This window comes from Ochlerotatus camptorhynchus, unplaced genomic scaffold (assembly GCF_037179485.1).
Source record: "Ochlerotatus camptorhynchus isolate MF236.1 unplaced genomic scaffold, CSIRO-AGI_Acam_v1.1 ptg000091l, whole genome shotgun sequence".
In the NCBI taxonomy this organism is placed as follows: domain Eukaryota; kingdom Metazoa; phylum Arthropoda; class Insecta; order Diptera; family Culicidae; genus Ochlerotatus; species Ochlerotatus camptorhynchus.
In genome coordinates, this window is record NW_027040581.1 from 2085740 (window position 1) to 2368570 (window position 282831).

Genomic DNA, 282831 nt, shown 5'->3' on the forward strand with positions numbered 1-282831 from the left:
AATGTTCTTCCTTGAAGTTCCCCGGAATATAATGTTCATGAAACTTTCCTGAAGTTTGTGGAGTTTCCCTGAAGTTCTGGCTTCTTTCCTAAAGTTTTGTGGACCAATATAAAGTTCCCGTAATTTTCCTGAAGTTTTGAAAACTTTTTCGAAGTTCGCGGAACTTCCCCTAAATTATCATATTTTACCTGGTCTCCCCTGGACTTTCTTGAAGCTTTTGGTGCTAACCCGAAGTTGCCTTTATTGTCTTATGCTGCAGCAATTTTCTTGAAATTCATAAAACTTCCCCGTAGTTCCCTGAAGTTTCGGACCATTCCTGAAATTCTCAGAATATCTCATACACTTTGAAGGTTCCTGCAATTTACCCAAAGTTCATGGGACTGTTCTGAAGTTTTTTGTCCATTTTTGAAGTACTTGAAACTTCCCTAAATATAATGAAACTACCCTAAAATCTTTTATCTTTTTTGAAGTTCTTTCTTGAAGAATTTGGACTTTCTTAAATTTTCAATTCTTGCAATTTTATTGATATTAATAGAAGGCCCTGAAATTGTTAGATCTTCGCCAAAGTTCCCACAATTTTCCGAACTTCTCATGTTCTCAAAACTGCCATGACAATCATATTCTCCCATTTTCCTAGTGTTCACGTACACGGCCAATCAGAACGACTCAGCGACCATATTCAATTGACTAAGAGCATTTTTTACTCATATTTGGAAAACCTCATTAGCTATGAGTTCCTGCAGGTTTTCCCAAATATGAGTAAATTTCGTATGGAAAGAAAATGCTGTGAGTAAATTGAATTCAGTCGCTGAGTCGTTCTGATTGGCCGTGTACCTTCCATAATGTTTCCGAAATTTTCCTCGAGCTCTCGGAACTTTGATAAATTTTTCGTAAATTCCCTGAGTTTCTTGGAAGTCCTTCAAAGCTCCAGCAATTTCCTGGACATTAATTGAACTGCCCTTAGCTACTCTGATATGTCCTAATGCTCTCGGAGCTTGCCAGAAGTTCTCTGAAGTCTCCTGTCGTTCTTGGGACGGTTTTCAAATAAATTGAACTGTCCTGAAAACCTTTTAACATCGCTGAAGTGCTCTGGACTTCTGTGAAGTTTCTGAAATGTTTCTGATGTTTTATTAAGCTCTCTGGAGTTCTCTGGACATTACTTAAATCCCGAAACGGGAAAGGGAACGTCACTTTGGGAAATTCAAAGGCAGTTTTTTCGTTTAAAACCGAAATTCTGCCAGAGAAAATGTGTTCACTGTAGGCAAGTAGAATGCAATGAACACATTGTTTTTGGTTTTGAACGAAAAACTGCTGTTGAATTTTGAAAATTAATGACGTCCCCTTTCACTTTAAGGGTTCGCGAACTTTTCCAGAAGTTAATGGGTCTGTTTTGGACTAATCGGAAGTTAGCTTTACAGATCTGGACTTTCCAGAAATTTTCGGAACTTCCCTGAAATCATTGGATCTTCCCTTAAGCTTAAAAAAAAACCTAAAGATCTTTGAACCTAGCTTCCCTGAAGTACATGGAACTTCTTTAAAGTTTCCACAATTTTCCTCACGTTTCCTCTACGACTTCCATAAACATATATCCCTAAAGTTCTTTACTTATTTTCTGAAAAAGTTTTGTTTTTTGAAGCTAATGGAACCACATTGAAGGTTTTGAAGTTTCCAAAATGTTCCGATCTTGTTTACCGTACTGCGTACCAATGCTACCGACGCCAGGGAAGCACCTCCCACACACCTGGACCCTACCTATTGACACATCAACTCATGAACCGGGGACCAACGGCTTTACCTCATTCCGAAGGAAGGCATGATCAGAGATTTTATGAAGCAGAAAATCACGGTGGCGCCGACTGGGATTGAACCCAGGCCTTTTGGGTTGGAAGGCAATCACGTTTACCACTACACCACTGGCGATGCTTTTAGAGAAGTTAATTCTCTCTATAGTTCCTGAAACGGTCCTAAAATTAATGGCATTGCCCTGAAGATCTGTAAACTTCCCTGAAGCTCTGTGGTCATCCGTGAGGTTTTGGGATCTTCTATGAAGTTTCCGAAATTTTTCTGAAGTCCTTTGGACTACCCCGAAGTTTTTGGAACCTTTTGAAGGTTCCCGCTGCTTTCTTGTGATCAATGGAACTGAAGTGCTAGGAACTTCCCTGGAATTGAATATCAGGAAAGTGAAGTGAAGTTCTCAGAACTGCCCCAATGTATTTGTAATGTCCAGGGTGCAGCGCTACGTTGTGTTCTGTGGAGATCAGCAGATTTAGATATTGGATGTCTCAAGGCACCAGAATAAACACATTTTACGCAGGGCAAATAATTCAAAATGAATGTCACACTAGCGCCGCCTGGTGAGTGAATTATGAACTGAACTATTTACCATTAAAAAGGACTTGTCCATCTGAACTTTACCCAGGACGGGAACCTTCACTACATATGCTAAGTTAGAGCAATCAATTCAAAATGAATGTCGTGCTAGCGCTGCCTGGTGAGTGATTTCTGAACTAAACTCTTTACCCTAGGATAGGTCTTGTCCAGCTGAAAAACTTTATCGAAGACGGGAACCTTCTATCTAGTCCATATGTTAAGTTAGGGCAAACAATTCAACATAAATGTCACACTAGCGTCGCCTGGTGAGTGAATTCTCAACTGAACTTTTTACCGTTAAAAGGTCTGAACAATTTTTCCTAGGACAGGAAGCTTCTACCTAGTCCATATGTTAATTTAAGGCTAATAATTCGAAACGAATGTCATACTAGCGCCGTCTGGTGAGTTAATTCTGAGCTGAACTCTTTACCATAAAAAAGGTTTTGTCCACCTCAATAACTTTGCCCAAGACCGGAAACTTCTTTCTACTTAAGATGTTAAGTTAGGGCACATAATTCAAAAGGAATGTTGCACTAGCGCCGCCTGGTGAGTGACTCAAAAATAAACTCTTAACCTTAGGATAGGTCTTGTTCATCTGAACAACTTTACCGAAGATGGAAACCTTCTATCTAGTCCATATGCTAGGTTAGGGCAATCAATTCAAAATGAATGTCACACTAGCGCCGCCTGGTGAGGGAATTCTGAAATGAACCCTTTACCATAAAAAAGGTCTTGTCCATCTGAACAACTTTTCCCAGGACGGGAACCATCCATATGAGCGGGATCTGTAGATAGTGTTATTTAATGTGTATTTATGGCAACTTGATCATTTTCGTTTTAGCGCCATCTAGTGAGTCAATGTATACACTATCCATAGCTTTGAAGACCTCGTATTCTTAAACATCTTTGCAAAAGTAAGCAACATCCTATAAACGATTGGGATCTCGTGATATGAACATCTCTAACATCAAAATTTGACCCCTCCCTATGAGAGATGCGCCCCCTAAAATAAGCTTTGATAATTTTGACGTAAAGTACACAACATTACACAACATCTGAAATTTAAAAAAATCCGTTGAACCTTCGCTGAATACGACGTTAACACCCTAAACGCATTCTGATCCCGTTATTGTAATTATCTACACCTACGGGACATTCCACTGCACTATGCTAGAATGGTTAGAAGTGGTTCTGAACTCGTTAAGGGTACCATTTTGATGCTACAAAAATCGCCAAAAATTCATTTCTTGCACTTCGGTTATACCACAAAAAACACCCTAAACGCATTCTGATCCCGTTATTGTCATTATCTACACCTACGCGACATTCCACAGCACCATGCTCGAATGGTTAGAAGTGGTTCTGAGCTCGTTAAGGGTGTCATTTTGATGCTACAAAAATCGCCAAAAATGCATTTCTTGCACTTCGGTTGTACCACAAAAAAACATTCTAAACGCATTCTGATCCCGTTATTGTCATTATCTACACCTACGGGACATTCCACTGCACCATGCTAGAATGGTTAGAAGTGGTTCTGAAAGGTCGAAGGGTGCCATTTTGATGCAACAAAAATCGCCAAAAATGCATTTCTTGCACTTCGGTTGTACCACAAAAAACACCCTAAACGCATTCTGATCCCGTTATTGTCATTATCTACACCTTCGGGACATTCCACTGCACCATGCTAGAATGGTTAGAAGTGGTTCTGAACGGTCAAAGGGTGTCATTTTGATGCTACAAAAATCGCCAAATATGCATTTCTTGCACTTCGGTTGAACCACAAAAAAAAAACATTCTAAACGCATTCCGTTCCCGTTATTTTTATTATCTACATCCAGGGGACATTCCACTGCAGCATGCTTAGAATGGTTAGAAGTGGTTCTGAACTCGTTAAGGGTGCCATTTTGATGCTACAAAAATCGCCGAAAATGCATTTCTTATTAAGATTTGTTGAAAAATTTCGAAAACGCCTTTTTGAAGTTTTTTTTCTTTTCGAGATTCAAATTGTTCAAATGTGAATGACTGACCATAACTAACAATTATGCAAAGTTACATTCAAATCGAAGAAGGCCGCATCAGATCGATTCGTCATTTGACGTGCAACTGTTTTCTATAGTTCTGTGATTGAATAAATTTGATAAATTTGGATAGTTGTAGCACAGTATCCCCTCGCTAATCCAGCTCTCGTTAATCCGACGGATCGATAATCCGGCATTACGGTCTATTATGGAGCTTTTGACGTAGTGCTACGTCTGTGATTTCTATATGGGGGTACGCTTTGTGAAAAACGAAAATGGAACATGTAACAAAATTATGAAAGATTTTGAACGTTAATAACTCAGCTGCCCCTGGATCAATTTCAATAATGTTATCACCAATCGATCAGAAATATTTCTACGCATTAAATTCAATACTTATTAAATTTAAATTAAATTTCATATCATTTTTATATTTAAATATCATTAAATTTAAGACTTTATCGTTTTTCAAAATGTCACTATTGAAAATTGCTGCTCACATGAGCATCCATATTGTAGAAGGAGGAAGAAGCCGCACCGCTATTGATCGGAATCAGTAGCTCTTCGTGAGTCGCTGTGGGCCATCTTTGTCAAGCGCGCCATACTAAAGATTTTAAACAGAAGCCCGCTCAAATTCCTTTTCCTACACAAAACACAAGCTCCTGATGCAGTTAACAAATAAGATTTATTATATAAGACCACGTAGTCCTACGTCACCATTCCGTCGCATTGATTTGTATGGACTTTTGACAGTCGGTTGATTGGATTTACCCCACTTATCCGGCCATAAATTTGTCGGATCAGTGGGAGGATACTGTATTTTAAAATATTTCCAAATACATACCTTCAGTCAACTCTGCTTAACTCGTTATTGAAGACATCATTGAGGTAGTTATGTAAGTTGACGAAATTTGTACGTGAAAAGTGACCAAATTGACAGTTGTTTTACGAACTACAAGTGCACCTCCCTCCCATATAAACTTATCACTTTGAATACAATCGAAAGCATTATTGTGTTTACAATTTATCCACTTAATCATCGAGGCCTACAATTAACAGCGATCATCGATTACAATTACATCCCACATTATAGGGATCATTGTTGTGGCCAAGCTGCAAATAGGTTAACTGCCTGTGCCGTTTCTCACATCCACCTCAGCACCCTATTAATGACATTCCACGCACGGAACCTATAACACAATTAGCGAGATGATCGCAATGTTTACCCCACGAAATTTGCATCACAATGTGTTGAAAGAACAGATGAATTACGCTGCGCAAAATTTGCCTAGATTTTTCCAAGACATTGACATTAGCGTGCATCAGGACACGTTCCAGCTTTCCACCGGTTCTGATATTTAAACGACTTAAAAAACTAGAGTCGGTGTATAAGAGTCACGCCAAAAATGTAGCCAAGTCTGTCAAACCATCTATACCTATCGTGCAAAGTAAACAAACATTACGATGCCATAAAAGCTCCACGAATCGGAGAAATCATCATAAACACGCAGTGAGCTTTAAATTGTCATAGGATACGTTTGGTTTGTCATGAGAAAATGGTATATATATTGTTTGTTAAGGTAATTCAACAAAATCACTGATATAATGATTTACTACAGCTGCTAATTTGCTTTCTCGCTTAAAGTTATTTATTGAAGCTGATGCAGAATTCCTCTGTTGCCAAGTGAAAGAGAAGGGAATCTTTCGAAAACCGTGATGCGAGTTCCACTGGTTTCCTCTTTGCGTGACGCTTATACACCGACTCTACCCATAAACTAATGCAAATCATTCGTGCAAATTTGACACGAACCGGTTCTGTCAAAACAAAAAACCGGAAAACCGCACACTAGCGGGTGGATCGCTGTGTAAAGTTGTTTATTATTTTCCTCTGGCTAACCTAAAAAATGTATGAAATTAGATCTGTCAAAATGAGTTTGACAGCGATTTGTTATGTATTTTCCTCGGATATTCACTAACACGCTCTCATATATCGTACCAATGCAACTGGACGTGAAAATCTCTATTGACCACTTTGTAAAGCAGTTTTGGTGTGACTTTCTACCAGCGATTCCACAAAACTGGACCAACTAATTTCAATTTTTTTATGAAACGCACAAATAAGGGCTACTTTTCTCGTGGTTCTAGAAGAAAAAATCTCAAAATTATGTTTTATTTCAAAGTTCGAGTGGTAGTAAACGTCATTTTAGCTGCTCGAATGAAGTGGTTAGTTGGGTTTTCGCTTTTGACCAATCGATTGCAATCGATCCACACGAATCCCGCTAAACTGTAGAATAGGGTGCTTCATTCTGAAAAAAGTGATGAATTTCTGATGGGCCACCCTCCAGTTCGATTCATAGCCCCAAAATATGAACCTGTGCAAAAATTGGTAAAGATTGATGAAGGTTTAGAGGTCGCGCCAATGATTTGAAATTTGTATGGGAATTACTATGGAAGAATTTAAAAAATCGCTTATATCGCTATAACTTTGCTTCTACTTGTCCAAATGTCGAAAAAATTTAGTATGTTATTGCTATGGCAATAAACAAAAAGCCTACAGTTGCTACGCTCAGTTTTGCAGCGTATCAAGAATTATAAAAATGTGAAAAAATGGCAAAATAGGGTAAATTGACAGATGAATATGTACAAGGCAACAACGCCAATTTCATCGCAACAACAACAGGCTTGTTGATCATTGTCATGACAACCACATATTTTTTTTTTCAACGTTTGGACAACTACAACCAAAGTTAGAGCAATGTAAACGAAAATCAATAATTTCCCATACTAATTCACCAAAATCTCCATACAAAATCCAAATCATTGGCGCGACCTCTAAACCTTCATCAATCTTTACCATTTTTTGCACAGGTTCATATTTTGGGGCTATGAATCGAACTGGAGGGTGGCCTATCAAAAATTCATCACTTTTTTCAAAATGAAACACCCTACTGTAGAAACACGTGATCGACAATGTGCCATTTGCTTGCCATCGTCACACGGAGAGTTGTTGAGCAAAATTGGCAATGATTGCCTGCCTCCAGCAAGATCAACATGTCGGCAGCGGCGAGATAATCTCAAGTGAGTGACTGTGTGAGCCGTAATGAACTTGATAGGCATTTTCTCATCTCATAATCGCGCGGCCCGGCCCGGCCCGCTACCGGCAAAGTGCACATCGTAGCCAGCAGGCCTTTGAAGAGCCTCTTGGCGACGAAAGGGTTTCTCACGAGGTTGACTGAGGATCGAGAGGAGCCTTTCAAGCAGCTGCAGCTCAGTCGTGGAATGCCGTTTCACAGGGTACTAGATTGGAGCGTCGCGTTCAATCGAATGTTGACGTTTCGAGCGTCTCTTGGGGTTTGTTTGTTTTGTTTTGAACTTATTGCGGAGTCCGTTTGTCTGTGAACCTGTATGAACTTGCCGTCATTGAGGAGGGGAAAAATGGCGAACCCATAGTTGTACAATAGAAGTCGCTGCCAGTAAAAAGCAGCGATTTATCTCTAATGGAAGGGTGATTTACAGCAATTTTTGCTACCGACCGGCAAGCGCGCGTCATCGCGCCAGCCAAAGTTTTCCAAGAGGGCGCGAGATTGACATATCGGGGTCTACCGTAGAACCCCGTTAGTTTGAATAGCTAAAGTTGAAATTAATCGGTGCTCGTTAAGAATTCGTTTAACTTGTGCTCAACACACTCTATTTCAATTCTAGTCAGTGACTGTGTTCCGTTTGGGGATTTTTTTTCTTAAATTTGACACTTTGAAAATAAATTAAAATGTTCGAAAATCCCTCTGTTATTGATCGGCCAATTTTCGATTTCAATCCTTGTCTGTCAGAAATAAGTTTGATATTCTAGCACACGGCTAATGAGATCAGCCCGAATTTGAGGTAAGTTTACTCATAAATCGCAAAAAGTGCAGGAACTCAGCGATGAGTAAATATGCCTCATGTTTTTCCAGGAAAAAATTCCGATTATGAGAAAAGTAAAGATTGGATGCTCTCAGTATATTGGTACTACTCCTAGATTCAGTAAAACTTTCGGCAGATTTCAGTCACTGAGTAGAATTAAAATAGAGTGTAACGCAATTGGGGCACACATTCTAAATGAGCACCGCCTAATTGCAATTTTAGCTTTATACAAACTAAAGGGATTCTACGGTATTACTCACTTGAAACCACCCGCCATGACTTTGAACAACGATGACATTGGCATTGGGGGGCGCTAGTGAAAGCGATTTTTCCTATAAATTGACACGGTCCGATGGGTTAATGCAAGCGCTGCTGTTGTTGTTGTTATTGTTGTCGATATCCGGTGACTGCCATCTTTAGTTTTATATAAAAATGCAATCCTATTCTGTTTTCGAACCGGCTCTGATTCAGCAGGTTTTGTTAATTAATCTAAGGTGGAAGTGGTGATGAACATGATTTTGTGCAAGTAAGGCAGCAAGGTTATGTTGCTATTAAAAAAGAGAAATCTCCTCGCGATGGACTTGACCGTCTCACACAATATCAAAGATATTTAATTAACAAGATATCCCACTAATCAAGTCCTCGTACAAACTGTGGGGAGTTCCCCGCCAACTTCACCACCAGGGCTCAAAAAATGACAGCTGTCAGTATGACAAGACAGCCGAGGGAAGAAGATGATCGATGTCATCATCATTATATTTCAATTATAAAATTCTCACTTTGTTGCGATTGTATCGATTTTCAATCATTACCACCTTATACGCCACAGAAACGCTTGAGAATACAAGGACACATACAAGCTGGGCTTGTAATATATTTTGCTTTCGAGTGAACGAGTTTCCAATATCACCATCGGTATCAGTAAGATGCATTGTTTACAATAGCTGATACGGCCCTTCGGAAAAGTAATCGAAAATTGATGATTTGTGAATAAGTTGCTCAACATAATCTTTGTAAGCATAGAAGAATCTTTGTAATAAAATATGCCGTCTTCCTTGGCCAACGCTGCACGCATTATATTCAAAAATTACGTTGGAATAATGATTACTTTCCTATTTTATAAAGAAGGCCAGAGCTGAGTGATGACGATAAGTGATGATACCGCTTCGTGTTTTGATTTGCACTGTACCCTCCGCTCAGTGGTGTGGGTTCGTACATGCATAGATGTTGGTGTGCGTGTTTTCTTTCAACGCTGCAGTTCAACGTTGTCTCGTCACAAACCTATTGGCGCTGTTATCTGTTTCTATAAATTCCAAAGAGTGAAGGGGGTCTGACAATATCCATCCGAAAGTGATGCTGGAAGTTTTGATCATGGATTGTGACTAATTAAAATATATTTTCTCTTTTGACAGGTCTCCAAAAGCCAAAACCGGCAGATTATAGTTTTCTTACTTTAAGGTATGTGTCCTTCATTTAGCATTGGCTTGCGTGTGTTTGGCTGATTGCGGCCAACCATCGCATCGCAAACTTATTGAAAATCGACAGCCTAATCAAAACCGGGCTCGGCGCGGGCCGTGGGTAATTTTCAACACACAAATAAACCATTCTGATTGACGGCTATTATTTCCCGCGACGTCAGAAATGGCCGGCTCATGTCGGTGTTATGTTGGGAATTTCGATCCCGGTGCGGAAACAACTTAATGGCTCAATCGCATGATCGCGCAAATTGCATTTCCCAAAAAGTCATTCTCAATTTATTGTTTGCTTTGATTTGACAGATATTCATTAGCAATTCTGACGAAAGCAGTTCGATGTCGTGAGATGATGTTCTTGCTACCTTTTGTTTGGTGCGGTTTGGCACCTGAGGCATGCGAAATTTACCGAAATAGGTGCGACTATAAGCTTGGCTGCCATGCAGTCGTGAGAATCGCAATTTCGTAATGTACGAACCTTTACTTTGGAGGTAATTTATCAAGCAAACGGCCAAAATTGTCTGAATTTGTGAAAGACTAAAGTTGGGTGAATTTAATGTATATTTAGAAATCCGTTGGGGGAAAAAAGCAGCTTGCCCCTCAATGCGTCCGGAACTTACGACTAGGATTAAACGTCATTCGAACTAGATCAAACATTCGATCACAGCAAATACAATCAATACAATTAGCTGTGGTAAATTGTAATAACTAACTAGTTTGATACATCCGGCATAAATATAAAGTAAGGCCTAGACAGTGTGTTTTTTTTTCTAGATGCAAAACAGCAAATTAAACTAGGGTAAATGACGGCTTCGGCAGTACCTTATTCTATTATCGTCAGAGGGTAAACAAAGTCCTTGAGAGCTCAATTTTGGCATGTGGATACATTTCCCCTGATCCTTTAACAACACATCGTTGTATCGTTGTGCGCACGACAGAATTCACTGAGTTTCTGCAGAAAATCCAGCAAAATTTTCGTCAATTTTCCTCATTTCCGGCATGAGGATATCCACAGGAAAACATGAAGCAAATTTACTCATCGCTGAGATTGTGCACGTTTTGCGATTATGAGTAAACTGAACTTCAATTTGGGTTGATCTCCTTGGCCGTGTACAACATTGTTTCAAACGTCATTTTGGATTGGAAGTGAAGTTTTCGAGTTCTGATTTGCTGAAAAATATCGAATATGCCATTTTGAAGTTTTTTGCGAGATTCAAAATGACCGAATTTTAGCTCAAAAATGAGGGATTCCCAATAACAAAAGGGCGTTGCAAATCATCAAGCATCAGATCGATTCGTCATTTGGCGTGGATCTGCTCTATTTGTCTTTAACTAAGACCTGTACTCGAAAAAAAAAATGCACCAGACAAAAGTGTTCGCCAAAAATTTATTTTAAGTCGGATTTTCTTGAAACTTTCAGGGAATGAACTAATACATATGGATTATGTTTCGGCATAATTACTTTATTCAATTTCCTTTCCATCGCTGAAAGCCCGCACCTTTCCCTTAAGACCCCTCATTACATTTTGTACAATGGTGGAGCCGACCTTTTTGGTCACTTTCATCCATTCTTTCTTCAACTCCAGCTCGTTCTTAAACACCTTGGACGATTTTCGAACTTTGGCCTTCATTATGGCCCAAAATCTTTCCAGTGGACGAATCTCTGGTGAATTTGGGGGGTTGGCGGTTTTTGGTACAAAAACAACGTTATTTTCTCTGTACCAATCCGACGTCGATCGCGCGTAATGGCATGATGCCAGGTCCGGCCAAAATAATGTCTCGCCTCCGTGGGACAGCAGGAAGGGCAACAGACGCTTCTGGAGGCACTCGGTGCGGTAAATTTCGCTGTTGATGGTACCCATTGTGATGTACGGTTTACTCAGTTTATCGCATTGGCATATGGCCTGCCAGAGCAAGTATTTTTTGGCGAATTTGTCCACTTTCTTCTTCCCTATGTCTGCCGGAACATCAAACCGTGATTTGGCAACGTAGAACTCCAGCCCCGGTATCTGCTTTGCGTCTGCCTTGATGTAGGTTTCGTCATCCATAACCACACACATCGGTTTCGTTAACCACTCTCGATACAGCTTCCGCGGGATTTGGCCGCCGTGTTTTGTTGATCACGTCGGTTCGGTGCCTTCCGGACCTTGAATACACGAAGCCCAGCTCGTTTCATGGTTTGCTGAACGAACCAGGCGGAACACTTTGCCTTCAGAGCCGCGTCGCGAATCGAAAGGTTCGGATTACGCTTGAAATAATCCAACACCTTCCGGGCCTTCACAGGGTCAGCTGTCTTTGATTTTCTTGCACTTCCAGCCCGCCGCTCGGTCGTCTGGGACTCCTTAAACGATTTTACCACCCGAGGCACAGTTGTCTTCCGATCCATCTCATGGTTGCAGTCGGATTTTCCATGACGGCGCGCAAAATTCTCCGGCGATTTTCTTCTTGTTTCGATGACATCTCAATAACGACTGAACCGATTGTTATGAAATTTTGCACATGTAAACAATTCACTCCAAATTAGTTATACCTAGATTTTCATCAATTTTTACCCACGGATAAAAAAGTTGCATACGGATAAAAATGGTGCATTTTTTTTTTTCGAGTACAAGCCTTATACAGGATGGAGAAAGCCCAAATGAACTTCTGAGCGAAGTCCATATGGCTTTTGGAAAAAAAGTAAGAAAACTTCCGAGTTAGTCCATGGAGCTCCTGGGGGTGGGTTCAGAGGCTTTCGGAAATTTAAAGAAGAATTTAATCGGGGCTAATCTCGTTCGTGCAATTTTTTGGATATCTGGTAAGCTATTTTGGCATCATCTAAGAGCGATATATGCATACTTTCTAGGAGAAACGCAATGAATATACAAAAAATATATTTATCTGAGTTCCTGACTTTCAAATCCACCAGAACGTCCCCTGAAAATGATCTAAAGGCGTTCCCTGGAATATTCAAATAAGAAGATCAATTCCGTCATTCTTTTCCCAAATCAGAAATCCTCCCAAATTAATTTAAATCAAATATCAATATTCGTTGTTTCAAATTAATTGAAATTCCTTTTCAATTTTTCTCTGACAAGTTCTAGTACTATCCCTAAAAAATATTTGTATTTTTAGGAAGATGCTCGCTAAAAACTAAACTAGAGCCTTGCCTGTAACTCCCCTGAGGTAAATTTTTTTAGAACTTCGCGAAGGAAGCTTTCAGAAGTTACTTTAAAGTGCAGGCTTAACTTCTTCAAAAAATTTCTCATAAATTTAGGTAGATGCTTGAACTCCTCCTAAAAAGCTCTCGGATCTTCACCTTTAATGTCACAAAACCTTCACTAGAACTGTCCCTGAAATACACTTAATAACATGTCTTGTTTTCCTCTTAGAAGTTCCCAGAACCCACCCTACCAAAACTTACCCTAAGGAGTTCCCAGAACTTGCCCGAGGTAGATCCCTAAACTTTCCCTGATGAGTTCATTTGGGTAGCTATTCCATCTTTCTCTTACAAGTTCCCTGACCTTTCCCCAGAAGGATTATGGAACAACAGATGGAGAGAAGGAGTTCCTAGAACTTTCCCTAGGAAGATGTCCAAACATCCACTAATGACAGCGCTGCCGGTAGTTTTGTGATAAGCGTGATTGCCTCTCACCTCAAAGTCAATCTCAGTCAATCCCAGTCGACGCCACCGGGATTTTCTGATTATTTTTTTGTGCCTGTATTAATCGAATTCCGTTAATAAATATTACAAGTCAAATGTTTCGAATATTTCTCTTAGTATCATCTTGGATATTTCTTAAAGAGCCGGTTTTTTTTTACTTTTCAATAGTACAGAATATGAAATCTCTCATATCTCATATCTCAGCATAGATCAGCAGCTGAGGATTTCAGATGCGCTTCGATGTTGACTTTGCTAAGCAGCAGTCGATTAAAATCGATCACCTTCTCGATGGGATCCTCCTGGCGAGCCAGTCCAATATCAGCTTGTCCAGCTGGGGTGCCTCTGGATCGTCACCTTGGTTCGGATTCCACTGCTTGTTTTACTTTTCCTTCCAAACACAGCATGTAAACTGTCAAATTAACCGAGTTGCCAAACATGCCATTATTCACTAGTAAACAAAGTTAGTCCAGTGACAGCGCTGTTGGCACTGCCGACACACGCAAGGCACACTGAGAAAATAATCGGCGTGCCTTGTATCAACCAAAAGAAATCTTTAAAGATTAATAGATTTTTAGCATTTTGAGGCTCAAGAAATTTAAAATATTCAATAAGATAGCAAAAGAAAGTCCCTCGCAATAAAGACTGGACTCGGAAAAAATGAGACACACAAAAATGATCACCAAAAATTCATTTTAAATCGGATGCTTTTCGAATTTTCAGGGATTAAATAACTATATATTAGCTATGTTTTGGCATAATTTATTTATTGATTTCCTCCCCCAAGCTGAATGCGCGTACATTTCTCTTAACACTGCTCATGAGATCTTGGGCGAGGCTTTGCCCATCTTGCTTACACAATTTCTCCCAGGTTTTCTTGAAAGCTTCATCGATTTGGAATGTTTTTCCGCTTTTCTTCAACTTCTTCTTCATTATCGCCCAAAACTTTTCGATCGGACGAAGTTCTGGTGTTTTTGGCGGGTTCGCCTCCTTCGGGACCACATTAACGCCCTTCACTTCGTACCAATCCATTACAGGCTTGGCGTAATGGCACGAAGCGAGATCCGGCCAGAACAGCGTGAGACCACGGTGAGAGCGGAGGAAGGGCAGCAAGCGCTTCTGCAAGCATTCCTCTCGATAAATCTGCCCGTTTATGGTGCCGGTTGTAACGAAAGGCTTGCTGTACCGTCCGCACTCGCAGATCGCCTGCCACAACAGGTAATTCTTCGCGAATTTGTCCATCTTTCTCTTCCGGAACTTTTCCGGAACCTCCATGCGGGACGTACTGACAAAAAATTCGAGGCCGGGGATTTGTTTGGTGTCCGCCTTGATGTATGTCTCGTCGTCCATGACGAGACAGCCTGGCTTGACCAGCCACTCACGGTACAGCTTCCGCGCACGCAATTTGGCCACCGTGTTTTGCTTGTCAGTCCGGTTTGGCGCTTCATGGTCTGCTGGACGAACCACTTCGATGAATTGACCTTTTTGGCCACGTCTCGGATGGAAAGGTTCGGGTTATTCTTTAGAGTACTGCCTTATCTTCCGCGCCTTCTCTGGGTATTCCGTTTTCGGTTTTCGGCCGCTTCCAGCGCGCCGCTCGATGGTCTTTGTCTCCTGGAACATCTTAACAACGCGGGACACGGTGGAATGGTGGATTCCAAGCCTTTTGCCGATCCATCTGTGCGACTGACCAGGATTATCGATCACCGCGCCCAAGATTTGCTGGCGTAGCTCTTCTTGTTTCGAATGCATCTTGAAAACTACTTGACAGATCTGCCCTAGGCTGAGTAATGGCAGTTTTTAGAAATTTCTCATGCAACAGAGTAGAAGGGACTCTCTGTCTGAGTTATTCTCAGTGGCCGTGTACACATATTTGAGTTCATCTTATCAGAACGTTCTCGAGCAACATATGAAAAAGGCGTACAAGCCAAACGTAAACAATACATTTAAACGTCGATTGTTCACGAATTACATCACACCCACACAAACTAACTAAAGTTAACTACCCCATTTCAGGCATATTAAGCACAACCCGCACTTAGTCTTACTTAATCTAGCGTAGCTTGAGCTTGAGCTTGAGCTTGAGCTTGAGCTTGATTGACCGCCCACGGTTGCTACTCTGTTACTGCCAGATCAGCTGTAATTACACAGAGAACCAATAGACGATGCTTGGGACTAGCAATCATCCTCAATGTGTAAAAACTGGTGATCTTAAATTAGGCAATACCAGCGCCGGCCGCGCCCAAACACAGGTCAAGAAAGGAATGGGAAGGATTGTGTTGACATGACACTCGCTTTGATGGAAGCCGAAAACACCTCTGCACTTCCACGAGGAATCACTGGGATGTTGGTTAAGAGGGTTGGGTTTGCAGCAGGATTCGTTTTGGTAAACGATAAGCTGAATTGATGTTCTAACGATCATATAACGCGAAGGAGCTTGGGACTAAACCCACGGTCTTCTGCTCAGTAAGCAAAAACGTTTGCCACTAGACAGACGAGCACCTTTTTAATCACCGAGTTGCTGTTATTACCATGTAGTCATATTAACAAATAAAACGATTGACGAATCTTGAATGTGGATGGGCCTGAGATTAGACTCATGATGTTCTGCTCAGTAAGCAAAAACGGTTGCTTTAAGGCCACCGAGCCCCTCATATCACATAATACCGTTGCTCAAATTTGTGTATCCATTAAAACCCGGAACCAACGACAACAACGAGTTTCGCAAAATACACGATACACAAGCGATTTTACCATAAATCTCTTTGATATGTAAGGACCTAGGACAGCGTTTTTTTGCTCAGTAAGCAGGCCACTGTAACCGACGATCTTTCAAATCCGAAAACTAAAGACTACGAAAAAGTACTTAGGCCTTCATTAAGTTCCACTTTCACGCGACGTTCAATGACAGGGTCCTATCCAGGATTACATCTGAAAAATCCAAATCTGGCCAACGCCCACCTAAACCTGTTCTAATCCACCTGAAATGACTAACGAATGGAAGACTTTGACTACCCAGCCATGTAATAGTCTCATTCCGTGCCTTATGGCAACTTGATGATTCTATTGCGCTCATCTTTTGGCACCACCCAGGGGAGACTTGGTCCTGTACCCAATGCTTAACTTATCTCCATTCCACTCAGCTACTCGCAATTTCTTGTGATATAGTGGGCGGAATATTATTATATGAGACAATTCAATGCAGACGTCTTTCCAAATTTGGCAGATCGACAGGTAATCGGTGAGTTACCGTGATAGTTGCTATTCAACAACTCGACAACGTCCCATCGTCAACGCCTGCTATGAGAATTACCCATTGCAGACGTCAACGAAATGACGTCATCGAGCTATCGATCAACTACCCTGGTTATCGCCTGGTACCTTATAGCACGATGCTAGGAGGCGAACCGGAAGAATCGATGAGCTACTCCTAGTCTTACTTAATCTAGCGTAGTTGCCAAACTCGGCCTAACGCATTGAAATGAATTCACTTCGGCCTACCTGATGAAGATAAAGATTGATTCGGTCGGAGCGCTTCATTCATTTTTTGAGAATATTGGGTGCATTCATATCCCGCGTTTTTATTGATTTCGTTCGGTTGTATTTGAACTAAAGTATCGTACCAAACGGATAATTCTAGATAGAGCTGGAATTAGGACGAAACAGCATTTGTAAACAATGACATCTTTCGATGATTTCTAGAAAGTTAAGGCTCGCCAACGCAAATCAACATCGCCATCAGGTAGGGCAAGCCTTCGCCTACCTGTTGATTATGTTGGTTTGCCTGGGCGTGCCTTGAGTTCCTAGAAATTATCGAGAGAAGTCATTGTTTACAAAGGCTGTTACTCCCAAATTCCAGCTCTATCTAGAATTTTCCTGTTAACGCCGGAATCATGGATTTATTTGATGTTTTCTGCTTGATAGGCTCAAAATGGGCGTTTAGGCCGAAGTATTTTTCTACCCCATACCATCTGATAGAGCAAACTTTTTCTCAAATGCTGGTGTCGGTTTGCCACAATGAGTCTGTATTTACGAGAAATCGACGCTTAAAGTGATTGTTTAGATTTGACACATAGGCCCTTTTCACATGTTGCTCTAGTTACTAGCGCCCTCCATCATACGTCAAAATTTGACTATGGAGTTAACATTTCAAGCTGAACATTGCATTGCAGGTTGATCGATTCTCTTTGTCGACTTTCTCTTTCGTTAATATCTTGAGTACATAACCGTTTTTTGTTGTGTTTGTCGTATTAGATGCTAGATAAAAGCTTCTTTTATCAATTTATGTGTTGAAAATACCTGGAAATGTCTTTGCAGGGCCGTGTGGATACAAAGAGAAAGTCGACGAAGAGAATCTGTCAATGTTACTTAGGACCTAATGCATTGTTCAGCTTGAACTGAGTAAAATTTCACTCAATTCTGGCGTACCTTTCAAACCGACAATGAGCATGCATAAGGGCAGGGATGCCATTCTCCCCAGTGTAAGCAGGGTGATCAGTTGAAAAGACACCTCGCACTATTGACGAGTGCACGGATGGATTTGAGTTCACTCACTCGACAAAAAGTGACACAACAGCGGGGCCCTGTTTACTAAAAATGAACACATGAATAATACTCACGTAACATTTGAAACGGGTCTATCAACTTATGTACACAAAACTTGTTGAGCCTGTTTCGCGCGAACCGAATACGCTCACGCAAACTAACAACACCATAGGGCAGAGGAAATTCTCCCCTTCCCGATAGTGCTCTTGGTTTGCGTGGGCATACTTCGGTTCTCGTGAAAAAGAACTAGCAAATTATTTACAAAAGCTGATAGGCCCTTTTCAAATATTACGCGAGCATTATTCATGTGTTCATTTTTAGTAAACAGGGCCCCGCTGTTGTGTCAACTTTTTTTCAGTAGATGAACAAAAGTTCACCTGTGCACTCGTCTATGGCAAAAGCAAACTCACTCGAGAGATTTTTATTTTGTTTTCACTTTCTACCGCTTCTCCCACTTCGCAAACAAACACAGTTTCTGAAGTTTGCACCTCCACCAGTCTAACACACCGGAGCGTATGAGTGATGACTAGGGAGCACCGTAGAGAGTTCGTTTGCTTCACCGGGGAGAATCACCCCGGTGCGCGGTGAAGACTTTGGTTGTTAGTTTGTTGCATACAACGATTTTTTAAAGGTTATTTTTTCTATTAACATACAGTATGCAGTCAATTATTTTAAAATTTGGTAAAATAATAATGTACACATTTTGGAAATGCGAATACGGGAAGTGCATCAGCGCATCATTATTGAAATTTGCTTCAGTTTAGTCGACAGACAGTCATGGGACAGATATTGATTAGGATCACAGCAAGAGTTCCACAAAGCTCCATCCTTGGTCCAACGCTCTGGAACGGGATGTACAACGGCGTGCTAACGCTGAAACCGCCCAAAGGAGTTGAGATCGTTGGATTTGCGGACGACGTCGTCTTGACGGTAACAGGCGAAACACTGGAAGAGGTGGAAGTGTTGGCGACCGAGGCGATCGACATGATTGGAACTGGATGCAAGAAGCGAAGCTGCAGATAGCCCACCACAAAACGGAAGTGCTATTGGCCAGTAACTGTAAAGCGGTACAGCGGGCAGATATCACCGTCAGGGGCACGCCATAACCTCAAAGCGTGTTGAAATACCTGGGAGTAATGATCGATGATCGGCTAAACTTCAACAACCACGTCGAATATGCCTGTGAGAAGGCATATTGATGTTTTCACTCACTCACGTAAAGCTCTCCCGGAATCTTTGGAGAAACAATAACACCTTTGTGCTGCCACCTTTCTCACGGAAGTGAGTGTATAAACAGACAAACAGTGAACAGTCAACTCTCTCACTCTCTTGAGCTGTGTCTAACAATCTCTCCAGTGGTGCCACGATAAATCTCCTAGGAGACAAGCAGAGATTCACCCCAGAGAATGATATCTCTCGCACCCGGGTGATTATTCCCAGAGAATTTTCAACCCTGCAAGAGCGAATACGCAAAGATCGATTCTCTTCATCGATTTTCTCTTTGCATTGCTACAACTAAGCTAAACAATTTTCTAGAATTTGTTCAATGCAGAGTAGTAACAGGTTGTACTGGCTATCAAAAGCAAAAGCAAACGCACCGAGAAACGTTAAATCTAGCGAGTTATTAACAAAAAAGAAAATCGACGAAGAGAATCGATCATCGCGTATAGGCCCTTATGCATGCTCACTGTCGAAATAGACCAATCTACATTGATCGATTCTCTTAATCGACTCTCTCTTTGGTAAATAACTCGGTCTGTCATCTTTGTCGTACTAAGGCTGTGTTCCATTGGGTGAATGTTCACTTAAATTTGACTGATGGACAATTTTTATATAATCCTGCTATAGGACCAGACTTATATCTGACAGACCAGGAATCATTTTTTACAAATACCTTCTCGAAAATCGGAAGATCAGTAACAGAGCGATTTTCGAACATTATAATTTATTTTCGAAGTGTCAAATTTAAGTGAAAACTCAGCAACCCGGAACACAGCCCAAATGCAAGAGTGTGCTTCTTCCATCGATTTGTGAGTCAAACATAACTGAAAATATCTTAAGACGGCCGAGGCGATCCAGAAAGAGAATCGATCAATGTAGAAAGGACCTATTGAAGAGCAAATTTTCATTACGTCGAAAGTAACAAAGGTAAACAAAGCCGAGCTATCAGTGTCGATCGATGCTCCTGCTATTACACTATATACTGTCCGAATATAGGATCACATCCCATTTTAAAATATATTTACCAGTCAAATCGGTTTTTGACCTAATCACCTTCCGATCAACATATTTTTCGATGTTACTAAAGTCACCCGATTCCTATGGAGATGCCGTTTGTCTTAAGTAACAGCGTAGAGAAACCTGTGAAAAGTGTACGTTCGTCGTTTCGCTTTCTCCGCTTGCTCATTAAAGGGCGAACACGAAATTATTGCGACACATTCAACAGGGCATAACTTTTTTACCATTGGGTAAAAGTCAACCAAATTTTGCACACTTTCTCATTGATGTGTATTGTGTACATGCTGTCAAACTCGAAGTCGTGTTTTTCGATTCAACGAAAATGGAGGTGAACCAACGCGAGTTGAGAGAACAAATTCTTTCCAAACACCTGGAATTTCCTGACCTGTCGCACCGGTAGTTGGGAAAAATGTTGAACATTCACCATTCAACCGTCTCCAGAGTGTTGAAGCGGTTCCAGGAGCGGTTGACGTTGGACCACGGCAAAGGAGCTGGAAGAAAACCGGGACCGGAGAACAAAAAGACGGAGGGAAAGGTGAAACGGATGATTAAAGCAAATCCCAACGTCTCAAGCCGTGATTTGGCTAAAAAGATCGGCATGTCGCAGAGCTACGTCCAGAATGCAAAGAAGAGAGCTGGACTACATACATACAAGGTACAGAACTTCCCAAACCACGATGAGCGGCAACAATCGACGGCTAAAACTCGGGCACGGAAGCTCTACGAGAAGATGCTGACAAAATATGGCTGCTGTGTGATGGACGACGAAACGTATATAAAAGCCGATTTTAAGCAAATTCCGGGGTTGGAGTTTTTCACCGGCAAGAGCAAGTTCGATGTGGACGACAAATTTAAGAAGAAGAAAATGTCGAAGTTCGCCTCCAAATATCTCATTTGGCAGGCCATCTGCTCTTGCGGACTGAGGAGTGAGCCTTTCGTGACAAAGGGCACAGTAAATGGCGAGATCTACAAATCTGAGTGCCTCGAGAAGCGCCTTTTGCCGTTCTTGCAGCAGCACGACGAAGCTCCGCTATTTTGGCCAGATTTGGCATCATGCCACTATTCTAAAAGTGTCCTGGAGTGGTATGAGGCCAATTCTGTCCATTTTGTTCCAAAGGACATGAATCCGCCAAACTGTCCGGAGCTGCGCCCGGTGGAGCAGTACTGGGCAATAATGAAGCGGGAACTTCGAAAGAGCAAGAAGACAGTCAAAGACGAGATGGACATGTTAAGAAAATGGAAAAAAAAAACTGAGAAACTGGTACCGGATGACACTGTAAAGACTTTGATGGAGGGCATCAAGCGAAAATGCGTTCAATTTTACACTCAAGGCTCCATCAATGAACTTTTCTTTTGATTTTTGAAGTAAATATATGTATAAAACTACCCTAAAATTTTGGTTTGATTTTAAACATTATAAGAAAATTGGCATGACATTTTCGGTGTCGCAATAATTTCGTGTTCGCCCTTTATTAAAGTGAATAAATCGAACTGTTTGTTGCTCAAATGATTTCGGTGGTCCAAAAATGATGAATGGGCTACACGGAGACGTGATTGATAATTCTCTCGAATATCTTGGTAAATACACTTTGATTTAAGTAACATTATGGGGCCACCAAACGACGTATAATAACTTTTGACTCTGTCGGCGCCGCCGGGATGTTCTGAGGTATAACATCTCTGATCACGCCTTCCTTCGGATGGGAAGTAAAGCCGTTGGTCCCCGGTTCATGAGTTGATGGGTCGATAGGTAGGGTCCAGGTGTGGGAGCTGCCTTCCTGGCACGTCGGTAGCATTGGTGCTCAGCACGGAAAACAAGATCGACGGAAAAAATAAACCAAAGGAAAAAAAAAAACTTTTGACTCAAAAACCTGTATTTTTTAGCATGAAAGCTAGCGATCTGCTTTGTAGTATTAAAACCCTGCTTAATATGTTAAACATTGCTATCGCTATGAGATTATATGTGTTTAATTGGAAATAGGAATAACTTTTCGGTCATCTAAACAAAACTTTATTTTTCTCGGATCGGTGCGAATGTTACTTTCGACACATTGAAAATTTGCTCTTGTATTGCTAAAGTGACACGAGAATTATCGCGTCACTTTTCAAATAGACCAATCTACATTGATCTTTATCGGCTCCCTCTTTCGTTAATAACTCGGCTCCAAAAACATGCTCAGCTGTTCTTATCGTCCAATATTCTTAATAATCCTCAGGTTATGTAGAAAAAATAGCCCGAAATATCAATGCAACCAAGCTACTAACGAAAGGGAGAATCAATGGTCTATTTGAAAAGTGACACGAGAATTCTCGCGTAACATTTAAAAAAGGCCTATCCTCGGTAATCGATTATCTTCATCGACTTTCTCTTTGGTTTACCACGACAACATAAACTAATTCCTCGCTATGCTCGCAGCACAGTTCGACAGAAAATTGTATTAATTTGTGCCTGAAACAACACACTCGTTGGAAAATGCATTTCGACAGTGAGCATGCATAAGTACGCAAACGAGATGATCGATTCTCTTCGTCGATTTTCTCTTTAAATTGCAACACCTAAGGGAAGCAATCTTCTTAAATTTGTTCAATACAGTGCTGTAACAGGTTGTATTGGCCATCAAAAACAACAACATTGACCAAAGAGAAAATCGACGAAGAGAATCGATCAACCATGATAGGCCCTTTTCTCATGTGACGCGAGAATTTTAAGTTATTTACGATAGCCTTTTTGATATTGAGCTGTCAACTGCTAAGCGCTCAATTAACAGTGGACTAGTCACCTTTCGTGACCCGTGATGCCACATATACAGATTTATCTGTAACCAAACAGATTTTTTTTTTTCAATATTTTGATACAGATATCTGTATGTACAGATTACAGATTTTTGATAAATATACAGATTTTTTTAAATAAGGAGTATATTTTTTATATTATTGTTTATATTTATTAATTCTGATAAATAATCGTTTCATACTTTTGAGCAGCTTGAATTCAATCTGTGAGCATCAAACCCAAAACGTATTTTTCACTAAATATAATATGATTGTATTATCTTCGAATGGGCTTGGTATCTTTTGAATGGACTGTTGATATTCAGATGTTCTGATTTCTCGTTGGAAAGGATATTAGTTTCCATATCACATGGTGACAGATACAATTTTTTTTTTGTGTGTCAAATCGGTACACAAGTCATTTCAGTAAACCCAGGAAATATTCCGTTGGGAGCAGATTTGTCTCTCGTTACTACTGGAACTTAATGTTTTGTATTTTCTGTATTGTAGGAAAGATACAAATCACTTAAAAAATCAAGGTTTTAGTATTTCGTGATTTAAAAAAAAGGCAAATTCTTTAGAGCGCAAACTTTATTCATTTTTCAAGATTATAAACATTGAACAAACTCCTTCTGAACTATGAATGAACTCAATGAAGATTTAGGTAAATACACACTGAGACCATAATAAATAAATTACAGTACCCGTTCGATTTTGGAACGGATCGATTTGGGCAACAAAACCACAAAACCGCTCGTTGTGCCAAAAACACCAATGCACCAATCGAACGAATTTTGAAAAAAATGTTCCATGTGATTACAATTTTTAATAAAAGAATAATTATTAATAACGTCTATGTAATATAATATAAAGATTACTCACGGTGGTTCAAAATCATCGAATTCATAAATTAAATTTAAAAATAAAACCGTTCGATTTTGGCAAAACTAAATTTTTGGACTTGTTGTTAAAATACAGATTTTTTAACAGGTTTTTGTCAGCCAGATACAGATTAAAAATATTTTTTTGCGATGAAAATACAGATTGAAAATCAATAAAATGTGGCATCACTCGTGACACTAGTAGCGATATTGTCGTCGGTGAAAATCGTGTCTTGGGGACAGAGTTGGTAACGGTCAGTTTGGTCAGTGACGTTTGACGAAAACCAAAAATAAATTGTCGCGGCATAAAAACCATCATTTCCATACATTCTTCGTCATTGACGAAGAGAAGCCGACAGTAATCCCTTTGAACAAATCCTATCGCATCTTTTACCTTCACTTCTCTTTTCTGTATCATGCATGGACAAAAAAAAGCAAATACCGTCGAACGTGCATGTGAGCAGATTAGTAACCACACAATGAGCGCTTTTTGTTTTCCTTTAGCCTCTCCATTCTCCTAAGCGTTGATAGACCAGTGGTGTAGACACAAGCCTGTTAATCTCAACGTTGGTGGTTTGAATCCGTTTTGCACCCATTGTAAGTTTTTTGTGTTGCTTCCAACGATCATCATTTTTTGTCAAACAATACGGAACGGCTGACTAAAACGTGCAGTTTTTAATCCTCTCCGAGTAACTGACCGATCTATGAGAGAGAGAGAACGTACTGAGCTAGTTTTTTCACGACGTAAATGAAAGAGGACTGTCTTCATACGGAATTTGTCATGCGCTGCTTGGAGTGCGACGAAGATAGTAATACAATATTTTTCATCACTGACTTTGCTCTCTCTCTACGTTGATGCAAGACAGCCCTTATCCCCAAGTAATAGATCTTTTTGACGTTTAATAGTCTTTCTCTATCTGACACACTGTATCCAATTTAAAGGGTGCATTAGTCAGGGGCCTCAGATAGCCTAGTCGGTAAAGGCACGGTATTACCAAGCCGGAGGCGGCGGGTTCGATTCCCGGTCCGGTCGAGGGAATCTTTCGGGTTGGAAATTTTCTCGACTTCCCTGGGCATAGTGTATCATTGTACTTGTCACACAATATACAAATTCATGCATTGGTACTGACATCGGAAGCTCTCAATTAATAACTGTGGAAGTGCATCTAGAACACTAAGTTGAGAGCACGCAATAAGCTAATATGCGAAAAGCAATAAGCTTGAAATGCGAAGAAGAAGAAGAAGGATTAGTCAGGGTGGCCAGCGAACCGGGAAATATCCGGGAATTTGAAAAATAACCAGGGAAACAGGGAAAATCCCGGGAATTTGACGTGAAAACCGGGAAAAAAATTTCAGAATTCTATCACTCAGCAATATTCTAAATTGATTTAGATAGATACTGGACTATACAAACAAATATTTGCTAAAACCGAAAGTGTACTATTGTTTTCCGGGGTTTTAATTTTTCAGTATTTAAAATTCTCATGATATGAATTCCACAATTAACTTGGTATTCTGCTCTGTATTATCATGGAATTCTTCTGAAATCAACCAGAAATCGCTCCGCGTAATAATCACCTTTGATTGTTTTTTGAATTTCCTAGAAACCCCTTCTAAGAATTTGTTTGGAATCTTTCTTAGAATTCCCGTGAACCTATTCGGATACTTAGATATTCTTTTCAAAATTTTCTTTTAACTCTTTTCAAAACATCAGAAACTTTTTGAAATTTTAGTTAGAAACCCCTTGGAGTATTTTTCCATCAGCATTTTTTTTGCAATCAATTTTGTAGGAGCTCTGTGATGAATCTTTATTTTTTTTTTAAATGCATTTATTTTTCCAGGCTCATTTGCTGAAGCTTTGCGGAGCCGATATTCATTGTTCAGATAACAAAATTACTTAAAACTAACGTTAGTAAAGCGGGGGCCGATTACTCGCGGCTTTCTCGAGGTTAGGGATAACAAATTGTAACAAATGGATGGCAGGGATTAAGAACACAAGTGATGAATCTTTCGCACTAGCTTAAAATTATAACCAGAACACTCCTAGAACTCTGTTTCTTGTTGAATCTTCATCATAATTCTCTTGAAATTCTTCATAAAATTCATTTGTCATTTTCCTCGCGATTCCCACACAAATCTTCTCAGAATCATGTAGGAATTTTCCTTAAAGTTTTTTTTTTCACAACTCGTTTTGAAATCTACTAAAATTACATAAGAATTTTTTTTTTCCTTTGGTTTGTTTTTTTCCGTCGATCTTGTTTTCCGTGCTGAGCACCAATGCTACCGACGTGCCAGGAAGGCAGCTCCCACGCCTGGACCCTACCTATCGACCCATCAACTCATGAACCGGGGACCAACGGCTTTACTTCCCAACCGAAGGAAGGTGTGATCAGAGATGTTATGCATCAGAACATCCCGGCGGCGCCGACTGGGATTGAACCCAGGCCTGCTGGGGTGAGGGAATTTAATTTAGAACTTGCATTCTTCTCCACTGAATTCCCTCCAAATTCATCTAGCAATTTCTAAGGACTGCTTGTCAAAATAATTCTGGAAGTCTGCTCAGAACTTCGCCTTCGAAAATTATGTGGGAATCCTCCTCAATATGCGTTTGATATCAACACTATGAAATACTTTTAAATTTTACTAAAAAATCCAGGGTTTGTCCGCAAGATTCTATATGTTGTTCTGTAATGTGTTATAAGTTATGATTCAACAACTCATAAGTATAATTTTTTTTCTTCAAATCTGTGCTCTTGAATTTTTTGAAAATCTCACATTAAAATTATTTTTCTACAAATCCATCACGAAGATTGTTATTTTGATGAAAAGTTCTAGTTTCAGATTCTACACAAATTTCAAAGCCCCGGAGTCTTGGGAATCTTTTTAAATCAATTTTTTTTATCCTTCAAGTAGATTCCTTTCAGTAAATAACCTTCCAGTAATTATTGTTCTATTGGACGTAGGTATTAAATTTATTGAACCATTTTTAGTTTCACGTTGAGCGAGCTACAATGTCAGTAGTTTTACATATTTTTTTCATGTTTAACTTTGTACATCAGCGCGAGTACTGAAAGATTAATATTTGAGTTAGTATAGACAACGGAGTGAAGACACATGTTTTTTATCCGATATCCCTAACAATTTCCTCTAATTCTCATTTGTATCCGAAACATTTTTTTTTTTAAATTAGATCTCTTGCAATAAACAGTTTCGGCTTGGCAGTCTGGCAATCACTCAATCAGAACAAATTAATTTTGTAATTTGTCCCTACGTTTCGGCTCTGATTAGGGCCTTCTTCAGGGGAAAAATTGTTGGATTTGTTCTTTGTCTAAATTCTGTTTGAAGTCTAACGTCTGTTTTTCTGGTGGTAAGTTTTTATACATAGCGGTCAAAATGAAAATTCACTGGCCACCCTGATTAGTGTGCGCCAATTAAATGTTAAAAAGCTCTAGGAAGAGTGGACCATATTGTTTATTTATAATATTTTTGATTAAATGGTAGATTGACAAACGTGAGACGGCCCGAAAAGTTGTGGATCACACCTGGTGAAGGATGGTGTTCGAAAACAACCGGATATCGGGTGACGACGAATGTCTGCAGCTACCTGTATTGAAGATTCCAGTATCTCCATCCGCCATCACATTAAAGCTTTCGACGGACGAACTCGGCACAAGTTTTGGAATTCATTCGAAATGAAACCGACACGCGCCGTTTCGACATAGGATTTCCAATGGCCCCCAAACCCAAATTCAAAACGCGCCACAATGTCTTTCGAATTCGATTGACAAAACCCCATTTGGCAAGGCACCACACTACTGGTTGGCGATCAATCACTTCTACCAGCGGGCCCGACCAGCCAGCGACAAACCAATCAAAGTCTCAGTCAGGTCTTGAGCAACGGTAGGCCTCAAAAATTGATCGACGTTCGGTCAGTCGGTCTGTCCGTGGGTTCATCCCCGGGAGGGATGGAATCTCACCCAGCAGGTCCAGCCGAACAAAGCGTGCATCGCGTGCTCGTCCGTCTCCTCTATTAAGCAGCAGAGCAGACAGCTAGGTCTTTCACGCACATCATGTAAGGTTACTATGCTGCCACTGCTCACTGCTCCACTATGTGCTGAGCTTGCGACGACTACGACTTTGAAAACATTTATATACACACTGACAACAAAAAATGAGAAACGGTTGCATAATAACTTACAACCGCCAAGGTCACCCACGACGACGACGACGACGACGACCGCTACTGCTATTGGTGCTGCGATGTTGTTTAGGTCGTTGGGTTTCAGGTTTTCCAAAAAAGTAATAACTACAACTAAAAATATTGCACGCACACACATACAGAGACGTTGAGCCATTCACAAAAAAAAAAAACAGTGGGAGAAACAAACAATCATCACCTGCAGCAGCAGCAGCAGCAGCAGCAGGTCATGATTCCAAACTCTGACATGCAGCTTCGGCAGCTCTAATGAGTTGCAGTCGCAGCAGCAGCAGCAGCAGCAGTCGCAGCAATGGCAGTTTAGAAGTGGAACTCAATGCTTCCCACTGCTTCCAGCCCCTATAATGTCAATTTGCCAAACTTCGCCGCGGTTGCGCAGGTCCAAGATCGGCAAGAATGCCGTTCCGCTGCTGCCTCTCGGCTTGTTCGCCTTTTGTGGTGGTTGGGAGCAAACGGTGCAAAAAAAAATGAAAGGTGAATTCGAAGTTGGACGCTACAATGGGACCGGAATGACCGGGAGAGAAAAATCACTTTTACTTTCATCGTTGCAAAAAAAAAAAAATGTTGAAAATAAGCGTTTAGTAGGTCTTGGTGTTATTCGCAGAGGGATGCCGGTGGTTAGGTTTAAGACAAACGCTTTAATAAGATTTGAAAAAGAAAATGTATTCACCGTCACTTTTTAACAGGTGGGGAGAGTGAGGAGGGCGGGGTTGCATTATTCGCAAATAACACTCTTTGATTCCTTCTTAAAACAATTTTCAGGATTTAAGTTATGCAAATCCTAGATTTTAATTTTTGTGTGTGCCCTAGATCTCGAAAGCTTTTCAAAGTCTCTGAAATTTTAAGTCAGCAACTTACAAAATCCTATGAATGATATTAGCTTCGGGTTTCAGGGTGGCCACTAAATTTTCAGGTTGGAAATCCAGCTCTTTTCCCGGTTTTCCCATTTCAAAACTACCTAGAAATTTCCCGGTTATTAATACAGTAATGACCCAATTTTGCCGGAAGGCTTGCGCCAGACTTGGTCCAACCGGTGAACACTCGTGTTTATTTCAGTTACCGTGTGGACGTTATTTGTGATGAATCCCGGTCCCTTTCAAATTGTATCATTATTTATGTACGGTCCATATATTTGAAATGACGTTTCACATTCATCTAGTGATAGCCGATTTTCATTCGAGTTATCGATTAATCGATTAACGAACCGAAAAGTAAAATATTTGCAATCGGTTATATCATGCCGATATAAGCATTAACTTCTCCAGAGGATCATCACCGACCGTTTCAAACATGTGCTGCACTCTCATTGGTGGAAAAATGGCAGCACAACGAACAAAAAAAAAATCGATTAGTTGTTAATCGAGTAATTAAAAAATGGGACATCTCTGATTTTGGTGTGTTTGTTTTGATAAAAATGAGCACAAAATTTCATCTCTACCGAGGGGGCAGCAAAACCACAAAATTACCTTGAATACGAGGGGTATTCAATGGATGAAAGGGACCGTGAAAAAGGACACTAAAATATAAAGTTTTTCTTCCGACAGTTTCATCTTAGTATTCATCTTTGCTTGGTCTCTCAATAATTTTACATAACCGTGATTCAGAATACAGTGAACTCCCTGCAACTCGATATTGAAGGGACCATCGAGTTATAGAATAACAATCCCATACAAAATTACTATCATAGTAGCCATGAAATTAATTTTTACTATGGTTCTATATTAGTCGATATCGAGTTAGTGGACATCGAGTTGTGGAGAATTGACTGTATGTTTCATTCATCTTCAAAAGGGATGTAGGGGAAATGGCTCTAATGTTGGCCTATGGATCTAAGATTGGGCCCATCGCTAAAAATCTGCTATTTATCAATTTTATCCAGATGAACGCGTCATTGGGACGGTACTGATAGATATTTTTGGTGGCTATTGAAAATTTAGTCGATTGCTGAATTTATGTTTGGGCCCAAATTAGGGCCAACATTACATCCAAATCTTATTTGTTAACTGCAGCAGGAGCTTGTGTTTAGTGTAGGAATGGGAATTAGAGCGGGGTTCTCTCTGTTTATACTCTTTAGTATGACGAGCTTGACATAGATGGCCCACAGCGACTCACGAAGAGCTACTGATTCCGATCAATAGCGGTGCGGCTTCTTCCTCCTTCTATGGATGTTCATGTGGGCTGCAGCTCGCTGCTTGCAGGCAGCCTTTCGTTGTGTACTGAAGAACACAACCACTCACCGCGCGGTGAATTCAACTCTGAAATCTGTGTTAGGGAAATCGCTTTTCGTAGGCAATCGATATAATATAACTTGTTTTCTTGATAACTTGATATGAAGGTAAAATAACTTCATTTCATACTATAAGGGCACTGAAAACCTTTTATTGCGGCAATTCCTTTGAGATGGTGTCTGAAAATTGCATGCATGAAGGGACAAACTTCAATGAAATTTTTTGGTCAAAAATTGCACCACAGTGGTGCACACAAAAAAAATCTGGTGTTATTTTTTTTTTTTTCAAGGTGGTTCATGGAGGGATAAAAGAAGAGGGTAAATTTAAGGTTGAAAAAACTCACCTTCGTGGTGGTAAATCGAAGAGAAAGCTTTTTATTGAATATCTGGTGTAAAAATATCATCAATCATGGAGGGACTAATCAAAATGAAAAACCCTGGTGGAAAAATTGAATCACGCTAAAAATTTGGAGGTGCACATTTAACTGAATATTTCTGGTGGAACGTTCGCAATACTGTGGTGAATGTAGAAGCAAGGTTTAATCATTTTTCTGGTGCATAATTTGCATCGTTCAGATGAATGCAAGCTTCATTGAAAATTTATGGTGGAAAGAATTGCACCACAAAGGTGCATGGTAAAGCAAACGTCACTGACAATTGTTGGTGCACCATTCTGGTTAATGGAGGAGAATGCTTTATTGAAAATTCCTGGTGGAAAACTTGCACTGGTCTGGTAAATGAAGGCACAAGCTTTATTTAAATTAAGCTAGGGGAAATGACGGCTTCGGCATGCCAGACTATTTTCGGCAACCCAAATTGAAACACTATTTTCACTGGATTTTCTTACGAAAACACTTCGCTGAATGCATGCAAACGATTCTTTATGCTTTCAGCTTCAATTTGACTATATTTTTACCACTGAGAAAAAGCAATCTAGCAAGGTTTTCTTGAAATGAAACACACGCACTACAAATTGTAGCTGATTTCGAGTTGCCGATAATAGAACAGCAGATTTACATGCAGTTCAAATGGAACGGTTGCCGAAGAAAAACTGGTTGCCGACAATACTCGCTCTCACTAGAGAAGATTGGAGCTTTGTAAAAGCGTTCCAAACAGTTTTTGACAATTCTTTCGACTGAAATTGTTAGAGCAGCTGGCAGCAAAAGATTGTAAACAAACCAATACTGCATATGTGTGCGTTCCATAGAGAAAAAGGCTATAGAAAGAAGGTCGCTGCTTAGGTTGCCGAGAATACGTAAATTCCCCTATATAAACTTCTGGAGGAAAATCTGCACCGTGTTCTGGTGAACGGATGGGCAAGCTTTTCGGAAAATGTTTGGTCTCAAATTTGCATCCTTTTGCTCAATAGAGGAACAAACTTTAATTGTAATTTTTGGTGTAAAATTTGCTCCATTCTTATGATTGGAGGGAAGCTGCTTTACTGAAAATTTATGCTGAAAAATCTGAAAATAGGGGCAAGTTTTATTTGGTGGAAAACCTGCAACATTCTTATGATAGGAGAAGCAAGCTATATTGAAAATGTCTGGTGGAAAATGGTAAAAGGAAATATGCACCAATCAGAAGATTGGGGAACAATTTTTATTGAACATTAACGGTGAAACATTTGCATCGTTCTGGTCAATTGAAATTTCCTGGTGTACAATTTTCTGGTGTTAAATTTTCTGGGGGCATGTTTGTATTGAAAATTTTTAGTGTAAGATTCAATCTGCTGCACGAAGAGGTTAGCTGAATTGAAAATTCCTTATGTAAAAATTGAGCAGTTCTGGTGAATGGAGGGGCAAGCTTTATTGAACATTTCTGGTAGAAAAACTACAATGTTTTGGTGAATGCACGGACAACTTAAACTTGACTTCCGAGAAGAACCTCAAGGGCATTGAATTCTGAGAGAAGTTCCAAAAGAAAAGATTTCTGGGGATGATTCCATGAAAATTCAGCGAATAATTTCTAGCCAATCCTGCAGATAGTTGCAAGATAATTTCGAAAATAATATCAAAAGAATCAAATTTTGAATCAAATTCCAAAGGGATGTTGGGGAAAATTTCAAGGAAATTCCGAGGTTAATTTCAAGTTCATTTTGGGAAGAATTTCGGGAGAATACAAAGGAAATTCTTCTGAAACATTAGGGGAATTTCAGTTCCAAGGTGTTCTGAGAAAAAAAAAAGTTTTAAAATATTTCGAGAAGAACCTCAAGGATATTGAATTCTTAGGACTGTTCCAAAATATTTCTGGAAAGAATTCAAAGAAAATTCTGCGGATAATTTCTAGTGCATCCTGCAGATAGTTCCAAGATTAAATACCGAGAAAATCAAATCTTGTTTGAACTTCCAAAGGGATTTTAAGCAAAATTTCAAGCGAATTCCGAGCGGGAGAAGGACAGCACCATCTACCACGTACTTTGGAGTACTCCCCATCCCCAGATTAAATGCACCATAGGAAAAAACAACAAGATTCCTGTGCACGCTAGTGATGGTATGTTACATTTAACCATATCTAGTTAGAGCTGGAATTAGGCGTAACAGCTTTTGTAAACAATGATTTCTCTCGATGATTTTTAGGAATTCAAGGCACGCCCGCGCAAACCAACATTACCGTCGGTTATCGGGAAGTATTATCCAGCCTGATTTTGATGTTGATTTGCGTGGGCGAGTCTTAACTTTCAAGACATCATCGAAAGAAGTCATTGTTTGCAAAAGCTGTTACGCTCTAATTTTAGCTCTATCTTGATATGGGAACTGACATCTGATTGATGAACTTGACAAAAAATACTCTTCTACAAATTTATGGTGGTCCTGAAAAGGACCGTTTTGTCGTGATGGTTGAGTAATGCTGAGTTATTAGGGTGTTAAACACAGATGAGGCTGGTGAGCTATATTTTGTTTGGAATGAGGGTGATGCGCTTGGCATAGATGGCCCACAGCGTCTCACGAAGAGCTACTGATTCCGATCAATAGCGGTGCGGCTTCTTCCTTCTTCTATGGATGCCCATGTGAGCTGCAGCTCGCTGCTTGCAGGCTGCCTTTCGTTGTGTACTGGAGAACAATGTTCAACGCCACGCGCCGAAAACGCTGCTGCTGATGCAGACGACTGGGCACCACCACACACGGTGATTGGAACTGAATCCGATCAGCGGTTGAGGCCAGCCTTGATAGCTAGCTGCTTGCGGGCAGCCTTTCGTTATGTACTGGAGAACATCACCACTCACCACGTGGTGATTGAATAAGCAGCGTTTGGTGAGACCGGATGGAATTCAACTATGAAATCTGTGTTAGGGAAATCGCTTTGCGCAGGCAATCGGTGATAATTTTAATTATCATAGCAACAGTTGCACATTCGTGCAATTTTCAATAGTGACATTTTGAAAAATGATAAAGTCTCGAATTTAACAGATGCGTACAAATATTTCTGATCGATTGGTGATAAAATTATTGAAATTGGTCCAGGAGCAGCTGAGTTGTTAACGTTCAAAATATTTCATCATTTTGTTACATGTTTCATTTTTGGTTTTCACAAACTGTACCCCCATATAACAGACGTAGTCCTACGTCAAAAATTAAAAGGTTGTATCCAAGACCCGACCGTAGATTTGACGTAGGATTACGAAAGGTAGTTTTGATGTCACAGCAAAAGTATAGTATATATTAAATTGGTTTATTAGCTCGTTATCAGTGAAAAAGTTCGATAGGTTGAAATTCGGAAGCAATTTGAGAATTCTGTTTGTAAGGTGCTCTGTCGATGTCCATGTAGTACAAACCAATCCTGGACGATATGTCTTGGATATAAGCTCTTACTCTTTAGTTAACTCTTTTATCAGTCATTTGTGGTCCTGAAAAGGACCGATGGGTTGGAAGCTTGGAAGCCAGTTTAGAACAATTCTGTGGGAATTTGTCCGGGATGTTCTTGGAGATGATAGCGGTGTGGAAATGAAATATATATAAGGGAAAACACATCAATCACAGAACCTGAGCCTACCGGACGGTAAAGGGTGTCCCACATCAAATTCCATCACGGAAAATAACGCTGTAGAAAATCACCTAGTTGATCGATGCTTTTCAAACTTTCAGAACATAAAATATAACCCATTAGTAAGCTTTTGGCATATTTATTTCATTCAACTTCAGTACCATAACCGTAGGCTCGCACCTTACGCTTAACTCCACTCATTAGATTCTGTACAACATCTGGCTGCAGCTTCTTCTGTACGGAAACCCACTTTTTCTTCATGTCTTCCTCAGATTTGGCCTCCTTGGGATGCTTCCGTAGTGCCTGCTTCCTAATAGCCCAGTATTTTTCGATGGGCCTTAGTTCCTTGGGTACGAAAGTGGCCCTGTTGACTTCGTACCACTCCAGGACAACATTTGAATAGTGGCACGAAGCTAGATTCGGCCAGAAGTTCGTAGGGCCCTCGTGTTGCTTCAACAGAGAAAGCAGACACTTCTGTAGACACTCATTGAGGTATTTCTCCCCGTTTACAGTCCCGGTAGTCACGAAGCGTGCACTCCGTTTGTTAAATGAGCAGATCGCTTCCCAAATCATGTATTTCTTGGCAAACTTTGAAAGTTTCTGCTTCCTTACTTCCTCCGGAACTTGGTGTTTGACGCATAGAGCCTGTCAATTTCGCTTTCAGAGTGTCGCAGTCGGCGGTTCTATCATAGAGGTAACTCTAAGACTAGTAGTTCCCGAAGAAACGTGCTCAACTTTTTGGCTCAGCTCTGGTACTATCTTCGGTCCCAAGCTAATCGATTCACCCCTCGAAACATAGGAAATTCCACTAACCCCTCATTTTATCTGTCAAACTTTCATAGCGAGTCAAAACAAACATTGTGTAGTACTAGAATTTTGACTAGAATGGGGTACGTTAATCGATTTGCTTGGGACCAATAGGCTAGTCAAGTAGTGAGCCAATTAAAATCGTTAGTTTCGTATTGATTGGTGGTTCTATGATTTGTGAGCGCTCGCGATTCGTAGAATCGCTGATTGTGACTGCAAGTGGATCTGGCGGGTTTTGTGTGTCGGAAGCTTGCTTTTTGGCCTCTTCTTGTGTCTGACATGTGCAGAGTATCATTATAGCGTCTAATTGTTTTGAGATTCCTGGTTGCGTGAAATATATTTGTGAGAATATCTTTTTGAGATTTTAGTTGTCACGTTTTGTTTGTAGTTTATATTTTATTTCTTTCATGTAATCATCGTAAATAATAGTTATTCAATAATAGATAGTTCATCCATATATTCGCACTTTGACGCGAAGCTCTCTGAACGAAAGACTTGGACAGATTCAACTTTTTGGCCACATCCCTGACCGAAGCATTGGGATTCCGCTTAAACGCTTTCGCGACACGCCTTTGATCCTGATCACTAATAGAACATCCATTCTGACCGCATTTCTCCTTCCGTTCGATGCTCAGAGTTTCGTAGTAACTTTTAATCACACGACTCACCGTTGACTGCAGGATTTCGAGTTGTTTTCCGATGTCCCAATGAGGATTTTCCAAAATCAATTGACGTTGCTTTTCGGGTGTCGCAATTTTTTCCAACTTTCGATTAACTGACAGCGATAAAAAATACAGTGTAAACAATACACTCTAAGCTACTTCTACTCAAATTTTCAAGAGAAAATACCCAATAGGTAATTTTCTACAGCGTTTTTTTTTCGTGGTGCATATTTATGTGGGACACCCTTTACCTACGTTTATGCTTTTTGATGCAAATTTTAAGCCCCTTTTATTAAGAGAATTCGGCAAGATTTGTTTGACATAAACCTCTTAATTGAAGGGGCTTAACATTTGCATCAAAAGGCATAAAAATAGGTGCGGTCTTGCATGATTATTGCTTGGTATCAATATTCGGCGACTGTGTTAGGGAAACCACTTTTCCCATCACGGAAACGCCTCGTTTTCTGATGTCAAAATTACGCATTTTCGTGCACAAAACGCACTGAATTTTTGGTTTTTTGAATAGATATTAAAAAAGTGAAAATTGATTGGAAGAATTTCTTGCTAAAAATTTTCCAATCGTGAGATATCCACAATCAATCATATAAATTCGAGATTTTTTTGCTTTCTCTAACGTCCAGGAGAAAACCTTACGAAGTGTTTCTGGTTATTTGACATGGTCATGTGGTATTCGGTCAATGCGAGAGTTTTTACACTTACTAGTGGAAATTCCGGGTACTCGGAATGTCCGGATGTGGCCGACGTGATCTTGGGCAATTCAGATGACTAATTAAACTGATTTTTGAATTCTCATGCGAGACATTTTGATGCACATTCTGAAAAGTAAAAAGCAATCACAATGTTACATACTTTTGTCCGGTACTGTATACCCTTCTTTGTAAGAAGAGTAAAAAGGGTTCATCGGCAGTCGAGTCGGCAGTCTCTTCGCTTTCCTGAGCAACTCGATAGCACGGTATCCTTTTAAAATTGATTGCCGTCACGATTCGAGCGGTGAACGTTTTGACGCAATCCAATAGCGCTGAATTGAAGCCCACTTTTAGTTTGAGTAATCTCCATCCTAAATGACAACTTTCATGACTTCCAGACTTTCATATCTAACCCACCGAATCGCTGACAATAGTCTTAAATTGGTGATATGTCGAGGCACCATAAAATTCGTAGAAATATTACGTAACTTATAGGACAACCTAACGAGCTTACGTTATAAGCATCTGTTTCGACCGACCCGATTTTCATTCACTAATGCAACGATCAATGCCTAGCTCATTTGCGGGAGAGAAAAAAAAAACAAAGTCAGCATCATCATCATCGATTTGTCTCAGATCGGTTTTTGGTCTGCTGATGCGTTAGATAACCACAAAGAGACGCAAGATGTCCCAAGGCCGAGAAACCAAGCCCCTCTGAATTTCGATTTCCCAGCCGCTCATACTTATTGGTTAATAGCAGCAGTGGTAAAATCTCAGTTTATGTTTAATCAAGTTTCGTAAATCATCAAGCGACGAACCCGAAGTTTTTTTTTTGTTTTCAAATGCAAACGCTTTGTTAAGAAAAAATAATTTTGCGTTCGCATGTTTAATGTTTAATTTCGATGTTTCTTAAAAACTTTCCGAGCAAAAAAGTCTTTTCTTTTTCTCGGTTGGCAACAAAATTTAAAAAAAATCGCAAAACGCCGTCGAATTTATTATGGCTTCACACAGTGGCCTACTAAGCAGCGTCATGCCCACCACTACTACAACCTAACCTAAAAATCCACCAAGTTCTGTCAAAACCTCTCGGGTGCAACTTTCACTTTTCCGATTACGGTGGTTTCAATTTCCCACCTCAGGTTCGGGTCCATTGAAGAGCCGAGAAAAGATCGCCGGTCCGCTCGGATCAACAGCTAGTTAGTCGGCAGAGGTAATTTCACATAATACCCCCCCGAAATCAGCCCATATTGGCAAACCAGCGTGCGAGAGAAGACGCAGAATGCGATGAAAAAAGTAATCGCAGCGTCAATTGATCGATCGTGAACCAACCTGCGCAGTGTGTTTTGTACCTGCTGTTCGGTGGCTGCTACTATTTATATTTATGTACACCACCGACCGCACCGAACTAACCTTGGTCCAATTTCGTCCGCATGTCTGCATGCAACGGAGACGACCTTGACTTGATTCACCGCTTGCATTTTTCTCTTGCTTCTGTGTTTTGCTTTCTTGGCGTGTTTTCCCTTTCGCCTGGGCCATCCGCGATCCGATCCGATCCGGTCGCTCGAACTCGAACCGCCCTAGTCCACATTGTTCTGCTTCATTTCACAGCGGGCGGGCAGTAATCAGTCAGGGGACGTTCCGCTACCTAGATTGGGTGAAACGCCCCGCTCCGCCCATAGCGATCACGCGATCGCGGTCGGTCGGTGTCAAGTTCTGGGTCGCTTCGCTTCGCTGGGCTCGCTGTCTCATTAGAGAGCGATGTGAAGGTGTGAACGGGTTTCACAATGATCTACCGGGATTACCCAGGCGAAAATATTGACCATATGATCTCATTCGTGTTCTTGTTCTGAACTGGGTGATTGACCAAACATCCGGATTCTGCCGGAGTCGCAAACAGCATGTTGCCGTCGTCGTCGTCGTCGATGCCTGACAAGTTCTGTACATAAATAACAATGTTTATTAATTGCCCGCTTGTATTTACACGTGAAACGGTTCGTTGCTTTCGTTGTTGACGTCGTTCGATCATTGAGCTACCGGCGATCGTGGTGATTCGGTTGTCGGTCAACCGCGACACCGGTGCATTTTCCGGTGGAGGTTTCCTTCTGCTATTAACGGTGGCCGTCTCCAAGGTCGTGATCGCGATCATCGCTACCACAGGTTACGTAATCGATGTTCATCTGACGTTGACTGGGTCGTTGCGAGCTGTTTACGGTCGGTTTCATGGGCATACTTTTTGTCCTTATAACGGTAATCGATTATCTTCGGGATTTTCTAATTGAGCACAGCTCCAAGCTAAATGACGAATCGGAATTTTTTTTCGATTTGCATGAAATTTTGCATAATTGATTGTTTGGGCAATGATAAACAGTTTTGCTACAATTCGGCCATTTTAGATCTTGTAAAATTTGCAAAATGGCGCCTTTAAAAAATTTCAAACAATTATAGCACGCCAATGGCACTTTTGATTGAAATGACGTCTGGGACAACGTTGTAGAGAAAAACTATGTTTTTCTGGAAACAATATTCAAAAAATGTTTTTAGATATTTGAAATAAAAATTCTAAAAATTGTAAAGAATTTAAATATTTCAAAAAAAAATTAGTTTTTAAGTGTCTATGGTTTTGAACATTCCAAAAGTTTGCTTTTACATGAGCTTTTTTTTAATCAAAAATCGGACAAGGAAAGTTTGAGATATTTATGTTTTTGACCATGCCTGGGATTTTTTTTTCTTGAGCAGAGTAGGCTGTGCGTGTGATCGAACGTGACGTTTGGTTTTTTTTTCCCCTATAATCAGTTGCTGATATGTTCAAAGCCATGCCAGGATACGATTTATAGTTCCTCCGCGAGTTCACTAAGACAGAAGAAGTCATACTAGAGCTGTATTTCATTCTATCTAGTTCTACATCGCTGTTAAAGGGTGTCCACGATGAAATTGCCACACTATGAAATTGCTCTAACTTTTTAACCGTTGGGTAGAATTTAATGAAAATTTGGGTGGATTTAGTTCATAGTGTATTATTTACATCCTGCAAGTTTTAAAGTCCTGTGATCAACACTCGCGGAAATGGAGTCGAAAGAACAGCTCGTGCGTGATAAAATCTTGCGCATTCATCACGAGAACAAGGATCTCTCGCATCGTTCCATCGCTAAAACGTTGGGAATCGCGAATTCCACGGTGTCGCGAGTGATTAAGCGGTTCGAGGAACGGTTGACCACCGATCGGAAGCCCAGAAGTGAAGGAAAAAGTATTCCGTACAACACCAAAAATGACAACCGCGTAGTTGGGGCCTTCAACCGAAATCCGAACGCCTCCGTTAGGGATGTGGCTAAGAAGCTGCACCTAAGCCGAAGTTTTGTCCAGAAGGCCAAAACTAAGGCTGGGCTTCGAACGTTCAAGGTACAAAAGGCCCCTAATCGCGACGAGAAGCAGAACAAGTCCGCCAAAACCCGTGCCAGGAAGTTGTACCTCAACATGCTGACGAAAGTTGAATGCTGCATCATGGACGACGAAACATATGTGAAGGCCGACTTCAAACAGATCCCCGGCAACCTGTTTTTCACGGCCAAGGATAAGTTCAGCGTTCCGGAGCATGTCCGCACTCAGAAGATGTCCAAATTTGCGAAGAAATTCCTGGTTTGGCAAGCCATCTGCACGTGCGGGAAGCGGAGTGCACCTTTCGTGACCCAGGACACGATGAACGGACAGGTGTACATAAAAGAGTGCCTCCAGAAGCGGCTGCTTCCTCTCCTGAAGGCCCACCATGTCCCAACAATCTTCTTGCCGGATTTGGTCTCATGCCACTACTCCAAGGACGTGCTGAAGTGGTATGCGGACAATAAGGTCAATTTCGTGCCGAAAATGTTCAACCCTCCCAACACTCCGGAGCTCCGCCCCATCGAGAAGTACTGGGCGATTATGAAGCAGCACCTTCTTAAACAACCTAAGGTAGTGACGACTGTCTAGGAACTGAAGAAAGTATGGGTTTACATGCAACAAACGGTTGATTCACAGGTTGTGCAGAATCTTATGGCCGGGGTTAAGGCCAAGGTGCGGGCATTTGCGTATGGACTGTAAATAAAATACGAGTAAAATGGTAAAATGAAGTTTAATAGTTATTTCTCAATCCCTGAAAATTTGATGGCAATCGGATGAAAACTCGAATTTTGCGAATCAATTTTGTGTGTGGCAATTTCATCGTGGACACCCTTTATTTGCCGCTGACAAGCTGTTCGAATGCCAAGTGGAACCAACATACGGCCCTCGACGTCCCATCATTAGTTTCATCTAATGGCCACGAAAAGACTTGGCAATGCACATCAAAAATCGACTGCATTACAACATCTTTTATCTCAAATCGAGGGAAGACATTCCGTGCAAGCTCTACCAGAAACGGGACTAGTTAATGTCGGTCTTCATCAAGCAGACCGTCTACAATTTGGACTTTTAAAGGTAAATTAAGACGCCCCTCGCGCGGCGCTAGCACGCATCTAGTGTTGGGAATCGAACATATTTGACAGTGGTTTGTTTACACTGCTATAGAGAACAACTGGTGCAAGTTTGATCAAAGTAGTCGATCGCGTTCAGAAATAACGTCAAATGGAATTCGATAGAAGAAAAAATATTGTGTACATATGGAAAAACCGGAGTGGTCCGGTTCCAAGCTGGCTAAAGTGCTGAAGATGCCAAAAACAACAGTTTGTCGAGTGCTCAAAACCTACAAGGAAACCCTGAGTGTAGGAAGAAACCAGCGGACCTACGAAAAAACTGAAACCAGGGATCGTCAGCTGCGCAGCAAGGTGTTGAGTCGCGTTAAAGCCAACCCCGGTCTTTCGATCCGATATGTAGTCAGAAGGTACCAACGCCAACTTTCAAGAAGGAACGCCAACTTTCAAGAAGGAACGCCAACTTTCAAACGGTGTGGAACATCCTTGCCAGGGAAGGAAACAAGCCGTACAAAGCCAGTAAACGACCGTGTTTTGACGAAACACAAGGGCTGCACTTTGATCGATGACGAAACATACGTCAAACTCGATTTTAAGCAGCTTCCCGGTCAAAAATTTTACATCGCGACTGGACGTGAGGATATGCCGGGAAGATTCAAGTTCGTGTTTACCGACAAGTTCGCGAAGAAGGCCATGATTTGGCAAGCGATTTTCAGTTGTGGCTTGAAAACTGAACCATCCTCGACGATGACATCCCAAGTTCACATCGAAGAATGCCTGAAAAAGCGTGTATTGCCGTTCATCCGCGAGCATAAGGGAAAAGTCATCTTTTGGCCCGATTTGGCCAGCTGCCACTACTCCAAGGTGGTTCTGATGATCAAGATCGAAATTGTCCCCAAGCTAATGAATCCTCCGAATTACCCGAAATTTCAACCAATCGAAAAATATTGGGCAATTTCAAAGCAGCGACTTTGATGAAGCGGCGGGACAGTAAGGACAGCCAGCAAATGCGGGCAAAATGGAAAAAATGCTCTGATTCCGTGTCCGTTTGCACTGTGCGGGCGCTGATGGGCTCCATCAAGAGGAAGGTTCGAGATTTCGTTCGAACTGGAGAAATGTAACCATCTAATGCTGTAAGTTTGAAGGTTCAATAAAAGTACTGTAAAGCATCCATTAATGGACTTTTTAAACTTATTGAATCACGAATTACATGTATTTTTAGTCAGCCTTTACATCAACACATCTCAAGCTTCCTTCAAGCCTTGATGAGTTCGTTCCTTTTTTGTCCATTTTTAAAGGGCGAACACGAAATTATTGCGACACCGAAAATGTCATGCCAATTTTCTTATAATGTTTAGAATCAAATCAAAATTTTAGGGTAGTTTTATACATATATTTACTTCAAAAATCAAAAGAAAAGTTAATCGATGGAGCCTTGAGTGTAAAATTGAACGCATTTTCGCTTGATGCCCTCCATCAAAGTCTTTACAGTGTCATCCGGTACCAGTTTCTCAGTTTTTTTTTTTCATTTTCTTAACATGTCCTTCTCGTCTTTGACTGTCTTCTTGCTCTTCCGAAGTTCCCGCGTCATTATTGCCCAGTACTGCTCCACCGGGCGCAGCTCCGGACAGTTTGGCGGATTCATGTCCTTTGGAACAAAATGGACAGAATTGGCCTCATACCACTCCAGGACACTTTTAGAATAGTGGCATGATGCCAAATCTGGCCAAAATAGCGGAGCTTCGTCGTGCTGCTACAAGAACGGCAAAAGGCGCTTCTCGAGGCACTCAGATTTGTAGATCTCGCCATTTATTGTGCCCTTTGTCACGAAAGGCTCACTCCTCAGTCCGCAAGAGCAGATGGCCTGCCAAATGAGATATTTGGAGGCAAACTTCGACATTTTCTTCTTCTTAAATTTGTCGTCCACATCGAACTTGCTCTTGCCCGTGAAAAACTCCAACCCCGGAATTTGCATAAAATCGGCTTTTATATACGTTTCGTCGTCCATCACACAGCAGCCATATTTTGTCAGCATCTTCTCGTAGAGCTTCCGTGCCCGAGTTTTAGCCGTCGATTGTTGCCGCTCATCGCGGTTTGGGAAGTTCTGTACCTTGTATGTATGTAGTCCAGCTCTCTTCTTTGCATTCTAGACGTAGCTCTGCGACATGCCGATCTTTTTAGCCAAATCACGGCTTGAGACGTTGGGATTTGCTTTAATCATCCGCTTCACCTTTCCTTCCGTCTTTTTGTTCTCCGGTCCCGGTTTTCTTCCAGCTCCTTTGCCGTGGTCCAACGTCAACCGCTCCTGGAACCGCTTCAACACTCTGGAGACGGTTGAATGGTGAATGTTCAACATTTTTCCCAACTGCCGGTGCGACAGGTCAGGAAATTCCAGGTGTTTGGAAAGAATTTGTTCTCTCAACTCGCGTTGGTTCACCTCCATTTTCGTTGAATCGAAAAACACGACTTCGAGTTTGACAGCATGTACACAATACACATTAATGAGAAAGTGTGCAAAATTTGGTTGATTTTTACCAGAATGGTAAAAAAGGTAAGGCCTGTTGAATGTGTCGCAATAATTTCGTGTTCGCCCTTTATATGTTCAATCTAGAGATGGGCGATCCGCTCCCGAGCTGTTCTATAGACCCGAATCTCTAAAGTGAGCTGATGACCCGCGGTTCAGTTTTTAGAAACCGCAGCTCATCAGCGGAACCATCACTCATAGCGGAACTTTTCAAAAAAGGACTCATTACTCCACTTACGCATTGAACAGTCACCGCGTAAACCAAGACGCGCGCGTAATACAACATGTGCCCACTGATCGACAGCACCAACAGTACAAGCAAACTTCCAAGCGGCTGTTTGGGAGAGAGAGAAATATGTAAATGTGCTACACGATCTTAATTTTCTACTGGTTATCCAATTTATGTATGTACCCGGCTCTTATTGCTGAAGTTATTCCTCCAGCATATGGGCTCTCACCTCTGCTCCCATTATTTTCTGCTGGAGTGGAAGATCCGCACAAAAACAAATAACCGAAAAGCAAAATGCAGCTCTCCAGCTTATCAGCTCAGCTCCGGATCCGACTCGAATGATTCACTGGGAGCTGTTTAGGATGACAACTCTCGGACCCGTCCAGCTCTTCGGATATTTTTTTTTCTCTCTCGATTCTTCACGATTCAGCTCCGGATCCGGATCTGGAGCTGATGCCGAGAATAGTGAGAGAAATTCTACTGGAGAATTAACATCAGAAATAAAATTTGAATGTAGACTGGATTGCATCCCTAATAAAATTGTTATGGTTATTTTGCTTAACGACGTGTTCCGGGTATCATCCAAACCATATGTAGAATAGTTCAATCATTTGGGTTATCATTCGGTTATGGTAATTTTTTATTAGAGTAGCTTGAGAAAAGGCGTAGCATCGTGTGCTACGATGTCAATCATATCATTGCGTGTGACATAGATGTAGCTCTCTCACATACATTTTTGTTTTACTGCTATGTTGGCACATTTTGCGCGCATTTTGGTTTACGCGATGGTTGATCAGTCGTTGCATTAGTAGCGTTTTCCATTGAAAAGTAAAGCCATGTTGTAAGGTACGGTTTTATTGGTTTGTACTACTTTTACGATTTTATGCGGTTTTAAGCACTAAACCACGAATTTTACGATTTTGAATTTGTGTCACAATTTCTATAATTTTAATGTGAGCTGAAGAGCTGTTCAAAAGAATCGACTCTCTTTAGTGAGCTGGATGGGTTTTATCCACTCAGCCAGATGAGCTGTTATGCCAACCTCTAGTTCAATCCAGTAACGCTGGTAGGTCAAGATCTTTCATCGAACCCTAGCCCTGAAAACTTCAAACTAGGGGTACAGGATTTTTCAGTAATCAAGAGAACACATTTTAGTCCTACGTAGTTTATGAACAGCTCCTAAGTTGATCTAGATTCTCCAAATTGCCCGAGTGTTCAGATAAAACGATCTACTAGATCAATCACGACTGGTACAATGTCTTTAGCTACGAAACATGTCCAAACAGGTTCATAGTGTTTGGGCACATCATTTAAAATCCGTTTTTATGTATATTAGATGTCCTGGATTTTCCTACAGGGGTTGAGATAAAATGACCACGATTGGTGCAATACTCTCGTAAAATATCTGGAGTGCTTGTTTTTCGAGATATCGACTTTTTGTCGTGAAAGTTTGCGGTTTCGACCTTGTTGGATTGCCCATAACACACAATTATGCAAAGTTTTATGCAAATCGGAAAGGTCAAGTTTTTCCGATTCGTCATTGGGCGTGGAACCGACAATCAATATAAAAAATAACGATTTTAAATTGGCTCACTACTTGACTAGCCTATTAGTCCCAAGCAAACGATTAACGTACCCCATTCTAGTCAAAATTCTAGTACTACACAATTTTTGTTTTGATTCGCTATGAAAGTTTTGACAGATAAAATGAGGGGTTAGTGGTTTTTCCTATGTTTCGAGGGGTGAATCGATTAGCTTGGGACCGAAGATAGTACCAGAGCTGAGCCAAAAAGTTGAGCACGTTTCTTCGGGACCTACTAGTCATGGAGTTACCTCTATGGTGGAACTGCTCTCATGAGAATTCAAAAACCAGTTCAATGGTAGTCATTTGAAGTGCCCTGACTACGGTCAAAATCCCTCCTGCGATACCTTAAATCTCGTGTAACATTTGAAAAGAGCCTATCTTCGACTTTCTCTTTGGTTTACCACGGCAACATAAACGAATTTCTCGCTAAGCTCGCAGCACAGTTCGACAGAAGATGATGTTAGCTTGCGCCTGAATCGACAAACTGAATGGGAAATTCATTTGCAGTAGGGTTATTCGCGAAAGTGAAAATCGATTAAGAGAATCGATCAACAATGATAGGTCCTTTTCTCGTGTTGCGCGAGAAATCACTTGAGAATGCATCTGTCATATCGCATCATATTAGTAAGGAAGGATCAGATCTCACCATAGGTTATTAGGTTATTACTCCATCTCCTACCTTAACACATTTTATTCATCAATACTTTTCTTTTCTTTATATTTTCAGGTAAACATTAATACCCAAGTTTGAAGTATCGTAAGTACTATTAGCATACCGATACCTAAGAAATTTGGATATTTGTAAATAGTTTCATGATATTGAGCGAAGTTCCGAGCATTTCAAGGATGATCAAATAACTTCAGAACAATCCCATTAACTTAAGGGATTTTGCAGTGACTGACAGTTCCGTGGAATTGTGGGATATGTCGAGAATTCTATGATGATTGATCCGAAAATTTCAAAAGCGTCAGAGAATTATAAATATGTATACACTCCCGATCTTTTTTTTTAAAGCTTTATTATAGAGATTTTTAGCCGTTGGCTAGTTCATCTCTTATCATCCCTCAAAAAAGCATGCAAATGTGTCATTTTACGTCCAATTTTCGTTCTCTTTAGGTCATTTGAAAGGTATTGAATGGAACTTTCTTGGTAGGTAAATAGCTAACTATATTTTTCTAATTTTGTATACTAAAATTCACCAAACAATCGGTGAATCACTCAAACAGTTTTCAGCTTGACAACTCAGCCCAACTAACGAAAGCCTTTCACTTAGTAGGTTACGAGTTTAGCCCAACGAGCGAAAGTTCACTAGTTTGCCATAAACAGTGCCAAAACAAACAAAATTACGGTCAGATTTGGACATACGACCGGAAGGTCTCAAATGCCTTGCCAAATTGATTTCCTTTGCTCAATCTTTGCTGTCAATTTCGCGAATAAACACGAGGAGGATTGATAATAGATCGCCACTGTTCATTTTATCTAATCTAATCTAATCTAATACAATCGCAGCCAGTACAAGAAAGCATCCTGGAAAATCATTAGGTTAGATAAGACCTAATAATTTTCCTTGTCAACATTGATGTTTGCAGCATATCTGAGATATGACACAAACATCAAAATCGCCAGGCCTACTGCGTTGCATTTGCCGCAAAGATGATTCTGTGAAAGGATTCGCCCTCCCCTTGGCTAGTTTTTAACCTGGACGTTGGTGGGCGGGCCAAATCTTAAGGCCGGCGCACAATAGATACGTTTCGGGTTTTTTGACAGTTAGCCCATGCATTATCTGTCAAAAAACCCGAAAACGTATCTATTGTGCGCCGGCCTTTATGCTTCATAGTGGAGCGTTGGAGACGGTTGGTTTAGGTGCGGCATCGTTGGCTCATGCCGTGACAGAATAGTGTCATGAGCATTCGATGAGGATTACTGAGCTTCCCCTCTCTGATGAACCATTGCATGAGAGAACCAAAGTTCTAGCCTGAAATGATAGTATCACACTTGTTACTCCTTTGTTTGAAAGCCGCGTTGTAGTACGCTTACGTATAGGCACTGACGTTGGGTGCGATACTGGCGGGTTTTTCCGCAAATCACTCTGATTTTATTTATTTTTACGCAGGTAGATTTATTTGGGCTTGCAAGGGAATTATACTATTGAAATATTTCAGAAAGTGCCCAACCACGCTCCTTCTATTTGCTTTCATTATTGTTTTCATTGAGGTATTACTCAGGAAACAATGTTGAACATCATTTTTGTACATGGTATTGTAACTAATCTTATATGTGCTTCATTTTGATTTGGGATAAGTGTTTGAACTATGGCTCGGGATTTCCACTGTGGTGTGCTTCTATTGTGACATATCCATACGTAATTTTGTGGGACGACATAGTGGAAACGTGTGAGTGTAGTTGGAGCATATACCGTATATAATTTAAAAATCAGCTAGGAAACTAATTTCAAAGTGAAGCATTTTAGTCACTTGAAGGTGTCACCTGGGTCGATCTAAGATATAATAAATATAGATCAAAGTCAAAATTACTTGAAACACGTTAAATTTTAGATAACATAGCAGTTAAGTACCTAAATAAAGCATGAGTTATGATTGATTAGGTAAATTAGAGATTTCAATTATTTATTAAATTAGACTAATGAGATATCATAATCATCGAACGAACTTAAATAAGAAAATTTAGACAGCCTAATAACATTAAGTAGATTAACAAAAGAGTTAGGATGCGGGAGGTCCACTTAGGGAGGCAACTAGCCTTTAAACGAAGACATCATAGCAAGAAGACTGGCAACTTTGCCAGAATCCAAACAACAGATACAATAGCGCCCCGCTTGAGTGAAGGTGGAAGCAACGCATAGAAAAATAAGCAAATACACAAACCTTTCATCTGAAGATGTAATCTTTGCTATCAAATTAGTTCGAAGCATTTACTTTTGAGCCGTAGATGACGCGATTGTACCTGTCTCATAGCGTTCGTAAGAGAAAATTGAAGAGTTGCTAGTCTTCTTGATTTTTTGTCTTCACTTTAAAGCAACTGGCAACTAGCCTTTTCATATATTGTCTGTTTATTTTGATGGTTGCTTTAAAATATCAATTTGGTATATATGTGAAAGGATGAATCAGTGGAAGATGGATTTCCGGTTTCTTTACATTTTGCATCACAAATCTAGTACTATGTGTCATTTCCTCAAAACCCCCCTATAACCGACCTCTTCAAATATGGTGCCGGCATGGTATATCTAAACAGCGGTGCATTTCCTGAATCTTTAGGGGTGGAAGGATGCATGGACATCCCGTACACGCTATTTCAAAACTACCCAAATTTGGGTAGAACCCCCCCAGATTTGTCAAAACTGAACCTACCCAAAAATGAGTAAACTATGTTGGGAGTGACAAGTTGACAAATTAACAACGTCGAGTGGATTCATGACGATTTGGGTAGTTTTGAAATAGCGTGTACCAAACGCTCCGAGCTAGGTTATGAGTGAATGTAACAGTAATATGCAATGTGATGAATGGTATATAAAATACAGTGTAATGTAAGGATCTCACCAAATGCCTCCAATGTTAACCAAATTCGCGATTTCCATTTGACGTTTGTCAGCTGTAAGCTTCTCTCTGGCACTTGAAAGTCCTACCTCGGCAACATGATCGCACTGAACGATGGAACGTTGGAGGTTTACTGGCTTAACAGCGGCCCCAGGAACACGCTGGGGGATATTGTAGGTCCTGCAGACCGTCGATGTACTTGCACTCGCGGTGTTCCGAATGGAAGATCATCCGTTGCTGATGATTGGACATTTGCGCCAGGAATTGAGCTGCTCGTGAAAATAACTTCTTGAATCTCGGCTTTGATGGCGACTCAGAACAGAACCGGGCAATCGAATCCAGGTCCATCTATGGTAGTTGTTGATCGGATCAGCACCCAAGTATAAATATAACACAGGTCATCACTGGAATATCGAATCGCGGAAAATGTACGAGATAAACTATTTCACATAAATTATTAATTTCAAATTTTTCCAAATTTTCAAACGCGACAAAGAAAACAAACGTCACGGCCGTACGGACGCACAGCCTACTCCTCTCGGTGTTAAATGGAAACTCATAGATCGCCACAGTTCATTTTAGTAAACAAACTAACACTTCTTCCAACAATCAATACGAAACTAACGATTTTAAATTGGCTCACTACTTGGCTAGCCTATTGGTCCCAAGCAAACGATTAACGTACCCCATTCTAGTCGAAATTCTAGTACTACGCAATGTTTGTTTTGATTGGTTTTTTCTCTATGTTTCGAGGGGTGAATCGATTAACTTGGGACCGAAGATAGTACTAGAGCTGAGCCAAAAAATTGAGCACGTTATTTCGGGACCTTCTAGTCTTATAGAGTTACCTCTATGTTCTTCCTTGTGTGGCACCTTTCATTAGGCGCCTAGCAGCAGAGTGGCGGTGATTAGGGTTGTGTACTAAAACAGTGTCCAGAAGAGGAACACAAATTTCGGTACAAAAAAGTTCCAGAACAGTCCAATCCGTAGCAAGTAGGTTCATTTCTTGCACCAAATAGGCGAATCCAATAGAAACTAAGCGATCGTTTCAGCCTCTGGTGGTGAATAAGAGAACCATCAAAAGAGTGAAATTTTCGAACTTTTTGTCAGTGCGAACCTCAACCTGAGCTAGGTTTTAAAAACAAACGAGCAAACTGACGTTTGTCAGAAAACAAGCAGATCCAATCTTGATACCCGATCCAGGTTGGAACTGAATAATAAACGAATCCGCTATTAGTTTGATAAAGGAGGTTCTTATCTAGCGACAAAAACGTCAAATACAAGAGAACCGATCAATGCAGATAGGATCTATTGAAATGTTTATCTAGATTTAGCATGAAATCACGAAACTCAGTAGGAGTTACTTTATTTTGTTTTTTTTTTCTTTGGTTTGTTTTTTCCGTCGATCTTGTTTGCCGTGCTGAGCACCAATGCTACCGACGTGCCAGGAAGGCAGCTCCCACACCTGGACCCTACCTATCGACCCATCAACTCATGAACCGGGGACCAACGGCTTTACTTCCCATCCGAAGGAAGGCGTGATCAGAGATGTTGTGCCTTAGAACATCCCGGCGGCGCCGACTGGGATTGAACCCAGGCCTGCTGGGGTGAGAGGTAATCACACTTACCACTACACCACCGGCGCCGTTTACTTTATTTTGTGTAAAATAAAACAAGCGTGTAGGACCAATTTAACTACAGAATGCCAGATTGTGACAGATTGTCAAGAATGCCACGATGCACATCGCTTTCGATAACACTGCAGATTCATCGCTTCGGCAAAATGAGCCACAAACCGGAATCGCTATATTCTCAGAACCTACCCAGAACGATCCCCCCCTGGAGGTAAAACCTTGCCCTCGGTCTCCCACAGCTGATCGATCTACCCACTTACTGCATTTTCTCGAATCTTCCAACCTGTTCCACACCATTAACAGCAATAGCAGCAGCAATTTATCGCCGCGAAAGTAAACAGTTATTAAACCACCTCCACTCCCGAGCCCGCTGGCCTCCCGGCACAGATTAGTCATTGGATGTTCGCGAAAACGACACCATTACCGATCCGGTTCCTAACCCGGTCCCTGATGGTGCTCGGTGCATCAGCTCCAAGCGACGACGGTGTAAACAACATTAGTCCGTTTCCGTCCCGTACGTAGAAAGACCGGCCGGTTGGTTAGCCAGCTCGGTGTACAAATGCAAGAACAGTTGCCCTACTTGGTGATTAGGTGGTGGCGTGGAACAGTCAAGATCAAGTAATTATACCCACACGAAAGGACGTTTGACCACTTTGGAGGCACGCACATTCAAGGTTCGCCTATTGCAAAGACCGCATTTTCCGTTGATCTAGAACGATCTGCAAAGCACCCTATCTACGTCAGGTGATCGAACGTATTAACAGCATTCCAGTGATGGAGAGAGAAATGTAATCGAATTTACTTTCGAAAATGCTAATCACAGTCTCGGCTCGTGGCTGGGGTTGATATGTCATCCGTCGTCTGATGGGGAATGCAAATTGCCTTACTCTATAATTCGCAGTCCACCACCGAAGTCTGCGGACTTTTCAAGGGTGGAAAAATGCTTTCGTTCCATGGCAAATGACTGCAAGCTCGTCTACCCCACACTGTATTCGAGCAAAGTGCTGTTTACACAACAAGCACCGTGCCCCGCGCCGTCAGAATCAGGGTCACGACAGACGGTCGTCGGGCAAAAAAGTGCATCATCATTGCTTTTCCACAACGGCCATTAGTTCAATTTTTCATTTTTTTTTTGTTTTGCGGTAGGTAGGTAGTTATTTGTATTCTGTTGCGTTCGATGGGTGGAAAAAGCCCAAAGTCGATGGGTAGCGAATTTGAATCCAATTGGTCAATTAGCAATCCATCGATCGGGTTTGACGTCGACGGGGCACAAAGGTGTCAGTCCATAATTAAGTGACTTAATTTTTTGTTTGTTGTGAACTCAAACGCATTCGTCACTCCGGGGCGTGCGGTGAACGTGAGCTTGATTGGAAAACATGGTAAAGGGGCTTTGTCTTCGGGTAATTGCGATTCTGTTGCTCGGTCACTGTTTTTTTAGAGCTGCGGAAGAGAAGATCTTCCATTAGCTGGGAACCGCTTGGTAAGTGATCGATTTGGAATAATAATTAATTCCTTCAGGTGTGATATGCAAAAGTGTGTTGACGTTAGCAGGTTGATAATCAACCTTGAAGGTCCTTGAAAGACATATAACTTTGACGCAGGTTGCATGATTCGACGTTCGATTCGACTTGACTATTTGGTCACGGACCTGAGTTAGCACTAGAATAACGTTCATTGCACTTAGTTTGCCAGCTTGTGAGTCAATTTAGAACTTAACTGCTGACTGCCAGGTTAGTGGTGTACAGCTGAACAACTTTATGCAAGACAAGAACCTTCTATCGGGTCACGGTTCTGAGATATCACTAGAAAGACAATATTTGCACACTGTTGCCATCTTGAGAGACAACTCCTAACCAAACTTTGGAATACGAGACTTGAGTTTTGTCATTTTTAACGACTTTGTAGAGCAAAGTAACCATTAAAGTAACGAGTCTCAGATATTACTAATTGCATCCTGGAGTCACGTATTAAGTTAATTCCTAACTAAACTGTTTACTACCAGGATCTGATCGTGGTTAACAAATCTGGTCACAATTCTGACCCTGACGCCATCTAGTGAGTAAATTCTATACTAATCTGTTTACTGTACGATTGGTCTTGTTCAGTTTAACCAACCGGTGGAAACAAACGATTTTAAATTGGCTCACTACTTGACTAGCCTATTGGTCCCAAGCAAATCGATTAACGTAACCCAATATTGAGCTTTTTGACGTTTAACCGGCGCACACTAATGCACTATTTAAATTGAAGCAGTGCGAGCAAGAAGGAAACAGATTAGTGGGAAAACAATTCATCCATTCATCCCTGTGTGCTAGATAGAGAAAGATGATTAAACGTCAAAAAGGTCTATAGTCAAAATTCTAGTACTACACTATGTTTGTTTTGATTCGCTATGAAAGATTGACAGATAAAATGAGGGGTTCGTAGATTTTCCTATGTTTCGAGGGGTGAATCGATTAGCTTGGGACCGAAGAGAGTACCAGAGCTGAGCCAAAAAGTTGAGCACGTTTCTTCGGGACCTACTAGTCTTAGAGCTACCTCTATGGTTTAACAGCTTTACCGAAGATAGAAATTTTCTATCTCGACACGGACCTATCATTAGAAGGATAATATTTGCTCTCTGGTCAGCCGCTTAAATTCAAGGAAGCGAAGAGTTACTTGAGTTCCTGAAACTCTCAGAATTTCGACAGATCAGCAGAAAAGTTTACTGAGTTTCAGAATTCCCCAGATCAGGGTTTCAGATGCCCCTGCAGTTCCAGAAATTATAGAAGTTCCGGAAGCCATCCTGGATGCAGTTCCGTATTTTCTGGAGTTTCAAAACTTTCGATAATTCTTGAATCTTCCAGAGATCACTTGGACTTCAGATTATTTCTGTCGTGAGGATTGACTTTTCTAAGATTCAAATTTTCAGAAACTTCACAGAAGTTCCCGAGGACTCGACAGTTGTTTGATTACTGAGATTTTATATTTTAAGATCGTTCTTTCGAATTTTCCAAAATTAAGAAAATTCTCGGAGCTCCGCAAGTTTAAGAACATCCGAAAGTTTGAGCCGTTTCTGGAGAGAGAGTTCTAGAGTTCTAGAAATTAGTGGAATCACAAGGTTCTCGCAATACTTAAAGCTCAAAATGTTTTGAAAATCCACAGCGAACTTGAAGATTCTAAATTTCGTGATAGTAATAAATTATAATTCCAGAACTCCAGCAACTCTCAGAATACATCAAGAATTTTTGCAACGACCGCGATTTTAGGAACCCTAACGTACAGGAGCCTCCGGTCGTTCAGTGCAAGTTCTAGCAACTATTGATGGTAAGATTTTTTTCAAAAGATTCAATAGATCCGAAAGTTTCTGAAACTCCTGGAACTTCCCGGAGGTTCAGCAGATCTTTGGTTTCCAGGAATTACATCAGTGCCTGCAAGAATTCATAATGCTCCCGAAGCTCCGAGAATTTGTGGAGATCTAAAAGTTTAAGCAGTTCGTAGGACCTAGTGATGCAAAGTTGTGGAAATTCCTGGGCCTCCAGGACCAAAAGTTTGCGTTTTTCGAAAGTTTATTTTTTTTTAAATAGGGCTGGGATGTTTTTGAGATATTTGTGTTTCGAACACTTATTTATATTTTTACTTTAAAATTTAAAAAAAAAAATAGTTTTTGTTTATTTTTCCCAGAAAGACATTATTTTTCTTAACAACTTTGTCTCAGACGTCATTTCGATCAGAAATGCCGTTTCCGTGCTACAATTTTGAGAAAAATTTCAAAGACGCTGATCCAAAATGGCCGAATTTTAGCAAAAGTGCCCATAACCATCATCAATGCAAAGTCGAAGTCGGAGAAGGTCGATTCAAAAGTTCAAATTATTTTAATTCTATTAGAGAGTGCAGGCAACTTGCGAAGTTCCAACCCTTGCCCCCCCTTAAAGAACGCTGAGAACTCCAGTAATGTCTGGGCTTCGCAGCCAGAACCACAGCTTTCAAGCTTTTATGGAGCTTCCGGAGTTCCTAAAATTGACTCTCGGAATTTCAGGAGATTCCTGGTTCTTCAGAAAATTTTAAATCCGTGCGCAAAACTCTCGATCTTAAGGAATTTCGAAAATTTAGAGAGATCGAAGGTATTAACAATTCCCAGGGTTTCAAGAGTTCTTGGAATGCCGGAAGTTCACAGTCTTAACGAAATTCCTGGTGCTCTGGGAATACAGCGAGTTCCAACACTGAACAATGAGAACTCCAGCAATTTCTAGCAAATTTTGAATAGATTCCCGGATCGATTTGAACATTCATAGAAACTCATGTAAAACATTAAATTTAGGAGCCCTTTGGCCTCCAGTTAATCATAAAGCTCTCAATACTTCCAAAATTCATGGAATTTTGGTTCACAAAGCTATCGAACTCCCTCTTCAAGAAGTTCACACGTCTTGGTTAGTTCTTGGAATTCCGAAATTTCTGGAACTCGGAAGGCTTCCAGAATTCCAGGATTTCAACAGATTGGTACCGGGAGTAATTTGCAGTGATCATTCAAAGATAGAAAGTTCAGGTCTTCGGCAAAATTGCTCAACTGGACAAGACCTGTTCAGCAGTGGACAGTTAAGTGCGAAGACGGCTCACAAGCTGGTGCCAGGCTATAAATAATGATCTTTTAGTGATATCTCAGGTCTGTAACTAGATAGAAGGTTGCTGTCTTCATCAATGCTGGACAAGATCCCTCCGGTAAAGAGCAATTTAATTTGGAATTGACTCACTAAATGGCGCAGGAGAGATAATGGTTCTCTTCTACTCATAAATCGATTCCATGACCAGGTGCATGTCTTGGGCAAAGTTGTTCAAATGGAATGTGTTCAATATGGAAGAGTAACCATGAGTAACCATCTTGACAGGTCTGAGAGTGCCTATCTAGTTTTCCATGCTCGATAATGGTGGCCTGTTTGTATGAATAAATGTATCCTTCACTATGCTTTTTGACACTATCTGGAGGTTCGAATTTTGACCCCTCCCTTTCCCTCTCCCAGGAACAGAAGAAACTGGAACAACATACGCCCTCCAGTTAGTGTCAAAAAGCACAGTGAAGGATAACATTATTCATACAAACAGGCCACCATTACCGAGCACGGAAAGCTGGATAGAGGGAAGGACGACACGTCAGAATTGGAACAATCGATAATTAGTGTGAATGTAGGAACTCTATTTATTATCCGGGACGGGACCTGACAAACGAGCTTCCCACTTTTCTTAATGATTTTGATGAATGCCCTCGAAAATTTTGAAATGGTGTTTGACGATGTTGACCAATGATGCCAGGATTGCAGAATGTTTTTTTTTTATTTGGAGTTGAATCGGAGTAAACAAACAACTCCTAGCTCCCTTTGCTCAGTCGGTAAAGGCGCAGCTACAAAGCAAGACCATGCTGAGGTGACTGGGTTCGAATCCCGGTCTAGTCTAGGATTTTTCCGGGTTGGATAATTTCTCGACTCCCTGGGCATAGAGTATGATTGTACTTGACACACAATTATACTTATGCAAAAATGGTACAGACATCGAAAGTTCTCAATTATTAACTGTAGAAGTGCATCTCTAAACACTAAGTTTAGAGCACGCAATAAGCTAAAATGCGATAAGCCTTAAGCTTAAAATGCGAAGAAAAAGAAAGAAGGAGTAATTTTTCAACTTTCCTTTCGTAAATATAAACAATTAACAATTGACGCCAACATTGATTCCGGCATCACTGTCAGTTGAACCCCATGACCTTTTTATTCCACGATTGCTAACTGTCAAATCGGTCAATAAGCAACTGGCTCAGTTTTGACAGTAAATTGGCTCGAAATCGCTGCCCAATTGACCACTTTGTCAAGCAGTTTTGGCGTGACTTTCTACCAGCGATTTCGCAAAACTGGACCAACTAATTTCTATTTTTTATGAAACGGACAAATGATGACTACTTTTCTCGTGGTTCTAGAAGAAAAAATCTCAAAATAATGTTTTATTTCAAAGTTCGAGTGGTAGTAAATGTCATTTTAACTGCTCGAATGAAGTGGTGAATTGTCAAGTCCCATCCCAGTCTATTACCGTCGAACGACACTTCGTGCATATTAACGGGGTTCATTTCTAATTTGAACTTCTAGTAACCCTATGACCATCACTAAAGCGGTTCTGTTTTGTTTTGATTCTGCATTCCATTTCGCGTCGTCCCATTTCACTTTAATTTTCACGGCGTGCAAATTAGCGAGGTTCAAACTAAAAAGTGTTCAGATTACCTGGGGCCCAGGGAAAAGATGAATCCAATCGAGCAGCAAATAAAGACAGCAGTGCGAAGCACCCTATTCTCCACACGGCGAATGAGAACGACTCAAACTTGAGTTTAGTTCACTCATAATCGCCAAAAGTGCAGGAACTCAGCGATGAGTAAAATTTGTCTCATGGTTTCCTGTGGAAAACCTAAAAAATCTGCCGGAAAATGAGGAAATTGACGAAAATTTTATTCAGTCTCGGAGTAGTACCAATAGACTGAGTGAATCTAATCTTTAATTTTCTCAAATTCGGGAATTTTTCCCTGGAAAATCCTGGAAAAACATGAGGAAAATTAACTCATCGCTGAGTTCCTGCACTTTTGGCGATTATGAGTGAACTAAACTCAAATTTGAGTCGTTCTCATTCGCCGTGCATCCATTACTTTGTTTCAAAAGCAACCGTATCCTGGTTTCGACAACAACGTGATACAATGAGGAAGTACTTGCACCAGTATCGCAGTTTAAAAGGTAACAAATAAGACATTCTCTTCCGTTGATTGGTTTTCCTCAGAACTTTCCAAATGCCGACAAAGTCACGCAATATTTACGTCTTAATCGGAAAGCGCTTCCTTGAAACAACGTCCCTTGACTGATGAAAGAATTCCAAAACAAACCACGCGTACACCAACAACAACAACAACAACAACAATAGACATTGCCTCCCTACCACTTCTACCATAGCCTACTAAGACGTTTGATAAGCATTTTTGCTGCGGCTGTCATCATCGCACAGTCGTCGTCGTCGTCGTCGTCATGTTTGTCTTTCCACTTTTTCGGTCGGTTGGTAATTTTCGCGCACAAAACACACGATGTGAAGGTCGAGCACTATTCGAAACCGTTTGTGTGTGTTGATCGAATGGGTGGCCACCGACTTGCAAACTCGCGCACACACACTTGCAGAAATTCGAATCATGGAATTAGTTTAATTTTTATTTAATTACAGTTCAAGTTAGATTTGCAAATACAGTGAACGCTCTACAACACGGTATTGAAGGGACCGTTGAGTTCTAGAATAACAATCCCATACAAAAGCGCTATCGCAGTAGCCATGAAATTAATGTTTTACTATAGTATGGTTCTATGACTATATATCGAGTTGGGTTGTGTCCCAATTGCCGAGTTAAATTTAACTCGTGGTTAAAAGTGACATTTCGAAAATTATGTTCAATGTTCGAAAATCCCGGTAACTTCTAGTCTGTCAGAAATAACCACGCTCGGATGGCAGGGTTGTTCGATAACTTTCCATCTGTCACTTTTAATCATGAGTTAAATTTAACTCACCAATTGTGACACAGCCTTAGTGGACATTCGAGTTGTGGAGAGTTGACTGTATTCGATAACCGCGTCTGGTGTAGTTGCGTTCTGTCACCACCGCGACGGTAGAAAGAAGGCGGAGGGAGGGGAGAAGGGTGATCGAAAATGGAGTTGGATTTTGCCATCATGACGAGTGCGCTGTTGAATGCGTGCAGTTTTGACAAGTTTGAGTGTGTCGAAATACGCAGTTGAGCACGCCACTAATCACAGTCTTTCGACGAATGGCTAAGCGATCGCGGATGAAATCCTTGATCTGCTAGGCCAATCAAATTTCAATCCGGATCCGTACAAAGGGTTCGGATCAGTATAGAGAGTGAATGGTCCACGGCTAACAAGAATCGGATCACCGGTGCTCAATAACCTTCTCTCTGAGTGCTCAGATCGAAAACATTTAGGATTCGGAATGGGCTGTCAAAAAATGTCAAAAATGACTTGTCACCCTTTATGGGGACCGTTGCGGTCGATGTGGGATATAAGAGGTGAGGAGAAAGGAAACTAGTGGACTCTTTCATTCTGACGGTGTTCTTATGCAACAGCAGACGTGACGTCACGTCTGTTGCTGCATAAGAAGACGCGAGAACGAAAGAGTCCACTAGTTTCCTTTCTCCTCACCTCTTTTACCGCACATCGCGTTGCGGTCACCTCCTCACAGCGGTGTTGAAAAGAACATATTAGTTTCACACTGTCCGACTTCTTCTCTTTGCCTTGGAGCTAATGGATATTTGATGAAAATGAGCTGCCCCTCCGAAATTGTAATAAATTTTGGAATGGCCGGTCCGGAGTCTCGCTGCTCTCGCATGTTCCTGTTTTACCGTGGCCTGACCTTGGATTCACCGGATGTGAACTGAACTACGCTTTACGAGCATAGAGATGACTCTAAGACCAGAAGGTCCCGAAGAAACGTGCTCAACTTTTTGGCTCAACTCTGGTACTATCTTCGGTCCCAAGCTAATCGATGCACCCCTCGAAACATAGGAAAGTCCACGAACCCCTAATTTTATCTGTCAAACTTTCAAAGCGAATCAAAACAAGCATAGTGTAGTACTAGAATTTCGTCTAAAATGGGGTACGTTAATCTATTTGCTTGGTACCAATAGGCTAGTCAAGCAGTGAGCCAATTTAAAATCGATAGTTTCGTTTTGATCGTTGATACGAGTCCGTTAACACCAGTATCGGTTTATTAGTTTGTTTATTAGGTTTGTCAGTCGGTGTCGTAGCGGCGGCTTTGGCGGAGAAAACCGTGGTTTTGTTTGTATAATAGTATGTTTGGCAACCCGGTTAATTTGACAGTTCACATGTTTGATTTTGAAGAAACAGAACAACGAGCAGTGGTTGCTTCCAAATTTCCTCGGAAAAGGACTACACTGAACCTAATAAGTAACGGCCTCGGTCACCGAATCGAAGCTTCGAGCGAGAACGTTCTCCGGGGGAGGCACTTCCAATTTCCGACAGGATAATAACTTCTACTGGATTTGAGTATGGTGACACAGGTGACGGTGGTAAGTAGACGAAGCAAGCATTAGAGGAAACTGGTCCGGAAGCTCTTCAGATTCTGATGAACGCTTCCGGGAGGAGTTTCTCCCGAAAGCCATCCACTCTGTCAAATATGCGGCGCCAGCGTTCTATTGGGAGTTTCAACTGAAATCAGACTTCCCTGGCGGATGTAGGATTTAGTGTGTCTACACGGTCAGACAGTTCAACGATCGGACAAATGGAGAAAAATATGGCGAAAAGCAGTGCCGGCCAGAGAACACCTGTAAAATCTAGGGCGCTGTCGTTGGTAGGAAAGCAAACACCTCCAAACATGGTTCGAGTGATCATCGAAGGCGAATTAATCGATGTCAGTTACGATGAGGAACGAATCATGGAACTGAATGCCGATTTGCTGATCAACGCAGTGGTGAAGCGTTACGGAATCAAACATGGCAAACGACCACTGATAAAACTACTACGGCCAGATGGTGGCCTTTGTATGGACACCGATCGCCTTACGACCTTCTGTGCGACTCGGATTCCATGATCAATTCCTACCTCATAGAGTTCGAAAAACTGCGTTCGGATCAGTTCTACGAGGATTATGCAAACATCGCGATGTTGAAATGCTTACCGAACTGCTCCAATCGCTAAGCACCATAGAAAACACCGGTCACTTTACACTTTGCCGGGATTTCTTCTCCGCCAAGCCTATAAATATTATATGGCAAGCGCTGGGTTATCAGGGTCGTGTCCGAGGGCTAACCTATCCTTCAACCAACTCACTGATGTCGACTTTCAGGAGCTATTACAATTCCAGTTAACCTCCTTCGGCTGTGATTTCAGCTCCGTCACGAATCTCCCCGCCCCAAATCGATATACCAACGTCTTCAACGTTACCATCACTTCCTCATTCAGGGTCTCGCTCACCCCACTATCCAACTCATTAATCACAATCTGAATCGGCATAATATGACCAGTAGCAGTCCCTTCATGGTCATCTTTTCAATCAACTTCCGGAACGATGCCACCCCCTTCCCAACTTCGATCAAACAGTTCTGAACCAGATCCTTGAACAGTTCGATCGTCTTGAGTGGAGGTTCTCCGATCTCGAAGTCTTCCGGTAGCGACTCCAGCACCATCCGGAAGAATTCCAGTATCACCCCCAGATTACAGTTGTACTTGGCAACGGTCATCGCCTTGATGACCTCGCTCATCCCGCAAGCATACTGCGTTGACTTTTGAACGGTGTTTAGCTAATGTTTTGAAAACATGTGCGTTGTGAGGAATACATGGCAGAGCTTCGGCGGGAATTCACGGTTGCAGTTATGAAACCAAAAATTAGATTGTGTCAACAACAATGATTAACATTTTGACACATGCACAGAACAGGCGCAGATATAGCAACAATCAATACGAAACTAACGATTTTAAATTGGCTCACCACTTTAGTAGCCTATTGGTCCCAAGCAAACGATTAACGTACCCTATTCTAGTTGAAATTCTATTACTACACTATGTTTGTTTTGATTCGCTATGAAAGTTTGACAGATAACATCAGAGGTTTGTGGATTCATGTAGAACATGCAGGGGTGAGTGAAATAGCTTGGGACTGCTTGGGACCGTTGTTCTGGTACTGAGTGAGCCAAAAATAATAATGATTTTCTTCGGGACCCAGTGGTTTCAGAGTTACCTCTATGGATATAGTACAGTGTTACCAGTAGCTTTAAATATCATGAAAATTTCTAACCATGGGTGCCAATGAAAGTGCCCAGGTGTGCCTATCTGTAGTTTTGGCACACTGTGCGGAGTGACCAACCCCTTGTTTAAAAGATATTGAAAATCGAAAATTGAAATTGCCAATTTCAGTTGTTAATTAAATATAGAAGATCTAAATAAAAATCTTGTTTACAAAATGCATGGAATTATCTAACTCCGAGAATTACCTAACTTGAGAATATTCTTAAGATTGAGATCCTTAAAATCCGTTATGAGATCCGGACAATATGTAATTTCATTACAAAAAGCTTGAACAAACGATCATTGCTGGTTCAAAATCATTAAGCTTCTAAGGCTCCCCCTAAGGCGGTGTTATGAAATAAATAGAATAAAAGTTAATACTTCTCCATTAAAATAATAGTAGCCAACAGGACAATTAAATAACAAATAGCCTTGACGCCTTTTGATTGAATTGCAGTTCCAGAGTTTCTATTTAACCGTAGTTAAACAAAACATAAAAAGATGCCATAGGCCCCCCTTAGGTCCCCTCCAGTACAATTGTCTACTTACGCCAATGATGACATGTTTGTTTACGTATCATCCTTTATGCCAACAATAGATTCCGTCACGTTTAAAATTACTTATATCCAAGTGTGAAGGTTAAACCACAGACAAACATACATAACACATTGAATATTTCTCACTGTAAAACATCGTCACTTAAACATTACCGCCATCTGTTGAGTACACTGTGGTGGGCACTACGCTGAACAGATGGCGGTAGTGTGTAAACGTCAAACGCAAGGGAATTGACTATGCGCGCCACAGGTGGCGGTACTACCATAGAGGTAACTCTAAGACAAGTAGGTCCCGAAGAAACGTGCTCAACTTTTTGGCTCACCTCTGGTACTATCTTCGGTCCCAAGCTTGTCGAATCACCCCTCGAAACATAGGAAAAACCAATAACCCCTCATTTTATCTGTCAAACTTTCATAGCGAATCAAAACAAACATTGCGTAGTACTAGAATTTCGACTAGAATAGGGTACGTTAATCGTTTGCTTGGGACCAATAGGCTACTAAAGTGGTGAGCCAATTTAAAATCGTTAGTTTCATATTGATTGTTGGTACTACCATCTAGGATACTTTTAAATTGTTCGTTAAATGCTTGTTCGATGAACAACTTGCGAGTGTTATGTCTGTTTGTCTGTGTGGTTAAACTGATCCGATGAATCGTTCAAATGATCCGGATCCCCTATATGGATGAGCCGGTTCTGAGTATAGTCGCTATATTTATAGTCTGGCGGAAGGAATTTACTCTATTGTAGACCAACAAATTGAAAAGGTCTTATCAACTTCAATAAACAAAACATTGATTATTCTTTCCTCGCCAATCGAACGCAAATTACCGGCGTCATCGGATAGGGGGAAACTTTTCCCAACCCAAAGATGATGTTAGTTTGCGTAGGCGAGCCCATGGTGCTTATATAAATGGTGATACAGCTTTGTCACTATATAGGCGAGGAGGTCGCGGGAGTTAAAGTGCGGTTTTAGAGCAAATTGTAAAAAAACCTCGGTCGCTGTCCCATAAAAAAAAAAAATCCAACATGGCTGAATCATGAATTTGACACATTAGAACACCTATATATAGTCACCTTGGGCGAGCCTTGAGTCACGTGTCGATTGGTTCCGCTATTTGACAGCTCAATTGGCTCCCGAGGTTATATCCGCCAGACTATAAATATAGCGACTAAGTTCTGAGCCGTTCGGCCAAGTGGTGGGGTCCGTTTTGCTCATCTCCATTTACCTTGGCTTTTTGGGAATATTTTTTTTTTGAAGGTGAGTAAGCTATATCAAGGTTCCGAGATTGAGGAGGGTGATTTAAAAGAGGAAGTCTTTGCTTCTCCCTACAACTCACCATTGACGTCAGCATACAAACTGCTTTTTGAATTTGCATTTTGTTTTGATTTTTTAATGATGTCGAACACTCCGAAACAGTTTTTGATCCTGACCCGGTGCGTTGACACTATTGATATGACGGGTGTATCCAATTTCGTGGTGATTTTTTTCAGTTTCCGGAAAGCCATTCGATCCGAGCATTTATTGCGTTATTTATCCATCATCAAACGGTCGCCATCGTCGCCGATCTGCATGTCATTGGTATTAATGAAATCCAGCGCCGATCGCTGGGTTAGAACCTGAACTGCACCGTACACTGGAATATTCCACGCACGCAGTTTACTTGGATCGATTCGCATGCAAATCATCGCGCGAAACTCCTCTCCGCGTCCTCCCGTCCCGCGGATCGTTAATAGAGGAAAATCTTGCAATCGTTTCAACATTTTGTGCATTTCAGTTACAGCAACGTCGTGCAGTAGTAGATCGCACCGATTGAGTGAAGACGGCGGCTCTCGCTCTCGCTGTCATATTCTCGTAGCTCTCTCTGCCCAAAGCCCCAAACTACTAATAATAAACCAAAGGCGGGCGCGTGAGAGGCGTGCAGTGAGTGTCACCTCCCTTCCTGCCCACGGTGTCGTACAATACGGTCGATGAGTTCCCCCCGTTTCTCTGTTTGCCATCAGTGGAGCAGCAGAGAGTGACGGACGGACGGACACGGCGGTCGCAGAAGCTAAACACTAGCCGTTTAGCTCAAGTTCAGTTTAGTAAACTTTCAATTGTCAGCGTGTTCGGATCGCAGAATTTCGCGCGCCGGGTTGTAGTATACCAACTGGTTGTTTCCCTGCCGTGTCGTTCCCCTCGTTTCGTTTTACTCGTTCTTTCGATCACCACCCAAGAAGAAGAATCAACAGGAAAAGTAGGCGGTTGTCATTCGCCATTGTGTGTGCGGTGCTGCGGTGCAGTGTGAAATCGTAAGAACAACAAGTACTAGAATTAAACCACAATAGGCCCTGGATTTCGGCGGTGCAATTTGTCCTGGATTCTAAATTGTGCCGTTGAGTGGTGGATGTGTGTGTGTGTATCTATGTGAGTGCATAAGGAGAACGTAGAACGCGATCGCGCGAAATTGTAGGATCCGAATTCGGTGGCGGGCCACGGTGTGTGCAATATTTGCTCACTCTACCTGGGTGTGTTGGCAGTGTCAGAATAGCAGTTTCCAGTAGTGCCATGGGAAATGATTTCTCGTTAACCTTTCGCTGCTTGGTTGGATACTAAAAAGCTAGCTTCTCTGGGTGAACAAGATCAACAACAATCCTACCGTGCGCCTCTGAGGGGCAACCGGACAAGTGCAACAGTGTATCTGAGTAAACTGATCGTTTAGCTGTCTAATACGCGCAATATTAGACCAGTTCTTGGTGTGATCCAAAACGAGAAAAAAGATAAACCGAGATCATCAGCTGAGTGTCGTCAAATATCTGCCTAGAATCTTACTAGTGAAACAGTGTGTACATATAGTAGTATTACATAAACAAGGAAATTCAGCTGCCATTCCGCACGGATTACCAATCCACGGGGAAGCACAATCTCAATCACCGCCGCCCGAACGCAGTCTTCCAGAGGAACGCATCGAAGCAACGACTACAAAGCGACTACTGCGACGACCAAAGGTGAATACTCTTCTTCGAAAGAAAAATAAGAACCATAAAAAAAAAAAAAATATTACATAACCCTCAGTAGGCCGCGGAAACAGCATAGAGACTAGAGAGCGAGATATCCAAGGCAGATAAGGCAGTCCGAAAAATCCATGGCCAACTGCTTTAGCACACCAAAGTTGTAGTAATCTCGAACGAACAGCTGCTACTGCTAATGAAACGGAAAACCGAATAGTAGACGAAACCAGTGTTTGTGTGTGTGTGTGTGTGACTGAGTGACGTGATCCCGTGACATGTGCTACTGCTACATGGGCTATGTAATGTTTTCTCCCCGCTCGCTGCGTGTATCATTTCAGCAGTCAGCGAAACACTAATTAGGTCACAATCAATGAAGCGCTCGGTGCGACGACGGTGACAAATCGGGACTAAGGCCTACTGATCAGATTTTGAACGGCACCCCCTCCGATAAGATATGGGCGGTCGAGCGTTGACATAATAATTTCAGCGTGCGTGATGATAAATGTGATGAACAACGGTGTGTCATTTAGTATCGATGCGCGCTGCTTTATTTTTCTGTTATCGGCAGGTGGATCGAAATTGGTGAGCGTGATTAAGTGGGAAGACATCCTAATCTCCTAGGCGGAACAGGATCAAGCCACGATGATAAGATTGGCGGGTGGCTGGATTACGGCGGATGTTTGATAAATTTGGGGATTCCAACCTTCGTTTCGGAATAACGCTTGTCGACCGAAACGTCGGATCCGCATGTAGGAAAAATACGCAGACGTCGACGAAATGGAATCCGGTTGACCTTAGCCCGACGAAGGTTGCCCATATCTTTCAAATTAGACGAAATGGAAATCTAGCCTTCAGCCTTGTGGTTTCCTAAAAGTCCATGAATTTTAATGGCTGACGTCTTGGAAACTTGTTTTCCCGAAATATGCTGAAGGGCTGTGATAATGTGTTTTGATGTGAATTATGCGTCAACAGACTGATCGCAAAGGAAGCGCTTGTTTTTGAAGCCCTCGGTTCGGAAGTTCTGTTTTCTGTCGCTCCGAATTTGGTATATCGATTTATACAGTATTGTTTTCGGTTAACATGGCACTCAATCACAAATAGCACTGAAGTTGTTTACGTTGGTGATGAATGTGAATTATATCAGCAAACTCGCAAATGTCTTCTTCTTCATCTTTGCATTTTTAAGCTTATTGCTTATCGCATATTAGCTTTAGTTTTCAATGCCTGTACTATTTTTGTATTAGTATAATTCTGTGGCAAGTTCAATCATACTCTATTGGTCAGGGAAGTCGAGAAATTTTGCAGCGCGAAAAATTCCTAGACCGAACCGGGAATCGAACCCAGCCACCTCCAGCTTGTTCTTGCTTTGTAACTGCGCCTTTACCGACTGAGCTAAGGGAGGCTCCGCTGATATGAGACGGTTTAATTTTGTTGGGTATGGTGAAAGATTGGAAGCCCAATAATCTCAAGGAGAGATAAACTTTATTGACTGAGGAAAACAGGTGGTTAAATTAATCATAAACACAATTAAACTATCCATGAACATAGTCGGATAAAAACCACTCTATTTTACGGTCAGGGTAACCTTGGTTCGAGTTACCAGTTTTTTTTTCTTTGAACCAGGGTGCCAGATTTGAAATTTCTGTGAAGGCATTTGGTTTTGGATAACATTTTGACTTCACATTTCAAACAGCTTTTACAAAATAGTAATGTTCCGCTGAAGTTTAGAAAAGTGTCAAAGTTATCACACTTCAAAAAAAAGATAAATCAGCAATGAAAAATTATTACGAAGTCTTTGTATCTTGATAAAACAAATGAAGATCACGCTTCTTAATTTTTGCTCTGTTCAAATTCTCGCAAGTAAATGGCTTCTGGTTTTAAAATTTTGTTTGAGTCCAGGATTTTGAAAATTTGTCGAGCTAGAAATTAAAAAGTCCGGTATTTCGATGACTTGAGATCTAGAAATCTCTTCTAACCATGATAAATCACAAAGTTTTCGAAGTATCGAAATATTGAAAACTTTCTCAACCTCTGGATCTTGATTTTTACTTCTGTTTCTAGGATCTTAATAATTTGGTAGTCTTCTCTTGTCTCGGTATTTTCTTCCACTCTACAAAATCTTTGGATTCCCCATTGAATTATCCTAAAAATTGTTTGGGAATTTTCCTCAACGTTTAGTAAACATTCTTTCAAAACTTCAATGGAATTGATTCTTGAATAACCTCCATTGAAATTCCTTCAGGAATTGCGTTAAAATACTTCGAATTCCATTCAAACGCTCCTTTAAATTCTTTTGGAACACCCTCTTGAATTCTACTACCTTAGAATGCTTATTAGGAACTTTATTTTTAATTGCTTTGGAGCACTGCTTAGAACTCTTCCGGAATCATCCTCACATCAATCCTCGAGTTATCCTCAGAATTATCCTGGAACTCTACTCAAAACTACATTGGAATTCTCCTTTGAACATACTTGGATTTCTATGAATTCATTTGGGTTAAATTTGTCATATTTATTCTGGAATTCTAGTCAAAACTTCAATGGAGTTATTTTCTTCCCATTCAATTGTTCTAAGCATTCTCTAAATGTGTTTTTGTTTCTAAAATTCTATGGTATTTTTGTACATAATTCTAGAATTCTCTTCAGGATTCGATTGGGACACTCCTCAGAACAGGATTGAAATTATCGCCATATTCACCTTGGAATTCTAGTCCAAAGTTCATTGGAGTTCTTTCCAGAATTCTTTTGAAATTCTCCATAAAATGCACCCAAAAATCTCCTCATCGTTCCCATTCAATTGTCCTAGGTGTGTTCCCTAAATGTTGTTAATTTTTCTAAAATTCCCGCAAAATCGTGGTTCGAACTCCTTTCGTGGTATTTCTGAACAAAATTCCCTTGGAATGCTCCTAGAATTCTCTTCAGGATTCTATTGGAATTCACCTCACAATAGGACTAAAATTATCGCTATATATTTAGCTTGGAATTCTTTTGAAATGCTCTATGAAATTCATCAAAAAATCTCTTCACAGCTCCCATTAAATTCTCCTTAAAATTCCCAGAATGTTTTAAATTTTTCTAAAATTCCCGCAAAATTATGCTCCTTACTCCCGCGGTATTTCTGAACAGAACTCCCTTCGAATGCTCCTAAAATTCTCTTCAGGATTCTTTTGATATTCTTCTCAGAACTGCTTTAAAATTATCATCATATTTATCTTGGAATTCTAGTCCAAACTTCATTGGAGATCTTATCGGATTTCTTTTGAAATTCTACATCAAATTCACCCAAAATTCTCCTCATAGTTCTTCAATTATTCCCACAACATCATGCTGCGAACTCCCGTGGTATTTCTGTACAAAATTCCATTAGAATGCTCCTAAAATTCTCTTCAAGAAACTTTTGGAATTCTCCTCAGAACAGGACTTAAATTATCGTCATATTTATCTTGGAATTCTAGTCCGAACTTCATGGGAGTTCTTTTCAGAATTCTTTTGAAATTCTCTGTGAAATTCATCAAAAATTCTCTTCATAGCTCCTATTCAATTCTTCGTAGCATTCCCAGAATGTTTGCAATTTTTCTAAAACTCCCGCAAAATCATGCTCCGAACTCTCGCGGTATTTCTGAACAGAATTACCTTCGAATGCTCTTAGAATTCTCTTCAAGATTCTTTTTAGATTCTCCCCAGAACTAGATTAAAATTATCATCATATTTATCTTGGAATTCTAGTCCAAACTTCATTGGAGATCTTACCGGATTTCTTTTAAAATTCTCCATAAAATTCACCCGAAACTCTCCTCATTGGTCCCCTTTCAATTGCACTAATGTTTTTAATTTTTCTAAAATTCCCGCAAAATCATGCTCCGAACTCCCGCGGTATTTCTGAACAGAAATCAGAATTCCCTTCGAATGCTCCTAGAATTCTCTTCAGGATTCTTTTGAGATTCTCCTCAGAACTGGATTAAAATTATCATCATATTTATCTTGGAATTCTAGTCCAAACTTCATTGGAGATCTTATCGGATTTCTTTTGAAATTCTACATCAAATTCACCCAAAATTCTCCTCATAGTTCTTCAATTATTCCCACAACATCATGCTGCGAACTCCCGTGGTATTTCTGTACAAAATTCCATTAGAATGCTCCTAAAATTCTCTTCAAGAAACTTTTGGAATTCTCCTCAGAACAGGACTTAAATTATCGCCATATTTATCTTGGAATTCTAGTCCGAACTTCATTGGAGTTTTTTTTTCAGAATTCTTTTGAAATTCTCCTCAGAACTGGATTAAAATTATCATCCTATCTATCTTGGAATTCTAGTCCAAACTTCATTTGAGATCTAACCGGATTTCTTTTAAAATTCTCCTTAAAATTCACCCAAAATTCTCCTCATAGTTCCCATTCAATTGCACTAACGTTTTAAATTTTTCTAAAATTCCCGCAAAATCATGCTCCGAACTCCCGTGGTACTTCTGTACAAAATTCCCTTCGAATGCTCCTAGAAGATTATTTTGGGACTGTCCTCAGAACAGGACTAAAATTATCATCATATTTATCTTGGAATTCTAGTCCAAACTTCATTGGGGTTCTTTTCAAAATTGTTTTTAAATCCTCCATAAGATTCACTCAAAATTCTCCTCATAGTTCCCATTCAATTGTCCATTATTCTGAAGGGATTTTTGATTGTGATTAGAATTCCAGGCAAATTTTAAGAGATATCAAATCATCTGATGATAGTTTGTAAGAAATTCTTAAGGGAAATTAAAGGGAATTCTCATAAATTAAAGGAATACTGAGAAGGAATCCAAGATAATCGAATTCTGGTATTTGTTTGATTGTTCTAAAGGCATTCTGGAGAGCATTTTTAGGAGACAATTCTTAGGAATATTTCAATGGAATTTAAACTATAGTTATAGAAATTACTAGATAATTCTCAAGATAGTGTCCAAGTAGTAGTTTTAGTAGTAGTAGTAGTAGTAGTATTCCAAGAGAAGGAATAGTGTTCCAAGGAAAATCCTGATGAGAATTTCATGATATTTTTTTTAAATAATCATTGAGTAGAATTTTAAGTTAAATTTCAGAACAATGGGGGGTGACAAAAGAAAAAAATATGATTTGTTCCGGTTTTATAATTTTAACATACAGTGAACTCTCTATAACTCGATATTGAAGGGACCATCGAGTTATAACACAACCCTATCCAGTATTTTACGATCGCTTGTGGCCGCCACAATCTGGCTGAGTTTCTGGTAGGGAACATAAGATTTGAAGTTTGGGTTGTGCCTTTTGACGTGTAAACGATCAAATTTGAACGTTTACACGTCAAACTACACAACCCAAACGTCAAATAATATGTTCCCTACCAGAAACTCAGCCAGATTGTGGCGGCCATAAGAGCTCGTAAAATGCTGGATACAAAATCGCTATCACAGTAGTCACGACATTATGTTTTGCTATTGTTCTATAACTCGATATCGAGCTAGTGGACATCGAGTTGTGGAGAGTTTACTGTAATTCAATAAATTTTCACAACATTGCTTACATGCAGTTTTCCCATGTGGGGAACTGTCTAAACTCGGTTTCAACGGGAACTACCGAACCCCTGGTTGGCATAGGCTGTGTCCCAATTCGAGGGTGAAACCATCCGTCGCACCTGACGTTTATAGGCTGTTTATACTTATGCTAGTTCACAAGCTCAACCAGCTCAACCAACTAGCACGAATTTCAGTTGGTCCTAAAATGGTAGATGATGACGCCATGATGACTGCTTTTTAGTGCAGTTCTAGTACGCTAGCACCAGCAAAGGGGAGGAGTGTCTACCAGCATGAGATTTCAGGAGTAACTGAAATTCGTGCCAGTTGGTTGAGTTAGCTGGCGGTGCTGAATCACCATTATGTAAACACCATATAAGACAGCTAGCTTCGTTACTGGTTGGTTGTAGAAACCAGTCGCTGTCCTCACAGTTGCTGAGCTTGATACTGATGATTTTCCCCTTTGGACAGCAGTTGCGGGGCATGCTGGGGGGTTTGCGATCGGCTATGAGCAACGGAACTACTTGGTGCACCGGGTAATCTCTGGTAGGTAGTCCAATATCTACCTTTTGCAGTATTGGTTAGCTAGATCCTGCTATATGCATCAGTTCTTCCTGAGGATCGCACCGCTATCCTCGAGGTCAGTAAGCAGTTTCGAAGCGCTGGACGAACCGAGCAAGAAGTGATTCGGTGTAAACGCATCTATCGGCACATGAGTTAGCGGTTGCAAAATCTTCCGAGTTCTCCACCTTGGCTAACAGTTTGCGGAGCTTGCGAACTCTCCCATCAATTTGTCTTGTTTGATTTCTTCATCGGTCCTGCTACGGCACCCATGAAGCTCGTGCCGTAATCTCTACATCTTCTGGGGAGTGCCACAGCGTGCAATGAAGTTGCGGATCTCCATGATGCAGGAGCTCGTGCATCCTCAATATGAATAGCTTGCACGGTCAGGCTAACATTCCCCACCGTTTCTCAACTTCGACTACGACCTAAATCGGCCCAAACTAGTCGACACCCAAGTGCATTCAGCCACCGTAATTCGTGAGCTTCGGAAATCTCTTTACGACGGTGCGACTTGATCGAATATAGGCCATCTCTGGAATCGGTCAGTGATTATTCGACGGTGCACAGGGTTGTCAGGATGAATCAGGATAGTGTTCAGGAGCTTGAGCTTGATTGACCGCCCACGGTTGCTACTCTGTTATTGTCAGATCAGCTGTAATTACACAGAGAACCAATAGACGATGCTTGGGACTAGCAATCATCCTCAATATGTAAAAACTGGTGATCTTAAATTAGGCAATACCAGCGCCGGCCGCGCCCGAACACAGGTCAAGAAAGGAATGGGAAGGATTGTGTTGACATGACACTCGCTTTAATGGAAGCCGAGAACACCTCTGCACTTCCACGAGAAATCACTGGGATGTTGGATAAGAGGGTTGGGTTTGCAGCAGGGTTCGTTTTGGTAAACGATAAGCTGAATTGATGTCCTAACGATCATATAACGCGAAGGAGCTTGGGACTAAACTCACGGTCTTCTGCTCAGTAAGCAAAAACGCTTGCCACAAGGCAGACGAGCACCTTTTTAATCACCGAGTTGCTGTTATTACCATGTAGTCATGTTAACAAACAAAACGATTGACGAATCTTGAATGTGGAAGGGCCTGAGATTAGACTCATGATGTTCTGCTCAGTAAGCAAAAGCGGTTGCTCTAAGGCCACCGAGCCCCTCATTTCACATAATACCGTTGCTCAAATTTTTGTATCCATTCAAACCCGGAACCAACTACAACAACGAGTTTCGCAAAATACTCGATACACAAGCGATTTTACCATAAATCTCTTTGATATGTAAGGACCTGGGACCGCGTTTTTCTGTTCAGTAAGCAGGCCACTGTAACCGACGATCTTTCAAATCCAAAAACTAACAACTACGAAAAAGTACTTAGGCCTTCATTAAGTTCCACTTTCACGCGACGTTCAATGACAGGGTCCTATCCAGGATTACATCTGAACAATCCAAATCTGGCCAACGCCCACCCTAAACCTAAACCTGTTCTAATCCACCTGAAATGATGACTTTGACTACCCAGCCATGCAATAGTCTCATTCCGTGCCTTATGGCAACTTGATGATTCTATTGCGCTCATCTTCTGGCACCACCCAGGGGAGACTTGGTCCTGTACCCAATGCTTAACTTATCTCCATTCCACTCAGCTACTCGCAATTTCTTGTGATATAGTGGGCGGAATATTATGATATGAGACAATTCAATGCAGACGTCTTTCCAAATTTGGCAGATCGACAGGTAATCGGTGAGTTACCACGATAGTTGCTATTCAACAACTCGACAACGTCCCATCGTCAACGCCTGCTATGAGAATTTCCCATTGCAGACGCCAACGAAATGACGTCATCGAGCTATCGATCAACTACCCTGGTTATCGCCTGGTACCTGGCACGATGCTAGGAAGCAAACCGGAAGAATCGATGAGCTGCCTCTCCCCCGTGAATCAGGATAGTGTAAAGGACTTCAATAAAAGTCTTAAACTCCAATGAAAAACATGTCATCACCGTCATCAAATGTTGCAAATTTGATAAATGAGGTCTTTATCATTTTAGAGATTAGATTAAATTTTTGGTCTACTAAGTACAACCCGCCCTTTGCCTCTATTTTTCAAGTGGACTTTTTTCACAAAATGGAATGTTTTCACTACAGATGACTTCTAAATTTATTTACCTTTTCGTACGTACCGTAAAATTTGCTCAAGTGAAACACATAGTTGAGATATTGTTAAAAATCTAACACTGCTTCTAGACCCTAAACTCGGCCTGCGGATTCTTAATTAGGCCTAATGTATTGAAACGCCATTGAATTCACTTTGGTCTATCGGATTCGGTCGGATAAAAATGGGTGCAAACATTCATGTCACGAACTAAAGTATCGTACCAAACGCATAATTGACTCTGAAACAATGGATTTATTTGATGTTTTCACTGGATCTTTCGTTGGATTCATCTAAAATCTTCACCGGAATCGTGTGGAGCCTCTTCCGTCGAAAACTTAAGAAAACTCCGTCTAAATCCACTGGAACACGCGCTGACAGCATTTGAAATCTCCACCGAAATCGTGTGAAACCTCCTTAGACGAGACCGTCAGCAATCTCCGTCTAAATCCACTGAAACTTTCGATAGCAGCATCTGAAATCTCTACCGAAATCCTGCAAAACCTTCTCCACCGAGAGGTTGAGGCTGTGAACCATTTGCTGAGTTGAATTTAACTCGTGGTTAAAAGCGACATTTCGAAACTTATTTTCTATGTTCGAAAAACCCCGTGCTGTCGATCGACCGGTTTTCGAGCCACGGTTGTCAAAATTTAACTTCTTGTCTGTCAGAAATAACCATGCTCGGATAGCAGGGTAAATCGATAACTTTCCATCTGTCAAATTTTAACCAAAAGTTCGCCAAATGGTTCAGAGGCTTAGAAATCTCCGTCAAAATCCTCTGAAACTTTCGAGGCAGCATCTAGAATCTTCACCGAAATCGTGTGAAGCCATTTTCGTTGAAAACTTGAGAGAAATCCGTCGAAACCCACTATAACATTCGTTGACAGCATCTGAAATCTTCACCGAAATCGTGTGGAACCTTCTCTGACGAGAGCTTGAGAAAACTCCGTCAAAATCTACAGGATTTTTCTTTGGCAGCATCTCAAATCGCCACCGAAATCTTGCAAAAACTCCTCCACCGAGAGCTTTAGAAAACTCCGTCAAACTTCACTGGAACTTTCGTTGGCATCATCAAAAATCTCCACCGCAATCGAGTGGAACCTCCTCCGTCGAGAGCTTGAGGAAATTGAGTCAAAATTCACTGGAACTTTCGTTGGCTTTATCTAAAATCTTCACCGGAATCGTGTGGAGCCTCCTTCGTCGAAATCCACTGAAACACGCGTTGACAGCATTTGAAATCTCCACCGAAATTGTGTGAAACCTCCTTCGACGAGACCGTCAGCAATCTCCGTCTAAATCCCCTGAAACATACGATGGAAGCATCTAAAATCGCCACCGAAATCCTGTAAAACCTCCTCCAGTGAGAGCTTGAGAAAACTTCGTCAAAATCCACTGAAATTTTCGTTGCAGCAGCTAGAATCTTCACCGAAATCGTGTGAAGCCTCTTCCGTCGAAAACTTGAGAAACATCCGTCAAAATCCACTGGAACTTTCGTTGGCATGATCAAAAATCTCCACCGCAATCGAGTGGAACCTCCTCCGTCGAGAGCTTGAGAAAACTCCGTCAAAATCCAGGGAAATTTTCGATGGCAGCATCTAAAATCGCCACCGAAATTCTGCAAATCCTCCTCCACCGAGAGTGTGAGAAAACTTTGTCAAAATCCACTAGAACATTCGTTGCCATTATCGAAAATCTCCACTGAAATCGAGTGGATCCTCCTCCGACGAGCCCGTCGGTAATCTCCGTCCAAATTCACTGGAATTTTGATTGGTAGCATCAGAAATCTACTGGATCCGCCTCCATCGAGAATGCCAGCAAACTCCGCTGGCATCCACTGGAACTTTCGTTGGCAGCATCCGGAATCGACTGGGTCGAGAATGTCAGAAAAAATCACTGACATCATCGAAACTCTTCACAAACAAAACGAAATCAAAACAAACACTGAACTAAAAAGTTGCAAGTGGAACATTTGGTTAATTTGCTTAAAATAAATCGTAAAATTTCTACTATATTCTACTGTATTTTTCCCAAAATTCAAATAGTATACCTTGTTTATTTTAACAACATAATGCTTTTTGATTCAACCAAATTCGACAATCAAACCAACAGTATTCGAGTTTGATCATCAAATTAATATTTTGCTGGGTTTATTTTTCTGCGTGTGAAACAAGGAATTGCAATCGTATCACTCAATCGGGTTGTTTTAATTTCGAAAAACATACCGGTTTTTAAACGTCATCTGAAAGAGCTTCGTTTTCTGAGCACAACGATATTTTTTTTTTCGATCCTATCTCGATTTTTGAATCAAGATTTAAAATTTAAATTTTTGATTCTAAATCAATTAGTGACATTTCGCTCCCAATCAAAGTCAAACCGAGGGGCGCTGAGATGGTGATTTTTTTTTCTAATGTAATCGCACTTATTTAAAATAGTTCCAGTGCCCCAAAATTGATGATATTTTGGAGTTTGGGTCAATTTTCAATGTAGATAACGAATAAATACAATTCCCCCTAAACAATCCAATTGAATTTACAGATATGTAGTGTGGGTAAAGAATGTTCCAATAGATTTTTATCCCATTAATGGGTAACTCGTTTTTAGCGTGCGCTCATGGTTTTTGTCCGATTCATCTTGGTAAACTATACCCAGATTTAAATTTGATGAACTTATCGTTTGTAACCTAAAACTCAGCAGAAAAGTGTCGTGTGAAGAGCAACATTTTTAAAAACCCTGTTACACGAAACACTTCAACGCAGGCCTAAAAATCGCAATCGAACGGATTCGCGTGGAGAGGGGTACTTAAACCGGGCTCGCTCATAAAATCTCAATTTCCACAGTCCGAATCAAGAGGCACAATGAAACATTATCCGGCGAACGATTGGAATTGTGCTCGGATCAGCTACCGTTCAATTCGATGCCAACATTAGTGACCAATCGTGACGATACGTTATTCTAATTTGATTAGCCCCTCGGCGGCGACATTTGTGCAAGTGCCAGCCAAGCCCGTCGACTCGTCGCATTTATGAGCAGCATGCAAATGTCAGTCCCCATAAAGTGCGAATATTTTTAGATCTTCGTGACTGTCCTTCGTCTGGCTGTGCTTGTTTTGCATTGCTTCCTGGATCATCGAATGGAATCGGATGGAATGGCCCCGATAGTCATCTTCACTCGACGAATTCCGTTCTCGGCGAGGGGACTATCTTCAGTGGTTGTTGTTGTTTGATTGAGCATGGACAACATCGAAAGTAGCTTTGACCCTGGCTAATGGGAAACAGGTTTATCTATTTCTCATGGTTATCCTCCTCCCTGTTTTGTTCTGCCGATTGGAAATCGCACTGTACACGACAACTTAATAAACATGGGGCGATATTGATTCATGGTCAGCGCGGTCAGCAGGTGCGACTCATCTCAGACGATCCCAAGGCCAGACACAGACACAGTTCTACCGCACATCTACTAAACATTTAAGAAAATATAGTTTTGATAAACTTGAAGTTTGGTGGATCTTCTTTTTCTTGGAATTAATCAGTAAATCGGAAATAACTCTAACTCTGTTTCTTTGGTAACAAAACACGCCAAAAACGACGCAGAAATCGTCGCCATAGGAATTTGTATGGCAATGATTTCTGCGTCGTTTTCGGCGTGTTTTGTTACCAAAGAAACAGATAATAACTAACGAAATTTCGCTTGCAGATCACACACGCCAAACATAACATTTAAAAGCCGAACGAATCGAGAAAAAAAATCGCCACACCAAAACGACCGACACCCCTATGTCTTAAAAATAGATTCCAATCGGGCCTAACACGTTCTGTGCGCTCTTTCCGTTCCAAAAACAGAACTCCCGATCGTGCTTGTTGTTTATCGTTGTTGTTTTTGTTGGACCAACCTCCCATTTTTTTTAGAAGGGTGGTCATTAACTGTAAACACAATTGCAACTCAGTGAGCGGGTCGCGGCGAATGATGATGCACTGACATTAAAAACACAGACCGACTGCACTGCTGCAACGCCAACTTTGATCAGCTGTGTGGTGAATATCGGAATCAAGAACAGAGGGGGTCGATGGGGGCGCACCCTTCCTCGTACCTACTTCTTTTGAGTGTTTGACAGTTGGTTGAGTGCGCAGCGCAAGTGAGAGGTCATCCGCCAAGCCGGTCGCATCCGACGGTGCGAATATGATGCAATCCAAGAAGCGACGCGACGCAGGCGGACGTTGTGAAGGAAAGAGTGGTGAAATTGGACAACCTTGGGATTCGTTGTCGGCGTCGTCGCCGTCTCAACAAGCCAATCGGTGTGTATGTGTAGGAGTGTGAGTCCGAAAGCAGAGCAAAGCCGCCGGAATGGATTTGGTCTAGCTCGTGCACTGCCTGAACAGCGTTGCCAGATATTCCGATTTAACGGTATTTGCACCGATTTTCGAACTTGATACCGATTTACAGATAATACCTCGTTCTCATTACGCTCTATATCACGGGATGATATCAAGCTGAAAAATTCATTGGGTCCTAAGTAATATTGGTCAACGATTCTCTCTTTCGTTAATCGTGTTTGTCGTATTAGAATCTAGTTAATAGCTTCTTTCATCGATCTGTGTGCTGAAAATAGCTGGAAATGTCTTAACATGGTCGTGAGGATGTAATGAAAAGTATAACTTCTCTATAAAATTGTCAACAATTAGATACGTTATGAATAGGGACAACATGGACAACGTGAAAGACTTATCCATTATCAGCTTTTGCTTTGAACGGAAATTGCAAAGACAGTCAATATACTTTGATTTTCTTGTCGGATCCAATCATGCTTATGCGGTTTCATATTACAAAATCAACGAATTAGCGAAGAAAGGGGTTCAGCTCGATAGCTCCTGCGGACATTTGAAAAAATACTTTGTCATTGTATTCTTTTGCAGTGATCCGAATTTATAAATTAGCCTAAATGGAATGGATCAAGCCAAAATAGACCATCAGTTCCCAGAGGAGTTCATACGCCTTACGATATCCATTGGACTTCCCAAGAGAGTGCCAAATCTCTCATGACTAGTGGGGAGATTTTCATCAGAATTACATATCTATACAGAGCTGGAAAAGGGAATCACGGCTATGAAAGCAGTTTTCGTGCTATGTTTGCCACATAGCATGATGAAGGAGGTTCTTATCTATCGTCCAAATAGTCAAATACAACAGGGAATGTTGTTTCAGCTGAGTTATTAACGAAAGAGAAGCGATCAAAGCAGATAGACCCTTTTTCCAGCTCTGTATAGATATCTAGATAGAGCTGGAATTAGGGCGTAACAGCTTTTTGTAAACAATGACTTCTCTTGATGGTTTCTAGAAGGTCAAGGCTCGCTCACGCAAATCAACATCACCATCGGGTAAGGGAAAACTTTAGCTTTTCGATGGTTATGTTGTTGTTGTTGTGGGCGTGCCTTGAATTCATAGAAATCATCGAGAAAAGTTATTGTTTACAAAAGCTGTTACGCCCTAATTCCAGCTATGCATAGATATGTCCCCGTATAACTTTGGCCGACTCTCTGGCAATCATTTTCAAGAGTTAACAGACTGCTCGCACCAAAACTCTAGCCTCTACCATTCCCCCTCGAACATCTGCTATGCGCATGCAGCTTAGTAGGTACTGACCAACTGCGGGGAAAGCACGCTACTCTCTATGCATGGTTCATATACCTCGGTGGCAATACAAGCTTTTATCGTTCTGGAGGTAGAACCTCTGACGGTGGTGGGTACCTCTGGTGATCCATCGAACCTTAGGATGACCAGCTGACTACTTGACGTATTGAAAGTGTCGATAGCAAAGCTAATTACGCGGTGAAATGTGTACTTGGATCAACAATCGGTTTCCTCGGTAGGACCTTTATTTCAAATTGGCCTTCTCAGAGGGGCTGACCTAACTCAAAAATATAAAATTTTCCACTCTCTAATCTAATGATAGGATTTCGTTTTTTAGATAGTTTGTTCGCCTTAAAGTCAGAGTTTCCGTTCGCTTTATTGGTTCTTGGGGAATTTATTGAATGCCATGTAGTAGGGTACCCGGGACCAACTTGTCCTAATTTTAACCTCCGATATCTCATGAATCAGGTCAACATTCAGAACACACATTGAAAGTGGAAATTATCCTGCATTGTTGTTTGGTGCACAAACATCAATGATCGGACTTGTTTTGACTTAGTTAGAGCATTTCTACCGAAAAAGTACGCTTCCACATTTGTCACTCAAGCCGATTTACAAAGTTTTCACAAAAATCACCATCTCGGAACAACTTCCGAGAACTTATAAAAATAAAAAAAAATAAATCTGGAAGATCAGAGAATTTCAATGCTGTTGTTCCATTAATTTTAAGAAAATTGTGAGAGCACTTAAGAAGTTCCGCAATATTCAAGCAAGTCCGGAGACCTTCAAAAAATATTGGGGATTTTCCGGTAGTTTAACCTGGGAAATTGCGAGCACTTCAAGGATGATCCAGGAACTTCAAAGCAGCTCCATTAACTTCAGGAAAATTGCAAGAACATTGAAGAAAATCCGAGGCAGTATGGGGTATTTCGAAGCGCATTTCAGGAATGTTTCGAAAACATTTTGGAGTCCTGAGGGATGTTTTATGAATATCAGGAAAAATGCTGGATCATTGAAACACGTCGGAAACTTCAGGGAATATTGTGGTGGTTGTCCAATTTCACCACTCTTTCCTTCACAACGTCCGCCTGCGTAGATCCCCCAGAAATCTCTTTCTTCCGGCATTTGTTTTCCAAACTTCTCCTTGAAGATTCTTTCGACTGTTCCATAAGCCCTCCCCAAGAAACAATGTTGGTTTTATGAAGGTTCTGCAGACCATGATTTAGGTTTGTAGAGTACTTTAAAATCTCGATAAAACTTGCAATGTTACTTGGGTCTGGCTTCCGAATTTCTCCGGAAGTTTCTTCCACTCCACGTTAGGAAATTCTCCAGAAAGTTTCTTGCGTCTTCTCCAGAAAGTTTAATTCAACTTCGGCCGGATCTACCGTGCCGATTCAAATTTCGGACACTTAAACTCGAATTTCGGACACTTTTAAAAGTTGATTATCTCGGTCGAATATGATCCACATGTCTTGTAAATTTTAAATTTTTTTGACTAGTGCCCTCCACGATCATCTAACATTATTACTTTGTTTCTAACTGGATGTAATATTTAATTAAAAATGAAAGTGTCCGAAATTTGAATCGGAACGGTATCTATCGAATTCTCCCAGAAGCTTCTACCGTCTTTCTCTGGAAGTTTCTCCATAAACCATGCTCTTTAGTTATTTCCCGAGCTTCTTCTGGCTTCGCCTGGAATCCTGGAATTGGGATTTCACAAATCTGGTAATCCTGGAATTTGGATGTTTTTTTTTACCGTAAGTTGCTTTAAACTTTCGGCAGAAGTTTCTCAATATTTTTCTTGGAAGTTCCTCGGATTTTTTTGGGCTTTTCTTAGAACTTTCCTCAAACTTCCTCCAGAAGAGTTTGTTTATTATATTGATGGATTACTTTTTGCTTCCTTCAGATGCTAGTTCAAACATCGTAAGTTTCTGCCGACTTCTCCTGGAAAGTAAATATGCCGTTCTTAGTCCAAAATTTCAAACTTTTGGACTAAGAACGGCATATTTACTTTCCAGGAGAAGTCGGCAGAAACTTACGATGTTTGATTAAAAAAAAACTGATTTAAAAAAAAAAACTTAGTTACAAAACAGCCGTGACGTTAAGGGATCATCATTTGATTTCAGGGAACCTTTTAAAAGACCAGGAAATGTTGTAGAACTTCAAGGAACTCCGTAGAACCTCAGGTAACTGCGTATAAGATCAGGACATTTTATAAAAGTGAAAACAAATTTTGAAGAAATTCTGCTAACTTTTTAGAAGGTCAGCTAATTTTGTAGTAGATTAACCAACTTTGTTGGACTTGAGTCGACTTCACAGAAGTTCGGACAATTTTGTAGAAATTTAGCGAATTTTGAATTTTGTAGAAGTTCAGCAAATTTTGTAGAAGTACAGTGAAGTTTGTCTTTTTAGTGATTAAGTGAATTTTGTATAAATTCGGGGAGCTTTAGGAAACTTCAGGAAACTTCGAAAAAATCCAAGAAACTTTGCAGAAATTCAGGAAAGATTTCCTTAGAAAGTCAGGGAGCTTCTTAGAAAATCTGCGAAGTTTGTAGAGCTTTAGAGAGCTGCGGAGAAAATCAGGGAACTTTGAAAGCATCAGAAAATTTAATGGATGCAGGGATATTAAAGCAGTTGAAAAAACATTGTTTAATTAGAGAGAACCGCATACAAGTTGGAGTACCTTCTTTTAATTTCAGGGTACTTCATTCAAGTTTGATGGACATGATATAGTTCATCAAATTCTTGAAATTTGACAGAGAATCAACGCGAAACGTCGAAGCGCAGCGAACTTTGTAGCAAATTACGTAGCAGTTCGAACTTCGTAAAACTTCATAGAAGTGCAGAAATTCTTGCAAAAGTTCAGGAACCCTAGTTGAAGTTCGGCAAACTTTACAGACGCTGAATTAACATTTCGAAAAAGTTCAATCAAACTCCTTAGAATTTCAAGGATCTTCGTATTACAGGATGTCTACTACCTGAAAAAAACCTGGAAAATCCTGGAAAACCTGGACTCATCGAGTAATTTTATTTTCCCTGACTTCTCAGGGAATTTTCAAATTTCTTTATCAAGCAAATATTTAAGTACATAATATATTGAAGTACGCCAGAGAACCTTCGCATAAATTTTAAAATATTTCATAATACATCCAACTTTATCGGACTCTTACTCTTTGAAATAAATAATTCTGAAGTGGATTTATCTTCAGTAGGGGAAACAGCCCTATTGTTGCGGTACGTTAGCAGCGTTAGAAGCCTTTTGTTGTGTACAGAGATCTCCATACACAACAATAGGCTTCTAACGCTGCTAACGTACCGCAACAATAGGGCTGTTTCCCCTATAATCATAAATTCTTGGGCTTGAATTGGGATTTTCAAAGCTGTGGAACATGCATTTTTAATAGAAATTTTACGCTTTTCGACTATTGTTTGAAATCTTGGATTCAATGAAATCAAACTTGGAGAAATTTTCAAGAATCTGGAACGAACCTAAATATTCAAGACTGGCTACGGACATAGGATAAATTCCAAGAACCCAGATTTTAAATAAAGTAAGTGCCATGCAAAAGTTTCAAACTTTAATGAATGCATTTGATAGGAATTTCCAAGGATATCTAGGAATAATTTCAAGGGAATTCAGAGGAAAATATCAAAGGATGAATTTTTAGGCAAGTGAAATCTGAGGATTCTTTTCAAATTAGTTCTGAAGAACTGCAGACGCCAGGTGATACGTAAGAATAATTCCAAGGTAGAGTAGAATTCCACCGGATTTCTGAGTAGACAAGAGAATTCTGTGGTGGCAATTCCAAAGAGAATCCAAGGACAGTTCTGAGTAAAACTGTAAAATAATTTTGAAGTGCCTTTTTTAAAGAAAGGAGAACTGAAAGTGAATTCTAAGGAGAACACCAAGGTACTTGTAAGTAGAATTCCAAGAAAAGAAGGAGAATCCAACTACTCTTAGCAGTATTTCAAAGAAGATTTCAAGGAAATTTCCAACGATTTTTTTAGGAAAAATTTCAAAGGAATATTATGGAGAATTTGAAGGTATCTGATGGGACAACGCAACCTCACACCCAAGCTCCTGCCCTGATCCTCTTTTTCGACATTGTACCCCTCTAACCTCGGGTAAGCCGCGAGTATTCGATCCAACTCCTACTGGAGATAGAAATAAGTGAATTTGGTTACAAACAATGAACAATGAATTGTCGATGTGATTGAGTTGGAAGGCGAAACGCTGCTGTAATCAACTTTGGAGAGCTCTAAAAAGAGATCCTAGGAAATTCTGAGGACCATTATCACTAATTCGTGTTTAAATAATAACAAATTCTTCCAAAACCTGAAAACTTCCCGTTGAAGTCCTGGTAAACTCGGGGAATTTTAATTTTCAAAATGGATATTTTTAACGAAAATTTGTGATTTTTTTCAGTTTGTCTTTTTGTCTTAAAAGGCAATCCGGTTTCCAACAACTTTGTCTCTGACATCTTTTCGATTGGATGAGCCGTTTTCGTGCAACGATTTATAGAAAAATACCACCATTTTGAAAAATCAAAATGGTCGATTTACAGCACAAATTTGGTGAACATTTATGCGAAGTTTCATGGAATTCTGAGAGGGAAAAATAAAGTCGATCCGTCAGTTGGCGTGGCACAGCTCAAGTCAAAATCTTAACTTCTTTAACAGTCTTTGGAAGTCTCAATTTCAGCATGTCTTCAAAAATCTTTCACAAAACATGAATCAGGCATAACATTTGAGAACGGCACAAAAGCATTTGTAAACAAACTTGCTAAGGCCCTTTACACGCCAACCAAAGTACGACCACGCAAACCAACAACATCATCGGATAGGGGCAACTATCACCTTTCCGAAAGTGGTATTGGTTTGCGTAGGCGTTCTTTGGTTCACGTGTAAAGGACCTTAGAAAGTTAATGTCACATGCGGGAAGAAAAATGCCTTCTCAGCATTTGAAGACATATCTTCAAATCTGGCACCCCTGTCTGCGACTGACTGATCGTATGGCAGGGTGGATGAAAATAATGCAATAACTAGGCAGCTGAGAGAGCGCAGTTGCCGGTTCAGGCTGTAAAACGACAATGCGATGATTGTTGGTGGCAAATTTGTAATCGACTCTGTGACCGAGGGCCAATCTATAGGAATGTTCCATGTTGGGTAGCGGATCGGCTGATGACTGAAAATTGTTTGAAAATGTGGTAATGTCATTCTGAGTGTATTCAGAAGCGTTTTGACGGGGATTATCGAATCAACGACATTTCAGCAATTTGTGAATCGTTTTGAAGTTTGGGACAATGATTTCACCAAATATTCATGCTATTGGCGGATACATGGTGTATCCTTCCACACCACTGGTAGAATAATTGTTTAAATTATCAACTGCTGTTCCCCTAGTTCTTTGAATTAACCCCGTCCAAAATCGGTCATGGGCAGTAGAAGGATTCAAACTTCAATCTAATGTCCAATGTTTTGATTTTGTGTGGGATTTTGACAGTTCCGGCCTTATTGTTTACCAACTTGAATGGAGGAAGTTCATTCGTGTTCATTCCTGCAGTGACCTATTGGCCACGGAATGAACTCACCAAAAAATTTGAAGTTTGAGCGGTGCCGTGTTTACTAAAAATGAGCACATGATGTAAGGCTTGCGTAACTTTAGAAAAGGGCCTATTAACTTTTATAAACAACTTGTTGAGCTCTTTTCGCGTGAACCGAAGTGCGCCTTCGCAAAGCAACAACACCATCGAGTAGGGTAAATTCTCCCCTTCCCGATAGTGCTCTTGGTTTGCGTAGGCGTTCTTCGGCATGCGTCTAAAGAGCCTATTAGTTGTCTATAAAAGCTAATAGGCCTTTTTCTAAAGTTACGCGAGCATTACGTCATGCGTTCATTTTTAGTAAGCACTAGAGCGGGTCTAGTATAAGAGAGGAGCGAATTCAAAACAAACTGCCTTGGCAACCTATGCCTAGGTTATTTCTAGCAACACAGCCAATGCAATCAAGATAGGCGCTGCTCGATCGGCTCTAGCTTTGACAGTTCGTTTGGCTCAAAACCAGCCAGTCCGCTCTTCTCTTATACTGGAACCTCTCTAGTAAGTACGACACCGCTCAAACGTCAAATTTTTGGGAAAGCTCATTCCGTGGTCAATAGATCACTACAGGAATGAACACGAATGAACTTCTTCCATAGAAATTGGTAAACAACAAGGCCGGAACTGTCAAAAGATTCCACCGTGCTGGTCACTCAACATTGGATTGAAGCTTGAATTCGTCTACTGCCGATGACCGCCTTTAGATATGGTTTATTCAATGAATTAATTTCGTGAGTTCATTCCATGCATTGGTCAATTGATGCGTGAATCGGTGAATTTTAGTTCATGAACTGATGGAAAATTGACAGGCGAGAGGGGTCCTATTTACTGAACGGAACATTTAGTGTTCATTATTCATTGTTCATGAATATCAAACGTTTATTTTTAGTGAACAAGTGCGGGCGCTTTTCAAATTTTCTTCAGAGCATGAACATGAATTCACCGTTGCAATCGTTGTTGAATCACTGACAAACCGACATGAATGACCATAGCAAAAACAATAAAATTTCTGACCAAAGCACACTACTGACATCTGGCTCTATACGGGATTCACTTTGTTCATAGATAGATTAAGTTGAAAAAAAATAGAGTAAATGACCTAACCTAACATTTCTTCTCTGCATTTTCTTCTTCCAGGTATACTACACCATCTGTGATGCAACGCAGCCAAACCTCACCCAAGTGATCATTTTATAACCTCAAAAAAGGTACTTTGCATATCTACGACCCATCAAAACAAGTCCGGTTAGTTATTTTAAAAAAATATTGAAAAGGGCACCCCCCCAAAATGGACCCAAGTCCCCTTCCTACGCCAAATATATCTGCCTATCGGTCGGCATTTCTCGAGAGATGTAATCAAGTCACATGGCAGCAACGACATCGACCAACGGCGATGACGCTTGCAATGGTATTCAGCTCATACAACGACGTCTCCTACCTAACCCCTTTCGAACCGTGCGATATCGCGTGAGTTCTCCTCGTATACATGACGACAAACAACAACGTCAACATCATCCGACGACGACGACGGCGATCATCAGCCAGCACGAACCATAAGGCGAATTCAGAACCATTTAGAACGGAGCTCTCGCTCTGATGTCATATCCCTGATGGTGGACGAGCGCGGAGGGAAAGTTCGTTCTAAATTTGGAACCGCGGCTTGCAGTCTCAGTCACTTCATCTTCCGCCGCCGCGGGCCAAGTGCCAACAAACGAACCAATAGCGGTTTTGGTCGAGGTCTCTCTATCTCTCTATCTCACGCACACCGGACGAGCGTCATCTGTCGATTGCGGGACGGTTTAGCGCCTCCGTGTTGTGTCAATCGCATCAGTTGGCGAAGCGTCAAGCGTCAAAGGTTATCCAATCGGAGGATTCCCCCCGCGGCTCCCTTTCGAAAATTTGGAAACATTACAGTTTTTCCATCAGCGAATTTGACCGAGGTGGGTTACGTAAAAGTGGCCCCCGGTTGATGAGGTTCGGTTTTCAGTGGGACCCGGTTTTCGACTTCATGTTCGATTGTAAAAGTGATTGAGTGCCTCCAGGCGGCGGGAGCGGGAGTTCCAATTAAAGCACTCTAGTAAAAGTATGGACGACTGTCATCACACAACATGACTGTCATCGCAAAGCACAGTGCATTTTGACGGTTCGGTTGGAACAACTTTTGACAGACGTCCATACTTTTACTTAGAGGACTTTATTGATGACCCCTCGAGCGGATTGTTTCGGGGAAAAGAAAAAGTCAAAAATGCAACTCGGGCTGAACGGGTTCTCTGAGTTTGACACATAATCGACCTCGCCTACTGCTGATTTGTTTGGTAGAACAAATCGTTTTAAGTCCACTGGTAAATTGGTTGTTCAGTGGCTGGTTGTTTTTATAAACACACAAAAATAGACAGTGATAAATCGTTGAGCATTTTCCATTCTAGCTTATATACATCCGTACACGTGTCGGTTTGAGTTATCACAGTGCTCTATTTACCTTTCGTCGGACCGTTACCTCTTTCTGTCAACAATGCAACGCTTTCAGGGCGGTCCAAAATCATCCATCATCGGTTCCCGAGTAGTCTAACAAGAACTGACCTAAAGAGTGGTACTTCAGTATTTTGTTTGCCGTATCGAGAGTCGAAGGGGAAAATTCGACCACTCACTGACTGTGGGCAATGGGTCTATTTACAATTTATGTGTTTGCTGAAGTTGCATTCTGAAATCGAGCGTTTTTCCGTCGGCGTCGATGTCGTTCTTGCCGCCGTCGCTATCGTTGCTGCCCTGAGGAGTTCATCACATCGCATGATTCGAGTAAATTACAGGAAAAGTTGCACCCAAGGGGTCGGTCGATTTGTTGGGAAAATTGAATCTCGGTCGCTGAAAACAAAAAACCTAAATGTTGAGTAATATTTTGTTCATTTTCGTGACATATTGGACAACTCTAAATGAGTTGAGAATTTATTGAATTATGAAAGTCATAATCAGAAATGGATTGAAATTATTTAAAAAAATGTCTGGTAATCACTCTGAGGGCAGTTGTTTTACTTTTTACGACAACGAGTGAGTTCTAAACTTGAGGGATTTTAACCTGGGACGAGACTTGACAATCGGGTAGCGATTTCGAGCCAATTTGCTGCCAAATCCGAGCCAGCTTCTAATTGGTCGATTTGACAGTAGCAATCGTGGAATAAAAAGCAAAGAGGGATCGCATCAATCTGGTTGGCAGTGAAGCCGGGATCAATGTTTACGTCAGTGGCGTTGTTAATTGTTTATATTTGCGAAATGAAAGTTGAACAATTGAGTGCACTGCGTGTTTTAAGCAATGGATATTGTTTCATTTTCATTTTCAAGCACAGAAGGGGGACATAGGGCCAGGTCTCCAGTAAAACTTCACTGTCCATACAGGGTAGAGGTAAAGATTTGGCACCACAGAATAATAATCACAGGGATCAATTGAATCCTGCTTAAGATGCCGGATAGGGAGGAATAGTGTTTCAAGTAGGGGATAGTCGGAGTAGTATTAGTAAAAGTTGGAAAGTAAACGTACAGAGGACCTTGTTTTGCAATACCTGTAATTCTTGTTTTATGATTTCATTTACTTGTGTTATTGATTAGTTTAGTGATTGATAATGTACTTACATTTTGTTATCTACTTAGCTGCTAAAATCCGTGGAAAGGCTCCTTTTTGCTGTCAGGAGTCGAAAATCCTTCGAATTCCGACAATCGTACATCATCTTCCGTGTTTTCCGTGCTCACGGTATCTTCCGAAACTTCATATTAAGACTCGATAAGTGCGTTGAATATTTTCTTTGTGTCCGTCTTGTATTCGCCACAGTTGTATGCCAATTCCCTCCAATGCGCCGCTGTTGTGTTGCTTTTTTTCGAAGTCCTGTTTGAGACTCGTTTTCCACGAGAAGCAGGGTCGTACTAGTTTCTTTTTTCCATGCACGCGGTAATTGAGAGCTTTCCCTAGTTTTCCTTGGGGTGTGTTCCTTACCACATGTTCAAAGTAGTTTAGCCGCGCCACTCTAATTTTATTGTTGATCGTGTTCTATGACTGCAATATGTTGTGACTGCCTTCTTGCGCTTTGTGAGTCATTGATAACAGTTTGTGGCGGTTGTTCTGGGCTTTCATTGGTGAATGCCTCAGGACGCTGTCTTGCTTCAAAACTAAGAGCCTTTAGAGCTGCGAGCATGGTGGTTTCCATTCTACGGAGAGAATTTCTGTTGCTTTTGAGGACAGTCGCAACTTCCATTGAGTAAGTCACGATCGGAGTTAATATTCTTGAAATACTTGACGTTTTGAATGAAACATTGCCATTTTCAGACTTCTTGTTGTTAGTTTTCTTGAAGGTCTTGTGCTTAATGCTTGATTTGGCTTTCGCTTCGTATTTCTAAGAATTGACTCTATAAATAGAGTGCAGAATCTTTGTGATGATACTTTCCAAACGTGCAAATCCATAGAAATAAATCCAATTCAATAAAGGGTTGATTTCCACTGCGACTAAATCCAGCATTCCTACTAAAATATCAAATGCTGTGCTTAATAATTTATTATTAGTACAGAGCAATAAACAATGTACGATGCGAGGTATGGTGATGATTAATCTATTAATATGCTTTTATAAGCGGGTTCAAATGCACCAACGCTGATCTGGCAACACTAGTGTGCATCTTTCCAATGTGGTAAAGATCCAGATCAGCCCTGGGACCTGGTAGCCTAATTAAACTACCTCAAGGTTTTGCCAAAGCGCAGGGTGTTTTAAGCAATGGATATTTTTGTTTGTTTATGGTTGTTTTTACAAGCTGCTAAACTGCGGAAGAAACTCCGAATAAAATCAAAAAAAAAAAAGTAAGAGGTTGTATCCAAGACTCGACCGTAGATTTTACGTAGGATTACGTGCTCGGTATCAATATTTGGCGACTCTGTTAGGGAAACCACTTTTTGCAGGCAATCGATGATAATTTTGATAACCATTTCAACAGTTGGACATTTGTGTAATTTTCAATAGTTACCTATTGAAAATTGATGAAGTATTCAATCTACCAATCGATTGGCTTGTTTAGTATTGAAATCCATCCGCTATTGACAGAGTTATAAGTGGTCAAAACCTGGCCACTTTTGGTAACATGGTGGATTTTGTTTTTTTTTTAATTGCACCCCCAATATGTTGCCGAGAGACGTAATCCTATGTCAAAATGTAAGTTTTGCGGGAGACGATGTCATAACACTCGAAAGCAATTTTGTGAACTATGAAGTTCTGCATGATGATTTTGGTTGATTGTATTTATTTGTAAAGTCGACGGGAAATACTAGCTGGCGGATTGTTTTTTTTATGATAACTCCTTACTTGAAAATAGGCAAAAACTCACAACCAGGCTGCTTTTCTCATGGTATATAGAGCGCTAATTCAATAATCAATTAATAACCTCAACATTATGCCCCTAATTTTGGCTCATACATAAATTCAGCAATCAACTAAATTTTCAAAAGCAACCAAAAATATCCATTAGTACCGTCCCAATGACGCGTTCATCAGGATAAAATTGATAAATAGCAGATTTTTAGCGATGGGCCCAATCTTAAATTCATAGGCCAACATTAGAGCCAATTCCCCTACAAAAAATTCTATAATCCATATTAAATTTCCTATGTAAGCGCCGATCGAAAAAAAAAACATTTTGACGTCACTACAAGGTTGATTGTGTAAAAAACGAATCGTGCAAAGCGGAATGAAAGCTGAGGGAAACACGGATTAATCATTTTGTCAAGCTTCTGCTTTCATGTTCCGTCAGATGTCACGTTGTCATGTTGTTGGCGGTGGCATCGATCGGAAACTACACATAATTTGTTTTCCAATAACTGTTCACAGAGGACAGTGCAGTGCAAAACATGTCTGGTACCTCTATATATGCATTTAGATTAACAACTGAAGTCCCTCCTTCTTTACACATTCTGCACTCAAAATAGCTCACCCTTCTCAGGATTTCCTTCCGAATTGTATGAATGGGGCGGGGCAGAAAGTAGCGTTTGAGCAGAATAGGTAAAAATAGGAGGGACTTAGAATGTTAATCTAAATGCGGTACCAGACATGTTTTGTACTGTCAGATATACTCTATTTTGTAATCTATGAAAGGAAATCACAAATTGGATGTCATAAAAAACATGGCAATTGAGAGATTGAGCTCGTGAGAGCTAATTTTCTCACAAATTTGAATATTTTTTGGCTTTCTGGGGATTGGTAGTAAAGCAGGTAAAACTGTATGAAGAAAAATCATTTATATTAAACAGTATGTTCCAGGAAAACAAATGATTGTCCCTGACTAATAAATTTAACTTGTCGTTCACTTTTTTACCTGAATATGCACCAAAAGCTAATTATTCCCACTTCTTTCAAATTCTATATGTGGATTTTTATCACTTCCTACCAGCGGAACAGCTCCGTCTCTGGAAAATGGCCGGACGATATGATTAATCTCACCAATACAATCAGGCCTACAATTCCACACCTTCTATAGACAGGTTGAGCCTTGATAGCTAGCTGGTTGTGGGAACTGATGACCTTGACAAATGTCCAAATAATACTCTTTAACAATTTTGTGGTGGTCCTGAAAAGAACCGTTTAGTCGTGATGGTTGAGTAATGCTGAGCTATTAGGGTGTTCAACACGGATGAGGCTGGCGATCTGTTAATTGTTTGGAGGAAGGTTGACGCGATAGGCATTGATGACCCACAGCTTCTCACGAGGAAACTGATTTCGATCGCGGTGCGGCTTCTTTTTCCTTCTATGGATGCTCGCTGCTTTCAGGGTGCCTTTCGTGGTGTACTGGATAACGATGTTCAACGCCACACGCCGAAAGCACTGCTGCTACTGATGCTGCTGCTGTGGACACCGTCGACCGGACACCACCACACACGGTGATTAAATGAGCACCGTTTAGTGAGGCATGTTCGAATTCGATTTTTAAATCTGTGTTAGGGAATGCGCTGTTTGCAGGTAATCGGTGATAATTTTTATCGCCATTGCAACAGGTGGACATTGTGTATTTTTCAATAGTGACTTATTGAAAATTAATAAAGTGTTCATTGTAGCAATTTGCCAGATAAATTTCCAATCGTATGGCTTGTTTAGAATTAAAATCCATCTGCTATTGACAGAGTTATATGTATGTAATCAACACCTGACCTCTTTTCATAATGTGGTCGAATTTGATTTTCTGAAATTGGACCCCCAATATGTTGCCGAAAGACGTAATCCTACGTAAAAAAAATAGTCTTTACCAAATTTATGATGGTCCGGAAAAGGACCGTTTTCTCGTGATGGTTGAGTAATGCTGATCTATTAGGGTGTTCAACACGGATAAGGCTGGCAAGCTGTTTGTTATATGGAACTCACAAACAGGCTGCTTTTTCATGGTATACACAGTGTGATATTCAATAATCAATTAATTATCTCAACATTTAGTGGCAGACCATTCAAAAATTTTGATAACATACACAAATTCTATCATTCGTACTAATTTCGTATGCCGATCGAAACAAACATTATGACGCCACTACAAGGGTGACTGAGTAAACGAACACACACCTTCTATAGACCAGGTTGAGCTTTGATAGTTAGCTGCTTGCGGGAACTGACATCCGATTGATAACCTTTACAATATCCAAAACAGACTCTTTAACAAATTTGTGGTGGTCCTGAAAAAGACCGTTTAGTCGTGATGGTTGAGTAATGCTGAGCTATTGGGGTGTGGTTGGCGAGCTGTTAATTGTTTGGAGGAAGGTTGACACGCTTGGCATAGATGACCCACAGCTACTCACGAGGAAACTGATTTCGATCCAGCGGCTTCTTCTTCCTTCTTTGGGTGCTCATGTGGGCTCTGCAGCTCACAGGCAGAGAGCCCGTGGTGTACTGGAGAACAATGTAAACGCCACACGCTGAAAGCAATGCTGTTGCTGATGCTGCTGCTGCTGACGTTGACGACCGGACACCACCACACACAGTGATTGAATGAGCACCGTTCAGTGAGACAGGATCGAATTCGATTTTTAAATCTGTGTTAGGGAATGCGCTGTTTGCAGGCAATCGGTGATAATTTTGATCACCATTGCAACAGTTGGACATTTGTGTATTTTTCAATAGTGACCTATTGAAAATTATTAAAGTGTTCAATTTAGCAGATTGGTAGATAAATTCCCAATTCTTTGGCTTGTTTAGAATTAAAATTCATCTGCTATTGACAGAGGTATATGTGGTCAAAACCTGACCTATTTTCGTCCCGCGGTTGATTTTGGTTTTTTTGAAATTGTACCCCCAATATGTTGCCGAAAGACGTAATCCTACGTCAAAAAAAGAAAAAAATATTTCACATTCCTGGCACCTTTGGTCAACTCCGTCAGACACCACGCACAACTTTCCGAAGGGAATTCTTCAAAAACATTAAGAAGAGTGAGAAGCTCGATTGTCAAGTCCCGTCCCGGATTTTAACGAGCTCAGAGCATCGCCACTGTTTGGGTGGATTCAAACTGAATGTAGATGCTTTGATAGCTGTAGAATACCCCTGGAATTATCCGGATAACTTCTAGACTCGGGGGATCCGACTGTTATGATATACTTGGAATGCGTGGAACGACTTGGCAGTCTTTCAAAATAAGCAAACGAAGCGTCTTTTCTTCTACCCAACGTCTCGATCCTGGATTAGGTTCTTTTTCAGGTATAAGGGCCAAAAGGTTCAGGATGAAAACGATATCTTCTTTATCCCTGGGGAAGATCCTAATCCAGGATCAAAATTTTGGGTATGAGAAAAAACGCTTCGTTGGCTTATTTTGTAAGACTGACAAGCCATTCCACGCATTCCAAGTAATTTCTAGATTCCTAGAAGATAATAGGATAAGATAGGACAATTTCCTTGGTATCATCCAAAGATGTATTCAGAGTTTCTTTAAGGATTCCCCTGAATTATTATGATACTCTCTGCCATCCCATTGAAGTGTTTGTCCATAACAGCCATCTTAATTCTCTGCATACCAATTAGTAAAACCTCTCCACGAATCTCTTTAAAATTTGATCTATAATTATCTTAGTATTCTCAATAATTCCCGTGATAATGTGCTTATGCCAAAATTCCTTTGAAAAGTAACCTTATGGACATTAACGCTTGGAATATTCCAAAGAATACCCTCGGAGTTTGTCCTAGAAATCTTAACAGAATTAAAGACGCTTGGAATCCGGACACACCAGGTGTTTCTCGAAATTGATTTAACGTTATAAAAATGTAATTTAGTCAAAAAGAAGGTGTTTTATTGTACTTTCATGAATAAAAATTGCAAAATTACTCCGACTGATGATCTGCCGCACACTAGACTGGTCAACCTCAGCGGCCATTTTTTCGGTTTCCGGGCGAATTTATCGGCGAAAACAAACTTGAACCTGCCAAGGACATCACCCCGTGCTGTGGCCAGATAAAACTTTTGTCCGAGAACCTGCCTGAAATCCATCTTGACATAGGTTTAGGTCGTCCATGGAAAGGTATCCTCTGTACTTCGTCAGAACCCGGTCGTACAACTTCCGGGCGCGTGTTCTGGCCACTGGATTCTGCTTGGAGGTACGGAATGAACGGTAACCTGCTCGCAGACGGATCTTCCGGATAACAGCGTATTTTTTGGCGACATCCCGATCCGAGAGTCCTGACTTTCACCTTGATCGACCTCAACACCTTCCAGTTCAGCTGCCGATCCAAAGTTCCAGCACGATGTTTGCTTTGAACCTTCCGGGGCACACTCTTGCGATCACGAAACCGCTTGAGAACATCTCCCACGGTAGAAACGGCAATTTTCTAGTTTGCTCAAATATTTCGTGTACTTTCAAAACAAATCGCTGTCAAAACATTCCAAACCGACCACTAGAGGCGCTGCTACAGAATATATAAAGTGTCCGGATTCTAAGTGGACCAGACTTTATCATGGTCGGAGACGAGCCAGCCAACGGCTGAAAGTCTCCTTAATAAAGATATAAAAAAAACTTTATCATGGAATTCTCTCAGGATTTTTTTTCAGGAAATTCCCAATGCATCCCAACAAAGTTAATTTTTAATTCTCTTCAGAATTGATTCGGGGTTCTTCTAAAAATTCCGCCGTGGTTTTTCTCAAAATTTTCCATGGATTCCTGTAGGAATTTCCTAATAATTATCCTTCAAATTTCCTTAAAAAGTAAATAATTTGTTCTCACAGCTACAGACCGCATTTCTAAGGGTAAAAAAAATCCAAGATCTAAAATTATTCAATATCTTGAAGTTTCGTATTGCATGTACAAGTTCAAGATATTGAAAATTTTCAAGCTGCCAGAATCAAGGAAAAAAATTAATGATTTATATCAAGTTCGTAGGAACTTTGGCGAATTAATGAGTAATGAAAAGAAATGATGAGAATTTCAGTGAAGCTTCATAAACAAACTGCGGGAACATAAGGGAAGTTAATACGCTGAAAATAGTGTCAAGCGAACTTGAGAAATATAGAAAACATGAGGGGTATTGTGCAATTTTTTAAGCAGTTCTAAGTACCTCAGAAAAGCTAGATCTAGAGATTTTTTGGGGAATTTCAGACCTTAAGAGCAGTTTTCGTAGCTTTAGTCCAGACTTTTGAAGCAGTTTGAATATATATAATCGTAAATTTAGAAAAAATCAGAACAGTTCCATGATATGCAAAAAAAAATCGAGAACCCTTAAGACGTTCCGAGAATTTCAGGGAAGTACAGAGTCCTTCAGAGAATTTATGAAAACTTCAGAAATATTTCAGAAACTTCACAGAAGTTCAGAGAATTTCAGGGAAATTTAAAGATTTTTACGGGAATTCCATTTATTTCCGAGCAGCAGAACCGAGATCTTCAATAGAATTGAAAGTTTTAGGGAAGCTTCGAGAACATCAAGACAGATTATAGAATCAAAGGGCAGTTCAAACAATTTCAAGGAAATTGTAAAAACCTTAAAGAAGTTGCGAGAAACTCAGGGAATTATGAATATATATCAAACAAATTGCCGGATTATTAAACAACAAATTAAGAGAACTTCAGGTAACCACTGATGAGTTCAGGGAAAATTAGGGACTTAAGGGAAATTGTCGAAACTTCAAGGCAAATAATTGAATTTCAGTAAAGTTGCGGGTTCTTAAAAAAGATACTGAAAATTCTGGGCAGTCTAGAGAACTTTAAGGAAATTCAATAATCGTTTAGGCAGTTTAAATACCACCAGGAAAGTCTAGACTATTGAAAAAGTTTTAAATAAGTGTCGATAATTTAAGGGAGTGAACTTCAGTGAAAATCATAGAACTATATTAATTATTTCGTTCTAATTCCATGAAAATTGCGGTAGCACAAAAGTTCCAGAAATTTAGAAAAAACTTCGAAAACTTCACATAAGGACTGTGGTCTTCACAAACCTTTCGAGAACTTTATAGAAATCTATGGAGCTTAAGGAAAGATCCGTGAACTTCAGGATTTTTTTACGAACATTGGGGAGGCCAGTTCCTTTAGTTTCAGAAAATTAGTGGGAAGTTAAAGCAGTTCCCAGATTTTCAGATAACTTCAGAGACGTTAAAAAGTTAATTGAGGTCTTCGCTTACGTTCAGAAGCTCACTGAAGCTTAATCATTTTTAGGGCGGTTCAATTAAATTCAGCGCAATACAACAAGATTCATGAGAACTGCTAAAACTTTAGAGAAGTTTTGAGAAATTCAGAAAAGAACAAAAAACCTCAGAGCAGTTCCGTTAACATTAGAGAAGTCACATAAATCTTAAAGAAGTTTAGAGAACTTCAGCGAATTGTTAAACGCTTAAAGGAGATCCATGATCATTGAAAAAATTTAGGAAACTTTCGAAGTCCTATAAAGTTCAGGGAAGTTTATGAATTTGATGAGATGTATTGTAAAGCTCAGGCTAGTTTCTTAAACTACAAAAGAACTTCAAGGCAGTTTCATTAACTTCAGGAAAAAATTGGGAACTTTAAAGTAGTTCTAAAATCTCAAAATAGTCCATTCCATATTCTACGGAGATTTCCATTGAAATATTCCTCAAAATTTTGGTGCAACTATCCTCCGAATTCAATTTTCTTTTAGTTTTCCTTGGAATTCTCCACAATAAGAAACCCTTTCGAAAGATTCTCCGAATATTCATTCATTCCTTTTCAATCTCACTCCTTCCCTTGGAATTCTACTCACATTGAAAGTATCCTAAGAATTAATTGGCATTTCTCCTCACAAATTACTTCGATTTCTTCTCGTAATTTGTTTGGCAAACTCTCCTGAATTCATTTTCCGAATTACTGTGAAGATGTCCTGGAGTAATTCTCAGATTTAATTGTAATCCTCCTTTAGTATTTTCAAAAAAAAAATCCAAGGATTCGTTTTATCCCACAAACTTTATGAAATTATGCTCAGAATGCCATTGGAATTTTCCTCTGAAGCTCCTCAGAAATTCCTAAGAGTTTTCATTAAAATTTTTTTTAGGTCACTTTTTAGTCACTATTTTTACAATTATAAGTCACTATTTGGTCACTTATTTCATCAAAATGGTCACTAAAATAACTATTTTTAACAGCACTGATTGCTACCAGCTCTGGAAGGTCGAGTCCGATCGATTCGTCATTTGGCGTGGAACTACTCACATCCCAAGTAAAATTTTAGGTTTATCATTGCTTTCAACAGGTTTACAAGGCGTAGAATGCACTTGAAGATTGTAATAAAACCAGAAATATTGCTTTGGATGGCATCCAAAGATCCGAATTGAGATTCAGATAATCCCGTTTTGAGATGCATACATTTTTATGAATGAGATTCAAAGAATACCTGCGGTTATTTAGAAACTCCCGGAACATAAGTTGGAGAACCCTAAAACGAAATTTGGAGAATCCCTAAATTACTTAAAATGCACCGCAAACCCCAGAATAGAATCTAGCAAATCCCGGAACGGGATTCAGAATAAAATAAATAGTTATATTGCACATTGCGCACATTGTAAATGCGATCATAAGTGCGGCAACGCTTATAAAAGTGCGCTTTGCAGAAATCGTTTAGAAGTCTTCGACGCACTTATTCCTTGTTGCATAAGGAATAAGTGCGCAGAAGACACCAAGACGATACAACGTAAAATCGCACTTTTATTAGCGATTCCGCACTTTTGAGGAGTCCAGTTTAAAATGCAGAATGCAATCTTAATATCAAAAGCCATACATAAGATTTTTTCGAAGTCCAAAACCTCAAATGCGTTTCAAAGTAACACAATTTTAAAATTTGTCTCAGCTGTAGAGCCAACAAAATATGTTCGAAGACTCCGAACGCAGTTGAGAAAAATGGGTCATTGGGCTAAATTTTGAAATCTTGAATGTGATCAAAAAGTAAGATTCATCTGTCATAAATGTCAGATTATGGTCTAAAAACAATCTTCAGGTTTCTGGGATAGGTTTGGGGAAATAACAAGTAAATCTTGGTCAGATTCTGGACCTTGAAAACGATTTCAGACATTGAAGATCCTATAAAATAGCATCCTACGTTGGAAAACGAATTTATCAAGATTCTAGGATTAAGAGAAATATTCAAGATGTTGGAACTTGAAATCTTTTCATGGAGTAGTAAGTAAATAATTTCTGGGAGCATTCCGAGGGAACCCTGAGGATTATTTTTGGGGAAATTTAAGCTGAACTATCGATTTTATCCTTTTCGAATTCCATGAAACTTTGCATAATTGTTCGGTAGGGACAATGGACCAAGTTTGTGCTGGAATTCGGCCATTCTAACTCTAGCCTTATTTTTAAAAACGGCATATTTAGTTTTTTTCGATAAATCATAGCTCGAAAACGGCTCATCTAATCGAAATATGATGTCTGAGTTGTAGGAAACTGGCGTTCCCTAAGTGAAAAGTAAACATATATTAGTTAGCGAACGTCTAGCGTAATTCTTTTAAGTGTCAGAAGTCTCAAATGTTGTCCAAGTTAAAAAAGAGGTCTTGAGTATTACGCCATGTTAAAATTTCTTTAAAAGTGATCTTCAACTTCAACAAATCGTCGAACCCCTCGTTCTCCGCCACCATCGTCTCATAGAAGGTTCCAACTCAAAAAGTCAGCCAGCAATTGATTGGCACAGGTGTGTTCTCGTCCCCTCCTTCTCCTACTCGGGCGGATGGCCTTCTACGCTATAAAGGAACATGCAAGCACGGGCGCCACCAAGTCCACCCCGAATCCACACGGTGTGGTGGTATTTAGATCATATCAAACTGTTCGTCAGCGCCGCCGCCGTCGTCGTCGTTGTTCGTCCGTCCGTCCGTCTGTTCGTCCGGCACAGGGAGTTAATTTGATTAATTGAAACTTTACCCTGTCTGAGTCGGAAAAGAGGGAGACGGTTGGGACATGCCAAATTTCACCGCGTCCGTCATCAAATGACGTTGGGTCAACGCGGCGGTGCTGGCAGCTTTGACGAGGAAGGGTCATTCGGGCATGAGTATAGGTGTTGGAAACGATGAACACTTGAAACTGCGTTTCAATGAAGTTGTAATAATTTTGCACGATTGGATGGGGGATTATCGATTAGTTCCTTGGGACTTTGAGTATAAATTGTAAATTATGACCATTTTACGAGACATTTAGGGTGAGCTGATTTTTGATTCATAAATGACAGAAGGCAGTTGTCCATCCAATAGAGATTGCTAAAGAGTGATTGTGTCAGTGATTTGTTTTCATCAAGAAAATTTGCCGTTATGAAGTTTTGTTTTTTTCTGATGAATTTTTTTTGCGTATACGTGACGTAGTGTGCGTACGATAAACGTCAGCAATCTCTATATCAATATCAATATCATCAGTCCTGGCATGCCAATAAGGTGATCCAAGTGTAGTTTCTCAGTGGAACTGACAGCTAGAAATCTAGAGTGTGTGAGTGATCTGGTGTTAATGGTGCTGAATATAAACATAAACAAAGCAGAAATTCATATGAGAATAAACTGTCAGTTCTACCATAGAGGTAACTCTAAGACTAGTTGGTCCCGAAGAAACGTGCTCAACTTTTTGGCTCTGCTCTGGTACTATCTTCGGTCCCAAGCTAATCGATTCACCCCTTGAAACATAGGAAAATTCACTAACCCCTCATTTTATCTGTCAAACTTTCATAGCGAATCAAAACAAACATTTCGTAGTACTAGAATTTTGACTAGAATGGGGTACGTAATCGATTTGCTAGTCAAGTAGTGAGCCAATTTAAAATCGTTAGTTTCGTATTGATTGTTGGTTCTACTGTGATCTGTCAAAAGTTCTTGCTGTAAACACACACTTAAAAATAACTATATTTACACGAGATGTAATTCATCTTTGACGTAAATTATGGAACGTAAACAAACATGTCCTGTAAAATTAAGTGTTCCCAAACCGAAACATACGCAACTCGACGAAAAGTACGATTGATTGAATTTATTTTCTCGTTTCTTTCAACTGATTTAAGGCTGTGTTCCATTTGGTGAATTTTTACTTAAATTTGACAGATGGAAAATTGTCAAATAAACCTGCTATTCCAGCAGACTTATTTCTGACAGACAAGGAATCAATTTTGACAGACGCTTTCTCAAAAATCGGCCGATCAACAACAGAGGGATTTTCGAACATCTTAATTTATTTTCGAAGTGTCAAATCTAAGTGAAAATTTTCCAAATGGAACACAGCCTAAGAATCATGTCATTTGGGCCGCTTGCATGTGTCGGTCTCAGGGCACGAACATTTACATGACTTTTTGGCAGTGTGCAACCTTATTGACTCATGTCATTTCGTAAAATATATTGGAATATTACATTTTCTGTTATAGTTGAAGATGCTAATTTCAAAAAATCAGCTGATTTGCTAGAGTGGTAATTTATAGACGATAGATGAGGAGATGAAAGTATAGAGTTGATAGTTCCGTTAGAGTACGGCAGTGTGAAATTGTATATATAAATAGAGAGTAGAAAGCGAGCAAGGACAACTTTTATGAATGAAGGTACAAATCGGTTTGATCATCTCTCTTTACCAAACTCCCCCGCTGGAGAGGGATGGTGAGGGGTAGAGCCACTTTATTCTTTCTCTGGAAGTTTTATCGGCTTCCTTCAGAAGTTAGTTCATACATTTCCCGGAAATTCATTCCAACTTCTCCTGGAAAGCAAATTTTCCATTTTTAGTCCAAAAGTTTGAATTTTCACTACCAAAAACGGCAAAAATACCAAATTAATTAAGATATTAAATACCGATAAGTACCGATTTCTTTAAACGGTTTATACCGATAATCCGGTAAAAAATCTGGCAACGCTGCTTAGGACTATTAGGTACTACAGCGTGACGTCACGAATGAACTCAGTGTTAATCGGCTGAACCTTTTTGACATTTCAGTGGTACTGTTTACAAGCACTTGACCGTTTCTTCGAAAAAAAAATTCTGCTATTTCCGAATTGTAACTTGAAAAAAGTCGTGGTGAACGGATGTTGCTCGTGGACAAAGCAGAAGTGTGGTTTACATCTCACTGCAGTCTGAAAAATTATCGAGAAAATCTAGCAAAGAAAAAATCGACTAAGTCGACGTAAACAGTACCACTGAACTGTCATCAGATTGAGGTTAACCAAAGATGAATACTAAGATGAAACTGTCGGAAGAAAAACTTTCTATTTTAGTGTCTTCTTTCACGGTCCCTTTCATCCAATGAGAACCCCCCGTATTCAAGGTAATTTTGTGGTTGTGCTGCCCCCTCGGAAGAGATTAAATTTTGCGCTCATTTTTATCAAAACAATCACACCAAAGTCAGAGATGTCCCATTTTTTAATTACTCGATTAACAACTAATCGATTATTTTTTGTTCGCTGTGCTGCCATTTTTATACCAATGAGAGTGCAGCACATGTTTGAAACGATCGGTGATGATCCTGTGGTGATGTTAATGCTTATATCGGCATGATGTAACCGATTATAAATAGTTTACTTTTTGGTTCGTTAATCGATTAAACGATTATTCGAATGAAAATCGGACATCACTAGATGGATGTGAAACGTCATTTCAAATATAAGAACCGTTCATAAATAATGATACAATTTGAAAGGGACCGGGGCTAATCACAAATTACGTCTCCATGGTAACTGAAATAAACACGAGTGTTCACCGGTTGGGTTAACCCCGACGGTGCAAAACCTAATTACTTCTAGAGCAACATGTGATAAGGTTCTATAAACCGAATGTAAATAATGACTACACGGTTGCTCATGAATCACAACACGTCCACTCAAACTAACTACACCATTTGATAGAGCAAACTTACTCTGCCAGATGTTGCTGTAGGTTTGCCTGAATGAGTCTTAATCCGTGAGAAATCAACGTTTAAAGCCATTGTCCTTTGATTTTAATAATTAATAATTTGAAAAATACAAACTTTTTGAATGTTTCAAATTATAGACGCAATTGGCAAAAATCGTGGAACAAGAACTTTTGGTCAAATTTTGTAGCTTTTTGTTATAACGTTTTTTTCATAAAACATATTCGCAGAAAACAATATTTTGACATTTTAAACCATTTCCTGTTAAAAGCGTACCAACAAAAAGATCGAAAATTTGACCAAAAATATTTTGCCTACTCTACTGTAAGTCTCACAATTACTTTTCCCGCAAGGAACGTATGCACAGGATGTAAGAAACCGATGCTTATATTTCATGTATTTGACTTTCTGTTTTGCATGTATCAACAGCAAGGTTAATATTCTTCAAAAAATACCAAAACTCATCCACTACCCGGTAACTTATCGTCCCTTTCGTCGATAAAGCGGTTCCGCTCTCGTTAATTCCCCACCTCCCGAGAGTCATCATTTCGTGCCTGAACGTGCCTCGAAGGGAAAGGTTGTGATTTTTACGACCGGACAGCATTGTAGGTTTGCTACTGCTCATAAACTTCGCCCTTGTACGTGTGTATATTCAAAACGGGTAGCTCGGGGTGTGAGGTTTGCCTGTCAAAACAGAAGCGTATTCCGTGTCCTAGAGTCCTTATTTTATTGTTGTGTTATCACCTGGAACATAAAACTAATGCTACTTCTTTTTCGCTTCTCTTTTCTCCATTTACAGTTTAGATAAGGAACAAACAAAAACCCACACACACACACAAAATGGCCTTAATCATGAGATACATTGACAGTATGCACCATTACATGGAAAAGTATGGAGGTAAGTTGCTTTCAGTTTTCTAGGGATTGTTTTGCATGGATTTTTTTTTGGGAACGTGTCGTAAAAGATGCAGCCAATGGAAACAATCAAATGAACCAAAAAAATCAATAATTGACCCAGAAAAAACAGACAGAGGAGCCAATATTTAAAATGAAATGCTCAGTAAAAAAAATGTGGAGGCACCATCAATAAGTAAAATTGCACCAGTTAATTTAAAAATATTCCCCCGTTTAAATGATTAATAACAGAGATTTAATGTGCCCTAAAAAATACTGAAAAGCGATGAAATGTTCCATGAACTTCGGCGATTTCGATGGAACATTTCATCTGTTTTTTTTTTTATTGGCACATTTCAAATCTTGTATTGGCTCATTTCATAGAATTTAGGGAACATTTCACCTTTAAGAAGCTTCTCTTGGACGCTTGCCCGTCGCTCCGCTCCTCTAACTAAAAAAACACGGGCAGGACAGTAAGTCTACGCTGTCCCATATGGAAAAAAGTAGGCTTTGAAAAAATGGCAGTTGAAGTTACGAAGTGCAATTCCCATGTAAATATTTGATAAATCATCAAGGGGTATTCAACTCTGCACGAGTGATTGAGCTGTGCTGAACGTGTCTATCAAAGTGTGCCTATCAACATGTCAACGTGAGTTTGGCAACCCCGAAAGCTATGACTTTTGTGATTGTGTTTACATTCTCAATTTCTCTGATGGATCATGACAAGCATTCAACTTTCCTTCATGCTCATTATAGCGTTAGTGATTCGGGAGGTGCAAGAGGAAGTGGAAGCCATCAAACCTGTACGGTGTTTAGGCAAACTTGACCCATCCACGAGATTCCGGGTCGATGTACCTTTGAACTGATGATTCCTTGCAGATGTCCAGAGAAAGGAAGGCATAACCCGATCGATGATGGATGGAATTTGCGGCCTGTTTGTTATATCAGCGAAAAATATGGCTATACAAAAATGTAACTTGACCGCTGGACGATCGAATTTCAGGATGGGAGATCAGTCGCGGTAACAGTACGTACGCTGGTGTGGTGGCAGGCAAGGTAACGGAGAAGGAGGTGGAGGGTCCTGACGAGGAAGCAGTGGAAATGGACGTGATGTTCCCGGAGGCCGAGGAAAACTGTGTAGAGAAAGCGAGCGATGCTCGGAAATAAAAGAAGATTCGAGGAATTGAATTACTGCTACGAGTTTGAAATTGCAGAGTTTATAGAGAGGCTGCAAACAAAATTAAAAAAAACACGAGGCCAAGCGGTTGGCAATTATAGGGTAAACGCTATTTTAGTTGTGGTACGTTAGAAGCGTTAGGTTCCTATAGTTGTGTATTGAGTCTCCATGCACAACTTTAGGAACCTAATGCTTCTAACGTACCGCAACTATAGTAAGCGTTTCCCCTAGAAGATGAGGGCATAGAAATCGCCACCCAGGAAACATCAGAAGAATTCTTCACGTGGTTCAGAATAGTGTTTTAGATAATTGTCAAATTGTTTCGGCTCCGTAATCCATCGGCAAAAATCGACTCCAAGGTCCATCGTTTCCCACAATTCTTGTTTTACACATTTTAAATACATAATAGAGCTTTCCAAATAGTCCGAATTCACACAAAATATGCAATTTTTTTTAAAGATGTTTTAGGCCATCCAAACTTTCTTGGAGTGAAAATCTATGAGTATATCGGTAGAAAAAGGATATCTGAGTACTGGCCCTTACAATAATACATGCTCAAACATGTTCTTTTAACCTAGATTCATAATTAAAAATTATTTGTCAGGTCCATGAAATATTTAAAGTCTTCTAAATTGTTCACTAGTTCAAGTCATATGATCAACTAGATTAACCAGGGCTTGCACGATATCCTCAGTAATAGAAAATACCCAACGAGATTAATGGAGTCTATGAGCATCAAGTACGCCTTCTTTATGTATATAATGCCATCGGAGATGTTCCGAATTTGGGGAGGAGGGAGGGGTGTTTCAAAAACTATTTTTTTTTTCATCGCTTGTGTTTTTTCTGGTATGAAAATTTATTTGAATTCAATGCTGGCCACAGATCCAAGATCAGTTGAGAAACAATCGAGATCTGACCATTTCCTTGAAATCAGTTCCGGACAAGTTCAAGGAAAAGGATGTACTAATGTCCACAACAGGTACAGCAAAACATTACATAGACGCCCTTATTCGCAATATCTATTCAGGGATAGAAGGAAAAGAAGAGCCATGGCATGTGCACCGCAGCCAACTGAAGCTTGAACCGGGTACCTGTGAAACCCACAATACCCGTGGCAACAGCCAGCAAACAATCAAGCCGACAATCCAAGACAAAAAAAAAACGCTACACAACGTTCCACTAAGCAAACAAACGACCGAATCAACGCCACCAAAACACTGCATTAACCGCGGGCAGAGCCTATTGTCTTGTACAGTTCCGGTAAAGTGAACACTGATCACATAACATTTGTGGAACTTCAAACTAGATGCCTTTCAAAAAGTGAAGTAATTTCACTGTCCTCACTCTGTTATAACTTCTATAAACCGCACTTCGAAATGTCAATTTTGAAGTCAACTGAACTACAATTGAACTGAAATTTTTAAAACAGTTTGATTGTCTACAAAAACTGCTGTCAGGCAAGCAAATTCTTAATGCATCATATCGTCAGGCGATTTTCCACAGAGATGGCGCTGTTCCCCTGGCAGGAAGTAATAAAAATCTCCATATAGAAATTTAGAAAGTGGGAATAATTCGCTTTCGATCGAGAGGTTGGTAACTTCGCGCATCAATCTTGGGTCATCTTTTTTTTTGTCAGTGTGCCGTAGGTGTGCTGATTGTGCCGGTCATAAAGCAAGCTTTGATTGTTTGTAAAATACCCATCCCGGCAACCCGGTATTTCTGACACCTTCGTATTGAGGATGACGCGAGAAGTGGTGGGTGTGCGAATGTTGGTGTTTTATGTTCATAGGATAATAAAAGTCCAATGTGTTAGGGTTATATAATGCCCTCATAGACAGACCAGAAACCTAGCCTATCGTGCTGTGATAAGCAACGGTCTATCAGCGGCCGGAAAGAAATGAAACCGGTGGAGAACATTGTTGGAGACCGACTATAGAGGATGATGAATATGACTTCTGTAGATTGTTTTGTGTGAGTTGCATCATTATTTGAATTGAGGGTACTAATGGGGTCTGATTAACTGCCTCTTTCTCTTGCACCCACTCTAGAACCTACATTTCGTATTTAGATATATATAAGTCAACTGCTGGTCTGAGTTCCTCTGGTATATTCAATTAGACGATTTTTCTGAATATACAGTCAAACAGCACGTAATGTTGTATACAACTTCAGTGACAGTTGTCCAGCAGAGCTCCCATTTTATTTAAAACAATCCAATGCCTACAAGATTGTGCCGAAGGATGTGCCCAAACTGTGCCGAATCTAATTTCACAATGTGCTGAGTGACTTACCCCTTGATTTGGGCACACCTGAGCTCATTCATTGGCACTGTTTTGCACACATGCTTAGCATTTTTATGATTTTTAAAGTAACTGGCAACACTGCACTATCTCGAAACCAGATGTACCGATTTATCGGTATTTGTACCGATTTTTGAACTCAATACCGATTTACATTTACAATTTGAAGAGCCTCAAAATATTATTAATCTTTAAAAATGGCTTATGCTTGATACTCATTCGACAATTGCTTCCATTTACTCTCTGTTTTTGGCTACCCAGGATGTGGCGTGGGTGGGTGTGAATGTGACCAAAAAAGGACAATCAGAATGTTTTTAAACTCTGAAGTTTATTTAATCTTCCATTGGAAGTATCTTCTAACTCTTCCCTGGTAGTATCTGCCACCTAAGCTACTTCTGGCTTCGCTCGAAAGGTTCATGCATATTCCCCCGCTATTTTTTCCAGCTTCCCCCGGAATATTTGACATCCCAGAAGTCTCTTTCATCCGGAATTTGTTTTCCAACTTCTCCTAGAAGTTTCTATCGACTGTCCCGAAAAACTTCTAGCTTCCGACTTTCTTATGAGGTTTGTTCCAAAGTACCTAATGAAGTTTCTTCAATCTTTTCCAGGAAGTTCCTTTAAACTTCTACCGAAAGCATCATCGAATTCTCCTGTCTTCCTCTGAAAGTTTCTCGAGGAGATTCTTCCGGAGGTTTTTTTTTACTTATTCCGAGCTTCTTCCAGCTTCCCTGCTCCTAGAGTTTTCTTACGAATTCCGAAACCTTTCTGGCTCCTCTGGATGTGTCATCCGTTTGTTTTTTTTTCCGAAAGTTTCATTAAATTTTCCCCGGAAGTTCCTCAATATTTTACTTTAAAGTTCCCCTGATGTTTTATCGACTTCTCGGAGAACTTACTTTCTTCAAACTTCCTCCAGAAGAGGTGCTTTTAAGCTTTCTTTGGAAGTTTTTTCGACTTCTTTCAGAAGCTAATTCAAGCATTCCCCGGACATTTCTACCGACTTTCTGGGAGCACAATCCAACTTTTGGAAACCGCATAGTCCCGTCATGGATTCACCAAATACCGAGTCAGATTTCCCGAAACACAGTTAGCGTACATTCTTATGTCTGTCCAAAGCAGAACATCATTCAAAACGAGACAGCTTCCGGCCACTAAGTATACCAAAACCAGGTATGGTATGTGTGTTAACTGCATTGATACAAATCTTCCAGCTTTTGAAATAGTCGGACAGAACAGCCAGGCCTGATTGGAGTTTTCTCGTCAGAGCACGGATCACTCGGACCTTATAGATATGCAGTGTCATCCTAAAACATTGACAAAATACCACCACCCGAGAGGGGAGGAACATCGGACGTGAAGATGTTGAAGAGGATAGGACCAAGGACGCTACCCTGGGGAACGTTGAACGTATCAGAAGGTGAATTGTTTAAGAAAATCTGGAATGATCTATCCGACCAGTAGTGTTTGATGATCTTAACAAGGAAGATCGGGAAGTTGTATCGATGCAGCTTATACACTAAACCATCATGTCAGACATTGTCGAACGCCTTCTCAACGGAATTGGAATGACTTTGGCTAACTTCCAGCATGCAGGGAAGTAGCCAAGCATCAAACACTTATTGAAGACCGCTGCAAGGATGTGCGAAGAAGTCAACACTCAAGTTTTTCAACTCGAGGTTGACCACTCCATCGACACCAGCGGCCTTCATGTTCTTGGTTTATTTAATCGCTGCTATCACCTCATCAGCCGATATACTACTTTCGTCAGGGACATGGCAGGGACAGGGACAGGCTCGTGTTGACTCACCATGGCTTGGCCAAGGTTCTGTGAATTCATAAAGGGTTGACCCAAGAGCATTGGCCTTTTAAACTGGGGTTATGAGTAAGGATGAATCCGAATTCTGATGAGGAGAGGAAAGGGGAGGGATGGGCTTCGGCATTAATATCTTTGGCATTTTCCAAAATGGCTTAGCACAATCTTGGAGAGAGCAAATCTTGTTAGCAAAATCGATATTTCTGAGATCGACCATCCTGGCTTGGATGATTTTGTTCAAACGGTTGCAATTGGTCTTGAGGCTAGGCGGCCCAGTACGCTGGTACTGTCTACGAATCGTGTTGCGGAATCTAATGAGGTCTTTAGTGGGCCTGTCAAGGTTCAGAGTATTACTCACCTGTCTGGATACTGGAACATGTTGCTCCCTGGCCCGGGAAATCACTTCATCGATGAAGCGTAGACATCGGTCGATGTCGTCGGTCGTTTCCAAGTGGACGTCATAGTCGATACTGGTGTCAACGCAGTGTTGGAATTGCGACTTATCTACCCGATGGTAGTTTCGTCGCGATGCTTGGAACTTGTTGACTGAGGAATCCACTTCAGCCACCACCGGATAGTGGTCCGAGCTGAGTTCCTGATACACGACAGGTTGCGAGATGTTGCCCATGTTGCTGATGTAGATATCGATGGGGGGTGTGAGCACCGGACCTACTCAACCGGGTGGGAGTTTCCGGACTCAAGATGTTGTACTGCGCTTCCTGCAGATCGTTGTTCAGAATGGTGTCATTTTGATTGCGCCCAGGCTTGATGTTTGGCGTTCAGGTCGCCAGCAATGATATATTTTTCCCACCGTCTAATCAGCTTGATGATATCTCGTCGAAGGTCAGCTGCCGACCCATGCCTGTTGGTGACTTGTTTGGGGCAGTAAGCCGCAATGATGGTGATGGGGCCAAGCGATGTGCCGACTTCAACTCTGATGGCTTTGATAATTTGGAGTTGGAAGTTCGGCAGCAGGTGGCAGTTTCGCCTCACAGCAACAGCTACTCCCCCTCCTCTTACACTGGTTCTGTCGAGTCTCAAGAGCCGAAGGTCCGATAGGTAGATGTCGACTTCCGGCTTTAAATGGGTTTTCGGTGATGATGGCAATATCGATTTCCTTGGCGTTAATGCAGTGCAAAACATGTCTGGTACCTCTATATATTTATTTAGATTAACATTCAAAGTCCCTCCTTTTTAGATATTCTGCACAAAAATACTTTCTAAGCCCCGTTCCTAAAAGGACTTCCTGCCGTTTTACGACTGGGGCGGGGCTCAGAAAGTATCTTTTGTGCAGAATATGTCAAAAAGGAGGGACTCCTCAATGCATATATAGAGGTACCAGACATGTTTTGCAGTACCAGGTACTCTATTTTGTAGTCTGTGAGAGGGAAATCACAAATCGTGTGTCATCAAAATACATGGCATGTCAAGAGATTGTGATCGTGAGAGAGAATTTTCTCTCTCAAACAATTTCATCTTTTAAGAATGAGAATTATTCGTATCCTAACCAGGTCAAGGTAAGTGGTACATAAATTCTGAAGCATGTTTTTCGTTGAAAACGAAATTTTGTAAATGAAAATGTCTTTGCCTCTGTTCCGGTAGGCAAGTAGAATGCAATGAACACATGTTCTTGAACGTAATTTTTGTTTTTGAACGAAAAAACTGGGTTTGATTCTCCGAAAATTAATGACGTCTTCTTTCACCTGAAGGGAATTTCAGAGATAATCTCTAGAAGGGTACTGATCCTAAGGAAATTCTTGACGATATTCTAAAGAAATCCCGTAAAATGTTCTGAGCGAATTACCAAAGTAGTTGAGACATAGATAAATTCTGATGATATCTGACGCAGCAAAAAATTAAAGATCTAGGGAAGTGTTGCTGTTTGTAGTAATGATCCCAGGGCTGGTAGCAGTCACTTTTTCAAGTCAGTCACTAAAAAGTCTCCTTTTTGAAGGCCAAGTAACTAGTCACTTTTTCTTGTAACAACTCACTATTTTCAACTTTTTTTAGCGTGAATTTATTTCAAGATTGATTATTCTTTGCTTTGTGACGTTTAATAGTCTTTCTCTATATACAGGATGTCTACTTATCTTTCTAAATAAAATTACCTGAGTTTTCCAAGTAAGCAATACCAAGATCTAAAAATATTCAGTGTCTTGAAGTTTTGTATTCCATGTACAAGTTCAAGCTGTTGAAAATTTTCAAAGTGCCAGAATTAAGTAAAAAAATAAATGATTTATTTCAAGTTCGTAATTAACTTTATGAAAGATTGGAGATCTTCAATGCAGCACCATCAACTTCATAACAATTGTAGGAACTTTGGAGAAGTTCTAAGGAATGAAAGGAAATGCAGAGAATTTCAGTGAAGCTTGTTTATGGAGCAGGAACTGCAGGAACATAAGGGAAGTTAACACGCTGAAAATATGGGGAACTTACTGAAGCTTTAAGAACCTCAAAGCGGTCATTTTAGCATCCGAGACTTTTCAGGAACTTTTATCAAGTTCCTAGAATTTCAGAGAACTTCACAAGTGTCAAGCGAACTTGAGAGATATAGAAAACTTGAGGGTTATTGTGCAAATTTTTAAGAAGTTCTAAGCACCTCAGAAAAGCTAGATCTAGAGATCTTTGGAGAATTTCAGATCTTAAGAGCAGTTCCCGTAACTTTAGTCCAGACTTTTGGAGCAGGTTAAAGATCTATAATCGTAAATTTAGATAAATTCAGGATAGTTCCATGATGTGCTGAAAAAGAATGGAGAACCCTTAAGATGTTCCGAGAATTTCAGGGAAGTACAGATACCTTCAGAAATATATCAGAAACTTCACAGAAGTCCAGAGAATTTCAGGGAAATTTAAAGGTGTTTACGGGAATTATATTTATTTCCGAGCAGAACCGAGATCTTCAATAGAATTAAGAGCTTTATGGAAGCGTCGAGAACATCAACACAGGTCAGAGAATCAAAGGGCAGTTCAAATAATGTCAAGGAAATTCAAGAAACCTTAACGAAGTTTCGAAATATTCAATGAATTCCTAAAAACTTCAGCTACGAGAGAATTCCTGGAATTTTTATGAACATCCCGAAGACGTGAGAATATTTTAAGGGTGTTATATCATGGAGACGACTATTGAAGAAGTTTTAGATTAGTGTCGGTAAATTAAAGGAAATTTTATAAACTTCAGAAAAGTCTTTTAAACTTCAGTGAAAATCATAGAACTATATTAATTATTTCGTTCTAACTTCATGTAAATTGAGGGAGCACAAAAGTTCCAGAAATTTAGAAAAACTTCGGAAACTTCACAGAAGGACAGTGGTCTTCAGAAACTAAAAAAATATTATTTTTTTTTTCTTATTGAAGATTAATCCGCTTTGAATCTTTTAAGTTTAAAGTGTGAATGAAAATAACGAGAAAAAATAAATGGTTGTATTTCAAAATTCATTATTTTTTTAAAACATCCTTAGTAAGAATTTTTTTTAAATTCTTTGAGACTTCCAGGTAATTTAAGGAAACAAAAAAAATCCTGAGGATTCCCGGTTTTCCAGATGTTTGAAGTTAGTAGACACCGTGACTAATACCGTGGGTTATAAACTTTCTATTGAATCTTTCGGTTTAAAAGTTCATATCGTACATAAGTGTTTTTTGAGATAATAATTGAATAAGTCTTCTCTTAGGTCACTTTTTAGTAATTATTTTTACAACTATAAGTCACTATTTGGTCACTTATTTATTCAACATGGACACTAAAATCACTATTTCTTACAGCAGTGATCGCTACCAGCCCTGCTATTACCATGATGGCTAATGAGAGTTATCTTTTGGCAGCTCTAGTAAACAAACCAAATTATTCGCGTGACTTGTGTAGCGTCCAGTCAATGGTCTCTTATCACTACGGCATTAATTACCCACCGTATGATTCATCATCAGCAAAGCGCTAGCCGAATAAAAGCTAACTGAGGTACGATTATCGCCCGTTTCCGACACGGTCGATCAGACGTAGTCAAAATTGAGTCGAGTCGACTCATTTTCGTCAAAAGTGAGTTGAATTTTTTGATGAAAAGCCGTGATAACCAGGCGAAACTTGTCGAATATGAGAAACATCCATGAAATTTTGTCTTAGTCTAGGCTCAGTCTAGACTGAGTGAATCGATTACAGAGTTATACCTCAAAAACCCCTCACCCATCAAATGAGCTAGGCAAAGGAGTCCGCATTTGGTTAGTATTATTGCATTCAATGACCCTCGCTCAATTTCAACTTCTGTTCAATTTTCACACTGCCGTACTCTAACGGAACTTTCAATTCTATCCTCTTCAGAACTTTCTCTAGCATATAAAATATTGCACTTATGCTTCATGTTGATATTAGTATAGCATTTCCTCCCAACTCTGTAATCGTAAACTTCACGTACGAAGCAACCAAACACTTTGATCGAATGTGAGAAGTTTTCCCCCGGAAAATTCAACTCACTTTTGACGAAACTGAGTCGACTCGACTCAGTTTTGAGTCGATCTGATCGACCGTGTAAAACAGCAAAGCAAAGAGTTACAATTTGACAAATGAACAACATCGACATGAATCCGATCGACGTTGTTAATTTGTCAACTTGTTACTCCCAACATAGTTTACCCATTTTTGGGTAGGTTCAGTTTTGACAAATCTGGGTGGATTCTACCCAAATTTGGGTAGTTTTGAAATAGCGTGTACTTCCATGTTTACTCGATTTGGGTGTTTGAGCGACGATAAGCTTGAGCGAAACAGAAGAGGTAGGTTCCTACTCAGTTCTAATCGCTCGGGGGGTGTGTGTGATGTGTACACGCTGCGATCGCAAAAAGTAATGACAGTTACTGAATTCGATTACAATGTAAATTGAACGTCGTGGGTTATCTCTGACTTGAGTTCTGGTTGGCAAACACCGCGATGAGCCAGCCTCACCTGAGCCTGATTTAGGGTTCCTTATCAGTGGAGTGTGCTCCACTCCTGACATGACTGTTGCCAGGTCGGCAAATTTTATGCACTGTTGTATGACATCGAAACCGATAGTCCCATCACTTCCGGTAAGCGGTTGACTTTATGGGATTCAAATTTGGTCACCGCTAAGCAAGCAACAAGCGACTTCGAACTTCCTTCCATTTTCACCGGTTTGTATTTAGACTCAAACTTGCTACGTAATCGAAGACGACGACGGCGACGGCGACGACCACGCTAGATGCGAGAATCGCATAAAAATGAGCCATACACACTGTGCCATAATTACCGAGCAAGCAACGGCCAACAAGTGTTTGTATGTGGCCCCAAAGTGGTGTGCCTCGGTCGAACCCCCCTGCTTTTAATAAATGCTGGTGCGAAGCAATGAGAATTTTTGCTTTCGTTGCTCGTTCGAGGCCATTGAACTGGCGCGGAGGTTCGTCACACCCGACGACCCGCTGCCACCGCGTCGTTGCCCTCCCAATAGAGAGCGACTCCGACTGTGACTCCCCACTGCGGCGTGACATGATGGGGGTCATGCCGCTGGCCACCAGAGGGAGTCCCCAGCACTCATGTCTTGAATAATGATTTCGGAGAAGAAGGAATCCGGAACGTGCATGGTGAAATCGAACGGGGACCAACCAGACACAAACTTCATTATACTAACACGGTCTTAATCATATCAATTACGAGACGAGTGTGTGGGTGCGTGTGCAAGGGGCACCACTCTAATGCAATTCGACACCCTCAACTCACGCTCCATAGCAAAATACCAGATGTGATTTACGATCGGTGTGATTTCCGTGGTTAATCATCGCTCATTGTTCGGTTAAATATACAGAAATTACCAAACACGATAATGATCATCGCACGTCTACTTAGTGGGGTTTGATGACAACTCCGGTTAGTCATTCCACTCCGAATATAGCCATAACTAAGTTTTCCGAAAAAAAAAGGTAAATCACCCGGTTAATCGGGTAATGTTGGTGCTAATTTGTTCGGGCATAATTTAACGCCCAATTAGACGCGGCGTTTGCAAATGAAACACACAAAACTGGAACTTCTCTGGGGTTGGGATAATTAGCGCTGGGATTGTATGTAAATACGGTTGCGAATTGATAAGGTTAATTGACTGGAAGTTGTGGATATAGTAATTGATTCTGTTTTACTCCGTCAGTTCGGTCGGTTCTGTATTTGAAACTGGTTTTCCAACGAGTAATAAACATCTAAAATTTCTTCTCTCCCATTTCAGATCCTCGGACACAGAACTGGCCTCTGATGTCATCTCCCTTCCCCACATTAGCGCTATGTTTAGGATATGTTTACTTAGTCAAAGTGAGTACCTACCCTACAATAATTGCAGCATTTCCTCACCTCAACCGATGACCTTGACCTTGACTGTGCCTCTGGATACGGTGCATTAGCAAATTATGGTCCACTTCATCGTCGTCCGTTCATTCATCCATTCATTCATTCATTCATTCGTTACAGTGGTCGGCGGCCTTTGCCTAATTTTCACATCGAATGAGTGCTTTCGTGCACTGCGCTCACTACTTCACTTTCTTCTTATATGGCGTCCCTATTGTTATTGCAGCTGTCAAATTATGTTCACACGGTTCACCTCGTGTTTCTTTTTTGCCTTCTTCTTTTTTCGTTGCCGCCCAGATACATTGTCAGAGATAATTGACCGCCGCAGCTTCGTCGAAGGTCCGTAACTGACCTCGGGCTAGGAGGAGATAGAGAGATAGAGTGGGCTCGACTCGGTTCGTATGGCGTAACCAACGGCGACGGTAGTCAGCTGTTCCGCCGCAAGCACAAGCTACCGTGAATCAATCCTAACCTCAAACCGCTCAGCACTCTGTGTATCGCTCTCTCTCTCTCTCTCTCTCTTTCGCAGTTGTTGATTATTTATTTTGTTTGTTTAATTACGACATTGCACGGCCAATGAGAGTAACTCGGCGACTGAGTCGAATTCGAGCGTTGTCAAGTCAATCTGGTCTAGTTAAAATCCGGAGTGATTTGAGATTTGAGCGTATTTGCTTTTGAAAACAAACACGTCAATTACTGATTTCTCTTGAATAAAAGCTCAATCTCACAAACAAACTATACCAAATGATAGAGGAATCATTCCTCTACCTCATAGTGTTATTACGTTACGAGATTGAGCTTTTATCCGCGAGAAATCGATGATTGACGTGTTTTTGTTTACAAATGCAATTACGCCCAAATCTCAAATAACTCCTGAAATATAACATCATAGGATGGCCAGCGAACCGGGAAATAAGCGGGAATTATAAAAGTCATGAAGATTTCAGCTTATGTGTTACTTTTCCAATGGTAATCTATTCGAAATCAATAAACAGTTGAAATCTCTTCTCGCACCTTGGAATTATCTTCGAAATTCCATTAGAATTTCCTCCACAGAAATCCTTTCAGGGGAAACATGTCAGAAGGGTCTAACTCGAAACGTAAACAATGACTTGGATCGTCGTTTTCTTATGAATGACAACACACCCACTCAAATTAACTAAATCATCTGACAGAGCAATGTTTGGTTCTATGAGCTGGTGTAGTCAGATTTCGTGGGTTTGTGGTCATTCAAGAGAAATCGACGTTCAAAGTCATTGTTTACGTTTCGAGTTATACACTTCTGACATGTTTCCCCTGCTTTAATCCTTTACTGAGAGTACAAAGTTTGCTTTGAAAATATTTTATTGAAAGCTCTTCTCAGGAATCCTAGCATGTGAAGGTCAGAATTGAAAACTTTCCTGGACCTATTTATAAATTTCTTTGAATTCTCTTCAAAATTGTGCTGTTCACAACCTTTATGAAATTATTCGATGAATTACTTAGGTATTTTCAGAACTTTCTTCCCAGACATTCTTTGGAATTCAACTCACAAGTCCTTAGGCCGTTCTCTGGTCAGATGTTTACCAAAATTCTGTGATAATTCTTCACAGCATTTATCTCGAATTAACACTTCAATTCCATTTCAATTCTTTTTAAACATTCCATAGGTACTCTTATCAGAATTCTATAGAAATTCTTTCCTAATTGTTGGATCCTTGAACATACTTCCAAGCTGCAGAGTCTTGAAAATGTCACAGACTAAAACAATGATTTTTTTTTATTATTATTTGGGTTCTTGGAAATTTTTATACCTACATATACTTCGGCAGTTTTGACGTAGGACTACGTCTGTGATTTCTATATGGGGGTACACTTTGTGAAAACCGAGAATGAAACATGTAACAAAATTATGAAAGATTTTGAACGTTAATAACTCAGCTGCCCCTGGACCAATTTCAATGATTTTATCATCAATCGATCAGAAATATTTTTACGGATCTACGCAAATTTAAGACATTATCATCTTTTAAAATGTCACTATTGAAAATTGCACGAATGTGCAACTGTTGTTATGATAATTAAAATTATCACCGATTGCTTGCGAAAAGCGATTTCCCTAGCACAGATTTCAAAGTTGAATTCCATCCGGTCTCACCAAACGGTGTTTATTCAATCACCGCGTGGTGAGTGGTGGTGTTCTCCAGTACACAACGAAAGGCAGCCGCCTGCAAGCAGCGAGCTGCAGCCCACATGGGCATCCATAGAAGGAGGAAGAAACCGCACTGATATTGATCGGAATCAGTAGCTCTTCGTGAGTCGCTGTGGGCCATCTATGTCAAGCGTCTTTGGATTCCCTATATATTTTCTACTCTGAGATATGGCATGGCTGACAGGCTTATCCGAAAACTCAAAACTTGTGTCGTTTGTTCAAAAATGTGTCATTTATTGAAAGCTTCGAGTGGTGTATTCTCAATTTGGCTTTACTTAATCAAAACCTAGTTTTTGAACGATTTTTTTTTTGACGGCAGAAAGCAGTCATAGCCTGAAACATAATTTCTTCATGGCAGCAGCTGCATCCGTAGATCCGTTCCTTGAGAAATTCCTGACAGACGCTCTCGCAAGTAGCCATTCGCGCTGTAGATCATGATTTAGTGTTGTAGACTGCTTTAAAACCTTGATAAAACTTGAAACGTTACTTTTGATGGTACCCTTTCTAGGTCAACACATTTTTTGTATTAGTAAACGTATTGTGTGGCAAGGCAAGGAAAATTGTACTTATAATAACACAAAATTTCTTGGTTGGACTGGCCTCTCTTCACTCATAAGTTCTATGTCATCCTAGCAACAACTAAATTTTTAAAGTTTGAAGCAATTAATTGCAGAATAAATCAAAAATTGGCTGTTTCTGTCGCTTTTTAGTAAGATCTGATTCAGATAGAATCTGCAGAAGGTATCCCAAGCAACATTGCAAGTTTTATCGAGATTTTAAAACATTCTTCAAGCCTAAATCATGGTCTAAACTGCATATAATCGCATATCAGTCCCAAATGGATTTTCGTTAATTTTAAGATAAAACGTTATCCTCTATCAATTGACATCGATTTTCATATTACGTGATAAAACTACGGGCTTTGATCATGAAAAATGAGAAAACAACATGAAGTCTGTTTGTCCCACTAGGCAAAGTAGTTGCATATCAGCCCCATCCTGAAATTCTATCGTCAAGATTTTCAGTTCTGCTTTTTGGATCGCCTTATTTTGCGGTGATATAACCAAACAAGCAAGCCTCATTGTTTAACTGATTTAAACTAAAAAAAAATAATTTACTATTATTTTTCAAATGGGAATTGCACTTCGTAACATCCGCTACCATTTTCTCAATGCCTACGTTTTCCATATAGGACTGATATGGGATTAAAGGCAGTACATAACCATCATAAAACCAAAAATTATAGTAGGGAAAGGATCATGCTAAATAATCTAAAAAACAGTAATGGTAAAGTAAAGTTCTGGCAGTTCCGCTAGAGTACGGCAGTGTGAAAATTGAACAGAAGTTGAGGAAATACCTCAAAATCCCATCACCCATCAAGTGAGCTGGGCAAAAGTGTCCGCATTGGATAAGTATTGTTGCATTAAATGGCCCTTCGTTCAATTTTCACACTGCCGTACTCTAACGGAACTATCAACTCTTTTCTTTTCAGAACTTTTTTCTATCTAATAAATCATCGTACAATGCAGATATTAGTATAGCATTTCCCCCCAACTCTTAGCGACTTAATTTTTCTTAGTGCGGCATAGAGAATCATAAAAATGTCATAGTTTCCGACACTTTGGAGTCTCATAATTTATTCGAAATCTTGAGGTGGTTTTACTAGTCCGATAATGGGGTCCGACTCGTGTTAGAAAGTTTTCTGACACCGGGATGATCATTATTTTGAAAGCATGAAATTTTAGCAACTGTTCGAAGTTTCAAAATTTTAAATCCTATTAACCAAATCCTGTATTTTGAATTTCTCTGTCGCAAATTATCAATTTCTAAATTCCCTACGTAGACAAGATATAGGATGTCTATGGAATTTTCACCAGAATTTAATTAGAATCATTCCCAGATATTTAGGATTCTCCTGATTTATGATTCTCTCTGGCATTCTCTTGAATTTTGTTTTCCCATAACAGTTTTCTGAATTCCATTTTAGGAATCCCTTCTATGAAACTCTTAGAATTCACACTTTTCTAGTTCCAAAGAATTTCCTTGGGGTTCATTTGAGAATTGTCTTGTAAATCTAAACTGCGATATTTAGGAATTTTCATGATTTTTTTCAGTAAATTCCCTTCTAAATTCAGCTTAGCATTCTCGAATTATCATATCGGAATTCCCTTTAAATTATGTCAAGGCTTTGTTTTAAAATTGACAAGGATTCTCCTTGCAATTTCCATGCATATATCTTTTGATTTCCTTTGAAAACTACGTATTTTGATCTCACTACAGACTGCATTCCAAAAGATTAAACGTTATCCGGAATAGTAATCAGTGTCCCAAGCAACAATGTTGGTTTTATTACGCTCTTGTTGGACATATGAAGCCCATATATCAATATCTATTGGTAATAAATGGCCAACTGTATTTCAAGCATGCCACGGTTTGCTTCCGGTGGAACTATAGGCATGCACATAGGGGAAATGTCTCTAATGTTGGCCTATGGATCTAAGATTGGGCGCATCGCTAAAAATCTGCTATTAATCAATTTTATCTAGATGAACGCGTTATTGGGACGTTACTTATGGATATTTTTGGTTGCTATTGAAAATTTAGTCGATTGCTGAATTTATGTATGGGCCCAAATTAGGGACACTTAGGCCGACATTACCTGCATTTCCCCTATATGTATTTTCTCAGACAGTCAAGCTGCCCTAAGAGTATTGAATTCAGTTGCTTGTTCTTTCTAAATACGTTTGGAGATGCATTCAATTGCTAAATTCTTCATTCTGGACCACTGTGCAATGTAGTGCAGAGATCAGTTCTACGGTAGTTCAAGAAGAACTCTTCGAGTGTCTTGACTTGAATTCCATGGTCATTTCAGAAACAATTACCTCCAGGATAATTTCCAGGAGAGTTCTGAGTATGGCTGTGGGGAGGATTCAAGGTCCAATTTGAATGAGTATTCCTAATAAGTTTCCAACGGTTTCTGATGTGAGATGCAAGTGAAATTAAGAGAATAATTCAAAAAGTATTGAAATCTCAGAATAGTTTCAAAATAATTCTGGGGAAAATTCCAAAGAAATTCTAAGGATAATTCCTAGTGATTTTTTAAGGGTTAGTTCTGAGATAATTCCAAAAAAAATACCACTGAAATCGAGTTTTGCAGTTACAATCCCGAAAGAATTCCAAGAAGAGACTCAAGGGAATTTGAAGGATAATTTCTAGAGCATTTCAGGAATCATTCCTAGAGAATTCTGAGAGTGATTCCAACTGATATTTTAAAATATTTTGGAGCAGAGCTTCTAGATAACCTAGGTGAATTCAGAGAAATACTAAATAGCAGTCCTTGAAATTCACCCAACAATTGCTAGAAGTACCAATCCTTCCGACGCCAGGGAGGCAGCTCCCACACCTGGACCCTACCTATCGATCCATTAACTCATGGACCGGGGACCAACGGCGTGATCAGAGATGTTATGCCTCAGAAAATCCCGCTGGCTCCGACTGGGATTGATCCCAGGCTCTTTGGAGTGAGAAAGAAGTTTCTCGCTCAGAATTCCCTTTAAATTCCACAAAATTTCATTCTGATTCCCTTATGGATTCTATTCAGGATACCTCTTCTCACGTTTTTCTTACAAATGGTCTCAGCACTTCCTTGAATTTGTCATCAACGTTCCTTAAAAGTCATGTTAAGAATTTTCTATTTGCTTTCTCCACACAATCTGTATGCAATTGTCATATGAGTTATGATGGAACCCTAGTCAGATTTATCTTGAAATTCTTTTTTGGATTCACAGGGAATTCACCTCACACTTCCCTATCCACTCTTTTCCTAATTTCCTTAAAATTCTGAAATTCTAAGGCAATTCAGAATTCTAAAGTAATACTAAATTCAAAGGTAACACATAATTTCAAGGGGCTAGAAATTATCAAATGCCTGTTAAAAATCGCACGAGCATACCAATTTTCAGGATCCAGAAAATGTGTATCGATTCAAAAACATTGCTAATTTCGTATTTCTCCAAAATTTTGAAAATCTCTCCATATTGAACATTTGACATTTTGACGTAGGATTACGTCTTTCACTGACATATTCGGGATGCAATTTGAAAAAAAAAACAATCGACCACGTCACCCCTTAAAACTCTGTCAACAGCGGATGGATTTTAATTCTAAACAAGGCAATTGATTAGAAACTTTTCTACGAATCTGCACCGATGAACACTTTATTTTCAATAGGTCAGGTCGATTGCCTGCAAAAAGCGCTTTCCCTAACACAGATTTCAAAATCGAATTCTATCCGGTCTCTCCGAAAGATGCTTATTCAATCACCGTGTGTGGTGGTGTCCGGTCGGTCGTCATCAGCAGTGGTTTTGGCGCGTGGCGTTGAACATTGTTCTCCAATGCACAACGAAAGGCGTCATGAGCGTCCATTCACCGAAGAAGGAGGAAGAAGCCGCACCGCTATTGATCGGAATCAGTAGCTCTTCGTGAGTCTATGCCAAGCGTTCGTCCCCGTTCCAAACGACTTACAGCTCGCCAGCCTCATCTGTGTTGAACACCCGAATAGCTCAGCATTACTCAACCATCACGACAAATCGGTCCTTTTCAGGACAACCCTAAATTCGTTAAAGATTATTTTCTGGATATTTGTCAAGGCTATCAATCGGATGTCCGTTCCCATAAGTTTAAATCTAACATACCATGTATTTTTAAGGCAACATTGGGGGTGCAATTCCAAAAACCAAAGTCGGTCGCGACATGAGAGTGGTCGGATTTTGACCCAGAGATGATGGATTTTAATTCTTAATACGCCAATCGATAGGAAATTTTTCTACGAATCTGTTAAAATTGAAACATTGTCAATTTTCAAAAGGTCACTATTTGAAAATTGCACGAATGTGGAACTGTTGCTATGATCACGCTTGATGGGGCCTCGCTCGCGAGTTTGAAATGAGCCGAGCGTAGCATTTTTCTGAGGATTAGAATGCCTACTGCCAAATCATTCCACTGAGCTTCAGAGCTTGTGAGCGAAGGGGGATAAAATGAGAGTGAGGCTTGCTGCCATTTATGTTCATGTTTTCTATCGCACGCTCTGGCGCTCACTCTGGGTGAACTCTGAGCTTCTTGCATCGAACAAAAAAGCCATCCGGAGGCTCGAAAAGTGCACCTCACGTCAAATCCTCCTCTCGCTGAAGTTCATTCTCCCTCTCTCTCGAGGAGTTTTTGTTTACTTCACTCACTCGAGGTGAGGGCTGGCTAAACTCGCAGGACAAGAGTGTTTTAAAACTCCCAGTGAGTATGAGGAGTTTCAGCAAGCCTGGCTATGATAGTTAAAATTATCACCGATTGCCTGCGAAAAGCACTTTTCCCTAACACAGATTTCAAAATCGAACTCCATGCGGTCCCCGCATGCAGCTTCGAGCTTCTGAAATGACCATGGTAGATGAACTATCAAACCAGCCTGCTGCTCTTTCCATTCCAATCGATAGAATGGTCCAAAACTGTTTGAAAACGTTTTTACGATGCTCCAAATTTCCATTTCCATTTGAACTGCGTGTTAACCAGCTGTTCTATTATCGGCAAAACGGCAATCAGGCACATTTTGTAGTGCGTATGTTTCGTTTCGGGAAAAATCCAGTAAACGCATTAACTCAGTCGTGAAATCTGATCAAATTTTAAGCTGAAAGACTAACGAATCGTTGGAATACATTCAGCGAAGTGTTTTGGTGGGAAAATACAGCGAAATTAACGTTTGAAATCCTAGCAGTTCTGGCTCTTTTACTATTTGATGAAACCCCAGACAAACAGACGTAACTCTTTGAATAAAATTATATTCAAAGCATAGTACCGCCAAACATAGGCCTGCAGTAACGACATATCGCGGGCTTTTCGTGGAAAACAAGTTTGCTCGCTGATTCGCAAACAATGTTGCATGCAAGAAAAACCGAATATATAGAAACGTCAAAGTGATCCGACAAAACAGTAAATCAATAGCAGTGGTATTCTTATTAAAATTTTCCGGGAAAATCTGAAACATTTATAAAAAAATGGAAATTGTCATGATCTATTTTTGTATCTGGCCAGACGACTAAAAATCTGGAAAATCTCGATAAATCAGCAATACTGGCACCACTGAATTCGAGGCTTGTGCTCCCGGAACAGAAATTAGAGGCATCGCGATTGATAGTTTTTCTGTTTTGAATAGTGAGACGGTTTCTTTTTATTTAGCTTGGCGGCTGCCGCTTTTGCTTACTGAGTAGAAGATCGTGGGTTTACTCCCAAGCTCCTCGCCCAAGTAACAATTCTGCAATCATTTGGCATCCACTCTGATTTATGATGGTTTTATAATGGCAATGAATAATCCATTTAGTTTAAATACAGCATTTCACAGTGTAAAACGTTCCTGCTTAGTAGTTCACCTTTTCGCTGTTTTAAAAACCTTTTACAGTCTGGCGAGAAGTCAAAAACTGTCTTGTTTTAAAATTAAATTTGAAGTAGTTCTCAATCCCACCATAAAACTGTTCTATAAATCAATCATAAACTTCATTAGCAATTTTTTATTAATGTCTTGATAATATACTCTATAAACCTGTTCTATCATTATAAAAGCAATCATAAAACCATTAGATTTTAAATGAGAGCAAAAGGAATATATTTTTGCCTTTAATGCTTTTAAAAGTGTATCATAAAATCTTCTCTGTTTACAAATTGAATTTTAAGAATGGATCCTTACAGTGAATAAAAACCAAATTTATGACAATGATATCTCGAAGGATAAACGAAGTTGGAGGAAAAATTCAAGCGATGCTAACGACCGAAGAGAAATCGATTTCAGTAAAATTTAGTTCTTTAGAAGAAGCAGCACGTCCGGCGGAGCGGGTACCATCAACGACTGAGCATCTGGTGGAGAAGAGTGAAGTGAGCGTGGTCCTCAAGTTCATAAAACATTGTCAAAACAGTCTGAAAACAGACCAGCTTTCTCCAGACCTTGCGAATAGATGAAAATCGGAATAACTTGTGTCAGTACCGACAGCAAACCACTGAGCGGACACTAGTTGGTTTCCGATCCATAGCTGCGATTTTATTCGGCGAAAGGGTCATCACTTGAAAAAAAAAATCATTCAACCGTAAATTCCTACATCGTTTGCACTTCCAGAACCATCCGGAAGAAGGGGATCTTTTCGGGAATGATCGTGGTTACAGCTGTGTGAAATGCGAAACGTTGTGAACACTTTCTGAGTAACTGCTTCCAAGCCATCGGGAGACAATCGCCTGGAAGAACGCTTAATCGCACAGCGCAACTATCGAAAGATAAACAAACTTTGACGTTTAACATAGCCGCCATAAATGCTGCCATAAATCTTGAACGGGTTAGGATCAAGCAAAATGGCTTTAGATAAATACAATTCAGTCTTCAAGTTTTCTTCATAAAAGCCATTTCAAAACCTTATGAATTTAAAGCAAAATAACTTTTTCACAAATGGCCCATGAAAATCACTTTTTATGCCTCCGCCATATTACAATTATTTTGTTTGTTTTTTTACAATCTTCGATTTTCAATCAATAATTCCTTGGATATAACTTTATTTTAGTTAATTCAGCAATGAGAAAATATTTAGAATGCAAAAATCATGAGAAACAAAAATCTCGGCTAAGCTTAGTGATCGATCAGAATAATATTTTTTTTCTTAATGTAAAATAATTAGTAAAATCCGAGAGGGACGACTCTATCTACGATGCAGGAAATATTGTGTTTTGCTGTGGCTAACTGCGCGTACGCTGAGTAGATAGAAAGATGATTTATCACGAATTTGAAGATTTCCTGCAAAAGATGATGCGCGATGCAAGTAGATGCGAGAAATGAAAGTAGATTTATCGAAGATTTATTCGCTAGTGTGAGATTTTTTGAGCATCTAGAATTGAGATTTAGATGTGTCGCCCCCTTCGGTAAAATCGATGTTTTCCGTGGGCGGACTCAAGTTTTTCGATGTTTTCACGTACATTTTACATCAAATTTGATTTGGCACATAAAACTAGGCCACTTCATGAGAACTTTTTTAAATATTGGAAATTCAGCAGGATTTCATCAGTTTTTATTTTAATTATTTTGATAAGATCGGATGGTATTTATGAATCATTTTTTATCTTGATTGTTGTTTTTCTAGTGAACTTAGGGTAAATGGCTTGGATAATGGTTTTAATTGTTGCCAAATAGCTTTTATTGCAGCTTAAATACGGTTTTAAAATGGATCTCAAAACGTGTATCGTACAACCATTTTGCAGTAAATCAATCTTGAAGAACTTCGATAACATACCCTTAAGAACCATCTCCAGGGTGGGCCAACTAGACAGATTCTAGCATCAATGGCAAAGCAGCCTTGACCAGGGTTTTATGAATGTTGTTTTATAGTAGCTTTGCAGTATTTCATAAAACTTAAATGTTACTTGGGTGAGAACAAAACAATTACTATGGTCGGCATCGCCTGCTTAAGCGAATCCTGACCCATCTCCTACAAAACTACCCAACTCCGTAGTATCATCTATGGGGGCGTCGGTGAGTCGCTGGCCTCCCATTAAGTAGATGCTACATCAACAATATCCTTCCCGTAACGGAGAAGATGGGCGTGGCCGGCAATGGTAATTGTCATGCTTTTCCTGTTCTGAACTTTGATTGGAGAACTATTCACTCCCAAATAGTTTTCCTTGAGCAATCCAAATAAGAACGTTAAAGTTGATACATGACAGTTGCCAGTATGCAATCTACGAATTACTCCGGTACACACGCAACGCAACGTAACGCAACGCAATACTGGCACCACTGAATTCGACTCAAAAGTGTTAAAAGTGAGGTATTCAGTGAGTAAGTTAAATTTTCCTCGATTTTCCAGGAAAATATATATTTGCATAATCGAGAGATATTTCACTCCAGTCTATTAGTCAGGGCTGGTAGCAGGACACTTTTTAGTGACTTGGTCACTATTTTGAAGCCAGTCCCTAAAAAGTCACTAAAGTCACTATTTCCCTAAAAATAGCCACTAAAGTCACTTTTTCACTACTAAAATAAAGTGAAATTTTAAAATATCAACAAAATGTTTAAATTGAGTACTTGGCCCTAAGAAAGTCTACAGTAGTTTTAACAAAATATACATATCTGTTAAAACATTGAAAATTTTAACCAGGGTGACCAGTGAACCGCAAAACTTTAGAACACTATTGCGAAATGCCTTGAACTTCGATTAAAAATCGGGGAAAATATACTTCCATTCCCAGAAAATAAATTGTAAAGCTTGGAAACTTTCCAAAGGTATTTGTCTGTGATAGATTTTCAAAAGTCTTTCAAGGATGAGTAAGAACTTTAAAAAATCCAAAGTAAATTTTAAGAGAATTTTAAATGATTCTAGGGATGACACCAAGATACATCAGAGAAGAATACCAAAGTGTAGACTAAGAAAGTCTCATGTAAAATTAGGTGCTCTGAGGACCGATTTCTTCTTCTCCGCTTAAAGCTTAAGTCGGGTTACCTATATAGATAAACTTGGCTTAACACATACGAGCGTCGCTTTTGATTTTTGTTTAAATTATTAGAGACGCAAAATTCAGCTCCGAAACAATTTTGGGAATGATTCTAATATAATTGAGAGATGATTGGATGAGGATTCTAGGTCCAATTCTAATGAGAATTCAAAATTAGTTCTGACATGTTGCTTCATCAGAACCCCCGAAAATTCCATGAAAATCCCGTGAACTCCAAAGATGGTCACTGCGGATAGTTCTAGAAGAATTCTGGGGTGATTTCTGACGATACTTCCAAGAGAATTTTAAAGATAAATAAATTCCGGGAAGAATTCCAATGGAATCGAATTTTGAGGGTTCAATCTCAAAGAAATTCTGAGAAGAGTTTCAAAATTTGAGATAGATTTTTGTTTTGTGAATTCCTAAGAAAAACTATGGGGATTCTAAGGAGAATACGAATTGAATTTCCAATTGAGTGCAAGGGAGAAGTCCAAGATTATTCTAAGCATAAATTTATGAAATTTCTGAGATTAATTTCATGGAAATTCTAAGGATAGATTTATGGAAGGAACCTTCAGGGAGTTCCTAGATGAATCAATAAAAAATCGAAAATAATCTACTTTAAATAATCATGTGTTATTACTTCATGCGTGAATTTAACGATTTACTTAGTCGGAGATGCTAAACGTGGACATTTTATACAGATTCAATTACATAGTTGATAGTTCCGTTATAGTTCGGCAGTATGAAAATTGTATACACAAAGTAGAAAGCGAGCAAAGGACAATTTTGAGGAAGGTACGAATCGGGTAGATGGTGTTTACGTCAGATGGCGACTTGAGCGTGAAACCATCGATAGAGCTGTTTCCGGACATCAGAGGTACATGAGCAAATCGGCGATCATTCCTTTTGCCAGTGGTGGCAAGGAGGAAACACCCCTCATCATCCCTCATTAACGGATTAGCTTGGTAAAGGAGATGCTCTACCCTATTCGTACCTTCCTCAAAATTGTCCTTCGTTCGCTTTCTACTTTCTATATACAAATTTCACACTGCCACACTATAACGGAACTATAAACTCTTTACTTTCATCTCCTCATCTATCATATAAAATGTCCAATTTAATCCTGAGATATGATGTTAAGCATTTCCAACTACGAACATAATCTATTTCTAAGAATTTTGTTGATTGTTCTGCAAAAAATTTCAAAAATGCAATATTTTGTTTGTAATTGCTTATTATTATTAGCCTCTAAGTTTAAGAGAAGGGGAATTATTCTAAAAATGTTCTTGAGAACATTCTGAAGAAATTCTGTGAAAAGTTCATAGCTAATTATCAAAGTTATTTACCTAGATATATCAAATATTTAAAGATTTCGAACGCATAATCAAATTCAAGATCATAAAAAATGGGAATTATTATTTATCATGAACAACGTAAGCAAAATTAAATTATTCAAATCTCTTCAAATGCTCTTCACTGTAAATTCGATTAAATTAGAGGAATTTATAAAATTTGATTTTAAGTTTCATGATTTAAAAAGTTTATTTCAATATCAAACCGTATTTGACTTTCTTAGTTACCATATAAATGGTTACGTATTTAGTATTTACAAGTCACTATTTGGTCACTATTTCCGTAATTTTATTCACTAAATTCACTACTATTATATTGCATTAGCAATACCAGCCCTGATTAGTATACTTCTAGACAAAGCAAAATTTTCGTCGATGTTCCAGCAGTTTGTCCTGCACGGGCGATGAGATCGATTAAAAATTGAGTGTTTTTCACTCAAAACCGCATTAACGTAGGTTACTCACTAGGGTGTAAGCTGACCCAACCCTTTACTCCCAAAGCTCTTCCAATTGTATTGAGGTTCTCAACAACTGTGCCAAATTTAAACGTATTTGGGTACGATTTGGATTTTCGGGACAGCTGTATGGGAAAATGTATTGGAAACGATTCGAAACTGTTCAATTATTTGTCAAAAAATTCAAAAGTCGTTCAATTTTTACCAAACCTAGGAATTAGATTGAAAAAAAAAACTATACAGAACAACATGGTGTGAAAGTGAAATTCGACGAAGTCATTCTGTATAGTTATCTCAATCTAAGTCCCTAGGTTGGTGAAAATTGAGCACTTCATGAAACTTGTCTACCAAATGAATAGCTTTGTTCCGGTTCTCATACATTTTCCCATACAAAAGCATTTACTCCGGCAAATCCAGATCGTAACCGAATTCACTCAAATTATGCACAGTTGCTGGGGATCCCAATACAAATCGAAAGAGTTTGTGATCTGCCATATAAAGTTGCCCTACCCTAGTACTCATGGATTGAGTGCCTAGAACTCATGGATTGAGTAAAATTTTCATCGCTTTTCCTCAAAAATTCACTTCCTCAAGTCTAGGAATATACTAATAGCATAGAGGTAACTCTAAGACCAGAAGGTCCCGAAGAAACGTGCTTAACTTTTTGGCTCAGCTCTGGTACTCTCTTCGGTCCCAAGCTAATCGATTAACCCCTCAAAACATAGGAAAATCCACGAACCCCTCATTTTATCTGTCAAACTTTCATATCGAATCAAAACAAACCTAGTGTAGTACTTGGGACCAACAGGCTAGTCAAGTGTCACTCAATTTACAATCGTTAGTTTCCGTCGGTTGCTAATAGACTGAGTGAATCCTCTATTCGAAACGGATTTCCTGGAAAATCGAGGAAAATTTAGCTCAGTCTATGAGCAACCTACGTTTTTTGCGAATTTGAGTGAACGAAACTCAAATTTTACTTGGATTAATCGGCCTGAGTAACGCCACTTTTCGCACTTTTGAGTCGCATTCGACTCAGTCGCTGAGTTACTCTCATTAGTCATTTGCCGCCCGTGTGGCATTCGTTTGGTTTGCTTTCGCTTTGCCTGTTGTTGCACTGCCCAAGCCCCCCAATGGCAATGTCGAATTGTAATAATAATAATATTATGATTTAGAAGAGACTTCGCCGCAATTTTCTGACCATGTGCATAGATCGTATCTCTTGGGTAAAGTTTGGTTTCAGAATGTTGCAACCAACAAGTGGCCGCAGAGCGTGTGTGTTTATGTGGGAAATGGAAAAACGGACATCTGAAATGAGATTTCGGTCTGTTTAGCAAGCTGACCGTAGTCATAGCAATAAAGAAACAAACCACATCAGATTGGCGAATAGAGTGGTGTGGCTTTTGATGGTCGGACGAAGATAACCTTCGAAAGTGAAACCTTCTGTCTATGTGGTGGGGATTTTCATGCTGGGAAGGTGAAAACTTATTCAGAGTTCTGAAAACAGGTTGATGTGAAAATAAGGTCACAGATTTCGTTTCGCTGGAAATCTATCTGTTGAAGTTTGGAAAAGATTATTTTGGCAGCATGGAATAGTTTTCCTATGCCATCTCAAATAATTTCCAGAAAATCTATCAGAGTATTTCCACAAAGCTTAAAAATTTTGAATCGAGGAAAAATCCAACGCGATGCACAAATGTTTTCCACGAATCAAAAATGCCATTATGGCAACACTTTTGCAGCCAATTGCGATGATTTTTTTTTAAATCTTGGCGTCCACATTCCTGCCACGAATCCTCGATCTTCTCGGAAATGAGATCGACCTAAGTTCTCTGCCAATCGGTGGTGCTTCAGGCTCATTCCGTAGCATGACTTATTACTTTGTCGTCGCCCAACTAGAGACGTTCACGGCCCATCGATAAGCTCATGCACGTTAAATCCCATTCCGATTGCCTCTCCCCGGGCGTCGTCCATGACTTCACTTCTTCTACATCACGCGGGCTAATTAACGACCTATTACATGACACTGAGCGTTCTACTTAGCATCTTCTAGGGGGGCTATCCAATTACGCCTTCACCCCCACCCCCCACCCCCCCGTCGGTCGTTGCTAGATACAAGCGAGCGTCATCAGCTCATATTGCTATTGCGTTTAACAAGCAGGGGTAGCACCCGGCCAGCTCAGCACAGCTCCTTCAATCAACCAGCAGGTATCAATTAGCATTCAGGGGCAAATTTTCCACCAAGAATAATGCAATTTAATAGAACATTAATCTAACAATTATTACATCTCAACTCATCTGAACACGGCCGCGGTGCATGTATGCAGCAGACACGAACCTGATACCGAGTAAATAAACTCACCGGTACGCGTAAGGTACGTTCCAACGAACTAAGAGCTGAGGGAAGATTGTGTCGTGAGATAAACCCCAATCGTTTCCCTCGCTGGTAATTGGAAATGTTTGCACAGCATCTTATTAAACCCGCCCTCCTCCGCGTACAGTTGGACATCATCATCATCATCATCATCATCACTCATACGTACATGAGTGTCTTTGTCTCATTCGAGAGTTTAATTGTTTACCTCTTAGAGTATCGTGAATAGACTAACCCATAGGAATGATTGGTAACCGGTACAATCCCGATCCCCTCCACCACCCTCTCTCTCTAAAAGTGTGGATGACTAGGAATGTGTGTTGTATCCTTAGGAAATTTTGTAATCTCGTCACCAGGTCATTGTTCAACTGACGCATTTGGCTTGAAGAGCGATATTTGTTTGCGTAATTATGCTTAATGAAATACGTCAGAGGCGTTGTCTACTAATAACTAGTCACGTCATTTCGGTATACTGAAATCTGCCATTTTAAAAACTAAAATGTTGTCTGATTGCGCGATAATCGATTTACGCAAATTTGAGTTCTCTACTAGGAAAAACTGATCCATTTGAACCTTATTTGGGTCAGACCGATTAGTGATTAACCAAATTTATAAACGATTTAAAAATTGGGGTGGTTCTCAAATTATTGATACAGGTAAACTAACGTTTTTTTATATTTTTAAACGTATGTTCTTCAGCAAAGTATAGCCGAGATGATCTCAAGCTTTATGCATGATGAAATTATCCGTATGATGAAAGATTACCCAATATTAGCACCATCATAAACCTATATAAATAACAAGATTCATCTGATTGAATATCATCATATCATCAGGTTTTAGCCATAATTTTTCCACCAATTCTAATCATGAAAATATTAGTTTCATTCTGATGAAATTGTCACCGTTATGAAAATCTCATTATGGTAAAAATTAACCCGGTAACCTAACCTCCTTGTAGTTCACATCTTCAGGTGAGCCATCCCATGATGATGATATTCACATATGGATGTGTGTAAAGGGTGATACGGTCAAAATTTGGTCAAGGGAAAACGCGTGTAAATCGATGAAATCGTTTATTTAAAAAATCAAATTAAATTTCTTTTTCAAGTTCAATTAGTATAAAATTCAGGAAAAATATTCAGTTAGGCTTCCGCTTTTCCAAATCCGAATTGCCGGGCCTTACGCTTGACCCCTGCCATCAGATTTTGTACAGCCACCTTGTCCACCTTCTTCGCCGCAGAAAGTCAGTTTGCCTTGAACTGCTGCTCGCCCTTAGCAGTTTTTTTTGGTCTTCTTTAGGTTCCGCTTGACAATAGCCCAGTATTTCTCAATTGGGCGGAGCTCTGGCGTGTTGGGAGGGTTCTTGTCCTTGGGAACCACCTGCACGTTGTTGACGGCGTACCACTCCATGGCCTTTTTACCGTAATGGCAAGATGCCAAATCCGGCCAAAACAGTACGGAACAACCGTGTTTCTTCAGGAAAGGCAGCAGACGTTTATTCAAACACTCTTTCACGTAAATTTCTTGGTTGACAGTCTCGGAAGCTATGAAAATGCTGCTTTTCAAGCCACAGGTACAGATGGCTTGCCAAACCAGATATTTCTTTGCGAACTTTGACAGTTTCATCTGCTACCTTTCCCCTTCCTTTTGTCGTATAAAACTCCTGTCCCGGAAGCTGCTTGTAGTCGGCTTTGACGTAGGTTTCGTCTTCCATTACCACGCAGTCAAACTTCGTCAGCATCGTCGTGTACAGCCTCCGGGGTCGCGCTTCGGCCGTCGTATTTTGTTTATCATCGCGATTTGGAGTCACTACCTTCTTGTAAGTCGATAGTCCGGCTCGTTTTTTGGCTCGATGCACGGTTGTAGACGATACACCCAGCTTATTTGCGGCATCTCGGAGAGAGAGGTTAGGGTTTCGCTTGAAACTACCGGCAACTCTCTTTGTCGTCTCAGCGGCTTCCGGTTTTCGATTTCCCCCCGATCCAGACTTCCTGGCTGTCGACAAACGTTCCCCAAACACTTTAATTACATTTGTAACGGTTGATTTGGCAACTTTTAGCGATTTTGCCAACTTTGCGTGCGAGTAGCTCGGATTTTCGCGATGCGCGAGCAAAATTTTGATACGCTGCTCTTCTTGCTTGGACGGCATTTTGACAACTGAAGAGTGAATTCCAAAATCAAAATAGGAGCAACATTCTACACGCACACACCTTCAAAATGAGGGGTGTTCAGGTTTTTTAAATGCAAAATTGAAAGAAATACGTCAAGTTGATATTGACCAAATTTTGACCGTATCACCCTTTAAGTGCGTCTTCCATCTAACTCCCAATGTCCGACAGCGAAATTATGGAATAAATCTGCTTGCATTATTGTCGTCGTCGTGGTCGTTCTCTTACTCCTCTTGATCGCTTATTTGGTTTTATTACACCGACCCTCAACTTAGTGTTGTTTGAGCACTTCTAAGCTTGTTCAATTTTTGCATTAGTATTAGTGTGTGGCAAGTACAATCATACTATATGCCCAGGGAAAAACGAGACATTGTTCAACCCGAATAATTCCTGGACTTGACCGGGATTCGAACCCAGCCGCCTCCAGCATGGTCTTGCTTTATAGCTGTGCATTTTCCGGCGGTGCTAAGGGAGGCCAAGCGCATACCTTTAACCGATACTGGATTCTCATTAAAAGGTCTATTGGACATTCAGACACTAGCTTCCTACTGTATAGATTTAGCAATTAATGAAAAGAAATAGGTCAAATACTTCGAAAATGACCGAACCTAGCTTCATCATGATGAAATTTATTTCTTGATGAAATTCTCATCAGCAAAAAGTTCTCATCATGATGAAATTAATTCTATCGTGAAAATATTCTGATCATTACAATAAAACCCAATGCATGACTATTTTTACCATGATGAATATTTTGCCCGGAACTCACCCTGAAAAAAAAATGTTATACATGATCAAATTTTTAGGACAACAATATTCTTGTTATAGCACAAAACGTGGGCCTCCCTTAGCTCAGTCGGTAAAGGCGCAGCTACAAAGCAAGACCATGCTGGAGGTGGCTGGGTTCGATTCCCGGTCCGGTCTAGGAATTTTTCGGATTGGAAAATTTCTCAACTTCCCTGGGAATAGAAGTATGATTGGACTTGCCACACAATCATATCAATGCAAAAATGGTACAGGCATCGAAAGCTCTCAATTAATAACTGTGGAAGTGCATCTAGAACACTAAGTTGAGAGCACGCAATAAGCTAATATGCGATATGCAATAAGCTTGAAATGCGAAGAAGAGGAAGAAGCACAAAACGTGGACCATTTTTGTCATCATGAAATGTTTGCTAGGATCTCTGTATGATAAAATTGATATCCTTTTGATATTTTAATCATTAAAATTAAAAAAAAAATCTTTCGTCATGATGAAATTTGTTCCTTGATTAATTTATATTTTAATAAATTATATTCTTATCTTGATGAATCCCAAAATTTTCATCATTATTTAATAGTTTCCACGATCTTTTGGATCGATTTCTCATCATTAAAATCTTGTTTCATTATAGTCAAATTGTTATCTTGATCATAATCTCATTCTCATGATGATGAATGCTTCACTTCTTAATAGTTCAAATCATGAGGAGAGTCTTAAAGTTTGCAACACTTGTATAATGCTGGAGGTCTTTGATCCTCAAAAATCTCACCTCATGATGAAATTATTCTTCGATTAATTAATCTAATGATAACATTCTTAGCAAACATAACAATGAAGCTCAATGTATGACTAATCTTATCGTGCTGAATATTTTGCCCGGATCTCGCCCTGATAAAATTGATACCATCTTAAAACTCCTGTCAAGCTCACCATGATGAAATATGCTCTATGATAACCTTTGATTATTTAATCTCATGATAACATACCAGTGAAGCTCAATGTATGACTAATTTTATCGTGTTGAATATTTTCGTCGGATGTCAACCTGATAAAATTGTTATCGTTATAAAACTTCTGTCAAGCAAGCTTAAACCAACCGGTCCGCACTCGTGTTTATTTCAGTTACCATGGGGACGTAATTTGTGATCAGCCCCGGTCCCTTTCAAATGGTATCATTATTTATGTACGGTCTTAAATTTGAAATGACGTTTCACATTCATCTAGTGATGGCCGATTTTCGTTCGAATAATCGATTAATCGATTAACGAACCGAAAAGTAAAATATTTGTATTCGGTTATATCATGCTGATATAAGCATTAGCATCGTTTTAAATATGTGCTGCACTCTCATTGGTGGAAAAATGACAGCACAGCGAACAGAAAAGAATCGATTAAATGTTAATCGAATAATTCAAAAAATGGGACATCTCTGATTTTAGTGTGATTTTTTTGATAAAAAAAAGAGCGCAAAATTTCATCTCTACCGAGGGGGCAGCAAAACCACCAAAATTACCTCGCATACGGGGTATTCATTGGATGAAAGGGACCGTGAAAGAGGACACTAAAATAGAAAGTTTTTCTTCCAACTGTTCCATCTTAGTATTCTTATTTACTTAAACCCTTTTTATGATAACATTCTAATGGCACTCTTTTGCGGAACAGAGGCTGACGAAAAATAAACAAGAATAAAAACACACTTATCATGATGCAAAGCATTTCTTCGGATCTCGTAATGATAAAATTGTTATCTTTGTAAAATTCTAATCAGGCTAAAATTTTCTTCATTTTAAAATTCTTAGCATGGACAATTTCTGAAATCTGTTCCTTATTAATTTATGTCATTAAAATGTTTATTAAGATGTCAATAAACTCATAATGAGGAATATAGCATCATGATATGAGATTTACCATAATCCTGGCGATAGATTTCTCATCATGATAAAACCATTACCATTATGAAATTCTCATCATGAAAAACTGTTTTATGTCACGTTGAAGTTGTTTTCATGATGAATCTCACCATGATACTAAATCATGATCAAATTCTTATCATTGTAAGTTTCCTACCACCATGTATTTTAATAAAACAACAATAAAGCCAACTTAATTACTATTCATCATGATAAATGCTTTTCCAGGATCTAACTCTGAAAAATTTATTTCAATTAAAAAAATTCTATCAAGTCATCGATGTTTTCATTATAAAATTCTTAGCTGAAAGACTAATCACGATAAAAACCTTAATATGTCCCTTGATTAATTTGATAACATGCATATCACGATGAACTGGAGGCGAACCAGCCCAAGGCTGAAAGCCTCATTAATAAAGTTAAATAATAATAATAATAATATCACGATGAACCTCAAAAAAATCTCACCACGATCATACTATTATTAAAAAACAATCCTATCAAGCTATCAATCTTTTCATGATAAAATTCTTAGCTGAACGTTCATCATGATCAATTCTGTCCCTATATTAAATTGACAACATGCTTATCACGATGAAGCTCAAAGCATACATAATTTTTCATCATTTACCATAATCGCTGTGACAGATTTCTCACTATGATAAAATAATTAACGTCATAAAATTATCAGGAAAAACTTGATTTCATCACGATCGTCTTAACGTCAAAAAATCCTATCAAGTTTTCGACCTTTTCATGATAACATTCTTAGCTGAAAGTCTCATCATGATGAAATCCTTATCATGGAAAATCCATCGTGATGATCAATTCTGTCCCTTAATTAAATTGACAACATGCTTATCACGATGAAGCCTAATGCGTAATTTACCATAATCTTTGTGGCAGATTTCTCACCATTATACAATCATTAACGTTATAAAATTTTCAACCTGAAAAACTGTATTATCATTGTAAGTTAATTACCACCATGTAGTTTAAATCGCATGATAGCATTGGTAACACAACAATAAAAACCAATTCGTGCCTATTTATCATGATAAACGCTTTGTCATGATTTCACTTTGATCAAATCCTTTTCATGATAAAATTCTTAGCTCAAAGTCTCGTCATGATGAAACTCTTATTGTGGAAAATCCATCACCATGATCGAATCTGTCCCTTGATTAATTTATGTTATGATGACATTTTTGCGCGTCAATTTGCTTATTATGAAGTATTTTTCATCATTTCAGGCATAACATTTGATAACGGCACAAAAGCATTTGTAAACAAACTTTCTAAGGCCCTTCACTATCACCTTTCCGAAAGTGGTATTGGTTTGCGTGGGCGTACTTTCGTTCGCGTGTAAAGGGCCTTAGAAAGTTTGTTTACAAATGGTTTTTTGTCGCTATCAAATTTTATGCCTGATTTATCATAATCCTTGTCATAGATTTCTCATCATGATAAATGCATTAGCGTTGTAAAATCATTGTTATAAAAAAACCGTTATGTTTTGATCATGGTGAAACTGTATTCATGATGCAAATCTCACCATGATCATGATAAAATTCGTAGATACTGTTCAAATCACGACGATCGCCACATAGTAGCTTTATCGAGATGAATTTCATTTATTTTCATCAATAAATATAAGTTTAATTTTAATTAGTTCATCATTTATTTCGATAAAATATTAACTCTATTACAGATATAATACATATCTTGATGAAATGTTTTCTTTGAAAAATCTGTTCCTTGAAGTGATAAAAGGCTGTTTTTATAATCCACTTTGTCGTTTTTTTAATTTTGTAAAAGTGAGTGACAATTTTCAATAGGGCTGAATTGCTTTGCTCCTTCAATATTTTGAAGTTTTTTTTAAGGGGTAGGGGGTTTCATCAAATATCCAACCTACCTTAACCCTGTGTACAGAAATGCTGATAATAAGTATGCATTGTGCGGCCATGGGATCATGAGCGGTGTTTGTCGACAATTAGATTGTTGGCATACAATTATAATCAAGGCATTTTTTGCATCATAACACTGTTGTTATGATGAATATTTCACAAGACAACTTATCATCAGATGTTTCTTACAGATTCGAGATTTTAGAGATTTAAGAAAAAAAAAACTTTTCATGATTAAAGATTCACCAGTATGAACTTCATATGATTATGGTTTTATTATGATGAAATTTTTGCATAGACACATTTTCATTGATAAATTTTCGCGATGGTTATGGTTATGGTTAACGTTCTATTCATCATAATAGATTGTCAATACATAATTATTACGTATATTGGTTATTTAGTTAATAAAAATTTCTTATGATTATAATATTATTATGTTAAATTTTTTACATAGAAAATTTCTAATAATTTCCATCCGGATGTTAAATTTATTTGCATGAAATTTGATTCATCATAATAGTTTAACCAGCATTAATCATTTTTTTTCATGATATATTTCATCATTACAAAATGAGAAAATATTCCATGGTAAAATGGCTTCCATTCTGAATTTCTATTTATGATAAATTTCTTACCAAGATGCAGTTTCAATCTTGTATAAAGCCTCATTATGATAAATGTTGTACTATATTGATCTTCAAAATAGATCAAGTTTATGGTCGTAATGATGAATATAGCCAACACGGAATAAAAAAAAATCATTGTCATTGTAATAAGAATTCCTGTAATGAAGCTATTCTTTTCGCCTTATAAATATTAATGTGAACACATTTTCATCATGATGAAATAAAAAATCATGATGAACATATAATTCTTATCATGATAATAAAACATGATACTATTAAAAGCTATATTATCATCAAATCACAAAACAAAATGTTTTAATCATGATGAAAGCTTCACCGTGATGAATGTCAATCTTATCACTAAGAAAGCTTCCCCGTGATTATAGTTAATGATTAGCGTGACTATAATTATGATTTTTATCGTGATAAAGCTATGATCATAGCATGCTTGCAGTATTATCATCAGGAGCTTCTTACAGTTTTGAGATTGTGGAAAAAATCAAACCATGATTAACGAGTCGCCATGATGAACTTCATAAGATTATTATTTAATTATGATTACAGATTCACCATGATGAACATCATATGATTATTGCAGTATTATCATCAGGAGTTGCTTACAGTTTTGAGGTTGTAGAAGAAAATCAGATCATGATTTAAGACTCATCATGAACTTCATATGATTATTATTTTATTATAATGAAATTGTTTTATAGAAAAAATTAGCATTTAATTTATTTATAATAATACATAATTCATACGTTTCTTGATGAATTAATTGTTTGAATTTCTTATGATTATTATATTATTATAATGAAATAAAAAAAAATTATTAATATCCATCGGCTTGAATTAGTAAATTTATTTGTATGAATTTCTGTTTATCATAATCATTTAATAACCATAAATATATTTGTTTCATGGTTTATTTCATCATTGCAAAATGAGAGAATTTTCCATGATAAAATGGTTACCGTTTTAAATTCTATTTAGGATAAATTTCTGGCCAAGATGCAATCTTGAAGAAAGCCTTTTTATGATAAATATTTGACCATGTCAGTTTGTGCAATAGATCAAAGTAATGGTTGCTATGATCAATAAACCCTGCAAGGAATTAAAAAAAAAACATTTTCATTGGTAAAAGTACAGCCAACATCAAATCCAACACGAAGTCCTCGCATGAAGATATTCTTTTCACCATAAAAATATGAATGTTGATAAATTTGTATCATGATCAAATTATGTTTATAATGAACATATCTTTCTCATCATGATAACAATAAACGACAAAATTCTATCTTTTAAAAAAAATTTATCATCAAATCACGAAAAAGCTTTTAATCACGATTAAAATAAATATTATTCACCTTGATGAATTTCAATCTCTCTTTTTAACTAGGGCGTTTATTTACTAGGCTCAGTCGTGTGTGACACTTTGCGGGGCCAAAAATCAGTAATGGTTGAATTTAAATTTTTATACAGCAGTAGTTCTAGGTTAGTATTGGGTACCAATTACTCGTGGCGGGCTTGAAGTTAATGGATAACAATTCCGATTGGAAGGAACTAGGTAGGAAACTGGTTTCTGAAGCCTTCTTCAGATACTACTCTCGGACGGTTGACCAAATCCTGGCTGGGCAGGGGCAAGTAGCACAGAAACAGGAGGATAATAAGACTGAGATACAATGGCTGGAAATTGTTTGGAAAGGAGGGGATGGTCACATCAAACTCTAACCACCGCCCAAGAGAATTACTTGTTAATTGTTTTGCCAACTTAAAAGAGAACTCTGAAGTACTAATGGGAAAAATTCATCATGTGAAATTATTCTATCATAAATCTCACCTAGTTGTCAATTTCAATCTTATCATGAAGAAAACTTCCCCGTGATTATATTTTTATCGTGATTAATATATAATCTATCATTATCACATTATTGCAGTATTATCGCCAGAAGTTTCTTATAGATTCGAGATTTTATAAGAAAATCAGACCATGACTAAATATTCGCCAAGTTGAACTTCATATGATTATTATGTTATTATGGTGAAATTTTTTCAAAGTAAAATTTCCGTTAATACAGTTTTGCGATGTTAATTCAATTTTTAATAAAAATTGATAATAATACATAATTATTGCGCAGTTAATTAATTTAATTTCTTATAAATTTAATTTATCCATAGCGATGGTAAATTTATTTGCATGAATTTCTATTCATCATAATTGTTAAACCAACATAAATATATTTTTTCATAGTATATTTCATCATGGCAAAATCGTTACCGTTTTTAAATCCTATTTATGATACGTTTCTTAAAAATATGCCATTTCAATCTTGAAGAAAGCCTTACTATGATAAATATTTTACAATGCTGATATTCACAATAGACCAAAGTAATAGTAAAAGCGAAGTGACAGACGGAGCGTCTCGAAAACTTTGGTGACGAACCTGCTATTGCAATTTTTCAGTGTACCACATGGCACCACTACTACTGGATTGTACCAAATGGCAACACTACTGCTGGATTGTACTAGCATTTTCACCAAATTTACTAGAATATTTTGGTTTTATCTCTTTCACTCTACTCAAAACTGAAATGCATAAAAAATGAAAAAAATCGTTCACTCTTTGCACACTGTCAAAGATCATTGCACACAAAATGAACTTTGTTCAAATCAAAACAAAAAAAAAATGTTCAAATCAAAAAAAATCTATTACATCGTCTGTCACTTCATTTGTGGTAATAGTCACAATGATGAATATACCCTGCACGGAATAAAAAAAAAAAGTTTCATTGTAAAAAATACAGACAAAATCCAATCCAATAAGAATTGCTTCCATGAAGATATTCTTATCGCCATACAAACATTAATGTTCACAATTTTTTATCCTGATGTAATGAAGTAATGAAATTGGGTTGTTAGCGGAATGCTAAATAAAACAGCAAAAGGGTTTATCTTCCATTTAATTCCACTTAATTAATTTTGGTATCCATGACAGATACGTATTTCGACTACAATGTGCAGTCTTCATCAGTGTCATTCCCACTAAAGAACTTATCAAAATCTAACCCCCTTAAGTACTCATCCCCTAGGTAAAAAAGTCAAGATCATAGGTATAAAAATGAAACTACAATGTGTTGAATCGGAACCTACCTAACTAATAAAAACCAAAGATTTAAGTAAGCTAAAGGAGAAAAATCTATACAAATCTCTAATAAGGAAAATCCCCAAAGGCTTGGTAGCCATCATAATGAAGTAATGAAATTGGGTTGTTAGCGGAATGCTAAATAAAACAGCAAAAGGGTTTATCTTCCATTTAATTCCACTTTTGATAAGTTCTTTAGTGGGAATGACACTGATGAAGACTGCACATTGTAGTCGAAATACGTATCTGTCATGGATACCAAAATTAATTAAGTGGAATTAAATGGAAGATAAACCCTTTTGCTGTTTTATTTAGCATTCCGCTAACAACCCAATTTCATTACTTCATTATGATGGCTGCCAAGCCTTTGGGGATTTTCCTTATTAGAGATTTGTATAGATTTTTCTCCTTTAGCTTACTTAAATCTTTGGTTTTTATTAGTTAGGTAGGTTCCGATTCAACACATTGTAGTTTCATTTTTATACCTATGATCTTGACTTTTTTACCTAGGGGATGAGTACTTAAGGGGGTTAGATTTTGATAAGTTCTTTAGTGGGAATGACACTGATGAAGACTGCACATTGTAGTCGAAATACGTATCTGTCATGGATACCAAAATTAATTAAGTGGAATTAAATGGAAGATAAACCCTTTTGCTGTTTTATCATGATGTAATTATGATCATGATGAAATTATGTTCATGATGAACATACCATTCTAATCATAAAGAAGAAAGCTTTTTAGGTTCACCGGGATGAATTTCAATCTTATCATGAAGAAAGCTTCCCGTGATTATATTAGCTATGCTCATAACATTCTTGCAGTATTATCATCGAGAGTTTCTTACACACTTAATCTAGGTCGGTAAAATCTCCAACAGCCGATTACCTCGGCAATAACTTTTGCTGATATCTCTGCAAAATATCTGTTTGTTAGCTGATATCTCAGCAGAATTTTATTTGTTAGCTGAGTCTCGGCAATTGTTTTACTGAATCTCAGATAAATAAATTGCAGAAATTCTCGGCTGTTGGAATCTCGGCGACAACATTTAAGTGTGTACAGTTTCGAGATTGTAGAAATCAGATAATGATTAAAGATTCGCCATGATGAACGACACATGATTATTTTTTTCAATATGATGAAATTGTAACATTGAATAATTTCCATCGATAATTTTTCGCGGTTGTTATTTTATTTCCGTGAATTTATATTTATCGATAATCAATATATTAATTAATTAATTAGTTGGATTTCTTACGATAATTATTGTATTATGATGAAATTGTATCATAGAAAGCATTTTATTATTAAATTTACGCGATCATAATAACATAATGGCTCTGTAAAGTTTATTCGATTGAGCCTGTACAAATAAAGTAGTTAACAAAAAAATAATAACAAAATAATAGTTTTACCAGCACAAATATATGTTTTCCATGATATAGTTCATTATGGCGAAAAGAGAAAATTTTCCATGATAAAATTGTTTACCGTTTTGAAATTCTGCTAACAGTTACTAATAAATGGGTACGATAAATCACTCATCAATGAGTATTGCCACTCCCACTGAAAAATGGGCAAAACCTTAATCATAAATGGATATTCGATTCCTACCGTGTATTTAAAGTAAAGTTAGGATCTTATCAAGCAAGCACACACCTTTTACGATTCTTATCCTACTTACGGTTTCCTGCACATACGACTTTTCCTAGATACAAGCTTCGTCCAGTATACATTGGCTGTCTCCAACCGGCATGATCCTTTCTGTCTGCTTCCTCTTGCCGGTGCAAGTTTAATTCTTCTTTTCTTGTTCAAATTTTCTTTTTCTCCTATTGATCTTCTGGTCGTGTTCCCATTTGTCCTCAGGCAGTTAATATTAGTACATGATAGGAAGAAAGAAATAAATAGAACAAGTTAAGTGTGAGCCGCATGCATTGGTTACTTATTTGGGTCATGGTGTTGTCTTCCCTAATTATTTGCCTCTATTCGCTCTCATATCGCAACGTTTAACTCTGGATCAACAATAGAAAAGGGCCCATCAGCACTCGTAAACAAACCGCTCCAAAGCCCCCCACTCACAAAGCGAAGGCCACCCACGCAAACCAACACCATCATCGGATAGGGGAAACTTCCACCTACACGAAGATGGTGTTGGCCCGCGTGAGCAGCCCCCGATCCGTGAGGAACGGGCCCTGGACGGTCTGCCCACAAATGTCGATGGGCCCCCCTCCATTGTTGATCCAGAACTCACCCCCTTCCCTCACACTATTATGGTCGGAAAAGAGAACCCATATTTAGTAATCTATCGCGAACTGCGATGCAGAAGGTATTAATAGCAAACTAATCTGGAACTGGTCTAAGACATATGACCCAGTGAGTATTGACACCTCACACTGTTGTGAATGAGCACGGACGCGAGATTTACTAGAGTATTAAATGCAAAACGCAAATTCAAAATAAAACTTGACAAGTCATCGTCAATCCCCTTATTCTTGGGCAGGGTCTGACGATGTGAATCTGATTTTGATCAGTGAACGGGCCCCATATGGTACATTTTCTCACTATGAACATGTCATTTCCAGCCTATCTGAACTATTTAATAAATGGAATTGTTACGCTTCCCCTAAGCGGGCCCTCCGCATCCTATCTCTGTCTTATCTCAAATGCCAATGCTTTGAATGTATCAATATATACATTGGAAATGACGTTCAATCAAATAAACCCATACCCCACTCACTTGGCCAGGCTTCAGAATCGTCCAGTGGGCAGTGCGCTCTACACTCCAAGTTCCCTTTCTTTCAAATTCACCCCAAATTTGATATTTTACCCCTTTGAGTGTTGATTAATCACAATGAAACATTGTGACAGAGCACGGACTTGAGGTTACTAGAGTATTAAATAATCTAGGTCCTATTTAGGATTATATCTGAAAAATCCAAATTTGGCCAACGCCCACCAAGAAATCAATTGTACTTTCTTGCATGAAAATAGAAAAAAAATCCTAACTATTACCACGATGAAATCCCCTTCCTTGTTGAATTATCATCATGATCATGAAAGAATTTCATAAATGATTTAAAATTCGTTCCAACCTTAAGTTACATTTGACTCGATTTGAATTTATTTGTTCCCCAAAATCTTCTCATGATCTCCATAGAGTCTTACGAGTACCTCAGATCGAAAGCCTCATTCTATCTAAATCATAAGTTATCTTGTTTTTGAACTCATTGTGCTTTGCGAGGGATATTTTGAAGCCGTTTTGAGTAGAATTCCAAATTCAAAATCCGTCTATTCCGATTCCGCAACCAGCCTTCGAGTTTTGTGTTTTTTTCAGGTTAAGGCCTCGCCAAAGCCCCGAAACTATCAAATCACCATCTCAATGACGCTCCAGTCCGTTCGTTGTCACACAGCGTACGGTTGCATAGTAATGCGATCACGTAATTTACCGGTTCGATCGGGACGCTTCGATTTGATAACGACAGCTCGAATTAAAAAAAAAACTCGCTTTATCACGCGTGCACCTTGATTTTTTGTTTTGCCCCACCGCGTAACTCCAGCTCCAGCCCCGAAAGCGACTATCCTAATCAGTACACAGCAACATTGTTGCGTTCGTGCCAATAAATACATAAATGTACATGAGAGAGCGAGCACGGCAAAACAAAGGAGCCCAGCTGTTCGTGTGATTTAATCCATTCTCTTTTGTTGCGCTTCTAAGGCCGCAGCCTGCTTGGATAATAAACTCACCTTCACCAAACGCCTCTTTCTCAAATGATCAACGAAACTAATTTTGGTATTTTTCGATTTTCTTTTCCTTTCCAGGTCCTGGGCCCAAGGCTTATGGAGAACCGAAAACCATTCCAGCTAAAAAATACCCTCATATTGTACAATTTCGTGCAAGTCTTCTTTAGTGCCTGGTTATTCTACGAGGTATGCTGCAACTGACCTAGTCACCAAATATGATTTTTGTTCCCCATTATTTTCATAACGATTTCTAACGACAGTACCCAATGTGCAGGACAACATTTACAGTTTTACCTACTATGTATGACGACACACGAAAGACGACGATCAAACCAAATAACCCTTTTTCAGGCGCTCCGTAATTTTGGCTTGTTTCGATTTTGCATGCGCTCCCAAAACCTTGAGTCTACCACATTGGTCATAACCTTACCAGCTATGTACCTATGACCTTCCGGACGGTTGTGACTCCCGTACCATAACTGCTCAGTGTTGTGTGTACAATTATTTGTAGTGAACTACATTGCTTTGGCGAATGTTGTTGTCTCGGAAGAGTTCGACGATCTTTGACGTGTTTGGACGTCCGTGAACCAGATGGAATCCTCGGCCAGAAGGGAACTCACCGCAAACTTCTCAGGGATAACAAGTGCCTTTCACTTTTCGGTCGGTGTCGTCGTCGTCGTCGATTGCGGAATTTGCCTTGAGCGAGAAATGGGTAGTTTGGACGCAGCGGAAGATAATTGAGCCGATTTAATCGAGGTGATGTTTCAATAGTCGGATATACTCCTTTTTCGTGTAATAAGAAGAATCATTTTGGTAACACATAAGTCAGTTTATACAATTCATAAGGAACTTGCAAATAGGTTCAAGGCACAATACCAAAATGAAATTTAATTGAGAAGAAGCTTAGGTGAACTCAACGTTCAAAAATGTTATCTGAGATATGTACCACAAATCCTGTAGAATAATCCAAATAATCATCTCAATTTACTCAAACAGCTATCTGAATATGTTCTATTAATTATTACCTGAAGTCCGTTAAATTAGCCCAACAGTTGAATCAGCCTCTGAATTGGTCCTGCAAGTCCTCAGGACCCGGGCCGTCCAAATTAATTGAACTTGAACAGTTTCTCCAAAATCCCCCTAGACTTGTCCCATAAGTCCTTGACCGCAAAAACTGTAAAATTATCTCAAAAATCCTCGAGATTTGTAATCACCGACGACGACACCATCGCCGCAGCCGTTCAACGAACCATCGACCAATGACCGAGGAAGAGATCAAATCACTCCTCCTTTTAGATAGTTGCACTTGCATTGAGAATACAGCTGCGGCACCAATAATAAGGGGTTTTTTCCAGGGAAACAGAACCGACAAGTACCTACTTACAATTAACAACCAAACCACACCGACTGTAACGACGAAGCCGACCTTCCCTTTCACTTTTCGAGACCGGCCAGGCATCGAAGGGCAGCGCTGCGCTGAAATCTCGTTGGTTTTGTTTTGATGCACAATTTGAGTGCATCCATTTCGAGTCACATTCGCCGGGTCAATGGCCGGAGACAACCTTCCTGAAGAACCCGGAAATCGCATCCAGCTTCCGCGCCAGTCCTGCCAGCTACTAAATCGAATGCATTCTTCTTTTCTTCCTCTTTTTTTTTCTGTACATGATTGTGATCGCGCTGCTTTGCCTCGCTCGCTTGTGATCAATAAACCCAAATTGCACGACCCCTTGTTTTCCCCATGTATGTGTGTAGTGTCTCATGGGCGGTTGGTGGAGATCCTACAACTTCCAGTGCCAACCAGTTGACCACGGTACCACCGGGCAAGCGATGAGAGTAAGTTTCGTCTCCCCTTCAACTTGATACCTCCACCCCCCACCCACCTAGATTCCCCTAATTAAAGTTAAGCGATCCCACCTCACCTCAAATGCAGATTCAGGATCAGGATCAGGACCACAGCCCGATTTGTTCTCTCCCTTTGCCCACGCAAGCCAACCAACTATTAATGGTAGATTAACAGCGCAAATGGCACAGCCATTCTAGTACCGCAGCAGCACCTTGACAACCAACGTGTACTAGAATAGCCTCTCAAAACTCAAAACTATGACCTGGAGAGGACTCGCAGCACAACAGTAGTAGTTGTTTGTTTTGGGTTACAAGCACACCAATATACATACATACACACACACGCATACACACATACACTTTCAGACGCCACCACTCGAGTCGATCGTGAATGTCTCTACGGAAAACCCGCATTACAAACGGGACCGTAGGAAAGCCTATAGGCTTCTCTGAATGGCAGAAGAACTTTAGGTAAATTATGAGCATAAGTGCAAGAAAACGATGTACATATTAGCGCATCTATATTTATAATTTACCCAAATGGGCCAACGTCAGAGAGGTCTATTACGCCACAAACACTTACCGAGTTGTTTTAAGTTTGTTATTAAGTTGTTGAAGTTTACTAACCGTTTCAATTGAGCGCGCAGCGCTCAAATCCATCTGGTTGTAAGTGAGTGTACATATCATCGATGAGCGCCGAGATGAGAGAAACCCTACCGCTAAGACTTAGGACCTCTCGAGGAGCCAGTATTCCGGATGTACGGGACTCGGATGCAGCTAACGGTAACTATGTGATTATCATCGGACATCAATTGAAATAGTCGGAAACAATGGCTTTAAACGCATTTTTCTCCAGAATCAAACCAGGGACGGGACTTGACAGTCGAGCTTCTCACTCTTCTTGATGTTTTTGATGAGTGCCCTTAGAAAATTTGCGTGTGGTGTTTGATGAAGCTGATTTTAATTTGGATTTGATTCGGAGTTTCAATCGCATTTAGCATCTTGCATATCATTTCTGCTCAACCCATTGAAAACAACCATAAATAAACAACAGTATCCACCACACGCAGAGTAGTCCATTTTTCAACTTTACATTCGCTAAAATAAGCAACTAACATAGTCATTGACGTCAACATTGATTTCGGCATCACTGCCAGTAACAAGGTTGCTGTGATGTCTCGCGTCACTTTTCATTGATCAGTTCTCTTCATCGACTTTCTCTTTGGATCGCCACAGCCGTGTTAAGGATATTGCCGTTTCAGTGAAAATAATTCAACGCATCTGACAGGCACAGCATGCTATAGAGATTGCTAAAGTATGATTGTGTCAGTGATTTGTTTTCATCGGGAAAATTTCCCGCTATGATTTATTTTTTCTCGATGAAAACATTTTGCGTATACGTATATGTGACGTAGGCAATATTTCAAGCTAAACAATGCATTAGGTCATAAGTAATAGTGGCAGATTCTCTTCGTCGACTTTCTCATTCGTTAATAAAATGGGTACAGAACCCTTTGTTGCCGTGTTTGTCGTATTAGACGCTAGATAACAGCTTCTTTCATCGATCTGTGTGCTGAAAATAGCTGGGAATGTCTACATGGCCGTGGGAATACAAAGAGAATCTGTCAATGTTACTTAGGACCTAATGCATTGTTCAGCTTGCTATTTCTAGATATTCCAAGCTGAACATTGCATTAGGTCCTAAGTAGCATTGACAGATTCTCTTCGTCGACTTTCTCTTTGTATTCCCACGGCCATGTAAAGACATTCCCAGCTATTTTCAGCACACAGATCGATGAAAGAAGCTTATATCTAGCATCTAATACGACAAACACAACAGGAAACGGTTGTGTGCTCATGTTTTTAACGAAAGAGAAAATCAACGAAGAGAATCGATCAATGTTACATAGGTCCTTATGCAATGTTCAGCTCGACTCACAGTTCGATGGAAGATGCAACAATCGGAATTTAGGCCGTGTTCCACTATTTGGTGAATTCAGTGCCAACATTTCAATGGGGTGTAATTGCTTTTGTAAACAATGACTTTAGTCGTCAATTTCTCGCGAATGAAATCTTACCTCTCCAAAATTACAATGTTAGCTGGTAGAGGAAACATTCCTCTACCTGCTGCTGTCATTATTTTTCATGATTGAGCGTTTATTCATGAGAAATCGATGGCTAAAACCATTGTTTACAAACGCAATTACGCTCCTTTGAAATTGGCACTGAATTTTCTCTTAAATTTGACAGATGGGAAAATTTCAAATAAACCTGCTATTCGAGAAGACTTAAGGCCCAAACGCAATGTGGGCGGAAGCGGAGCGGAAACGGAAAGTTTGACAGTTGTCACTAATGACATCAAGATGCCTAACCGAAGTCGATTTGGATCTAACTAGCACAGACAAACAGACGTAACTCTTCATTGTGTATCTTCGTTCACGCATTTAACGGTTGATTTGAATACTATCAGTTCCGCGAACTACTCGCCGCAGCGCTGGCATTGGATCACTTTGACGTTTCTATACATTATATAGAGCTTTTATGCAATATTGTTTGCAAGTTAGCGAGCAAGCTTGTTTTCCGCGAGAAGGCCGAGAGATGTCGTTAGGGCCTGTTCATAAACTACGTAGACAGTTTTTTGGGATTATTGAACCCCCCCCCCCTCCCCCTGCGTTGACAATTGTCCATACAAAAAAAAAATAAAATTTGTATGGGCCGTGAATAATTGTCAACCCCCCCCACAAAACTGTCTACGTAGTTTATGGACAGCCGCTTACTGAGGTCCTATGTTTTGAGAAACTATGTTTTCAAGAAAAACTTTTTCAAAGAGTTACGTTTGTTTGTCTGTGTAACTAGTTTTCAATCCGACAAGTAGGCTTACTCAGATCAGGCTTTTCCGCTGCCGTTGCCGTTCCGCTTCCGTCGTCATTGCGCTTGGGCCTTTAGGGGCTGTTCATAAACTACGTCAAATCGGCCAATCAGCAATTCTCGCGTCATTTTTCAAATAGACCAATCTACATTGATCGATTCTCTTCATCGACTTTCTCTTTCGTTAATAACTTGACTGCATTCATATTTACGGCTAATTTGTCTACAGTGTCTGCTAAAAGAAAGTATTATTAAGCGTATTGGATGATAATAACAGCTGGACGTGTTTGTGGAGCCGAGTTATTAGAGCACCCGCATCGGTGCGTTGCTATTCGGGTTACTAGTTTGACAACTTTAGCCGTTGCTATTTTAGTTAGCAACTAGTTTACGCACCGGTCGTTGCTATTACGATTCTAAATCTATGTTTTCGACTTTCGCACCGGTAGTTGCTAAACTTTTCGTCGAACTTCGAGCTAAAATTGATCACAGAGTTTCGTGATTGTTTTTTTTTTCGACAATATTGATATCAGTGTCTGTTTTTATCATTTACCATCACACGCAATGAGTTTTGTATATCTTCGCTGTGACGTACGAAAAAACGAACAAATGAGTTCATTACACATCAACGAATACGCGTTTGTTGATATTTACCATTGCTTGATTGTCCAATCCAAAATTGTCAAAACCAGCGATCCTCAAAAGCAAAATAATCAAATTCATTTTGGGCAAAATGATTATTTTGAATATTGTCGATTCCAGAGCCTAAAACCTCGATATTATCATCAATTCAGCATGAGGCAATAATTTTCCATCAATCTGTGCATAGAAACCAACACAACACATTCTACAGCGCTGTATTTGTGCAATAAGAAAATAATCATGTTGCATCTGATCTTCAAAATCATCCCCACCAAGATGAAGATGAATATTGATATTGACAACAACACAGGCGATAATAAACTTCCAGCCACGAATGAACAAAAACAAATGTTGACTTCGATATTCAGAGGTTGCTTTGATCAAGAGATTGTTTTTACCTCAAAATTCAAATTCATGCAGGTAGTTGGTCTATCTGTTCAGGTTGTCTTCATTTTAAGCTAAGTTGAGTGTAGAAGGAATGATTTTTATCAGCACTGATTGATATACCTAACCATTAAGACTGAAGATTGAAGGTTGAGATCCAACTACAGATCCAGGTACTCAAGAAACGGTCCTCCGGAAGATCCGACACATCCAGGGCAATCTAATAGATTTCAGGAAAATTTACTTCAGTGAAGATCAAGAGCTTCAGGGCAGTTCCATTAAATTCAAGAAAATTGCAATAAATTTACTGTAGTGGCAAAAACTTCAGTTAAGCTTAAGGACCTATGGGTAAGTTCTGAAAATTGTAGGACAGTTCCAAGAATACATATCAAAACTGTGAGAACTTCAGGGACGTTCCTTAATGTTCAGGATAGTTTCGAGAACTTTATGGCAGTTCTATTTATTTCAGTAAAATAGAGGGAACCATCAAGAAGTTCCGACAATTTACGGATAGTCCAAAAAACTTAACGGAATGAACTTAAAACAATTAAGAAAGCTACGCAGAAGTTCCAAGTTTAAAGATCTTCTGGGCAGTTCCACTAATTTCTGGATAATTCCAGGAACATCATCAGGAGAATAGCGAGAACATCAGTTAGTCTTCAGCTATGTGATTCCTAATCTTCTATTCGTTGTTCCCTAGTTTGAATTGGTTAAGACTAGGGTTCTGATGCATGGTCATTATGGGTGTCATACCTTAATTTTGTTGCTAAGGAATCCAATTTTGGCTGTCAAATGGGGTGTTTCAACACTCCGAAGGGTATAAATAGCGGGACCTTTCAACTAGAGTCGGATCCTTGCGATAAATGCGAGAATGACAACTGTAAAAAAATTGAATACTTCATCATTTCTCAATAGTGATGGAGTAATACGACATGTACTAAACTTAGGACACGGGATATACTACAATAGATCAAATTACTGGTCGCAGTGGTGTTAGGTCCCGAACAGAGGAAAAAAAAGGGGGTAAGTCACTCAGCTCATTGTGCCGCAATTCGATTCGGCACAGGTTTGGCTCATCCATCGGCACAATCTCGTAGGCATTTGATTGTTGTAAAAAAAAAATAAGAGCACTGCTGGTCACTGAAGTTATTCATAACATTACGTGCGGTTTGGCTGTATATTCAAGAACATCCTCTAATCAAACATACCAGTGGAACTCTGACCAGCCGTTCACTTTTCAGTTCACTTATAGATTTAAATCCACACTAAGAAATACCTAATCTTACACGTGACGGAATCCATCTTTGACATAAAGGATGAGACGCAAACAAACATGTCATGGAAAATTAAGTGCTCCGAGACTGAAAAGTTCGAAAGTACGTTTGATTGAGCTGAATTTCGCGTCTATTGTGACTCAATTTTATGTCAAAATTGACGCTCGTATATGTCAGTCTCAGAACACCTAAACTTACATCAATTTTTCTAAGTGTGTCCGAAATGCCGCTAGACCGATTTATCCTTGCGATTTGAAACCAAAACATTTAAGGTCTCAGAAATACCGGGTTACCGGGATGGGTCTTTAGAAACAATCGTAGCTTGCTCTATTACCGGCATAATCGGCACACTGAAAAAATATGACCCAAGATTGGTGAGCGGAGTGACCTACCCCTTGGGCTATAAAGCTTAAGGGAATTTCTGAGATTATAACAGTACTTCCAATAACTTCATAACTTCGAGAAATTCAAGAATGTTCAGACATTGAGGGAAGTTTGAAGATTTGTAAGGGTAAGTTCCGATAAATTCCGGTCAATTCCATAAATTTCGAGAAATTTTTTAAGAAGATTCGAAAATTTTAAGGAAGTTTAGAAAACTTAATACAATTTCTGAAATATTTCGGGAACTTCAATGATCTTTAAAGGTTTTTAGGACAGCTCTATTTAGTTCAGGGTAGAACCAAAGAACTTCAATAGAATAGAGAGAACTTCAGGAATGCTTCGAGAGCAGAAGTACAGATCGGATAAACAAAGGGCAGTTCAACTAATTTCAAGGAAGTTGAAGTAATGTTTAAGAAGTTCCGAGAAACTCCATCAAAGTACCAAGACCTTTATTTAAATTTCGGAAACATAAGAGATGTTACATGAGCATAAGGAAAATGTGATATCTTTTTAAATGAATTCCATTGTTTTCATTGCAGTTTAAAGAACTCCCAAAAATTGCCGACGGTCAGATTATGTTCATGAAAATCATGAGATCTTTTGAAATGTTCAGAAATCTTCAGGGACGTCTAGAGACCTTCAGAGAAGTAGGGGAAAAGTTGGCTTCGGCAATACCTTAACCTATTATCGTCAGGGGGATAAACAAAGTCCTAGAGCACTCAAATTTGGCCAATAGTTGCTCTGAAACACAATGTATCCACATGCCAAAATTGAGCTCTCAAGGACGTTGTTTACCCCCTGACGATAATAGGTTAAGGTATTGCCGAAGCCAACTTTTCCCCTATATAGATTTTTAAGTACTTTTATTATATTTTTGGAAGTCCTCGGAACTTCGCAGATGATTTTCAAACACTTAAGGAAAATTGCAGGATCATTCAAGAAGTTCAAAGGAATTATGGGATATTCTAAGAATTTCACATATTTTGCGATACATCAAAAACAATGTCGGGTCTTCATGAAATTTTATGAATATGATTCAAATTTCCCAACAATTGAAAAATTAGTGAACTTCAAGAAATATTGAAAACCTCAGGGAAGTCCAAAATAGTTCAGGGAGAATGAGAGATTTTTGACGAAGTGCCATGAGCTTCAATGAAGTTTTCAAAACTACAGGAAAATTGTGGGACTTAAAGAAAGTCTACAGAACTTAAATGAAGCTCAAAGATCTTTCGGGCAGTTCCAATTAGGGGTTTCATCCGATAATTTTGATACTGTTCGTATTTGTATTTTAAAATCAAATATTGAAAGCATTTAACATCCAGGTGTAGTTTAAAGTGAGTGAGAGTGATCTTTGTAAATTAGATCTGTTTTATATGGATTTAAAAAAAAAATCATGGAGCTCTAGGATCTTTTATGCGAATTGACTACTTTTGTGGATGGTCAAGATCTTCCAGAGAACCACTCCGTTACCTGATTGCATATGCTAGTCCTAGATCCTAATTCATACGTGTAGCTGCAGAATAAGTGGTTTAAAAAAAAATCATGGGGCTCTTGGATATTTTTTTTGCGAATTTATCACTTTTACGCATGTTTCGAATCTCCAGAAAGACCGGTCCGTGGCCAGCAGAGTGCGTCCCAGATCCAGATTCATTAATGTAGTATCAAAATAATTGATTTATCAAAAATGCTGAGCTCTAGGATCATTTATACGAATTGACCAACTTTACGGATATTGCGGATCTTACGGAGGACCGTTCCGTGGCCACCAGAGTACACTTACTGGTTTCAAATTAAAATTCATTCATGCAACATCAGAACAAGTTGATTAAAAAAATCTAGATTACTTGTTACTAATTTCCCACATTTACGGATGTTCTGGGTCTTCCAGAGGACCGCTTTGCTATCCCTTGGGTCCACATTTTTGACTCAGATTCAAATTCATTCATATATCGTTTTCAACCATTTTCAAATGAAAAACAAAAATGACATTTCACAGATAGCAACGCTTGGGTCGGTTGCTATCGCGCTGCTATAGTTGTCAATCCGCTATTCACCGAGAGGCACATTGTTATTTCCCGCACTTGAATACCAACCCCCGGTGCTTTTGCTGCGTTATGGTGGAGGTTGCTAAAATAGCTTTAGCAACGCACTGGTGCGGGTGCTCTTAACGAAAGAGAGAGTCGACGAAGAGAATCGATCAAGGTAGATTACAGTCGCTATATTTATAGTCTGGCGAATAGAATCTCGGGAACCAATTGAGCTGTCAAATAGCGGAGCCAATCTAGCATATCACGACCAACAACAGAAATGAGCACATCAGACTTTGCGAACAAAACTTCGGAAATCCTTTTCTCGTGACTCAAGGCTCGTCTACGTAAACCAATAACCATCATCGGGTTGGGGGAAGTTTCCCCTATCCGATGATGCTGTTAATTTGCGTCCGGTTGGCGAGGAAAAAACTATCAAAGTTTTGTTTATAAAAGTTGATAGTACCTTTTCAATTGTTGGTCCGCTTTTTCACTAAGAGAAGAGGTGACAATACGGGGGCAAAAATTAACCACTTTTCTCTCAAACGTGAACCAGCTCGTGATTGGCTGATTTGATGTGCGTAAGATAGAGATAGACATAGATAAAGATAGAGATAGAGATAGAAATTAAAGAGTAAGAAGCCAATTGTCACCTCTTCCTCTTAGCTTTTTCGTAGCTCGAAATTCTATCCGCCAGACTATAAATATCAGTGCCAACATTTCAAAGGGGCGTAATTGCTTTTGTAAACAATGGCTTTAGACGTCGATTTCTCGCAAATGAAAACTCACACCTCCAAATTACAAATGCTAGCTGATACAGGAAACATTCCTCTGCGTGTTGGTGTCATTCATTTTCATGAGTGTGCTTTCATTCGCGAGAAATCGACGACTAAAGCCATTGTTTACAAATGCAATTACGCCCCTTTGAAATATTGGAACTTATATAGTGACTGTAATGTAGATTGGTCGATTTGACAGCAAATTGGCTCGAAATCGCTAACCGATTCGACAGTGAGCATGCATAAAGGCGTATACGCGATGATCGATTCTCATCATCGATTTTCTCATTGCATTGCTACAGCTAAGCGAAACAATTTTCTAGAATTTGTTCAATGCAGAGTTGTAACAAGTTGCATTGGCTATCAAAAGCAACAGCAAACGCACCGAGAAACGTTAATTTTAGTGAATTATTAACAAAAGAGAAAATCGACGAAGAGAATCGATCATCGCGTTTACGCCCTTATGCATGCTCACTGTTGGATTGTCAAGTCCCGTCCCAGACGCAAACTAGCAGTGCTAAGGAAGGAAGTAAGGAAGTTTTCTCTGTCGCTGGAGTTAGATTGCTTGGATGTGTTTTGATTCTCGATAAATTTGTGTTTGACGCAATTTTTTACGTTTGATTTGAAATGTTGACACACGACTTTCTACCCGCTATTTTAAGCAAATGAAGCAATAAACTCCATTTTTTCTGGCTCAGCATAAGTAAGGCACTGGATGCTGAAAAGAAGACACTGTTATTTAATAAATCAAGCTGAACATTGCATTAGGTCCTAAGTAACATTGACAGATTGTCTTCGTAGAGTTTCTCTTTGTATCCCCACCGCCATGGAAAGACATTCCCAGGTATTTTCAGCACTCAGGTCGATAAAAGAAGCTTTTATCTAGCACGACAATCACAGCAAGGAACGGTTATGTGCTCAAGTTATTAACGAAAGAAATGGAATAGAATATCATGCATGATATTGATTTCACAAGCTCCCTTGATATTGCGAGACTTTTCACAACATGCAAAATTGTTCATACGAGTTCCCTCAACAACAAAATCGACAGTGAGCATGCATAAGGGCCTATACGCGATGATCGATTCTCTTCGTTAATAACTCGCTAGATTTAACATTTCTCGGTGCGTTTGCTGTTGCTTTCGATAGCCAATACAACCTGCATTGAACAAATTCTAGAAAATTGTTTCGCTTAGCTGTAGCAATGCAAAGAGAAAATCGATGCAGAGAATCGATCATCGCGTATTCGCCCTTATGCATGCTCACTGTCGAAATGATTCCTTTGCACTTCGTTTTCTTAGAAAGAGAAAGCATAGTTTGCTATCTCTTTTTCCTCTTTACAGAAGGCAGACACGAAGTTACTGCTGCCAGCCGTGATGGATGTTTTGCATCGTATTCAGGTGTTCAGCGAAAATCTTGAAGCTGAAATTCACCACAGCTTGGTGAGAATTATAGCTGGTGAGTTTTGTTAGCATGATATCAGAGCTACCGTATCACAGCTTGTAATATCTTCCGCTCTTGTTTACTTGTTCAGTTGTGTTTAGGATTTGATCTTTTGATATTTTCCCAACACTGCTTGGGATACATCTAAAGGAATTTCGAGTCTACGGAGTGCTTCCAAGGTAGCTCTGAGAAGCTCCTTATTCCTGGTAAAGCCAAAGGATAATTTAAAGGAAATTTCGAGGAGAATTACAAGTGAATTCTAAAAGGAATTATATAGCAGTTTTGAGGAGAATCCCAAAATATCCTGAAGAGAATTTTAGATGAATTCCAAGGGTATTCTAGGATGAAATATCTCGAGAATTAGATGTGTCGCGGCCAAAAGTTCGACACTTTGGCTCAACGGCCCACTTGGCTTATAACAAGCTCAAAAGTTCGAACTATCTGACTCCTGTCAGATCGACACTTTGGTACAACAACCCACTTGGCTTTAACAAGCCCAAAAGTTTGAACTATCTGACCTTTGTCAGATTGACACTTTGGCACAACAGCCCACTTGGCTCTAACAAGCCCAAAAGTTCGAACTATCTGACTCTTGTAAGATCGACACTTTGGCACAACAACACTTGGCTTTAACAAGCCCAAAAGTTTGAACTATCTGACCTTTGGCAAAACAACCCACTTGGCTTATAACAAGCCCAAAAGTTCGAACTATCTGACTCTTATCAGATTGACACTTTGGCACAACAGCCCACTTGGCTTATAACAAGCCCAAAAGTTCGAACTATCTGACTCTTGTCAGAGTTCGCGTTTCGGCGCAACGGCCCACTTGAACCGCCTACTTGCGATTCTTTGCAGTGAGATTTCGACTGATTGCTATTTGGCTTAACGCCACACTATTTGGCACAAAGGCCCACTGGTACTGCCAACTTGCAGTTCTTTGCAGTCAGATTTCGACTGACTGGAAGTACGCGGGTTCTAAGCGTCGGAAAATGTCCTCCAAGATTCCTCTCTGGAGCCACCATGAAATGTAGCGGCCAAAAGCTACTTTCTTCTCCGGATAGGGAGAGTCTTTCGCTTACTAGGTCAGACACTGTTTTTTGATTCTAGGAGCTACTTTTTTCTCCGGTTAAGGAGAGAAGTTTTCGCTTCTAGGCCGAAAGTTCTTTCGGATTCAAAAATGAGAAGAATCTGGAGTAACCTACGAACTTAGTTTTATTTTCCATTCTGTAGAAGGTTTACAATTTATGTGTTACATTAGCGATCTATAATTATATAAAATCACTATGGAATTTTCCATGTCCCTCTCAATACCGAACTTTAAGCTAATTTCTGCTAGTTATAATCGAATTTCTACGCGGGCTTAAAAAGGGCTAATCTATGTTTTCGAGTCCTTATGTACTATTTCCTTTTCGGAACCGATATTTCTCAATATGCTCATGAATTTATTGCTTTTTGTAACTCACATCCGATATGGCTCTACAAATAAGAATTCGAACATTTGTATCGTTTAAATATAGATTATTATACTTCGTGAAGAGGGATGAACAAAGAGGGATGCGCAGATATGTCGCGTGTGGGCGTGTTTATCCTACTCGAGCGCATATGCATACTAAGTGAATCATTTGCTGAGTTAAATTTAACTCGTGGTTAAAAATGACATTTCGAAAGTTATTTTCTATGTTCGAAAATCCCCGTGCTGTCGATCCGAGCGGTTTTCGAGCCACAGTTGTCAAAATTTAACTTCTTGTCTGTCAAAAGTAACCACGCTTGAATAGCAGGGTTAATCGATAACTTTCCATCTGTCAAATTTTAACCAGAAGTTAAAATAATCCACCAAATGGTTCAGAGCCTAAGTAAATAGTGCAGTCAGATTATGTAATCGAGCTGTCGTTGTTTTGCCCTACTTTTCATTTCTTTTCGTTGGCCTTGGTATCGACATCAGCTAAGACTTATGCAACTAAGCGGGTTGGCATCTAGACTTGATCCTAAATTAATTGCCTCGCGATAACAGAATGGGAATTATGAGGAGAATTTAGGCTGAATTTTAAGCGTATTTCCAAAGAAGTCGAAAGAGTGCGGACTATAATTTCAAAATCATTATGAGAAGCATTCAAATTCAAATTAATGGAATAAACTTAAAGTATTTTCTAAAGAGAATTCCAAGGAAGTTCTGGGTAGAATTCCAGAATAATACTGAGGAGATATGTTGGATAATTTCAGATGAATTCTAAGGAGTATCTCAAAGAATATTGAGCAAAATACCACAGGAAATTGAAAAGAGAGCTTCTGAGCAATTTGGTAGAGTATTTTAACGCAATCCCTAGGGGAATTGCAACGGAACTCAAAGAAGAATTCCATGAGAATTCTAAGGATAATTTCTAAGAGTTCCTGTGCATCAAACATATTTCAAGGAGTAGTCCCATTGAAGTTTTGGGAGAAAACTAATGAAACGCTAAGGAAAATTCCAAGAGTTTGCAGTGAATTCCTAGCATTCATTGATAAAAATAATAAGGGAATAGTTACCAGCGTACGTACCAATATGAACTTTGAAAAAATACCAATTGGCATTGGTACATTCAAAGAAAATTCTCGGAAATTCCTAACAAAAAATCAGGTTCCAGATTTGAGAAAGTTTTCAAGATTTCGAGACTTTTAAAAGTTTGTGGAAATTCTCATATTAATACGAGATTCTAATATTTCACGTCATCAAGACTCTGAGACTCGAATATTCGGAGTGCAAGACTTTTAATTTCTTACATAAAATAAATCAAACATCTGAGACTTTTTTTTTAACTTGAGGACATGTTAGTTTCTTGAGATCTGAGATTTAAAGAAATTTGCTGTATTCCGAACTGAGCAAAAATTAAGAAAATGAAGACCAATTTTTTTTTCAAGATTCTTAGACTATGAAATGATTTTTCAATGCTAGTTCCTTTTCTTTAAAGTATGATTACTTTATTAGAAATTTTCACCCGTCTATTTGGAAACCTGGCTAGATTTTTGCTGTTTGCCTTTTTCAAGATGTTTGAAAGGTGAAGTCAAAATTTACTTTAATTTATCTTCATATGTCTTCAAAAGTCTTCACCAAATATCAAAAGTCTTCAAAATGTCTTCACAGAAATTCAAATGTCTTCAAATGAAGACATGTCCACAAATCTGGTATCCCTCATCACAACCTAATGAGATGTAAACACGCGATGGATGATGGACTTTGACGTCACAGAAATCAGAACAATGACATCCAATAATTCAGAAGCCTAATTCTTGTAAGTGTGATTGAAGATAATATTGAGCAGAAAAAATCATGAAGGGAAAACATTATTGGGATAATTACATCCCTTAGAAAATTACCTCAAAATTTTAATTAAAACTCTCCTCACCTAGTAGGTGTAGACTAGCTTAGACTAGATTAGAAACCATGTTTGGTTGTCAGCATTTCTCTTGAATTCACACTGTAATTCCTTTTCAATTCTCCTAAAAATACAATAGTTATTCTCCTCAGATTTACATTGATTTTATTAGGGGGTAAATCGAAAATCTAAAAATGCGACAGTCACAAAACGAGTTAGGTTTTGAACACTAGTAACTTTGTCATCTATGGATGCAATTGAAATCCAAATACACCGATCGATAGGGAATAACTCTACGAATTTGCTGAAATCTGCTTTTCCAGATACTGCCAGATGTAAAACAAGTGAGATTAACTCTCCCTATTAACGAAAGAGAAAGTCGATGAAGAGAATCGATCAAAGCATATAGGATATTTTGAAATGTTCGTCTAAAAACGACAAAGGCCAGTTCTCGATTAACTTGATTCGCTTTCTACCGCGACCAGTGCTTTTATATATTTGCTTCAGTCTTAGCGAAAGTTGAATATTTTTGTTAGAATTTGTATTATTCATTAGATCGAAATATGGCCAATGATTTTCTATGTGAGTAGGAAGACAAAATATAATATAGAATAAGCACAAAATTACTAAAAAAATTACATGTCCTACCTACCGCCCAACCACTATCTCAAATGACTGCTGCTGTTCCATATTAGGTAAGTAACATTACACACTAATCATTACAAATTGTTCGTCTCCAGAGGTCCAAACATAATGACAGTGCTGTGGTTCCACCGACTATAACTTCTAAACTACAACCCCGTTGTTCATTGTGTTTGGATCTCACTAAAGTTTAAGTAGACTGCCTATAATCGCATAACTGACTCAAGTGATGATCAACAGGTGACCCGTTCCCGCAAAAGAGAAGCATGCAAACACTGAACGAAATCAGCAGTTCTCTTTGGGAGGGTTCGTCGTCGTTCGTTTTTTCTGGTATAATTGGTAAAAGGAGTAACTCCCAAGCACAACTGGGACTCCCTTATATATATATGCTATCGGGAAAAAAACAGCTGAGAAAAATGGTCATCAGAAGGTTCTCCGTTGACGAATGTGCAGACTGCGACCGTGACTACCGTTTGACACACGCACACAGAACAACTCCCTTTTCTTCGGACGTAAAATTCGTACTCTACCATTGGAACAACAAATCATTCATGACAGCTTCATAAAATTCGCGAACCGGCTCGTCGAGCAAAATGGTTCCATTCTTGCGGCAAATCAGAAGCCCAATCGAGTGGAACCGTTTTGCAGGCGACTCCGGGAACAAACCGGAACGCAACATTTCCGACCCGCGAGTAAGCCAAATCAGAAAACTTTCGACCGGCACTAACTTGGAACTCTTCTCTTTCTATTGCAATCCACAGATCGGTATATCGGGTTGGCTAACGGGACATTATGACTTCCGATGTCAGCCAGTCGACTATAGTAACCACCCTAGTACGTTAAGGGTAGGTTAAGTACTACTACACATAGTGAGAAATCAACCGCCATTTTCCGTCTGCCAAAAACGAATGATGCATGTTTGCCCCCTCGTAACTGTGTTTGTGCTTCACACACTCACACCCTCACTCACCTACCAGTGCAAAAACTCCATTCTTTACACTCTGTCTAAACTCCAACCCAAATGTGATTAATCTTCTACTCCCACTCTGTATCACTGTTCACTCACTGCCTCTTCCTTTTTCTGTTCCATTGTCATTAAAGCAACCCGAGGTAAAATCACGCGTAGCGTAGTTCGAATGTCAAAATCGACCGCTCTTATGACCATCCGAATCGTATCCGTTTCATCACGTGTGTTGATATTTCCATTGTGTTCACTTTCAAGCTAATCGCCATTGTTGGTTCTTGGAATCCTAACCTCAACTAAATACTAACACTGATCCAAATTCTCACCTTATTGTTGATGGGTTACGGTACTAAACAGACTTGTTGCTTGCTGAAACTAACACTAATCGAAAGCGAGAGAACGCATCCCTTCTCAACTGTTTCTACGTCTTTCCGTGACACCCCTCGTCTCCTTTATGTTAATGTTTGTGTGATTAATCCCTGCTGTTCAAAATCAATCAATAACCAAGATCCTTCAATCCATGCAAAAAAAAAAATCCTATTATCCATATTTGTCTGATTAGTTTCGTTTAGATAGCTTTTTCCCTGAAAGCTTTTTTTCTAGTCAGATAGTGTTTATCCCCCATTTGCAGTGTAACGTGTAGTAAGTTCTTCGTTCGAGCAGATTTTAGGTTAGGCATCCTATCCCATTGTTGACCATCGCTGAACCGTGATCAAACCGAAAAACTGAATCTAATGTTGGTGTTTTTGTCTTTACTCCTTTTTTCACTGTTCTTACCCAAAAAAAAAACAATACAATCCCATCGATTTCCATCACCGAAAACTGTTAATGCCAATCGCTACTCGTTGCCGTGACGACCCGTGACCGGCCCTTGGATCAACCGTTGTGACTCGACGAGCAGATGGTGCATGCGTGTTGGTGGTACTACTTCTCAAAGTTCACAGAGTTCTTTGATACGGTAAGTGTTTGGTTTTATTAGTTTAATCATTTATGTTTGATGAGATCTGCCTGTCAGTGATATGTATTTTCCTGGAGCGTATTCCGCATTAAAAAATATTAAAATTATAAACTCAACCGGGTTTAATCAAGCGAAAAAAAATCGGTTCAGTGAACTGAGCAGTTCGGAGCTCATTGGAAACAGCACCCTTTTTGTCAACCTCCAAATACTAATTCGATGTCCCGTCTGCTGATCAGGGCGTTACCTTTCGTAAATCAACAAACTGAACCGAAGCGCAATAGAAAAGTCAGGGTGCTTCGGCGAGGTGAGCAGTTCGGAGCCGCTCATCGAAACCGTTTTGCTCAGCAGTTAGTTCTTGTCTAATTTCAATATAGGGTAAATCTTTAAAATTATTAGTTCATTTGTCGGGTCAGTTTAAGTTCAAAATTGCCATTTCCGACGTTAAAATTTTCACTGATAGCATGTTTGATTGCCAAAGTATGATCCAGTCATAGGCGTACTATCAACTTTTACTTATTATCGTATGATCATTACCCAAAACACCCCCTTTTATTAGAAGAATTAGATTGCTACTGCTACATCCCCTACTGCCAATTTAAATGAAAAAAATCGATAACTTATTGTTCATTAAACCACTCACCGCAGCACTATCGATTATGACACCTTCCAGCACTAATAGGCGACAACCATCACAACAACAACAACAACAACATCGAAGCAAAACAAATCGAACTCCCTCTGCTTTGTTCAAACCGATTCCCAGAACTCCGCCGAACCCATCTATTAGAGTCCAATTCCGTCGGTGAGCACTTACAGCAATAAATTACATGTCCATCGACATGACTGACTGACAGCCAACCACAGCATAGCAATTTGTCCCCTTCTTGACCAACCTGCTGTCCATCAAATCGTCAAGCAGAAGACCGATCCGGCTTCCTCAAAATTATTTCCATTTGCTCAGTGGCTACCGCGAGGCAATTATCCACCCTATTAGCACCTAGTGTGCAAATACGCTAAATTCATAAAATCCACCAACATAAGCCGACAGTGGCGGCGACGACAATTTGCGTAAATGTCTATTTAAAGATGATGGATTTTCAAAAGACTTCGAAACTTCCTTCCCTCGGATTTTGACCTCCAAAGTTTGCGGTTCCGCCTCCTGCCTCCTCTCAAGTACCCGCCACTAGCCTACTACACAGGTGCTTGATCTCATGTTTTGAATTGCCTACCTTCGTTCAAGGGGGCCTTGCGAGCAAATATTTATGATGCCAATTCCATTGAATCCATGTTGTGAGAGCAATTCGATTCGATTGAATTGACGCCTTAGCGTTTTTTTTTCGATTGTTTGGCCGTCAGCTTTCGGCTTTGCGCGTCTTTGCCAACCCAATTGGATGATATTGCGGTTGGTGGAGTTGCTCTTGACATTCACGGTCTTGGAGTTACATTTGCTACCTGTTGTGGAATCCTTGATTAGCACTTGAATACGTTGTTAGTCCAACTGCAAATCAGCACTCGTTTCGTTTCAGTGCAGAATTTTGACAGCTAGCAGTGTTGTCGTTTTTTTTTTGTCTCAAGCCGAAATTGAACTTTGAAATCACAAAAAAAAAACCAAGATCGTTTCGTGACCGATCTCATTTGACGGTTTGGCACACAAACGGTTTGCAATTTGCACTCCATCTAGACTCCCCTCCCAATCGCTGAAATGAATCTTTCGCCTCTCGCTCGGCGTTGACTCGTATCTCGCCAAATGAATACTTTTTATGTGTACAATTAACATCTGTATGCGAACAGCGATCATCCGCTGGTACCGGCTTGACAGCATGTGACTACAATATGTAACGCGTGCGGCTCTAAACACCGAGATTTATCGCCCGTTGGTCGCACCAATGTTGACAACCGTCATTTTTTTTTTTAATACACTTCAACTTGCAATTCTGATAAACACTTAATTACTCCGGGCAAACGCTTGGTAGCGTTTCTAGAATGTCATGATCGTCAACATTTGGTTGGCATTGCTGGCGCCGAGAATCGATCGATATAGGTCAAGCCGGTTCCGATAATTGACCACTTTGAACAGGCAGATCTATCATCATCATCATAACAGCCCGTAAAATGTATCTGATATGTTAGCTAATCGGTCTTTGTTTTTATTTATCCCTCCAATATTATATTCCACATGCATCCGATGACGACGGGATCAACAACGACAACAACTGCCAAACGATAAATCAACTTGCAACATGCGCAGTTCTTCTTCGTGATGCGTAAAAAAACTAGTCAAGTGTCGACGCTGCACGTCATTCATCACGGATGCATGCCCATGTCCGTGTGGTTCGGCGTCAAGTTCACTCCAGGTAAGTTGGTTGTCTTTGACCGGTAGGATGGATTATTTGAACCATTTTGCAGCAATAGGAATAAGAGTGTTTACGAAGGGGAGGGAGCTGTCAAATTTTCGGCAGGGTACGGGTGAAAATCAACCCAACCGTATTGACCCGCATAAGCGCGAACCATAAATTGACCTTACCGATAATGGTTATAAATTGTTTATAATCCCTGCTAAACTTCAACTGAAATGGTTATGGAACTTTACATGAACGTTTAATGATAAAGTTTTAACCTTAAGTATTATAGTTTTTTGGAAGTGGACCTTACAAATAATGGGTTGTTAAGAACCATTACCATTCCAAATTCTTGTTTTCTCCATACATTTTCGGAAAGAAAACTTTACTAAAACCTTTTAACTTATGGTTTAAGAACATTAATGGTAATGGTTATGGTAACCAGTAAGGTCCATGAATAGTTTTGTAACATCGTCAACTTTATGTGGAATATATCGCGAATTGGTTGCCTGTAAATTACTGATTACCAATTCACGGTATATTTCACGTAAAGTTGAGTGATAATACAAAACCATTAATGGACCTTACTGACTACCATAACCATAACCATTAATGTTCTCAAACCATAAGTAAAAACGTTCTAATATAGTTCTCTTTCCGAAAATGTATGGAGAAAACAAGAATTTGGAATGGTAATGGTTCTTAACAACCCATTATTTGTAAGGTCCGCTTCCAAAAAACCATAACACATAAGGTTAAAACTTTATCACACAAACGTTCATGTAAGGTTCCATAACCATTTCAGTTGAAGTTTAGCAGGGATTATAAACAATTTATAACCATTATCGGTAAGGTCATGTGATGGTTCGCGTTTATGCGGGGAACTGGCAACAGGGAAGACATTGTAATATCTATTTCAAGAGCCACATGTGAAAAGGGCATACAAGCTTTTTGTAAACAAACCTTTTGTAGGCCCTCTTCTCGCCAACTGAGAGTCGCCCACGCAAACTAACAACATCATCGGGAAGGGGAAACCTTCCCCTAGTCGGCGATGTTGATGGTTTGCGTTGGTGTCATATGAGTGGCGAGAAAAGGACATAAGAATGTTTGTTTACAAAAAGCTTGTATGCCCTTTTCACATGTTGTTCTTGACTTGATATGTTTAAAATATTAGGAATGATTACTCGGGATTAAAAAGTTAAGCGATATTTATTACACCAGCTGTCAGAAAGCACGATGAGCGTCTTTTTACTTCAGTGTTTATTTTGACACACGGCGAATGAGAACGACTCAAATTTGAGTTAAGTTCACTCATAACCGCCAAAAGTGCAGGAACTCAGCGATGAGTTAATTTGCCTCATGTTTTCCCAGGTTTTTCCAGGATTTTCCAGAGAAAAAAATCGCGAATTTGAGAAAAGTAAAGATTGGATTTACTCAGTCTATTGGTACTACCAGGCATGGAAAATCATTTACATTCATTTCATGCATTCATTTACATTCATTTGCCTCTAACTTTTTTCATCAACAGCATTCCGCAAAATGATGTATAAAGCTTTAGTAGGTTTTGTTATTAGCTACAACTTTTGTTCATAACACAAATCTGTATCTCTTATGCATCACCAATTAGACCGGGCAGAACTTGTACCTGTTTTTCAGTGAATGTAAAATACATTCACTGAAAAACATTAGTGGCTTCTGTTCGCTCTGGTTCGTCTTGCATAAGAGATACAGATTTGAAATGATAACAAAACTTGTAGCTTATAACAAAACCCTTCAAAAGCTCCATACATAATTTTGCGAAATTCTAATGATGAAAAAAGTTAGGGGCAAATGAATGTAAATGAATGCAAATGATTTTCCATGCCTGGGTACTACTCCGAGACTGAATAAAATTTTCGTCAATTTCCTCATTTTCCAGCAGATTTTTAAGGTTTTCCACAGGAAACCATGGGACAAATTTTACTCATTGCTGAGTTCCTGCACTTTTGGCGATTATGAGTGAACTAAACTTAAATTTGAGTCGTTCTCATTCGCCGTGCATGTACAAAAAAGACAAAAAAATCACGCTGATAAAAAACGTTCCAGGGCGAGTTCCAGACAATTTTAAGGAGTTTGCTGGCGTTTCCGACGATTTCGGTGAAGATTTTCGATACTGCCTACGAAATGTTACAGTGGATTTCCGCGGAAGTTTCTAATGATGTATACGGCGGAGGTCCAATTCAATTTCGGTGGAGATTTTCGATGTTGCTAACGAAAGTTTCAGTGGATTTTTCTCAATCCCCAATGGAGCAGATTAAAATCGGTTCCAGTGGAGGTTTTCGATGCTGCCAACGAAAGATCGGTTTGATTTTGCTGCATCCTCGACGGAGCAGAAACCCCGAACAGATATTTCGTTGGCAGCATCGAAAATCTCCTCTGGAATCGACTAGAACCTCCTTCGTCAATGTCAGAAAAATCTATTGGGTCTTTCGATAGCAGCATCGAAAATCGTCACCGAAATTGATTGAAACTCTTCCGCCGATAACTTCAGAAAAATCTACAGGAACTTTCGTTGGTTGCATCCGAAATCTCTACCAGAATTGACTAGAATCTCCACCGAAACCGACTTGAACTCCGTTCACAACGTCAGAAAAATTCACTTGCGCTAAAGAATTGAGATAAATTCATAGGGAATCTCCACCCGAATCGACTGCAACCAGCTCCGTTGTGAATTCATACAAATCTACTGGAATTTTTGTTGTAAGCACCATTAGAATCGACTTGAACCTACTCCATAGAGAAGTCATAAAAATTCACCGGAACTTTAGTTGGCAGTATCTGCTTCGTCAAGACCATTAACCATTTCAACACTCAAACTTCTAAGGCTCTGCACCATTTGGTGGATTATTTTAACTTTTGGTTAAAATTTGACAGATGAAAAGTTATCGATTAACCCTGCTATCCGGGCGTGGTTACTTCCGACAGACAAGAAGTTAAATTTTGACGACCGTGGCTCAAAAACCGGTCGATCGACAGCACGGGGATTTTCGAACATAAGAAATAACTTTCGAAATGTCACTTTTAACCACGAGTTAAATTTAACTCGGCAAATGGTTCACAGCCTAAGGCTCTGAACCATTTGGTGGAGTATTTTAACTTTCGGTTAAAATTTGACAGATGGTTATTTCTGACAGACAAGAAGTTAAATTTTGACAACCGTGGCTCGAAAACCGGTCGAACGACAGCATGGAGCTAAGGTTGTAAACCATTTGCTGTGTTAAATTTAACTCGTGATTAAAAGTGACATTTCGAAAGTTATTTTCTATGTTCGAAAATCTCCGTGCTATCGATCGACCGGTTTTCGAGCCACGGTTGTCAAAATTTAACTTCTTGTTTGTCAGAAATAACCCTGCTCGGGTAGCAGGGTTAGCCTGTGTTCCATTTGACGAATTTTTACTTATATTTGACGTATGGAAAATTTTCAATAAACCTGCTATTGTACCGGACTTATTTCTAAAATTTAATCAATTTTGATGCATACCTTCTCGAAAATCGGCCGATCAACAACAGAGGGATTTTCGAACATCTAAATTTATTTTAGAAGTGTCAAATTTAAGGAGTTACGCCACCCTAGAATACAGAAAAATGCACTTCATTAATTTTTTTTTGTTATTTAATAAAGTCACATACTAAATTAACTTATATGGGCTTATAGTACACACAATTAGGGGTGCTTACAGTATTTTTTCATAAGGGTAAACCATGTGTGGCAGTTGGCAGCACTGCGAGTTCCTGGCACTGCTTCCCGTGTAGTGTTACGCGGCCCACACTTTCTTCGTCGTAAATATGAACCTAGAACAAAAACGAGTGGTTTTTCTTATTTTATATAAGAATACCTAGAGAAGTACATACGGAGATGAAAAAATTTATCAATCTAGATCAAATTGAGTCAAAATTGCAGATGCTATCGTGTGGGCCGCGGAGAGAAATGTTGTATCGAAAAAAAAAATGCGGTTGAAGTTTGAGGTACAGATTCAGGTGCGTGATGCAAAGTTTTGTAATTTCGCTTATAACTTTCGGAATTTTAATTTGTTCGACATGGAACCAATTGTCCCTTATTCTTGACACTTCAGAGTACCTATCGATGTTTTGAAAATCCTAGGGTGGCGTAACCCCTTAAGTGAAAATTCACCAAATGGAACACAGCCTGAATCAATAACTTTCCATCTGTCAAATTTTATCCAAAAATAAAAAAAAATCGCCAAATGGTTCAGAGCTTAAGGCTGTGAACCATTTGCCGAGTTAAATTTAACTCGTGGTTAAAAGTGACATTTCGAAAGTTATTCTCTATGTTCGAAAATCCCTGTGCTGTTGATCGACCGGTTTTCGAGAAGAACATAACCAAGGTTGTCAAAATTTTACTTCTTGTCTGTCAGAAGTAACCACGCTCGGATACACTGAACGGAATACTTCGACTGATTATAGTATTGCTCGGGCCCTTTAACAATATGCTGTCGAATTTCGGATGATTTCCTTATGGTTGAATTCGTCATCAACTGATGACCATCCATATGACTGTCCTCCAAATAAAGGATGATATTTATTTGAAAATTGTCTGTGAAACATACAGGGCTCAGAGGACAACAATTTAAGGATAGAATGACTTGCAAATGGTTTAGATTTTATTATTAATTCAATTGTTAACATTTCCATATTTAATAGCCATGAACAGCCATGGATACAAAAATTATTTGTTGGTAGAGGAAGCTTCCTCCACCAAGAAGTAGAAAAATCTACGGTTTCCATCCTTTACCAATGTTCGGACCACTTCTGATAGCAATTGCTATGCTTCCAACTCGTTTGTCTACTCAAAGCATCATAGTTTTGAATGATTTGCGTTAAGGGGCTGAACCAATACTAAATGCATTTCAATTTAATAGCGAATTCGTTTATTATTCAGTTCCAACCTGGATCGGGTATCAAGATTGGATCTGCTTGTTTTCTGACAAACGTCAGTTTGCTCGTTTGTTTTTAAAACCTAGCTCAGGTTGAGGTTCGCACTGACAAAAAGTTCGGTTTCGCACTGGGTTGGAACTGGTTCCAACCCCGATAATAAACGAACTCGCTATAAGATGACTATCATTCTGCAGAGAACATTACGCATTCCTCGACGCATTCCAACTGAAGGCCCTATCCCTTCTCATAACAATGTTCATCCTGTATTCGAGAGGAAAATCATCTGAGTTCAAAACAACCGTCATCCGGTTACAGCTATCATTCGAAAAGGCGATTTAGATGTTTCGATTTGAATGGTCTGAGGTTTCATTCGAACAGAAGACGGTGGTTCGGTACAGTGTAGCAGGGTTAATCGATAACTTTCCATCTGTCAAATTTTTAACAAAATAATCCACCAAGGCTGTGAACCATTTGCCGAGCTAAATTCAGGCATAACATTTGATAACGGCACAAAAGCATTTGTAAACAAACTTTCTAAGGCCCTCTACACGCTAACCGAAGTACGCTCACGCAAACCAACATTATCATCGGATAGGGGCAACTCTCACCTTTCCGTTAGTGGTATTGGTTTGCGTGAGCGTACTTTGGTTCGCGTGTAAAGGGCCATAGAAAGTTCGTTTACAAATACTTTTGTGCCGTTATCAAATGTTATGCCTGAATTTAACTCGTGGTTAAAAATGACATTTCGAAAGTTATTTTCTATGTTCGAAAATCCCCGTGCTATCGATCGACCGGTTTTCGGTTCGGTTGTCAAAATTTAACTTCTTGTCTGTCAGAAATAACCACACGGCGAATGAGAACGACCCAAATTTGAGTTTAGTTCACTGATAATCGCCAAAAGTGCAGGAACTCAGCGATGAGTAAAATTTGTCCCATGGTTTCCTGTGGAAAACCTTAAAAAGCTGCCGGAAAATGAGAAAATTGACAAAAAATTTATTCAGTCTCGGAGTAGTACCAATAGACTGAGTGAATCCAATCTTTACTTTTCTCAAATTCGCGAATTTTTCCCTGGAAAATCCTGGAAAAACCTGGGAAAACATGAGGCAAATTAACTCATCGCTGAGTTCCTGCACTTTTGGCGATTATGAGTGAACTAAACTCAAATTTGAGTCGTTCTCATTCGCCGTGCATGCTCGGATAGCAGGGTTCATCGATAACTTTCCATCTGTCAAATTTTAACCAAAACCCCATAAAAAATCCTCCCGATTTTCCCCTCGACTAAATCGGTTCACGTCGGTAAGATTGACCGACTATGAAACCGACGTATTTATAAATTGTTGCATCGACTCTTATGGGACTGCTTAAAGGGAGGTTGCCGACACGTCAGCACACGAAATCGGTAGTCGAAAACATAGGAAATCAGTCAACCAGAAGCGACCAAATCGAACGATTAGTAGGATGACAGAGTTGTAGCCGGGCTTCTATGAAACCAGACGAAATATACTGGTTGATCAGTTTATTAAATTATTGTTTCTACGATGAAAATAGATTAAGTCGACAAATAAATCAGCTAAGCAATTGATGAAACCAAACGAAATAGAGTGGTTAATCGGTTCATTCAGTTGTTTGTACGATGGAAAAGATTAAGTCAACTGTTAAATCGGCTTATGAAATTGATGAAACCAGATGAAGTACACTAATTAATCGGGTAATTAAATTGTTTCTTCTAATAAAACATACTAAATCGACAGATATAATTGAATAATGCATTGGCAGACAACATTATTAATATCAAGTGAGCGTATACTAGATGGTACAGAAGAGGAAATTGAATTCAACAAATAAACATTACACACATTTGGTTTTGAAAGGTTTATTTATTTATTATATAGAGAGAAAAAACCGACAACAGTTTACGACTATTTCAGCGGAGTATAGGCAGGGGATTCAACGTCTTCCTCGATATCATCATCAGATTCCTCCGAACCCTGAACCGCTGAATCCGGTGGAGAAGCATCTACATTTTCAACCATATGCACCACAACACGCGTTTCCTTCTTTTTAGTTTTCTTCGCACCTGATGGTTTCCCAAAGAGCTCTACAGTTCTGGAAGGTGGAGCCAAGGGTGGGGCATTTTCCTTGGCCACAGATTTATTTGCTTCTCTCCGTCGTTGTGAGCATGCTTTTCCTTTCCCTTGGTTCACCAAGGCTGTGAACTGTTTGTCCGTGGTAAATGTGATGTTATCTATACGGAAGAAAAATACAAACACGGTTAATAAATATGAAATCAATAAAACCGAAACAACTTACGCGATTTGTGAGTGTTATGTCTGTTTGTCTGTGGTTTATATATGGAGAGTTTTTATTATCGGACAAAATAGGCCGAAGGGTTTAAGAATTTTATGAAATTTTGCCCACATGTAGATTTTATGGATCTAAGAACGATAAAAATATTTAAAAAATTGTAGGTGGTCAATTTTCCTGGAAAATTTTAGTTGAGCTTTCAGATTTTCCCGAACATGACATATTTTGAAAATTCATAACTTTTAAGCCATGCGTCATAGTAATAACGTTTTTCAGAGAAAAAATAAGTAAATTTTCTGAACAATTGAATAACAATATAACCTTAAAAAGTTTACTCTCAAAACTTTTCACGCGAAGGAAAATTGCAAATAATAAGACAAATATTTCATCTTTATCAAATCCAGCAGAACAAACCTGCTTTAATTCGATCAGTTTTACGCAATCTCCTCGCTTTGTATCCGGCTTTTTTCAACTTCCCGAACATGCTTTCAAGTATCTTTTTTGTTACACCAAGGTGACAAGCGTGCATAGGATCTACTCCTAGTTGTAGAATCATATCCAATCCATTGATGCGCTCAACGCCGTAAACGGACTGGACACGGTGATGTTCAGGATCCACTCGCTGACGAAAAGATTCGTTAGTTCGTGCGCAGCTCTCTTCCTTCGAATAAACAATGACACAATTTACGCGGCTACCAACTTGCTCGCAATTCGGACAACCGTGTTTGCTGACGTGTGACACCGTTATTTTACACGTTGCTGGGCGGTCACATATGAACAGGCGAATTTTAAAATTTAGTCTGACCGTTCCAGATTCACGAGTTATTTCAATACCGTTTGCTATCAAATCGGTGACTTCCGCTACAAAGTCAGCCAGAAAGTCATCAAAATTAGATGGTTCTTTCAGACCTGCATAGCACCCAACAACAAACGGAGAGATTTCGAACACGTTTGGGAATGCAGCTAGGATAGGCCATAAGCATCTTCTATTTTTTTAAACGGGGAGACCATCGATATTGATGTCTAAATTTATCTCGCTCATTGTTGACACAATTGGACATGGACACCAACCAAATTAGAAAACGTGTTTTTAATTCCAAAATGGACGTATTCACCAGGGTGAACTTTTTTAGACAGTAAAGCACTTTGAGGAGTTTCCAACAAGGTCATACGATTTATCGGAACATCGAGACCTTCATCACGAAGTATTTCTAATAATGTTTTGGTAGCTTCAACACTCAGGTGGTAACGTGACACGAAATATGCAGCCGATATTTCAGTGGAACGTTAGATTTGAGATCTTTAAAGTTTTCTGTCTCGAATTCATCGTCTCGCTCTTTTTCATGCACGGTGTCACTGCTGCTAGGAGAAACAGAGAAAAAAACACTCTGGCTTTGATAGTTTGTATATAAATTAAAACATATTCTAGCACTCAGAATCATGAGGACCTAACTAATATGACAGATTTTCTTCATTGATTTTACCTTTGGGGTAAGTTGTAATTTTTTGTAATTTTAATAATTTTTCCTTGCATTTTCCTGAACATTTTTCAATACAGTATCGTAAAAGGTTGTATTGGTTAACAAAAGCAACAACAAATGCACCGAGAATTGTTCCAATGCAAGGAAGACCAACCCCCCCCCCCCCCCCCGCACCTGCATCCACTTATTAGATATTTGCATCCATTTTCTGGTCTTATATGTGAATAGGAGTGGGCGTCTCATATCATGTACAGATCCAAAATTCAGCAAATCTGTAAGTCAGTGGGTCCTTTCACTTATAAGATCAGGACCAGCTTCACTTATAAGACCTGTAGTTGGTGGATGGAAATAGGTGGGCTTCACTTTTAAGATTGATGCCAACCGATTATCGCAGTTAGGCCCTTATGATTCTGAACGCTAGATATGTTTATTATCTGACCACTGTCTAAATTACTAGGATACCTCATAGAATCATTATGATGTATTCCATCCTTTTGCAGTGTCGCAATCAAGGGCTCTCCATTTCCTTCAAAACTGCTTTCAATTCCGTCGTTCATGCTCCATTGTTCATGCTCCATTGAGGGCTGCAGATCATCATCGGAATAACTTTTATATCTGATTCTTCCAGGTATTGGCGATATAACTTGTCGTATTCTTTGTGTTTAGCAGCTTTTTTTTTTTACTACGCCAAGTACTCCACCTGCTTGCCATTGTATGCTTTTCTAAAAAACAAAAATATTAATACCAACTTACCAGGTTGTAATGAAATTTGATAATAAAGCTGCACTCACTTAGTCTCACTGTCACTATTTTATAATCACTACGTAAACCGACTTCGTCTGTATATTAATATGTACAATAAAATAATCACCGATCAAAAAACATACAATTTCCAGATTTTACACTAGATAAAATCTATGGCCGACGGTCCCGGCGGAATCCGATTAAATACACTAACGAATATGTTGACAAAAATAACTAGTGTACTAATCCCGACGTTGTCGGTTTATTAATAGGCCTTTTTTGTATACAACCGATTTCGTCGGTCGACAGGGAAATTCCCCAACTGTCAAATTTTTTATGGGGAAGTTAAAATCAGGCATAAAATTTGATAACGGCACAAAAGCATTTGTAAACAAACTTTCTAAAGTGGACCCTACACGATTACTTTTATTGACAATAATCGTATTGTCAATACATTCTATATTGACGTCAATATATCGAGATTGACAATATTTCTGAATTCACATCATCAATATTATTGTCAATAATTCCCCTTCGCGTCAATATATTGATGCGTGTGGGGTTTGCTTAAGGCCCTTTACACGCGAATCAAAGTATGCTCACGCAAAACAATACCACTTTCGGAAAGGTGATAGTTGCCCCTATCCGATGATGTTGTTGGTTTGTGTGGGCGTACTTTGGTTCGCGTGTAAAGGGCCTTAGAAAGTTTGTTTACAAATGCTTTAGTGCCGTTATCAAATGTTATGCCTGAAATAATCCACCAAATGGTTCAGAGCCTAAATAAATCAATATTTTGAGATTTTTCAGTCTAGAATCACGAGAAAAGTATCCAAAAGTGATGCGCTTCATAATAAATTAGTAATTTGTCAGTCCAGTTTTGTGAAATCACTGGTAGAAAGTCAAGCTACGGAACTTTCGTCGGCAGCATCGAAAATATCTCCCCCGATATGGAATGGAACCTCCTTCGGTCGGAGTCAGCAAACTCCGCTGAAATCAATCGGATCTTTCGTTGGTATCCGCTAATCTCTACCGGAATGGACTGGAACATACTTCGTCGATAATACAGAAAAATTGACCGGCTACGTTGTTAATTCAGAGAACATTTGTTGCTAGCCTAGGAAATCTCAACCATAATCGACTTGAACCTGCTCCGTCGAGAAATCAGAAAATCCACCTTTGGCAGCATCAAAAATTTCCACTAAAATTAACTGAAACATCCTCCGTCGACAACGTCCGAAAAATCCTCTGGAACCATTGCAACATCGAAAATCTTCACTGAAATCGCCTGGAGCTGGCTCCGTCGATAATACAGAATCCACCAGAACTTTCGTTGGCAGCATCGGAAATCTCCACCAGAATCGATTGGAACTTGCTCCGTCGACAACGTCTAAAATATTTGCCGGAATCTTCCGGATCTTTCGTTAGCAGCATCCGAAATCTTTACCGGAAACGACGGGAACCTCCTCCGCTGAGAATTCAGAAAAAAAATCCACCGGAACATTCGTTACCAACATCTTCTTCTTCTTCTTCTTTCCTTTATTTAACGTCGGTCTCTGTTCCGCAATCTAAAGCCAATCACCGACGGACATCGATTGCCATCCATTGACGGCAATCGAATGTGCAGGAAGAGCACTTACGGGAAGGGAAGAATTTGCCCTACCCGATGGTGTTGTTGGTTTGCGTGGACGTACTTCGGTTCGCGCGAAAAAACCTAACAAACACACGCTATTAAAATCGAAATATTACAATGTCTTGCCCCTCGTCTTCAGTGATATCCGGATTAAGATCCAGAAGATTCAGTAAACTTGGTAACAGCTCAGAAATGTTCCACCGGATTTCAATGAAGTTCTCTTCGGAATTTTCCAGAAGTTTTCTGCAGATCTGTCTAAGAGCTTTCGTCTGAATTTCTTAAACCATAGCTACATTTGTTAAAAGTTATCATCTCAAGCTACCCCAGCAGTATTATCATAGAAGTAACTCTAAGACTAGTAGGTCCCGAAGGAACGTGCTCAACTTTTTGGTTCAGCCCTGGTACTCTCTTCGGTCCCAAGCTAATCGATGCACCCCTTGAAACATAGGAAAATCCTCATTTTATCATTCTCGGAGAATTATTGGAGAGCACTTAGCGAATGCTGCCGAATTCCAGGAGACTCCTACAGTTAAAAGTGGACAATACTTTTAGAATTATTGACAATGTTGGAAGTCGTTCAGAGCATTCAAAAGGTATTCTGGAGAGAATTGAGCAGTTACACGCCAAATGATGAATTGGAAAAACTCGACCGTCTTCAATTTGCATAAAATTATCCATAATTGTTTGTTTTGGGTAATGATTTACATTTTTGCTAAAATTCGACCATTTTGAATCTGGTAAAGTTTTCCAAATGGCGCCGCGAAATTTTTCAAAAAAATTATAGCACGGAAACGGCACTTCTGATCTGAATGACGCAATTCTGGATCAACAATAGAAAAGGGCCCATCAGCATTTGTAAACAAACCGTTCCAAAGCCCATTCCTCACAAATCGAAGGTCGCCCACACAAACCAACACCATCATCGTGTAGGTAGAAGTTTCCCCTATCAGATGATGGTGTTGTTTTGCGTGGGTGGTCTTCGCTTTGGTAGTAAAGGGCTTTGGAACGGTTTGTTTACAAATGCTGATGGGCCCTGTTCTATTGTTAATTTTACAAGATCCTAAATGGCTGAAATTTAGAAAAAAAAAAGTGAGGCTAGGTATTCCGTTGGCATCACTGATTTAGGTAGGCTACAGCCCAACTAAAGGCCCAAGCGCAATGACAGCGGCAGCGGAAAACCCCGATCTGAGTAAGCCTACTTGTCGAATTGAAAAGTAGTTAGAACCAAATCGAGTTCGATTATGTCGTTTTCGTTTTTGCGGTGTAGCACTGGTGTAGTGTAAGCAGGAATAAGCGCGAGTCTTTGACAGCTCAACATCATTTATTTGTAAACAAAGGTGCATCCTATACCTACACCCTAAAATATTTCGGTGTACGGCAGTGTAGCACCGGTGTAGCTACACCGCAAAAACGAAAACGACATTAGGCATCTTGATGTCATTCGTGACTATTGTCAAACTTTCCGTTTCCGTTCCGCTTCCGCCCACGAGTGAAATTTGACTGTTCTATGGAAGTAATCTGCCTGAAACGCACGTCCATTCCGAGGTTACATTTATATACAATAAGACTCCCATGTATACACTGCCTTTATCAGATGGATAATCGTCCTGTGAACGTAACTTTCAGATTTCGAAACTCGATATTTCGAAATCGTCTTTTATTTACTAGAAGCTTGATAGTGGTTAATTGTCATTTATATAAAATTAGATAGAACTTACCAAACGGCTTCTCAAGGAAAACCACTGTTTAATTCACTCGCGGCAATCAAACAATCCTTTTGAACAGTACTTTATCAGCAACCGAATGCACGCGAAACTATTGGAATCGAAATAATAGCGCTAAGAAATTGAATACGAATCAGCAAAATGAGAGCGAAAATGAAAACAAACCACTTTCGAGCCAGAGCCAACTGCGTTTTTCTTGTGTGTTGCAAGCGGTTGCAATGAGAAATGTGTAAACAAAATCAAAGCGGTGGGTCAGGATAAAACACACACGGCGAATGAGAACGACTCAAATTTGAGTTTAGTTCACTCATAATCGCCAAAAGTGCAGGAACTCAGCGATGAGTAAAATTTGTCTCATAGTTTCCTGTGGAAAACCTTAAAAATCTGCCGGAAAATGAGAAAATTGACGAAAATTTTATTCAGTCTCGGAGTAGTACCAATAGACTGAGTGAATACAATCTTTACTTTTCTCAAATTCGGGAATTTTTCCCTGGAAAATCCTGGAAAAACCTGGGAAAACATTAGGCAAATTAACTCATCGCTGAGTTCCTGCACTTTTGGCGATTATGAGTGAACTAAACTCAAATTTGGGTCGTTCTCATTCGCCGTGTACATGTCCATAGTGGACCCACACCGGGGCACTTTAATTACTCACGTAATCTAGAGTCGGTGTATAATGAGTCACGCCAAGAGTGAAGCCAAGTCTACCTATTGAACTGTCAAACCGGCTACCTATCGTGCAAAGTAAACAAGCATTACGATGCTATGAAAGGTCCACGAAAGGTATTGCAATTAAATATAAAATATAATCGAAGAAATGATCATAAACACGCCGGGAGCATTACATTTGTCATGCGATACGTTTTGTAATTGTCAGTAATGAGAATTTCTACTATTTTTCGTTAAGATAAATTGACAAAATCACTAATTTAATGATGTACTACAGACTTTAGTTTTTTTTCTTCGCTAGAAGTCATTTGAAGTTGATGCAGAAGTTCTCTGTTGCCAAGTGAAAAGAAAGGGAATCTTTCGAAAACCGTGATGCGAGTTCAACTGTTTTTCTCTTGGCGTGACTCATTATACACCGACTCTAACGTAATCGATCAAAATGGCTTTCAAATGTCAACTCACCTCTATACATATAGGAAATTGTAGCTATGATTTACTAATTTCAATCTCCCGTTTTTCCCTCCGCTCTCCACAGGTGGCCACAGTACCTTCTTCGGTCTGCTGAATACATTCGTCCACATCGTCATGTACACGTACTACCTGTTTTCGGCCCTCGGACCCCAGTTCCAGAAGTACCTCTGGTGGAAGAAGTACCTCACCACCCTGCAAATGGTAAGCTACATATATTGCATCATCTACCGTTGGTGAATCCAAATGTGACCAATAATAATTCCACTTCAGGTCCAGTTTGTCGCTATCATGGTGCACGCCTTCCAGCTGCTGTTCATCGACTGCAACTACCCGAAAGCATTCGTCTGGTGGATCGGAATGCACGCCGTCATGTTCTTCTTCCTGTTCAACGAGTTCTACCAGAGCACGTACAAAGCGAACAAGGTCAGTGGATAGATGATAGAACACGCTTCATCAACAGTCTTTGTCTCTATTGAATCTATTTCTGTAATTATGTACTACCTACCGTTGTTGTTGCTGGCGCCTTAGCTAAGCATTTCCATTTCTGTGGATCTGTGACGACCTCAGCTTCGTCATTCAAAAAACCAACAAATCTACACCCGAAACCGCCGACGACGGTTGCATCATATTGTTGTGCTCTACTTTCCACACGTCCCGGGGGTTGAGGACCCACACATCGCGAATGCGTTCAAGAGCAACCACCGACAGGTGATAATGAGTTGACAAAATGCGGACCGCCCGCAATGAATAAAAGAATTCCAGCGCCCCAGGGTGACGAAACTGCCCCGGCCACCAATTGGAGTGATTTTGCCTGCACCAGGCCTCCTCTATCACGTTCGACCCCAAAACAGCATGTGCGGCACGTCCGTTCAAGTTCGGTTGGACTGGCAACTCACTTACTATTTTGCCGTCGTCACCACCAACAAAAACCACAAGAAGCCATCAACATGTGGCAAAAGCATGCACATTATGTAATTTTGGCGTGCGCGCGGTGAGGAATGCAACGCCAATACCAATAGGAATTGCCAGCAACTACCGACACATTGTGTGACACTGCTCCAGTTTCCGATTCCCCGCGCGGAAGGGATGCAAGCGTTTCACCTTAACCGATTTCGACGTCGTCGTCGTCGTCGTCATCACGTAGTCGTTGGACTTGGTTTTATGTTGAGTGACGACGCCGACACTAACTGGCTTGCCTCACTGCGGTTAGTGCGATCGGATCTATTAGTCAATCTGCCGGGGTGACCAGTCTCTATCTCTAGATTGGTCAGCGCAAGATGATTACACAAGATATGATGGTGGTGTACCGCACTGACCGGCTGTCGGTCTTGCGGTCGAGAAGTTTCTCGTGACTTCATACTGTACTCGGCAACACGTTGATTGAGGTTGCATTACTGTACATTACGGATACGGTGGATTGCTTTGAATAGGGTTCTGAACGAGTTTTGAGACACGTCACGTGCTTCGACGTGAAGAATATTTAGTTATTACTACTAACAATTTTAGCTGCAAGAGCATATATATTCAAAAATGCTGCAGCTTGAATTGATTGTTGGGATGTGAATATTATTTACATTGTAGAAACAAATACCGTAAGGTCGACGACCACCGCTCGCGTAGTCTCCATTCTGCGCGATGATTATTTTTATAATTTTTCTTTTAACTTGCACATTTTAAGCAAATGATGATGAATTATACAATTGCTATTACTTGTAATTATACTGTTGGTATTTGTTGTAATTGTACGTAAATAAGGATAATACCGAAGACAACATATCAAGAAGACTGGCCACTTTGTCTAAATCCAAGCGACGGACACAGACTAGTATTTTACGATCGATTATGGCAACCATAATTTAGCTTAGTTTCTGGTATGGAACATAAGATTTGAAGTTTGGGTTGCGTCGTTTGACGTGTAAACGATCAAATTTGAACGTTTATACGTCAAACGACACAACCCAAACGTCAAATCATATGTTCCCTACCAAAAACTCAACCACATTGTGGCGGCCATAAGCACTCGTAAAATGCTGGGTAGCGCTGCGCTCGAGCAATGGCGGAAGCAACGCATAGAAAAATGAGCAAATACACAAACCTTTATTCTGAGGATGCAACCTTTGCTATCCAATTCAGAACCTTTGAGCGGCAGATGACGCGATTCTGCCTTTCTCATAGCGGACGTATGAGAAAATGGAAGAGTTGCCAGTTGATATGTTGTCTTCGATAAAACGTATGCAGTGAGCGGTGGATGGCGACCTTATGTTATTTGCAAGTGACATACGCCTAGATTCAAGGAACGGAGGTCAAACTTTGTGAACTTTATCTTGTTCAACACTATTGCGCATTTCGCAGAACATATTTCGCTCAGGCCAGAACATATCAAAATTAATAATTTTTAAACTTTTATCATCACTAGTATGTTGAACCGATATTCTATTGTTAAATGTTGTAGCGCTTTATTACATTCAAAAGGAAGTATGGAACAGCAGAACATTCGGTAAGCGTTTGCGGAAATGTTTGAAGATCGGGAGAAATTCTTGAAACTTTGCTGAAGTTTTCGGAGCTTATCTCAAGTTCTTTAAACTTCGCTGAAGCTTCGTTAGATTTCTTGGAGCTTTGCTAAAGATAATTGAACTTTGGTGAAGATATGATGAAATTTTCGAAAATTCACTGAAGTATTTGAAGGTTCACTGAAATTATTAAAACTCCGCTGCAATTTTTGTGGAACTTCTCTGAAATGTATGATACTTTGCTGGTGCTCTTGGACTTTCGCTAAATTTCTTGGAGTTATTGCAAGTACATGAACTGCTCCAAAGTTCTCGGAGCTACTTCAAAGATCTCGAAACTTCTTTGAAATTCGTTGAAGTGTTTTGTGAACTTTGCTTGAAATGTTTGGAACTTCGCTAACAATCTGGGGAAGATTCGCTAAATCATATGGATATATTTGAACTTTGGTAAAAATATACGAACTTTGTAGAAGTTTTCAAAATTTCTCCGAAGTTTTTGGAACTTCGCTGAAATTTTTGAAACTCCTTTAAAGTTTCTTGAACTTCCCTAAAATAAATGAAACTTTGCTCTTATGAAACCTTCGCAAAATGTCTTGGAGTTTATTTCAAGTACTCGAACTACTCCAAAGATCTCGGAACTTCTGCAAAGTTCTCAAAATGTTGCCGAAGTTCACGGAATTTCTCTGAAGTATGTATGATACTTGCTGCTCTTGGACCTTCGCTAAATTTCTTGGAGCTGTTTCAAGTACTTGAACTTCTCCATAGTTCTCAAAACTTCTCCAAAGTTCTCGTAGTTTTTTCGAAGATCTCGGAATTAATCCGAATTGCTCGGAGGTTATCTCAATTTCTTGGAACTTCACAGAATTTCTTGGAGCTTCGTTTGTTTTGTGAACATTGCTGAAATGTTGGAAACTTCGCTAACAATCTGGAGAAGATTCGCTAGATCATATGGAGATATTTGAACTTTGATGAAAATATACGAACTTTGATGAAGTTTTCAAAATTCCTCCGAAGTTTTTGGAACTTCGCCGAAATTTTTGAAACTCCTTTAAAGTTTCTTGAACTTCTCTGAAATTTATGAAACTTTGCTCTTATGAAACCTTCGCAAAATGTCTTGGAGTTTATTTCAAGTACTCGAACTCCTCCAATGATCTCGGAACTTCTGCAAAGTTCTCAAAATGTCTCCGAAGTTCACGGGATTTCTCCGAAGTATGTATGATACTTGGTGCTCTTGGACCTTCGCTAAATTTCTTGGAGCTGTTTCAAGTACTTGAACTTCTCCATAGTTCTCAAAACATCTCCAAAGATCTCGAAACTTCTCTGAAGTTCTCGTAGTTTTTTCGAAGTTCTCAGAATTTATCCGAATTGCTCGGAGGTTATCTCAATTTCTTTGAACTTCACAGGATTTCTTGGAGCATTGTTGAAGTGTTTTGAGGTTTGCTGAAATGTTTGGAACATCGCTTAAATCTTTAGAAGTTTCGCTAAGACATATGGGGATGATTGAATATTGGTGAAAGTATGTTTTCGAAACTTCGCTCAAGTTTTTGAAAATTCGCTGAACTTCTTTAAACTTCTATGAAGTTTCTGGAATTTCTTTAAAGTTCTTGATACTTCTCAGACATTATAGAAACTTGGCTGAAGTATTTGGAACATTGCTGTCGTTCTTGTAACTCACAGAAGTTTCGAGAACTTCCGAGTAGTTTCGAATACTTCAGAAATGATCCGTGAACTTTTGAAAAGTTCCGAGAGTTTCTGGAAAGTTCGTAGACCTTCTGAAACGTTTCAAGATCTTCTGAAAAGTTCCGTGAACTTCTGAAAAGTTCAAGAACTTTTGAAAAGTTCCAAGAACTTTTGAAAAGTTCCTAGAACTTCTGAAAAGTTCCGAGAACTTCTGAAAAGTCCCAATAACTACAGAAAAGTTCCGAGAACTTCTGAAAAGCTCTAAAAAGAGTATAAGCTCCAAGAACTTCAGAAAAGTTTCGAGATCTTTGGAAAAGGTTCGAGAGTTTCTGAAAAGCTCCGAGAACTTCAGAAAAGTTCCTAGAATTTCAGAATAGTTCCGAATTGCTAGATCTTCTAAAACGTTCTAAGATCTTCTGAAAAGTTCAGAGAAGCTCCTAGAACTTCTGAAAAGCTCTAATTAGAGAAGAAGTTCCAAGAACTTCAGAACAGTTCCGAGAACTTCATAAAAGTTTCGAGAGCTTCGGAAAAGTTGCTAGATCTTCTGAAAAGTTCCGAGAACTTTTGAAAAGTTCCGAGAACTTTTGAAAAGTTCCGAGAACTTTTGAAAAGTTCCGAGAACTATTCTAAAGTTCAGTGAACTTTTCCGAAGCTCTTGGAACTATTCTGAAGTTCTAGGAACTTTTCAGAAGTTCTCGGAACTTTTCAGAAACTCTCGGAAGTTTTCTAAAGATCTCGGACCTTGTGTGAAGTTCTCGGAACTGTTCAGAAGTTCTCGGAACTTTTCAGAAGTTCCGAGAACTTTTGAAAAGTTCCGAGAACTTTTGAAAAGTTCCGAGAACTTTTGAAAAGTTCCGAGAACTTTTGAAAAGTTCCGAGAACTTTTGAAAAGTTCCGAGAACTTTTGAAAAGTTCCGAGAACTTTTGAAAAGTTCCGAGAACTTTTGAAAAGTTCCGAGAACTTTTGAAAAGTTCCGAGAACTTTTGAAAAGTTCCGAGAACTTTTGAAAAATTCCGAGAACTTTTGAAAAGTTCCGAGAACTTCTGAACAGTTTCGAGAACTTCACACAAGGTCCGAGGTCTTTAGAAAAGTTCCGAGAGTTTCTGAAAAGTTCCGGGAAATTCTGAAAAGTTCCAAGAACTTCTGAAAAGTTCCAAGAACTTCTGAAAAGTTCCGAGAACTTCAGAATAGTTACGAAAGCTTTGGAAAAGTTCCGAGAACTTTAGAATAGTTCCGAGAACTTCATAAAAGTATTGAGGGCTTCGAAAAAGTTTCGAGATTTTCTGAAAGGTTCCTAGAACATCAGAATAGTTCCGAAAACTTTATAATAGTTCCGAGAGCTTCGGAAAAGTTGCTAGATCTTCTGAAACGTTCTAAGATCTTCTGAAAAGTTCTGAGAACTTTTTTAAAGTTCCGAGAACTTTTTTAAAGTTCCTAGATCTTCTGAAACGTTCTAAGGTCTTCTGAAAAGTTCCGAAAACTTCTGAAAAGTTTCTAGATCTTCTGAAAAGTCCCGAGAACTACAAAAAAGCTCCGGGAACTTCTGAACAGCTCTAATAAGAGAAGAAGTTTCAAGAACTTCAGAAAAGTTCCGAGATCTTTGGAAAAGGTCCGAGAGTTTCTGAAAAGTGTCGAGAACTTCATAAAAGTTCCGAAAACTTTAGAAAAGGTCCGAAATCTTTAGAAAAGTTCCGAGAACTTCTGAACAGTTTCGAGAAGTTTCCGATTCCGAGAAGTTTCAAGAACTTCAGAAAAGTTCCGAGAACTTCAGAAAAGCTTCGAGAACTTCTGAAAAGTTCTCCGAACTTCAGAACAGTTCCGAGAACTTCATAAAAGTTCAGAGAGCTTCGGAAAAGTTCCTAGATCTTCTGAAAAGTTGTGAGAACTTCTGAAAAGTTCCGGATAATTCGGTAAGATTCCGAAAATTTCTGATAAGTGAAGAAATTTCAAGAACTTCAGGAAAGTTTCGAGATCCGAGAGTTTCTGAAAAGTTCCGAGAAAATGTCCGAGATCTTAAGAAAAGTTCTGAGAACTTCTGAAAAGTTCTAAAAAATTCTCAAAGGTTCCGAAAATTTCTCAAAAGCTCTGATAAGTGAAGAAGTTCTAAGAAGTTCCGAGATCTTTGGAAAAGTTCCGAGAGTTTCAGAAAAGTTCTTAGATCTGCAGAAAAGTTCCGAGAACTTCTGAAAAGTTCCGAAAACTTCAGAACAGGTCCGAGAGTTTCTGAAAAGTCCCGAGACCTTTTGAAAAGTTCCGAGAACTTCAGAATAGTTCCGAGAACTTCATAAAAGTTCCGAGAGCATCGGAAAAAATTCCTAGATCTTCTGAAAAGTTTTGAAAAATTCGGAAAGATTCCGAAAATTTCTGAAAAGCTCTGATAAGTGAAAATGTTCCAAATACTTCAGCAAAATTCCGGGATCTTTTTATAAGTTCCGAGAGTTTCAGAAAAAGTTCCTAGATCTTCTGAAACGTTCTAAGATCTTTTGAAAAGTTCTGAGAACTTTTGAAAAGTTCCTAGAACTGCTGATAAGTTCCGGGAACTCCTGAAAAGTTCCGAGAAGTTCTGTAAAATTCGAAATAGCTCCGAGAATTTCTTAAAAGTTCTGAAAAGTGAAGATGTTCCATAAACTTCATAAATGTTTCGAGAACTTCAGAAAAGTTCCGAAAACTTCGAAAAAGCTTCACAAAGGTTCCGAAACCTTCTGAAAAGTTCTGAGAACTGCCAGGAAGTGCTGAGAACTTTGAGAAATGCTTAAAACTTCGAGGAAGTGCCTAGAGCTTCGGAGGAGTTCCTAAAGCTTCGGAAAAATTCCGAAAATGGTAACTTTACAAAATTAACCCTCTACAAATGTTGCAGAATGATTACAGAATTAAGTACCGTTCCGATTCAAATTTCGGACGATTCAAATTTCGGACGATTCAAATTTCGGACACTTTCATTTTTAATTAAATATTACATCCAGTTAGAAACAAAGTAATAATGTTAGATGATCGTGGAGGGCACTAGTCAAAAAAATTTAAAATTTACAAGACATGTGGATCATATTCGACCGAGATAATCAACTTTTAAAAGTGTCCGAAATTCGAGTTTAAGTGTCCGAAATTTGAATCGGCACGGTACTGTTTTCGAAATTTCCTGTGAATGACAGAAAATCAGTATTTTGTATTGCTGAAAAATAGTAGCCTACAAGGGGTAATCAACTCTGCACACTGTGCCGAAACACAGCATGGCACACTGTTCGGCACGTTAACGCACGCTTCGACAAGTAGGACACAAATAATATAATATAAAACGGCATCACTGTTGCGTGTTAACGTTTTGTTAAATGTAGTCACGCTTTACTACTCGGTTGAATATTTTGTTTACTCAAAAATGAAGCTAGTAAGAGAATTTGGTTTGATACATAAAACTGGTGAAGCAACGACCAACCGGTTTTGAGGATAGTTCGACAAATTCTGTTAGTATTCTCTGGATTGTGAATCTCTTCAGATCCGTCTCTTCTGAATCACAGTGGTTCGTGTTTTCATCTGAAACAGCTACTATTCGGGCATCACTTCAGTTGGGTTCTTTAAGGCCCAAACGCAATGACAGCGGAAGCGGAACGGCAGCGGCAGCGGAAAAGCCCGATCTGAATAAGCCTACTTGTCGGATTGAAAACTAGTTAGAATCATATCGACTTCGGTTAGGCATCTTGATGTCATTTGTGACAACTGTCAAACTTTCCGTTTCCGTTCCGCTTCCGTCCACATTGCGTTTGGGCCTTTAAGGGTATGGAGCATATGCATATTCGTAATCTGCATTAAAAATGGAACCCAAACCCATAATTTCATCGATTTTGGTACACTGGAACTATTTTAAATAAGTACGATTACATTTGCAAAAATCACCTTATTAGCGCCCCTGGGTGTCACTTTGTATGGAAGCGAGCTGTCAGTTTGTTAGTTTAGTGTCAAACAGTGAAGTTGTTATTTTGCTTAAAATCTTGATTTAAAAATCGAGATGAAAGTGTGTGGGTTCGAAAATAATATCGCTGTGCTCCGAAAACGAAGCTCTTTCAGATGATGTATAAAAAACGATACATTTTTCAAAATTAAAGAACCCAATTGAGTTCATCCACACCACAGACGGCTGAAACGGGTCACTTTTAGTGACGGTTCCTTTTCGATTGAAATTCCAGAGACGGTTTCCTTTGATGATAAATTTGGAAGGCCACACAAACAATTTCATTAATATCAACGATATTAATATTCGACGAGGATGTCGTAGCACCTAAAATATGCTGTTATTCGTACGGGCAGGGTACAAAGCAAACAATGTGTAATACGTGCCAAAAGATATGAATCCTCCGAATTGTCCGGAGGAAACTTTGTGGGCCCTTTTCTTGGGGATATCTACGGTAACACTTTAAGGCAGCGAATTCAATCGAAGAATTGGAAAAAGACTTGACAAAAGTGGCCAAAATTATCGCCAAGGAATCTGTGTTGAAGCTCGTGGGAAGCGTCTCAGATCAAAAGTTCGCTTCTTGGCATACGGTTAAAGGAACTGCGGATTATTTTCATCCAATTGAAAGAGAATACAATAGAGAACATATACATGAACTAAAGATTTGAGCTCATTAACATAACGTTGTTTTATTCCAATGATAAACTGTGCTTATACTTTCTGGAACACCCTATATGATGGTGATTTTTGCTAATGTTCCGCTGCACAAACATTTATGAAATTTTGGATTTCGGTTCCATTTTTAATGCAGATTACGAATATGCATTTACCTCAAGACCATTAGAGAACCCAATTTCGAGGATTGGACTGCTAGAAAAAAAATAACATACAGTACCCGTTCGATTTTGGCAACAAGTCCGAAAATTTTGTATTGCCAAAATCGAATGGATTTTGAAATTTAATTTATGATTTCGTTGATTTGGGACCACCGTGAGTCATCTTTATGGGATAGACGTTAATGATAATTAATCTTTTATTGAAAATTGTTCCAAAATCGAACCTTGCCAACATCGAACGGGTACTGTAATGAGAAAATTTGAACAATTTTCAAGAATCTACCCTCTTGCCCCAGTATACCTTACTGTTTTTTTTGTAAAAATGATTCAATAAGATGTTTCTCTATAAACCCCATATTAATACCGAAAACTATCGTTCCTTCTCACCAACAGCGGAGAGCAGAATTGGCTGCATTAGCCAGGAAGGAGGCAGCCGAAGCGGCGGCGGCGGCGGCTCTACTGCCGAATGGCACAGCCACCAGCAGCAGCAATGGTAGTGTCACGTCCAACGGCACTGCCAACGGCCACCATGGGAAGAACGGTGCAATCCACAGTCACAGTAACGGAAGTGCCACCACCAATGGCACGTTACTGTCCAACGGCGGCAACAAGGCGGCCGACTACTACGTGCGAGGCGATCTCCCGGCAGAGATCGAGATCACGCAGCGACAACCCAGCAGCCGCAACCAGGCCCAATAATAGCGAATATGATAGACAACAAACACAAACAAACCTCCTTCCCACAGAAAACACACTCACATACACACATACACAAACATCCCCGACGCCCCTCTACTACTTCCCTGCTCCTCTCGAAAACAAAAAAGAAAACCAATCGTAACCAAAACTTCCTCTCCTTCTTTCCACACGTATCCACAAAGATAAAACGCAATGGTTTCTATTGTTATTATTAATTAATTTATTGTAAAACTTCTTTATTATTAGAACTCGTATACAAACACACACACCTACACGAACACACACACACACACACACTGATTTTATTGTGTTTCTTTTTTTGTTCAAGCCAAGTTTCCGCTGGTCTCTTTCATCGCCTTTTCATGAATCAGAGCAGAGGAAAAGTCTTTCACATTTAGTCACACACACACACACACACATACATACATAAGCACATTCCGACTTGTGTCGGTCATTCGCGACAAGGCCCACTTGGTAGGGCGAAGGAATCATCTAAAAGGAAAAAAAACATCAACATTCGGCAATAAAGTTCAAGCAAAGTATATATTTTATCTAAGCGAAAAAGCGGAAAAAGAAACACATACAAATTGTTAATCACTGTTTGAAAAGAAAAAAAATATGAGAAAATGACAAATCAGTTTCATCAAGAGAAGCAAGAAAACAGTCAGAACAGAAAGTCCGCAAATCAAAATAGTGAACAGATTAACACACACACACAGATACACGTACACACTAACACTCACACAAACCAGCAAGTTAAGCAAAAGCCAAAACAAAGAGAAAAAGGTGAAAGCTTTTTTGTTTCTTTTTTCAAGTTTGAAAATAAGAAATCAAACCAAACAACGGATTGGGTCCTGATCAACATTGACCGATTCACTTCGTCGATTGTCTCTCAATACGAACACGAAACACGTCAGGAAACGGGTTTATTTGCCAAGCTATAGAGAAAGTCGACGAAGAGAATCGATCGAATGGCTACTTAGGACCTAATCCATTGTTCGGCTTGAAATGTAATCTTTATTTAGATTTTTAAATAAAGTTAGTAACTTGGGACAAGATGATACGGGGAGGAATAAGGAAAATAGAAAAACAAAATTCTACAAAATGGCGGCAGTAGGAAGTAGTAAGTAAATCGTGAATGTAAAGCAAATATTTTTTACGTCGTGTGGGACGCGTACTGGGCGAAGAGCGAGACAGGCAAGCATAATTTGTAAATAGTTTAGCTAACCTAAATAGTGAGATAAGTAGTGTTAAGGATGCAACAACAGCAAACTAAAAAAAAAAAAAACAAAAAGTGAACTAAGGATGGTGGACAACTTCGCACGAGAAGTGCAACCAAGTGGTGAAGATTCTAAAAAAGAAAACGCCAGCTCAGTAAGTTGTAACAATGTACTTGTTCGTACTCTTGGGATGCTATTATACCTACTATTTTTTTTAACCGGCAAATTTGCGACGAACGGTTTGACTAACTGTTGACACACAGCTTTATATGAGTTTATATGTGTATTGTTTTAGTGGCTTCTTTGGCGTACGTTACTGCTTTGTGGAAGCAGGAAAGTTTTAGGTCTTTTTTTAATTTCTTCCTTCCAATATCTCTCACAAACCAGTTTTCGAACAGTAAGATCGCAAAACACAATCATCCATACATTCGCATACAGACACTCACACGCAAACAAACAAACACACCAACACACACACACACATATACATGATTCAGGAACAGGAAATACCTATAGGCTATAAACTATAGATTATCAGATACAAAACAAAAAAAAAAACAACAGAAGGTGTTTTGGGGGACAGAGGCGCCTCCGGCTAGGATTAAAGTCTAAAACAGAAACAAACAAAAAAAAAACATGATAAGAGAAAAGCAGAAACGAAAAAACTCTAATGTGATTTCTTTATTTTTTTGTAAGGAAAATGCAAAAGCAAGCAAATTGTACTAAGATAATGGTGAAAGCGATGAAGAAAACCGCCGCAAACACACAAACACACAAAAACACACACTGACACAGATACGCAAACTGCTACAACCTGCTGCATCGTGTCAATGTTGCATACATTTATATACAAACGCATTCGCTTTAATATTTACAACTGAGAAGCTGTTAACGAAAACAAAAATCAACTGAAAACAGGATAGCTTAACAACAATCATAAAAAAAAACACACACACACACAAACACAAACTGGTTGAGACAAAAGTGTACAGTTGAAAAATTGCGATTGCACAGATACAGGACAGACCAACAGACGACAGATCGGTAGAGCGCGGTGTGGATCGAATAAAGTAAAAATTGCTGAAAAAAATGTATTCCCGGTGTTTCAAGAGAGATCTTCCAAAACTATCCGAATGCCGCGGTTTGATTTATTGAAAATCTTCTACTTCTTCGGCTAATGGGCGTCCTAAAACTCGAATTATGTGTCTGTCCTCAATTTCTAAATTATTTGCAAACGATTGTCAAACTGTCTCGCCGGAGGACTATCTTTCACAGCTCTGTTTGGAGTCCCACGCTGGCTGGCACGAGATCGATGATCAGCCGCCTCTATAGATATATAACATGAAGAACAGACGCTCGATAAGCCCGGGGCGGTATCGGTTACGTTGAGATTTCGACCATGAAGAATAATCCCCCAAAGAGTAGAAGGTGAAGTGAGAGCGGGACGAACATATCGAACGAAATCTGAGCCAATCGAACATTCCCATTAGACTTTTTTTTCGAGGATTTCTTATTCTTACTAGATTAATTTAGAGAGTATTGCAATCGAACAGAAATTCAATCACCTTTATGTTTCGTGTGCTTCTCAAATTCAACTACTTTTTTGAATAAAAAACAATATTCTAACCCTATTGATTATTTGATCTTAGTTGGTTAACTACACTCAAAATAATCCACACGTCAATGCTACGTGAAAACATACGTGGCTTTTTTCCATCGCACTTTTCACGTAGCACTCACGTGGATCATAGGTAGCCCAGAATGAATTAATGAACTCTCATCCCACTGGAGTTTCACGTAATAGCTACGTGACTTCTCCTGTATCTTTTACGAAGTGTTTAAGTAGAACCTAGATGATAATCCAGTAAATTTTATCAAAAAAATCTGTGGAAAGCACGTTGTTTTGCGTTGATTTTTACCTTTTGCTTTTTTATAATCTGATTGATTCACAGTCAATTATTACAATGATTGCAATATTTTCCAATTCGTATGTTCCTAACTAAAATACATAATTGGAAAATAATGCATCATATATTAATGCAATAAAACAATATGAATAATATATCAAATTTTATTACAAACTATACATACTTAGCTTCTACAGGATTAACATTGAAACTATTTTTTAACTCGGAAATACATTTTAGACTGATCACCGATTACCGCTCCTTGGGATAAAATAATTCTCCTAGAAAAACTAAAATTCGTTTTGATTGTTCTTATATTCTATGATTGTGACTTACCATACGTTCAAACTTAAAAAGTGATGTTACTGCCAGAGCGTATGTTCGGAGGTCCTCAGTTAGTAGCTTGCTTCTGGTGATTAAATGGTACTTTGCAATAATGCTGGAAAGCTCTAGCTGCTTGGCCTCGGAAAGTTCAGCTTTGGCGGCGTACTGTAGAATTTCCTTTCCTTCTTCGGAGTATCTCATCAACTCTTCTAAGGATTTTGTTGTAAAAACATTGCTCTCATGATGTGAAACCATTATTGCTAGAGCGGTCAAAGAGGATTCGGTGAATTTGTTGAGATTGGTCTGTTTAAATGATGGAAGAGCACTTTTCTGCTGATTTTGCTCTGCTCCGTTCAAACTGTCTCCAGATCAGATTCTGAAGACCGAATTGTATCGTCTGCTAACGATACAATGAGCGCATCCGTATTACCACAAACGAAGTGACAGACGACTAACTGGCGAAGAAATCCATTTAAATAATGTGGTTCACTGTAATAGAATTTTCTTGGAAGCTTGTGCCATCATCCACCAGATGGGTTAGTTTTTTTGTTTTGATTTGAACAAAGTTGATTTTGTGTATGTTAGAGCACCACCCTAACAAGAAAATACTCGTGCACTACATTTAGCATACAAATGAATTTCCGTCCTCTGTATCACACTACACATTCGATCACTATATACAGTAACACACTTTAGATAAGCTTATCAATGCTTTCGCCTATCGAAGCAGTGATCGATCGGAAAGGCCTTTTGCTAATCCGTTTCACATGTTGATTCTCCCAGCAGGGATCAGATCTCTGTGCTGGACCAACAGATCAGTCGAAATATACACATCAATCCAAACGTACCTATATACACGTCGTCCGCTTCTATCTTACGATAACCGGGAGAGTGAAATAAATCTTGATTCGTGTCGTTTTTGAACCGCGCGTTTTTTTTCCTATTGCTAACGGAAAGAAGTAGTGTTCGATTGCCACCGATTCTCGCGCCTTTGTCGACCCCGCTTAATCATTTTATGGTCCTTCGAGCCGGATGTGCGCGATTTAATACGGACAATCGCGGACAGTTTTTAGTGAACTATTCTCGCTGTCGGTAAAGGTGAAAATTTGCCTATCGTGTGGCTCTCGAACCCTCCGCCGCGTGTGAAGTGTGGAGAACATTGTTTGTGACCTGTAATAAGAAACGAATAATGTGCGCAAAGTGAACTGTCGTTTCTGATTAATTGCGCTGAAAATCATTCCGGCTGCAAGTGATAGAAAAGAATTTCTTCGAACATTGTGGAACCTCGTGGCATAAGGCAAGGCTTGGCTTGGGTCTGCATTGTCCTGAGTGGACAAAGGAACCTAATCTTTTGATCGTCGGACTAGGTCATCGATAGTATTAATTACTATAAGCACGTGAGTACTGCATGCAAATAGGCATTGAGAAAACGTAAGATAAATTTGAGCTTTCTGCGAAGTTAAGAGTGATTCAATAAATTGATCGATTTTGCTACACTCGATCGAACGTCTCTGCTGCTTTCATCCAAGCTTAGTGTAGGTTGCGTTGTAGGCTCTGGTAGTGAGAGATTCGCATTTTTGAACATCTTTTGGGCTTGGCTGGTCGCTGTGGAAGATGGCACCGGGATTGAGGACACTTTGTCACCAAGAGCGGTTCTATTTGGACACGTTGGCCAACGCAAAGCAATTTGTTTCTGGTTACGACGCAGAGCAACACAGAGGGCAACTAGCAGGATGGAAGCAACGGATTGATGGCTTGGATGAGAAATTTCATGCCAATCGCCTGGCCATTGAATTATCGTTCGACGATGAAGATGAAGATGAGCAGGAAGAAGATGAAGTTAAGGTTGCAGAAAAGGAAGCGGAGAAGGCTGCCGCTCAAGAAAGCAATCGGCTTATTCGGCAGAAATTCGAACTTGATTACGTTTTGGTCTACAGCTTCTTGGCTAACGAAATTAAAAGGCATGCATCGTGTTCCCAACCTAACCTCAACCAACATCCACCTATTCAGTCGCGGGTCAATCTGCCTAATGTGAAACTGCCAAGTTTTGATGGCACCATTTCGGAATGGATCACTTTTCGCGATTCATTCAAATCGCTTATCGACTCCAATGCTGATTTGTCGCATTTCGATAAATTTTCCTACCTTATGACGTCTCTGACGAAAGACGCGAGGAAGGTGATCGAAGCTATAGAGCTTACAGCTGCCAATTATCCTGTCGCCTGGCAGCTGCTTGAAAATAGGTTTGAGAATAAGAAGCTTATCTTCAAGACATACATGGACGCTCTATTTTCGATTGAGCCCATGAAACGGGAATCGTATGAATCGTTGACGCGGTTGGTCGACGAGTTCGAGCGAAACCTAAAGATGATTGACAAAATGGGATTCTTAACGGAGAACTGGAGTGTACTTCTGGCTCACATGGTCTGCTGTCGTCTCGATCCCTCAACCCTCAAGCAGTGGGGGTCATTCTATCGTTCAACAGAAGTTCCAGAATACCACGATCTTATGGCCTTTTTGCGTGGTCATTTATCCGTTCTCCAGTCGTTGCCGTCGCCCAAATCGTATTCGTCGGATTCTCACAAACCGGAGCAGCATCGACGCTGAAATCAAAGGCCGTCTACGCCGTCACCAGTTCAGCGACCAGCTCGTGTCCGTTTTGCTCGAAGTCCGCCCACTCTCCATTCAAATGCGAATTCTTCCAAGGGTTGTCAGTTAAGCAACGCTTCGATCTTGTGAAGAAAAAGAACTTGTGCATTAATTGTTTATCGCCGGAGCACATGGTTCGCAAATGTTCATCTGGTACATGCCGAGTAGACAAGTGTCACCAAAGGCATCACACTATGCTCCATCAAGCATCGATTGATCATCCATCTACTCCTACTAACCCAAACGCTCCACGTTCATTTCCTGTCCAGCCGGGAAATCCTCCGAATCAGTCCTTCTCGCAAACTCACTCGCCATCGTCGTCGTCATCGTCTGGATCCCAACAGCCCTCTGCCACTAGCCTTGTGTCCACCAACGTCGTCGGAGTTCCTTCTGTTCCTGCTACTGTGCTGCTGCAGACGGCAATCATCAAGGTGTTCGCTTCGAATGGACAACCCCAGTGGGCCAGAGCCCTGTTAGATCCAGCGTCGCAGTTGAACCTGATCACCGAGAACATCGTCCAAAGGCTGAAGTTGCGCCGCTACCACTGTCATCAGGAGATTGGGGGTGTAGGCAACTCTGTAATCGTTTCGTCCTACGCTGTTCACGTTCAGATGGCGTCTCACTGTACGGACTTCAAGGCTGTTCAATCGTTTCACATCTTGAAAAATATCACCCAAGATCTTCCTACTAGAACTCTTGATACCTCTACATTGCAACTTCCACCAAACGTTGTCCTAGCAGACCCGAAGTTCTTTGTGCCGAGTTCTATCGATATACTCCTCGGCATGGAACTATACTACGACTTGCTGCTAGATGGATTCGCGAAGCTGGGTCCTGAAAAGCCGATCCTCCAAAACACCGTCTTCGGTTGGGTAGCGTCAGACAAAATAGGTTCCGGACAGTGCGACTCAACTCCAAAGGTAGCCCACGTATGCAGTGACCAGTCTCTCGATTCACTAATCACTCGTTTCTGGGAAGTCGAGTCATGTTGGTCAGCAAGTACCCAGTCTGCGGAGGAAGTCGCATGTGAAGAACATTTTGTCGCAAACACATATCGGGATGATTCGGGACGGTTCGTAGTCACCCTTCCCAAGCATACATCTATTCTGTCCCAACTCGGAGATTCCAAGCAGATTGCCACTAGAAGATTTCTCGCCTTAGAACGTCGTCTCGATGCAAATCCTCCGCTGAAGCAAGCCTACACTAACTTTATCGATGAGTATCTTCAGCTGGGTCACATGCGAGAAGTCAACGATTCCACATGTTCACCTGCTGTCCCGTCCTATTACCTACCACATCACGGAGTAGAGAAAGCGGACAGCACAACCACAAAACTACGCGTCGTATTCGACGGCTCCTGTCGGACGGACAGTGGAGTTTCGCTGAACCAGGCACTGATGGTTGGATCAGTTGTCCAGGATGACCTCTTAGCCATACACCTTCGCTTTCGTATGAATCGTATTGCCCTGATTGCAGATATCGAAAAGATGTACCGTCAGCTTCTCATTCATCTTTTGGACTACCCACTCCAGCGTATTCTCTGGCGCAGATCGTTATCAGAACTGATACGCACCTACGAACTCATGACAGTCACCTATGGTACTGCGTCAGCCCCGTTTTTGGCTACTCGATGCCTAAAAGAGCTGTCTAAACAAGGTGCTGAAGATTTTCCACTGGCGTCGCTAACGTTGGCAAAAGATTTTTATGTGGACGATATGCTGACAGGTGTCTACGACGAAGAAGAAGGAGAAGAACTCTGCAAGCAATTACTGGCGCTTCTGAAGTCCGCCGGTTTCAGCCTTCGCAAGTGGGCATCAAATTCAACTGAAGTCCTCTCGAAAATTCCCATTGAACTGCGTGACGAACGATCAGTGTTAGCCCTGGATTCACCCTCTACTTCGATCAAAACTCTCGGAATCCAATGGCAGCCCTCCTCGGACACGTACAGCTACGCAGTTCCCGAATGGTCAACTCGAATTGTAATTACTCGGCGTGTCGTAGCCTCTGATCTTGCCAAACTGTTTCTTCCTCTTGGATTGCTCGGTCCTGTCGTAGTTCTGGCCAAAATCTTCGTACAATCACTTTGGCAGACTACTACTTCGTGGGACGAACCACTGACACCCAAGCAACAGCAATATTGGCGGGAATGGCGCGACAGCTTAATCGACTTGCCACTGATATCCATCCCACGATGGGCCGCGTTCGCACGAGATCCTGTCCTCGTCGAGTTACACGGATTCTGCGACGCATCTGAACGCGCATACGGTGCCTGCGTCTACTTGCGGACCGTATCTATCGACGGAAGCATCTCCGTCAGACTACTGTGTGCTAAATCGAGAGTGGCACCTAGCGGAAAGTCGAAGAACTCGGTTCTGCTCACACTGCCGTTGCTAGAGCTCTCATCGGCACTTCTTTTGGCTCATCTGTACGACAAGGTCAGCTTGAGCATAAGCCTAAAGACAAAGCCCTTCTTCTGGACAGACTCCATGATAGTGCTTTGCCAGATTCGTTCACCACCTGCTCGATGGAAGAAGTTCATCGCCAATCGTGTGTCGGAGATCCAGCGTCTTACCGCTGGAGGTATCTGGTCACATGTTCCCGGTTCCGAGAATCCAGCGGACATTATTTCACGTGGTATGAATCTTGCGGACCTGAGAAATACACCTGCCTGGTGGATTGGAGCTCAGTGGCTGAATCAACCATCTCGCTTCTGGCCACCGATCAATCAACCAATTCCTGACAATCTACCAAACATCGCCCAAGCGGAACGTCCGATATCGCTGCCGGTACAAGCAGTACCACCCAACGAACTCTTTGAACTTCGTTCTTCATTTCCTCGTCTGGTGCGGCTAGTCACCTATCTACGCCGTTTCCAACACAACGTTTCGTACCAGAACCGCAACAACCGAAAAACTGGACATCTCACCACGTTCGAGCTGAATGACACTACACAGTTTCTCGTTCGGATCGCTCAGCAAGAATCATTTGCCCGAGAGTTGTCTGAAATCAGCACCAGTGGACATGTTAGCTCTCGCTCCGAGCTCAAAAACCTTTCACCAATTCTGATCAACGGGATCCTGCGTGTGGGTGGACGTCTGCGGCATGCTGCCATTTCGGAAGACAGAAAACACCCAATGATCCTGCCCGCTCGTCACACGCTCACAGAACGAATATTGGTCCACTACCACGAAAAACATCTCCACGCAGGGCCGCAACTGCTCGTCGCCTGTGTTCGAGAAAAGTTTTGGCCACTTCGAATCCGTAACCTGGCACGGAAGGTGGTGCATTCCTGTGTGAATTGCTACCGCTGCAAGCCCAACAACCTCGAGCAGTTAATGGGTGATCTCCCACCTGAGCGAGTCACGCCAACGCTGCCATTCCTCAACACTGGAGTTGACCTGTGCGGACCGTTCCAGTACCGCAATTCACCGCGAGCATCAGCGGTCAAATGCTATGTAGCTATTTTCGTGTGCCTTGTCACAAAAGCTACCCACGTAGAGCTCGTCTACGACCTTAGCACGGCCGCGTTCCTGGCTGCACTTCATCGATTTACCGCTCGCAGAGGGACGCCGAAGCTCATCGAATGCGATAACGCCAAGAACTTCAAGGGAGCAGCGAAAGAATTGGCAAAACTACGAAGGCAATTCTACGACCAACAACACCAAGCAGCAGTGATCAACCACTGTGCAGACGACGGCATTGCGTTCAAATTCATCCCGCCCCGCAGCCCGAACTTTGGTGGCTTGTGGGAGGCGGCAGTTAAATCCTTCAAGAAGCACTTGCGGGCTACCATCGGAAATTCTGTGCTCTCCCAAGATGAATTCATTACTCTGCTGGCTCGTATCGAAGCTTGCCTAAATTCCAGACCGTTAACTCCACTCTCTGCTGATCCTAACGATCTGGAAGTCCTTACTCCGGGTCACTTTTTAATACATCGACCACTTACCTCATTTCCTGAACCCGACCTGTCCGAGATCCCAAAAAACCGCCTCGACCGTTGGCAGGAGAACAACGAACTTCTCCGACGCATTTGGAAGCGTTGGAGCACCGATTATCTCTCTGGCCTACACCCACGTACGAAATGGACTCAACAGCGGGACAACATCGACGTCGGCACTCTAGTGCTGCTCAAGGAGAACAACCTTCCACCCCTGAAGTGGAAGTACGGCCGAATCACCCGTGTCTACCGTGGCGAGGATAACAACATCCGTGTAGCCGTCGTGCGGACGGCCGACGGGGAGTACACACGGTCCATCTCCAAGATATGCGTCCTGCCGATACGCCAACCCACAACGGACGTCGCTAGTCCGGCCAACCCAAACTCAGAGCAATGAGTCTTCTATCGCATCGCTACGGCGTTGCGCAACGGGAGGCCTGCGGGCCTCCAACCCTGTAAGTTAATATTTAATTGAATTTACAAAAAACTTAAGAATTTTTCATCCTCATGTCCTGGTTCATCGATGGCTACTCAATCCGAGTATGCCCAACACTGAAGACTACCGAGCTACAACCCTGTAAAGCTACCTGCAACCCGAAGAAGAACTGTCGTGTGAGGAATCCCGTGACGTCATCCGAGCCGAGCTGGAATATGATTAGTCGTGGGAGGAAAACAGCTGATCATCAAAACAACAACAACCAGATGAGAAGTAGCAGACCAAACAAACACGAGGATACCCAATCGTTTACCAGTACCGACGACCGAAGCGAACCGAAGCAGCCGATGATATCGTGTTCCTTGGTTGAAAGGCGACACTTTCAACGGGGGCCGGCATATGTTAGAGCACCACCCTAACAAGAAAATACTCGTGCACTACATTTAGCATACAAATGAATTTCCGTCCTCTGTATCACACTACACATTCGATCACTATATACAGTAACACACTTTAGATAAGCTTATCAATGCTTTCGCCTATCGAAGCAGTGATCGATCGGAAAGGCCTTTTGCTAATCCGTTTCACATGTTGATTCTCCCAGCAGGGATCAGATCTCTGTGCTGGACCAACAGATCAGTCGAAATATACACATCAATCCAAACGTACCTATATACACGTCGTCCGCTTCTATCTTACGATAACCGGAAGAGTGAAATAAATCTTGATTCGTGTCGTTTTTGAACCGCGCGTTTTTTTTCCTATTGCTAACGGAAAGAAGTAGTGTTCGATTGCCACCGATTCTCGCGCCTTTGTCGACCCCGCTTAATCAGTGTACAATGATTCTTTGACAGTGTGCAAAGAGTGCGTATCATTTTGTCATTTTTTTATGCATTTCAGTTTTGAGTAGAGTGAAAGAGATAGAACCAAAACATTCTAGTACAGTTGGTGAAAATGCTAGTTCAATCGAGTAGTAGCATAGAGGTAACTCTAAGACCACTGGGTCCCGAAGAAAATCATTATTATTTTTGGCTCACTCAGTACCAGAACAACGGTCCCAAGCAGTCCCAAGCTATTTCACTCACCCCTGCATGTTCTGCATGAATCCACACACCCCTGATGTTATCTGTCAAACTTTCATAGCGAATCAAAACAAACATAGTGTAGTAATAGAATTTCAACTAGAATAGGGTACGTTAATCGTTTGCTTGGGACCAATAGGCTACTAAAGTGGTGAGCCAATTTAAAATCGTTAGTTTCGTATTGATTGTTGATTGTACCACATGGCAACACTACTATTGGATTGAACTAGCATTTTCATCAAATGTACTAGAATATTTTGATTCTATCTCTTTCACTCTACTCAAAACTGAAATGCATAAAAAAAATGACAAAATGATACGCACTCTTTGCACACTGTCAAAGAATCATTGTACACAAAATCAACTTTGTTCAAATCAAAACAAAAAAAAACTAACCCATCTGGTGGATGATAGCACAAGCTTCCAAGAAAATTCTATTACAGTGAACCACATTATTTTAATGGATTTCTTCGCCAGTTAGTCGTCTGTCACTTCGTTTGTGCATAAAACTAGAGTCGGTGTATAATGAGTCACGCCAAGAGAAAAACAGTTGAACTCGCATCACGGTTTTCGAAGGATTCCCTTTCTTTTCACTTGGCAACAGAGGACTTCTACATCAACTTCAAATGACTTCTAGCGAGAAAAAAATAGCGGCTGTAGTAAATCATTATATCAGTGATTTTGTCAAATTATCTTAACAAAAATAGTAGAAATTTGCATTACTGATCTTTACCAAACGTATCCCATGACAATTTAATGCTCACTGCGTGTTTATGATCATTTCTTCAATTTTATTTTATATTTTATTGCAATACCTTTCGTGGACCTTTCATAGCATCGTAATGTTTGTTTACTTTGCACGATAGGTAGCCGGTTTGACAGTTCAAGAGGTAGACTTGGCTTCACTCTTGGCGTGACTCATTATACACCGACTCTACATAAAACCTTACAAAACAATAACAAGTTAGATGGATGTTCGCAAGTAAACTGATTAAAAAACTGAAGCTATTTTAATTGAAAAGCAATTGAAAACTGTCTGCCATCGCAAAGGTACAGGATCCTCCGACAAACATAAGAACCTCTACACTGCTTCATTTCACGGTGGCACCGCTATTCACAGTTGTTTTGGAGATCGTAGGTTAAAGTCCCAAACGCAATGTGGACGGAAGCGGAACGTAAAGTTTGACAGTTGTCACAAATGACATCAAGATGGCTAACCGAAGTCGATATGGTTCCAACAAGTTTTCAATCCGACAAGTTGGCTTACTCAGATCGGGCTTTTCCGCTGCCGTTGTCGTTCCGCTTCCGCTGTCAATGCGCTTGGGCCTTAACATGTGCTTCCGGCACAGTGTGAGCCACAACCGAGCCTTCGGTTAATGATTGTTTCGAGGATTATTTTCCGGTTGTGATTTGAGTCGTAGTCTACATTTCTATTACGGATATTTGGTTGTGTATATACATTGTTGATGAAATTTCAATGTATACTAAGATTTCTGGGAATTGGCAATATCTTTTGGCACAAAATTGACTCCGTTGGCTCGGTACCACTCCAACACGTTTCGAGCGTAGTGGCAGGATACTAGATCAGGCCAAAACAGAGATGATCGTTTGTGCTTTCTTGTGAATGGCAAGAGACGCTTCTTAAGGGCACTTTTCCGTGTAAATCGCACCGTTGATTGTTCCGGAAGCGATGAAGGGAGCGCAAATCGCCTGCCAGATCAAGAACTTCTTTGCAAATTTTGATAATTTCTTCTTTCGAACATCCTCCGGAACATCGAACTTAGACTTGGCAACGAAATATTCTTAAAGAGAGAGAGAGGGAGAGAGAGAGAGAGAGAGAGAGAGAGAGAGAGAGAGAGAGAGAGAGAGAGAGAGAGAAGGATTAGTAATTTCCATTTAATTTCACTACCTTATTTGCTTATCCTTGTCAAGGATAAGCAAATAGGGTAGTGGAATTAAATGGAAATTACTAATCCTTCTCTCTCTCTTTAAGGCCCAAACGCAATGTGAGCGGAAGCGGAACGGAAACGGAAAGTTTGACAGTTGTCACAAATGACATCAAGCTGCCTAGTCGAAGTCGATTTGGTTCTAACTTGTTTTCAATCCGACAAGTAAGCTTACTCTGATCGGGCTTTTCCGCTGCCGCTGTCTTTGCGCTTGGGCCTTTATACAGGTATTCCACTAAGACGCTCACATTCATCAGGAAATCTCGATGAACATTTCAAATGGTCCTATCTGCTTTGATCGATTCTCTTAATCGACTTTCTCTTTTCATAACCACTGCTATGCAAACAGATTTCGCGTTAATTTTACCAAATAGTTTGATAAAGGAGGTTCTTATCTAGCGTCCAAAACGTCAAATACAACAGGGAAAGGTTTTGCAGCTGAGTTATTGACGAAAGAGAAAGTCGATGAAGAGAATCGATCAAAGCAGATAGGACCATTTGAAATGTTCATCGAGAAATATTCTTGTCCACATTCTTGTTGACGGAAGTCGACCTTGACGTAAGTTTCGTCAGCCATCACGATTTAACACGATTTAGTGAGCAACTTCGTGTAATGTTTCCGAGCGCTGGTTTTCGCAGTGATGTTATGCTTTTCATTCCGGTTTGGGGCTTTTGAACCTTGTAAACATGTAACCCGGGCTACAAATGGTGAGTCGACAAACTGGAAGGAGTGTTGTCCCAACAGCTCTGGTCCTCACAAGTTCCTACCTCACGCTTTCACGGGTCAGCCGATGACAAAGACCGCCAGCAAAAGATGCTGGTAGCGTAGCCTGGGCAATGTCACCACGATAAAAACATGGATCCGGATCGTGGTGATAGCAAAGTGAGGAGGTGCGACCCTCGAGCGTCTGTTCACCATGGAGGTGCGGCTCAAACAGCGTCTGTCTCGGAGCGAGCGGCTGAATAAGAAATGCTGTATCACGTCAGCTACACCTAAGGTGGCAGCCCCACCAACATGATGTAGGTATCGCGACCCCGGTAAGGTAGCATACTGAAACCCCCAACATTACTCAGAAAAACGAAGAAAGAGAAAACAACGAACGGAATTTTCGGCAACCGACCCGGCAACGAAATAAGGACAATGAATGGAAACTCGGTACTTGGAATGTCAGAACCTTAAATGAACCTGGACGAGCGGGCCTTTCGGCTCGTGAACTGCAAAAAGTGAATGTGAGCGTAGCTGCTATTCAGGAAGTACGGTGGCCTAGATCCGGAGAACGTGAATTCCGGGCGGTGGGTCCCATCGCCAACACTTCCTTCAAGTATCATATCTATCACAGCGGTGGCGATAGGGCAGAACATGGAGTAGGGTTCATAGTGATCGGGAAGCAGATGAAGCGTGTTATGCGGTGGAGACCGGTAAGTGACCGCATCTGTGTATTAAGGATTCGGGGCAAATTCTTCAACTACAGCCTGATCAACATCTATGCGCCAACCAACGATAAATCCGATGACGTGAAGGACGCGTTTTATGACAGTCTCGATAAAACTTATGATGAGTGCCCAAAACACGACGTGAAGATTGTAATCGGAGATGCAAATGCGCAGGTCGGGAGGGAAGATTTCTTTCGTCCAATCATTGGTACAGAGAGCCTACATACAGTAACCAATGATAACGGCCTGAAACTGATAAACTTCGCCGCTGCTAGACGCTAGAGGTATGGCCATCAGTAGCACCTACTTTGCACGCAAGAATATCCGAAAGCACACCTGGAGACACCCAAATGGCGAAACTTGCACCCAGATCGATCACATGTTGGTGGATGGCCGGCACTTCTCAGATGTCATTGATGTAAGGACTTTTAGGGGGCCTAACATTGACTCAGATCATTATCTTGTTGTCTGCAAAATTCGGGCGCGTCTATCGACCGTTACGAATTCAACGAACCGGAGATCGATGCGTTTCAATATCCATCGCTTGTCAGTAGAAGGTGTTGCTGCAGAGTACCGCCAGAAGCTTGATGAGCGGATTAGCGAAATCAACGTGAACGAGGACCTCAACAATCTGTGGAACACAATCCACGGAGCGGTGAACACAACAGCACAAGAAGTGATAGGTACAGCTCAAAGACGACCACGTAATGGCTGGTTTGATGAGGAGTGCCAGAGGTCATTTTTATCTGTAATTGTAACCAGCTCGATTTTGTTTGCAAACCTGGTTAAAATGTTTATATTTAATTATCTTAAAGATAACTCGTCCAGTTCAAACCTTTGTAGGGGTAAGAGGTGGGACCATCATCATCAAAGAGGTTGACGGATGAGAAGAACGTTGCCAGAAGCCGGATGTTAGTGTCTGGTACCCGGCTGAACAGAGAGCGGTACAAGGTAGCAAGGGCAGCTGAGAAACGAACCCACCGCAGAAAGAAAAGGCAATACGAAGAACGCGTGATTGCTGAGGCGCAAGAAAGTATGGAACAGAACGATATGCGAAGGTTCTACGCGACTGTCAATGGTGTGCGGAGTAAAACAGCGCCATCTCCCGCCATGTGCAATGACCTTGAGGGGAATTTGCTGACAGATAAAACAATGGTGGCTGCCAGGTGGAAAGAACATTTTGAGACATTGTTGAATGGAGAGAGTGAGGGAGTATCGAGGAACAGAGTAAACATCGCAGACGACGATCAAGCCGTGGAGCCTCCAACGCTAGACGAGGTTAAAAAGGCAATACGTGAGCTGAAAAACAATAAGGCTGCTGGGAAGGACGAGCTCCCGGCCGAACTTTTCAAACACGGAAGTGAGCAGCTGCATCAAGCAATCCACCGTATTCTAACGAAGATATGGGAGGACGAAGAACTGCCTGCTAGCTGGTTGGATGGCCTCATTTGCCCATTATTCAAAAAAGGGCACAGACTCGAGTGCGCCAATTATCGAGGAATAACTCTTCTGAATTCGGCGTACAAAATACTGTCACGCGTTCTGTTTAACAGATTGAGACCGCTTGAGGAGTCCTTCGTCGGTGAATACCAGGCTGGTTTTCGTTAGGGCCGATCAACGACGGATCAAATGTTTACCCTGCGTCAAATCCTTGATAAATTCCGGGAGTACAACTTGCAGACTCACCATCTGTTTATTGATTTCAAAGCAGCATACGATTCAGTGAAGAGAAATGAGCTTTGGCAGATTATGCTAGAACATGGTTTTCCGGCGAAACTAATTAGACTGATTCGCGCAACGCTAGATGGATCGAAATCAAGTGTAAGGGTTGCAGATGAGATTTCGACCTCGTTCGTGACCTTAGATGGATTGAAGCAGGGTGATGCACTTTCAAACTTACTGTTCAACATTGCTCTTGAAGGAGCGATTAGGAGAGCTGGTGTGCAGAGGAACGGTACCATCATCACACGATCGTACATGCTCCTTGCCTTTGCGGACGACATCGATATCATCGGAATTGACCGTAGAGCAGTGGAAGAGGCGTTTGTGCCTTTTAAGAGGGAGACGGCGAGGATTGGGCTCACGATAAGTTCTACCAAAACGAAGTACATGGTAGCCGGTAGACAGCGTGGGAGCAATAGTGGTGTTGGTAGTGTAGTGTTGTTAGATGGTGAACAATTTGAGGTAGTGGAAGAATTTGTGTATCTTGGAACACTAGTGACATGCGATAATGATGTTACCCGCGAGGTGAAGAGACGTATTGCAGCTGCAAACAGGGCCTTTTACCGAGGGGGGCGACACATCTAAATCTCAAGTTTAGATGGTCAACAAATCTCACACTAGCGAATCAATCTTCGAACAATCTTCTTTCATTTGTCGCATCTACTTGCATCGCTCATCAATTTTTTGCAGGAAATCTTCAGAATCGTCATCAATCTTCTTTCTATCTACTCAGCGTGCGTGCAGCTAGCCACAGCAAAACACAATCTTTTTTGCATCGTAGATAGAGTCGTCCCCCTCGCCTTTTACGGATTACGTAGCCAGCTGAAGTCCCGAAGCCTGCAAACGAAAACGAAATTCGCTCTGTATAAGACGCTGATACTTCCGGTAGCCCTCTACGGCCACGAATCGTGGACGTTAAAAGAGTCTGACCGGAGAGCATTTGGTGTCTTCGAGCGTAAGGGGTTGCGAACAATACTCGGCGGTAAACAGGAGAATGGCATCTGGCGGCGTCGCATGAATCACGAGTTGTACCAAGTGTATAACGGTACGGATATAGTGAAGCTTATAAAACACGGCAGACTACGGTGGGCTGGGCATGTAGTGCGGATGCCGGAAGAACGACAAGCAAATATTATATTCAGCAGAGAACCCGGTAGAGGTCGTCGACTCCGGGGTAGACCTCGGACACGTTGGCTATTTGCAGTTGAGGAGGACATCAGGTCGCTAAACGTTCATGGCGACTGGAAGCGATTGGCTCAGGACCGAGTCCAATGGAGAAGAGTACTTCGTTCGGCGTTGAATCAACCTGGCGATTCGTAGCCCATCAAGTATCAAGTAACCATGTAACCCAGCACACTTCATGGTTTTCTGCACAAAACCGACTGACACCTTGGACTTTTTAGCGACATCTCGAATTTACATGGTTTGAACGGTTCTTAACTTGTTGCACCACTTATCGGGCAATTTTACCAAACCGGTGAACAATCGTGTTTATTTCAGTTACCATGGAGACGTAATTTGTGATTAGCCCCGGTCCCTTTCAAATTGTATCATTATTTATGAACGGCCTTATATTTGAAATGACGTTTCACATTCATCTAGTGATGTCCGATTTTCATTCGAATAATCGTTTAATCGATTAACGAACCGAAAAGTAAACTATTGGCGTTGACGGCGACTCTGTAACTCTTTACTCCTATGAGAAAATCTATAAGCAAACGTCAGACTGTGCGTGAAACATGGCGGACTTTGTACTATCCTTTCACTCCACCGAAAATTCTCATAAGAAACTGTCTATATTTCAAGAGCAAATTTTCATTATGTCGTAAGTAACATTCGCACCGATCCGAGAAAAATAAAGTTTTGTTTTGATGACCGAAAATTTATTCCTATTTCCAATTAAACACATATACTCTCATAGTGATAGCAATGTTTAACATATTTAGCCGGGTTTTAATCATACAAAGGCAAATCGCTAGCTTTCATGCTAAGAAATGCTGGTTTTTGAGTCAAAATTTATTATACGTCGTTTGGTGGCCCCTATTGTTACTTAAGTCAAAGTGTTTTTACCAGGATATTCGGGAGAATTATCAATTACGTCTCCTTACGTGCAGCCCATTCATCATTTTAGGACCACCGAAATCATCTTAGCAACAAACAGTTCGATTTATTCACTTTAATAATGAGAAAGCAAAACGACGAAAGTACACTTTTCACGGGTTTCTCAGTGCTGTTACTTAAGGCAAACGGCATCTCCATAGAAATCGGGTGACTTAAGTAACATCGAAATTATTTTGATCGGAAGGCGATTACGTCAAAAAGCAATTCGACTGGTAAATAAATTTAAAAATGGGATGTGATCCTATATTCGGACAGTATATAGTGTAATAGCAGGAGCATCGATTGACACTGATAGCTCGACTTTGTTTACCTTTGTTACATTCGACGTAATGAAAATTTGCTCTTGATTTGCTGGAAGAGCAAATTTTTCGACGGTGCCGTCAACGCCAATTTATAGTCGGTTAGATCATGCCGATAAAAGCATTAACATCTCCACAGGATCATCACCGATCGTTTCAAACATGTGCTGCACTCTCATTCGTGGAAAAATGGCAGCACAGCGAACAAAAAATAATCGATTAGTTGTTAATCGAGTAATTAAAAAATGGGACATCTCTGATTTTGGTTAGAGTCGGTGTATAATGAGTCACGCCAAGAGAAAAACAGTTGAACTCGCATCACGGTTTTCGAAAGATTCCCTTTCTTTTACTTGGCAACAGAGGACTTCTACATCAACTTCAAATGACTTCTAGCGAGAAAAAAAAATAACGGCTATAGTAAATCATTATATCAGTGATTTTGTCAAATTATCTTACCAAAAAATAGTAGAAATTCTCATAAGTGATCATTACCAAACGTATCCCATGACAATTTATTGCTCACTGCGTGTTTATGATCATTTCTTTGATTATATTTTATATTTTATTGCAATACCTTTCGTGGATCTTTCATAGCATCGTAATGTTTGTGTACTTTGCACGATAGGTAGCCGGTTTGACAGTTCAATAGGTAGACTTGGCTTCACTCTTGGCGTGACTCATTATACACCGACTCTAATTTTGGTGTGATTGTTTTGATAAAAATGAGCGCAAAATTTCATCTCTTTCGAGGGGGCAGCAAAACCACAAAATTACCTTGAATACGGGGGGTTCTCATTGGATGAAAGGGACCGTGAAAGAAGACACTAAAATAGAAAGTTTTTCTTCCGACAGTTTCATCTTAGTATTCATCTTTGATTTTACTGTGCATTGGACCACTTTTACGACCACCCCCTTTCTTCCTTCGGGAACTCAGACGCTCCTTGAAGGTTCTTATCACACGAAACACAGTTGTATTTGCAATTCCAAGCTTTTTAGCGATCCATCGGTGTGACGCCTCTGGATGTTGATTGTAAGTGCACAAAATTTGTTTACGGACATTTCAGGCATAACATTTGATAACGGCACAAAAGCATTTGTAAACAAACTTTCTAAGGCCCTTTACAAGCGAACCAAAGCACGCCCACGCAAACCAATACCACTTTCGGTGATAGTTGCCCCTTTCCGATGAAGTTATTGGTTTGCGTGGGCGTACTTCGGTTCGCGTGTAAAGGGCCTTAGAAAGTTTGTTTACAAATGCTTTTGTGCCGTTATCAAATGTTATGCCTGATTTCTTTGTTTCGACGACATGACTGGAACAACTGTATGAATGAAACTATGAAACTTGACAGGTATATTAGTAGAGTAGTTTCTGATAGCATTAAAATGTCAATTTGTTTACGTTTATTAAATACGACCAATTCAAAACTCTGAGAAATTTTAACACTCCATCCATTCCATCCCCTGATCCACATTCAAAAAAATCCCATCCATTATGTTTTTCCAAGAAAATCCCATAAGTAACCACTAGAGTGAAAAAATGCATCCAAATGAGTGTCGTTCCCCTTGGAATTCTCTGATATTTCCACACGCTATTTCAAAACTACCCAAATTTGGGTAGAATCAACCCAGATCTGTCAAAACTGAACCTTCCCAAAAAATGGGTAAACTATGTTGGGAGTGACAAGTTGAAAAATTAACGGCGTCGATCGGATTCATATCGATGTTGTTCATTTGTCAACTTGTAACTCCCAACACAGTTTACCCATTTTTGGGGTAGGTTCAGTTTCGACCGATCTGAGTGGATTCTATCCAAATTTGGGTAGTTTTGAAATAGCGTGCAAGTAGTCGACACCCTGTCAATCTTGAAATAAATTAACGCTAAAAAAAATGAAAATAGTGACTGGTAGAGCATGAGCACTCAAAAAATTCTACACGTTAATGCTACGTGAAAACATATGTGGATTTTTTCCATCGCACTTTTCACATAATACTTACGTGACTTCCATGTAGTGAAGAAAGCTTCCATTCTAAATTTTAACATTGGAGTTTCACGTACAAGCTACGTGAAATTTCAGTATTAACATATTTCAGTAGATTTTAAATGGAATCATGGTATAATTTAAATTAAAACCAAATGAAGAATATATTATTTTTGGATGAATTGTACTTACTTTTCTATAGAATTTCATTGATTTATGTAAAGTAAATACTTCAATACTTGCGTTTATTATCTCATTATTATTTATTGCATTCATTAAACTAAAACATTTACTGGTGTTGCAATAGCGATGAACCTTTTTTCACCTTGGATAACATTATTTTGTGATTCTGCATTCTGCCTATTTCTGGCCGCTTCGGAAAATGGAACAGTTCCATGAACAGCAAGTCGCCCGGATCCTTGAGGGAGATTTTCGAACGCAGGATGATCACGGCGAAGGCGATGAAACGCTGATGCTGGGGCAGGTGATGCCGGTGGAGTTTCAACTTAATTGTTTTGGTTGTGGAATTGCTTTGGGGACAGCTGATGGAGTGGAAGGTTTCACCGGAAATTTCATTGCAGGAATAATCTATATGTTTGGATTAAGTTCTCGTGGACTCGCGGGAACACTGTTTTCCTTCTGTTTATGTTACTGGCTGAGGTGGCGAGTGAGGTGGCGTGTTCGCCTGGAGTAAATTAACTCAGAGTACAAAGTACTTCCAAATTGTTTTAGTTGGAAGGTTGGAAGAACTTTGGAATTTGGTCCGTAGTTATGTCCTGTAACTCGAAAAAATCAATTCCACACTCTGTAAAACAAATAATACAAATTAAACCACATTATTTATACAATAAAATAACTTTTACCGTTCAAAATCTGTAAATCAGCTTACACCTCTTGCAGTATGTACTGCAGAGTAGCCATGTTTCTTATTTTTTCATACATGTAAAACACGTAGCATGTACGTGAAGGTCAAGCTGTCAAAAGAGTGCCTTCAACGTATGTGATTTTCACGTAAATGTTATAAGATAAAAAAGTGGATATGAAATGTGTTCCTTATGAACATCAAATATTGATAACTAAATTCTACTTGCGTCAGGTAAAGTCACAAAAAAATATACGTATTGAGATCTACGTGATTTTTCACGTATCATTAACGTGTAGAATTTTTTGAGTGAGCATGATTAACCGTCCACGGTTGCTACTCTGTTATTGCCAGATCAGCTTTAATTACACAGAGAACCAATAGACGATGGTTGGGACTAGCAATCATCCTCAATGTGTAAAAACTGGTGATCTCAATCTAGGCAATTGAAAATAGTGACAGATTACAAAAAAAGTGACTTAAGTGTTTTGGTCTTAAAAACGGAGACTTTTTAGTAACTGGCTTGAGAAAAGTGACTTGCTACCAGTCATGGAATAGGATCGTAAACTTTATATATCTAACGAAATAAATAGTTCTGTCGTTAACAATGTCTTGAGATCCAACATTTAGCTCAAAACATTTATGAATTAAATTTTTATAAAGCTATTAGAAAAAAGGAAGGCTTCTGAGGTTAGTTTTATTTCATCGGGGGTCATTTGCCAAGTAACAAATTTAGATTTATGAGGATTCTGTAGACCATGATTTAGACTTTTAGCATGCTTTAAACTTCGATAAAACTTGTAATGTCACTTGGGTTGGGCTAACAATGTTCATTTTACCGATTTAAAATGGCTAAAGAGAGATTTACATTTTCCTATAAAAAAATCGGAATATGGTGATAAGAAATACCTTATCACCGACATGAGCGATAAAACATTCGATATACGGTTCTCAACGGTTCTTGAAAAATTGCCCTTGAATTGTTTTCTACTATTGATGGTCCCACAACAACCATGCCACACGCTTTAAATTTACAGTATGGCCGAAATAGGGAATCATATCAACATTCACAAAACGTTACGTGCTCACTTAAATTTTTTTGTCAAGATGGGCACCACCGAGCAGCTCGGCATTTTATCTTGCTGGACAACAGTGAAAAACTTGTTGAGCTTTAGCAAAATTTATGTTTGTTAGCTGAGATCTAAGTTTGTCCTAGGGAATAAGTATCTACTTAGCATAGATTTAAACTCAGGAGACGCCTTTAAAATAATGAAGTTTGGTGCACAGTGAAATTTAACATTTTGTAGAAGGAATTATTTCGAAGCCTTGAAACATATATTCGAACAAACAAATGTCAATAGCTTACAACTTAAGTTTATGTACCTATGTATTAAAAAACGAACCAAAATGAACCCTACCCTCCCTCACAGTGGCTCCTCGATTTGAACTCTTCGTCTCGCGATCACTTCGCACCGCGGGAAGCGAGCCCGCAGACTTCGGATCACCTCCGGCGAACAATAGTCAGCCAGGGCCAACTCCAGCCGCCTCAACTCGCCCATGGACTTTATCAGATTTTGCAGCACCATCGGGGAAATCAACGGTGCATCCAGAATCAGCGTTTGCACCGGGATCGAACGGGGTTCGTCCAGCGGGAACATATCCAACACGTTCCAGCATTTGATCCTCAGCTCCCGTGGCCCTCGGGAGGCGCAAAATTCCAGAAACGGACCCAGCTGTATGTTGGCGGCCGGTTCGCTCAGCACCAGCCGTTGCAGGGAAGACATGTTGCTGCATATGTTGCCGTGCAGCTCGAACGTTCGACCTTGACTGATGCGCGAGGACAGGTGCAGCATCTCCAAGACGGCTAGACTAGGGAAGGCATACAGAAGGAATTGATTGAACTCGGCCTGATCGTCGATGCGCGTCGTGTACAGTGACAACACCTGCAGACTCTTGAGCGGTGGACAGTTTAATTCAAGAGGAACACTAATGGACGCATCCTCGATCCGCAAGCGCTGAAATTTGTATTATTAAGCATTTGCTTCTTATGAAATAACAGGGTGTCAACAAACCTTCAAATGCTTCAGTTGACAAACTGCTCGAAAGCTTGGCTCACGGAAGGACTCCATGCTAAGGCAAAGAAACTCTATATTCCTGCAGGATTGACACAAACTTCGGACCACCCGATCAACCATGTTGCATCGTAATGTAACCTCTTTCAGTCCAGGTAACCGTTGGAAGAACTGATAAATCGGGTCCATTTCCCCGTTTGATTCCGCATAGTCGACCTCCAAGTCAACGCAGTAAAAGTTGAGCTTCTCCAGCAACGGAAAGTGCATTGTACACACCGTTAGGAAGTAATCCTCCGACAGGAACCAAATCTCCAACTCCAACAGCCGAGAGCTGAAATGCCGTAGGAAGTTGCGCGATTCCTCCGAATAGTAGCTAATCTGCATGTGCAACCTGGTAATATTCGGCGTAATTTCCTGCATGTTCGGGATCAAACTCAGCAGGTTGTTCTCCAGGTACAGTTCCTCCAGGTTATTCATCGGGGCGAATTCTAAACCGCTCCGGCTGTAGTCAAAGTTGCATGCATCGATGTGAAGGTGCTTCAAGTTGGAGCACAGGGCTGCGATTTTAGCGAAAAACTTCAACCTGACCGGAACGAAAGTGTTGGGCATGAGCTTCAGCGACTGCACGCTCCGGGAGAAGTGGCTCAGGATGTCCACAAAAAGGTCATACTTTTCGAAATCGTAACCGAAGTAGAACACCAGGTGCTTGTAGCGCCGATTGCAGGCGAGCAGGGTCTGGTGATAGTCCGCTTCTTTGCCGGCGTTTCGTCCGAAGTCAACTACCAGCTGGACCGATGACCAGTCGAACGGTTTCAGGCCGGACCACCGTTGGCAGACGCACAGAGCCGACTTGCGATCTTCCAGTTCCAAGAGGAGCAGGATTTTCTCCAGCATCTAGGAATATTATTCGGATTATGTACTCACTCACACACGGGTTTTAGTTGAAATTTAATACGTTACCTCGTCCGGAAGATTCTGGATCGTTACTTTGCTGGGCATTTTGCATCTTTTGCGGGGCATTGCCCAAATATTGTGGGAATTTTTCACTTAAAACAACTGCCGCGGTGTTTGTTTACTGATGATTATTGCAAACCAACATCGACGGCGATTGGCGTTGACGGCACCGTCGAAAAATTTGCTCTTTCAGCAAATATAAACAGTTTCTTATGGGAATTTTCGGTGGAGTGAAAGGATAGTACAAAGTCCGCCATGTTTCACGCACAGTCTGACGTTTGCTTATGGATTTTCTCGAAGGAGTAAAGAGCTACAGAGTCGCCGTCAACGCCAATTGCGGTGTAGGAGTGTTTACTAACAATTGATCAGCTGATGGAGCTCTGCCCATGCAGCAAAAGCTTGGCCGAAGACTAGGGGACGGTTTTCTCTATTCGACGCTAGGTGGCAGAAAAAGACAATCCGCTGCACTGATCGAAAACTCATAGCAGTTCTCATATAAATTTGATAAATATTATAATTTTTATTCACATAATTTGCTAAGATTCATAATCTACATTGTAATTAATATAATTACATTCAGCTTTCTTACAAAATAATGAACTATTTTAAATCACAATTGTCAAGATCATGCTCTACACTCAATTCTGTTTTTCCGTGGTTTTCATTTGTGTTTATGTTTTCAATATCAGTAAAATTGTTTGCTGCGTCATGATCAGCTGCTTTACTGAAAAACAGCAAACAATACTTTTCCGGAAAAATACAGTTATCATAAACGGTTTGCTGGACACTCAGTCAAGCTTGTAAATGCTCATTACAGCTAAAATGCTATTTTTCGGATTTATAAAGCTATAAAATATTTTAATGATAATCCTTATTTACAAGCTGAAAGAAAAGCAGGTAAAGTGTATGCATGACATATAAAACCTGTCAATTAAGCTTTCAGAGGGTCACAATAGCGATTAGCTGTAACGATGAGCAACGTGATGAGCGAGCAATCAGCGATCATACAATCGCTAGCTGTGACCTTATGAAAGCAAAATTGACAAATTTTATATGTCATACACAAACTTTACCACCAATTCTTGTTTCTTACAAATAAACATTACCACTATATAACCTCATAGTTTCATAATTACGAAAAATAGAATTTTAGCTGTAATGAGCAATTGCAAGCCTGCACTCAGTATTGTCAAACTGATAGCGTCGCAGTCGCAAGTTTTCGCATTCGTATACTCCACCGAAAAAGGAGGAGGAGGTAAGAAATCTACAATTATATAGTTAAGGACACTAGTTATATAATATAATACATGGAAAAGAGCCTGCCGATTTCAGATGCTCCAGAACAATACACTGTCCTTCAGTTCTTCTGCTTTAAACGTATCGAAATCAATAAGAGATGAACTAGCCTATGGCTAAAAATCTCTATAATAAAGTTAAAAAAAAAAAAAAAAAAAAGTATCGAAATCAATATTTCTAATTCTAATGCTAATTCTGACTACACGGAAAACAAAACATTTTTTCAATATTACTAAAATCTGTGATTCTCGGTAGGAAAACTGAAAAATCTGTAGTTTTTAATCTTTCGTCTGTGAATCGGTAGGCATCCTGAAAATCGGTAGGACTACCGATAAATCGGTAGGTCTGGCCACCCTGTAAGGTGATCCAAGAGACGTTTCTCAGTGGAACTGACAGCTAGAAATCCATAGTGTGTGAGTGCTCTGGTGTTAATGGTGCTGAATGTAAACATAAACACAGCAGAAATTCATATGAGAATAAACTGCCAGTTTCTACTGTGATCGGTTAAATGTTCTTGGTATCGTAACTGTCTCGTGGACAGCCTTTGTTGCTAGAAAATTCAGCAGCACTGTTTTGCTGGAAAGTTTGTTGATGTTTCATCATGTCTAAAATCAGCAAATTTTGCTAATGCCGCCATATTTTCTTAAGTTGCATTAAATTTGGCTGTAACTAGAGATCACACGATCAAAAATAGTTAATCGAGTCCCTTCCGTGCCCGCCTAGATATCCATTTGATCCAATATCCAGTTTACGTGGTACCCGACCATCACTCCCACACCGGGTTGCTTCATATTTACGTTGCACTCTCCGGACCCACCGGATACCACCGCGAACAGTACATTCCGATAGCCCCTTCCGACTGGCACGGTCACTTGCAGTGGTCCCCCCGAATCCCCTTTGCAGTGTCCCTCCGAATGCTTGCCTCGCATACAACACGTGGCCTCTCCTTCGCAGAAACTTGTCCTCCTAACGAGCTGCAGATCCGCTTCCAACAGCACCTGCGACGGTTTCTGATGCTCCGTCATGCCCCAACCCGTCACCGTCAGTTTGGTCGGTTTCATCATCAGCAGATGCTCGGTCAACGGCAGGCAAATCGGGTAGACTTCCCCGTTGGACAGGACCGCATCCCGTTTTAGCCGAACCAAAGCAATGTCATGGTCCGCATCACGACCATTGAAGTTCTCATTGGGGATCAACTTGCCGATTCCGTAGTCCGTGATCGGTGCCGCACAGCCACTGTCGTCGCAATCCGGATTGCTATCCTTGTCGTACTCCCCCAGTCGGACGGCGATGGGTTTCGTTGAACCCTGCATGCAGTGTGCCGCCGTCAGAACGTACCTCCGATGTATCAGAGAACCACTGCACAGACTTACAATCCGATCCTTTCTTCTGTAGAGCAGGTTCGCCATCCAAGGATTCTGACCCAAACCAGCCTCGCTTCCTTGGAGGATCCGGTTGGTGAAGGGGATCGTTCCACACCGTTTGAGTCCCAATTTGGCAGCTTTGCGATGATGGATAAAGCCACCATCGCCGGTCAAAGCTTTGGGTTTGGCACAGCAAATCGAATTACCCTGGGAGGCATCCGACTTGCACCGGCTAGCGTAGACGAATTTGGCCAGTTTGGTATCGTGCTTGATTCGGGAGTCGAGGAACGCCGCGTGGATGTGGTCGCAGTGACGGACCGGGACGCATAGGCCGGCTTCGCCGTTCGGGTCCTGACACGGGGTGAAAGCTGAAATTAAGGTGAAAGTTAATGCTTTTCCGTTGATACTGACTCCGCACCCGTTCGAACCACACCCAAATTCAAAATGCATCAATACCAACAAGCATTGCAAATTCGCAAAATGGAAAGTATTGAAATTTTGACAAATACAAAATTATTGTAAAGTTATAATAATTCTACTACTGAAATGACAATTTCAATTCCAAGATTCCAAGGACAGGAAAGTCCTACTGAAGTTCAGGGAAGTCTTGGCGTAGTTCAGGGAAGGCCCGCCGAACTTCAGGAAAGTCCTGCCAAAGTTCAGGGAAGTCCTGCCGTAGTTCAGGGAAATTCTGCCATTTCAATTCTTGGAAATCAGGGTTGTCCTGATGAAGTCCTGCCGAAGTTCAGGGAAGTCCTGCCGTAGTTCAGAGAAGTCCGGCCATTTCAATTCTTGGAAATCAGGGTTGTCCTGATGGAGTTCAGAGAAGTTGGTTAGTTTGGTTGATAGTTCTTCGAAGAGCTGAGATTTGACAGTTGATAGATTTATGCCAAGGCTAGTCAAACTGTAATAAGAAGCATCCACCCTCAAAGAAAGAGTGTAAAGAGCGTAATCGACAACCGCATATCTTCGTGTGTACCCCTCGGCCAGTATTACAAGAGTGAAATTAACTACACTCAAAAAATTCCACACGTCATCATCATGTGTCTCACAATTAATTTTGCGCTTATTGTGAAACACATCCATTTCATGTGTGAATATTATGCTATGAACCATGCCTGAACACTATGGATTTTAATTGTGACACACTTGGATTATATGTGTCTCATATGGTGATATCAATAGCTTTGCACATCATAGTTCAATATTCTACTTTATCGACTTCCACTTTACCGACTCTAAAAATGAATCGACAAATATATAAACAAAACTTCCAGAGGTCAGAGCTTTCTCGCATATCTTTTTAATGGGTCTGATTTGGGATTCGGTCATGGACTGTTGGGGTGTGCTGCTGCCGGAGTCTTCGTTCGATCTCACTGTGCCACGGTTGTTCTCATATATGAGGCGGGTTGATAGGATAAAGTCACAACTCTTGTTTTCGATGTTTACGTTTCTGAGCAAGCAATTCACATCGTATTGAAATGCAAAACACTTTAAATCCATCTGTTTTGAACAGTAGCGTGATTCAATGTGCAATACACTTGAATAGATAGTGAAAGATTTTCAACATTTCAAAGTTTGAAAGACTAGAAATTATCGTGTATAACATATATGATGAACTGAATTAACATTCGCGCTAGGCGTTTCTACTGTAAAGGCCCAAACGCAATGTGGACGGAAGCGGAACGGAAACGGAAAGTTTGACCACAAACGAAGTGACAGACGGAGCGGCTCGAAAACTTTGGTGACTAACCTGCTTTTGCATTTTTTTTCAGTGTACCACATGGCAACACCACTACCACTGGATTGTACCACATGGCAACACTACTACTAAATTATTGATTTTACTTGAATCTTGGGATAAAGCTTTGCAGGGCCATTAAGCGATCTCTCTATCTCTCTAATTTGGTAGTTATTATATGGAATACTACCAAATGTAACTACTACCAAATTAGAGAGAGATACATCATACAGCCATCGGTTAATTAGGTGACAACCACGGTCAGAAATCATCAATGAATATTTTACTCACCATTCTTCACTCGCAACACACGCTCTTGCACTTTCTTTTTGTTATTTTCCATCTCCTGCTTGCCAACGTAAACTTCCGGGCAACAGTAGTATTCCTGTTCACCGAGGTAAATCATCAATTAAACAAATACTTGACAGGAACTGACCAATGCAACCTACCTTCACTCCTCCATCCTGGTAGCAGACATTGTTCGCCAACTTTCGATCGTAGGCGGCATTGCGTCGCCGTCGCTGTAGATACCGCTTGATCGGAGTGCAGTGTTCGGAAGCAACGCATGTTCCCTCCAGCGGCTGCTGATTGTCCTGCGATGGCACCATTAGGCACTGCTTCCCCAAACTTGTATGTTCTGGCTCACAGCAGACCCGCGGCTCCTGGCCGGAGCTGTGACACGTCCGTGACCACACATAGTCATACAGGGTGCTGTTCCGATAAACTGCTCCCGATTCGATGGCTTCCTGGATGTGCGGGCAGTACTGCACCGCGACGCACTGATCCCCAGGGAAGTGACATTGGCTGGACTTACTCGTTGGAACTAGAACTAGAATTTGCACTGCAATCACTATCACCAACTTCATTTTCTCGTCGTCGTTATCAGGGAAATTACGCAGCTCAATTAATTACAACCGAAGCGAATCGATTCGCATTTTTCTTGACACTGAATGCCTCGCTCAGAGAGAACATTTCTTTTATACGGAGACACTCCATTGGTGGGCAAATAGCGATTCATTCATAAAAAGGCCCGCATGGAAGATCTCCGCTCGCGATCGCAACTCAGACGGGACAACGGGAGAATCCCCTTTTTTTTAGACCCCGAGAGTCGCGGCAGGGCTTTCTAGCTAGTGCGGGTCATGTGCAAGGGTGATTCCCCGCGTCATTTTCGCTATGGTGCATTCGTCTCCAATAATGGACTTGTCATAGATATCGTTTGGATGACGGGCTGGAAATTGTTTGTACTGATGTGAGTAGGAGTTAAGAATACACAGCGTAAATGGAGGCGTGGTTCGCTGAATCGGTCTGTCTATGTATGATTGAAGTTGCATGTGTGAATGGTGACTTTTTTTTTTTCTGTGTCTATGATCGGATGCAAGTTTTGTTTGTCATTTGAAGTAGTAAATTTTAAATTATCTGGTTTTATGATTCATTTGCGATTTGATTCTATTTATCTATATTAAACTGTGAAGAAACGTCAGATGCACATCAATGCTCTTCAAAGGCATTCAAGCATTGGGTTGCCTGTTTAAAATATGAAATGCAATTCAGCTAGCGAAAAGTAAACGTTTTCCAGTTTCCGAACGTTGAGTGTACTAATGCAGATACAGAACAAGGACACTCACCCTAAACATCCATCCGATTAATAACAACAGTGAAATGTTGTTTGTCTTTTTTTTTTTTTTTTTTTTTGTCTTTATTTTAGAGATTTTTAGCCTGAGGCTAGTTCATCTCTTAGTTGTTTGTTTTAAAATGGAGTTAAAGTCGATCAAATGCAATTTTTAGGTCACGTTGTCACGCAGCATTTATTAGTGACTACATTCACAGCTAGTGACTGCAATACGTCACCTGGAATGGGTCAATTGAATATTACATTTCCCGGTTGGGTGTATGAATCATTATCGTTATCAGCGAAAGCAATGTCTTTAATGAACCTAAAATTAGACGTCATCGTTAAATTTCAAGAGGTATTTTTTCGAGCACATGAGCACTGCAAAGTACTATTTCTCCATCAACGACTATTAGCTTAAGTACTATTTCTGCCGCAGCAGCAATGTTTCCCATTTGAAGGACCGAGGTGTCGCACAGTGCAGTGCTTCTTGAACAAAGACATAAAGACTGGAACGCGCTAAAATTGGTCGACAAAAAATCGTTTCTTTCAGTCAAAATTCATATCACAAAAATCTTCTTATTTTTCTTTTGGTAGTTCAATCCGAGGGGGGTGACACATCTAAATCTCAATTCTAGATGCTCAACAAATCTCACACTAGCGAATCAAACTTCGAAAAATCTTCTTTGATTTCTCGTATCTACTTGCATCGCGCATCATCTTTTTGCAGGAAATCTTCAAAATCGTCATCAATCTTCTTCACATCTACTCAGCGTGCGCGCAGCTAACCACAGCAAAACACAATTTTTCCTGCATCGTAGATAGAGTCGCCCCCCTCGGTTCAATCCATATATTTAAAGGAAAAAATGTTCGTTTATTCTTTTGGTTAACCAAATCCGAACTTCCGTGCCTTCCGCTTATTCGCCGCAGAAATTTAAACTACTGCTTCCATGGATATATTAGTTTTTTTGAAATTTCGTTTGACCAATGCCCAATACCGTTCGATAGGGCGGATTTCTGGGCTGTTGGGAGGGTTGTGGTCTTTGGGTACCACAGCCACGTTGTTCGCATCGTACCACTCAATTGCCTTTTTCCCCATACTGGAAGCTCCATAACAGCACAGGTCTATTATATTGCTTTAGGAATGGTAGCAGCCTCTTTTCCAGGCACTCCTGGGCGTAGATCTCTTGATTGATGTTTCCCGTGACGTTTGTCACGGTCGATTTGGCCACATCCAGCAAATTTGCCACCTTTGCGTGTGAGAACGTCGGATTTTCTTGTTGTTCGAGCAAAATTTTGACACGCTGCTCCTCTGGCTTGGACATCATTTTGAAAACTGGAGAGCAAACGGTGAAAACTCATCATAGCAACTATTGTATATACACTCAACTTCCAAATGCAGCATTACAGGTTTTGACGTTGGATAACGTCTTTCGGCAACATACGGGGGTACAAAATTGAAAACAGTCATTTTGGATGCGTTACGAAAAATTAAAAGATTTTGAACGATAATAACTCAACCGTCTCTCGATAGATTTACGAGATAATGGCATCAATCGATTGGAAATATTTCTAGCAATTTGCTGAATGCTTCAAAACTATTGATTTCATTCTGTAAACTATTGAAAAATGGTTAAAAGTAGACCATTGTCTAAAGATGGTGAAAATCGATTGATTTTTTTATATTCTTATACTTTCTCCAACCGAGACATCAGATGCGAGTATCTGACACCTCTGATATTTTCTGTTCTACTATATAAGCGTCCAACAAGGTCGCCCGTTCCATCGATCATTCTCTGCTTGAACGTCAAGCAGTACAGTTCGGTCTTTGCTCGCTCTGTCGAGTTGTTCTAGTTTGTTCCAAACATTCGCAGTTTAATCGCGTCGTCAGTAGTGTCGGTCGCTTCGTGTGATGGGAAGACAGCGCTCCCGGAGCAGGCTCCGAGAGAAAACGGAGAAGAAGAATAGCGGTGAGAGTAGCTTGAGTGTACCTATTTCGAATAGGTACGCTACTCTTCCCACCGATGTAGGGAATCCCACCTCAGCCACGGTGAAGCGGTCTAAGAAGAGGAAGAAAAATCAAGGCCAGTCCGATGGTGCGAGTGGACGGGACGATGCCACCGCGACGAACGTCAGCGTCATTGGTGATTTCGGCGACGCCGTCGACAACGAAACTACTGCCAGCCCGAGTGCAGCAAAAATGAAGCTTCCTCCACTGGTGGTGAAGCAAGTCCCACTCAACACGCTGATTGGCGATCTTTCATCGCTGGGCGTTGCAGCTGAGTTTAAGCTCGGCAGGATCGGCACCAAGGTGATGCTCCGAACCAAAGCGGAGTACGAAGTGGCCGTGAAATATCTGAAGGATACCAAGGCGGAATTCTTCACGCACGACATCCCCGGTGAGAAGCCCTTCAAGGTAGTCATCAGGGGTCTACCAAACTTCGACCCCAAGATGGTCGAAGCCGAAATCAACCGGTACAAGCTAGCCCCAATCGCTGTCTTCCGAATGACAAGGAGAGATGAAAACGTGAAGACGTACCCGGATTGTCTTTTCCTGGTGCACTTCCAGAAAGGGACGGTGACGCTCAATGCGCTACAAGCCATCCGATCGATCTACTCCATCATCGTACGGTGGGAGCCATACCGTGGCGGTCATCGTGACGTAACGCAGTGTCAGAGGTGCCTCAATTTTGGACACGGTACCCGCAACTGCAACATCAAGCCACGCTGCAGCAACTGCGCTCAAGAACACGCCACTTCCAACTGTCCTGCGGATGGAGCCGTGGCGATAAAATGCGCTAACTGTGGTGGTGCACATCAAGGTTCTGACAGACAGTGCTCCAAACGCGAGGACTTCAAACGCATCCGAAAGCTGGACCAGGACGCAAGAAGGACAAAACCCCATAATTCAGGCCGGAGGATTTTCCGCCTCTTCGTGCTCCCCAGCAAAGGCAAGCGAATTCGCGGGTGCAACCCACCCCCCCTCAAGAAGCTTCCGGTGATTCTGCTGGTCAAAGCTCTCCATCCCCCCCCTGGATTCTGGAGACAACCAACAGCGCAAAACAACAACCCCGATCTGTTCTCAGCGGATGAACTGATGGAAATCTTCGTCAACATGTCCGGTGCTCTTCGTAAGTGCCGCAATAAGCCCGAACAGATCCAAGTGCTCGGTAAGTTCATCATCCAGTATGGCGTCTAAACCGCTAAGTATCGTCACCTGGAATGCTTGCTCTGTAAGAGCAAAAAAGATTGAGCTTGCCGACTTGCTCCGCAAGCACAGCATCGACGTGGGCCTTCTAACCGAGACCCATCTTAAGTCCGGCGACAGCTTGTGGTTGCCTGACCACAACATTATCCGGCTTGATCGCACCAGCTCCAGGGGGGTAGTGTTGCGGTTGTCGTCAAGAAAGGAATAAAATACCACACTCTGTCCCATATCCGCACCTCTATCATCGAGGCCCTTGGTGTGGAGGTGGAGTCGTCGACTGGATACGTCCAGTTCATCGCCGTCTACTGCCCTCGACAGTGTGTGGATTAGTGGCTTAATTTAAGAAGGACCTGTCCACCATCACCCGTACCGGTTCCCGCTTCGTAGTTGGAGGAGATCTGAATGCTCGCCATGAGGCCTGGCGGAACTACCAGCAGAACCAGAACGGTCGTCTCCTGTTCGACCACTCACAGCATGGGCTGTACTCCGTTTGGTTTTCGGATGAACCAACATTCATCTCACCGGCGGGCAACCCATCGACGCTAGACCTGTTCCTGACAAATATCGGCTTGTCCAAGCCGGTAGCCTTGAACGAACTCAGCTCCGACCACCAACCGGTGGTGGCTGAACTGGGCTGCAACGTGGCTCCTGCTTCAAGCCTGCGCAAGGACTACCATCGCGTAAACTGGGCCCAGTTTGGACGCGTGGTAGACAGGCACATCATCGACAACCCGCCGCTTGACACCGTGAAGAAAACGACCGAGCGTTGGAGGGACTCCACCAAGCCATAACCATGGCTGACGAGGCGTGCGTCCGACGAGTTCCTGTGAGGGGTAAGATTATTGCCATTGATTCCCACACCCAACTTTTGATTCGCCTGAGAAATGTTTGTAGACGCCAGTTTCAGAGGACTGGAGATCTGGGCAAAAAACGTGAAATGGCTGATCTGAACAGACAGATTGCTTCCAGAATGGACTCACTCCGAAATGAAAGTTTCGGGCGTGTTGTCCAGAATCTGGACGACCGCAGACCATTCTGGAAGGTAGCCAATGTCCTGAAAACTCATCCCAAACCCATTCCACCTCTCAGAGTCGAAAATGATGACGATCGGCTTTTAATCACCCCACAGGAGAAAGCAAATGCGATCGGCGAGCATGTCGCTTCATCGCATTTGCTTGGCTCGAATATCCAAAGTCCGCTCGAAGATCAGGTTGCGCAATGCGTTCAAAACCTAGATGCCTCCCCTTGTGTCGTGCCTCCGGCGGATATGATTACAGTACAACAAATTTGCTCAGCGCTGAAATGCACCAAGAACATGAAGGCTCCCGAGTTTGACGGTATATTCAACTTGATCTTGAAGAGACTCAGCATGAAAGCGCAGTCTCTTCTAACCGCTATCTTCAACAGATGTTTGGAACTGCACTACTTTCCAAGCATCTGGAAAGTAGCAAAAATCATACCGATCCGCAAACCCGGTAAGGATCCAACATTGCCTTCAAGCTACAGACCAATCAGCCTCCTTTCAGCGCTGAGCAAATTGTTCGAGAAACTCATTCTCAATCGTTTGCTCAAGTTTGTCGAGGAAAATAACATTCTCCTTCCGGAACAGTTTGGGTTCAGAAAGGGGCACTCCACCAATCATCAGCTAGTACGGGTGATGAATAACATCCGAAGTAACAAAGCTGTATCCAAGTCCACAGCCATGGCCTTGTTAGACGTTGAAAAGGTGTTTGACAATGTTTGGCATGACGGACTTGTGTACAAGCTTTGTAACTTCAACTTTCCTTTACATCTTATTAAAATCACCCGTAACTACCTTCAGCAAAGGTCGTTTAAGGTATCGTTGAATGGTTGTCTTTCCATCCTTGCGGCACTCCTGCTGGGCCCCTTGCTTTACAGCATTTATACTTCCGACATTCCTCCCCTTGGAGACGGTTGCGTGTTCTTCCTGTTCGCAGATGATACCGCAATAGCTGTCAAAGAAAGGATGCCTCGCGAAATAACGAACAAACTTCAACGATGCCTTAACGCCTTTGCTGATTATGCCACCACGTGGAAAATCAAAATCAATGCTTCCAAAACACAAACAATCATGTTCCTCCATCGGCAATCGCCCAAACTGAAACCGGCTCCATCTTGTACTGTAATCATGGATGGCACAAGGGTTGAGTGGTCTGCCGAAGTAACCTATCTCGGGATGTTGTTTGACGAAAAGCTCCTATTCCGCTCGCATGTGGAGAAAACCGTAGTCAAGTGTTCTGCCTTGGTTAGGTGTCTGTATCCGCTGATTTGTCGCAGATCCCGCCTCTCAAGGGTGAACAAACTGGCCGTCTACAAACAAATCATAGCACCTGCGATCCTCTACGCAGCTCCGGTGTGGGAATCATGTGCACAGACTCACAGGAACAAAATTCAGGTCGCTCAGAATAGAGTGCTGAGGATGGTTCTTGATCGTTCTTTCGACACTAGAATAACAAATTTACACGAAGAGGCAGGAATTGCCAAAATAGATTCAAGAATTAACGAAATTAAGACTAAATTTGCAGAAAAATGTAATGTATCAGAACATGCTTTGATAAGCAATTTGTATATAATAGGTTAGGTGCATATAGTAGTTGTAGGTTAGTTGTAGTTGTAAATAGTAGTTATAAGTAGACTCCTTTTTCCAATTCAAATCAAACCAATCCCACCAAGGTGGTCATACTTTAAAATAGGCCTGGAAACTGTAAATAATAATTAAAATCTCACTGTACTAAAGTTGAAAAGACGCATCTGTGTCACTTGAAAAATTCATACATGTAAACCACACAAACACAAGAAATAAAGATCATTTAACTAAAAAACCCGTTCCATCATTGTCTATCCGATCGTCGACCCAGTAGCAGAGCAGCAGAGCAGCAGTACCAGAGCAGCGGAAGCAGAGCAACGGCAGCAGAGCAGCGGCAGCAGAGCCTGGGGGCGAAAGGGCAACTACGCCGAGTGCGTTGGTGCCAGTGCTCCGGTATACTGGGCCGCCGTCATGGAATGCCCAGCTGCTGCAGTTCTCAGTCGGTCGTATTCACCGTCTGCTCCGCAAGGGCAACTACGCCGTTGGAAAAATGGCCCTTTTCAGGGCCACAACATTATCAAGAAAGAGTTTAACGTACGTATGCGAGTATCTGACACCTCTGATATTTTCTGTTCTACGATATAAGCGTCCAACAAGGTCGCCCGTTCCATCATTGTCAACAACATCAGCCCAACAAAACGGCCCTTTTCAGGGCCACCAAACTTTCGCAAAAGAGTTATTAAGGAATATTCCTAAAATATAATATACACAATTAAGTACAACACATAACAGGCGTTATCCAACGCCAACCCTGCGGTCGTATCTAGTATAAAACCCTTCCAACTTTTTTTTATGCATTTTTAACAGAAATACACCAATTTGAAGTTGGCCAATTTTTGCGCGTTCCAGACTTTAATAATGGAATGAAAGTTAAGAGAAAAATAAATGTTGCGAAGGAATTCATGACATCACTCATGATCCCATAGATAGGCTGCCGCTACCAGTGTTAAAAACAGCACTCTCGCCTTTCGTTCTTCACACAGCAGCGTAAACCCCCATCAACCACAAAACACACTCTAGCTCAGGGTTTCCCAACCTGTGGTCTGCGGCCGCCGGGGGGGGCGTGAAGTTTTTTCAAGGGACCGCGAGGGTCTTAGTTTGTTTGGTCTAAAAAATATGCCAAAAAGTGACAAAATCTTGGCTAAAATCAAAACATTTTTTTAATCGGATGGCTTACAGTGGGAAAAAGTAAGTGGAGTTAATATCGATGGCGCTCTAGCAATGCTTGGTAACAATCAAGATTTCAGAAAGAGATTATAGAGCTTGCTCCATACGCCATAGGTGTTCGTATGCTCTGCCGGAACTAGTGTTAAAACTACTGGATTCTGTCATCAAAATTGTCAATGATGTCAAATATGGAGCTTTGAACACCCGTTTATTCAAAGAACTCTACACACAAATTAATTCACATCACGTGGTTCTTCTTTTCTACACTGTTGTGCGCTGGTTGTCCAAAGGCAATGGTCTCAACCGTGCTTCTGAATTTAAGGAAGAAATCAAAATGTTCTTGGAAGGTCAAGGGAAAAATGATTTCATTGCTAATTTTAGTGCATCTCGCTTGTTCAATACATTTGTGTGCATTAAAATTCGCTGGACTTGTAACTACGGGGTAAGTAAGCTAGCAAACCCATCTAATTCACTTCCAAGACGATCTTCAAGCATTCAAGCAAAACTGGTCCCGAAAGGTTAGTATTGAAAATGTTGCCATGTTCCATAGACTCTGAAGTATGACTGACAAAAGAGCGAACGAGCTGAAATCGGATCTTTAATCAGACATTATTGCTCATTTTCACTCACTGGATTATCAATGTGAGCTGAGTTTCCCTGAGCTGATACAAGAAGATGCTGATGTAGTCCGCAATCCGTTTTCTTCCTCAATGGATGTGGAAGTCTTGATGAAGCACAGGATGAAAATTTGGACCTTTCTCAATGATTCCTTATCTCGTGGTTTTTTCCGTGAAAAAGATTTGAACCAGTGTGTGGTGGATAGAGTTGATGTGGAATAATAATGATAAATAAATGATAACTTTATTTGAAGGCACAACAATTTGAGAATTAAGTCAAGGAATTAAAAATTCAAAATGAGTAGAATTTAGTTACCGTGAAAGATGGTAGAGGTAAAAGTAAAGAAGAGAATATGAAAACAAAATATTACTTTGTGAGGGGAAATCTCGACACAGCAAGGACCTCAGCGGAGAAAAAAAGGACTGCGTTCACTTTCCATCACCAATAACCCGCGACACACCGGCTTCAGTTAGCCAGTAGGGGAAACTGTTGCGATACGTTAGAAGCGTTAGGAGTCTATTGTTGTGTATGGAGACCTCCATACACAGCAATAGACTTCTAACGCTACAATCGTACCGCAACAATAGGACTGTTTCCCCTACATAGTCTGTAAGATGCAGCACCAGCTTCTCACCGGCCGAATCAACTCGCGATCAGCGCCGAAATCCAGAACCGACAACTCCAGCGACCGAAAACAAACGCGTCTAATAGTGGCCGTGGCACACTTTGATTGCATTTCTGAAACACAACCTCAACGCACAAATACGACGACGACAACTTTCGACAAGAATTTTTCGTCCGGGAGGCGGAGCACGAGCACGCAGCGCACGCAGCAAGCAAGGGAAGTAAAAATGCACACACAGAACACGGCACGACCTGAACTGCTAACGTTGAAAGCCAAATGCGAACTGGCTACAAATGTCACTTTCCGTAAAAGCACTATATTACCATACACGCTATTTCAAAATTACTAATATTTGAGTAGAATCCACCCAGATCTGTCAAAACTGAACCTACCCAAAAAATTAGTAAACTGTGTTGGGAGTGACAAGTTGACAAATTAACAACATTGATATGAATCTGATCGACGTTGTTCATTTGTCAACTTGTCACTCCCAACACAGTTTACCCATTTTTGGGTAGGTTCAGTTTTGACCGATATGTGTGGATTCTACCCAAATTTGGGTAGTTTTGAAATAGCGTGTAGAGGTAACTCTAAGACTAGAAGGTCCCGAAGAAACGTGCTCAACTTTTTGGCTCAGCTCAGGATTTTTTTTTTTTCCTTTGGTTTATTTTTTCCGTCGATCTTGTTTTTCGTGCTGAGCACCAATGCTACCGACGTGCCAGGAAGGCAGCTTTCACACCTGGACCCTACCTATCGACCCATCAACTCATGAACCGGGGATCAACGGTACTATCTTCGGTCCCAAGCTAAGGGAACATGCATAAATGACGTAGCATTTGAGGGGGGAGGTGGGGGTTTCAGAATTTGTGACCGGCCATGTATTGGATATAGCCAAATACGCTACGAGGGGGGGAGGAGGGGTCTAAAATTGATCAAAAATATGCTACGTAATTTATGAATGCTCCCTAATCGATGCACCCCTCGAAACATAGGAAAATCCGAGGGGGGCGACACATCTAAATCTCAAGTTTAGATGCTCAACAAATCTCACACTAGCGAATCAATCTTCGAAAAATCTTCTTTCATTTGTCGCATCTACTTGCATCGCGTATCATCTTTTTGCAGGAAATCTTCAGAATCGTCATCAATCTTCTTTCTATCTACTCAGCGTGCGCGCAGCTAGCCACAGCAAAACACAATCTTTTCTGCATCGTAGATAGAGTTGTCCCCCTCGGGAAAATCCACGAACCCCTCATTTTATCTGTCAAATTTTCATACACTAATAAAATTCCACACATTTTTATTGACGAATTTCCATGTAAAATTCACATGATTTTCATGTGACCACACATAAACAGAATCCACCCAGAATCACACATGAAATTTATGAGTCAAATGAATAGTATGTGTGGTTACACATGGCTTTTATGTGTACACATATTAAGTATGTGTTCGACACATAGATATCATTTGTTGATCACATTGCAAAAATTCATGAGTGGGACACATAAAAACAATCTTTGAAATTTTATCAGCGTAGCAAATAAAAACAAGACATTGGGCCGTATGAATAAAAAGAGTTTACTTTACTTTCCCGTGCTTTTCTTACGGGAAAAGTAAAGTAAACGCTTTTATTCATATGACCTATTGGATTGATTGTTTTCTTCGCTTCTAACCTCGCGGTTGTTCCTGAGGTTCACGAGCATTACTCTACATATTTCCGAAGTTATTCTAGACTCTTCCGATGAAGATTCTAACATTTCCTGATTGACGATGCGACATCTTTCAGTGTACGATAGAGATTACATATAGTCGCTATATTAATAGTCTGGCAGATAGAATTTTGATCTATCAAAAAGCGGAACCAATTCAATTTATTGTAGACCATCAATTATTAAATGAAAAGGTACTATCACAGACAAACAGAAATAACACTCACAATCACATTCATCGCAAATAATCTTTTAGTTGGGAATGTGCTTGCATTTGTCATGGTGGCGCTAATGAAGCATTGAGCAAGCCACCACATTCCTTGCAGTGATTATATCAGTGATGCCAGTTCTTTTTCACGTCTAGTTAGTAGATGTCAGCTGGAATCACATACCACATCTGACGAATACAGAAAAAAAAGTTGTTGAATATTGCATCAAAACTACTTCACATTAGTCATTCCGTTCCTAACACAAACGAAGTGACAGTCGACTAACTGACGAAGAAATCAATAAAAATAATGTGGTTCGCTGTAATAGAATTTTCTTAGAAGCTTGTGCCATCATCTACTAGATGGGCTAGTATTTTTGTTTTGATTTGAATATAGTTGATTTTGTGTGCAATATGATCTTTGACAGTGTGCAAAGAGTGTATCATTTTGTCATTTTTTTATGCATTTCAGTTAAGAGTAGAGTGAAAGAGATAGAACCAAAACATTCTAGTACATTTAGTGTTGCCATGTGGTGCAATCAACAATCAATAAGAAACTAACAATTTTAAATTGGCTCACTACTTGACTAGCCTATTGGTCCCAAACAAACGATTAACGTACCCCATTCTAGTCGAAATTCTAGCACTACACAATGTTTGTTTTGATTCGCTATGAAAGTTTGACAGATAAAATGAGGGGTTAGTGGATTTTCCTATGTTTCGAGGGGTGAATCGATTAGCTTGGGACCGAAGAGAGTACCAGAGCTGAGCCAAAAAGTTGAACACGTTTCTTCGGGACCTACTAGTCTTAGAGTTACCTCTATGGTGCAATCCAGTAGTAGCAACAATCAATACGAAACTAACGATTTTAAATTGGCTCACTACTTGACTAGCCTATTGGTCCCAAGCAAACGATTAACGTACCCCATTGTAGTAGAAATTCTAGTACTACGCAATGTTTGTTTTGATTCGCTATGAAAGTTTGACAGATAAAATGAGGGGTGAATAGATTAGCTTGGGACCGAAGAGAGTACCAGAGCTGAGCCAAAAAGTTGAGCACGTTATTTCGGGACCTTCTAGTCTTAGAGTTACCTCTAAGTGGTAACTGGTAGTAGTGGTGTTGCCATGTGGTACACTGAAAAATTGCATTAGCAGGTGCGTCACCAAAGTTTTCGAGCCGCTCCGTCTGTCACTTCGTTTGTGGTACTACCATAGAGGTAACTCTAACACCACTGGGTCCCGAAGAAAATCATTATTATTTTTGGCTCACTCAGTACCAGAACAACGGTCCCAAGCAGTCCCAAGCTATTTCACTCACCCCTGCATGTTCTGCATGAATCCACACACCCCTGATGTTATCTGTCAAACTTTCATAGCGAATCAAAACAAACATAGTGTAGTAATAGAATTTCAACTAGAATAGGGTACGTTAATCGTTTGCTTCCCTAATAAAAAATAACCATAAACGAACGATAACCCAAATAATAGAACTATTCCATAAATGGTTTGGATAATACCCGGAACACGTCGTTAAGCAAAATAACCATAACAATTTTATTAGGGTTGGGACCAATAGGCTACTAAAGTGGTGAGCCAATTTAAAATCGTTAGTTTCGTATTGATTGTTGGTAATACCGTGCCTTTAGTGACTAGGCTATGAGACCCCGAATAGTTTAGGTGCAAATCAGTTAAGATAGAAAATAGATAGAAAATGTAGAAAATCGTAAAATAAGACAATTACTGTCGGAAATTGGAAAGATGTTCAATGAAAAATGCTTTGATATGCATTGTGAAAAATACTTATTCTGATGTAAACAAACGGTTTGTTTGACATTTCCTCTCGAACTCGCCTGGCACACTCTGCATTGGTGGCGCATTAAAAAGGTCTATTGATTTCTTCGCCAGTTAGTCGTCTGTCACGTCATTTGTGGTACTACCGAGGTACATATAAATTTGAATGTTGAGACTTTAGAACAAATTCTTGATAGAGCTGGATTTAGGGCGTACCAGCTTTTGTATACAATGACTTCTCTCGATGATTTCTTGAAAGTCAAGACTCGCCCACGCAAATCGACATCACCATCGAGTAGGGGAAGTCTTCCGATGGATATGTTGGTTTGTGTAGGCGTGCCTTGAATTCTTAGAAATCATCGAGAGAAGTTTAATTCCAGCTCTATCTAGAGATTTCAAACAAAATAATTAATAATTTCAAGCAAAAATCCTCAAATGAAATGATTAATAAGGCTGTCCACGAGACATTTGCGATCAGCAAGAACTTTTGACAGATCACAGTAGAACTGACAGTTCACACTCATATGAATTTCTGCTTTGTTTTTGGTTAAACTTCAGCACCATTAACACCAGATCACGCACACACTCTTGATTTCTAGCTGTCAGTTACACTGAAAAACGTCTCTTGTAGAGTCGGTGTATAATGAGTCACGCCAAGAGAAAAACAGTTGAACGCGCATCACGGTTTTCGAAAGATTCCCTTTCTTTTCACTAGGCAACAGAGGACTTCTAGCGAGAAAAAAAATAGCGGCTGTAGTGAATCATTATTTCAGTCAAATTATCAAATTGTCAAATTATCTTATCAACAAATAGTAGAAATTCTCATTACTGATCATTACCAAACGTATCCCATGACAATTTAATGCTCACTGCGTGGTTATGATCATTTATTCAATTATAATTTATATTTTATTGTAATACCTTTCGTGGACCTTTCATAGCATCGTAATGTTTGTTTACTTTGCACGATAGGTAGCCAGTTTGACAGTTCAATAGGTAGACTTGGCTTCACTCTTGGCGCGACTCATTATACACCGACTCTAGTCTCTTGGATCACCTTATTCCCTATGTATATATATATATGGACAAGATTTAGGTTTAGTTCGAGTTTAGTTCTTAGTTTTCAGATTGTCATCTATGACATGCAGGTATAGAAAACCTATTTAAAATACTGAATTGCCAAAGCAGGAACAATGTAAACACACTTAGATAATACTAAAAATTTAAAACTGGTAAGTTACTGTAGTAGCTGGAACAAAACAAAAACCATATTCTCATATCAAGCTGAACATTGCATTAGGTCCTAAGTAACATTGATTGATTCTCTTCGTCGACTTTCTCTTTCGTTAATAACTTGACCCCATAACCATTTCTTGTTGTGTTTGTCATATTAGATGCTAGATAAAAGCTTCTTTTAGCGATCTGTGTGCTGAAAATACCTGGGAATGTCTTTACATGGCCGTAGGAATACAAAGAGAAAGTCGATGAAGAGAATCTGTCAATGTTACTTAGGACCTAATGCAATGTTCAGCTTGATGTGTATTGAACAGTCTTTTGTTATATTGGCAGGTACATATGTTGGTCTGAACATCTTATGTTCAAATCTATGCGTTACACGTATTTCATATGATCAAGTATCCACCTGATGTGATACCCAACCATGGTCGATACCCCGGGAGTTTTATCCTGTGTGCTACATTCAACCGAACCCCCAGAAACCACTCCAAACAAAACGGTTTTGAAGCTTCCATTATAAGGCATCACCTTCTGCAGAGGCCCACCCGAGTCTCCTCGACAGTGTCCTTCGTTGTTCCTTCCCCGGGCGCATATCAGCTCTGCGTGCTGGCAATATTCGGAAGTGCCCATGACCTGCAGACTGACTTCCTGTAGCACATTGGATTGGGTTTGTTCTTCCGTTAGTCCCCATCCGGTCACGGTCAGCTGACTCGGCTTCGTCATCAACATTTGCTCCGTCAGCGGAAGGCAAATCGGGTAGATCTGGCGAGGTACTAGCGGGACAGGGCGGTCCAACCGTATTAGAGCGATATCATGAGTCCTATGTCCATGGCGATAGTACTCGTGTGGAATCCATTCATCTACGTAGTATTCTTTAAAGGGTGTGGCACATACACCATCTTCGCAGTCTATTCTCGTGCTGCGGTCGTATTCTCCCAATCGCACTGATACGGGCTTGGCACCACGCTTGGAACAATGCGCTGACGTCAGGACGTACACAGGGTGGATCAATGAACCACTGCAAATCGATGTTTTTATTTTGCGTAAGTAGTACATCAGGTTGACCATCCAGGGATACTGTCCCAGACCGGCCTCCTGGCCTTCGAGAATCTTACCCCCGAAAGGAACGGTTCCGCACTGATCGAGACCCAACCGCTGGGCCCTCCAATGTTTGATGAGGCCATCCGGACTGGGAGGATCCCGGCAACAGAAGGAAGTGCTGCCGAGATCGCTCGACTGGCACTTGGACTTGAGCAAGAATTCCCCAAAAGCGCGGCTTATTTTGTGATGCTTCTTCAAGTACCGATCATGTAGGCGATCGCACATTCTCAGCGGCACACATCTACCCCGGTGCTGGTATGGCGTACGACAAGTCGGGAAAGCTGAAAGACGAAACATTATGCAAACAGGAATTGATGATTCACCTTACTCAGATGGAAAATCCCCGATGAAACTCTTACCGTTTTCGTCCTCCGTTTTGCGTTGAATTTCGCTTTTTGGTGGCTTTGTTGGATCACAGTCAAACCATGGACCACCTTTCCTCCGGCAAACTGTATTCAATTTGGAACAACAAACTCCGTATTTTCCTCGGGTGGTAAGGCACCCGAGATATCCACCGGCACCTATAGTGGTGACATTACTGCAGAATTGTTCTTCAATGCAGACGGCTTTCTCGGCTGGACAGTTGTTACCTCTCACCGAAAGCACTAAAATCAACACTACTACGAGATGTAGGAAAAACATCATCTTGACTAAATTTCTTCATAAACATCAATATCAAATACATTTCACTTCTGACGATTTGCACCTGAACCTAAGCTTGAGCACTTGCAACTGGAGTTGTCGTTCTACCAGCACGCTGCCTTTAAATAACCAGTAAGCACCGACCGGAGCGAAACGAGTTTCGAACTGGTTATTCCCGCAGCTACCAGCTGTCTGCGCGCGAAGAAAGCATGAGTTTTTATTTTGAAAATTCGCTCGTTCGAACTTGGATGCGATCGACAGGAAATGGTCCATGATCAAGTCGTTAAAGACTCACACGGAATAAAGGTTTGTTTATTGGAGATGAATCATTTCGGCAACCAGAATTTACATTTTTATGCTGATGAGATCGATAGTGGCATTTCCATTCATTGTGACTCAACGGAGGCGAATTTGAATTTATACGTCCCTATGAACCAATTAATGTGGCTTGACTACTGAAATTACCATCTTGAGTAGATGATAACAATGTGTTTTGATTCACAGAATAAAAATACGAAGGGGGCGACATATCCAGATTATCACCTTTTTACCATGAGGGCCCGTTCAAATATTATGTAGCTCAAAAAGGTCGATATACCCCTTACCCCCATCGTCACGCACTTTTCCTATGCCTAATACATAGCGGTAAACGCATTGCCTGACTACCCCCACCCCTTCTTGTGTTACGTAATATCTGAGTGGACCTTAAATCATGCTCAGCCTTTATTTATCTAATCACTGTGTGCTATTTGTTTTCATCTGTGATATTATCTACATACTTCCACCGACTCTCGCATCTTGCATCTTTCTTCACATCGCCTGCATCGTCTCGTGAACGAAAAAAATCAGCAAGCCATGATGTTTGTTTACATTTTGATTCGCAGTTTTATCCATAAGCTTTCATCGAACTTTTTGTTGCTCAAGTGATAATTTCATGTGTGGATAATTTTAGAAGATATTGCGGTAATACCAACAATCAATACGAAACTAACGATTTTAAATTGGCTCACTACTTGACTAGCCTATTGGTCCCAAGCAAATCGATTAACGTACCCCATGCTAGTATAAATTCCAGTACTACACTATGTTTGTTTTGATTCGCTATGAAAGTTTGACAGATACAATGGGGGGTTCGTGGATTTTCCTATGTTTCGAGGAGTGCATCGATTAGCTTGGGACCGAAGATAGTATGTACCAGATCTTAGCCAAAAAGTTGAGCTCGTTTCTTCGGGACCTTCTGGTCTTAGAGTTATCTCTATGCTTCTACCATAGAGGTAACTCTAAGACTAGTAGGTCCCGAAATAACGTGTTCAACTTTTTGGCTCAGCTCTGGTACTCTCTTCGGTCCCAAGCTAATGATTCACCCCTCGAAACATAGGAAAAACCAAAAACCCCTCATTTTATCTGTCAAACTTTCATAGCTAATCAAAACAAACATTTTGTAGTAATAGAATTTTGACTAGAATGGGATACGTTATTCGTTTGCTTGGGACCAATAGGCTAATCAAGTAGTGAGCCAATTTAAAATCGTTAGTTTCGTATTGATTGTTGCTTCTACTGTGTTACCTGACTTATAACGAATATACGTTGTATACGAGTACCCCGAATACAACGTATAGTTCGTCTAATTTTACATTGCAAATGCTATGCAAAATTAGACGAGTCGTACTGTAACATTAGAGCATGTCCCATTAAATTAAAATATACTTGTTATAGTAATTGTTTGTAAGATAGGAGCTAGATCTAGAAATTGTTAGAATATTTAAAATAAACTCGCCTATTTGAGCGCCGTCCGCTACCAAAACTGCTCGAGTAGACGACTACCACCCCTTCTCAACGGTTGGCAAACGTGTGTGGAAGGAAGTTCAGTCCTCCCATTGCGAGCGAGGGAGGAGATAAATAGGCTCTCGACCGCTTGATGAGGCCTCTTTTGTGGAAAACCTTGTGACCGTACGGACGCGCAAAATTATTCAGTCGAGTTAGAAAGTATAATACGGATTTTTAACTTTCGCGTGTGTGACGCCGAGTGTGGCGAGTGAAACGGCCTGTAACCTGGCCAGAAGATCCTAAAACCAGTCTCGGTAGTGCGTAACTCTGCTGTTCGGACGAAGTGTGCCGAAACCTACACGTGGCGTGCGTAGTATTTGCCACCGAGCTGGTGCACAGTCCGCGAGTGTCCGTCGGTTGTGTGGTAGCCGAAGGAGTGAATAATTGCCTCCTTCGAGCTCCTAGTGTTGGTCCGAGAAGCCGGAAAAGAACAGGCCGTTAGTACGGTCCACATTAGTGCGCGAGTGGTGAAATCAAATTTCGTACCTCTGTCCGAAAAGTGTGCCGCAACCAAAAGAAATACGCCTAACCACGTGTGCTCGCAGGATTCCTAGGAGAATCCCTGCCGCAATTGCCCCGACGCCTGCGACGACGCAGAGAGCAGCGAGCGACCCAACGCGCGGGCCCAACGTAACCTCCCGATCGACAGAGTAGGCAGCCCCTGAGGGAAAAAAGGTAAGTTGCATGCTACCTTCATAATGTTATAATACGTAGTATTCGGGGTACTCGTATACAACGTATATTCGTTATAAGTCAGGTAACACAGTAGCATGTTATTTACCCTGTGAATTATTGTATTGTAATGATCTATGACAGTTAGTTTGGAGTCTAAGATAATCCCTAAATCTCTAACTCTTTCACATTTTTCTACATTCTGATTTCTCAATGCAATTGAAATGTTTGGTGGTGTTCTTTTTCTACTAAATATATTAAGTTGCATTTTTTTACGTTCTGTTCTAATAGGCTGCAAGTTTTATCAAGGTTCTAAAGCACTCTACAAGTCTAAATCTTGGTCTACATAACCCTCATAAAACCCAAATTGATACTTGGGATATGTGTATTTCACTCTGGAATACATTGATGTCATCATCATTTCTTATTTCCAAATAGAGCTTCATGTCGTCGGCATAGATTAGCAATTTTATTTTTATGAGAATGAAGGAAATGTCGTTTACATACAGAATAAAAATAATAGGTCCCAAATGAGAGCCTAGGGGGGACTCCTGAGGAGACTTGAATTGGGGTTGATTTCTTTCCATTGAATTTAATTATTTGTTGGCGCTTAGTTAAATATGATTCAAGCCATTTCAGGAGTCCTGGCTCAATTTCAATTTTTTTTTTCAGCATGGATATGTCAATTTGGTCAAATGCCTTGCTAAAGTCCGTATAGAGGGCTTCTACGTGGTTTCCATTATCCATTGCATTTAATGTATAGTCTTTAAATTCAAGTAAATTTGTCGTGTTCGAACGTCCTGTAAAGAAGCCGTGTTGGTAAGAAGCCGAAAGGTAAATAAATTTGAAAGCCATCTTTAATAATAACATTCCGTTTGGTGCTAAACTATGGTAAACTACACTAGATTATAAAGACTAATTGCAGGTTGTGCTTAACAGGTCGGGAATATGGTAGTTAAACCTATATAATCAAAGAAAAATATAAAAATCAAATTCAATTTAAGAACCCTAGTGCCCCCCTGTTGCATCGGAATCAAATATTTCAGTTTCATTAAACATTACAAACGCCTTCCAGTTTGTAACCGTTCTGTTACAAAGTTCGAATACGATATTTTAAATATGCACTATGTGATCGAGCATTCAAATAAATTGGTACGTATAACAGTTGCGGTGAAACCCACTGGGCAGACGATACGGCCATAGAGGTAACTCTAAGACCACTGGGTCCCGAAGAAAATCATTATTATTTTTGGCTCACTCAGTACCAGAACAACGGTCCCAAGCAGTCCCAAGCTATTTCACTCACCCCTGCATGTTCTGCATGAATCCACACACCCCTGATGTTATCTGTCAAACTTTCATAGCGAATCAAAACAAACATAGTGTAGTAATAGAATTTCAACTAGAATGGGGTACGCCATAGAAGCAACAATCAATACGAAACTAACGATTTTAAATTGGCTCACCACCTTAGTAGCCTATTGGTCCCAAGCAAACGATTAACGTACCCTATTCTAGTTGAAATTCTATTACTACACTATGTTTGTTTTGATTCGCTATGAAAGTTTGACAGATAACATCAGGGGTGTGTGGATTCATGCAGAACATGCAGGGGTGAGTGAAATAGCTTGGGACTGCTTGGGACCGTTGTTCTGGTACTGAGTGAGCCAAAAATAATAATGATTTTCTTCGGGACCCAGTGGTCTTAGAGTTACCTCTATGATAGAAGTACTTGGGACCAATAGGCTACTCAAGCAGTGAATCAATTTAAAATCGTTAGTTTCCACCCCCTGATACGGCCATGCCTAACGGCGATTGCTGAATAAGGCGTGCATGGCCGCAGCAAAATGGTGCCATAGAGTCACGGGTGATGAGTGCTCAAGGAACGGCCATCGCGGACTTTGTCTCAGGCGAGCAAGTAGACCAGAAGTGCCTGTGGGGTAGACTTTTAACAAGGATATCAAGTGCGAGTAGTTAATCAAGCCGACGTACGGTAGACGTGCTAGTTCGACCGCCATCTCGCTGTAGTCACCGGTAAACTAGTCAGTGGTACCGTTACTTTTCGACAAGGCCAGCCTTGTCAAATCCACCATTGCTGGAAATGTTCCGGATTCTCAGTGATCGGTGGTACCGCCATCTTGCCGACAAGATCGGCATTTCATCATCCACCATCGACAGAATCATTCCGGAACCGCAGTGAGCGCTCGCTGGACTGCCGTCGTCGTAGTCGTCATCGTCGTCGAAGGTATATATGCTAGAATATCGACCACACCACACAATTCACACCATTGTGCTATAGTGGTAATTTGAAGGGATACAGTGTTTAAGTTGATCCGCTCTGTGTTCTAATTAATTTGAAAGCTTGAATGCCTTTTAGTTCGCGTAGCCCCTCCAGTTTGCCCAGTAGTGCACCGGCTCTGAGACACTGTTCAAGGAGTCTCGTGCTGCTGATTTGTCGTCGGGCAGAACATCAGTTTCAAGTTGCATTAGTGTAATCAAAGTAAAATTAAAATAACGACTCCTAGCTATACTCCTAGAATATACGGTACAACCACAAACGAAGTGACAGACGGAGCAGCTCGAAAACTTTGTTGACGAACCTGCTATTGCAATTTTTCAGTGACCCCATGGCAACACTACTACTGGATTGTACCACATGGCAACACTAAATTGTTTTGGTTCTATCTCTTTCACTCTACTCAAAACTGAAGTGCTTTAAAAAATGACAAATTGATACACTCTCTGCACACTGTCAAAGATCATTGCACACAAAATCAACTTTGTTCAAATAAAAACAAAAATACTAGCCCATCTGGTGGCTGATGACACAAGCTTCTTAGAAAATTCTATTACAGTGAACCACATTATTTTAATGGATTTCTTCGCCAGTTAGTCGTCTGTCACTTCGTTTGTGGTACAAGGGTATTACAACGGTGTACTTTGTGTGTCTGTGCAAGGTCTTAGGCGAGGATGAATTAAACCACTTAAGAATGGATATGGTTACCCGGAAAAAAATAATTATAATAGAACAACGAAATTATAAGGTTTTTTACAGTTGAATTTTGAGTACATTAAAATTTATTTTTAAATTATTGTACGGGAGAAAAAATAGATTTCGATTTTTAACGATACAATGCTCAAACAACGAAAATTAGTGTGATGAGATCAAATTTGTTCGGGGAAAATCACTTTTTTATATTGTTAAGATGCTTAACAACCCCCCTTTTTTACTGTAAATTACTCAAATACCATGATTTTCATTGATGTGAACCATGAATTTCGTTGTGATTTTATAGTAACGGATAGAAATACTCAGAGGGAGAGATAGGCGGAGAGAATGTTTTGAGCCAAACGAACTGTCAAAATCTGAGCCAAACGAACATGCTTTCCGAACAAAGGTAAGATCATATTGACGAGTATTGTAATCGTGTAAAATAACAAGTACGTTTATTTTTCTTACGCATTTTTATTTCAGCTTGTTGTTGTTAGATGATAAAATTAAAACTTTGTTGATAAAGCGAAATATATAAATTAACATTAAAAAAATAATTAATTATTCAATCCAGAAACAATTGGTCAGAATGTCACTTACGCTAAGACATCGACTTGCTGTCATATCTTTTCTTTTGTGGGAGTTTCGACGCACTAGAGCGCAAGCGGAATAGAAGAGATCGACACACAATTATTTTTTTAAGATTATGACAGTTTGAGAAATGATGGGCTTCGGCTAGCATCATCTTGCTGAGAAGATTGTCTCTTACGTTCTCAACGCTAGCCTGTAGTTCCTTGATGTTGCGGGAGAATATTTGTTCAAGCTTTTCGAAAAATTTGTAGGTTGCCAGATTAACGTAAATTAAAGCTTCGCCGTTATAATCCCGGAACTAAGTAAATAATGTCAGATCTCCCGAATTCTCGTTTCCGATAGTACATGCAGCTATACATTGGTCGCATATAGTTCTTCTGTCACGAAGGCTACGTAGGATAACTCCAGCTACGTAATAAATCGCGCTTGCTTCTGATGATTGAAAACACTAGTTTACAAAACAACATAAAAAGTGTGAACTTTAGTGGTTGACCAACGTTTCTAATGCAAAATCCTACGCTGAATTCAATGCCGTGGTCAAAAAAAATTAAAGTAGAGCCATTTTTGAGATATACAAAAATTTTGATTTTTTGAATTTTGGACAAAAGTACGATTACTAAAATGTCAATATCTTTGGAACTAGTGCACCAATTTTAAATCTTTTTTTTATGAAAATAAAGCTTAATTTATTTGCTATCGTTTGCTAGAATATTATGTCTTGATTAAAAATTTAATTTTGAAGTCATTTAAAAATTTACAGCATTTTTTTTTATTTTTCCTGCAAATTTTCCATAAAAATCTTGTTTTAATCAACATTTTTAATGGGATAAAAAGATTCAAAAAATCATTCCATAATTTATTCTTAAAGTCCATTAAAAACTGCAGAAAATGAGCCTTTAATTGATGAAATCGGTTGGAAATTGTCGAAGTTATGAAATTTTTTGTAAAATCATGGAAATTGAATGTTCCAAGATTGGCCGTTGTCCCGCTCCTAGGTTCATGCACCACTTCCAGTAAGCCTTTCTGCGGACGTGTACGCATACGGTGCATTTCACTAACACTATCAGCTGTCACGCAACATTAAATGGGATATTTTCAACAATATAATTTACGCTAGTGTTTGTGAGACCGCTCGGCGAGAACCTAACGCAACCAACTCAATTTGACAGCTTTCTTTCTTTAACATTGCTTAACGATGTATACGACAAAACGTGAATTCAAGTGTAAAAATGATCCTCAAAAGTTTTTTTACGCGTGTGGCAACTATATATTTACAAAATCGGTCAATTTCACTGCTTCGTTGCAAACTGCATACAGGCTTTATTTTGAAATTGATGCTGGAGACTTTGACAAACCGTGGATTCCAAAAGTATTATGTAGTTCGTGCAAAACGTGCTTGGCTAGGTGGATGTCAGGCGCAAGGTAAATTGATTTTTTGAATAACTTTCATATAAACAATTTATGTACAGCATGGTAGTGCTTTGTTCTTTCCTGATCGACATTATCTCACTTCATCTATTTTTGATAAGTGTTAATGTCTTACTTACTAACTCACTTATTTGTTATCTGTCAGTCGCTATTTGTCCTTTGACATGCCCACCATATGGCGTCGACCGGTTTGTCATGCAACGGATTGTTATTTCTGCTTGACAAAAGTTAAGCAACAAGGACGTCACAAAACAGTTGAGTATCCACAAGTGGCTTCTATGACAAAACCTGTTCCACATTCAAGTTCGGTCCCGTATCCTGTTTATCCAAAGCGGAAACGAGCGCCCTCTGTTGAATCGACCGTTACAAAAAGTGAGGAGGAATTCAAGGAGGAATGCGAGGAAGACTTCGAGGTGGAATTGGAAAGAAACCCAAAATAGTTTACACAATCCGAATTTAATGATTTGGTGCGAGATCTCGACTTATCGAAGGAGAAATCCGAATTGCTGGCATCACGCTTGAAAGAACACAACATGCTGAGCAAGGAGGTCAAAATTTCTTGTCTAGGAATCGTCACAAGAAATTTGACAAATATTATTCTACAAAGGACAAGGCATGTTTTTGTCATGACGTAAACGGCTTGTTTGAAGAGTTTGGTGAGCCATATGATCCAGCTGAATGGCGTTTATTTGTTCCGATCTTAAAGTGGTTGCCATGTTGACTGGATTGCAACAGGGATACACAAAATATATGTGTTTTTTGTGTAAATGGGACAGTCGAGCTCGTAAGGAACACTACGTCCGAAAAGATTGGCCAAAACGGGATAATTTCACAATTGGTAAAGACAACGTTAAAAATGATCCTCTTGTGGTAAAAGAACGCATAATACTTCCACCACTACATATAAAACTTGGGCTATTCAAAAATTTCGTCAAAGAGTTGTAAAAAGAAGGGCCGGCATTCCAGTACTTGAAATCAGTATTTCCAAATTTATCTGACGCAAAGATAAAGGAAGGTGTATTTGTTGGCCCACAGATCAAAAAACTGCTCAATGATTCCGCATTCAATACAGTTTTGACACCAGATGAGGAAGAAACGTGGAAATCGTTCCAGCGTGTTGTCACAACCTTTTTAGGAAATTTCAGAAGCCCAGATTATGAGGAATCCGTCGATGAATTGCTCAAAAATTATGAGAAAATAGGTATAAATAAAAAATATTGTGTTTGTTATATATAATTAATTTCAAATCCTTTTATTTCACTGAACACAGGTGTGAATATGTCTTTGAAGATACATTTCCTACATTCTCACATGGATTTTTTCCCGGAAAATCTTGGTGACGAGAGTGATGAGCACGGCGAACGTTTTCACCAACAAATGAAGATGATGGAACGTCGTTACCAAGGGTTTTGGGATGAAGCAATGATGGGTGACTATTGTTGGTTTCTGATTCGAGAAACAAGTTCAAAACATTGAAGACAAAGTCATTCGATTCTCAATCATTTTTAATAAAACCTAAATAAATTTCTTTTGTATCAACTCGGTTTTAAATCCTGATATGCCTTAATCAAATTGATATGTAAGGAAAAGAATCTCCCATGAAAACTTTACATGCGATTTGGATACTTACAACGACACCTAGAAAAGGAACTCTAAAGCTGTTGTATTTCAGCAACATTTTTAAGTGTTTTACAAAAATGCTCATAACTTCGACAATTTCCAACCGATTTCATCCATTAAAGGCTCATTTTCTCCGGTTTTGAATGGACTTTAAGAATAAATTATGGAATGATTTTTTGAATCTTTTTATCCCATTAAAAATGTTGATTAAAACAAGATTTTTATGGAAAATTCGCAGGAAAAATAAAAAAAAAAATGCTGTAAATTTTTAAATGACTTCAAAATTAAATTTTTAATTAAAACATAATATTCTAGTGAACGATAGCAAATTTATTTAGCTTCATTTTCATAAAAAAAGATTTAAAATTGGTGCACTAGTTCCAAAGATATTGATATCTTAGTAATCGTACTTTTGTCGAAAATTCAAAAAATCAAAATTTTTGTATATCTCAAAAATGGCTCTACTTTAATTTTTTCTGACCACGGCATTGAATTTAGCGTAGGATTTTGCATTGGAAATGATCATCACCTTACCGAGTTCTAAAATGCTGTAAACTAGTGAAATCGGGTATTATGATGTTATCGATGCGATGTATTGTCTTATCTTCTGTGACTTCATTTATGTACGGTATTATGGTTTTAATCTCAGGTTCTGTATGCGACGGTTTAATTGCATTCAGTTTTTCAGAAAAACTCAATAGCCATTCATTCGGGTCATATGTGTATGATGAATTCGGTATTTCCTCCATCACCTGGCCGATAGTGAGTAATTTAAGATTGTCTTTAACTTGTATTGCTCTTGGCATCTTCTGCTTGGAACGCAGTTGAGAGAATATATTTTCTATACAATCTTGTGTGAACCTTCCCAGACATATGAAGTCGAAGCCATTATCCAGAAAATAATTCTGTAGCCGTAGCAAACCATCTGTTGCTAATATCATACCTGCTTGCCAGGGCTTCCAGAGTGCCCTTTCACCGACCCTACATGTGTATATAAAGCTGCGGAAGCTTTCGAGGAACAGAATAGCTTGCTGATAAACCTCGGGATTTTTTTTTGCTTAGCGCAATCTGAAGATAGCGAGACGTTACAAGTTTAAACCACCCAGATAGATTTTGAATAAAAAATACCGTAGTCAGAACTTCCGGCCGGTTGGATTGAATGCTGTACATCTTCAAAGCAGCAGCTACCGTGTGGCTTACGTATTTTGTGCTGTTTTTAACCTGTAAGTTGTTATATTTGTAGCTTTGCTATAATTATAAAAAAGATAAGTCGAAGAACATATTGTATCACCTTCATTTTCTCAAAGTTATTTTGTGGTTTTGTGAAGTCCACATCAGCAGTTGTGAGTCCACAGGCCATCTTTAGTCCAGTCTTCGATTCACGGAGTACCAAATCACGAATATGACAAATATCCACCGTTGCGGAGCACAGATTCTGTTGACTAACGGTTTCTTGAGACAGTTTGATGGTCTTATTGTTTAGCCAGCCTTGAACTGCAGATTTGAAAACGTGTACAGTATCTGGTAGGACTTCAAAAAGCCTGTGTTCGTTGAAGGGATGGCGTATTGGCTTGTTGTTAAGAACTTGACTTTCGGTGTGTAGAATACCGAGGTCGTTCCATAGTCGTTTATTGTTGCTACCGCAATCGCTAACCGCCGCATGCACCCTTATTCCAAGGGATTCGGACCGTTGAATTATGTCAAATATAATGTCACGCAAACAACCATTACTGATCGATGCTCCAGTGAAATAATACGCGACTATTTGCTTCCACCTCCACCGTATCCCTACCAACATAAAAAGTAATACGTGGGTTGCCCTTCCGGAATGGTTCGGTAGCGTGATATCACCAAAAAAGTATTTGTTGTTCAAACAGAAGTCTTTACCTTGACTGATAGCCATCTCGTCAAAAATAAGAGCGCAATCCAGGTCATTTTTTGACATAAAAGGTATTTTCACACTCATTAGCTCGAAAACGTCTCCAAGAATGCCAGGAGCAAAGTGTAGATGCTGTATATGTTCATTAAGCGTGCGAGCACTGGGCAACCGCAGGTTCTTCCTTTTTCTCTCCTTTTTCGTAGTCAGTCCGTTATGGAAGCGTCTGACCATTTATGTATCCTGGATTTACCTGCCAACAATTTATACTGGTCCTCGTTAAACATCTTCTTTGAAATTTGTTCTGCTGGATGCTGATCGTACAAAAGCTGAAGTGAGTCGACTTGGCGCTTGAGGGTTTCTATTTCCTTGTCTTTGCATGCAAGCGTTAGCTGAAGTTCCTGGATCAGACTGAAATATGTTGTATCATAATTAACAAAAAAGTACAGGATCACTTTACTATAAGAACTTTCTTACCGTTCTTGCCGCTCAAAACGGGTGTATAAAATGTTACAGCTTTGGCAAAAACTTTCACTATTGACGCTGTTCAGCTTATCTGCAGGTTCGTAGACGTATTCAGATCGATTTAAGCTATTTCCTTTCGCGATGGTATTTAACAGGTGCAACTTGCCGGTGCTCGCGATTCCACCATACGATCCTGGCAATAATTCCGCCGAACCGAATGCATCAGACGTGATTTCCGGAATATCCATACTTGTGCTAGCGTCGCAAGTCAGTACAGTGTCAGTATCATCCAATATTATGTTGCCGTGGTGCTGCTGATGTTCACCGGATGTATTTGTTTGGTCCTGGTTGGTTTCTTTTAGTAGTTCTTCATCTATTTCTACGTTTTCGACAGTCTGTGACACATCATAATTCCCTCGCTGATAAACAGGAACAGCACCCGGTTGTTTTCTCACATTCCCGCCTTGTTTCGGGACATACAGCTGTGCGTGATCGAAGTGCAACTAAAAAGAAACTTAGCAATAGTTTTAGGTGCTAATGTAAACAAGAAACGTACTTACACTGCATAGTAGACTGATGCAAATTTTGACATTTTCGCTCCACAGTGCTCAAACGGTTCCAAATTGGGTCCTGATTAGTCTCCCAAAATTTGAACTCATTTGATAAGAAACTGACTTTTATGTCTTCACTTTACGGTTTCAATAACGTTAGATTTTTTTTTTTTTTTTTTTTTCTTTATTTTAGAGATTTTTAGCCTGAGGCTAGTTAACGTTAGATGCAAAAGGGTATTTAAAAGTATTACTTTATATTTCTCACTTACAATAACACTGGAAGAAGATAATTTGCCTCCGCTTACAGCTGCGGCTCAAGTTCGAATGAACTGGATTTATTCTGTCTCTGAAAAGAGAATCTTTTAGTACAGTATCTCTTTAATCATCGAATACACTCTTAATGTTATTTAATCGAAACTGGGCTACTACAATTCTCCCCTTTTTAGAAAATTAATACATAATTGATTTTATAACATATTTCAGGCTTCAATTTATACATTCAAATATTTCAATAACTTCAAATTATTGCTACTCTTCGACATGGTTTACGTATTACGACTGTTTTGCGATTGTTTACTTTTCTGTATCATTTAATAGCTTTTGTTGGCTGAATCAACCCTGTATCTCGTCAGGATAGGACTTCGTATCTGCACATGACGCTTCTTCGCTAGATGAACAATGTTTGAACATCTTCTGGCACCATAGGAACATCCGGGAAACCTAAGAGGTCTTCCTCGTCAGAAACACTTCTGTGTCTCTTCTTGGATGCCGGCATGCCCATGGATACGAATACTTTCGATTGTCGGCGAGGCGTGTGGGCCATCTTCAGCTGGTTCCTATGAGCAGTTAGCTTGTGACCACTCAATGATATCTGAAAGATATTTTTAGAAAACTTTTTAATAAATTTAGCTTCCAGCCATCTAGGCAAATCTTTTTTATCAAAATTTTTATAAAACAGCTTATCCCCTGCCACTAGCTTATCAAAATCATCCGGAAGAGCTATTGTTTTACCCGATGTTTCATTATCAGTGTTTAACGGTAATAAATCATTTGTATCCTTATACAAATTATTTTTGTAATTATTCCGTGGATTAATCAAATCCAGCAGCATCTTTGGCTTGTACAAAAACACTCTTTCTGAAGGGAACTTCCCTTCCGTACCAAGACAACTATTTCTATAGTTGATAAAAAAAAGATTCAATTGGTCTTCTATATTTAAAGACCTTGTCTTCTCATCAAACAGGAATTTTTTTAAAACATCCTTGATGACTCTCACCATCCTTTCCGCTTGACCATTGCTTGCTGGGTTGTATGGTGGACTTTTAAGAACTTTGATTCCTTGGCGCTCTAAGAATTTAATAAACTCTATAGATTGAAATGGAGGACCTCCATCCGTTACTACCACATCTGGTAGACCAAAACGAGCAAAAACAGGAATGAATTTTTGAATTACCGCTTTAGCATTTGTCCCATACCGCATCCATTCTACCTCAAGCCATTTAGAATGACTGTCCACTATTAGCAGAAAGGTTTTCTTATCAAAATAAAAGAAATCAGCGTGTAATCTACTAAACGGACGGTTTGTTGGTATCCATGTCTCAGTAGATTTCACCTTTGGCACTACTTCCATTTTAGCGCAAGTATCACATCCTTTAACAAACTCTTCTATTTCAGCATTAAAACCTGGCCAGTATATTGTCTTTCTAGCCAATTGCTTCATTTTAATCATTCCACTGTGATTAGCGTGCAGTAGCTTGAGTACAGCGAGTTTCTTTTTTTCAGGTACAACCACCCTGTTCTCCATTAAAAGGATGCCATCAACTATCTGCAATTTTTCTTTCAGCGCGAAAAAATTCTTAAATTGCTTCGGTACATTTTTCGGCCAATGATTTGATACAAACCTCACTAGTTCTATCAAACACTTGTCTTTTTTAGTTTCTTCCAATATCAACGAAAAATCTAGTGGAAAATCATTTGAAAAGTTCAAACTGTTTATATTTTCTTGATCTATTCCACTAGGAATTTTCTGATCGAGGGGAAAACGACTGCAAAAATCGGCATTTCCCATTCTTGAACCAGGTCGATACTCAATTTCAAAATTATAAATAGAGAGCTCCATTATGTATCTTTGTAATCGTGTTACAAAAACAGAATGTTTGCCCTCTTTCCCAAAAATTCCTAGCAGAGGCTTGTGGTCAGTAACCACTGTGAATTTTTGACCGAAAAGAAATTTATGAAACTTTTTAATTACACAAACAAGTGCCAACGCTTCTAAGTGCAATATCGGATACTTTTTCTGTGCTGTGTTCAACGAAAAAGAGGTGAAACATATTGGTTTTTCTATACCATCCACTGTTTGAGCCAATACGCCTCCTAAACCATAGGACGACGCATCAGTTACCACAACTAAAGGTTTGGTTGGATCATAAAAATCAAGTATGTTAGCTGATAACAAACTCTGTTTACTCTGTTGGAATGCTTCATCACATGCTTCTGTCCAAAGAAATTTTTCATTTTTCTTCAAAAGATTGTATAGACACCTTAGTTTAGATGACATATTTGGAATGAATTTATTGTAATAATTAATAAGCCCAAGATAAGCTTTCAACTCATTTTCATTCTGTGGTGTTTTAGCTTTTTCAATTGTTAAAAGTTTTTCTCGAGAAGGCAATAAACCATCTTTTGTGATCATATGTCCTAAATACTGTAGATATTCAACGAAAAATTTACACTTTTTGAAATTAACACGAACATTTGCATTAGCAAGCCTTTCAAGTACTTGTACTAATTTGTCATAACATTCTTTTATTGTTTTACCTGCAACCAGGACGTCATCGAGATAAGAGCAGACACCTTCAAGTCCTTTCAGAACTTGGTCCATGACTTGCTGGAACATAGCTGCACTTGATGTCGCACCTTGCGGTAAACGATTAAATGTGTATAGACCTTTAACAGTGTTAATTACAACATATTTCTTTGAACGATCCGATAGCTCGAACTGCGTATATGCTCCTGTTAGATCCAAAGAACAGAATACTTTGCATCCTGCTAACGATGCAAAAATATCCTGAGCGAGTGGAAGAGGATAAGTGTCAGGAATTAAAACTTTATTCAAAGAGACTTTGCAGTCAATTACCATGCGTATATCTCCGTCTTTTTTCAAAATTGCGATAACAGGCGAAGCCCATTCACTAGCCTTGATAGCTGTTATAACTCCTTGTTGTTCAAGCATGTCCAGATGATTCAAAAACTTCTCCTTTAGCTTGTATGGTACCTGGTATGCACGTTTAAAAATTGGTTGCTCTGACTTGAAAGTAAGATCAGCCTTGAACCCTGAAATAGGTTCGCAAAAATCCTTACTAAATACTTTAAAATATTTTTGTTTTATGTTACCTATTGCATTTTCACGAAATGTGTCAAAGCCCAGATGGTTAATAACTCCAGGGTTCAGGAAGTGTAACTTCCATTCTGGATAGAAGCTCTCCATCCAGTCTCTTCCCAAAAGAGAGGTAAAATCAGATTCGGTATTCAAAATTACAAGTTTTTCCAAACTACTACGTCCGTTAAGACTGACCTTTACCAGAAGCTGTCCAGCAACGGCAAGCTTAGAACCGTTAACTACCACCAATTTCTTGTTACATTTTGTCAAAACAATAGAATCAAAAAGTTTTCTATACAACGTCTTACTGATCACAGCAACTGCTGACCCTGTGTCAATTTCCATCATCAACCTACGACCTTGAATTATGACCTCTACTAAACATGGTTCGCTCACGTTGCTGTTACTTCCAATTTTCATGCAATTAATATCTGATTCGTCACTAGAGTTGTTTATGCTTATTCTGTTGAATTTGTCAAATGGTACTTCGTCAGTAGAGTCTACCTGTTTTACGAATTTCACCGAATTTTTGTTTAAAAACCTACAATTTTTCCTAATATGTCCTATGCGTTTGCAATAATTACAAACTGCATTGCTGTGTCCATTCCAGTCTTGTTTACCTCGCTTGAACGCATTGCTCCTGTCCCCACTTCCAGATCGACTTCCATCACGATCCTGACTTCTACTTCTTGAACGGAATCTACTGCTTCGCTGTTCTGAACGTCTATCAACGCGGTGATTATTTCTTTGACCTAAACGGTGCCTAACCGACAAAATAGCTCCTGTGTCGTTCGGATCAACAATTTCTCTGGTTCTCTGGCTTGCAACTTCATCGCTAATGATTAACTTTTCTACTGCTTCAACCGTTATTTCGTCTTCCATCAATATTTTACGCTGAAGTTTTTTATCACGAAGACCAATAATGAGTCTATCTCTAACAGCTTCATCCTTGAACTCCTTGAAGTTGCAACTTTCTGCTAATAGTTTTATTGCGAGAACAAAATTTTCAGCGCTTTCGGTCGGTCCTTGAAACTTAGTGTAAAATTTGTATCTGTGCATAAGTGCAGGTTCAGTCTTATCAAAACGACTCTTCAATTTTTGAATCATTTCATCAAAATCCAACTCATTTACATCTTTTTTTGGAAATAGCAATTTGATCTCGTCAAAGACATCATCACCACTAAGGGAAATAAACCACTGCTTTTTCTCTTCCGCTTTAACTTTGTTTAATTTACACATTATCTCAAATCGCTCTATATAATTACAAAATGATTTACCAACATGAAAATGATCAATTGTTCCGATCATACCAGGAACTGACATTTTGTTTACAATCTATCTGCGAATGGAATGTGAAAAAGGCTATTACTCACGTTTTCTGTTGTTCACTACTCACTGAATCTCACCCTCAACCTACGAGAAGCGTTCTGCTCAAGGTTCAACTGTGTCGTTCACGTCAGACGTTCTCCGATGATCTACACACTCTCACTGATGACACTCCGTTCGGTGAAATTATTCGTTCCTCCTTTTCACTAATCGACGTAAAAGACCATGCACTTCTTTCTTGCTCTCCGTATAAACTTCACGTTTCCACTTTGCAATTAAGTTGTTTGCTGCTACTGACTTCTTGTTTACTGCTATTGATCCACAAGTGTTCTCTCGACTTGTCTCAACAACCGGGCCGATTGTCTGACACTCTCACTACTTGGTTACTCACTCTTACGATTGGGATAACTCACGAGATTCCGTAGCTCTCTTCTCTCGTTGATTTTTCTCTCGGAAAATTTGTTATACTCACGTCGAGAAACGTCTCTCGCCTTCTCTTGTACACTAGGAGACAAAAGAAAACGACTCTGTGACGGGGACTGTGAAAGAAAATTCAAAATGGAGATTAGTAATTGTGAAGAGGACAATGAACGGTGAATTTGGAATTTATTTCACAAAACCAATATGCGCACAAATATTTCACTACAAGAAAATCCTTATTTTCCTGAAATCGTTCGATGCTAACACCTTCACGGCTTCGAATATGCTCAACAGCTACTCTAGCAAAATTTGCTTACAAGTGCACTGTCTGCTACAACGTAACTTACCCTAGCTCACTCTGGAAACTTTCCGTCTGAGCCTGTTTTCGGTGGATTCGTTTCACTTTCTCGTCGCCACTTTTATGTCTTCACTTTACGGTTTCAATAACGTTAGATGCAAAAGGGTATTTAAAAGTATTACTTTATATTTCTCACTTACAATAACACTGGAAGAAGATAATTTGCCTCCGCTTACAGCTGCGGCTCAAGTTCGAATGAACTGGATTTATTCTGTCTCTGAAAAGAGAATCTTTTAGTACAGTATCTCTTTAATCATCGAATACACTCTTAATGTTATTTAATCGAAACTGGGCTACTAAACTGACTTCGCACAAACCATTTGAAGTTTATATGGAAATTACTATGGGAAAACCAAATATTTTGTTCATATCCATCTAACAATTTACCATATCGCTCTGCTTTAAAAAATGATAAATTTTCTCAGCTACAACTTTGTCCTGAACCACTTTTCAATATAATGTAAGCATCAAAAGTTATCAATAATTCAAGCCACTAATGTCTTACGATTATGCTCAATCAACAGTTCAGCAGGCAACATTGGTGTTTCTGGCGCTTGGAATAGAGCACAAAAATCATGGCTACTATGTCACACTGCAAGATACAGTGTTGCTCACAAAACAGCTGCTTGATCATGCCATAAGATTATAAATCTCTTAAACAATTAATAACTATTTTATTTTACGTTTGGCTCAACAACTATATTCTGCTAAGTTGAAGCTGAGAAAAATTTCCATAAGTTTAGCTTTTGAATTTTTGAACAGTGCCATATAGAAAAAGGTAAGAAGACAATGAACAAAAAGTTTGGATTTCCCATAGTAATTTCCATATATACTTCAAATGGTTTGTGCCAAGTCAGTTTCTTTTCAAATGAGTTCAAATTTTGGGAGACTAATCAGGACCCGATTTGAAACCGTTTGAGCACTGTGGAGCAAAAATGTCAAAATTTGCATCAGTCTACTGCATAGCCTCATCGAATCCAGCAGCTGGTGGTTCTTCGGTAAACCGCAAAATTGTAACCATTGCATACGAAACACTGATGCTTTCGGAAACCGGAAAAAGCTTACGTTTTTAAATTGCGTGGCTTTAACGCCCCCGCGATTTGTGCAAAACTTCACGATGCACTTCATTTTTACACTACACGGTGAATGAGAACGACCCAAATTTGAGTTTAGTTTACTCACCTGAAGTGTCTTGAAATTTCGTCCAAAAAGGGAATTGAAACATCTATCATATTTAAAAGATTAGAAAGTTAATAACCCTGTTTAGTCAAGGTTGCAAAGACTCATTTCAGCTAAAAGAATGTTTTTCTAAATTATGAAATAATTAGATGCCATGATCAAATTTTGAATTGGTAGGATACAAGAAGAGGTTGCAAAGAATGTGTTTGACATATTAAACCTGTTTATTTCACTTCATGAGAGTCACAATCAGCGATTTTTCACAAACTCACTCACTCACTCACTCACTAACTCAGCGATCAGCAAATCGCTGATTGTGACTCATAGAAAGCAAAATTTACAGGTTTTATATTTCCAACGCATACTTTGTAACCTCTTCTTATAAGTTACAAGTAAAACATGCCATCATACCATCTTTTGGTTTTATTATTCCGAAAAACATTATTTTAGCTGAAATGAGTCTTTGCAACCTTGTGTTTAGTTTGTATAAAATGAGGAACGTAGTGTTATTACCTTGACTTGTATTAATCTTGAAAATATTATACCTGAACCAAACAGATACAGTGGTCATACCGCTGAACATACCTTTGTATTAAGAAACCTTGAAGCTTCTTTCTCGAACTTGAAATTCCGATGAACCGAAACCCTACATGGTATGAAAAAAGTACCCAAAAGTAAGTTCTTTTTACTCATCTCGCACTATAGTGTAGGAACCCAAAAGTAGGTAAAGCGGGTCAAAGTAGTTTTCATTTACTTGTGTGCAGTTCGTATGGAATTTTCCCCTAGCTTTCTACTCACAAGTAAGTTAGTTGTACCCAAAAATAGTTAAATATGATTATACTCAACGTTGGGTTCCCACATTTTACAAACTTATGCTGATTTTGGACTTGATAAAATATAAGTAAACTATCCAGTAAAATAAAGATGCTGAACAAAACAAAAAATGAAATTATTTTACTAAATCTTCAGTAAATCTGCTATTTTTTGATGAAGCTGAAGTAACTGTTTTTTTGACAGCACTTTACTGGTTGTCCAGCAATATTTTTGTTTTCCACCTTTGCTGAATTATTAATAATATTTTATCCATTTGTTTTCGTTTTGATAAATTGGGTAATTTAATGCAATTCCTACGCTGTTTTTAATGCATGATTTCTTTAAAGAATAATTTATTTTAAAAATGTCACAGTATACAGTTGATTTGGTAACATCGTTTCACTGCAGCACCACGATCCCATTTATTAGTCAATGATTTGAGCTATCCAGAGTGAACATCTAGCATACAGTGCTTGCTAAAATTAAATAGAAAATGTTGCTTAATTGATAAAATGATAAATTTTATTCACTTACTTTATGATTTCTGATCAATTCGACTAGGACGGCACGATGAATTAGATAAAAACAGCACTTTCATTCAAGAACATTAAACGCGGGACTGTGATTCTAAAAAAAACGTCAAAAACAGATAACAGTTTTGACAGCTCATGTTGTTAGCTGAGCATTCAGCAACATTTTCTGTATAGCTTTATTATTCAGTATAAAGTGCTTTTGCTGGAATCAGTTCAACAATCCATTTTGCTGAAACTTGATTCAGGTTTTTGGTGGGTAGATCTATTCTGGAATTTGTACATTAAGTAGATCGCCAAATATGGGAATTTTCAACGAAATACGATATAAATTGTCATCAATACACAATTTCAGGTTTATTTAATTGATCGTTACGTTAAACGTGTAATTTTATATTCATAAACCTGCTCCAGTTGGTAGTTGAAAATTACAAAATATTTTTATCTTTGAATGCTGCTGATTTTTATGAACCTGCGCTTCCGATTTTACACTCATACAGAATTCGTCCAACATCGCACAATTAATATGTTAAAATGTGGCATTCATCAACCTAAGAACGGAAGTATCGACACCAAGTGGTTGTGTAGATTGATACGAGCTTTCTTCTATAAATATGCATCCACACTTGGCGCTCCCGCTCAGTTGCGAAAGAGCAGTGTGTCGGTTCAGAAGTTACGGTCACTCGAGTGATCAAGTTGGGTAAATCCCCGAACCAAGATGGGGAATCTGCTGTTGATCATGTCGCTACTGGTGGCGGCACTAGCATTCGAGGGTTAGTGCGTGTAACATTGAAATCAAACCTGTAGAATGACAGTGGTTTTCATCCTTAGTCAGTGCCATCGGAGGATGTCCAGATGGGAAGGGCGTCTGCGTCGATAGCCGATACTGCAAGGGAGACCGATGGAGCAGTTCCAAAAAGCACAAGTGTTTCCTGCCGAATAAGAAGCGTGGAGTTTGCTGCGATGGGTGTAAGACGACTAGGGGAGGACCAGGAATATGCGTTGCCCCTGAAAAGTGTGAAAGTTACACGAGAGATTTTTTATTAGACCGAAAGACGCTCAATGAAGGCCAGTGGTGGAAGCAGCCCTCGGGAGTGTGCTATGAGACAAAGAATACGGTACGTTGTTGTTGATGGGAGATTCTCTATCCGCTTATCACTTAGTCTATTGAGTTTTGATTTTAGAAATTTTACTGCTGTCCAACTGAGCTGCAGAAGCCAGCACCAAGGTTGAAGCCAAAAGCGAGCGCCAAGTCTTGGGCTGATAACGGTGAGTGTGGTAAAGCGCGATGTGGAGGGGAAGTCAGTTGAATGCGTGGGGATTACAGCTAGAAGCTGATTCACGTGCCGGTTTGCTGGAAGTGTTGCTCGGGAAATCTCGCATTTTGAGTTGTGCGCAAGGTTGCTAATACTTGTTAAAGCTAAAACAATTTTTTTTTTCGGAATTATGAAACTATTAGATGCTATGAACATATTTTTTTTTATTTGTGAGATACAAGAAGAGATTTGAAACATAAAACCTGTCAATTTTGCAACTCTCTCTCTCTCTTTCGTAAACAACTCGGCCACAAAAAAACGTTTCCTGCAGTATTTGTCATTCGAAAACTTAAGTTGACGAAGGGAATCGATCAATGTAGATAAGACCTATTGAAAAGTGACAGGTGTTATGTGCCAAATACATACTTTGTAGCCTCTTCTTGTACCTTTCAAATAAAAAAATATATATGTTCATAGCATCTATGTAATTCTCGATGAACATTTCAAATAGTCCTATCTGCTTTGATCGATTCTCTTAATCGACTTTCTCTTTTCATAACCACTGCTCTGCAAACAGATTTCGCGTTAATTCTACCACATAGTTTGATAAATGAGGTTCTTGTCTAGCATCCAAAACGTCAAATACAACAGGGAAAGGTTTTGCAGCTGAGTTATTGACGAAAGAGAAAGTTGATGAAGAGAATCGATCAAAGCAGATAGGACCATTTGAAATGTTCATCGAGAATTGATTCATAATTCCAATTCCAAAAAAACTTTGTTTTTAGCCAGCTGCAGCCTTGGTCGTGTGCCGATTGAAGTGCGCAGATAAAGGGTGGGCTGATTTGCATACGCAGCAATGCTACGTACTTGTTTTACTAAGCTTTAGTAGTGATTCGTCATTTGTGTTTGCATACTGAGAGATAGTATAGAGCTTAGTGACGTTTAACGCACCCACACTAGCGGGGGCACAGTGGGTCGACTCCATACAAAACCCGGACAAAATTCCCAAAAGAGGTTTTAAATGATTACAAATCGATTCTTTCGATCAGTTCCGAGGGTAAACACCTTTTTCAGCCGTTTTGGTCCACCCAGATATGATCCCAGCATGGGTACTCCCAAGGATATGACCAATAGACTTATGCAAAATTTGAAATTTTCGCTCCACAGTGCTCAAACGGTTCCAAATTGGGCCCTGATTAGCCTCCCAAAATTTGAACTCATTTAGTGAGAAACTGACTTGACACAAACCATTTGAATGTTATATGGGAATTACTATGAAGAAACCATAATTTCGATTCATATCTATCTCAAAATTCAACAGTTCACTCTACTTCAGAAAATGATAGCTGAGCTTGTTGAAAATTTTCCCAGCTACAACTTTGTTCAAGACCACTTTTCGATCAAATTTAAGGAACATGATTCATGTTAATGATTCAAGTCATTAATGTCTTATGATTATACTCAATCAACTGTTCAGCAGGCAACATTGGTGTTTATGGCGCGTAGAATAGAGGACAAAAATCATGGCTACTATGTCACACTGCAGAATACAGTGTTGCCCACAATGCAGTTGCTTAATCGTGCCATAAGATTATCAATCTCTTAAACAATTAATAACTATTTAATTTGACGTTTGGCTGAAAAATGATTTTCTGCAAAGTTGTAGCTGATAAAAATTATCATAAGAATACCAAAATAATTTGTTAACAGTACAATATGTTAAAAGGCTAGAAGACAATGAACAAAAAGTTTTGTTTTCCCATAGTAATTTCCATATAAACTTCAAATTGTTTGTGCCAAGTCAGTTTCTTATCAAATGACTTTAAACTTTCGGAGGCTAATCAGGACCCGATTTGAAACCGTTTGAACACTGTGGAGTGAAAATTTCAAATTGTGCATCAGTCTAATGGCCAATGCAATAATTTTATTAAAAACTTGTCACACTTCGAAAAAAAATACCGACTTCGGTAATTAATTTACCGAATTCTCAACCACTGATTGGTAATCAAGAACATAACTGAAAATTAAATGTAAACTGTGCATCGGCGCTTACTAACTGTCCCACCCTCTTTGCAGGTTTCCCACCATGCCAAACGCCCACAAACCACCCAGGCCGGTGTGTTCCCCTGCATCTATGTGACGATTTGTATGATCAGTTCATGTTCTATAAAACTAGAAAACTGCATAAACAGATCTTGGATAGTAAATGTTCATCGAATACCGTAAACAGTACTTCCGTGTGTTGCCAGAATCCATCGAACCCTGATGGGCTCATCCGACACAATAAGGCAAAAATGTTTGACCTCCACAAGTGCGGCAACATATCCATGACAGATAGGATCCTAGGAGGTACCGTGGCCGATCTGGGACAGTATCCCTGGATGGCGAATATTATGTACTACCGGAAACATACAACTAGGTACGGCACGGAGATGAGAAAGGTTACTCTATGCAGCGGTTCGTTGATCCACCCGAAGTATGTGCTAACGGCAGCCCATTGTAATAAACATTATCGTCCTATATCCGTTCGGCTAGGCGAGTACGACCTGAGTAAGAAGAAGGATTGCGTGGGCCATGTCTGCGCACACCAATTCATAGAGCGTACTATAGAGAAGTGGATCACACATGAGAAGTTTTCTGGATGGACAGGAACGGCTGATATAGCTCTGGTGAAATTGGGAATTGCGGCCAAGATCATACCGGGGCAAATTTCGCCAATTTGCCTTCCACTAACCGAACAGTGGTTGATGACGAAGCCTTCACAGCTGACTGCTAGTGGCTGGGGACAAATGGGAAATCAGCGATATTCCGATGTAATGATGCATGCGCAACTTCAGCTCGTGGATTGGAATGAGTATTGTCGGTATGAGGATCAGATTTGCGCTCGAGGCGCAGACATGGAAGGACACTGCCGCGGCGACTCTGGAGGGCCATTGCAGCAGATAGTGCGCTTGGGCAGGAAGTATCGGATGGTGCTGTTTGGAGTGGTTTCCGGTGGTGCTTACAAGTGCAGCAAGGCAGATAAAACGTCGGGGGTTTCAATGTTGGTTGGATACTATTTGCGTTGGATACTGGACAATATGGAAATCTAGAATCTAAAGCCATAGCTGCGGAGTCGGATCTAAAGTGATCGACTCCTCTGATTTGAAATCACCGATTCCGACTCCGAGCTTAAAAAAAAGGTTGTGTCCAAAGCACGACCGATTGACGTGGAACTACGAGATTATTTTTCCTGCTCCGTTCAATAAAATAAATATATTATAAATTAATAACAAAATAAAGGGTTAAGAATCTTAACTTCAAAATGAACAATTCATTATTAATTATTTTTATAGCGAGCGGCTATTGAATAAATCCTTAAATTAACATTCAATTTTTGCATCTAATAAATCAGTTCCTTTATTATTCATAATTAGGTTCCAACAAGAGGTATTCAACTCTGCGCACCTTAATCCGTGTCGAGTGATTGAGCTGTGCCGAAAGCTGTGCCATGCGCTATGCGGCTATCAATGTGTCAATATTCCATGAGTTTAGCAACCCGAGATTTATGACTTTTTTTTATTGTGTTTACATTCTCAATTTATCAGATGGATCAAGGCAAGCATAAAGCTTCCCTTCATTCTCATAAGTGCGTTTGTGGATCGGGAAGTGGAAGCCATCAAACCTGTACGGTGTTCAACCCGTCCACCAGATTCCGGATCAATGTCCCTTCTGCTGATTCCTTGCAGATGTACAGAAACGAAGGCGTAGCCCGATGATGGATGAAATTGCCACCTGCTCCCTGTCAAATCATTCCCGTTTAAAGTAACTCCGGATTTGAACGGGCGAGAATTCAATCCCACCCTAGGAGCAACATCCTCGGGCCAGTTTTGAATAAATCCTCAAATCAAGTTTTCAGCAATGAGCTAGGCCTTACAGTCGACCGATCGGTGGACCACCCATCGTTCTGGGGTCCTTTGATACGAACTAGTTCAACTGAAGGATGATGACAGCAAAATTACCGGATCTGGTAAAGGGGATATTCTTTCTATTTTTTTTTTTTTTTTTATTTTAGTCACTTTAACACTCATGGGTCATTCGTGACTTGTCCGGGGGTGAGATTTGAACTCGTGACTTTGGCGTGAGAGGTATGGATGTTAACCACTACGCCGGGGTCGCCCCCTTTTCTTTTTTTTTATTCTTTATTGGGAGCAGGGAAAAGCCCATTTGAGTGGAGCTTATAAAAGCTTTTTTTCTCAAATGGGCATAAAACCTCCTCATCTTTTCGCATCAACAGAACAGTACATTTCATATTCATTTCATAGCAGGTTTATTTAAAAAAATTCCATCTGTAAAATTTAAGTGAAAATTCACCAAATGGAACACAGCCTAAGCTCCCAATAGAATGGATCAAACCCCATATATACAACATATTTCTAGTTATAGTTATAGTTTTCATAATTTGCATTATTCTTTGTCCTCTTTTCTTTCGAGAATGATTGGGGGGGAGGTAGCTCATCGATTCTTCCGGTTCGCCTCCTAGCATCGTGCTATAAGGTACCAGGTGATAACCAGGGTAGTTGATCGATAGCTCGATGACGTCATTTCGTTGGCGTCTGCAATGGGAAATTCTCATAGCAGGCGTTGACGATGGGACGTTGTCGAGTTGTTGAATAGCAACTATTGTGGTAACTCATCGATTACCTGTCGATCTGCCAAATTTGGAAAGACGTCTGCATTGAATTGTCTCATATAATAATATTCCGCCCACTATATCACAAGAAATTGCGAGTAGCTGAGTGGAATGGAGATAAGTTAAGCATTGGGTACAGGACCAAGTCTCCCCTGGGTGGTGCCAAAAGATGAGCGCAATAGAATCATCAAGTTGCCATAAGGCACGGAATGAGACTATTGCATGGCTGGGTAGTCAAAGTCTTCCATTCGTTAGTCATTTCAGGTGGATTAGAACAGGTTTAGGTTTAGGGTGGGCGTTGGCCAGATTTGGATTTTTCAGATATAATCCTAAATAGGACCTAGATTATTTAATACACTAGTAACCTCAACTTCTGTCACAATGTTTCATTGTGACTAATCAACACTCAATGGGTAAAATATCAAATTTGCGGTAAATTTGAAAAAAAAGGTAACTTGGAGTGTAGAGTGCACTGCCCACTGGACGATTCTGAAACCTGAACAATATATATAGATACATTCATACCATTGGCATTTTGTATTTGAGATAAGACAGAGACAGGATGCGGAGGGCCCGCTTAGAGGGGCGTAACCCATGTTATGGCTTCCATTTATTAAATAGTTCAGATAGGCTGGAAATGATAGGTTCATCGTGAGAAAATGTACCATATGGTGCCCGTTCACTGATCAAAATTAGATTGAAATCGTCAGGCCCTGCCCTGTTATAAGGGGATTGACGATGATTTGTCAAGTTTCATTTTGCATTTGCATATAATTGTAAGTTTAGGTTTGCTTTTGTAATTGTAAGATAGGGGAAATGACGGCTTCGGCATGCCAGACTATTTTCGGCAACCCAAATTGAAACACTATTTTCACTGGATTTTCTTACGAAAACACTTCGCTGAATGCATGCAAACGATTCTTTATGCTTTCAGCTTCAATTTGACTATATTTTTACCACTGAGCAAAAGCAATCTAACAAGGTTTTCTTGAAATGAAACACACGCACTACAAATTGTAGCTGATTTCGAGTTGCCGAAAATAGAACAGCAGATTTACATGCAGTTCAAATGGAACGGTTGCCGAAGAAAAACGGGTTGCCGACAATACTCGCTCTCACTAGAGAAGATTGGAGCTTTTTAAAAGCGTTTCAAAACAGTTTTTGACAATTCTTTCGACTGAAATTGTTAGAGCAGCTGGCAGCAAAAGATTGTAAACAAACCAATACTGCATATGTGTCCGTTCGTTAGAGAAAAAGGCTATAGAAAGAAGGTCGCTCCTTAGGTTGCCGAGAATACGTAAATTCCCCTAGATAGTTTGGCTCAATTGAAACATTGAGTTGTATAAACTTGACGAATCATACCTCTAAAATAGTAGTAGTTACAGTGCCGCATTATCTAACAACCACTGCCTGCAACTAATGTTGGAGGGGTCAGCAGGGCTGATTACGGATCAAAACTAACATAACTCTAACACTGAAATGATCCCGAAACTAACGCTCATTCATTTCACTTTGAGTCATAAAGTAGTCAAGTTTTTATTTATTTTCCTACTAATCTATCTACACACTTAGTTTTTTCTACCGAGCTCGGCTGTGCGGGTCTCGGCGGGGAGGGGGTTTCGCTGAGATCTCGGCGGGAGTGACATTTGATTGCCGAGTCTCGGATAATGCCTTTTCTAATAATCTGCCTACGTTTCTTTTATTTGTTATCTACTTCATCCCTTTTTTATTTGTCTGCTCTTCTTTCCTCTTCTCTTCTTTTGTTTTGTTTGTTTACATATAACTAATACTAATACCTCCTTGTTTTCTCTCTAATTTGTCTACTATGTCCCACCATCACGATGAGAGATGAGCTACCGTACATGGTACACGCTCATATACACTCCCAAAATAGTATGCCGCAAGTAAGTATATCACAGAGGCAACTAAAGATCCAGAAACGAAAACCGATAACGCTGAAGATAATGAGCTGTGGTGATTTATATGACTAAATAGTATTATTTATTTAGCGTTAGCGTTAGCGTTAGCGTTGTTATGATATACTTCGTAGATTGGATACTAGCGACACTCACGTCTCTTCTGAAATTCTCAGTTAGACTACTTTCAGGAATAATGCTGAGGAGTAAACATTGGTTCCAATCTAAACAAGAGTGACAGAAGCATGACTGTCGCTATTCCCGGCCACGCCCATCTTTACCATAACTAGGGATAGGGAAGGAAATGTTGATGTAGTACTTACTTGACGAGAGGCCACCGACTTAGCGACACCCTCATAAGTGCTACGGAGTTGGAGAGTTGGGTAGGGTATTCAGTTAGGATTCACCTCAAGTTGGCGATGCAACCAAAAGTATGTATTGTTTATTTGTTGTTTATTTAATCTCTCGATAGCCGGCTATCGAAAGAACATATTAATTTTGTTTAGTGATAATGAATTTTTAGAGTCATGACGGAGAGCTTGGGATTAAACCCATGATTTTCTGCTCAGTAAGCAAAAACGATCCCTCCAGGGTCATCGAGCATCTCAGAACCATAACGCTTCGCGACAATACAGGACTACGTTTTCGCTTGATATGCAAATAGTTTCCGAGGTTAATGTTCAATATCAAATATACAAATGGTGGACGATTTATTGTGCTGTGGAAGAGCTTGGGGTTAAATCCATGATTTTCTGCTCAGTAAGCAAAATCGATCCCTCGAGGGTCATCGAGCATCTTATAATCCACAGCGCTTCGCGTCAAAGTACGAATATATGCATGAACTATCTATTATTGAATAACTAATATTTACGATAATTGTTGAGGCACCGGTGACGTCATCACCGAACGCGCAGCTACCAACACACGCGCAGTCGTCGGGCGTACCTGAGTGCGGATAGCCGACCCGAATCAAACGGTCAAAAACGTAAACATAGCAACATAAGTAAACATTAGTGGATGGAAATAGTCGATTGTAGTTGAATGAAGCGATTTAGTGAATTTATGGTGAAATTGATCAGTAGAGGGCATAATTAGTTAGTTAAGTGGAATCGTTTGTGAATTGCGGTATTAAAGAATCAGGCAAATAACACGGCACTAGCAGACACAAAAGGAGAAAACACGGTGAAGTGAAAACTATTCATGTGAGTTTTGTAGATTAAACCAAAAATTAACAATTAACTGAATACAAACTAATCTTACAGTTTTGAGCTGCTGTAAATCAACGCTGCTGCAAAAAAAGAGTTTTCATTAGTGATCCGAACATCCTCAAAAATGAATAGATCTAAAGGGGATGGATCTAACCTCAATCCGGATGAGACGGCGTACAACTGCGCGATTTGTACACGTCCGGATCATGAGGACGATCATATGGTGTACTGCGAAGGCTGCACGAAATGGTTCCACTTCAGTTGTGCCGGAGTTGGATCGGCCGTGGAATACGACGAGAACTGGAGATGTTCATCGTGCTGTGAAAAAGAGCCGGATGATAGTGATTCGGAAGATGATGTTGACGATGACGATGTTATTCCCGTTGACGATAGTGTTGACGGCCAATCCAAAGCGAAGGAAGCGAAGGTCAGTGCAAAATCTAACCCGGACGACGAAAAGGAGATTGCGAAAGCAATGGAAGCGGTGAAGAAGCAGAAAGAGCGTCTGAAGAGGAAGATGGAGCAAAAGTTGGCATTGGCTAAAGCGCAGATGGAACTGGAGAACGAGGAGATGGAGATGCAATGGGCTTTGGAGAAGCAAATCCTCCAAATGAAGATTGCTTCGGAGAAGAAGTTCCAGAAGAAGAAGGAAATGGAGAAGAAGCAGCTACAGAAGGAACTCGAGGAACTGAGCGAAGGCAGAAAGCAGGCGGAAAAGGAAGTGGAGAAGCTGGAGAAAAAGAAGAAGCGTGAAAGTTCCAAAGGAACGAAGTCATCAGGAGGAAAACTACGCGTTAGCTCCACACCGATAGTCGATCCAAAGCCGTCTACATCCACGGAGGGAATGAAGAAGAAGACAACTAAGGTTAAGTCAGTACCTGTTGTAAAGAAGCCAGCAAAGGAAGAAGAGGAGGATGAAAGTGATAGTGACGACGATGGTTCGAAGGTGAGTTCGCAGGATGAACAGTCGGACGATTCTAACGAGGACAGTAGCAGAACATGTTCTGAAGACGAGGAAGAAGACAAGGATCTAAAGAAGAGTAAGCGGAAGAACAAACAGGATGAAGAAAACCCAACGAAGGCGCAGATATCGGCACGACAGTTCCTTTCGCGAAAGCTGCCTACCTTTACAGGTCGGCCAGACGAGTGGCCAATATTCATCAGCAGCTACAACACCACGACGAAGGCTTGCGGATTTTCGAATTTGGAGAACCTTGCTCGTTTGCAGGAGAGCTTGCGAGGCCCTGCACGGGAGGCAGTTTGCAGTCGGATGTTGTTGCCAGAAGCAGTTCCGCAAATCATTGAAACGTTGCGGATGTTGTACGGGCGACCGGAGCAGTTGCTGAACACGTTGCTTGTGAAGGTGAGAAAGGCAGATTGCCCGAAAGCGGACCGGCTGGGTACGTTCATCAGCTTTGGGATGGTAGTACAGCAATTATGCGACCATCTCGAAGCAACAAAGCTTAACGACCACCTGGTGAATCCTCTCCTCATCCAGGAGTTAGTCGAAAAGCTACCACCGGGGACGAAAATGGACTGGGTTCGGTTCAAGCGGCAACACGAAAGGGTAACGCTGCGGACGTTGGCCGACTTCTTGTCCGAACTGGTGTCTACTGCTAGCGAAGTGACTGGGATCGTCGATATGCCATCGAATCCGACTGGTAATCGTTCCGGTAAGGCAAAAGGAGGAAGAGCGAAAGAGAACGAGAGCCACATCAACTCACACAGCGAAGAATCGTTCGCAGAAAGAAAGCCGTGTCCAACGTGCGGAGGCACAGATCATCGGCTGAGAAATTGCGACGAATTTCGGAAGATGGGAGTTCAACAGCGGCTGGAAGTTGTCGAACGTTTCGATCTATGTCGATCATGCCTGAACGCCCACGGGAGGAGTAGGTGTAAAGCAAACATCCGGTGTAAAGTCGATAGGTGTCAAGGGCAACACAATACCATGCTTCATCAGCAGGTAACCGAAATGCGATCGGACTGCAACGCTCACAGTGTGAGTCTTCAGCTGCCGATACTCTTCCGGATGATTCCAGTGACGTTGAGCTTTGGAGAAAAGTCCATTAACATTATGGCTTTTCTCGACGAGGGCAGTTCGTTTTCGTTGGTGGAAAGTTCCATCACGAACCAGCTGAAGGCGACTGGGAAACCACAGCCACTACGGGTAACCTGGACCGCTGGAATGACGAGACTAGAACGAGAGTCAATGCTGCTGAATCTGACGATATCTGCCGTCGGATCGAAGGAACAGTTTCCGATGGAAAAAGTACACACCGTGAAGGAGCTCAAGTTGCCAGCACAGTCCTTGAACTACCAGGAATTGGTGCAGCGTTACAGCCATCTTCGAAACCTTCCGGTGGCTGAATATCCGAACGACTCGCCGAAGATCTTGGTAGGTTTGAAGCATCTTCACTTATTCGCACCTATTGAATCTCGGATCGGTCAAGCAGGAGAGCCGATAGCTGTCAGATCCAGTCTTGGCTGGACGGTGTATGGCCCACAAGAAGGAGGCAGTCTGCGGACTGCATACGTTGGCCATCATTCATGCGCTGGGGTGTCCAATCAGGAGTTGCACGATCTGCTGAAGTCGCACTATGTACTCGAAGAAGCAGGAGTGTCGGTGGAAGTTTTGCCTGAATCAGCTGAAGATCAACGGGCCCGCGAGATTCTGGAAAGGACAACGAAGCGAGTTGGGGACAGGTTCGAAACGGGACTGCTGTGGAAGGAAGATGATCCATCGTTTCCGGACAGTTATCCAATGGCAGCACGCCGGATGAAGAGCTTGGATAAACGCCTCTCGCAGAGTCCACAACTGCAACAAAACGTTCGGAACCAACTCATCGAGTATCAAAGCAAGGGATACTGCCACAAAGCGACGGTTGGAGAACTAAATGAGACCGACCCCAAGAAGGTGTGGTATCTTCCCCTCAACATCGTGATCAACCCGAAGAAACCTAATAAAGTCCGGCTGGTATGGGATGCTGCTTCCGCTGTTGGAGGTGTCTCGCTGAATTCAAAGCTGCTTAAAGGTCCTGATTTCCTCACATCGTTGCCGTCGGTAGTGTGCAAGTTCCGGCAATACAGTGTCGGGTTCGGTGGAGATATCCGAGAGATGTTCCACCAACTGAAGATACGACTGGAGGATAGGCAAGCTCTGCGGTTCATGTTCGACGGCGAGGTCTATGTGATGGACTGCGCGATATTCGGAGCGACATGTTCGCCGAGTCAGGCTCTCTTCGTGAAAGATCGCAACGCCAGTGAATTTATGTTGCAGTTCCCAGATGCCGTGGATGCGATTGTCAACCGACATTACGTGGATGACTACTTTGACAGCACAGAGACCGTCGAGGAGGCGGTGAAAAAGGCAACCGAGGTCCGGTACATCCACTCAAAGGGCGGTTTCGAAATCCGAAACTGGGTATCAAATTCAAGCGAGTTACTTCAGCAACTAGGTGAGTCGAAATCGAACCAAATTGTCCATTTCAATACCGACAAGGCTACGGGTTCCGAGCGGGTTTTGGGTATTGTCTGGGACCCTCAAGAGGACGTGTTTACGTTCGCGTTGCAGCTGCGAGAGAATCTGCAACCGTACTTGTCCGGAGACGAGCGTCCGACCAAACGAATCGTTTTGAGCATCGTGATGAGTCTGTTCGATCCGTTAGGCCTGCTGACGATGTTCACCATCCACGGTAAGATGCTGATACAGGACTTGTGGCGTACAGGTTGTGAGTGGGATGAGTCGATCGACGATGAGAGTTTCGAAAAGTGGCAAAGATGGACAGCGCTGTTACCGGATATTGAGCGAGTGAAAATTCCCCGTCACTATTTCGGTGGTGGCGAATCACTGGACTACGAATCACTGCAACTCCACGTGTTCGTAGATGCCAGTGCAGGTGCATATGGATGCGTGGCATACCTTCGAATGCTAGTAGATGGGATTCCTCGGTGTACTTTGGTGCAAGCCAGGTCCAAGGTGGCACCGCTGAGGCAGTATTCGACGCCACGTTTGGAGTTGATGGCAGCAGTGCTTGGAGCAAAAATGGCCGAAACCGTAAAGAAAAATCACAGTTTGCGCATCAACCGTGTACAGTTCTGGACGGATTCAAGTACGGTGTATTCCTGGATCGTGTCGGATCACCGGAAATACAAAGTGTTCGTCGCATACAGAATCGGCGAAATATTGAGCAAGACGAACCCGTCGGATTGGCGCTGGATCCGCACAAAGCTAAACATAGCGGATGATTTGACCAAGTGGAAGGAAGGAACCAGGATCACATCGAACAGCCCGTGGTTCATGGGTCCTAAGTTTCTGTACGAGACGGAGGATACGTGGCCACATCCGGAGCCACCGAGACCGAACGTGAAGGAAGAGTTACGTGCCAGTTTACTGTTCCACAGTATCGAGATCGCAAGGCCGCTGATCAACTGTAGCCGCATTTCGAAGTGGAATATTGTAGTCCGAACGGTGGCGAACGTTCTTAGGTTCGTGTCGAACATTCGCCGGAAGCAGCGAGGTTTGCCAATTGAATCGCTACCAGCTGATCCCAGGGTAGTGAGATTAGGTAGAGGGTCCGTATCAGCAGTAGAACGTCCGTTTTCGAGGGAGGAGTACCAAGAGGCGGAGCGCCATCTGTGGAAAATGGCGCAAGGCGAATCGTTCGCAGACGAAGTGAAGACGTTAGCTAGATGCAGAGAAGGGAAGTACGAAGCCATTGATCGTTCCAGTGATATTTTCAAGCTGTCGCCTATTCTGGACGAGCATAATGTGATGCGAATGGATGGCAGAGTGCAGGAGGGAGAGTTCGTTCCGTTTGAGCTACAGTTTCCGGTAATCCTGCCAAAGGGGCACCCGGTGACGGTCAAGCTGATAGAACACTATCACCAGCTGTTCGGTCACGCGAACCGGGAAACTGTAGTGAACGAGTTGAGACAACGTTTTTACATCCCAGGAGTCCGCAGAGAGCTGGAAAGAGTTGCGAAAAGCTGTATGCGGTGCAAGGTCCAGAAATGCAAACCGGTGATTCCAAGAATGGCTCCGCTTCCGAATCAACGAACCACTCCTTTCGTTAGACCGTTCAGCTACACCGGAGTTGACTTCTTCGGTCCAATCAACGTAGTGGTTGGACGACACACAGAAAAGCGTTGGTGTGCTCTTTTCACTTGCCTTGGAACTAGAGCCATCCATCTTGAAGTCGTCCATAGTCTGTCGTCACAGGCATGTCTAATGGCCATCCGACGTTTCGTTTGCAGGCGTGGAGTTCCCATTGAGTATTTCTCTGACAATGGGACAAACTTCGTAGGCGCAAGCAAGGAGATCGTGAAGGAGATCAAAGCGAACTGTTCTGAGGAGCTAACGAGTTCAAGGACCCGATGGAATTTCAATCCACCATCGGCACCACACTTCGGCGGAGTGTGGGAACGACTCGTCCGTTCGGTCAAAGAAGCGGTGAAGGTGTTGGACGATGGGCGTAAACTGACGGATGAGATACTCCAGACTACGTTAGCTGAAGCAGAGGACATGGTGAACTCCAGACCTCTAACCTATATTCCTCAAGAACCGGGGAATACTGGTTCGATAACTCCCAACCATTTTCTGAGAGGGCTTTCGTCAGGCGAAATGGGAGGTTGTGTACTACCGACCAACGAAGCTGAGGCGCTACGGGACAGCTACAAAAGGTCGCAGATGCTGGCTGACCGTATATGGAAACGGTGGTTGGCTGAGTACCTTCCGTTCATCAACCGGCGATCGAAGTGGCATAGCGAACAGAACCCACTGGAAGTAGGCGAAGTCGTGTTTGTGGCAGACGACGACAATCGAAAGTGCTGGGTTCGAGCAGTAGTAGAGGAGGTCATCCAAGGAGCCGATGGAAGAATTAGACAAGCAGTGGTGCGCACAGCAAAAGGAACATACAGGCGTCCGGTGGCAAAGCTTGCGGTGCCGGAGATACGTGTTAGTAAATCTGGCTCCAGCGGAGAGCCTACGCCAGTGTTACGGGGAGGGGCTGTTGAGGCACCGGTGACGTCATCACCGAACGCGCAGCTACCAACACACGCGCAGTCGTCGGGCGTACCTGAGTGCGGATAGCCGACCCGAATCAAACGGTCAAAAACGTAAACATAGCAACATAAGTAAACATTAGTGGATGGAAATAGTCGATTGTAGTTGAATGAAGCGATTTAGTGAATTTATGGTGAAATTGATCAGTAGAGGGCATAATTAGTTAGTTAAGTGGAATCGTTTGTGAATTGCGGTATTAAAGAATCAGGCAAATAACACGGCACTAGCAGACACAAAAGGAGAAAACACGGTGAAGTGAAAACTATTCATGTGAGTTTTGTAGATTAAACCAAAAATTAACAATTAACTGAATACAAACTAATCTTACAGTTTTGAGCTGCTGTAAATCAACGCTGCTGCAAAAAAAGAGTTTTCATTAGTGATCCGAACAATAATTAAATGAAATAAATAAAATATAAACTACAAACAAAACGTGACTGCTAAAATCTCAAAAAGATATTCTCACAAATATATTTCACGCCACCAGGAATCTCAAAACCATTAGACGTTATAATGATACTCTGCACATGTTAGACACAAGAAGAGGCCAAAAAGCAAGCGTCCGACACACAAAACCCGTGAAATCCACTTGCAGTCACATCAACGATTCTACGAATCGTAAGCGCTCACGAATCATAAAACCGCTGACTGCGACACTCTGAAAGCGAAATTGACAGGCTCTATGCGTCAAACACCCGCCCTCCAATCTTCTCCCGCATCCAACAGCACAAATCTCCATTACAACATCTAACGAATTCAAAACTCCGGAAATCACTCATCTATAGCAAGTGAGTGGATGCAACCCTGTATGCAACCATTCTTCATGATACACTTTTTTCTGCCTATCTTTCTATTAGGCCTGTGGACATGCGTTAGCTTCGAAACTTCTAACCAAACTGGGTAAATTTTCAGATCACAAAAAAAAACTTGAAAAAAACTTTCATAAGTAATTACAAGTAAAATAAATATTGATTATTTTACGCAGAAACGAGCAAGTAATATTAAATCTTTTGTATCGTATACTAATGCCAATTGGCTGTAACAAAAATAATATGCTAAAATAAAATAAAATTTTAATAAAATGATATGCAAAATTTACTAGAAGATCATTACTTTATTGGTGAGAAGTTTCTAATAAGCCCTCCCAGTTCCTCTGTATACAGAACAAATCTGATACTATAATCAGAATTGCTCAGTCTGCATGAAGCAGCCGATTTCATCAAGGAAGTTCTATTAACAACCAAGAATTAATCGTTTGAGGCATACTGAAGCATTAAGAAGGTGATATGTGTCACTATAGGAAATCATCATCGTTGCAAATGTAAAGAAATTAAACATAACCCTTTGCTTCAGTACCGTCAACCTCCATGTCCATGGGGAGGGCTAAATAGTATTATTTATTTAAACTAACCTAAACACAACGTGGGGTGACCCAAATCCAAACGATCACTAACCAAAATAATAGACTTATCTTTTTTTCAGCAGCACTACACCAGCCAGCAAAGTTCAACAATCCATCGTTGCTTATGCCTTTGTTGTCGTTTGGAACCAGTTTTGCGAGGTAGGCGACGATTGTGCGTATTTCTCGCGTAACTTTTGAAAAGAGCCTATTTATAGCCTGAACAATACGTAAAGAGCAAATTGAAACATTGAACGTCGCGTGAAAGTGGAACTTAATGAAGGCCTAAGTACTTTTTCGTAGTTTTTAGTTTTCGAATTTGAAAGATCGTCGGTTACAGTGGCCTCACTGGCGTGCACAGGGTGGGGCAAGGTGGGGCAATTGCCCCTCCTTTTATATATAAGATGTTTATTTCCACATTTCCAAATTATGATAAAAAATAACCTGATTTCTTGATAACTTGATTTGAAGGTAAATAACTTCATTTCATGCACAGCAAAAAAAAATGTAATATCGATCAACGTAATTCAAGCTGATGTATGAAATAAAGATGTAATAGCAAAAAGCAGATACAATATTATATCAGTGGATGTAATTTTGTTCGCAAAATCGATGTACATCGTACAACGTATTTATTACACAACCGACGGAATGATCTCTGTGCAGCTGTTTGGATGTAATATTCAACAAGTTTTTTTTCTGTGTACTATAAAAGCACTTTGAGATGGTGTCTGAAAATTGCACCACAAAGGTGCATGAATGGACAAACTTCATTGAAATTTTTTGGTCAAAAAATTGCACCACAGTGGTGCATACAAAAAAAAATTCTGGCGTAATTTGTTTTTAAAAAGTGGTTCATGGAGGGTTAAAAGAAGAGGGTAAATTTAAGGTTGAAAAAATTCACCTTCGTGGTGGTAAATTGTAGAAAAAGCTTTTTATTGAATAATTCTGCACAGCAAAAAATTAATTATAAAATTACATCCAAGAGGATTCGCTTCAATCATGTCGAAAATCTCATGTAATTTTTATTGCCACAAAAATAAACAAATGCAGTAAAAGCAGCGTAATGTAAGTTCATGCACTGTATTAATGATAATTTTGTCCATTTTGGCAAGTAATATTACACCACGATTTAAGTGCATCCACTTTGATGTGATATTAAAATAATTTTTTTGCTGTGTGGTGTAAAAATATCATCAATGAATAATTCTGGTGGAAAAATTGAATCACGTAAAAAATTGGGGGGTGCACATTTAACTGAAAATTTCTGGTGGAACGTTCGCAACTCTGTGGTGAATGTAGAAGCAAGGTTTATTCATGTTTCTGGTGCATAATTTGCATCGTTCTGATAAATGCAAGCTTCATTGAAAATTTCTGGTGCAAAATTTGTATCGCTCTGATAAATGAAATGACAGAAAATTTCTGGTGGAAAACTTGCACTGGTCTGGTAAATTAAGGCACAAGCTTTATGATGATGATGATGATGGTCCCACCTCTTACCCCTACAAAGGTTTGAGCTGGACGAGTTATCTTTAAGATAATTAAATATAAACATTTTAACCAGGTTTGCAAACAAAATCGAGCTGGTTACAATTACAGATATAAATGTCCTGTTAAATATGCTATAGGCATCAACCAAAAACATTCAAAGGTGTAACTAGTTATCAAAAGTCCAAGTATAGTCCTCGACAATACTTCCATTTACACGTGACCTGGGATTTACACGTTTAAGCTTCCGCAGTGCCAGGACTATATCCAAGGAAACGACTTCCAGCCAATCCTTTACTAATTTAAGGCTTTTGCCACAATTTCCACGTATTAGTCATTTATACCTGTATTCCACGCGCGAGGCTCAAACCATTGTAGACTACTCAAAGCTATTTTTACTATTACTACTACAAAATCAAAAAAACTAAAAATCCATCATCACCATCGAGGCAAACAATGTAGTTTTTTGTATATGCTACACAAATTACTAAAACGTCTTGATGACAGTCTCCATACAAACTAATCCGTTAGTGATAACTTTGTCAAGATACATGTTTTATCCATTCATAAAAAATTAACTGCTCAATAAACAGCTTTTACATGTGAAATGCAGCGTCTCTTGAATTCTGTAAGTGTAGTTGCACGCTTGATGTGTCTAGGCATCGAATTGAAAACATTTATACCTTTGAAAAATAATGAATTTTGTGAAGCATTATTCAAAAGATGTGGTGTTCTTACTTCATCCGCGTTTCTAGTGTTATATCTATGAAAATCACTTCCTCTTTCAATCCGATCACACAAATATCGAGGCAGCAAACCGTTAACTACTTTAAAAATGAACACCATAGTCAAAAACACAATTCTTTGCTTCACTGACAGCCATTGCAAAGCGTCCAGCATAAAACTTGAGGAAGTGAATCTATTACATCTTAAAATCAAACGCATTACTTTATTCTGCAAACGCTGTAATCTCGATATTTGTGTTTCATTGGCCAAAAATAAAATGGAAGGGCAAAAGTCTAGATGAGGAGAGATGATTGATTTGTATAACTGTATTTTACTACCAATAGTTAAATCGTTTTTCAAGCGACATAGGATTCCATACTTCTTGGCAATTTTCTTGATGACATTGTCAATATGAGAATTGAACTTGAGTTTGTCATCAATAATCACGCCAAGATATTTAATTTCCTGAACGCGATCAAGTGTCTCATCATCAATAACAACAGAGACATCATCATCTACACGATTCCGTGAAATTACCATGAATTTAGTTTTACTTATATTCAATTTCAATTGTTTATACTTCAACCATCTACTTAGAGAACGCAAATCTTCATTCAAGCGTGAAACGGCTTCTTCTAAATCTTTAGCTGCAATGAATAACACAGTATCGTCAGCAAAAAGATTAATATCACAAAACCGTAAAACTCGTCGCATGTCATTAATATAAATAAAAGGGGCCCTAATACACTTCCCTGAGGCACTCCAAGGTCATTGTCAACGGGACAAGATACAAAATCATTAAAAACAGTCCTTTGTGTTCTGTCAGATAAATAGCTTTAAAACCATTTGTATGCAGAACCCGAAATTCCAAAGCGCTTGGTTGTTCTCAACAATAAGGGCCTAGAAATTGTCTCAAAAGCGCGTTTTAGATCCAAAAACACAGCAACAATCGTATCTTTATGCTCCAAATTTTCTTTCCATTTAGCTAACACTAAGTTTAACGCGGTTTCACAAGAATGGCCTTCCCGGTATCCCGATTGTTCCGGTATCAACAAACAGTTACTATTTAAATATTCTAACAGCTGGCCTTTTACAACAAGTTCTAAAATTTTCTCTAATGTGTGCAACATGTTGATGGGACGAAACTCTTCGGCTTTAATCGTCCCAGCAACTTTTTGTATAGGAACAACTAAAGATTTATTTAAATTAGGCCATATTGAAAACTACTGGAGGAAAATCTGCACCGTTCTGGTGAACGTATGGGCAAGCTTTTCGGAAAATCTTTGGTCTCAATAGAGGAACAAACTTTAATAATAATTTCTGGTGTAAAATTTGCACCATTCTGATGATTGGAGGAAAGCTGATTTACTGAAAATGTATGCTAAAAAATCTGAAAATAGGAGCAAGCTTTATTTGGTGCACAACCTGCAACATTCTGATGATAGGAGAAGCAAGCTATATTGAAAATGTCTGGTGGAAAATGGAAAAAATGATATCTGCACCAATCAGAAGATTAGAGAAAAATTTTTATTGAACATTAACGGTGGAAATTTTGCATTGTTCTGGTCAATTGAAATTTTCTGGTGTAAAATTTTCGGGGGCAAGTTGTATTGAAAATTTCTGATGCAAGATTTGCAACAATCTGCTGCATGGAGGCGATAGCTGAATTCAAAATTCCTGATGTAAACATTGCAAAGTTCTGGTGAATGGAGGGGCAAGCTTTATTGAACATTTCTGGTAGAAAAAACAACAACGTTTTGGTGAATGGACGGACAAATTAAACTTGACTTCCGAGAAGAACCTCAAGGGTATTGAATTCTGAAGACAAGTTCTAGTGAATAATGCAGATAGTTCCAAGATAATTTCGAAAAGAATACCAAGATAATCAAATTTTGAATGAAATTCCAAAGGGATGTTGGGGAAAATTGCAAGGAAATTCCGAGGATAATTTCAAGCTCATTTTGGGAAGTATTTCTGGAGAATACAGAAGAAATTCTTCTAAAAATTTAGAGAAATTTCAGTTCCAAGGTGCTCTGAGAAAAAAAAAGTTCTTAAATATTCTGAAAAGAAATTCAATGATATTGAATTCCTAGGACAGTTCCAAAATATTTCTGGAGAGAATTCAAAGAAAATTCTGTAAATAATTTCTAGTGAATAATGCAGATAGTTCCAAGATTATTTTGAAAAGAATACCGAGAAAATCAAATTTTGAGTGAAATTCCAAAGGGATTTTAAGCTAAATTTCTAGCGAAAAAATTTCTAGTGCATTCAGTTCCAATGTGTTCTGAGAAAAAATCATAAAGAGTTCTAAATATAATTCCAGTGGACTTCTGAGAAGAATTTCCAAAGAGCTCTTAGGAGAGTTCTAAAACAATCCGAGAAGATCCTCAAGGATATTGAATTCTGAGGACAGTCCCAAAGAATTTCTGGGGAGTATTCCAAGAAAATTCTGCTAATAATTTCTAGTGAATCCTGTTATATTTCCAAGATAATTCCGAAAAGAATACCGAGAAAATTAAATTTTGAGTGAAATTCCAAAGGGATTTTGAGGAAAATTTCAAGGGAGTACCGATAATTTCATGCTCATTCCGGGAATAATTTCTGGATAGTACTGGGAAAATTCTTCTGAAACTCTAAAAGAATTTCAGTTCCAAGGTGTTCTGAGTAAAAGTCAAGGAAAGTTCTAAAAATAATTCCAGAGGACTTCTGAGAAGAATTTCAAAAGAGCTCATAAAGTTCTAAAAAAAAGTTTTTGGATTCCCTAATTGAAAAGTGGGTATTAGTTTGCCATTGAACCTTGGTCGATTGTTGTCTTACTAAAAAATCGTCGAAGAATCTTCTCTGAAAATGTCAATGAGCAGCTTTGAGTGTGTTGGTTTATTTCTTTTTAATTCCGTTAAAATTGCTTATCTTTTGACAGATACGCGTATTTCGTCTACTACTTGCAGACTTCATCAGTGCCAAGCACTCAATATCACTGATCAAGATTGGATTGATCAAGAGCAATATACTGTTTGTTCACTGCTATGCGCACTGTTTGAACCTTGTACTTATCGACGCAGTGTGCGTGCGAAAGGAGAATGCGATTCTTATTGGTCATTCATCTTGGTTTGTCGATGCTATCACCACCATCTGACGTGACTTCAGCTGAATTCAACCACCAAGGCAACAACATTGCAGCAAATGTATAATTTCGGATAAAGCCCTACTATCGCAACCATTTGACGAACCGATCATCATTACCAATTTCCATTGGCTGTCTGAAAGCAGTTTGCATTGAAGAAGATGAACTACCACCGGAGCAAAAAATAAGTAAAATTAGCTAAATTGAACGGTAGGGAAAAAGTGGGAGAAGGACAGCACCATCTCCCCCGCACTTTGGAGTACTCCCCATCCCCAGATTAAATGCACCACAGAAAAAAAATTGCCCCTCCTTAACAAGATTCCTGTGCACGCTAGTGAGTGGCCTGCTTACTGAGCAGAAAAACGCGGTCCCTGGTCCTTACATATCAAAGAGATTTATGGTAAAATCGCTTGTGTATCGTGTATTTTGCGAAACTCGTTGTTGTCGTTGGTTCCGGGTTTGAATGGATACAAAAATTTGAGCAACGGTATTATGTGATATGAGGGGCTCGGTGGCCTTAGAGCAACCGTTTTTGCTTACTGAGCAGAACATCATGAGTCTAATCTCAGGCCCATCCACATTCAAGATTCGTCAATCGTTTTATTTGTTAATATGACTACATGGTAATAACAGCAACTCGGTGATTAAAAAGGTTTACTGAGCAGAAGACCGTGGGTTTAGTCCCAAGCTCCTTCGCGTCATATGATTGTTAGGACATCAATTCAGCTTATCGTTTACCAAAACGAACCCTGCTGCAAACCCAACCCTCTTATCCAACATCCCAGTGATTCCTCGTGGAAGTGCAGAGGTGTTCTCGGCTTCCATCAAAGCGAGTGTCATGTCAACACAATCCTTCCCATTCCTTTCTTGACCTGTGTTCGGGCGCGGCCGGCGCTGGTATTGCCTAATTTAAGATCACCAGTTTTTACACATTGAGGATGATTTAGGTTAGCGACTGAAAGTCAATTTTTATTTGTTATATGCGACAGTTAGAAGATACTGAGAGGTTAGCACATATCATCGGCAAGAGACGTGCGTGTGAGAAAATTTGCGAAAAAATCTAAGGGCACCGGTGGGATTCGAACCCACAATTCCCATTCAGTACACGGGTGCATTGCCAATTATACAACGGTGGACCTATGGTCTACGGATGTATTTGGCTAATGACATATGAGTTTCGAATCCGTTTCATCCGTTTCCGTTTCGAACACGTTTTGAGGATGATTGCATCGTCTATTGGTTCTCTGTGTAATTACAGCTGATCTGGCAATAACAGAGTAGCAACCGTGGGCGGTCAATCAAGCTCAAGCAAGCTCTTTCCAGAAAGATTGCATCGCAAATTGCATTCAGGGTTTTTGATCTAATTTCCGTCCTACTAAGCACAACCCGCGCTTTACCTCTATTTTTTAAACGGGTTTGAACAAAAAATTGAATATTTCTGTCAAAGATGTCTTCTAAATTTATTCACCTTTCCATACGTACCGTTGGATCTGATAAAGAGTCACAAATTGTTGAGATATTGTTCAAAATCCAATACTGCTTCTCGATTCTTAATTCGGTCTACGAGTTTCAATTCCGTCCTAACGCATTGAAACAGTATTAGATTTTCTTCATCCTTCGGATAAACAAACACGGCGAACGAGAATGACCCAAATTTGAGTTTAGTTCACTCATAATCACCAAAAGTGCAGGAACTCAGCGATGAGTAAAATTTGGCTCATGTTTTCCCAGGTTTTTCCAGGATTTTCCAGGGAAAAATTCCCGAATTTGAGAAAAGTAAAGATTGGACTCACTCAGTCTATTGGTACTACTCCGAGACTGAATAAAATTTTCGTCAATTTCCTCGTTTTCCGGCAGATTTTTTAGGTTTTCCAAGCATGAGACAAATTTACTCATCGCTGAGTTCCTGCACTTTTGGCGATTTTTGGAGATTCGCTAGGAGCACTTCTTTTGTTTTGAGAACAATGAGTGTAAATATTCACAGGCTTTGTGTTCTGGATTGTGAACTAACGCATCGGTACAAACGTATGACTGATTTGTACATGGTGAAATCATTGACTATACTGATGTTTTCTGCTCGATATAACGGAAATGGGCGATTACGACGAAGTAGCACTCTACCCTACCGTGGACCACCGTTAGTCTGACCGTTTTAAATCTGAACACGTTTTAGTTTGAACCCCGCTAATCTGCACGCCGTGAAAACTAAAATATTCAGACAAATCTGTATGATTACAGATATATCTGTATACGTGGTATTCTTACTTGTTACCGACTCGTCGTCATTCCATTGTCGTCATACACGACGCCAATGAGATCAACCCAAGTGTGAGTTCAGTTTACTTACAATAGCAAAAATTACGAAAACTCAGCGATGAGTAAATTTGCCTCAGGTTTTTCTGTGGAAAATGAGGAAAATTGACAAAAAATTTACTCAAACCTATGAGTCTATTGGTACTGACTGAGATATTCCAATCTTCACTTTACTTTTACTGGAAAACATGAGGCAAATTTACTCATCGCTAAGCTCCTGCACTTTTTGCGATTTATGAGTAAACTTAACTCAAATTTTGGATTGATCTTATTGGCCGTGTGCCGGCTGCGACATCGCTTTTCGTTCCGTTTCGTTGGTCGATCGTGGTCTCGTACATTCTTGTGGTCACGCGTCCGATCGCGACGCTTAATCCGATGATTGACGGAGCACAACGACGAGCAACAAAACAAAATAATGCCCCCAAACACCCAAAAAAAAAACAACAACGCAGGTGAGCTTTCGCATATGCGAATGGCTCGAAACGGACGCAAATCAGAAAAAAAATGTAGCACGAGGCGAACTGCAGCCAACCAAACACAACACGGTGATCTATTCTCCCATCGCATCGTTCTCGCATCGCTCTCTGAGCCTTTCCCATGGGCCGGAGAGAGCGAGGATCGGGTGAGCTTTTACCCACTCTCACTTGATCGGTATTCGTCATAGTCCGAAATTGCTGTGCCCTTGCAGTCCAAGAAAAGGAGGTGGTGGGGTGGCTCCGATCGATCTTGGAGATGAACCGAGGCTGTTCGTTCACCACACTGCCAAAGTGCTCCAAACCGTGTGATTATGATGCGATGACTCATAGGCTGCTGCCCGCTCCGATCGACAATTATGCGGCGGCTATCCGGTTCGCATTTTGATCGGCCTGGTGCTTGTGCGTGGTCCAGTTTTGTAATTATTCCGGTCAGCGGTGGGGTGGTGGCGGCAGTGTGATTCATTCACGCAGAATTCGTACGGCAGTTTGTTTTGTTTTGCTTTTTTTATGGTTTGTTTTCACCTACCACCTGGTAGGCTCTCGTGAAGAGAGTCATTGAACAGAGTGAGATAATGAGCCATGAACAAAAATGAGTGATTCATGTATAGGGCTATCCACAAACGACAGCGTAGAGTTGACAGTTCACACCTCTTCAAAAATTTTCCAAGCGGTTTGAGGACAGGGCTCATTGAATAAATGATGAATAAAATTTGCAAGTCATCGCCCCAGACCACCTGATGGAAGAGGGGAAACAAAATGAAATATGGATTGAAGAAGGTGACGCTGATGAATGGAACCAGTTGATATGTAGGGGAAACGCTCCTATAGTTGCGGTACGTTAGAAGCGTTAGGTTCCTATAATTGTGCATGGAGACTCAATACACAACTATAGGAACCTAAAGATTATAACGTACCGCAACTATAGGAGCGTTTACCCTAGGTATAAAAGTACAGTCAGGAATCCTTATTCCCGGGTAAACGGGGGTGTGAATAAGGAACCGCGACACTCACAGATTATCTCATTTGTTTCAATATACATATAAAGCTGTCTTCGAAAAAGTTGTTAGAGTAGAGTGCTACTTCGTCGTAATCGTCCATTTCCGTACTATCGAGCAGAAAACATCAGTATAATCAATGATTTCACCGTGCACAAATCAGTAATACCAACAGTAATACCACAAACGAAGTGACAGACGGAGCGGCTCGAAAACTTTGGTGACCAACATGCTATTGCAATTTTTCAGTTTTTACCACATGGCAACACCACTACTACTGGATTGTACTAGCATTTTCACCAAATGTATTAGAATGTTTTGGATCTATCTCTTTCACTCTACTCAAAACTGAAATGCATAAAAAAATGACAAAATTATTCACTCTTTTCAAACTGCCAAAGAATCATTGTACACAAAATCAACTTTGTTCAAATAAAAAAAAAAAAAAAAAAACTAACCCATCTGGTGGATGATGGCACAAGCTTTTAAGAAAATTCTATTACAGCGAACCACATTATTTTAATTGATTTCTTCGCCAGTTAGTCGTCTGTCACATCGTTTGTGGTAATACAATTGTACTGATGCGTTATACCCCGTTCACATTACAGCCTTTATCACGTATTTGTAACCGTTTGTTACAAAACATATTAGATTTTTAATTTGTGCATAGTTGTTAAATGTACCGTCACGTCTCTTGAAGTTATTTGGTGTTGGATTAGTAGGGTTAGTAGTCGTTGTATAAAATTGTTAATTTGTTAGTAGGTATAGTGAGTATTCTATCAGTGGGTACAACAACATTCGGGCGAAATTGTGATTTCAAATGAATGCGGAATGGGAATGGGAAAAGCGCGAAGGAAAACCGCCATTCCTCAATCAGTATCTGGCGTTCGTGTGCTTCGGATCGTTAAAACCAAGTGTCCTTAAAGTTATACAAAGTGAGTGGTGAATCGTGAGAATATCTATCTGTTCAATCAGGTAATACGGCTTGGCTAATTAATTACCGATAGCTAACATTAATCGAATGACCATTGGCAAATCAAAGTTGGCACTCGTGGAGAATAGAAGAACTATGAAAGTGATGATGGTTTCAAAATTTTACCCGGTGAGGTATACGAGTGCAATCTTAAAATGCTTTTATTTTTCAAATTGAGCATTTTATTTAAATCTGGTTGATGCTACGCTAGTAGAAAACTTAAGGACTACTTAATAGATATATAATATAGACAAAAATATTTCTTTTCAGATTTTTATGTGTTGACATAGATTTCAGCTTTTCTACAACTGTAGCAGCAACCAGATTAGAATAAAATGCTTCTTTTGCAATAAAAGCATTTCAAGATTGCACTCGTATACCTCACCGTGTAAAATTTTGAAACCATCATCACTCTCATAGTTCTTCTAGTCTCTACGAATTCCAACTTTGATTTGCCAATAGACCAGTACGACAATTAATAAAAATAAACCCCGTTGCCCTCACAGGTCCTTTTTGTGGTACCTAGTGGCTATTAATCCTAACAGTAAAGGACATCATTTCGCTTTGGCATTGCAAGGTCAAAATTGCCGCATTCCTCGGGCCAAGACGGCTCTAAACGCATAAGATGACCCCTCTCAGCAGAGTCACTCCGGCCTTGCCTGGACTCTGGTGATTCTTGTCAACGAGGGTAGACGCCAGGAGACCACAGATCGCCATCAAGTCAAGTCGATCTGTTGACCGATCCACTAGCAAGTAAATTCAAACATCACCACCCTGTCAGGCTTGATTCGCCTGACGTCAAGCTCGTCGTACGTAGGGTCATCGGCGAGCGCTCGCACATCGGCAGAGTAGTCTTCGGCGGAGCAGAATCAACGGCAGCAGTTCAGTACCGGTACGTCAAACCCCCATAGTAAAAACCCACTGTACACCCATAAAATTCAATAGAACTACCATTAGAAATCCAATCCACACCTGCTATAGCTTTTATTAATAAATAATTAGTATACACCCTTTGATTACTGTGTCACTTAAACTTTCCACAGCTTTTAGTCAGGTGACAGTACTGCACGTGAGGATCGCGAAGCCTCTCCAGATTACCCAGCAGTAAGCCGACCTTGAGACACAGCTCGAGAGGTTTCTTGCTACTCAGCGTTTTTACCGGGATACAGACATTAGAGTTACATAATATAGGCTATCTTGCAATGAGCACTCATACATAGGATTTCCAGCGAAAACTGGATGTATGAGTGCTCATTGCAAGACAGCGTGATATACGCTGTAATGTGAACGGGGTATTAGTTCATAAGCTACAAAAAACAAAACAAGCGCTCCTAGTAAAACTCGCTTTTTCTACCTTCATCCGTAGGACGAAGAAAATCCTATGGCATTTCAATGCGTTTGGACGGAATTGAAACTCGTAGGACGATTTTGGAATCAAGAAGCAGTGTAAGATTTTTAGCAATATCTCAACAATGTGTGGCTCTTTATCAAATTCAACGGTATTTATGGAAAAGGGAATAAATTTAGAAGTCATCTTTGATAGAAAGTTTCATTTATTGTTAAACCCCGTTCAAGAAAGAGAGGTACAGCGTGGGTTGTGCTTAGTAGGATGGAAATTAGATCAAAAACCTAATACTAGGTTAGACCAACTATCCTGAGTCATTGGATTCAGGTTTAATTGGAAACTACGCCGCTGTCATATTACTTATGACGGGTACTGGCCATATTAGTTCAGAGCTCTCTCACTACGCAGCGCTATTGTGCTCATGAACTTCCTGTATAAGCTGTATCTGGAGATCGTGGTCATATAGAAGGTTACTGTCTTCAGCAAAGTAGTTCAAATGACCACGGATTTCCGGATGGTGTTCATATTAGTTCAGTACCCTCTCACATGAACTTCTCGAATATGCTATGCCTCGAAAGTCTGCCCAAAAACGATGTTGCTGTGCAATGTGAGTATTTCCGGTCGTGTACCTAGAGGCCGGATATCGATGCAAGACGCAAATTTGGAACCCAAGACGATGGTCATCTGTTTTAGAAATACTGTCAAATACCCAACAATATGGATATTTTCTTATTAAGAACGACGTGTAGATGTCAAAATTAGATGCCCGCCGCCATTTTGGAATCCAATATGGCAACCATAGGTTTTCTGAAAACCTGTCAAATACATACCCAACAATATGGATATTTCCGGAACGGGGACGACGTTTTGAGATCGAAAATCGATGTTGAACACCATTCTTTTAAGAGTACATGTACTTGTTTTTGCTCCTAAAAATCATGTTCTCTTCTTTTTTGGAAATTTAAGGTTGATGTACTCTTTTTGCAGTTCATTCAATATTGTTTAATTTTCTCTGAAAATCCAAAGAAGCGATTTGTAGCGATTTGTGAAAATTCCATTCAAAAAATTTTGCAATGTTTGTCATCTTGTTTTATTACAAATTGTGTGATTAAAAACTGTTTATTTTTTAGCAAAATTTCTGTGCATAAGTTGCAAATTACTTTGGTGCGTTTTCAAAAAATTCTAGCTCAGTTTTTTTTTCAACGACGTGATCAGGGTAACATCCAAATAATTTTTACTCGGAAGCATTTCTCCATTTTTTTCTGTGGTTATGTTAGAAAATTTCTGAAAGTACCATATATTTTTTTGATTT

General features: G+C 40.2%; 8 protein-coding genes across 9 annotated transcripts; 4 read left to right on the plus strand and 4 right to left on the minus strand.

The window, feature by feature from the left end:
* The first annotated feature begins 63800 nt into the window (after window positions 1-63800).
* LOC135698619 (very long chain fatty acid elongase AAEL008004) lies at window positions 63801-187721 on the plus strand. 2 transcript variants are annotated; one of them, XM_065218679.1, is made up of 10 exons: window positions 63801-64748; window positions 102307-102405; window positions 113901-113983; window positions 144235-144342; window positions 145909-145989; window positions 161651-161707; window positions 163956-164061; window positions 178069-178205; window positions 178275-178427; window positions 187365-187721. In XM_065218679.1, exons 2-10 carry the CDS (start codon window positions 102348-102350, stop codon window positions 187668-187670), a joined length of 1089 nt encoding a protein of 362 aa, XP_065074751.1. In that variant the 5' UTR covers window positions 63801-64748; window positions 102307-102347; the 3' UTR covers window positions 187671-187721. The 2 variants fall into 2 exon arrangements, with proteins under 2 accessions (XP_065074751.1, XP_065074750.1); XM_065218678.1 differs by lacking the exon at window positions 145909-145989 and adding an exon at window positions 160547-160630 and having other exon boundaries at window positions 63804-64748.
* Window positions 187722-192735: 5014 nt separating this feature from the next.
* On the plus strand, window positions 192736-198104 carry LOC135698599 (uncharacterized). Its single transcript, XM_065218643.1, has 2 exons — window positions 192736-193527; window positions 194040-198104. The coding sequence occupies exons 1-2, from the start codon at window positions 192736-192738 to the stop codon at window positions 198102-198104; spliced, it is 4857 nt and encodes a 1618-aa protein (XP_065074715.1).
* Window positions 198105-210861: 12757 nt separating this feature from the next.
* On the minus strand, window positions 210862-212765 carry LOC135698613 (uncharacterized). Its single transcript, XM_065218667.1, has 3 exons — window positions 212621-212765; window positions 211661-212554; window positions 210862-211603 (listed from the first exon to the last, which is right to left on the minus strand). The coding sequence occupies exons 1-3, from the start codon at window positions 212678-212680 to the stop codon at window positions 211013-211015; spliced, it is 1545 nt and encodes a 514-aa protein (XP_065074739.1). The 5' UTR covers window positions 212681-212765; the 3' UTR covers window positions 210862-211012.
* A 1318-nt stretch (window positions 212766-214083) lies between these two features.
* On the minus strand, window positions 214084-217942 carry LOC135698579 (serine protease grass-like). Its single transcript, XM_065218625.1, has 3 exons — window positions 217465-217942; window positions 217307-217400; window positions 214084-215642 (listed from the first exon to the last, which is right to left on the minus strand). Exons 1-3 carry the CDS (start codon window positions 217879-217881, stop codon window positions 214630-214632), a joined length of 1524 nt encoding a protein of 507 aa, XP_065074697.1. The 5' UTR covers window positions 217882-217942; the 3' UTR covers window positions 214084-214629.
* Window positions 217943-232172: 14230 nt separating this feature from the next.
* LOC135698600 (serine protease grass-like) lies at window positions 232173-233123 on the minus strand. Its single transcript, XM_065218644.1, has one exon. The coding sequence runs from the start codon at window positions 233121-233123 to the stop codon at window positions 232173-232175; it is 951 nt and encodes a 316-aa protein (XP_065074716.1).
* A 13106-nt stretch (window positions 233124-246229) lies between these two features.
* LOC135698601 (uncharacterized protein K02A2.6-like) lies at window positions 246230-249474 on the minus strand. The gene is made up of 2 exons (XM_065218645.1): window positions 248699-249474; window positions 246230-246433 (listed from the first exon to the last, which is right to left on the minus strand). The coding sequence occupies exons 1-2, from the start codon at window positions 249359-249361 to the stop codon at window positions 246230-246232; spliced, it is 867 nt and encodes a 288-aa protein (XP_065074717.1). The 5' UTR covers window positions 249362-249474.
* A 4757-nt stretch (window positions 249475-254231) lies between these two features.
* LOC135698580 (serine protease grass-like) lies at window positions 254232-258023 on the plus strand. Its single transcript, XM_065218626.1, has 4 exons — window positions 254232-254340; window positions 254399-254685; window positions 254752-254836; window positions 256900-258023. Exons 1-4 carry the CDS (start codon window positions 254286-254288, stop codon window positions 257913-257915), a joined length of 1443 nt encoding a protein of 480 aa, XP_065074698.1. The 5' UTR covers window positions 254232-254285; the 3' UTR covers window positions 257916-258023.
* Window positions 258024-262743: 4720 nt separating this feature from the next.
* On the plus strand, window positions 262744-269047 carry LOC135698602 (uncharacterized). Its single transcript, XM_065218647.1, has 2 exons — window positions 262744-268950; window positions 269011-269047. Exon 1 carries the CDS (start codon window positions 262744-262746, stop codon window positions 268705-268707), a length of 5964 nt encoding a protein of 1987 aa, XP_065074719.1. The 3' UTR covers window positions 268708-268950; window positions 269011-269047.
* The last annotated feature ends 13784 nt before the right edge of the window (window positions 269048-282831 follow it).

Coding starts and splice junctions, on each gene's coding strand:
- LOC135698579 (XM_065218625.1), bottom strand. CDS start 217,881: ATGAAGTTGGTGATAGTGATTGCAGTGCAAATTCTAGTTCTAGTTCCA. Junction 217,401..217,464: donor ACCAGGATGGAGGAGTGAAG/GTAGGTTGCATT, acceptor CTCGGTGAACAG/GAATACTACTGTTGCCCGGA. Junction 215,643..217,306: donor TGTGTTGCGAGTGAAGAATG/GTGAGTAAAATA, acceptor CCTTAATTTCAG/CTTTCACCCCGTGTCAGGAC.
- LOC135698580 (XM_065218626.1), top strand. CDS start 254,286: ATGGGGAATCTGCTGTTGATCATGTCGCTACTGGTGGCGGCACTAGCA. Junction 254,341..254,398: donor GGCGGCACTAGCATTCGAGG/GTTAGTGCGTGT, acceptor TTTCATCCTTAG/TCAGTGCCATCGGAGGATGT. Junction 254,837..256,899: donor CAAGTCTTGGGCTGATAACG/GTGAGTGTGGTA, acceptor CCCTCTTTGCAG/GTTTCCCACCATGCCAAACG.
- LOC135698602 (XM_065218647.1), top strand. CDS start 262,744: ATGAATAGATCTAAAGGGGATGGATCTAACCTCAATCCGGATGAGACG.
- LOC135698619 (XM_065218678.1), top strand. CDS start 102,348: ATGGCCTTAATCATGAGATACATTGACAGTATGCACCATTACATGGAA. Junction 102,406..113,900: donor TTACATGGAAAAGTATGGAG/GTAAGTTGCTTT, acceptor CTCCCATTTCAG/ATCCTCGGACACAGAACTGG. Junction 113,984..144,234: donor GATATGTTTACTTAGTCAAA/GTGAGTACCTAC, acceptor TTTCCTTTCCAG/GTCCTGGGCCCAAGGCTTAT.
- LOC135698599 (XM_065218643.1), top strand. CDS start 192,736: ATGGCACCGGGATTGAGGACACTTTGTCACCAAGAGCGGTTCTATTTG. Junction 193,528..194,039: donor TCTTAACGGAGAACTGGAGT/GTACTTCTGGCT, acceptor TTTCCTGTCCAG/CCGGGAAATCCTCCGAATCA.
- LOC135698600 (XM_065218644.1), bottom strand. CDS start 233,123: ATGTGCGATCGCCTACATGATCGGTACTTGAAGAAGCATCACAAAATA.
- LOC135698601 (XM_065218645.1), bottom strand. CDS start 249,361: ATGAAAATTGGAAGTAACAGCAACGTGAGCGAACCATGTTTAGTAGAG. Junction 246,434..248,698: donor AAGACGGAGATATACGCATG/GTAATTGACTGC, acceptor AATATCTTTCAG/ATATCATTGAGTGGTCACAA.
- LOC135698613 (XM_065218667.1), bottom strand. CDS start 212,680: ATGCCCCGCAAAAGATGCAAAATGCCCAGCAAAGTAACGATCCAGAAT. Junction 212,555..212,620: donor TCCAGAATCTTCCGGACGAG/GTAACGTATTAA, acceptor TAATATTCCTAG/ATGCTGGAGAAAATCCTGCT. Junction 211,604..211,660: donor GTCAACTGAAGCATTTGAAG/GTTTGTTGACAC, acceptor TACAAATTTCAG/CGCTTGCGGATCGAGGATGC.